At 45.7% G+C, this 288,358-nt stretch overlaps 3 protein-coding genes across 12 annotated transcripts in view; 1 reads left to right on the top strand and 2 right to left on the bottom strand.

Moving 5' to 3' along the window:
• LOC137353431 (transcription intermediary factor 1-beta-like) overlaps positions 1-101,466 on the bottom strand; it is a 108,059-nt gene extending 6,593 nt beyond the window's left edge. For 2 of the 4 annotated variants that reach the window (XM_068019717.1, XM_068019718.1), the window contains exons 1-16: positions 101,057-101,466; positions 53,660-53,775; positions 41,876-42,023; positions 36,878-37,010; positions 28,801-28,917; positions 27,790-27,904; positions 26,833-26,979; positions 25,933-26,050; positions 24,375-25,237; positions 23,352-23,702; positions 18,005-18,172; positions 16,291-16,482; positions 15,083-15,155; positions 11,750-11,798; positions 10,256-10,442; positions 482-813 (exon numbers count right to left, since the gene is read on the bottom strand). In XM_068019717.1, the coding sequence (XP_067875818.1) occupies positions 482-813; positions 10,256-10,442; positions 11,750-11,798; positions 15,083-15,155; positions 16,291-16,482; positions 18,005-18,172; positions 23,352-23,702; positions 24,375-25,237; positions 25,933-26,050; positions 26,833-26,979; positions 27,790-27,904; positions 28,801-28,917; positions 36,878-37,010; positions 41,876-42,023; positions 53,660-53,775; positions 101,057-101,333 (3,386 nt within the window). In that variant the 5' untranslated portion in view covers positions 101,334-101,466. The remainder of the gene's footprint in view (positions 1-481; positions 814-10,255; positions 10,443-11,749; positions 11,799-15,082; positions 15,156-16,290; positions 16,483-18,004; positions 18,173-23,351; positions 23,703-24,374; positions 25,238-25,932; positions 26,051-26,832; positions 26,980-27,789; positions 27,905-28,800; positions 28,918-36,877; positions 37,011-41,875; positions 42,024-53,659; positions 53,776-101,056) is intronic. The other 2 variants (XM_068019719.1, XM_068019720.1) reach the window with 2 other exon arrangements.
• Positions 101,467-147,876: 46,410 nt separating this feature from the next.
• LOC137353673 (G1/S-specific cyclin-D1-like) lies at positions 147,877-158,027 on the top strand. Its single transcript, XM_068020033.1, has 5 exons — positions 147,877-148,137; positions 152,795-153,010; positions 154,820-154,979; positions 155,209-155,357; positions 156,582-158,027. The coding sequence occupies exons 1-5, from the start codon at positions 147,934-147,936 to the stop codon at positions 156,729-156,731; spliced, it is 879 nt and encodes a 292-aa protein (XP_067876134.1). The 5' UTR covers positions 147,877-147,933; the 3' UTR covers positions 156,732-158,027.
• A 4,149-nt stretch (positions 158,028-162,176) lies between these two features.
• Positions 162,177-267,424, bottom strand: ppfia3 (PTPRF interacting protein alpha 3). 7 transcript variants are annotated; one of them, XM_068019709.1, is made up of 29 exons: positions 267,142-267,424; positions 253,674-254,038; positions 214,503-214,604; positions 212,413-212,577; positions 211,535-211,609; positions 209,887-210,099; positions 207,590-207,736; positions 205,061-205,267; positions 204,400-204,483; positions 203,236-203,367; positions 201,896-201,958; positions 198,627-198,712; positions 196,643-196,790; positions 193,490-193,716; positions 192,556-192,796; positions 190,467-190,615; positions 188,530-188,696; positions 187,272-187,365; positions 183,735-183,816; positions 182,477-182,677; positions 181,461-181,523; positions 178,740-178,766; positions 177,189-177,364; positions 176,647-176,744; positions 173,990-174,165; positions 169,341-169,409; positions 167,012-167,180; positions 166,142-166,213; positions 162,177-164,594 (listed from the first exon to the last, which is right to left on the bottom strand). In XM_068019709.1, exons 2-28 carry the CDS (start codon positions 253,905-253,907, stop codon positions 166,155-166,157), a joined length of 3,654 nt encoding a protein of 1,217 aa, XP_067875810.1. In that variant the 5' UTR covers positions 253,908-254,038; positions 267,142-267,424; the 3' UTR covers positions 162,177-164,594; positions 166,142-166,154. The 7 variants fall into 7 exon arrangements, with proteins under 7 accessions (XP_067875810.1, XP_067875813.1, XP_067875812.1 ...); XM_068019712.1 differs by having other exon boundaries at positions 205,133-205,267; XM_068019711.1 differs by lacking the exon at positions 166,142-166,213.
• Positions 267,425-288,358: the final 20,934 nt, after the last annotated feature.

Below are 288,358 nucleotides of genomic sequence, written 5' to 3'. Positions count from 1 at the left end.
ATTCAGGTTGCAGTTCAGTAACACCCAGCATTGTAAGATTGCTTTGCCACTGTAATAAGGTATGACACCTGAAATACATTCTAGATAGATTTCCAAATACTCGCTCCTCTACCAACAACTGCTGCTGCTGGGTACTGTGCCATGGATGCTGGCAATTCTCCTCTACTACACCTGACAGGTCATTCATCATTGGTAAAGCTAGGAATTAAGTCCTAGTCCGTGCTGAGTTGGCTGGAGATAAATAAAGCTGGAGCATTGCAGGGAGGGAGAAAGCCAGCCATGAATTTAGCTTCTAATTGTTTTCCTATGATGTTTGCTGGAAAGTGCTCAAGAGGATGGGCTAAAGAGCAAACCTAGCACTGAGTGGAGATTGAAACTTACATATTCAGCTTGAGCTATATGGCTCAACACTGCCTTAATCAGCTAGATCAAAGGAGCTGTTCAGCACTTATTATTTCAACCTCTTTCGTGTTGGACTCACCTGGGCATAGTTGGCAAAGCAGGAACGTGACAGTCAATGTGAAACATCTTCAAGCAACGTCGACAACATGGCAACTCGCCTCCTTTTCCACAAACGACACAGATGACCTCATCGGACTCCTCACCTTTCTCACCGACGCTGCACAGCGGAGACGCCTTGAGGTCCGGTATGCTTCCAGGCGACTTTTCACTGGGGGAAGGCGTTGGGCTCAGGGGGTGGTGGGAACGCTTGTTTGCTATCTCAGTCCTCTCACTGAACACAAATTCAATTTCAGTTTCTGATGCGGGAGAGGCCGAGTTTGGTGGTGTCAGAGTGCTCTCCAGAGTCGGTGCCTGCAGGTTAGAAACAGAGTTACTATTTCCTCTGGTGGGGGCGTAATTCAGAACGGGGGGGGGGGGGGGGGGGGGTGAGGGTGTGGAGTGGATAACCTTAAAATTAAAGCTGGGCCATCCAGGTGATGTCAGGAAGAAATTCTTCACACAAAGCGTACTGGAAATCTGGAACTCTTCCCCAAAAAGCTGCTGAGGCTGGAAGGAGGACTGAAAATTTCAAAACTGAGATTAATAAGATTTTTGTTAGGCAAGGGTATTATGGGTTATGAAGGGCAGGCAGATAAATAAGAGTTGAGATCAGTCATGATCTGATTGAATTGTGGATTCAAGGGGTTGAATAGCCTATTCCTGTTCCTATTTTCCTAATTATTTGTTATACATTGCCTTGTGAACCACCAGTTTCTTTTTCTGGTTCCCTTCAACTACTCTTCCCCTCAGGCATGGTACGGTGTAGCAGAGCACAGTGTACAGATACCTCTGCTGGTATCACACAGCAGGATAACTTAACAGACAGCTACTTCATGCAGCACCATGAGACTACACAGGGGAAGTCAATCCCTGCCTCACCGAGCATGCAAGTGTGCATCTTCATAGCTGAAGCAGCACTGATTTGACTCCGCACTTACTATCTGCACCACTCCAGGCTTCACCCCGGATCCTCAGTGAGCCTGTGCTTACTGGAGTTTTGCAGTAGTACTTGTGGAGTATGATGCGTGCCTCAGCTTCACAAAGAAGCCATCAGCTGGAACATTTCATTGGAAAAGTCAAGCCTTTGAAGTGTAGAAAAGATTTCACAAATGATGAAAAAAATCCAGCTCACATTCCCACAATATTCACAAGTAGAAGTTTATGAGGATACTAGCCCTCCGTCTGTACTGCTTCAATTAACTCAATGGTTCTCAAGCTGGGGTCCATGGACCCTGGGGGTCTGGAGAAACATTCCAGGGGAACAGCGAAATAATGCAAAAATGTGAGCCAGGAGGCAGGAGCAGGGTACAGTCACCGAAAGTACAGCGCAGAGTGGGCTGGCTGTATCATCTAGGGGAGCACATATGGAGGAGCACTGACAGCAGCACAACCGTAAATACCTGTTTTCTTAAAAACCATTATTAAAACACTCTTCACATGCAGAACTTTCACTTAAGTACTATATGTATCATAATTTAGATGGGGGTCTGTGATTTCTAATCCATTTGAAAATGGGCCCTTCAACCAAGAAAGTTTGAGAACCACTAAATGTACTGTCCATCCAGCTATAGAATATTTGCTACAAATACCAATCTGTCGATTCAGATGAGTTAATCATACAATTTTTGGAGAAAGGGGAAATAACTTTCCAAGAAGTCTGTCACTCAACATAACACCCAGGAGTCCTGGGTACTGATGTGTAAAAGGAATGCTTCCCATACAGAGACACAGTTTATATGGTATCTCCCTTCTGACAACTTTCTTCCCTCCATCCCTCTTCCTGCCCCCAAGCTCATCCACTCAGATATCAAAGTTGGTTAGGGTATGAGTCCATGAGAACCAGGCACATTACCACACCTGTGAACTAGCCTAGATAGTGAGTGTTAAGGTATTTGAACAGCAGGCATTACGGCTGAGCATCATTCTGCCTTCCACTGTTATTCACACGTGCACTTTGCAACAGGTGTCAGTAGGGAACCATCAGGAGTGAGAACCCGGTTTCATTTTTCCCCTCCTTGGCCCTAATGAGGGAGGTCAGTCGTAGCACTACTGCAGCAGCCTAAGTAAGTCGGTAACTGAACTTGGCATTGTAGCATTTGTAATGCACACTGCATTTATCAACTTGGCTCTCTTCCTTTCACAATAAAATCAGAAAATGCTGGAAACGCTCTACAGGTAAGGCACCCTCTGCAGAGAGAGGTGGGCAGGGTTAACATTTCAGGGTGCCAACTGCTTGTCAGAACCGGAACACGTCACAGATTCCGCCTAACCTGCCAAGCATTGCTGGGATTTTCTGCCTGTATTTCAGATTTCCAGCATCTTCAGTATTTGGTTTTTGAGCTTTGTCTTTTAATGCCTTCAACAATATGTTACTGCAAGCTTTCACTCAAGTTATACCCTAAACATTTACTCCCTCCATCATTGGCACACCATGGCTGCAGCGTGTACTATCTACAAGATGCATTGCAGCAAGTCGTCATGGCTTCTTCAAACAGTACCTTCCAAACCTGCGGCCTCTACCACCTACACGATCAAAGGTGCATGGGAACAGCACCACCTTCAAGTTCCCCTTCAAGTCACACTTCATCTCTACCTGGAAATATAGTCACCGTTCCTTCATTGCCACTGGGACAAAATCCTGAAATTCCCTACCTAACAGCACTATGGAAACACCTTTACCACACAGATAGCAGTTGGTCAAAAATTAGGCTCATCTCCACCTTCTGAAGGAACGAGGGTTGGGTAATTAGAATTAGAATATTACAGCGCAGTAATATGTAGTATGCAGTAATAAATGGCCATCATGCCAGCAACACCCACATCCCAACAACAAATTTTTAAAAATACACCTCAGTCTCCACCTTCCGAGCCTTGTACAAAGTATGATGCACATTTTATCTAATAGAAAATCTTGTTTGCAATCTGGTTTACATGCTTTAATTAGCATAAATAATAGGACCTTCCAAAAGGCATAATCATACTCCCCAGGTTTCTTAAAAGGCAGGAAACACAATTTAAGAATACCCTACTTTTTAACGGGCTGAATTTACATTGGGTCTTATCACAACACTTTAATAAGTTACTTCCAATAGAACAATTAGGGGGAAATATTCCAATGTGCAGCTCCTCACCACAATGGGTATGCATTTCGCAAAATTGTGTTCTCCCAGCTTGTCATTTTCCATTCACTGAAGCTAACAGAACATCCATTTGCAGCAAATGCCAAGGAACAGCGAAACTGAATTGTTTTTTGATTGTTAAGTTTTATGAAGATTCACCTTATTCTTTTTAGTTACAGGATATGCATTTTCTACGTCAACTGAATCAGCATCTGTAAGTCCAGTTTTATCAGCACATGAACAGTTGGTCTCCAATCAAGATAATGATTACGCTCCAAGGTCACCTAATGTGTGGATTTATAATAGGAAGGAAGATGTTTGCAATGGTCAACAAATTTTCACTAATTTGAACAGAGCAACCTATTCAGAGCGGCACAGTGGTTAGCACCGCAGTCTCACAGCTCCAGCAACCCGGGTTCAGTTCTGGGTACTGCCTGTGCAGAGTTTGCAAGTTCTCCCTGTGACCGCGTGGCTTTTCGCTGGGTGCTCTGGTTTCCTCCCACAGCCAAAGACTTGCAGGTTGACAGGTAAATTGGCCATTATAAATTGCCCCTAGTATAGGTAGGTGGTGAGGGAAGGTGGGGATGTGAGAGGGTAATGGGATTAATGTAGGATTAGTATAAATGGGTGGTTGATGGTCGGCACAGACTCGTTGGGCCGAAGGGCCTGTTTCAGTGCTGTATCTCTAAATAAATAAAAAATAAATAAATTTGCTTTGGAAAAAGAGACGAATTTGGAAGTGACCTAAACCGGAGCAGTAACTAAACTGGAGGGAGGAGATTACTGTATTTAGCATTTAATATTTATTGAAGAAATCTAGCGCGAGGGACCATATAGTTAATTGTAACTTAATTTAGTACGGATTTAATAAGTATTTAGAACATTAGAACATTACAGCGCAGTACAGGCCCTTCGGCCCTCGATGTTGCGCCGACCATCTGACCTACACTATTCCATTTTCATCCATATGTCTATCCAATGACCACTTAAATGCTCTTAAAGTTGGCGAGTCTACTACTGTTGCAGGCAGGGCGTTCCACGCCCCTACTACTCTCTGCGTAAAGAAACTACCTCTGACATCTGTCCTATATCTTTCACTCCTCAACTTAAAGCTATGTCCCCTCGTGTTTGCCACCATCATCCGAGGAAAAAGACTCTCACTATCCACCCTATCTAACCCTCTGATTATCTTGTATGTCTCTATTAAGTCACCTCTCCTCCTCCTTCTCTCTCACGAAAACAACCCCAATTATTTTAATTTAATTTATTAATTAGTGCTAGAAATGTCAGTTAGAGGGGTAAAATGCTTCACCTGAGAGATGTGGGAGGTCCGTGACGCTTCTAGCGTTCCAGACAACTACACCTGCAGGAAGTGTACCCAATTGCAGCTCCTCACAGACCGCATGGATCAGCTGGAGCAGCAATTGGATGCATTTTAGGAGCATGCAGGTGGCGGAAAGCATCATAGACAGGAGTTTTAGAGACGTGGTTACACCCAAGATGCAGGCAGATAGATGGGTGCTCGCTAGAAGGGGCAAGCAGTCAGTGTAGGAATCCCCAGTGGCTATCCCCCTCTCTAACAAGTATACCGTTTTGGATACTGTTGGGGGGATGGCCTATCAGGGGAAAAGAACAGCAGCAGCCAGAGCAGTTGCACCACGGATGGCTCGGTTCTTCAGCAGGGAGGGACAAAGTGCAGAAGAGCAATAGTTATAGGGGACTCGATAGTCAGGGGCACAGACAGGTGCTCCTGTGGACATGAAGGAGACTCCAGGATGGTATGCTGCCTCCCTAGTGCCAGGGTCAAGGATGTCTCTGAACAGGCAGGAGGCATTCTGAAGGGGGAGGGTGAACAGCCAGAGGTTGTGGTACACATTGGTACTAACGACACAGGCAGGAAGAGTGACGAGGTCCTGCAGGGGGAATTCAGGGAGTTAGGTAGTAAATTAAAAAACAGGACCTCCAGGGTTGCAGCTCAGGATTACTCCCTGTGCCACGGGCCAGTGAGGCTAGAAATAGGAAGACAGTGCAGCTAAACACGTGGCTAAACAGCTGGTGTAGGAGGGAGGGTTTCAGATATCTGGATCTCTTCAGGGACAGGTACAAGAAGGACGGGTTACATCTAAACTGGAGGGGCACAAATATCCTGGCTGCGAGGTTTGCTAGCGTCACTCGGGAGGGTTTAAACTAGTGTGGCAGGGGGTGGGAACCAGAGCAGTAAGTCAGCAGGTGAAATAACTGAGGGGGAACGAGTGAATAAGGCCAGTAAGACTGAGAGGAAGAGCAGGCAGGGAGATGTTGCTGAGCACAGCGGGACCGGTGGTCTGAAGTGCATTTGTTTCAATGCGAGAAGTATAACAGGTAAGGCAGATGAACTCAGAGCTTAGATTAGTACTTGGAACTATGATGTTATTGCTATTACAGAAAATTGGTTGAGGGAAGGACAGGATTGGCAGCTAAATGTTCCAGGATTTCGATGCTTCAGGCGGGATAGAGGGGATGTAAAAGGGTGGGGGAGTTGCATTACTGGTTAAGGAGAATATTACAGCTGTACTGTGGGAGGACACCTCGGAGGGATCATGCAGCGAGGCAATATGGGTAGAGCTCAGGAATATTGCAGTCACAATATTGGGGGTTTACTACAGGCCTCCCAACAGCCAGCGGGAGATAGATGAGCAGATATGTAGACAGATTTTGGAAAGATGTAAAAGCAACAGTGTTGTTGTGGTGGGTGATTTTAACTTCCCCTATATTGACTGGGACTCACTTATTGCTAGGGGCTTGGATGGGGCAGAATTTGTAAGGAGCATCCAGGAGGGCTTCTTGAAACAATATGTAGATAGTCCAACTAGGGAAGGGGCCGTACTGGACCTGGTATTGGGGAATGAGCCCGGCCAGGTGGTCGAAGTTTCAGTAGGGGAGCATTTCGGGAACAGTGACCATAATTCCGTAAGGTTTAAGGTACTTGTGGATAAGGATAAGACTACTGCTCAGGTGAAGGTGCTAAATTGGGGGAAGGTTAATTATAACAATATTAGGCAGGAACTGAAGAATTTAGATTGGGGGCAGCTGTTTGAGAGTAAATCAACATCTGACATGTGGGAGTCTTTCAAACGTCAGTTGATTAGAATCCAGGACTGGCATGTTCCTGTGAGGATGAAGGATAAGTTTGGCAAGTTTCGGGAATCTTGGATAACGAGGGATATTGTGAGCCTAGTCAAAAAGAAAAAAGGAAGCATTCGTAAGGGCTAGAAGGCTGGGAACAGACGAAGCCCTTGAGGAATATAAAGAAAGTAGGAAGGAACTTAAGCAAGGAGTCAGGAGGGCTAAAGGGGTCATGAAAAGACATTGGCAAACAGGTTTAAGCAGAATCCTAAGGCTTTTTATACGTATATAAAGAGCAAGAGGGTAGACAGGGACACGGTTGGCCCACTCAAGGACAGAGGAGGGAATCTATGAGTGCAGCCAGAGGAAATGGGCGAGGTACTAAATGAGTACTTTGCATCAGTATTCACTCAAGAGAGGGACTTGGTGGATGATGAGTCTAGGGAAGGGAGTGTAGATACTCTGGGTCATGTCGATATCAAAAAGGAGGTGGTGTTGGGCGTCTTGAAAAACATTAAGGTAGATAAGTCCCCAGGGCCTGATGGGATCTACCCCAGAATACTGAGGGAGGCAAGGGAGGAAATTGATAGGGCCTTGACAGAAATCTTTGTATCCTCATTGGCTACAGGTGAGGTCCCTGAGAACTGGAGAATAGCCAATGTTGTTCCTTTGTTTAAGGGTAGCAAGGATAATCCAGGAAATTATAGGCTGGTGAGCCTTACGTCAGTGGTAGGGAAATTATTGGAGGGGGTTCTTCGGGACAGGATTTACTCCCATTTGGAAACAAATGGACTTACTAACGAGCAGCAGCATGGTTTTGTGAAGGAGAGGTCGTGTCTCACTAATTTGATCGTGTTTTTTGAGGAAGTGACAAAGATGATTGATGAAGGAAGGGCAGTGGATGTCGTCTACATGGACTTCAGTAAACCCTTTGACAAGGTCCCTCATGGCAGACTGGTACAAAAGGTGAAGTCACACGGGATCAGAGGTGAGCTGGCAAGATGGATACAGAACTGGCTCGGTAATAGAAGACAGAGGGTAGCAGTGGAAGAGTGCTTTTCTGAATGGAGGGATGTGAATAGTGGTGTTTCGCAGGGATCAGTGCTGGGACCTTTGCTGTTTGTAGTATATATAAATGATTTGGAGGAAAACGTAGCTGGTCTGATTAGTAAGTTTGCGGATGACACAAAGGTTGGTGGAGCTGCGGATAGTGATGAGGACTGTCAGAGGATATAGCAGGATATAGATTGGTTAGAGACTTGGGCGGTGAAATGGCAGATGGAGTTTAATCCGGACAAATGTGAGGTAATGCATTTTGGAAGGTCAAATACAGGTGGGAAGTATACAGTAAATGGCAGAAACCTTAGCAGTATTGACAGGCAGAGAGATCTGGGCATACAGGTCCACAGATCACTGAAAGTGGCAACGCAGGTGGATAACGTAGTTAAGAAGGCATACGGCATGCTTGCCTTCATCGGTTGAGGCATAGAGTATAAAAATTGGCAAGTCATGACAATGCAGCTGTACAGAACCTTAGGCCACACTTGCGTGCAATTCTGGTCGCCGCACTACCAGAAGGACGTGGAGGCTTTGAAGAGGGTACAGAAGAGGTTTACCAGGAGGTTGCCTGGTCTGGAGGGTATTAGCTATGAGGAGAGGTTGGATAAACTCAGATTGTTTTCACTGGAATGACAGAGGTGGAGGGGCCACATGACAGAGGTTTACAAAGTTATGAGTGGCATGGACAGAGTAGATAGTCAGAAGCTTTTTCCCAGGGTGGAAGAGTCAATTACTGGGGGACATAGGTTTAAGGTGCGAGGGGCAAAGTTTAGAGGGGATGTGCGAGGCAAGTTTTTTTTTTTACACACAGGGTGGTGAGTGCCTGGAACTTGCTGCTGGGGGAGGAGGTGGAAGTAGGTACGAAAGCGACGTTTAAGAGGCATCTTGACAAATACATGAATAGGATGGGAATAGAGGGATACGGACCCCAGAACTGCAGCAGGTTTTAGTTTAGGCAGGCATCAAGATCTGTGCAGGCTTGGAGGGCCGAATGGCCTGTTCCTGTGCTGTACTGTTCTTTGTTCTTAAACTGAAGAGCGTGAAGGAAATGGACATTTATGCAAGTAAACTCTTCACTCTGGAGAAAGCTTCCCATAAATGCAGCAACATACATAATTAAAAATGAACAGGCACAGGGCACACAATCATAGAAATTATAGACAGAAAGACACCGCTCAGCCCATCTCATCCGTACTGGTTCTAGCTCCTCATCTGAAGTTACCAATTCTGATCCCATTTTCCTTCTCTTTATGCTTTTAAAATCTTGTTTAAATACTGTCTACCTCTGATAACTTAGAGCTGTTCTGTGTGCTTAACATCAATTAGCCACTCATTTGAATTGAACAAACAGGAATAGCAGAATAAAGAAAGAATTTAGTGGAGAAATAAATTTGCTTTAAATTATTCTCTTGAGAACAGAGGAGGTTATGGGGAGACTTAACAGAGGTGTTCAAAATTATGAATGATTTTAACAGAGTATATAGGAAGAAACTGTTTCCACTGGTGGCAATAACCAGTGGACACAGATTTAAGATAACCGGCAAAAGAGTCAGAGGGGAGATGAGGAGAATTTTTTCTTACATAATGAGTTGTTCTGATCTGGAATGTGCTGCCTCAAAGAAAGCAGATGCAATAGCAGCTTTCAAATGGGAACTGGATAAACACTTGGAAAGCAAAAATGCACAGGACTGTGGGGAATGAACAAGAAGTGAGACTAATTCGAAAGCTCTTTCAAAGAGTCGGCACAGACATGATGGGCCAAATGGCCGCCTTCTGTGCTGTATGATTCTATGATCTATGAAGAGGTGACTGTTGCTATCTAAATTCCACGTTAAATGATGAGTAATGAGGAAAGTCAGGCAGAACCTCGTCACCCAATAACATCAGTTATGGAATAAGTGGCCATTAAATGTCAATGAGGGAGACAGAACAAGAAGGTAAAAGAATCAAGTAGTTGTGTTTCTGGAGAGTGTTGGAATCAGGAACAAAGGTGTGCGCAGGGTCAGAAATGTTACTGAGGGTCCAACTAGCCTGTGCAGATGTTTAAAAGCAATGCATCATTCTCTCTCGTACATTTCAGTCAATTTGCTAAAACTATTGATGCCTCTAATGTTTCTCAGGGCAGGGAAGTTAAAATGGTTTCATTTAAAGAGGCACCTGGCAAGGTGGCTCGATCCACCAGAAAGAGACAAGTTTGTTGCGATCTACTGGCGTTTTTATAATTCAGAAAAATTCACATGTGTAAACCTGTTCTGAGGTATTGAACAGCACTGCTATTGTTGCTTGACAGTGGATTTATTTAATAGCCCTCATCATAAAAAACTTTAAAAATTAAGGCATTTAATTTAGCAGACCTCTCTTTTTGCCACAGCTCAAAATGAATCTAAAACAGATAAACATATGTGGAATGTAATGAGATTGTTAGGCTGCAAACTCTGTCATTCTAAGTAAGGAAGAGTTAAAACAAGTACCCTGAAGGATGGATTCATAGGCAAGCCATCTCCTTCAATGACGATCAGGCTGAACTCATCCTGGCCAGTGCCTGGTAACAGTTTGAAGGTTGGAAGCTCGGTGTCAGTGGACAGATCGATTTGTAAGCGTTCTAAGCGCACGTATGGGATCTTTGTCCTCAATTTGGTTTCAACGCGGGAGTTTGAACTAAAATTGAAAGAAAAGCACACATCTTTATGCAATATCACCAAAACTAGAAAACACCACTATTAGAAATGTGAGAAATTGAAGATGGTGCAGCAGCGAGTTGAAGCAATATCCTTTCGCCTCTGAGGCTGGGTGATGCAGTGAGCAAATATTCTGTCTTTTCACCTCTGTATCTGGGTGACCATTAATATGCTGGCATTCTACATTGGGTCTGCCTTCACCTATGGGACTGGGTGCAGGGACCAGAAATGATTCCCGTACTGATCTCTCAGTCTTTGTCAAGAACTCCCAGGTCAGATTTGCATGCGAGATGCAGACTGAAGTTCCCTCTGTCCTGTCTCAACCTCAGAAGAGCAACCCCCTACTGAATCAATGATTTTGGAAATATGAAAATGTCAGTCAACATGTGGCTTGTCAGACTGAGTGTGTGAGCTTAATGTCAGGTTTGTGTGGTGGACTATGCTCTCTAGGAACTGGCGCGAGATTTTAAACTTCTTCGGCCTTTGACACCGAACAGTATTCATGCAAACAGTGTAGTGCATTGTGAACCCAGACTGAAATATTACTATGCACATTGGTGCCATCGATCTTCTATGCAAAATGTATCACCTTCTGTGGGCAGGCACCAAGCAGAAGCTTGGGAATGGAAAGAGAGGTGGGGCACCTCTTAACAGATAGTTTCCTAGTGCCCAGGGAAGGTGCTTGCTGCTGAGGAACAGTGAATAATGTGGAAAGAATAAGAGATGGGAAATATCTTCCCTGCCCATGGCTCATTTGGTAAAGCCAATGTGAAACTAAAACAATACAGATCAGAATATGCAAGGTCCGATGCCAGGGCTGAGGCTATGATGAATTAGCTGAACTAAGCCAGTGAGGAGCAGGGACAGTACAGTACACCTAGTCGTTGGGTTTTGATATCTGACTGCTGCCTGGTCCAAAAAATTGCATTTGTATAAAAACCAAACAAGGCCAAGATGGGACTCAGCTGAGACAAAAGCCCAGATAACAGTGAACATGTAGGTTCATGCATGAAAAATAGCCACTTGCCCAAGTTATCAGAAGATGAGCAACAACCATAGAAATCAAATCCCAGCATGAGTGCGAAGAAAAGTGAAAATAACTGGAGGGGAATTGAGGTGACAAAGGAAATGGAGAAAGCAACCCATTTAAAAAGTGAGTCTGAGCCTCAAACTGGAATATTTTAAATGCCTTACAAAGTATAGTTTGTTGTTCTATTCTCCAACAGATCTTCCTGCCTTTATAAACTGATTTATTGGGAAAGCAGATTGCAAAATACCGATCCTTACCTGCCACCATTGTGCTTCAAGGTACATGGCAAAGGGATGCGTCCAGACTCTAAACAGGTAAAGACAAATGCGACTGGTCAAAGAAGCTGTTTAAATAATAAATACAGAATTATATTTTACTTTACTACAGAATACACCAGCAGAACGGAAGTGGTTAATACTCCATGTGCACAGCTTAAAACTTAACTGTATTACTAAACTATACATACACTCTTTTTGAAAACAATTACAGAGCATTTAAGAAAGCAAAGCCCCTAATGTTCTGCTGTGGGGATGAATAGCCTGCTCCTGTCCTTGTACACAGATTGTTAAAATGTCATGGGTAAGTACAGAAAATAATGAAAAAGACTATTGGAATGCTAGCCTTTTTATCTAGAGGGCTACATTACAAGCAGGTAGAATTCATGCTTCAGTAATACAACGCCCTGGTTAGACCACACCTGGAGTAATGTGAGCAGTTCTGGGTTCCATACCTTAGGAAGGATATATTAGATTTGGAGGGAGTGCAGGGTAGATTTACCAGAATGATACCTAGACCCCAAGGGTTAAATTACAAGGAAAGATTATACAAATTAGGGTTATATTCCCTAAAATTTAGATGGTTAAGATTTGATCGAAGCTTTCAAGATATATGGGGAACAGATGGGGTAGATATAGAGAAACTATTTCCATTGGTTGGGGATCTACAACTAGAGGACACAACCTAAAAGTTAGAGCCAGACCTTTCAGGAGTGAAATTAGGAAACACTTCAACACACAAAGACTCGTAGAAGTTTGGAACTCACTTCCGCAAATGGCAATTGATGCGAAATCAATTGTTAATTTTAACTCTGAAATGGATAGATGTTTGTTAATCAAAGGTATTAAGAGACATGGGGCAAAGGCATATAGAGTTAGGTTACAGATCATCTATGATATTGAATGGCAGAACAAGCTCAAAGCCTCCTCCTGTTCTTATAACACATTCCAGAAGTGAAGGATCACCATCGGAGATGCTCCTGGTTTTCTGCATTCCTCTCCTGAAGCCACTGACTTTGCTGCTGTAATTAAGAATATTTTAACTGTCATGCAGGCCTCTACCTGCCAAGAATGACGCACATTGTTCATATGACAAAACCATTGATTTTGAACTGTTGCTGGAGCGAGGAAATTACTTGAACAGATCAGCCATGGCTGGAAAAAACATTTGCATACTAACAGACGATGTTTGTGTAGACAAAGGACCATTCCCTGACACATTCAACCCACACTGGATATTGATCACCGGACAGTGAGGGAGGTGGGGAAGTGCATTCCAGTGCTTGTGGGGGTGATGCAATCCACAGAGGCCAGGACTGGTTGGACCAGCTGGTCACATGACTAACTGGCTGTTCCAGGGTATTTTTTTTTTTTAAACAAGCCACAGAGTTTGAACTCAGAAAGACAGTTTTCTCCTGGACTGAGAAGATCTCTCCTGTCTGCTCCCATCTCTTTCTCACAAGCCTCCAAATCCACTGAAGACAAATGAAGCCCAAGCGAGAAAAGTCTCCTACAAGGTTTAAGAAGAATACTGTGCCCTAAAAAAAAAGCAAGATCTACCTACAATCAAGGACTCTACAGTGATCTCAAAGAACTGTAATAAAACTTCTTCAGATATTGCCTCAAATTTTTCTTCTGCTCTTTTCTTTCTCTATTTGCATGTGTGTATCACGTATGCATGCTAGCGTGGGCGCCTTGTGTATCTGTAGGTGTCAACTGAATTAGAGTTTAATAAATGTCAACTTTTCTTCTTTAAACCTAAGAAAACCTGTTTGTGCTGGTTTCTTTGCCTTATAAAGGAAAGCAGTGAACAATGATTCACCAAGGGGGAGCTAAAAACACGGTGTGTTAAAAATTAAACCCTGTTACGGTAAGACCAGGTGAAGGCTGAGAGGGACTCCTAGACAATTTTCTCACCTGGTCATAACATAATGCTTACATGGAACCCCTTCCAAAATTCTTGGAAAGTCTCATTTTCAATCATCAGATCACTGGCATAATTGTCTTATCTCATCAGCCTAGGATGCGATGCCTTCATCTCAGGATATTCTTTTAAAGTGTGTTACGAGAAGCCCAAGGCATGGTGCACAAGACACCAAGGTTGAAAAGAGTAGACAGAATCAACTGCCATTCAGCCCGTTGCGTCTGCGCCGCCTGAAAACACTAGCCGCCCAATCTAATCCCACCTTACTGATCTACCTGGTCAGTAGCCTTGCACGTTACAGCTCTTCAAGTGCAGGTCCAGGTTCCTTTAGAAGGTGACGTGAATGAAGTGGCAGTAATTAGATGATGCCAAGCTTGAGTATTGAATGTCTGTATTTGTAGAAAGGGTGGGGAAGAATGAGGCGTGTAAAGAGTTCCACTGTTTTGGGGTGCAAGAAAGAACTGGATGGAGTAGGAGACAGTGCCTTGAAACAGACAGAATTGATTGAGAATAAAAGGACAGGAGGGAAAAAGGAGGAAAAACGAATGAAGCATTCAAAAGGGTTGGAAGGAGGGATGAAATGGAAAAAGGACAAAGAGCCAATCACATTCTTGAACTTTTAGAAGTATGAGCAGAAAGGGATAGATGGGGAAAATGGCAAGAAATTTTTAAAAGGTTATGACAAAAATACATGGAAACGTCCTTATTGATTGATTCCTAGGCTGGCTGATGAGTAGAATGGGTCAATGTTCTCTGGAGGTTAGAAGAATGAGGAGTGATCTCATTGAAACATAAAAAATTCTTAGAAGCCTTGACAGGGCAGATGCTGAGGGACTGTTTTCCCTAGCTGGACAGTCTAGAACGAGGGGATCATTGTCTCAAGAGAAGGGGTTGCTCATTTAGATGAGGAAAAATGTCTTCATTCAGAGGGCTATGAATCTTTGGAATTCCCTACTCCAGAGGGTTGTGGATGTTCAGTCGTTGAGTATATTCAAGACTGAGATTGATAAACTTCTGGGCACTAAGGGAATCAAGGGATATGGAGATAGGCCAGGAAGGTAGAAGCTGAAGATCAGTCATGATCATATTGAATGGCGGAGCAGGCTCAAGGGTGCAAATGGCTTACTCCTGCTCCTATTTCTTATACTACCCATGAGAGACAGCAGTGGTACTTAAATTACAACAGTGACTACAATTCATTGGCTGTGAAGCACTTTGGGACGCCCTGGGGTTGTGGGAAGCACTATATAAATTATTCCGGTCTTACTCAACAAGAACGAACTAGATTTGCATAACACATCTTTAATCAGCTGACTGGCCTCATGATATTGGATATTTTTATTTATGTTGTGTTCAAGCCACAACAAGAACTGTACGTTGGTGCCAGTTACCTGAATTTCCCTGCAGTTCTTCGATGCGATTTCTCTGCTCCTCTTGCTCTGTGCTGCTACTGGCCTCCGGCAGCTGTTAACAAGGCAAAAAACATAATGAAGGCATTTTACCCTGGACGTTTCAGTCTAATCTGTGAAGTATCATGTTGTGGCTGTTTATTATTAGGTAGGATTCCATTGCCTTGATTTAGAAGGGAGGTTCGTGAGTGGGGAGGGGTGGTGTCTCATGCTGTCTGCAAGGGAACAAAGAATAATGAATGCGTACATCTGAGGAAAGGTACAAAATATGGCTGACTTCTTTACATCTGACAGAATGCCACTCAATGATACATCACTACAAAAAGACTGAATTTTAAGAGTGCAGTGACGAAGCAAGCTTCAACAGTTCCCCTCTCCTCCAGTCAACACTGGTCAGGTATGCCAGTCATGCTCTCCCAGCTAGCGTGAACCGCTCACCATGAACGTGCTCCCCTCATCCAGTGATCGGGAAACTCTCTTGCACTCTCCTAGGGAGTGGAAACTCTTCTCACACCCACCCTCAAATGACCAGGAAACCCACTTTTACCCCACCTCCCAAGTTGGAAACCCCCTCGTGCCCCCTCACAATGAGTAGGAAACCCCCTCACTTGGGAAACTCCATGCGCAACCCTTACCCCTCCTCACGAGTTGTAAACCTCCCCACCACCTCCTACCCACCCCCCGACAATGAGCTGTAAACCCCCTCACAACGCCCCGCAAGTGGGAAACCACCTCACAAAACGACTTCACAACCTCCCACAGGATGAGCTGGAAACCCCCTCACCCGCGCACCCACACCCCCAAAAGTGGCAAACCCTATTGTACCTCCTCCCCAATGAGCTGGAAACTCCCTTGTGGCCTTGCTCACCCTAGTGGGAAACCCCCTCAGCCCCCTCAATGAATGGCAAATCCTTCCAGCTCCCCCCACCCACCTCACAGCAAGTGGGAGACATGAAGAATAGAGATGTTGGCTTTAAGCCACTGCATTGTTTAAATCATTAAGACAAAGAAATGACTGTGGTATGATGCAGCATTAGAGTTAAATGTATCTAGATGACACTACATTGAACCTTCCATTCACAAAAATAAAACCGTGGAGAGAAATGGTTAAATTGAAGATGGAATGAGGGTTCACTTGGCCCCACAACGGGAACAAGACATGAAGGTGGCACAATTTGTTTTCTGCTAACCTTGAAGGGCATACCCCTCCTTGGTTCTGAAAAAGCACGAGGAACGCGATATGTAGGCTGCCCTTCAACAAATCCTTCCACTCCCGACTCAGACCAGGACATTGCTCCATCGGAAGTCAGAATCAGAGAGTACAGTAAGCTATCATCTCTACCAACCTGCTGTGGCACCAGAGAGGGGCTCGGATAGGAATACTGCAACACAAGACAGCATCTGGTAATGAGATAAGCAAAAGGAAAAACTCTGCAGAAAAGGGATTAATTGAATTACACAATGGATACAGGAATAACCAAGTTAAAACCAGGACCAGGCTCAATTCCATTGCAATTTCCGAGATGTAGCAACAGGGATCTTAGCCCTGATGTCACTCAAACTCCTTCCACCATGGTCTCAATCTCTCTGAATGCCATCTATTCTCTAATCATCATCGTTGCAAATTCTCTTTGCTCAAATGCTACCTGGCCTTCCCTAATGGTGGCCACAGGGCTCCTTCCTTTCCCACCACCGTCCCGCCCTCTGCCATTCCAGTTACCTGGTAGTTCCTCCACCCAAGACCCATGCTGGAAAGAGACTGACATATTTTCAAGATAGTTCATGCCCATGCAGGCACATCGCAAGTGAAAGATGACCGGGAGCTCTCCAAGTGCACCTGCCAGGCTTCCTGTATGTAAGAGACAGACGTCAGGACAGCTGGGAACAGAAGCCTTCCAAACCATGTCCTCCAAAACTAACTCATTCACCAAAGTAAAATTAGTGCAAAGTATCCAATTCATTAAAACAAGGCCAAAGAAATGGATATAATCACCTTGCACAGTTGACAACCGGGAATGAGAAGGCACAAACAAACACTTTTTGACAACGCACTAGCACTTTAAAAATATGCCAAGTAATCAAGATACCACAACAAGAACCCAACCAAGTTTACTAAACCCCCTTCTTATGAATTTTGTAGTCAAGGTCAGGAATAAGAAGTAATTTAATCTAGCCCCTTTTCTGGTAATTTCTCTTATGTTTTTAACTTATTTCCTTCTTTGACCTAATACTATTGAAGCGAGTTCTACTTTCCATTCAGTACCATATGCTGTCGATCCCTCTTCCTCCTAAGGAGCTTGACACTGAAGAGCAGCGGCAAAGGAATCAAACTGGTCACACACACTGACTGCTGGCCCTACCAGAGCTATCTGGCATGTCAGAGGAAATGTGCCTTTGTCACCCTACACTTTGGCCAGGGAGCTGCTGCTGAAGGTTGAGAATGGGCTCTTGATGCTGAAATTTGAAGGAGCATAGCATAGTGACAAGACGTGCATAACCTGCATGCTAACTTAAATGTCAATAATTGACTGTGCATCAGCTAGCTAGTTTATTGCACAATAATCTGAGGCATTACCTCCTTGGAAGATGCAAGTATAAAAAAAAAACTTTCCTTGTGTGCTGCATCCTGAAGTTGTGCTCATCGAGAGTGTGGGTTGGATGAAGATGCTGTTATAAGCTAAGTGAAGCATAACTTAGAAAGACTCAAAGTCATTCTTTTTACGTAGCTTCAGCTCACAGATTCTCCTCGTACAGAAATACAGTTCACTAACAGCCAACAGGTTTCTGTCATAATAAAATTCTAGTGAGAACAGCGATGGGAACTCCGGTGAAGCAAGTCAGTCCCACCACGCTTGCAACTATTTTTTATTTCTCACTTTTGGTTTTGAATCGGTCGGTAATTACCTGCTTCTGCATAAGATCGTGGGCATTGGCCGGACCATCTCTGTGGGGCAGTATGACACGGGGATAAGAGGTTGCCTGCTGCACCAACATCTTGAGTTGGTCAACTGGGCTGTTGCCAAGGCGACGGTTTGATGTTGGAGACTGACGGCAATTCACACCGACCTGAGTCTAGAGAATAGAAAATCGAAGATAAGTGTATTAATGAAGGTGGGACTGAATCTGTGAAGCATTAACTAGCGGGCAGAGGAGGAGCAGGATGGAGAATGATGAGTACCTGCGGTGTTATGTCGCTTCCTTCACAACTGGCCTCAAGTGTAATATCGGATGCATCCCAACCCTTGTGACATGATCAAAATGGACCTGTGGCCAATTATTATTTTTTTTTAAATCTCTTGTACTTTCCATGTGTTCCCACATTTTGAAGGAAGGTCATACAATTCCCACTGAGTTGGGGAATAAAATCTTATCAGGAGTCTTTTAAAAAGAAACAAAGCTGGATATGAAATCTGGCCTTATACTAATTCACAATGCTGTCCCCTGTGCATTGGCCTGGAGGAGACGCACCATAGGCAGTTGCATATGAGCAGACAGGCTAGGAATTGGACGATCCAGTTTATGACCTGCCCAGATGATTCAGTTGCTAAGGCATAACTTGCAATGGGCTGAGAAAGAGTGGAATTCAGGCAGCACTAGGGGGCCCAAATCTACTTCATCTCAGAACGACTGTGCCATTTTTGGAGTCTTGGCTGCTGCTGCAGCTTTTGTCAGTGGTGCTGCTTGTGTTTGGGAACAGCTGAAAGGTACAGGATCCAACACCAATCCAAGCCAGTGACTAAAGCCGTGAGGGGAGGGTGGGGTGGGGTGGGGTGGGGGGGGCGGGGTTGGGGGGGAACTTGCTAGCTAAGGTGGTGAGCAGCTGTGCTCACCTAGGCTAAGGTGGCCCCAGGTTCCCTCCCTGTTGGGGCCGAGTTAAAATATTTCAGCATGTGGCTAAAGTTAGGAAATGTACAACCAGGCTCGAGGGAGGCAAAATCAGCTAGTGCTCCTGATCTTGCATCGTTATTTGGCAATGCCTGCTGAAAGTTCATGTGCTCACAGGGTGAAGGTAGGTCTGTACCACACTCGTGATTGAAAAGCAATGGGGCAATTTTATGAATCTATGCTCTCAGTGGAGAGTAGTGTGGCGGTCGGGGAGATACTGCCTATATTACTGGTGTGCATTCCAGAGGGGAAGAGTTTCATGTTCATAAATGAATCCCTTAACTGTCCAGCCTCACACATAGAATAATAGAATGGTTAGAGCATAGGAGGAAGCCATTTGGCCTATCGTGTCTGTGCCAGCTCTCTGGAAAAGCAGCTTACCCAGTCCCATTCCCACCTTTTCCCCCTGTACACCTGTGAAATATTTTGCTTCAGATAATTATCTAATTCTCGTTTGAAGGCCTCGATTGAATCTGCCTCTGCCACATTCTCAGGCAGAGCATTCCAGATCCTAACCACTCGCTTCTTTTGCCAATCACCTTGAATCTGGTTTTCAACCCTTCTGCCAACAGTTAACAGTTTCTCCCGATTTACTCTGTCCAGACCCCTCATGATTTTTAACATCTCTATCAAATCTCCTCTTATGTCCTCTTCTCCACGGAGAAGAGACCCAGCTTTTCCAATCTATCCACGTAACTGAAGTTCCTCATCGCTGGAACCATTCTCATGAATCTTTTCTGCACCCTCTCAAACGCCTTCACATCCTTGCACCCTCACTAATTCCTTCATATGAACATGAAGAACAGAACAACAAGATGCCAACAAAGGCAACTAGTGGGCCAGAGAATCTCAAGCTGTGGCTGTCTGTAAGGGAAACGCTAGCAGAAATACATTACTGAAACTTAACCTCTTATTCCTCCATCGCTCCCACTTTCCAAATACAAAGTCATCCATTTCATCAGACACTGCATCAATTGCTCATACTGGCGTCAACGCAGATTTCCTTGGCTTGGATGTCCTGACGGAGTGGTGTGTTGGCGTACCAATGCTGTACACTAAACTGTTATGATTAAATGACATGCCCAAGACTTGCGATTTTGTTTTGAGTGGAAACAGACAGAGGGCGAGTCATTCGTCTGCTCTCATACATCTCCTTGTGGCTGGCTACACTCCAACACACAGGAGGCCACGGAGAAGGCCGTCTGCCCAACTTCATGGCATGCATGAAGACAAAAGGAGGAGGAAAATAACCAGTAACTCAGGAGATTTGTGGCTACAAACTGGCCTGATACACATGTACAAACATGACACAATGAAAATTAAACAAATTCACAGCAACAGGAACATAAAGCTGCAGATACATCACTCAATCAATATTCAGATACTGGCGTGAAAGCTGCTTAAAATTTGTCACATTTATAGTTTTAAAAAAATGTCTCCTTTGTCTCCTGGAGGGGTGCAGGAGCAGAAGGACCTGGGTGTATATGTGCGTAAATCATTGAAGGTGGCAGGACAAGGTGAGAGCGCGGTTAATAAAGCATACAGCATCCTAGGCTTTATTAATAAGGGCATGGAGTACAAAAGCAAGGAAGTTATGTAAAATAAGGGCAAAATACTGCAGATGCTGGAACTCTGAAATGAGAACACAAAGTGCCGGAAATACTCAGCAGGTCTGGTAGCATCTGTGGGGAGATTAAAAAAAAGTTTCAGGTCTGCGACCCTTCATCAGCACTGGCAAAAGTTAGAAATGTAACAGTCTTTGAGCAAGTGAAAGGGGGGAGGGCGGGAAGAAGAACAAAAGGGAAGGACTGTGATAGGATGGAGGGGAAAGAGGTTAATGACAGAGATGTCATGTGACAGAAAGCAAATGGAGTGCTAAACAATTGTAGTGAAAGAACAAGCACGAGTCCAGAGAGTACTAATGGCAGAATAATGAACAGCTCTGTACAAAAGCAAAAACATGAAAAATAAGTTAAAGACTAGCACATGGTTAAAAAAATAAATAAAATTGGAAAATATATAAAATATAAAAATAAACAAAAAATAATGGGGCTCATGGTCTGAAATTATTGGAACTCAATATTAGTCCAGAAGGCTGTACAGTGCCTGATCGGAAAATGAGGTGCTGTTCCTCCAGCAAAGTCATGTTAAATTTGTATGAAACACTGGTTTGGCCTCAACTGGAGTACTGCATCCAGTTCTGGGCACCACACTTTAGGAAAGATGTGAAGGTGTTAGAGAGGGTGCAGAAAAGATTCACGAGAATGGTTCCAGGGATGAGGAACTTCAGTTGCGCAGATAGACTGGAGAAGTGGGGATGGTTTTCCTTGGAGAATAGAAGGCTGAGAGGAGATTTGATAGAGGTATTCAAAATCATGAGGGGTCTGGGCATTGGTGGTAGGATCGAGAGGGCACAGATTTCAGTTAATTGGCAAAAGAATTGGCAATGGGAACATGAGGAAAAAGGTTTTCATGCAGCGAGTGGTTAGGATCTGAAACGCATTGCTTGAGATTGTGTCGGAGGCAGATTCAATCATGGCATTCAAGAGGACAGTGGATTATTATCTAAAAAGGATAAACGTGCAGGGCTTTGGGGAGAAGGCAGGGGAGTGGCACTAGGTGAACTGTTCTGTCAGAGAGACAGCACAGACATGATGGACTGAATGGCCTCCTTCTTGCTGTAACCATTCTGCATTTCTATGGAGACAACGACTGCTGCCACGTTTCAGTTCCAGGAATATTAACTGCCCTCCAATAACCCATGCAAGTGGGAAATCTAGATAGCGAATGCCGAGAGCAGTCAACCAAACAGAACATGGACTCTGATATTATAACATCCACATCTATATAAGACAATACTGTCCAGAGGATATTCAACTGTAGAGGCCATCACAGCTAACTCCAATCCTGCTTTCACCCAACATCCACACAGCACAAAACGTGGTAGCAAATGCATCCCTACCAAGGTCAGCAAATGCTTATTGACAAGGAATTAAACCTGGATCTGCAGGACTTGGTTCTATGCTGGGATACACCTTCATCCACTGGGCAATTATCAGAGGTTTTATAGAACATCTTTACTCCAATACGGATTCCAGATCAACTTGCAACAATGGGATGTCAGTCACAGTTTCAGACCAGTCTGAAAATGGTTAACTTGCAGCAGCAACAACAACGCTGAAGTAATGTAGTGGAATTACTTGGGTCACTGCATGAGTATTTAGAGGAAGTATCGTTCCTCTGTACTCTATTTTATAACCAGAATATCACAAAATAAAGAAATCAATTAGATGTCAGGTAGCATCTTATCTGAGCTCTCATCTGAGAGAATTGATAAGAGTTACTTTCGAGATACAGCAACTACATTATGTCGGCAAATAGCAGTCAATGCGCACACAGCAAGATCCTATGAACAGCTGGATGAATGACCAGTTAATACATCTGGTTTGGGGGAGGAATGTTGACTGGGACACCAGGATAACTCATTGTCTTCTTCAAATTGTGCCCCTAGATCTTTAACATGCACCTGAGCAGGTAGATGGGAGCTCATTTTAGCAGCTCAGCTTCCTCAGTATTGCCCCAGAGTGTCAGCTTAAATTATGTATTCAAGTCCTAGAGTTTGCCTTGAACCCTACACTTTTTAAATTGCAAGCTATATAGGACACAATAAAGAATGTGGCATAATAAATGTTGAATAGCGGGCTTGAGGAGGAAAAAGATATATCCTACTAAAATCACACAGGACTGTTCAGTACTGAATTCTGCCTCTGGAGTTTTCATGTCAGCTGTGATCAATGTCAGAACTCCTCCTAGTGACTAGATCAGATACAGCAGCATTAGTTTCTTCATCATCATTCCCCAAACTTCAATTCATGCCTCATCAGAATTTGAAACCAAAGCTTCGCTTGCTGAAGAGTGACTAAAATGAGCTATACACAAGGATACTAATTGACAAGAAAGTCAAACCAAAATGAGAATAATAGTGTTGTCTCCGATATTCCAATAAGGAATAGGAGAGGTGAGCGTGTGGCATTTATGCACTAAAAACACTTTTAATTCTGCCATATAATATGATTTTGTCTTGCCAAACTTGCCTTGTGTCCTGAAAGAGCATTCGGAAGAATGGAACCCAAGTGTGAATTATTGGTGGCTGGAGCTCCGTTGCTAATCAATGGTTGTGATTGAGGGAAGATTGAGGGAAATTTGAGACGTTGAATCAAAACAAGAAGCCCAGAGGCACAACATTACAGCATATTGCTTAAGTGTAATGTTTCTGATAGGAACTGGCACCAATATGTTAAATAAACCTAATGTTAATGAATTGAACAAGTAGCGTGCAAACCACACACTTATTTGATACACTTACACTTTGACTGGCAGCAGGAGTGCTGGACTGAACTTGCTGGGGAGCAGCGTTTGTAAGCAACCGTCGGCTGGAAGCAGTATTCGATCTGAGTGCTTGCTGCACTGGAGGAGAAGGTCGGCTGACAGGAGCATTTGGCTGCCTGATGGACGTAGATACTTGCTGCACCGGTGGGGACTGTCTGCTACCAGGTGTGCTGGGTCCAAAGGGCGGTTGCTGCCGCTGCGTAGGGGAAGGCAGTTTGTTAATGGCAGTAGATTGCTGGACGGGCATTTGCTGGTATACAGTAGCAGGCTGTTGCCCGCTGCTCAGTGTCTTGGCAGCTCCCTGAGTATGTCCCTGAGGCGGGTGGACCTACATCGAAAAGATTCAAATCGTAAAGATAACAAGAAAAAAAACTGTATGTGCTAGAAATCAGAAATAACAGATATTGCTGGAAATAGGCTCTCCAGCATGCAAAATGAATAACTTAACTAGTGAGTCAAACAACCCAAATTTTATTTCTGGAATGGTACCAGGAATGTGGGATTTCACTTATGTGGAAAGACAGGAGAACCTGGGGTTGTTCTCCTGAAAGAAGACAAGTTTAAGAGATTTAAATAGAGGTGCTCAAAATCATGAATGGTTTTCAGAGAATAAAGAAAGAGAACCTGTTTCTAGTGGCAGAAAGGTCATTATCCAGAGGGCACAGATTTAGGGTCATTGGCAAAGTAACCAAAGGAAACATGACGGGCTGAATTGGCTCCTTCTGGTCCTCAAAATTCTATTTTCAAAATACTGCTCCCTCGTTGATGAGAATGAAAGAAGAACGCAAACTGCAGAAGCTCATTGTGAGGATACACAGGGTCAGGGGTAACCACAGATACTCATTGTGAGGATACACAGGGTCAGGGGTAACCACAGATACTCATTGTGAGGATACACAGGGTCAGGGGTAACCACAGATACTCATTGGTGAGGATACACAGGGTCAGGGGTGTGAGGGAGGAGAAAAACACAAAAATAATTTCTAAATAGTTTGCTTACTTGTACTCCGTTCATCTGTGGCAGTAATAGCATCTGACTCAAGAGCTGCTGCTGCTGTTGCATCTGCACATTGTTCCTTTGTTGCACCACTTGCACCTGCATCTGTTGCAGGTACCGCCCATTAGCACTTTGCATTGCAGCTGTTGGTCTCACTAGTTGCACTGCTTGCTGCATCCGTGTCTGTCCGCTCACTGGCGGCCAGGGCGGGGCTGGGTGAGGCTGGCGCATGAGAACCTGTTGCGTGTTCTGTTGTGGAGGGGGTTGGCGGGGGGGTGGAAGCTGTTGGTAACTGGGTGGTGGAGGTCGATGAGAGGGCTGCAAAGGTACATGGCTTCGCCAAGAGTTTCCCTGGGTCACAATGATTCCATTCTGCTGGATGACGGGCTGGTGCTGGGACACGGGCTGGTGCTGGGAGACGGGCTGGTGCTGGGAGACGGGCTGGTGCTGGGAGACGGCCTGGTGCTGGGAGACGGCCTGGTGCTGGGAGACGGCCTGGTGCTGGGAGACGGCCTGGTGCTGGGAGAGCGCCTGGTGCTGGGAGAGCGCCTGGTGCTGGGAGAGCGCCTGGTGCTGGGAGAGCGCCTGGTGCTGAGAGAGCGCCTGGTGCTGAGAGAGCGCCTGGTGCTGAGAGAGCGCCTGGTGCTGGGAGAGCGCCTGGTGCTGGGAGAGCGCCTGGTGCTGGGAGAGCGGCTGGTGCTGGGAGAGCGGCTGGTGCTGGGAGAGCGGCTGGTGCTGGGAGAGCGGCTGGTGCTGGGAGAGCGGCTGGTGCTGGGAGAGCGGCTGAGGACAATAGCCAGATGTTGAAGGATGCTGAACTGGAACATGAGCTGACAGCGTTGGGGGAACTTCAATCACAACATTGCCTGTTGGGAAACAAACTACATGTGAAAATGTTTCCATTTATCAAGAGACTATTTTTGCAATATTACAATTACAAAAATCTACACACTACAACAACAACAACTTGCATTTATATAGTGCATTTAATATAGCGAAACATTACAAGGCACTTCGCAGGAGTGAGCCACACAAGGAGATATTAGGACAGATGACCGGGTGTTAAGGAGCATCTTAAAAGGAGAGAGGTAGGAGAGATTTAGGGAGGGAATTCCAGAGCTTAGGGCGCAAGCAGCTGAAGGCATAACTGCTAATGATGAAAATGTTAAATCAGAGATGTCCAAGAGGCAAGAATTGGCGGCTTGCAAGATCTGGGAGGGTTAGAGAGCTGGAGGAGGTTGCAGATATTGAGTGGGGGGGGGGGGGTGGTGGAGGAGCAGTGAGGGCATGAAGAGGTTTGAAAACAAGGATGAGAATTTTAAATTCGATGTGTTGTCAGACAGGGAGATAATGTAGATCAAGAAGCAGAGGGGCAATGGGTGAATAGGACTTGGTGCGAGCTAGGATACAGGCAGCAGAGTTTTGGATAAGCTCAAGTTTATGGAGGGTGGAAGGAGGAAAGCCGGCCAGGAGAACACTGGAATAGGCAAGTCAGAGGCAAAAAATTAGCATACTGGCTTGGGAAATCTGATCAAGTATTCCATTTTGAATAGCTGCTTACCAAAATTGGCCGCGTTCTTAGTCCAGAAAGCAGAGTCCCAGAGAAACGTAATAATGTCGTTCTTCAATTCCTCTGTGTTAACCTTGGATTGTAACCCTCTTTGCAACTGAAAGAAGATCTGCAAAGGCAAAACAAAATCCCCTGATCAAATAAGTTTCCTAAATAGTGATCGTTAGGGCTCAAAAGTTAACCTATAGCACCTGACTGACGTACGAGAAGGTTTAACAGGTGATAACCTCACCCCATTCACTGGGTTATGATGTTTCCTTAACTTTTAGTTGCTCTAACATACACAGGTATGCAATGTATAAGTAATAATACAAACAAAAATCAACAGTGGTCTCATGGGTGAAAGCACAGCCCAGCAATGACGTGACAGTTACCGCTCACAACCCCTTGGCAGCAGCATGTTATAATGTTGGAGTAGTTCAATGAGACGTCCTCTCAAGCCACAGTCTTGTTGCACTTCCCATAAGTTAATATCACGTCTTGAGAATCAGAAGCAGCACTGGAGCTGGGCCCGCATTCTGAATTAACTAATCAGCTTTACTTAGTTACAGAAATTAAGCAAGCAGGACACATACAGAACAGCACACGCTTATGTAAAATGACAGCAGTAAATTTGGCCCAACTTTTAAAACCACATTCTGCTCCTGACAATGAACAGAGTCTCCTTAGCAACAGGGTCCCTTAAGTGACATAATCTAAATGGTGCACGATTTCAATCCGAGATGACCTCACGTACGCATTGATATTGTCTATTCTGTGACAGCTGCGCCCATAATGTCTACAAACATACTTTCCACTCCAACACCTTTCCAACCACTGAGGTGGCAATTAGTGCAGATATGAAAGTGGTTAAGCTCTGTAAGCAGAAATGCAGGTTATTTTTTTACATACCAATTTCTTGCAGAGCAGCAGGGCTGTGCTGTTATCAGTGCTGATGGCCCAGGAAGCAAATTTTAAGACGTGGTCCATTTGCCGGTACAGTTTGGACATAGACAGGTGTTGCTGCTCCAGCTTTAGCTGCCGCTCCTCTGCCAACTTCTATCAGAGTGCAAAGCACAAATTAGAAGCTCTCAATATATCTATCACTTGTCCACTCGCTCGCTAAGAGGGCAGCCAGGAGATCTGACCCCCAACCTCTGCTCCTACTCAAAAAAATCTCTCCCTCCCATTGGGGAAGCACCTTAGATAATGTGCATGTATCATGACTGCATCAAGCAACGAATTAATGGCATAAACTCGTGTCCTGTAGCTTGGAGAGAGTGCAGAGCTACAGAAGGCAATTCAGCACACTATAAGCATTAGGTTGTCAGAAAATTCTCTCAGACCAGGTGGTTTAAGATAAGAGGGAGAATAAGACAAAAATTAAACTTTAACTAGAGTTTAAACAAGAGTGACAGTTTAACATGAAGGGTTTTTTGCCCCCTTCTGTGGAAGGTGTCAAATCCTACTGTTATGCAGTCTGATCGCACATCAGCGCTCAGGCCCTATGACAGCAAGGGTTGACGGGTTGTTCCACTGCGGGGGGCATCGCAACCTAGCCCAACTCTGTCCTCAATCAACATCGACTTGGGCACTTTTCAGTGAGAGCTACTGGCAACGGGAAGCCTGCTGGAGTTTGCCAATCCTGAGAAGGGAAGCCGAGGTCAAATGTAGTGCTCCAATAACTGTGTGGCTATGACCAGCTATCTCAACACGGGCAGCAGTTGAAATTTGGTACTTTCTGCAGGCTCAGTAAGTACTACGGTAGGCAGACTTAAGCCACTGGGAATGCAACGTTTAGAAATGGCAGCATTAACCACGAGAGCTAGGTTTGTCTGGAACAATATCAGTTGTAAGCACTATTGTTACCTCTACTCTCTGGATGAGTGTCTTGCCCCTTTTATTTAACTCTTTCATTATCTGCAGGATGGCCATCTTGATCTCAACCTGGACCTTCTTTTGCATGTCCTGGACATCTCTTAACCTGCCGGATGAAATAGAACCACTTTGATTCAACCACAATCAGGACAAAACACCCAATCAATATACTGTCACCCCAAGGTTCCTTTGGGGTTTATAGAATAACTAAACTCACACAGCAAGATCAACACTCTACTCTAACAGGTTATTTTTGGTGCTATTTGAGAGAGGTGAGTTTGTAGACATCACAAGGAAATGTTCTCTTCTTGTCTTGAACACTTTGCAAACTGAACACAAGAAAATGCTTTGAATAAAGTGAAGATTATATTCCCAAAAAAAATCCTTTGTGAATTCTTTATTAAAAAAACTATTGGCATTTAATACTCAAGTTAAAATCTCTTCGCTCCCTGCCCTCCAAGAACTAGATTACTTGTTTAGCTAAACTCCTGGACTATTTTTAAATCCAACATTATGAAAGAGAAATCGGACAAAATGTTTAGTCACAACACCCTCTACCATAGCTTTCAACCTGTAAATGGTCAGAATTCTATTCTGATTTGAGCGCAGAGAGAGGGTGTTAGAAAGCCATATCTGCATATGCTCTCTTCATCAGGGACGCACTGGAAAGCAATCAGGACTGGGAACCCAGCTTTATTTTTTCTCTGTATCACAGGGATTGAATCAATTGGTTACATCAGCTAAGGCAGTAGAGGTCTTGGGGCTGTCTAACATGCGTATTTAATATTACGAAGGTCTATGCTTTTACTAAGCTATCAGGGCATAACTTTTGAAATGGCAGCTATAATGAATTTTTGCAGTTTGTGAATCATGTTGAATGCTGCTCCTGTTCTCAGTGGTGGTGTTTAATGTTGAGGCTTACCAATTAAAGCAGGATAGTGAGGTGTGCACTCCACATCAGGCACCATGGCAAACGCATTGCTCAACCTACAAGAGATATACCTGGTGCGGACTTGCTTGGTGGTCACTTGCAACTGGGTTTTCTTCTCAGTCAGCCGCTTCACTAGGTTTTCCAGTGTCAGCTTCTGGTTCTTAATGGCTTCTTCTAAAAACTGGTACCTGTAACACAAGTGAAGGTTTTGATGTTGTTTATTGTTAATGTAATTTTGTGCACTGCTCACTGAATATAACCAAAAGCCACCCTCCATTTATATACAACCGCTTACTGAAGGTTAAATCCCATTGAAATGAAGTTTCCTTTTCTGGTCCAAACCTGCACAAAATCTTCCTCTTAGGCCCAGTCAATTGAGTGTTGTATCACTGCTGTGCAGACCATTGCCCTAGTGTGCAATTATTGTCACTGAATGCTACTGTCACAGATGTCTAGTCTATTACACACTGGCAGTCACCATCAGCACTAAGGATAAAAATAGGTGTTATTAGGTGTTAAAGTTAAAGTATGAAATTTTAAAATGGTGAAGTTTAGATGAATGAGAAAGAAAATGAATGACTTGCATTGATATAGCCTCTTTCACAACCTCAGGTTGTCCCCAAGAGCTTTACAGCCAATGAAGTAATTTTGAAGTGTTATAATGAAATTGTTATAATGAAGGGAAACACAGCAGGCAATTTGCACACAGCAAGCTCCCACAAACTGCAATGTGATAATGACCGGATAACCTGTTTTCAGTGAAGTTAATTGGGGATAGATATTGGCCATGACACCAGGGAGAACTCCTCTGCTTCTCCTGGAAATAGTGCTATGGGATCTTTTATGTCCACCGAAAAGAGCAGACGGAACCTTATCTGAAAGACGGCATACCCGAAATGCAGCACTACCTCAGTCCTGCAGTGATGCATCAGCCTAGATTTTTGTTCCCAAGTCTCTGGAGTGGAACTTTGAACCCACAATCTTCTGAAGAAAGGCAGGAGTAACAGCAACGGAGCCACAGCTGTTGACCCCCTAGCCTGAATGATTCTATGTCACATCGTATTTCTTTTTAATTCTTTCATGGGATGTGGGTGTCACTGACAAGGCCAGCATTTGTTGCCCATCCCTAAATACCCTTGACAACTGAGTGGCTTGCTAGGACATTTTAGAGGGCAATTAAGAGTCAACCACATTGCTGTGGGTCTGGAGTCACATGTAGGCCAGACCAGGTAAGGATGGTAGATTTCCTTCCCTAGTGAACCAGTTGGGTCTTTACAACAATCGATTATAGTTTCATGGCACCATTACTGAGACTAGCTTTCAATTCCAGATTTTTTTAAATTAAATGATATTAATTAATTGAATTTAAATTCCACCAGCCATGGTGATTTGAACCCACGTCCCCAGGGCATTAACATGGGCCTCTGGATTACTAGTCCAGTGACATTACCACTACTGTCCACATAGTCCACGATTTGTTACTTGCGTAGATTTTCAAAGTTCGTCAATTGAGACAACTGAGTAAAACTAGCAGAGACCCACAAAACATTTGCAGTCAAATTAGAAGTTAACCAACTCCATCAACTCATCCACCCTTCCCATACCATCCATCCATCCATCCATCCCTCCCATCATCACCTCAGTTTCCTCTATATTATATTATGCTTTAACTCAGTTTCTCTCTATCTTATATTGGTAATATTTTACATAAGTCTCTCTCTATTTCATATTACATTGATTACAATGTAGTCAATCTCTCTCAATTTTATATTATACTCATTATATTTTATCACAGTCTCTATTTTTTCTTGAAATTCTGCGATGTTAATTCTGTTTTATCCCTATCTGCTGCCAAATCTTTCCAGTACCAATTACCATAGGCTTCTCCCCATGTGCCTCTGCATGCACCAGGCATAGCCCAAAGATTTCTTCCCCATTCACCAGGTGTGTTGTACCAAATCAATCAAAAAACTCACTCCACACACACTGTACTTTTGTGTTACAACAAAATGTTAGAATATCTGATCAACCAACTGTCAGCCCACAGGAGCGAAACTTTACTGGACCTTGCAAAACACTCCACAAATCAAGATCTACAAACCCAACAGAAGTAGCCCTATTTTTAAAAGGGTCTCCCTCTGCCATCCTTATATTACACTGAATAGACTACCTCAGTCTCTCTCTATTTGATATTACATTGATTAAATTTTACCTCCGTATTTCTCAATTTTATATGATAGTCTTCAGTGCGTACTAAACTCATCTCCCACTGTACATGTGAAAACCTTGAACATATCTACTTTAAACCTGATCTCGTTGGAGCCAACCTCTTATCACCTCAGTGTCTCTCTATTTTATATTTTACCTCAGTCTCTCTCCCTCTCTTTTATATTACTTTGATTACAGTTTACCTCACAAAATTGAGACTATTATACTTTACCTCAGTCTCTCAATTTTTTCTTTAAACTGCCTCCCGATTTTATATTATAGTCTCACAAGTATGTACTAAACTCACCTCTCACTGTACGTGTGAAAACCTTGAACATATCCACTTTAGCTATGATCTCTCATTTGCAGCCAAATCTAAACGCCAAAAAAAGTTTTCATTTGTACAACTCAACTCCCTCGGATAAACTTTCTGCCATGTGCTGGCTCCGCCCACAATTCAACCCACCTACCAATCAGAAAAGTGCAAACAGGCAGAAACTGTATTACTACAATAGATTATAGCTCAAATTGTTTAAATGGATTGAAAACTGGCTGAGCAACAAAACAGAGATGGGGTAAAATTCTCTACTTGGGAAAGTAGTTACAGGTGTATCACCTGGAACTATTCAGAGACCCTGCTGTACACAATATTTGTGAATGACACAGAACAGGCCATCTGCAGTACAGAGTTACTCAATTTTCTGATGACACAAAGCTTCGTAAATAGGTGAAGAGTTGGAATATTATCTTCAAAAGCTTGGATCAACTACAAAGGATGGATCTGAATGTGGATGAACGCAGGTGAATACTAACAGGATTAGGTAACAGTGAGCATGCAGTTTTTCTTGAGATCCCTGCTGGCAGAGAGGGGTGAGACTTGTGAATGATTAATCCCATCGTGAAAGCATCTGACCAGCGTGAAACAATTAATAAAACAGATTGGGAAGTGCATGTGCCTGGAAGGCACTAGATTGCAGGTCAGATCAAGTTACTCAATACAGGTCTTCAAAACAATGAAAGGTTAAAGAATAAGGTTAAAGTAAGCACATCATTTAATTTGGACCATAAAACAAGACTAGAGAATGAGGAAAAAACCTTCTCCCCCCTCACAAGACATTAGACATGTAGAAGGGAAACCCAGAGAACATAATTGATTCAGCATCCATCAAGAGCTTTTAAAACAGATCTGCATCATTATCCTTTGAGAAGGAAAACTTTATTACACAGAATTTACAGCACAGAAACAGGCCACTCCTCCCAACTGGTCATGCCAGTGTTTAAGTTCCACTGGGGCTTACTCCCACCCCTCTTCATCTAACCCTATAACTCTATTATTTTCTCCCTCATGTGTTTATCTAGCTTACCTATGCTGCTCACCTTAACTACTCCAACCACTGTAGTACAGCAAGACTCTGGTGCAAATTTTACATTCTAATTTAGAAACTGTAGTGTGCAAGGCTTTGCTTCTGTAGTACGGGGTGGGGGGAGTGGCGATGGAAGGAATCTTTTAACCGTGCAGTGCAGAGACTCTGAACCAAAGTGGCAGTCTGAATTATTAACCTGGAGAAAGTAGATAATCCAACTGGAGGAAGATGGGTAAGCCTCCAGTCACAACCTATTATGTCCAAATCACAAGTACTAAGAGCAATGGTCACAGAATTTGTAAATACAGCTTTCTACAGCAGGAGGTAAATGTATGGAGCAAGATGAGGAAGAATGGTTGTGAACTGGAATAAGTCCCCATACCTGGATAGTGCTGAGGCCGTGAGTTGAGTGTGGGGGATTTCGCTGGCTAGGGGGGTGGCAGAGGGGTTGTGCTCTCTTTTGGTCTCTCTCTTTTCTGCCTTTTCAGCCTCAATGGTACAGTGGATAAAGCTGATTGCAAATAGCTGGTAAGTTATTACACTAGCTAAATTTTATTGTAAAGTTAAGTAATGGCAGGGCAGCTCAGCCAAGTGGAATGTGCCTCCTGTCGTATGTAGGAAGTCGTGGGTGTACCCTGTGACCTTGCCGAACATATCTGCAGGAGGTGTCTTCAGCTGCAGAAGCCTGAGCTTCAGATTTCGGAGCTCGATTGGCGGCTGGAGTCACTGTGACGCATCCGCGAGGTGGAGGACTACGTGGATAGCATGTTTCAGGAGGTAGTCAACCCAGTGCCTAAGCGAGTACAGTCAAAGAGGGACTGGACAGCTAGCAGACGGACAAGGTGGTCAGAGCAGCTAGTGCAGGAGTCCCTGGAGGGCATCCCACTTTCTGAGTACCAATGGGAAGGAGGGTTCCTCTGTAGAGTGTCGTGAGAGTCACGACTGGAACATCATGGGTGACTCAGATGTGCTGGGAGGGAGGAAAAAGGACAAGACAGCAATAGTGATAGGGGATTCTATGGTTAAAGGAACAGACAGGTGTTTTTATGGTCACAGACGTGATTCCAGAATGGTATGTTGCCTCCCTGGTGCAAGGGTCATGGATATCACTGAGCGGCTACAGAGCATTCTGGAGGGCGAAGTGCACAGCTGGAGGTCGTGGTCCATATTGGTACCAATGATATAGCAAGAAAGAGAAATAGGGTCCTGCAGGCTGAGTTTAGGGAGTTGGGAAAGAGATTAGCAAGAAGGACAAGAAGGGGAATCATTTCCGGATTACTCCCAAGGCCATGTGCTGGTGAGTTTAGTATTAGGAAAATACACCAGATGAATGCGTGGCTGGAGAGAAGGTGCAGGAGGGAGGGCTTCAGATTTCTGGGGCAGTGGGACCAGTTCTGGGGTAGGTGGGAGATGTATAAGCCGGATGGTCTGCACTTGAACAGGACCGGGACAAATATCCTTGCAGGAAGGTTTGCTAGTGCTGTTGGGGATTGTTTAAACTAGATTGGCAGGGGGATGGGAACCTGAGCATAGTCTTAGATAGGACAATTTCAGGGCAGGGAACAGGACGCAGAAAATTCGCAAAATTGGTGAATGACTCTAAAAGACAGAAGAAGAAAAGGTTTAAACGTGTGCAACACAGGAATTTGGCAGTGTTAAAGGGTATTTATTTGAGTGCAAGGAGTGTAGTAAATAAAGCAGATGAGTTAAGATGGCAGATAGACACATGGCAACACGATATTATTACTATAACAGAAATTAGCTTAAGGAGGGGCAAGAATGGCAGCTCAACATCACCGAAATTTAGAGCATTCAGGCGCAATAGAGGGTGGTAAAAAAAAAAGGTGGGGGGCTGTAGCATTATTAGTCAAGGAATCAATAACAGCTTTGAGGAGGGATGGTATGCTAAATGAATCATCAAATGAGGCCATATGGGTGGAGCTCAGAAATAAAAAGGGGGCGGCCACATTACTGGGGGTGTACTATAGAGCCACAAATAGTGAGAGGTAGTTAGAGGAACAAATATGTGGGCAAATTTCTGAGTGCAATAACTTTAGGGCGGTGATGGTTGGGGATTTCAACTACCCCAATATCAACTGGGATACAAACATTGTGAAGGGCACAGAGGGGACAAAATTCTTGAACTGAATTCAAGAAAACTTTTTTAGCCAGCACGTAACAAGCCCAATGAGAGGGGTCGTAATTCTAGATTTAGTTTTCCATAATGAAGCTGGGCAAGTGGATGAAGTAACAGTGGGTGACCATTTTGGAGATAGTGACCATAATACAGTTAATTTAGCATAATCATGGAAAAGGACAAAGATAAAACAGAGCAAAGGTTCTAAATTGGGGGAAGGCACATTTTACGAAACGGAGAGGTGACCTGGCGAAGGTCAATTGGATACAGCTTCTTGAAGAAAATCAGTGGCAAACCAGTGGGAGGCATTCAAGAGCAAAATAAGTCAGGCACAGTGTAGGACTGTCCCCACAAAGATAAAGGGTGGTACTGCCAAATCTAGAGCTTCCTGGTTATCTAGAAACTTACAGGGTAAGTTAAAGCAAAAAAAGAAAGCTTATGATGATCACAAATATCTTAATACTTTAGAAAGCCTAGAGGAGTATTGAAAGTGATGGGGTGAAGTAAAAAAGGAAATTATAAAAGCAAAGAGAAGACAATGAAAATTATTGGCAGGTAAAATCAAGGAAAACCCAAAGATGTTTTATCAGTACATTAAGAGTAAGAGGGTAACTAAGGAAAGGGTAGAGCCTCAGAGATGTACAGGGGAACTTATGCATGGATGCAGAAGATGTAGGCAGGGTTCTTAATAAGTTTTTTGCCTCTGTCTTCACAAAGGAGAGGATTGATGCAGGCATTGCAGTTAAAAAGGAGGAGTCTGAAATATTAGATAAGATAAGCATAATGCGAAAGGAAGTGCTTGAGGGTCTGACATCCCTGAAAGTGGATAAATCGCCAGGACCGGATGTTTTGCATCCCAGGCTGTTAAAGGATGCTAGGGAGGAAATAGCGGATGCGCTGAGGATCATCGTCAAATCCTCACTAGATGCAGGCGAGGTACCAGATGATTGGAGGTCTGCGAACGTTGTACCATTGTTTAAAAAAGGTGCGCGGGATAAGCCAGGTAGTTATAGGCCAGGCAGTCTGACCTCTGTGGGGAGTAAATTGTTAAGAATTTATTCTGAGGGACAGGATAAATTGTCACTTGGAAAGGCACGGATTAATCAGGGATAGTCAGCATGGATTTGTTAAGGGAAGGTCATGTCTTACTGACTTAATCGAGTTTTTTTGAGCAAGTAACAAGGAGGATTGATGAGGGTTGTGCAGTGGATGTGGTTTACATGGATTTTAGTAAGGCATTTGACAAGGTCCCGCATGGCAGACTGGTCAGTAAAATGAAAGCCCGAGGAATACAGGGGAATGTGGCAGGTTGGATCCAGAATTGGCTCAGTGACAGGAAACAAAGGGTAGTGGTCGGCGGATGTTTTTGTGAATGGAAAGCGGTTTCCAGTGGTGTTCCACAGGGCTCAGTGTTGGGTCCCTTGCTGTTTGTGGTGTATATTAATGATTTGGAATTAAATGTGGGAGGCATGATTGGGAAATTTGCTGATGACACAAAAATTGGCCATGTAGTTAATAGTGAGGAAGAGAGCAGTGGACTCCAGAATGATATCAATGGTTTGGTTGAGTGGGCAGAAAAGTGGCAAATGGAATTCAATCCTGAGAAGTGTGAGGTGATGCATTTGTGGAGGGCAAATAAAGCGAGGGAATATAGAATAAATGGGAGGATAATGAGAGAGGTAGAAGTGAGAAACCTTGGAGTGCATGTCCACAGGTCCCTGAAGGTGGCAGGACAGGTAGATAGAGTGAAGAAGGCATATGGATTGCTTTCCTTTACAGGCCGAGGTATAGAGTACAGAAGCAGGAATGTCACGCTGGAGCAGTATAGAGCGCTGGTTAGGCTGCAGCTGGAGTATTGCGTGCAGTTCTGGTCACCACATTACAGAAAGGACATAATTGCTCTGGAGAGAGTGCAGAGGAGATTTACAAGAATGTTGCCAGGGCTTGAGGGTTACAGCTATGAGGAAAGATTGGATAGGTTGGTGTTGTTTTCCCTGGAATTGAGGAGGCTGAGGGGTGACTTGATTGAGGTGTACAAAATTATGAGGCGCCTAAATACAGAATACAGAAAAGACCTGTTTCCCCTGGCGGGGAGGTCAGTTGCCACAGAATACAGAAAGGACCTGTTTCCCCTGGCGGGGAGGTCAGTTGCCAGGGGACACAGATTCAAGGTGATTGGCAGAAGGATTAGAGGGGACATGAGGAGAACGTTTTTCACCCAGAGGGTGGTGGGTGTCTGGAATTCACTGTGAGGATTGGTGGTGTAGGCAGAGACCCTCAATTCTTTAAAAGGACATGCACCCGAGGTGCTATAACCTGCGGGGCTATGGACCAGGTGCTGGAAGGAGGGATTAGTTTGGGTGGATAGTTTATTCGGCCGGCATGGACACAATGGGCTGAATGGCCTACTTCTGTGCTGTATTTTGTTCTATGTTCTACCTGTGATCTTTATGCGTAAGCAGCTGACAGTCCCGGCATGTTAGGGTGTCGCACGTCTCGCAGAACAGCTTCAGGGTCTCCTGCCTGTGAATGGAGCAGAAGATCGGTCGTTCGCAGTTTGTTCTTCCATCAACTAGGTGGATGAGAGCAAGAGACAATCAGAACAGAAGTGAAATAAATGCAAAATATTGCAGATGCTGGAAATCGGAAATAAAAACAGTAAGTGATGGAAAAGGTCTGATTAAAAGTCACAGACCTGAAACATTAACTCTTGTTTCTCACTCTACAGATGTTGCCTGACCTGCTGAGTATTTCCAGCACTTAGTTTTTATTTCCGAATGGAAGTGAACACTATCAATTGCAGAGCTCTATAAATAATTGCAAGTCCTTTCCTTGACTGACCAATTGAACGTTTTAAAATCATAACTCCTTCAATTGTACCACCATGTTTAGACAAGGTGTTTCATGCAGAAACTAATTCTTTAACCAACTGACTGGTTAGTTAAACCTAAATCAGTCACCAAACCAAAATGCCATTATTTGAGATACTGATAACATGCGCTTGCAGTTTGACAGCTCAAAAGTGCTAGAAACTACTAATAGCCGTTGGATTTTTAAAAATGTGCTTCCACGCTGCAGCAATGTCACATTAACTTATCTTGTACATGATGGGACCATGCTTGGATTCAGCAGAATATTAACATATTGCTGTGTGACACAACAAGGGGCCATGCTTAACTTGGAAGTTGATTCGATCTGAATTGGCTGTGCCCCAGTATGCATTTCCTTTCCCCAATTCTTTGGCGACCGTGTGAATACCAGTGACAAAAGTGATGCCTCATGTTTTAGTATTCTGCTAGCATTCACTGTCTCAGCTCACGTACAAGATACAGAAGGCTTCCAGTGGAACCATATCCCAACTCTAAGAATATTGATATAGGAGCAAAAGGACCATCTTTTGCTTGGCAATATTATCATCATGCAATGCAAATCACCTCAAGTGTACCATTCTGAACTCTAAAACTGCTGACACAAGTCAAAAACTGATCAAGTCATGGGATCATTGTTCTTATTAGGATTGACTAATATTGGAGATTAGTCAGGGAAATAGGGAAGCAGGAACAAGTAGACAAGCCTGCAACTGCCAGATTGGTTAGGTGGTGTTAGATGCGAGGTGTTAAAATCAGATTGGCCAAAATAATGCAGACACAAAACTAAAATACTGAAAGCTACAGAATCACATCAACCAATTGAGACAGTTTCAATGTGACCGCATGTCCTTTGAAGTGCCAAGAACAAAACTACAGTTTAAGTTGGCAAACAGGATGGCCATTATTTGTTGAACAGAGGTGCTAATTAGTTTTGATGGTTCAGGAGATGGGACAGGTGTGTTGAATCGACTCTCCAGGGGACGAGAAGGCAGTCTGCATCTTTCTTGTTCTTTGTGTTTAAAAGCAGAGGCACGTCTGCAGTTCAGGTGGTAGGGTCAAAATCAGGAGTCACGCTCGAGGCAAAGGAGGAAGGCACAGCTTGATGGGCAACTGGTGAAGGGACACTGAGTTCTACCCAGAATAAGTGGGTTAATATCAATTCTTGCCTTATTCTTTAAAGTACTGCTTAAATACTTTCACATAGTGATCTTCTACTTGTTGACAATAAAGTAGCCACTGTAAACGCCGTCGGTGTCAGTCTTGACATTCAATCTTTACACCACAAATTAAGGTACAAACTGAAAGGACTTGATGGTTTCAAAAGGGAAGGAGGAAAGAAACTCGACAAAAAAAAACCTTGCTTACTTGCCCAGCTTAATGCTACATCTCAAAGAATTCATTCAGCAACCTCAGAAGACTGGCTGGTACCATCCCAGCTCCTTTGGGCGGGGGGGGGGTGGACACAGCAAAAAATGTAAATACTCACGTACTTCTCTGCAGTCCTCCCTGTAACAAGGTTTACTCCCTGGTTGAGCGCATGAGTACCTGACCCGAAGCACTGATCTCTGTGCTTTTATTCCATTCAGCTAGATTGGCTGAAGCTAGCAATTTACAGCAAGAGGAACCAAGGGGTGTCAGAAAGGAACCCACAGCTCCACGGCACCATGCACATCTCATCAAAAGAAATGAATGACGGCAGGAGGCCAGTGGTTCTTTTAAACTTTCAGCATCAGGGACCTCCTGTAAATATTAACACTGCTCCCCAGTGCAAAAACTGATATTCTGGAGAATCTTCCCTCTCACTGGCCACCCATCCTAACTTCTAAAATCTCAGGATCCCAGTTTGGAAACCTAAGAGCAAGACTTTGAAAACAGCTTCTAGTGGGAGATATTTCATACCATACATTATCCAGGATCCAGGTAGTGAAAGAACATCCCAAAGCGCTTTACAACCAACTAAGTCCTTGTGCAGTGTAGTCACTGTTATAATGTAGGAAACGCAGCAGCCAGTTTTTTGCACAGCAAGCTCCCACACACAGCAATGTAATAATGAGCAGATAATCAATTTTAGGTATTGCTTGAGGGATAAACATTGGCCAGGACACCAGGGCGAATTTCCCTGCTCTTCTTCCAAATAGCACCATGGGACCTTTTACATCCACCTGGGCGAGCAGTCGAGGCCCGAGTTCAACGTCTCATCCAAAAGATGGCACACCTCTGACGCAGCAGCACTCCCTCAATGTTGCACTGGAGTGCCACCCTAGGTTATATGTTAGTCTCTGGAGTGGTAAAGCTATGCTGGGATCATTATGATGCTTCTCTTGGACACGAGGGGTGAAGTACACCACCAAATAAAGAACAAACTGATCATTCTGCCGAGGAATGTTGAGCATCACCTAATTCCGAGAGGTGACTGCAGTTAAGCAGAAGGCTTATGGACTTGCTGGAACAGCAGGATTTATGACTGAGTGATGACTATACCTCAATTCCAGGCTGGAGCAAGCCCTCAAAAAAAAGCCATAGTCACCTAACTGTCTCGCATGATACTTCACTGAGTTGCACGGACACAGAATAATGCAATGTTTTGGAAACAATCCATCTGGAAGCAACTTTAGCTGTCTGAAAGGAGGTGCGAGAATGAGAGATACTTCACCCTTACCTGCACAAACTGACTGAAAAATACCAATGACATGTTCAGTCCATCCCTATTTTAATATCAAGGTTGAGCACAATGAACATTTCTATAATAAACTTGGCCAAGACTTTTGCTGGCAAGTGAAGAATGGTCAAAAAGAGCTTTCAGCATTAACCAAATCCAGCAGCAACAATTTCACCTGTATGTACCGAGCCATCACCTTGCATTAACTTTTGAGAGAACAATATTTTTTAAAAACTCATCACCAATTACAGAATTGTTTTTTCCTCCTGACCTTTCCAAAACACAAAGCTCAGGGAAATCCTCCACTCTTGGCTTGGGAATTGCCTTGAATGTTCATTGTCAGCAGCAAAGTCTATTAAAACATTACCATAAATTTCACCACAAGTAACCTTCACCTCTTTACTGTAGAGCATCTAACTTTTGGCTACACTGCTCAGCCCATCACATAGGACAAGACACAAATACATCTGCTCTCATAGCAGATCATCCATTAGCTGACAGGGAAATCTAATTGGTTATTCTTGGAAACACGCTGGCAACATTCCCTGCATTTAGAATGTTTTGTGCTTCATTGGATGCTGTCTAACTCTGGATGGTACATATATACACTGATCTGACTCCTCCCCATCTCCCTTCAAAGCAGCCATCACGAGGTGTCACTCACTCACTGTTCTTCGTGTTTAGTTTCACATATGTCAGGAGTTTGATGGCGCTTTGTTCAATAAAACCCTCAGTATTACACTGTGTCGACCAAGATTCTGTACTCAAGTATCTGGAGTGAGACTTAAATCCAACATTATATAAAATGTACAAATAGTGAAATGCAGGATGCACTCAGGGAAGAGCAACTCTTCCCTTTGGTTGATACCTCCCATTAAAGTTGCAAACCTTGCTGGTAAATACACCAGTGAATATTTTTTATTCTTCATGGAATGTTGGCAGAATGTAGGCCAGCATTTGTTCCCATCCCTAACTGCCCTTGAACTTGCTAGACCATTTCAAAGGGCAGTTATGAGTCATCCACATTGCCGTGGGTCTGGAGTCACATGTAGGTAAGGACGGCAGGTTTCCTTCCCTAAAAGGACAGTAGTGAACCAGATGGGTTTTTACAACAATCGGTGGTGGTGGTGTTCCCATTCACCTGCTGCCTTTGTACTTATAGGCGATGGAGGTTGAGGGTTTGGGAGGTGCTGTTGAGAAGTCTTGGCAAGTTGCTGCATGTCTAAGAGAAGGGGAAAAAACTGGGAATTTTACCCTAAAATTCGAGGCTATGAACAGGTTTTTTTATTCAGATTTATAAACTTTTGATTGCTAGGATTTAAAAATAAAAGTCCAATGTTAAAATATTGGAAATTAGTAACTCGGATGACAGAATTTAACTCTTAAAGTAGACTAACTTCTAAAACGCTTTACTGTAGTAAGGAAAAGGGCGAATTCATGGCCTGGTGGTTTGTGGGTAAATGCACGACATGCTGCAGTAACACATCATTCAAACCAGAGAATTCCAGGTTCAATTCTTTATCTAGAAATCAGTTGAGACATTACAATTACCCTCAGTGGCTCTGCGCTGAAAGAGAAGAAAAGTCACCCAAGGTTTCTGCTCCTGATCACTGGATCCTTACTAGAAAACAGATGGATAAGATTGGACTTGCTGTGAAGACCTGCATAGTTGAATAGGCTGCCAAGGTTCTCAGTCCATGCTAACAGCTGAAAAAAATGGGAACCTGGGTGAGGGCCATGTGGGCTACCTGAGGAACTGTAAAACCCAGCAAGAGTCAAAACCTCCAGAAGAGCGGAACAACTTTGGATGTATAACTGCAAAGGCTGGCTTACTTATGTCACGTGCATACATAAACATACACGCACGCAAACACATATGTGCACATATAAAGTTTCAGAAATCTGTACCCGTGAGCCCTGGGTTTTTCGTGCTCATAGTGTGGTCCTTTGTGAATTTCACTCTCTGGTGAGCCTCTACGCAGGCATCGCACAGCCACTCAGCGCACTCGACACAGAAGCTAGATGACACAGCATTGTCTTCACAGCTGGTACACACCTGGGGGGGGGGAACAATGGAAGAAAAAAAATCAGCAAACCGGTCAAAGTGCAATGACTTACTCTACTGGCAAACTTCCTTAATCCCACTCAAAGAATATGCTTCCTGCAGGCTGGTCTTTCAATTTTCAGAGTTGTTCCAGACTACAAGTGTACAAGGAAGGCCGCAAGAGTGATAGTGATAGGAGATTCGATAGTCAGGGAACAGACAGGCATTTTGTGGCCACAGACATGAATGCAGGATGGTGTGTTTCCTCCTTGGTACCAGGTCAAGGATGTCACTGAATGGTTGCAGAGCACCCTGAGTGGGGAGGATGAACAGCCAATAGTCATGGTCCATATTGGTACCAACGACATAGGTAGGAAGAGGGATGTGGTCCTGCAGAAAGAGTTTAGTGAGCTAGGTAAGAAATTAGCAAGCAGAACCTCAAAAGTAGTAATCGCTGGATTACTCCCAGTTTCACATGCAAGCGAGTATAGAATAGGGCAGATGAATGTGTGGCTGGAAAGATGGTACAGGAGGGAGGGCACTGGGACCAGTACAGGCCAGATGGGTTGCACCTGAACAGAGCTGGGGCAAATTTCCTTGCGGGGCAATTTGCTCACGCTAGAGGAGAGTTTAAACCAACTAGGCAGGGGTGTGGAACCAGGAGCTAATACAAGCGAGGAACACCAAGGTGCACAGAGAATTGGAAGAGACAGATAAAACTAGAGTAGGAAATAGCAAAGTACTAGGTGGAGTCAGAGCAAGAGCGTTGGACAGTACTACAGAAGGGTGCAGTTCCGTATTAGATTGGAGTGGACTGAGAAGAACTACAAAGAATGCAAAGACAGGATTACAATGCATGTGCGTAAACGCACAAAGTGTGGTGAATAAGTAAGTGGGAAGAAGTGTGGTGAGCTACAAGCACAAATAGCAGTATGAAAATATGATGTAGTGGCAATAATGGAAACGTGGCTTAAAAATGGCGAGGACTGAGCGCTTAATATACAAGGATAGAAAGTGTTCAGAAAAGATAGAGAAGAAAAAAAGGGAGGTGGGATGGCAGTACTGATTAGGGAGACATTGCAGTGCTGAAAAGGAAGTATCAATTGGGATAATTTTAAAGTAAAAGGGTAAGGAGGCGGAGGAATTCCTAAAACGTGTTCAGGAGAACTTCCTTGTCAGTTTGTTCTCAGCCCAACTAGAAAAGAGGCATTGCTGGATCTGGTGCTGGGAAATGAGGTGGGCCAAGTGGACCAAGTGGAAAAGTGATCATTGTATCACTTGAGTAAAAGTGATCATCATATCATAAGGTTTAGACTAGTAATGCAGATAAGCAAGGAACAAAATAAGGTAGAATATCTAGATTGGTAGAGGGCTAATTTCAATGCAATGAGAAGGGATCTAGCCAGGGTAGACTGGAACCAAAGACTGGCAGGAAGAGTTGTATTGGAACAATGGATTATCTTTAAGGAAGTGATCCTTCAGGTACAGGCTAGGAACATTCCAAAAAGGGTGAAAGGTAGGGGAACAAAGAATAGGACTCCTTGGTTGACAAGGGAGAAATTAATGGTGATGAAACAAAAAAGAGGGTCTATCAAGTGAGAACCAGGCCATATATAAGTCAACAGGGGAGGTGAAGAGGAGAATAAGACTGGCAAAAGAAGAATATGAAAACAGAATAACTAAAAACTAAATAACTAAAAGGGAATCCAAAGATCTTCTATTGGAATGTAAATAGTAAATGAGTAAGAGGAGGATTTGGGCCTATTAGAGACAGAGAGGGTAATATATGCTTAGAGGCGCAGGGCAAGTACTTAATGAATACTTTGTATCAGTGTTCACTAAGGAAATGTAGGCTGACAAAATATCAGTCGAAGCAGAGAGAGTAGAAGCAATGGATAGGATAAAAATTGAGAGGGGGGAGGTACTAAAAAGGTTGGCTATGCTTGGTCCGGATGGCTTGGCAACCTAGTTTGTTAAGGGAATTGGCGATGGAGATAGCAGAAGGAATTGCCACAATCTTTCAATCTTTCCTGGATACGGGGGAGGTGCCAGAGGATTGGAGAGTGGAATATGTGACACTCTTATTCATCAAAGGGTGTACGGACAGTCTTAGCAACTAGAGGCCAGTTAATTTAACATCAGTGGTGGGTAAGGTTTTAGAAACAATAATCAGGGAACCTGTAAGTGGACACTTAGAGAGGCTCGAGTTAATTAAGGATACCCAGCATGGACTTTTAAAAGGTAGATCATGCTTGACTAAACTAATTGAATTTTTTGATGACGTAACAGAGAAGGTTGATGAAAGGAATGCAGTGGATGTTGTTAATAAGGATTTTAAGAAAGCATTTCATAAGGTAACACATAAAAGGGTTAACAAAATTGAGGACCATGAAATAGGAGGGTCAGTGTCAGCTTGGATTTTAAAAAATTGACTTAAGGACAGAAAACAGTGAGTTGTAGTAAACGGTTGTTTTTCAGACTGGAGGATGGTAGACAGTGGTGTTGCCCAGGACACAGTGCTATAATATAACTGAATTGGATCTTGGAATACAGAGTAGAATCTCAAAATTTGATGACAATACCAAACTTGGAGGTGAGGCAAACAGTAAGATGATAGTGGTAGTTGGTGAGGGGATTGATAAAGTTCTTTGCAGCAAAGAACGAGAGTCTATAAGGCTGTGTTGCCTGCCCGGTTGGTGCCAGCGGTCGGGATAGCTGCTCAGGGCTAGAGAGGAACTTACAGTGGGAGGGGAGGATCCAGTCGTCGTGGTTCATGTAGGTACCAACGACATAGGCAGGACAAGGAAAGAGGTTCTGCATAGTCAGTATGAGGATCTAGGCACCAAATTAAGCAGAACCTCAAAGGTAATAATCTCTGGACTATTACCTGAGCCACATGCAAATTGGCAGAGAACAAATAGCAAAATGAATGCGCGGCTCAAAGACTGGTGTGGTAGAAGTGGGTTCTGGTTTGTGGGGCACTGGCACCAGTTCTGGGAAAAGTGGGGGCTGTACCGTTGGAAGGGTCTTCACCTGAACCATACTGGGACCGGTGTTCCAGCGAGCCACATAACTAGGGAAGTAGAGAGGGTTTTAAGTTAAATAGTGGGGGCAAGGGATCAAATTTGGGAAAATGTGGTATATCGAAGAGTAGAGACAAGGCAAGAGAGAAAGGTATAAACATATGAAATGATGAACAGACCGTGACAGAAAGGGACAGAGAGTACAAATCTAAGAGTAAACCAGCAGATAAGGCAAGAGGTTACAAAAATTAAAAAAAGGATAAAACTAAAGGCTCTGTATCTGAATGCACCTAGTATTTGAAACAAAACAGAAGAACTGATAGTGCAAATAGAAATAAATAAGTACGATCTGATAGTCATTACAGAGACATGGCTGAAGGATGACATAGATTGGGAACTGAATATTGAAAGGTATATGATATATAGGAAGTACAGGAAGGTAGAAAAAGGTGGAGGGGTGGCTCTGTTAATTAATGATGGTATTAGAGCAACAGAGAGGGATGACCTAAGTTCAGGCAACCAGGATGTAGAAGCAGTTTCGGTAGAGATGAGAAATCATAAAGGCAAGAAGTCACTTGTGTGAGTGGTGTACAGGCCCCCGAACAGTAACCACATGGCAGGACGGGGTACAAAGAAATAATGGGAGCTTGTCAGAAAGGTACAGCAATAATCATGGGGGATTTTAATCTACATATAGACTGGGAAAATCAGATAGGCAAAGGTAGCCTAGATGAGGAGTTCATAGAATGTTTTCAGGAAAGTTTCTGAGAACAGCACGTTCTGGAGCCAACCAGAGAGCAGGCTACACTAGACCTAGAATTGTACAACGAGATAGGATTAATTAATGACCTCATAGTGAAGGCACCCCTAGGCAGCAGCAATCATATGATTGAATTTTACATTCAGTTTGAGAGAAAGAAGAGTGGATCTAAGACTAGTATTTTAAGCTTAAATTAGGGCATTGATGAGTGCATGAAAGCACAGCTAACAAAAGTGAACTGGCAAAGTAGGTTAAGGGATAGGTCAATAGAGATGCAGTGGCCTACATGTGACTCCAGACCGACTGTAATGTGGTTGACTCTTAAATGCCTGCAGTGGGCAATTAGTTTTAGTTTTAGAGATACAGCACTGAAACAGGCCCTTCGGCCCACCGAGTCTGTGCCGACCATTAACCACCCATTTATACTAATCCTACACTAATCCCATATTCCTACCACATCCCCACCTGTCCCTATATTTCCCTACCACCTACCTATACTAGGGGCAATTTATAATGGCCAATTTACCTATCACCTGCAAGTCTTTTGGCTTGTGGGAGGAAACCGGAGCACCCGGAGAAAACCCACGCAGACACAGGGAGAACTTGCAAACTCCACACAGGCAGTACCCAGAATTGAACCCGGGTCGCTGGAGCTGTGAGGCTGCGTGCTAATTAGGGTTGGGCAATAAATGCTGGCCTAGCCAGCGACGCCCACATCCCATGAACTATTAAAAAAAAAATGCACCCCAGGTTCCTCTGTTCCTGCGTACTCTTTAGAACTGTGCCATTAAAGTATATATTGCCTCTCCCTATCCCTTCCTTTTCTAAAGGACATTAGTGAACCAGATAAGTTTTTACAACAATCAATAATGGTTTCATGGACCATTAGACTAGCTTTTAATTACAGATTTATAAATTGAATTCAAATTTCACCATCTGTGAAATGGGAAACATGAACTGTGGTAAAATTAGGCACTTCAGAGAAGTTATTTGTTACTTAAACTGAAATAGGTTCTTCAGGCGGCACAGTGGTTAGCACTGCAGCCTCACAGCTCCAGGGACCCGGGTTCGATTCTGGGCACTGCCTGTGTGGAGTTTGCAAGTTCTCCCTGTGTCTGCGTGGGTTTTCTCCGGGTGCTCCGGTTTCCTCCCACAAGCCAAAAGACTTGCAGGTTGGTAAGTAAATTGGCCATTATAAATTGTCACTAGTATAGGTAGGTGGTAGGGAAATATAGGGACAGATGGGGATGTTTGGTAGGAATATGGGATTAGTGTAGGATTAGTATAAATGGGTGGTTGCTGGTCGGCACAGACTCGGTGGGCCGAAGGGCCTGTTTCAGTGCTGTATCTCTAATCTAATCTAATCTTACTGTTGAAATTAAGTTTACAAACATGTCCCCCTGTTTTGCTTATGCAAGTTATCGTCTGGAACAGTTTCAGGATATGAAAAAACACACAAATATCTCCCCAAGCAGCACACCCAATCAGAACAAGTATAGTCAGCTTCCCATCAAACATGGAGCCACATGAACAACCTGTAACAGAAACCACATGCGTGCTTCCTGCTAAAACAGAGGAACTACACATACCCTGCCAAAGTCAAGTGTGGGGGGGGAAGGTTACTGCATCAAAATTCTTCACAGGTTACAATGGAGTTTCCAACAAGATTGGGGGGAAAAATGTTCCAGATAAGGAAGATCCAATGAACAAGTGTAAGAAAAAAAAGAAATCCCCATCAGTACGGCAAGTCTTTGCACTACCTACAGGTTACTGTGACACAGGGAGCTCTACAAGTTTCTCCATAAGACTGATTTCACTGAAGCTTCATGTGTCATAGGTTCTAACTGACCTGGAGAGCAAGCAGGAGACAAATAGAAATTACTGGAGCTGGCTCTATGCTGAAGCAAGTCTTCCATAATCATTCCTATATTTTCAGTGGCTTTGAGTACTCCCGTCCTCAGAACTTTCCTAATCACTGTTGTTCTGGTATTTACTAAAAGAAAGAAAATTTGCATTTCTATAGCACCTTTCATGATCGCAGGCAATCCCAAAGAGCTTTAAAGTCAATCAAGTATTTTTGAGGTGCAGTCACTGTCGCATTGTAGGAGCCAACCTCTGCAAAGCACGGTCCCACGAGCAGTAATGAGATAATGATCAGTTAATTTGTTTTAGTGTTATTGGTTGAAGGATAACTATCAGCCAGGACCCAAGAGGGTGGACGGGGCTTCAGTTTAACATCTCATCTGAAAGATGGCACAAGACAGCACTTTTTTTTTCTAAATCTACAGCATCGATGGTATGGCCAGCATTTATTGCCCATCCCCAAGAAAGGATGAAACTGGCCCCGGGGCAGCAGGATCTCTAACCATGAACTCTCTATTAAATTTGGAGGGTTGTAGGGAGGGTAGATGATCAGTTGTCTGCCACCATGCTTTGCACTGGTTCCTAGCTTGCGTTATGCTTGTGGAACTGGGTTCAAATAAACTTGAAGAAAAAGTTTCTTTTACGAGATCGCTGGATCTGTTCTTCATTCTTGTTCATATCAGTGTTGCAGCAGCTATGTTTGCACTCGATTCTCTCTCAACCAACGAAAGGAAACATTACCTTCAAGTCAAGGCTCCCTCTATTGGATAAGCAAGAGAACTCATAACCCTAACTTGCTCCACTCTCACCCAGGCTATGGCACTCAATACAGCCTATCTAGCTTGGCTGCAACTTCAGTTACCTGGAAGCAGCTATGCCTGATATTACAGACCATATAGCTCTTCCTTTGCCCCACCCAACACCAGGCAATTATGGCATCTTTGCTCACTCCACAACAGGCCAGCAGCTGGAGCTCCCACATGGGGAACAACCCTAACATGTACTCAAGATGTATTCTGGGAATACGCATGTCACAGAATCATACAGCACAGAAGGAGGCCATTCAACCCATCACACCTGTACTCTGCAAACTCTGAAATTATGTTCTGTATAACCAGAGTTCGGATCGTTTATGTATCAAAAAAGCAAGACCAAGTTCATTAGAGTATTAAACATAATCTTTGACTCCTGAGTTGACTATCAGTTATAAGCAGAGCAGAATAGCTACACCCAAATATATTAGAAAGTCAAATACTACTATATTAAAGCACATGAAAATATTTATTGTTTCATTAAGAAAACAGAGCCATTAACACAAATTATCTCAAAACAGGGTCACATTCCTGAGGTATCTATCAAAGATTTTGCTGCTTTAGCAAGATGGATAATAAGCTAAATACTGGTTTCTAGATTGTTTAAAGTAACCAATTTGTATTAAATAACATGAAAGAAATACCAATTAAAAATCTTAGTCACTGCTCTCATACAGAACAACTTGCATTTCTATAGCACCTTTAACATAGGAAAACATTGCAAGGAGTTTCACAGGAGCAATGTGCAGCCACCTTAACATAAGCAATCAACCTGTACATACAGGAAAGAGTTCAAGCTCGGTGTTCTGCAGTCTGACTGTAGAGGATGCCACTATGGCTCATTTTGAGAATGCCTCTTAATCCAGTATCACTCTCGCGTGTCTTGGATACTCCAGGGCTGATATCCCATTATTCTCTTCAGGTCCTGATCTCAAGTCATAGATTGGGTGAATTTCCCATAGCATGGCTCATGGCAAGTCAGTAACTGATCTTCCCTTTAACTCAACTCTGTGTCGCTATTTTTGCTGCCTCTTCTTCTACTGTCTTTCCTTCTCTTCTTTTCCCTGTCCCTTTCTCTTCTCCTTTGGTTGTCTTTTCTCCCTCCCTTTGTACAGTCCCCTCTGATGTCTTTGGATTCTTTCGCATGGGGGGAGGTGGTGGGTGCACTGGCAGGGAAGACAGCCTTTTCCTGTGGAATGAGTAGGGTTTTATACAGCACCATCATAACCTCCCTGGCTCTTATATTCTATGTCTCGGCTAATAAAGGCAAGTATCCCATTTGCCTTCCTAACCACCATATCTACCTTTGCTGCTGCCTTCAGTGATCTACGGACAAGTACACCAAGGTCCCTCTGGCCCTCTGTACTTCCTAGGGTCCTACCATCCATTGTATATTCCCTTGCCTTGTTAGTCCTCCCAAAGTGCATCACCTCACACTTCTCAGAATTAAATTCCATTTGCCATTGCTCCATCCATCTTACCAGCTCACCTATATCGTCCTGTAATCTCAAGCTTTCCTCCTCACTATTTACAACACCAATTTTCGTGTCATCTGCGAACTTACTGATCATACCTCCTATATTCACGTCTAAATCATTAATGTACACTACAAACAGCAAGGGTCCCAGCACTGATCCCTGTGGTACACCACTGGTCACAGGCTTCCACTCACAAAAACCCTCAACCATCACCCTCTGCCTCCTACCACCAAGCCAATTTTGGATCCAAATTGCCCTGGATCCCATGGACTCTTACCTTCTTAACCATTCTTCCATGCAGGACCTTATCAAAAGCCTTACTGAAGTCCATGTAGACTACATCAACTGCTTTACCTTCACCTACACATCCAGTCACCGCCCAAAAAATTCAATCAAGTTAGTTAGACATGATCTCCCCTGACAAAGCCATGCTGACTATCCCTGATTAATCCCTGCCTCTCCAAGTGGAGATTAATTCTGTCCTTCAGAACTGTTTCCAATAGTTTCCCAACCACTGATGTTAGACTCACTGGCCTGTAAATACCTGGTTTATCCCTGCTACCCTTCTTGAATAATGGTACCATATTTGCTGTCCTCCAATCCTCTGGTACCTCTCCTGTGGCCAGAGAGGATTTGAAAATTTGTGTCAGAGCCCCTGCTATCTCCTCCCTTGCCTCACATAACAACCTGGGATACATCTCAGCTAATACTTCCTCCCTTTCAATGCTAATTTGTTCAAGTATATCACAATCCTTCCCCCTGATCTCTACACCTACATCGTCCTTCTCCATAGTGAACACAAATGAAAAGCAATCATTTAAAACCTCATCTATGTCCTCTGGCTCCACACACAGATTGCCACTTTGGTCCCTAATGGGCCCTACTCTTTCCCTGGTTATCCTCTTGCCCTTATTATACTTACAAAATGCCTTAGGATTTTCCTTCATCTTGCCCGCTAGTGTTTTTTCATGTCCCCTCTTCGCTCTCCTAATTACTTTTTTTTTTAAGTACCCCCCAACACTTTCTACACTCCTCTGGTGCCTCCGCTGTTTTCAGCGCTCTGAATCTGCCATAAGCCTCTTTTTTTTTCCTGATCCAATTCTCTATATCGCTTGACATCTAGGGTTCCCTGGACTTGTTGGTCCTACTCTTCACCTTAACGGGTACATGTTGGCTCCGAACTCTCACTATTTCCTCTTTGAATGCCTCCCACTGATCTGATGTAGACGTTCCTACAAGTAGCCACTCCCAGTCCACTTTGGCAAGATCCTATTTTATCGTATTGAAATTGGCCTTCCCCCAGTTCAATACCTTTATTTCCAGTCCATCTTTGTCCTTTTCCATAACTACCTTAAATCTTACCGAGTTATGGTCACTCTCCCCAATATGCTCCCCCACTGACACTTCTACCACTTGTCCGGCTTCATTCCCTAGAATTAGGTCCAGTACTGCCCCTTCTCTTGTAGGACTTTGTACGTAATGGCTCAAAAAGCTCTCCTGTATGCATTTTAAGAATTCCGCCCCCTTTAAGCCTTTTGCACTAAGACTATCCCAGTTGATATTGGGGAAGTTGAAATCCCCTACTATTATTACCCTATTATTTTTACACCTGAGATTTGCCTACATATCTGTTCCTCTGTCTCTCCCTGACTGTTTGGAGGCCTGCAGTACACTCCCAGCCAAGTGATTGCCCCTTTTTGTTTTTACCCATATGGCCTCATTTGAGGAACTTCTAAGATATCATCCCTCCTTACTGCAGTAATTGACTCCTAGATCAACAGTGCAATGTCACCTCCTTTTTTACCCCCTCCCCTGTCTTGCCTGAAGATTCTATACCCTGGAATATTGAGCTGCCAGTCCTGCCCCTGTCTCAACCATGTCTCTGTGATAGCAATATCATAATCCCATGTGCTAATCAACGCCCTCAATTCATCTGCCTTACTAGTAAGACTCCTTGCATTAAAACAGATGCAATCCAGCCTTGCATTTTTCACTTGTGTCTTAACAGGTCTATATCTGCTCTGCCTTCCAGACTGACTCAGTTTCTCTTCTATATTTAACTGTGCATCACCCCCTACTGTACTTCCACTCTGTACCCCCTGCCAAATTAGTTTAAACTCCCCCTGCACATTTGAATGCTTTACATGCAGGGAGTCTGAGGTCTTGGTGATAACAAAGAAAGCTCTGAGGCGGCGTATAAGACCATCCAAGACAGAATTAAATTCAGGAAATTTGGTATATTATAAAAGCGAGGGTCACAGGGTACGGAAAGGACGGGGTAAGGTAATAGGTCGAGAAGGTAAGACAGTACTTATCAAACATGGCAATCGAACTGTTGAGGTTCATTCCTCACGATTAATCGAGATTAATTACAAAATCTTAGACTCTGAGCAGCTGATAGAAGTAAACGAGGCACCCTGTACCGCAAATGCTCAAGTGTTTTGTGATGAAGGTCCTGAGGAATAAAATACGGTAGATCAAGGGCTGGATAGCGGTGGCTTCATAATATTTATGGGTGAAAATGGAAAATGTTGTCCTTTAGCTTGGGAAGGTAAGAAAGTAAAAAAGGTTGTTAAAAGTACTTGAGCTGATGAAACATTGGTTCTTGTTGAGGTAGTGGATATGGGATTCTATTTGTCAAATATTTTACGTGAGATTCTATACAAGCGACATACTGAAGATAATATATCTGTTGAATGTTAGTTAGATAATCGTTCATTGTGGGATAATGTTCACTCTACGAAAAGCATGAGTGAGAAAAGATTAACGATTGACCTTACTGGCTTGAAACAAATGCTGGAGAGAAAGGAAATCTCTAAAATTAAATGGGTGGATACAAGTCATGAACTGACTGACTGTTTTACAAAAAGAAATGCTTGTACAATGAAATTGTTAGGGGTCCTAGTGGAGGGCTGTCTCGCAATCTAACTCCTTATACAGAATATGGAAGCTTTATTAATTTGTTTAAAAATTTTAGTTGTGCATATTAACTAATTTTTATTTAAAAAGAAGGGAATCTGTTAATTGTATATCAATTATGTTTAATTCTGTGCAGGTGGTGGGCATTAATTAGGGTTTCACGAGCACATATACAGACACTTATTGAAATTGTGTGGTTGAGTTTGGACGTGAATGCTTGTAATGTTTCACTCTGTAAATAAATGTAAGGTTGAGTAAAGATTGGCTCCAATACTATCATTCACGAACTGGCTTTCCGGAATCGAACAACTGATGACAGGCTAACTGATCTATAGTTCCCTGCCTTCTGTCTCCTTTTCTTGACTAGCAGTGTTACATTTGATAACTTCCTATCGGCTGGGATCATTCTAGAATCTAGGAAATTTTGGAAAATCATAACTAGCGCATTCGCCATCTCCCACAACTGCCAGGGCAGATATGATACTGACCAGATGAGAAGTAAAGCTGTTTTCTACACTGCCCATGGACCATTTCCAGGTCTGGAATATCTAGGGATACAGATGTAGGATTTTTTTTTGAAGTCCTTATAATCAACTACTTGCTTTGTCATCTGCAGGATGCACGTTTGTCTTAATTTCAGTCTGTACCGCAAACAACAACTACCATCCTAATCCAATGTTACGAGCACAGAGCTGCAGAGGGAAGTATTTTGCATTATTGCAACAGGCGGCGGCGGCACAAGTTGTGTGCTTGGAAGCTGGCGATAGAGGGAAACAATTAAAGTACACGCTACCTGGCTAACTTTCCTGTTCGAGTTGCTGTCCAATTCGCCAGTATCCCTCAGAAAGTAGTTCTCTATGATGTCCTTTGTATAACATTGCTGCCTGCAAACTGGGCAGCAAATGAGCCCTAGGGGGGAGAGACACACAGACAGAATTCAGCACAATACTTTTAAAATAGGATAGTTCAAACAGCAAACTCCGATTAATTTCTGGTCAGCATCACAAGGTCACATTTTCAAAGTTACAGACATTTAAAAAAAAAAAGACAGTTCAAACAAGGCACTGAAGCTGGATTTGCAGCAAAACCTTAGAAGCATCAAAACTTGTCATGTGCTTCAAAACAATTGAGTTTGGTTTAAATAAAAACAAAATACAGCAGATTCCGGAAATATGAAATAAAAACAAGAAATGCTGGAAATACTCAGCAGGTCTGGCAGCATCTGTGGAGAGAGAGGCAGAGTTAACTAGAGCTTTGTTTAAAGCTTCTCATTGGTTTCAAACAGAAGAGCTTCTCAAAGCTCTAAAAGTTCACATTCTCAAGCAGGGCTCATGAGAGGTCAAGTGGAAAGCCTGCAGGGCCCCTAAAAATGGTGGCATTTTTGGATCAGACTGATGCATCTTATTAAATAATGGCAGCATTTGCTGACAACACAACCATTAGATGGCACAGTACTCGCACACGCGCAAATGCAGGCTCTTCAACTAGAACGCCAGTGTCTGCGACGTTCAGGCAGCTGCCAGAATTAAAGATGGCGCTGCTCAATTTATCACAGGAAATGTTTATGGCTGGATCATTCTAGCAAACTAACCTTACTTAAGTTGGATGGAAGCCCAGTAATACGCTACTATGTAGTTATAGGATACTAACTGTAATCCTCAGATCCATTTAATATTCCAGTAATCCTATTAAATACAAAAGGAATTTTATGATTGAATTTCCATTGGAAGATAGTGAATTGGCACCCCGTTCGATGGAAAAGAAAATCAGGCAGAGTATGAAATGTGCTGCTAATTCGTTATTGTGATTTGTTTATATGACTGACCAGGACTGATTTCACCCAAACGCAGCTTCTAGCTCCCGCCCCCTTGGCAACTCGCTTCCTCCCCCTCCTCCCTACTGACCGCTACCCCTCCCCCACCCACCCCCCCCCCCCACCCCATGATTCGCCCAAAGAAGCAAGGTGTGTCACAAGGGGTAACGGGGCGACATAGGAACGAGTGGCCGAGTGGAGGGAAGCGGTGCGTCCTACAGCTAACGGCTGGAGAAGGGCAGGGAAGTGGGGAGCAAGCGGCCGGAGAATAGGGTGGTATGAAGAAAGGAACAATTGGCTAGGGGAGTGGAAGGGAGCATCAAGCGGCTGAGGGGAGGAAGCGTCAAGGCCTGGAGCAAGTTGCCAAGGGGTGAGAGCTCCAGCCTCAAAATCTCCCATTCAGCCACTTCCTCCAGCTGAGTGGGGGGCTGGATACCCGATGACGCTTTATCGCACATGTGCGAAGATGGACCAGGCGCGGATGCGCGATGACGTTGACGCTACGCAATGACATCTCGCGCATGCGCCACTTAGTCCTGGCAAGATGTAACTGCTATGTGCGCACTCTGTTGACATCAGTGGGCCGCTGAGTTGTCAGAAATCACTTTGTTAAATGATTACCATACATATCCCAAGTTTATATCCAGACATACAAGACAAAGTCTCCAAGAATAACACTCACTTCAACAAAGTTGAAAATAGCCCTTTAATCACTGTAACCAAAGGAGCCTTTCATCTAATTTTACACTTTTACTCCTCTTGTAATCAGTGTCTTAAATCAGTAATTGCACGAATTCCATTTTACGTTCTGTGGTAGGAAATGCTTCTGTTTTATTTGTATGATTCTGCATGCCCTGCTCACCCATCCCCCAAATTAAACTTTTTCCCTACCCGCTCCCGCTCCGGCACATGGAGCCAGCTGACAAACTGTACCAAGATTTCCACTGCTCTAAACAGCCACTGCGAGTTGACCTCAGGTACTCCTTTCATTAGGGAGTCCTTATGCTTCATCAAGATCAGGAATACCTTTGAGGATTATATGTAGAAATCTGCATCCAATTAGTCCTTAGCACTGGATATAGATATAGCAATGACGTACCCAGATTAGTTTCTATTCTGACTATTGGATAGATACTAAGCTTACGACTGGAGGGCGTTACCACATTTTCTGGTGAATAATATTTGAAAAGAAATTCAGAAATTTCAGGGGAAAACACTCTGTATTCAGTTAATATAACTAAATTCCATTTAGAAAGGGTAAAGTTGAGCCTCACTGGAGCACTAGCTGATATGATCCTGTTCTCACTTTGCAATAAGAGCTACACAAAACACAGTTTTTGAGACATTACAGTGGAGGCTAATTAAATACACCAAAAACCCTCAACTTTCAGGCTGCTGTTCTAGCCCCCCACGCAACACCAATGTGCCTCTTTGCATCCTTTAATTCGCTGAGGCCCATCTGAGCTGAATCTGATGGCATAAATTGCAGCCTGCACCAAATGTTCTTTCCTACAGGAAAAATACCTCTTCAGATGAGTTTCACCTCATGCAGGGATACTGCTTCATTTGCATTGTAGTAGAGCATCATCTATAAATATATTTAAAATCTTACACCTGTTTGCCCTACAGTACTTTATTCTTACTGACCACCTCCAGGCACTTACCCATTGTCTCTCGAGATAAGGAGGCCAAAGACAACTTTATTCTTGTTCTCGCACAGAAGTCAACTTTTATATCAATTCCTATGTCCATATTTATAGTCGAAGCCATTTTATGTAGAACTGTCACCATAGTTATATCCTCCAGCCAATGGCGGTGCTGGAGAGCCTCAGCATTACATCATCCAGTACCGCAGATAAATTCCGATGATCCAACTGATTCCAATTCTGTTTCTCAAAGTCCTGTAAGTTTTGCTATTTAACTACAATCAATACAAAATTAAATAAGGTCTGAATTAGGTCTGCATGCTCTGATTCAATCATCCCCTGCCCTCTAACCCTACTTCACTTGAAGATTACATTTGCTCTTTACACCCTTTGTGCAATGCCAAAAGTATTAGTATTAACTAGTTAATATTAACTAGAATCAACACAGCGTCAAACCTTTGAAAACACTGAAGCGCCCGGGGCATTTTAAACACATTGAAGGCCCTATATAAATTCAAGCAAAATCATCAAACCTTCCTACCATCACTGGGTCTTTCAAATCAGTCAATGGTTTGCTCTGTAACTGAAACAGAAACCCTTTCAGGGGAAATTTCAAACAGGAGTGGCCAGGAATGGATGTAAAAAGCACAGCACTATTATGTTGATCTCCCAGACCGAAAAAAACCCAGACGCTAAATTCACTGCAATACTCCCTAATTACAAATTAGGTTTCATGCAAAACATGCAAATTAATAAGTATATGTTACTTTTTTTTTTAATTCATTCATGGGATGTGGGCGACGCTGGCCAGGCCAGCATTTATTGCCCATCCCTAATTGTCCTTGAGAAGGTGGTGGTGAGCTGCCTTCTTGAACCGCTGCAGTCCATTTGGGGTAGGTATACCCACAGTGCTGTTAGGAAGGGAGTTCCAGGATTTTGACCCAGCGACACTGAAGGAACGGCGATATAGTTCCAAGTCAGGATGGTGAGTGACTTGGAGGGGAACTTGCAGGTGGTGGTGTTCCCATGTATTTGCTGCTCTTGTCCTTCTAGTTGGTAGAGGTCGCGGGTTTGGAAGGTGCTGTCTAAGGAGCTTTGGTGCATTGCTGCAGTGCATCTTGTAGATGGTACACAATGCTGCCACTGTGCGTCAGTGGTGGAGGGAGTGAACGTTTGTAGATGGGGTGCCAATCAAGCGGGCTGCTTTGTCCTGGATGGTGTCGAGCTTCTTGAGTGTTGTTGGAGCTGCACTCATCCAGGCAAGTGGAGAGTATTCCATCACACTTCTGACTTGTGCCTTGTAGATGGTGGACAGGTTTTGGGGAGTCAGGAGGTGAGTTACTCGCCTCAGGATTCCTAGCCTCTGACCTGCTCTTGTCGCCACGGTATTTATATGGCTACTCCAGTTCAGTTTCTGGTCAAGGGTAGACCTTAGGATCTTGATAGTGGGGGATTCAGCGATGGTAATGCCATTGAATGTCAAGGGGAGATGATCATTGCCTGGCATTTGTGTGCCGCAAATGTTACTTGCCACTTATCAGCCTAAGCCTGAATATTGTCCAGGTCTTGCTGCATTTCTACACGGACTGCTTCAGTATCTGAGGAATCACGAATGGTGCTGAACATTGTGCAATCATCAGCAAACATCCCCACTTCTGACCTTATGATTGAAGGAAGGTCAAAGATGAAGCAGCTGAAGATGGTTGGGCCTAGGACACTACCCTGAGGAACTCCTGCAGTGATGTCCTGGAGCTCAGATGATTGACCTCCAACAACCACAGCCATCTCCCTTTGCGCTAGATATGATTCCAGCCAGCAGAGGGTTTTCCCCCTGATTCCTATTGACCTCAATTTTGCTAGGACTCTTTGATGCCATACCCGGTCAAATGCTGCCTTGATGTCAAGGGCAGTCACTCTCACCTCACCTCTCACTTTCTTTTATGCAGTCTGTCTTTCTTCTCCCTCCCGTGTCTTAAATGTGGCCATGGACTGCCTGAATTGGATAACTCAGATTAAACACTGCAGCATGCAGACAGCATTCAAATCAGAGGAACAGGATAAATGGAGAGGAGGAAACCATTCAAACTGAACCAGGACATCTCTCAGCTAATACCCAATAAATAACCAGTGCAATGCAATCTTACAGGTAAAACCCAATACGATTCTGTGGGACATAGTATCTCCCAACATGTAGTGTTCAGTATCCAACACCGTGCAAGAGCACTTAAGATTCAATTTAAATATTTATACAGAATCCAAAATGGATGGACAGTTAGTATAATTAGGGGGCAAATTCTGTTATCAATTTTTTCTGGTAAATGTTACAAATGCAGTTAGTCCAAAAAGAATGCAGGGCTTACAATGCATATACCTAATGGTCAATCACTTGGCCCTGGCAACTAAGATATGAAACATACAAAAAATGGGACAAGAAAAGACCTACTGGTCAATCCAACAACATACTGGAGAGTATAGGTACAGTATGCATCTTAACCAGAGGCAACCCCTACCCTGAAGTATGGAAATCCCAAACGCTGCGTTCCTAGTCCTGATCTGGATTTAAGATACTGAAGCGCCTATTGCACCATTATCATCATAGAATGCAACTTTTGGGATTTCTCTAGTGTACGGCAGTCAGGACAGTGGAGATGATGGCAATCAGGGAATGTGGAAAAGGTAAATTTGGAGCAGCAGAAAAGAGTGGGAGAAGCTAGTGGGGGAATGTTAGAGGACAGATCCTACATTTACAGGTCTCTGTGGACAACCGTGCTACCTACCTTGGAGATGAACCTGGGAGGACTAAATAGGAGGCAAGTATAATCAATATGCAAGTTTAAGTAGATTAGAAGTACATTGGACAAGACAGAAATAACACTGCTGGGTGTTCCCACCGGGGGGTGGGGAGCAAAGTCCCACAAGCAGCAATGTGATCATGACTAGATCATCTGTTTTAGTGATATTAGTTGAGGGATAAATGTTGGCCAGGACATCGAGAATTCCCCTGCTCTTATTCAAAACACTGCCCTGGGACCTTTCAATTCCACCCAAACAGGTGGATGGAGCCTTAGTTTAACATCTCAACAGACAGTGCAGCAGTCCTTCGATGGGAGTATCAGCCTAGATTACGTGTTCAGGTTTCTAGCAGGTTATATCTATAATACTCATATTCCCTTATAAACACTGTGGGACCCAAGCCTAGAAAAAATATTCAATGAAGATATGCAAGCATCATGTCTCTACTTGACAGATTATGTAAAAGATATAGCTTAAATATTCACATATTTTTGCATATATAGCATATATATCTGCACAGAGGACCCTATAAACACTAACATATTCCAGTATCCACTCCTTTTTGTCGGAGAGGCAAATCCAGCTAACCAGTGCTACAAATGTAGAATATTTAGTGGTATGTAGGAACAGGATTAGGAGGTAAATAGCGAAGAAAAAAACTGCAGAGTTCTCAAGACACTGCTGGCAATGAGTGTCATCCCCAGGTATAAATTTGTTGACCTCAACAAACTCCTCGGGATACCCTTGTGGACTTGCATTTGAAAACCTAAGCTGTGCACAATCTCATAAAACCGAATCGTGTCACATGCAGATGTGTTTTCCAATAGGATTCAGAGCTGAGCTGAGTGATTTCTGGATTGCTTTGCATATCCAAATTGGGTTAGATCGGTTTGCATAATTTGTACCCTACACGTTTTTCAAGGATAGAACTTGAGTTAACAAGGAAGGGTTTCCTAATTAACTTGATATGCTGACTGACATCAAACAGAATAATTAATTGATGCCCTACAAACATCCAAATAGTTTATAAATACAGAACTTGCCAAATATCAGTTTATAAAGACTATTTGGGCTCCCATGATATTGCTGACAGACAAAAAACATCCTGCTCTTATTGCTACTGTGTCTGTTTCATCTCCTACTCTCTAATTCTGTGGGAGGCACAGTGGTTAGCACTGCAGCCTCACAGCTGCAGGGACCCAGGTTCAATTCTGGGGACTGCCTGTGCGGAGTTTGCAAGTTCTCCCTGTGACCGCGTGGGTTTTCGCTGGGTACTCCGGCTTCCTCCCACAGCCAAAGACTTGCAGGTGATAGGTAAATTGGCCATTGTAAATTGCCCCTAGTGCATGTAGGTGGTAGGGAATATGGGATTACTGTAGTGTTAGTATAAATGGGTGGTTGTTGGTCGGCACAGACTTGGTGGGCCGAAGGGCCTGTTTCAGTGCTGTATCTCTAAATAAAAGTAAAATAAAAAAAAGAATTCATTGTTATTTATAATTCACTCTTCCTCTCCCTGCCTTTCCCTTTCAGTTATTGCCATCAGTGATTCTTTCTCACTCTCTTTTGTGAAAGTCCTTCTCTGTCGTCGTCTCTTCTACGTGCCTCCTACCTTTTTCTCACACACACTTCGTTGTATTTCCTGTAATTATGTCTTGCTGTACATTTGACACTCTATACACCACTCACACTTAAGATTCGCAAGACTCAGCTGGCCAAAATCTCCCTATATCGGATCAATACTGATTAGCGATAATGAAATGCTCATTATCAAAAGTGGTTCGGCAGCACAAGTACTGGCCAAGCTAGTCGCATTCTGAAGGATATTGTGATCAGGCTAAAAAGATTTGCATTTATATAGATTCTTTCAAGACCACTGAACTTATTAAATTGCTTTATAGTCAATGAAAAAGGTTTGAAGTTTAGCCACTGTTCTAATGTAGAATATTTAGCTTGCGACAGGTGGTGATAAAACCAAGACCAGGGAAAAACCTACTTAACCTCATCCACAATCTACCCAACGCAGATGCATTTGATCACGACAGTATTAGTACGAGTGACGTCCACACAGTCTTTGTGGACATGAAGTTCAACCTTTACACTGAGGATACCCTCCATCGTGTTGTGTGGAACTACCACCGTGCTAAATGGGATTGATTCAGAACAGATCTAGCAGCTTAAAACTGGGCATCCATGACACACTGTGGGCCATCAGCAGCAGCAGAATTGTATTCCACCACAATCTGTAACCTCATGGCCTGGTATACCCCTCACTCCTCCATTACCATCAAGTGTGCAGATACAGCACGTAATTAGGAAAGATAACAGAATGTTACTGTTTATCACAAGGGGAATTGAATACAAAAGTTGGGAGGTTATGCTTCAGCTAGATAGGGCATTGGTGAGACCACATCTGGAGTACTGTGTACAGTACTGGTCTCCTTATTTAAGGAAGGATGTAAATGCATTGCAGGCAGTACAGAGAAGGTATACTAGACTAATACTTGGAATGGGTGGGCTGTCTTACGAGGAAAGATTGGACAGGCTAGGCTTGTATCCGCTGGAATTTAGAAGAATAAGAGGCGACTTGATTGAAACATATAAGATCCTGAGGGGTCTTGACAGGGTGGATGTGGAAAGGATGTTTCCCCTTGTGGGAGAATCTAGAACTAGGGGTCACTGTTTAAAAATAAGGGGTCGTCCATTTAAGACAGAGATGAGCAGAAATTTTTTCTCAGAGGATCGTGAGTCTTTGGAATTCTCTTCCTCAAAAGGCGGTAGAAGCAGAGTCTTTGAATATTTTTAAGGCAGAGATAGATAGATTTTTGATAAGCAAGGGGGTGGAAGGTTATCAGGAGTAGGTAGAAATGTGGAGTAATCAGTTCAGCCTGAACTTATTCAATGGCAGAGCAGGCTTGAAGGACCGAGTGGCCTACTCCCGCTCCTAATTCGTATGTTCGGGGTATGAGTCAAACCTGCACTGGTTTCTCCAGGTGTTCAATAGCTATGTTTCTGATATCCAATAGCTGCAAACTCTTTTCTTATGTGAACACAGCAAAGGATTTAAAGCTCTTCACTGTTAAACAGCATACTATAAAGTCATAATCTTCATGACTAAATCGAATCATCAAGGAAGAGGGAAATAGGGGTCAGTGAAATAATGCAACAGGAAAAACCCTAAACAGAAATTCAAAAAACAGAGAAATAGGTTCCCCCACCCCACTTCTCAATGTAGCTTGGACAGATAAACAGGTTTGTAAGCAAACTTAATATTTAGTTTATATAAAAAGGCTCGCAGCTGATTCAGCTTGGGTCAGAGGAAAAAGTACTCCAGTGTTTATCTGCTGCCTCGGGAAGGGAGAAAGTTGGTCAAGGTTTTTGCTCCTGAACGCTATCCAACATCATCCATTGGGAACACATGGAAATAATGGGCAACGGCAGGTTTCAGATCAGTGTTGATGGTGGAACAGCCCACCAATTACTATCACATTTGAAGAACACTGACTTGGGCTCGACACAACCTGTGGCATCATACCCAAGCACAGAACACCTGCTTAAGGAGAGGAAGGGACGGAACACTGATGGGGGGGGTGGGGGGAAGTCATGACTATCAGAACAAATAAGGGTTCCTTCATCTGTATGAAAGATGGGTAATAGTAACATCCTTAAAGCTGTGTATAAATGGGAAAGTCTAAAGTTGGAATGCAAACTAGCTAGCTATGCACAGCTTTTAATTGCTACAAACAGGCACACTGGAGGTGGTAATTAACCCAGCATCAGATTATTACACCTGCCTAACTGCACACTTCATTACACTTACACATCTGCTGCCTGTCGGAAAACTCAACTGCGGTGCAGGGGAAGGCAGGGTAAAGAAATTTCTGGGTGACTGAACATTAATTTTTAGTACAAAGAGAAATACATTACTTTAATACTTAGAACAACTTGAATTTACATAGCCTTCAACATAGAAAAATGCCTCAGAGTGCTCGACAGAGGTGGTAATCAAAAACAGACATGGAGCTGAAGAAAGCTATTCAGAAATGTGACCAACTGCTTGCTGAAACAGGCAGGTTTTAGGGAAGGGTTTATAGGAGAGGGAGCTGCATAGGCAGCAGTGTTTAAGGAGGGAGTTGAAGATCATGGAACTTACATATCTGAAGGCAGGCCCACTGATGATGAGGCTGAGGGTGGGAAGCTGGGATGTTCAAAAGGCCTGAGTCAGGAACGTAGGGAGGGATTGTAAGGGCTGGAGGATGTTAGAGATAGGGACAGATTTAAATAGCAGCACAGGATATAAATTGCAGAGGTCGGAGGACCAATACAGGTCAGAAGGACAGAGGGGTGTGCAGAGCAGTCTGCAGGATAGCATATGGCCAGACTTTGGAAGAGCTGAAGTTAATGTGCTACAAATGTTTCCACTTTTTTGTTAAATTTTGAAGATTTGTGTTTTAAAACTGAAAAGGAGGCCAGGGGTTATTTTTTATATAAAGGTCACAGAGGTTTGGATTATAAAGTTACTGGACAGCACCTGTCTTCAAATAATTACCCAGCAAGGGTTGTTTTTGACTTAGGGTAAGATGTTTACAAAGAAGTGACAGGTCAAGACTCATAGAGGTTAGGAGGCTTGATTCTTGTGACATTGGTTTAGGTTTTGCTTTTGACAGCAAGTTGGGATATGGACAATGGTTTGAAAAAACAGTTGGAGAAAACTTGCCAAGTGAGCAACACCCAGCTCAGTCTGTTCCAGCTCTTTGAAAAAGCCTGCCAGTTTTCCATCTCTTGAGAAGCAAATGTAAGAAACTACCTGAAACCCCTGGAAAGCTTGCCCAAACTGAACTTCAACGTCGCCTGTCAAGAACTGTCGAGGAAGATCCCAGTGACAGCTGTCTATATGTATTTGGGATGCCAAACCAGAAAATGACTTCTGACATCTTTTCATACCTTCTCTTTTTTTCTTCAAGCATTTGCAAGTATTTTTGGCCAATTTATAATGGGCAATTTACCTACCAACCTGCAAGTCTTTTAGCTGTGGGAGGAAACCGGAGCACCCGGAGGAAACCCACGCAGACACAGGGAGAACTTGCAAACTCCACACAGGCAGTACCCAGAATTGAACCCGGGTCGCTGGAGCTGTGAGGCTGCGGTGCTAACCACTGCGCCGCCCATAGAGCTCTAAAGAGTAAATCTCTTTTTTTGGTTTGTTTGTGTGTGTGTGCATATGAGGGGCTACAGTAAAAAGGGAACTTTTATATTTAAATCTGTGTGTTTATGCTTTGCTTCATTACTGGTTAAAATTTGTTTTATATTAAATTGAATTTCATTGTTTATTAAAGAAACCTGGTTCGTGTGTTTTGTTCTGGGATAAAAATAGAGTCGATGACTGACCATATCAGTAAGTGGGGAAAAAAATATATGTTGTGACATGTGGAGAAATAGAACTAGAACAAACAGTGCACTCCTCCTGCCTCCGTTGTAATAAATGGAACATGCAAAACTGACTTAAAGGGTATTAGAATAGTAGTCTGGAAATGACAACAGCTTGGATGACATAAAATAACATAACCAACTAGTTTATCAGCAATATTGGGCTAACTGTCTAGTCTATCACAGGACACCCACCAGTAGGACCTCTGTAAATCAAAAACTCTTGCGTAATGTTGTCAAGGCTCTGAATTATAATTGCGTTAACATTCCATTGCCAAATATGCTGGATCTCTGGATGGGATTGTCTTCTTCTACCCCTTCCCCATACCATCTTTTTGCTCATTAGAGTGAAGAAATCAATTTCCGGATTTATGCCAGAGTGGCTCAACTAGCCGAGGGCGTCTGCATAATTTGACTGGGAACCTGTGGTCTAAGTTTTTCAATCCTTATTGTACTTTTTTTGATAAACGCAAGCACCAATGTTCTACATCAGATCCTAAATGTTAAAATGATTAGGTTATAATCAATGAAACTCAAGCAGCCTATCAGAACATCAAATGCGGTAGATCCCTGCACTAAGGGCACATCAGTTCCCACTAAGGCAACCAGTAGAAATGCTTTTGTGTCTGGGGCTAAGCGCATTGCAGCATCGGCAACAGCCAAAACACTCAACAAACTGAAACTCTCAGCTAAAAGATCGGTATATTACTGTGCAAGATACTTAGTACACACTAACTAGGTTAAGGTGTTATTTCTGTGATGGTTTGTGGCTTTTAAGCATTGTAACGAATATCCATTCCAACAAACAGTGGCCACAATCCTCTAGCATTGAAGGCAAATACTGATACCCTTCCAACAGACTCATACGAGAGTGTGGATTCATACAGTGACAAATGGCAGGCTACAAGAACATAGAACTATATAATTGCAATGTTAGCAATGAAATATATTATTACAACCAGATGAGGAAGGGGTCTCAGGCTTCCCTCTCGCCACTTACCTGGTTTGACTGTAACAGGCTTTAACCTTTTAAAAACAGTGTCGTTAGCTTCACCTCAGTGAGTCTTTGCTCACTGTTTTCTAATTGTAATGGTAAAGGAACCAATCAGACAGGCTTCTTAGGTTTAAACAAGAAAGATGTAAGTTTATTAGCCTTACCACTAACTCAATTAAAGTTACTAAAAGTACGCGCAATAACTACGTTAACATGCATAAGCAATAAACACACACACACATACAGAGGAGGAGAAAGAATAAAGAGGGGGGGGGAGTTTGAAGTAGTAAATGGAATTCAGTTCCAGTCTTTGGTTTGGATGTACAGTCCTTGATTGGAGCTAAGTCTCACAGTTCTCGTTGGGGTCAAATGCACACTTTCAAACTTGTTTTGCTGGTAGCAGAAGGCTGAAGAAGTCCTCCTAAGCTGCTTCTGTGGGTCCCTGGAACTTTGCTGGAGAGAGAGAAAGGGGTGCTCTCTTCTTGAAGTTCAATTGCAGTCTGCCCCAAACCTTTCTATGAGGCACAATTCAATCAATTCCCAGATTGGCCAGCAGATTATTCATGTGACCAGCTCTTTGTTTGAAACAGCATCGCCTGCGAGGGTTGTTGATTCTTCAAAGCTCACTAGACACACTCGGTGGGGGGGTGGGTGTGGAGTGCTGGATCTGACACAATGGCTCTCAATGTCTTTTGATCATCACTATTGACAAAACCCATCTTGCTAATCGAATCAGGGAGCACTCCCATTGTCTCTCTATGCAACTGTCTCTCAGAATGCAAATGTGAAGCCATGTTTTCAGCCGTTCAGCTCCGTGGTCTTTTTACACAAGTTATGTTTAATGCCCAGTAAAAGTTCAAATAGTTTTCCATATGACAAAATTAATGTTTCCATTTGGCAGGTGTGTTTTGGTCACAATATTTTATTACAGTATCTCATAAAATTGTGTTGTCATGCACTCTTGGATCAGGCTAACTCTTTGGACATAAAGACACCATAAGTGACATCTATACAGGTGACCATAGAGTCATAGAGAGATACAGCACTGAAACAGGCCCTTCGGCCCATCGAGTCTATGCCGACCATCAACTACCCATTTATACTAATCCTACATTAATCCCATGTCCCCTATCACATCCCCACCTTCCAGAAGTAAGAAAATTGACATTTGTAAAGTCTGAGATAGACTGTCTGCTTTTTCCTGAAATGAAAATTATTTACAGTAGAAAGAAACTTAAAATGTCCAAAGCTAATTCAGGCCCAACAATTCAATCCATTCAAGTTGTAAATTTCTCAACACTTCAGCATTTCTGTCATCTCCAGACTCTAGTTCTACAATATCCTCCTTGATAGCCTTCTATCTTCTACCTGTCTAAAACTTATCCTGGCCCAGGGTCCTGATCTTGCTGACCTACATTGGTCCCCATTCCCAAATGAATTAAAAATCCTTATCCTGACCTTCAAATCTCTCCTGTCTTGACCTGATCTACTTCTGCCATTTCTTCCATCCTGCAGTCCCTTGTCTTCAGTTCTCCATCTCACTTTTTGTTCATTCCCCCACCCCCATTTACCTATCAGTGGCACAGCCTCCAACTGAATCAGCAGAAAGGGAATTCCCTCTCTAAACTCATTTCCACCTATAGATCCTTCTCAAACCTATCTTAATTAATTCTCCGAACCAGAACTCGCCATCCATTCCTTTATTGTTTGTTTTCCGCCGCCTCTTCGCTCATGTGCCTTAGGATGGTTTCTCTGTTAAAGGCACTACATAAAAGCAAATTAGAGATTACGTTCCACTCCCACCTAGGACTTCCTTTCAGCATTTACAAAAAACAATCCTAACACAGCATAATGGTCCCAAGTAAATAAAATTCAAAGAACCTTTGACTGAACGGCTCTGCTCTAAATCCATTATTCCAAGGGCAGCGTAATAAAACTGTGCCACAATGTTTACAATGAAGTAGGTTTACTGCAACCTTCCTCCGCAGGATGAGGGGCATCAAATGTAATAATGTGTGAAGGGGGGTGTGGGAGAGAAGTTGAATAGAGATCCAGTTGGCATTTTTGAAGACTTCACAGAAGCTTGGAATCAGTAGCGAAGCCACAGGAGCACTTCACCTACTCTGGTAGAATTAGTATGTGGTTTGGCAGACAGGGCAGGGCAAGACATACTACAAAAGCAAGTATTTCTGCAAATATAATATGACTTCTAAATTGTGCTTTAATCTGTAAATATCTGTAACATGTTCCAGGTGCTCTTTCTTCTCTCATAACCCTCAGGCCATGTAATAAAACCTATCATATTCTCATTACAGAATTCTTCATCCTTCATTACCCAGATCATTCGCCCTGGTTCCTATGTTGTTTGTGTTGTTATTAGGCCCCATGGGTAACTTGTGCAGCTTTAACCCTGCACAGATTGTCACATCACATTTGCGAAAACAGTATTTTTCAAACTTGGGAGCAACTCATTTGTGATGACTGAATAAGTCAAATTCTAAATTACCACCTGCAATTCCAGGAAGTTTGTTCATTTTTTGAGAGAAAGAGGAAAATCACATTCTGCGATTCTCCAGATTTTGTTTTAAAATTGCAAATCAGTGGCTTTGACTACAGTTCTGAATATAATTATACAATGAAGCAACTGTAACTAAAATTACAATTAAGCAGAGCATATGGAGCTACAGCATATTCATTCTTAGTATTCTGGAAATAAAATTAAATAATCTGAATTTTTTGTTTCAATCAAGTCCAACATCCCTAGGTCTCCTTCAGTCCCTCCTCTAGTGAGCACGCCATCATTCATCAAGGTGTCTCCCGTTTTCTTGCAATGTAACATATATACGTTGACATAGTTCTTCCCGCATACAAAAGCTAGATACTCTTACATAGTTCCTTTGCTGCATCAAATTTCACTGCCTCCCTCACCCACAGTTGAAGTATTCTTCTGCGCATGTTCATCTAAACTGTATTTTTTTTCAGAACCTAGGTCATTTATACTACAAGAGCACGTCAGAGGCTACGAATCCTGCGGCGAGTAACTCACCTCCTGACTCCCCAAAGCCTATCCACCATCTACAAGGCACAAGTCAGCAGTGTGATGGAATACTCTCCACTTGTCTGGATGGGTGCAGCTCCAACAACACTCAAGAAGCTCGACACTATCCAGGCAAAGCAACCTGCTTGATTGGCACCCCATCTACAAACATTCACTCCCTCCATCATTGACGCACAGTGGCAGCAGTGTGTACCATCTACAAGATGCATTGCAGCAATGCACCAAGGCTCCTTAGCCAGCACCTTCCAAACCTGCAACCTCTACCAACTCGAAGGACAAGGGCAGCAAATGCATGGGAACACCACTACCTAAATGTTCCCTTCCAAGTCACACACCATCCTGACTTGGAACTATATCACCGTTCCTTCACTGTCGTGGGTCAAAATCCTGGAACTCCCTTCCTAACAGCACTGTGGGTGTACCTACCTCACATGGACTGCAACAGTTCAAGAAGACAGCTCACCACCACCTTCTCAAGGACAATTAGGGAAGGGCAATAAATGCTGGCCTAGCCATGATGCCCACATCCCATGAATAAATTAAAATAAAATGCAAGTTAAAACAGCAGTTCCAAGATGAATTCCAGAAGCACTCAACTCAATACATCACCCCCCAAACGATCAGTGCACTTACTTGTATCTACAGCTTTTGATCTTACAGGCAATTCCTTACCTTCGTCCATGCATCACCATGGACACCCATTGTCTTAAGCATAGGTAGCAGCCTTTACTGCAGAACTTTATTAAAAATCTTTCTGTAAGTCTAGGGGAGCCACAAGCTATCGTGTACCATTGCCAACTGAGAAGTCACTTTTTCAAGAAGTTGCTCGCACAGGATCTCCCCCTTCTGAAGACATTTATTAGGATTGTTTCATACATTCTCCAGTTTCTTCCTGATGATTGACTCCATTACTTGTCACCTACTTTGCTAAGATTAATGGGCCTGCAGCTGGCTAAGTTTGTCTAGTGACTTTTTCTTTGGCTTGTTTCATTGAGGACCATTCTTTTCCTCAACTCCATGTACATACCATCTGTACCGGAGGATGTTTTTGTTCAGTTCGTCTTGGATCCATACCAAAAATGTCAAAATCATTAAACATACTTGTAGTACCTCCCATGACAAATTAGTGTGTTATTAATGTATTCTTTGGTGAATAATTCTAGGAACTAATCATTTTGTGCATTAACTATCTTCAGTTCAGTCTCATTCTCAACTCTGATTGCATCCTTATGGGATTGGATTTTTCCTCTACCAATAATCTTATTATATTACTGAATATCTATCTTTTTCTTTGCACATTTAACTAGATATTTAAGTAAGTTTACATGTGAAATATGTTTACCCTGGACTGTGTTTAAGGCATCTTCTAATACAATTGGTGCATAAGCTAAAACCGTGTCGCCGTACCACATCTGTGGCTAGTCAGCGATTTAACATAAGAAACAGGAGTAGGCCATACAGCCCCCTCAAGCCTGTTCTAGCATTCAATAAGATTATGGCGAACCTTCTACATCAACTCACGTTTATCACCCAGTCCCCAAATCTTTGATTCTTTGAAGAGTCCAAAAATCTATCTGTCTTGAATGAGCTCAATGACTGAACATTCACAGCCCTCTAGGGTAGAGAGTTCCAAAGATTCACAATACTCAATGAAGAAATTTCTCATCTCAGTCCTAAATGGTCAACTCCTAATTTTGAAACTATGACCCCCTACTTCTAGACTTTCCAGCCAGGGGAAACATCTACCCCGTCAAGCCCTCTAAGAATTTTATACATTTTAATGAGATCACCTCTCATTCTTCTAAAGTCCAAAGATAAAGGCCCATTCTACTCAATCTCTCTGCATAGGGACAACTCTTTCATCCCTGGAATTAAACTAGTGAAACTTCGCTGCACCCCGTCCAAGACAAGTATACCCTTCCTTAGGTAAGCAGACCCAAACTGTAAACAGCACTACAGGTGTGGCTTCATCAAAGCCCTGTCTAATTGCAGCAAGACTCTTACTCCAACCCCCTTAGAGTCCTCGAGTCATTTATGGCACAGAAATAAAGGCTCAGAATGTCTACTGGACAACACTTTTCGAGATGTAGCTCTGCAAGTGGTCTCGCCTCTGAATGCTGCTCTTCTACCAAGTAGATTGCTTTACCTCCTCTAGCAAAAGTGAAGCTTTAAAACCTTCACGTGCTCTTGCTGTACTCGAGGAAGCCTGATATTACTGAAAGTGTTACGCATTAAACACAGGGAATCCAAGAGTACAACTTTTTACAATAGCTGCAAGAATATCAATTTAATTTTAGCATGATGTTCTACTGTGTTGCCTTCCTCTACCACAAACTCAACTGACTATATGTTTTTGATCAAGTAATTCAACAGCTAGTTACTCATTTTACTTTTTGGTTTGTGAATGTCAAACTTATAATCCAGGATGAACTGGCATCTCTCCCAACTGAATAGGAAAAAATTTCCTCAAACAGGTCATCCAAGTCAAGATCATAAATGAAAGCCAGGACCAACTTATCTTCTCTTTCTGTAGCGTTGACCGTAATTCACATTTCCTCAGTAGCTTGAATTAAGAAATACCTTTCATCAAACTGCTCTGTTGCTGTTCACGGTATTGGATTTGCCTCAAGCTTGACTGCAGATATCACGATGATGAGTAATAAATCCAATAGGAAGTTCAGGAACAGTGAGAATGTGGAACTCACTACAAGGAGTAAATGAGGCAAATACCAGAGATGCATTTAAGGGGAAGCTGGATAAATACATGAGGGAGAAAGGAATAAAAGGATATGCTGATAGGGTTAGATGAAGATGGTTTGGAGGAGGTGCGTGTGGAGTATAAATGTTGTCATTGACCAGTTGAGCCGAGTGGCATTTTTTCAGTTCTTCAGGCTCTAGCCAGACTCCAAATGTGGCCAATGGCTTTTTGGCCACTCCTGATCTAATTAGTTCTGCTGAAAAGTGCATCAAGTAAGGACAGGTCCAGGCTCAGTTATGAATAACCTCACAACAGTTAATGTCTAGCTTCCGAACTGAAGAACGAACATTTTGTCAAGGCACTAAGAAGACTGCTGTTCATCAAATTGCACAAGTACGAACCAGGGGTTAACCTTGGATATGGTGGTGGTGCCAGAGGACTGGGGTTTGCAAAGGTTACACCCCTGTTTAAAAAGGGATAAATACGGCAGCTACAGGTCAGTCAACCTAGTGCCAGTTATGGAGAAACTTAGAGAGACAATAATCCAGGATAAAATTAATTGTCATTTGGAAAAGTATGGGCTAATAAATTAAAGTCAGCACGGATTTGTTTGACTAACTTGATCAATTTCTTTAATGAGGTAACGGAGAGAGTTGATGAGGGTAGTACGGTTAATGTATTGTATCAGGACTTTCAAAAGGCATCTGACAAAGTATAATAGACTTGCGAGCAAAATTAAAGCCCATGGGATTTGAGGGACAGTATGCAGCATGGATACAAAATTGACTAAGAAAAGAAAGCAGATAATAGTGGTGAACAGTTGTTTTTCAAATTGAAGAGTACTTTCCAGTTGTTTGTCCCAGGATATTTTGCTCTTTTTGATGTACATTAATGTCGTGGATTTGGCTATGTAGGGCACAATTTTAAAGTTTGCAAATGATACTAAACTCAGAAATGCAGTAAACAAGGAGGAGGATAGTAACACACTTCAGGAGGATTTAGACTGGCAAAACGGGCAGAAACATAGCAGATAAAACTTAACACAGAAAAATGTGAAGTGATACATTTTGGTAGGAAGAATGAGGAAAAATAATATGATCTAAACAGTACAACTTTAGGAACAAGACGACCTAGGAGTGTATGCGCACAAATCTTTGAAGGTCACACTGAGAAGGCTGTTAAAAAAAAGTGTTTGGAATCCTTGGCTTTATTAATAGAGGAATAGAATACAAAAGCAAGGAAGTTATGCTAATCTTGTAAAACAATAGCAAGGTCTCAGATGGAGTATTATGTTCCATTCTGGGCACCTCGCTTTAGGAAGGATGTCAAAGCCTTAGAGAGGATGAAGAGATATACAACAGTACTCAGGATGAAGGACAAAAACAAAATACTGCAGATATTAGAAATCTGAAATAACAACAGAAAATGCTGGAAAAACTCAGGAGGTCAGGCACCATCTGTAGAGAGAAACAGAGGTAACGTTTCGGGTCAATGACTTTTCATCAGAACTGGGAAAAGTCATCCATCTATTTCTCTACTCCCCTCACTCACTCTAACCTGTCTCCCTCTGTTCTCTCAAGTCCAACCCTAAGATTGTCATCAAACCTGTGCCAAGGGTGGTGCTGTTATTGTCTGGTGAACCAACCTGTACCTTGAAGAGGCCGAACGCCAACTCTCCAACACTTCCTCCTACCTCCTTCGAGACCACAATCACACCAAGCCATCATCTCCAGGACTGTCACTAACCTCATCTCCTCTGCAGAGCTTCCCTCCATGGCCTCCAACCTCATAGCCCCAAACAGACTGCTTCTCCTCTGGACTGCAATGGTAGACCCATCGTTTCAACCTGTTCCTACCCCACTGAACTGATTTCTTCCTATCTCAGCTCTATTTTTCTCCCCTTGACCAGTCTCTTCCTACCTAGATCTGTGACTCATCCAATGCCCTCCATCACTTTAACAGGTTCCAATTTCTTGACCCTAACCGTCTCCTCTTCACCAACTCGCTGCACCTCCAATACACCCCCCCCCCCCCCCCCCGCCAAAACCAGGGCTATCTTAGGGCTCTCCGCTTCTTCCTTTAATGGAGGCCCAATCAGTCCCCATCCACCAACACCCCCGTCTGACTGGCTGAACGTGTTCTCACATTGAACAACTTCTCCTTTAACTATCCTTGCTTCCTCCAAATAAAAGGTATGCTATGGGTACCCACATGGTTCTTAATTATGCCTGCTTTTTTGTAGAATATGTGGAACATTCTTTGTTCCAGACCTATCCGGGCCCCTTCCTCATTTCTTTTTCCTGTACATGGATGACTATATCGGTGCTGTTTCCCGCTCCGCCCTGAATTGGAAAATTTCTTCAACTTTGCTACCAGTTTCCACCGTTCTCTCACCTTTACATGGTCCGTCTCTGACTCTTCCCTACTCTTCCTTGTCTCCCTTTCTGGGATTAGGCTATCAACAAATATTCACTATAAGCCCAATGATTCCCAGAGCTACCTTGACCACACTTCCTCACACCCTGCTTCCGGTAAGAACTCCATTCCATTCTCCTGTTTCTCTGTCACATCTGTTCTGATGGTGCAACTTTCCATATCAGTACTTCTGACATGTTTTCCTTTTTCCTGAACCAAGGATTCCTCTCCATCGTGGTGGACAGGCCCTCGACCGTGTCCATTCTATTTCCCACACTTCTGCTCTCACCCCTTTCCCTCCCTCCCAGAACCATGATAGGGTTCCCCTTGTCCTCACCTTCCACCCCACCAGCCTCTGCATTCAACGGATCATCCTCTGCCATCTCCATCCAACAAATCTTGCCCTCCCCTCCCAGCAATCCAAAGGGATCGTTCCCTCTGCGACATCCTGGTACACTTCTCAATCATCCCCAACACCCCTTCCCCTTCCCACAGCAACTTTCCACGCAGACCAAATGCAGATTGGGTGACTGCTTTGCGGAATGCCTCCATTCGGTCCGCAAGCATGACCCCAAGCTTCTAGTTGACTGTCATTTTAATTTTTCACCTTGCTCTCACGCGGACCTCTGCCCTCGATTTCCAGCAGTGTTCTAACGAAGATCAACGTAAGCTTGAGGAACGAACGGCACCTCATCTTTCAATTAGGCACTTTACAGCCTTCCAGATTCAACAGAATTCAAAAATTTCAGATCATAATCTCTATCTCATTTTGTTTCCTTTTTCTTTGTATATTTCAGTTTTCTCTTGGTTTTGCTTTCGGGCAGCAGCTGTTCATCATTCTTCCATTCACACTTCCAGTGGACACAGCTTTTGTCTCATTGCCACTCCCTTTGGCCCTGCACCACCAGCTCTTTTGTCATGTAATCTCTTGTGTCTTCCACCCTATCACAGAACTTTTTTGTTCTTTTTTTCCCCACCCTCCCACCTTTCACTTAAAACCTATTACATTTTAACTTTTGCCAGTTCTGATTAAAGGTCATCGACCTGAAACTTTCACTCTGTTTCTCTCTGCCTGATCTGCAGAGTATTTCCAGCATATTCTGTAACTAGGCATGAAGAACATCAGTTATGTGGAGAAACTGGAGAAGTTTAGGTTGTTCTCCTTAGAGGAGGTTAAGAGGTGAGAAGATTTGATGGAGATGCTCAAAATCATGAATGGTTTTGATAAGAATAAATAAGGAGAAACTGTTTCCAGTGCTGGAATGCTCAGCAACCAGAGGATGTAGATTTAATGTGACTGGCAAAAGAACCACAGGTGAAACGAGAAAACTTCTTTTAAAAAAACACAGCAAGCTATTGTGATCTGGAAGCAGATTCAATGGTAACATTCAGAATTGGATAAATACTTGAAGGGAGAAAATTTACAGGGCTATGGGGAAAGAGCAGGGAAGTGGAATTAATTGGATAGTGATACCAAAGAACCGGCTCAGGCACGATGGGCTGAATGGTCCTCTTCTGTGCTGCATTATTCTATAAATGAGGCTTTGAACTAGCTACAAACTTCTGCCGCCGAAAAAGAAATACCCATGATCATATACCACAGGTCACAACGTAACATTTTGATTTTCTGGTCCATTCCATGAAATCCTAGTTATTCAGTAGCCCTCAGAACTAACCAACAGCCCTGCAAACATATTTGTTCTAAAGCCCTTGCCTTGACCTTTGCATCCTGCATAAAATGTTGTGATGTGCTCATATCTCATAGTCAATTTATAAGTAAATAATTCCAAGATGTCTCAGAACAATCTTGCATCTGTTTTTTTTTAAAAAGACAATTCCTCTTGCTTTCCCACTGAATAAAGTGCCCTTTATAGCAGGATACTCAAACAATTGTCCATGGGTCACCTGTTCCCTAAGTACCGACGATCCAGCCCCATGCAACTCACTCCTACAGGTATTTATTATTTCTTGTTGGTTTGTCCTGTTTAAATTGTGTGGGCCTGTAGGTTTGGGAAGCACTGCTGCATCAGTGGTAGATAAATCCTAAATCTCTGACCAACAAGATTCAGTACTTGACATACATGTCAATTTATGGGTACATGAACTTAAACATCTGTGTGGGCTCCAAGGTTCTAAACTCAAACCCATGTGGCCGATGACCAGGAAAAATTTGGATACCCTTGCTCTATAACACGATAGGATAGCAAACTAACTTTCCATCTCATTGTTACAGTAACTAACATGCACTACAGCAAACAATAGTCATGAACAACAGCCTACATACTACTACAAAACGCTAAGCAATCTTGTTTGTGTGCTTTGCTTTCTTCACTGAATATCATCCTTCCTTCCTGAAGACACTAACTCCTTGCCGGGGCATAGTTTACTTGCACCCTCAGTACTTGATTCAAGTGTCCATTATTCCAACTGTGCGCTGGCAAGCTAGCTGATCACAAGTAGCCCAATCCTGTACTCACCAGACATCCACTGAGGGGCACTGCGTACAGATCAGTCACAGGAAATCTGACCAACTTTCCCTAACTTGAGCGTCAAAATAAACTGTTGTATTCCTGGTTGAGGTCAGGTAACTCAGCACAGACCAGGCATTAAACCTGGCCTTCCTGGTCTTTATAGCTTAGCCACTCAACAGTTAAATGAACTGAGCCCTTGGGGAAAATCTCAACACTATGCTATCAAGACAGAAAAAATACACAAAATCTGCTGAGAACTTCCATAGTTTATAACTTTTTAGTGAAAATGTACCCCAACTACAGCTACTATGCAAGAATCCTACTTGCCTCTTAATTTCTTTCAGTCTAAAAACTAATTGCCTTAATTATGGATCACATTCTGGCTGAGTTCCCCCACTGGCACAGCAGTGAACACAACTTGTAACCAAGATATAAAGAACTGAAACTCCCAGGCCTGATTCTCAAACTGTGCAGAATTAGTTACTTTCAGCCAAGGTGGCAGTAGGGGGTAATACAATTTAACCTCAGTGCCCTGGATGGCAGCGGTGAGAAAAATCATCAGCCAGAGTTCCTGATTCTGGCTCTTGTCAGAAATTCCATGTGGGTCAACACCAGGTGAGAACAGAATTGCACTGGGCTGTAATGCTCCCCCACAAATGAACAGCCTGCCAACATTCACTGTCTAGGAACATAAATAAAACATTAGCTCCTAGGATGAGGTGAATGGATGACTGCCAAGTGTCGAACCCTGCACAGCTCAGGTGAGGAGAAAAAAAGCTGTTAAAAACGAGAACGTACAATATTGTTAAACTCATGGACTGGGCAGGAATTAAAAGCAGAATCCCATACACTACTGTTCCCCAGCATACTTTGTCACAGTCAACATAATAGTTGTAAACACCAGTTCTTCAAGACTGTGGTCTTATTTTAATTTGTTCTGGTGTGCAGTGCAAATTGGTTTCCTTGGTTACAGGACACATTATGACAGATTAACGTGCCATTTCTCTGCAGCTTCATGCATCATTGATGTAAGACGACACTCAGTGGGCTCAGAGAAGCCTGGAACTTTTATTTCCCAGCAGATGGTTTCGCCATTCCCACATCTTAGATAAAATTAGTCAGTTTCTTTTTTTTCTTTCATGGGATGTGGGCGCTGCTGGCAAGGCCAGCATTTGTTGCCCACCCCTAATTGCCTTTGACAACTGAGTGGCTTGCTAGGCCATTTCAGAGAGCAGTTAAGAGTCAACCACATTGCTGTGTGTCTGGAATTACATGCAGGCCAGACCAGGTAAGGACAGCAGATTTCCTTCCATAAAGGACATTAGTGAACCAGATCAGTTTTTATGACAATCGATGCTAGTTTCATGGCACCATTACTGAGACTAGGTTTCAATTCCAGATATTTAATAGAATTTTAATTAATTGAATTTAAATTTCACCAGCTGCTGTGGTGGAACCTGAAACCCTGTCTCTGGACCATTAGCCTGGGCGTCTGGATTACTAGTTCAGTGACATTACCACTACCCTATCTTTTCAATAAAGACATTTATTTAATCTGTGTTGACTGTCTCCTAGCTCTGGCTTTCATTTGCTCACAGGACACAGATGACTCTGGCAGGGCTGCGTCTATTGTCCATCCCTAGCAGCACTGATGATGTGGTGGCAGACCTTCTCCTTGAACTGCTGTGCTGACAGTATCCGCACGATGGTGATAGGTAGGGAATTCCAGGATATTGACATAACGATGCTGAAGCAGGGTGGTATATGGCCAAGTCAGAATGGTACAGGATTTGGGAGGGCAATTTGAAGGTTATGCTGTTCACATAACATTCCTGTTCTTATCCTTCTTGGTGTGGTATAGGTTGAGGGGCTGGGAGGTTCTACCAAGGGAAGCTTGGCAAACTGCTGTAGTGTATGCTCTAGAGTCTAGACAGCACATACTGCAGCCTCAGAACTCCTGTGGAGGAGGCAGGTATACACTGAGTTCCCTCTGATCAAGTGGACTGCTTTGCATTGCATGGTGTCAAGCCTCCTGAGTTTGTTGCAACTGCACTGATCCAGGCAAATTCTGACTCAAGCCTTGTACATGGTGACAAGGCATGAATCGGTCACTTATTACACAATGCCTCCATGCTGCTCTTGTCGTCAGTGCTAAAATAGTTGGCCCTGTTAAACATTTGGTCAGTAGCACCCTCGATGTTGACAGTTGGGGTCTTCTAATGGTGGTGCCACTCATTGAATGTCAGGACAAGATAGTTTGGGCTTGTTCATTTTGAAGATGCTCAGAGCCTGACAGTTATGAGTTACGTGACGCTTTTTAGTCGAAGCCTGAATGTTGCCCAGGTGGTGCTGTATGCTGGCACGGACTGCTCTATTAAGAAATAGGAAATCTGGCTCAGAAAAAAAATGTAGTGTCATTGGCTACTAATGGCCTGGGAAAGGCAACTTCCATTTCTTGTAAATTCTTCTCAAAATGACCGTTAAAAAAAAATGCAACACAGAAAATTCCTAGCTTTAATCCTTCAAGTCGTCTAAAATGGGTGGCAGCAGGGTGTTTCAGGTGACTTCAGCATCAGAGGCTCAGTGATGCAGAAAGGAGCCAGATTTCCTATTTCTGATTACTGTTCAGCACTTGCTGCAGCAGTGTGTACGTATGAACAGGGGAGAGAATTGGGCTTAGCTATACTGGGCCAGGATAGAACCATTTGCTGATGCACACTGCCCAAACTCCTCATGAAGAAATGCCACTTGTGTGAAGTGTCATTGAACCTTCAATGCTCAACAAACAGCAGCATTACAAGCATTGTATTCAGGAAATGTGAATTAAGGGAAGGATTCCAAGATCAAGGTAAAGGCAGTAGGAAGAAAACTGTTAGTTATCGGATTTCAATACCTACACTCACAATACACTATAAGAACATATTTGGAAGAGTACATTATAAAGCCTTCGAGACTGTTTCACCATTTAATGAGATCATAACTGATCTTTGACCTCAATTCCACTTTCCTGCCTAATCCCCATATCCCTTGATTTCCTTAGAGTCCAAAAATCTATTGATCTCAACCTTGAATATACTCAACAACTGAGCATTCATAGCCCTCTGGGTTACAGAATTCCAAAGATTCACAATCCCTCAGTGAAGGAATTTCTTTTCAGCTCAGTCCTAAATGACTGCCCTCTGGCCTTGAGACTACAACCCCTAGTTCGAGATTCTCCAGCCAGGGGAAACAGCCTCTTAGCATCTACCCTGTCAAGCCCCCTCAGAATCAGAGATCACCTCTCATTTATCTAAATTCCAGGGAATATAGGCCCATTCTACTCAATCTCCCGTCATAGGACAACCCTCTCATCCCAGGAATCAATCTAGTGAAACTTTGTTGAACCCCCTCTACGTATTTCATTCCTTAGATACGGAGACCAAAAATATGTGCAGCAATCCAGGTGTGGTCTCACCAAAGGTCTGTACAGTTGCAGCAAGGCACGATAGAAGACAAATATTTATCAGTTGTAAATGTAGGGGGTTTTTTTAAAAAAAAAATTTTAACCACTGGTCCAAAATCAAACATGCTCAACATCAATATGATCATGAAGCTTAATGGATTGACAAAAATAAAACAGAGAAAAAAAAATCTCACTTAGGCCCAGACACTCTAATGCCATACCAATATATACCTTGTGTGAATTCAAATTACTCCACCACAACCACCAGCGACAGACCTATAATTCTGCTATTCACTGCTACTTCAACCTCGTGTTGTGTAATGCAAAGCACTCTTTTCAGAAATAATACAAGTTTCCAATGCCAGAATTCTGCAACTGCAGCAAGGGGTTAGCGAGTTCATTTATGTATAATTTACTCCCAAGCTCCAACTTCTAGATCAAAACAAGTTGTTACTCAATATTTCAAAGTTATTGCACAAGATTGCCATTTTCACAAACCAATTATCAGCTAATTACAGGAAAACAGTGGTATAACGTCCAAGAGCCAGAGCACCACATTCATAGTTGGAGAGTTGAAAGTTCTCTAGCAAAATACATACTTGGAAGACAAACTCGGTCCAGAGTACACTCAAGCATCTAAACCTCTTGGTTAGGTTATAGCCTTGTAATCCCATTTAACCACTCACTACATTTTGTAGAGCAATGGAAATTCACCTATGAAGAGTGTGTTTTAGACCAAAAATCTGCAACAGCAAAACCAAATAGCAGCATGAAATGGAGAGATGCTATCTTTTATGTTCACTTTAGATTACATCCAGGTCAGACTGCAGCAGGATGGGATAGATTGAACTCTACTCCCACAATTGAAGCTTTTAGGAAGCGTGCATTATGCTAATTAGACTGACGCATTTTTAAATTAGGTTAATTAGAAGACATACATTCTTGAAGGCCTCAAGTTTTATCCTCGAGAAACTTGGGAATATATATTAATTATACTATTAGGACTGAACTTCAAGATGGCTCCTGGGCTGGAAGCTCCCTAGGAAGCTCCCTTGCTGTTCAACTCTATCCATGGCCATCTGCTCCCATCCCTAACGTTTTCTCCCCCAATCTGCCCTCTTAAACTGTTTAAATTCCCCTGGCTCTTTAAATCAGTTCATTTTAGCCCTATCTAAAAGTTAACAGTTAGTTTAGTGTATGTTACCTGGGCCCACTGCCCTCCCCCAGCCACACCTGCTCTTTGTTTTCTCAATGAAATTGATCCGGATGAAACTGACGAGAACAGCTGCCGATACTTTAATCTCCGACCCTGCTGTCTTCACAGTCCAGAGTGTCTGCAGCCACGGCATGCGGTAAGTCCATTGAGGTGAAGAAGGAGCTGCGGGACCCGAGAGAAGTCCTGTGAAAAGGTGCCCCGAACACCCAAAACATCCACGAACGGCCCCCCCGGCCGCAACTTCAAAGCGCCCGCGGGAGATGGCTCGGAGAGCATCTGCAGCGCACTGTCGGCAATGCTGCATGCCTTTATTTAAACCACTGCAAAAAAAAACCCTTAGCAAATGTAACCACCTCTAAGTCTGCCAAATGATGCTTCACCTCCCGAAGGACGTAGATGAGCTTTCCGGACGTCGATGGTGGGCACTGAGGAAATGGCTTATTACCTGCACCAGATTCCACCCCCCCTCCCCCCCCTTTACCCCCCTTCCACCCCCCCCCACCCCGTCCCCTTCCCTGCTCCACCCTCTCAGCTCACCCCCTCACAACCCCGTCCCAGCCCGCCCCCCCCCGCACCATCTTCACCCCGCACCCCCTTCCCCTGCACCCCCCCCCCACCCCCTCCCTCTACCCCTCCCCCTTGCATCCCCTCCTCCCACCGGCACCATCCTACACCTGTGTAGGGGCCCCAACAACCCCACTGCCTTGTGGGCGTCTCGGGAGAGACCAAGGCTAAGGGAGTAAACCCTAACAGAAAATCCGGAGCGGAACCCCGTAGGCGGTCATGTGTCACCTTTGGCATGTTTCCGGCAGTTCCTGCAGCCATACTGGTGCCAAACGTCGTGTCCTGCACTCCTTTGGACCCCACCAGAAAGGCCGAGAGGGGGGTTTTGACGACTGGGCAACTCTCAACCTCCATAAATTTGCCCAGGCATGCGCCATGGAGAGGTCACTCCATAGTTGCCTCACAGCGACTGAAACAACACGGAAGGCAGCAGTTACGGGTTATAAGTCCAGATAAATTGGCGTAGAAACTGGGTGCCACGGGTTGCCTTTGTCGGTGGGAGAGGTCATTGCACCTCACTGGACAGCTACCGCCCGCCTCAAACCGGGCAGCCCCCGGTCAATAAGGTTCTGTCCCGCCACAGTCTGCCTGCTTCAATGGGTGCTTGGAGCTCAGGGTCATTGCCCGAAAGGTGGACTGATACACCGCACCAAACAACATGAAAAAAGGAAAGAAGGTACCAGCCCTTCGCTTTGCAAGCTGGAACGTCAGAACTATGTGTCCTGGCCTGTCGGAAGACCTTACACAAATCAACGATTCTCGGAAGACCGCCATCATTAACAACGAGCTCAGTAGACTCAATGTGGACATTGCAGCACTTCAGGAGACTCGCCTCCCCGCGAGTGGCTCTCTAGCAGAGCAAGACTACACCTTCTTCTGGCAGGGCAGGGATCCTGAAGAACCAAGACAGCATGGAGTGGGCTTCGCCATCAGAAACTCCTTGCTCAGCATGATAGAGCCTCCCTCAAATGGCTCGGAACGCATACTGTCCATCCGACTGCTCACCACCTCTGGTCCAGTACACCTACTCAGCATCTATGCTCCAACACTCTGTTCCGCACCTGAAGCTAAAGACCAGTTCTATGAACAACTCCATAACATCATTAGCAGCATCCCCAACACCGAACACCTATTCCTGCTGGGGGACTTTAATGCCAGGGTTGGGGCCGACCATGACTCATGGCCCTCCTGCCTTGGGCGCTATGGCGTTGGAAGGATGAATGAGAACGGGCAGAGACTGCTTGAGTTGTGTACCTATCATAACCTCTGCATCACCAACTCGTTCTTTCACACTAAACCCTGTCACCAGGTTTCATGGAGGCACCCAAGATCACGTCGTTGGCACCAGCTAGACCTCATTGTCACAAGGCGAGCCGCCTTAAACAGTGTTCAAATCACACGCAGCTTCCACAGTGCGGACTGCGACACCGACCACTCCCTGGTGTGCAGCAAGGTTAGACTCAGACCAAAGAAGTTGCATCATTCCAAGCAGAAGGGCCACCCGCGCATCAACACGAGCAGAATTTCTCACCCACAGCTGTTACAAAAATTTCTAAATTCACTTGTAACAGCCCTTCAAAACACTCCCACAGGGGATGCTGAGACCAAGTGGGCCCACATCAGAGACGCCATCTATGAGTCAGCTTTGACCACCTACGGCAAAAGTGCGAAGAGAAATGCAGACTGGTTTCAATCTCATAATGAAGAGCTGGAACCTGTCATAGCCGCTAAGCGCATTGCACTTTTGAACTACAAGAAAGCCCCCAGCGATTTAACATCCGCAGCACTTAAAGCAGCCAGAAGTACTGCACAAAGAACAGCTAGGCGTTGCGCAAACGACTACTGGCAACACCTATGCAGTCATATTCAGCTGGCCTCAGACACTGGAAACATCAGAGGAATGTATGATGGCATGAAGAGAGCTCTTGGGCCAACCATCAAGAAGATCACCCCCCTCAAATCTAAATCGGGGGACATAATCACTGACCAACGCAAACAGATGGACCGCTGGGTTGAGCACTACCTAGAACTGTACTCCAGGGAGAATGCTGTCACTGAGACTGCCCTCAATGCAGCCCAGCCTCTACCAGTCATGGATGAGCTGGACATACAGCCAACCAAATCGGAACTCAGTGATGCCATTGATTCCCTAGCCAGCGGAAAAGCCCCTGGGAAGGACAGCATTACCCCTGAAATAATCAAGAGTGCCAAGCCTGCTATACTCTCAGCACTACATGAACTGCTATGCCTGTGCTGGGACGAGGGAGCAGTACCCCAGGACATGCGCGATGCCAACATCATCACCCTCTATAAAAACAAAGGTGACCGCGGTGACTGCAACAACTACCGTGGAATCTCCCTGCTCAGCATAGTGGGGAAAGTCTTTGCTCGAGTCGCTCTGAACAGGCTCCAGAAGCTGGCCGAGCGCGTCTACCCTGAGGCACAGTGTGGCTTTCGTGCAGAGAGATCGACTATTGACATGCTGTTCTCCCTTCGTCAGATACAGGAGAAATGCCGTGAACAACAGATGCCCCTCTACATTGCTTTCATTGATCTCACCAAAGCCTTTGACCTCGTCAGCAGACGTGGTCTCTTCAGACTACTAGAAAAGATCGGATGTCCACCAAAGCTACTAAGTATCATCACCTCATTCCATGACAATATGAAAGGCACAATTCAACATGGTGGCTCCTCATCAGAGCCCTTTCCTATCCTGAGTGGTGTGAAACAGGGCTGTGTTCTCGCACCCACACTTTTTGGGATTTTCTTCTCCCTGCTGCTTTCACATGCGTTCAAATCCTCTGAAGAAGGAATTTTCCTCCACACAAGATCAGGGGGCAGGTTGTTCAACCTTGCCCGTCTAAGAGCGAAGTCCAAAGTACGGAAAGTCCTCATCAGAGAACTCCTCTTTGCTGACGATGCTGCTTTAACATCTCACACTGAAGAATGCCTGCAGAGTCTCATCGACAGGTTTGCGTCTGCCTGCAATGAATTTGGCCTAACCATCAGCCTCAAGAAAACGAACATCATGGGGCAGGATGTCAGAAATGCTCCATCCATCAATATTGGCGACCACGCTCTGGAAGTGGTTCAAGAGTTCACCTACCTAGGCTCAACTATCACCAGTAACCTGTCTCTAGATGCAGAAATCAACAAGCGCATGGGTAAGGCTTCCACTGCTATGTTCAGACTGGCCAAGAGAGTGTGGGAAAATGGCGCACTGACACGGAACACAAAAGTCCGAGTGTATCAGGCCTGTGTCCTCAGTACCTTGCTCTACGGCAGCGAGGCCTGGACAACGTATGCCAGCCAAGAGCGACGTCTCAATTCATTCCATCTTCGCTGCCTTCGGAGAATACTTGGCATCAGGTGGCAGGACTATATCTCCAACACAGAAGTCCTTGAAGCGGCCAACATCCCCAGCTTATACACACTACTGAGTCAGCGGCGCTTGAGATGGCTTGGCCATGTGAGCCGCATGGAAGATGGCAGGATCCCCAAAGACACATTGTACAGCGAGCTCGCCACTGGTATCAGACCCACCGGCCGTCCATGTCTCCGTTATAAAGACGTCTGCAAACGCGACATGAAATCGTGTGACATTGATCACAAGTCGTGGGAGTCAGTTGCCAGCATTCGCCAGAGCTGGCGGGCAGCCATAAAGACAGGGCTAAATTGTGGCGAGTCGAAGAGACTTAGTAGTTGGCAGGAAAAAAGACAGAGGCGCAAGGGGAGAGCCAACTGTGCAACAGCCCCAACAAACAAATTTCTCTGCAGCACCTGTGGAAGAGCCTGTCACTCCAGAATTGGCCTTTATAGCCACTCCAGGCGCTGCTTCACAAACCACTGACCACCTCCAGGCGCGTATCCATTGTCTCTCGAGATAAGGAGGCCCAAAAGAAAGAAAGAAAGGACTGAACTATGAATATCATATGCTAATTTTACATAATTGCATAAGCAAATGAGGTTACAATTATACTTTCCGCTATGCTCTACAAAACTTGAAAGCATAATGTTCTACCGGGGAGCAACAGTAATTATGATAATTAGATTTATTTACATATGCTCCATACTTATAGTTTGTTATTCAGGGTGTTTTTCTAATTAACCTCAGTTATATTCCTGCTTATAAAAGTACCTTGCAGTATCATAGAATATGAGCACTCTCAGTCATTTCAATGTAATATCCCTGTAATGTGGGTTATTCACTTATAGTTGGAAAAAAATCTCAACATGGTACCGAAATTCAACTTATTTCAAGAAATAGACAAGTGGGGAGCTCAAATCACAGAATCTAAAGAACATAAAAATTAGCAGACTATACTGCCCGTTGAGCCTGCTCCGCCATTCAATATGATCATGGGCTTAAACTCCACTTTGCAACGCGCTCCCCATATCCCTCAGTTCACTGAAATCAAAAATCTGTCCATTACAGCCTTAAATGCATCAACAATGGAGCATCCACTACGCTCAGAGGTAAAGAAATACACAGATTCAGAACACTTTGAGTGAAGAAACTTCTCATCCCAGTTCTAAATGATCACCCACTCATCTTGAGGCTGTGCCCCCATGTTTTATATTCCTCAGCCAGAGGAAAAAATGTTTCAGTGTCTACCCTATCAAGCCCCTTCAGAATCTTCTAAGTTTCAATGTTTCAACCTCTCATTCTTCTAAACTCCAGAGAATATAGGCCCAATTTACTCCTCTCTTCATAGGAGAACCCTCTCATCCCAGGGATCAATCAAGTGAACCTTTACTGAAATAAAAACAAGAAATGCTGGAACCACTCAGCAGGTCTGGCAGCATCTGTGAAAAGAGAAGCAGAGTTAACGTTTCAGGTCAGTGACCCATCATCGGAACATCATCTGAACCTTTACTGTACTGCCTCCACTGCAAGTATATCCTTCCTTAAATGTAGAGACCAAAACTGCACACAGTATTCCAGGCGTGGTCTCACCAAAGCCCTGTACAATTTGTAGTAAGACTTCTTTATTCTTGTACTGAATCCACTTGCAATAAAGGGGAACATGCCATATGCTTTCCTAATTGCTTGATGTACCTGCAAGCAAACTTGCTGTGTTCTCTGTACAAATACACCCAAGTCTCTCTGAGCATCAACATTTACAAGTTTCACGCTTTTTAAAGAATATTCTGCTCTTCTATTCTCATGAGCAAAGTGAATAACTTCGCACTTGCCCACATTACACTCCATCTGTCACCTTGCTGCCCGCTTCCTTAACTTGTCTATATCTCTTTGCAGCCGCTGTGTCCTCCTCACAGCTTACATTTCTTTGCATCATCAGCAAACTTAGATACATTACTCTCCGTCTCTTCAAGTAAGTCATTAATATAGATTGTAAACAGCTAAGGCCACAGCAATGATCCTTGTGGCACTCCACTGGTCACAGTCTGCCAACTTGAAAATGCCCCATTTATGCCTACTTTTTGCTTCCCGTCTGTTAATCAATCCTCTATCCATGCTAACATATTACCCTCAACTCCATGAGCCCTTATATAATAAAAGCAAAATGCTGGAGATGCTGGAAATCTGAAATACCCAGCAGGTCAGACAGCATCTGTGGAGAGAGAAGCAGAGTTAACATTTCAGATCTTGTGACCTTTCATCAGAACTCCATGAGCCCTTATCTTTTGTATGACACCTTATCAAATGCCTTTCGGAAATCCAGGCAACTCAATTTATATAAGTAAAGTTAGTCCAATTAGCATAGCATATTCCTCTAATTATCAGGAAAGCTATGAACTAGTTTATAAATTATATGGGAAAGTATTTTCTTATTATCCCAATTTACTTATGCAAATTAGTTTCATAATCATAAGTCATCAGTAAATCCTAACAGCATCGCAGTTTAAGTTTCAGAAATACACGATTGTGATGAGATTTTTAAAAAGATTTTCTAATCATAAACCGGTATACAAGATACCCAACTGAGCACCAACAGCCCTCTAGAATCTCAACATTGGAGCCACTCATTATGGTCAAACAAAACAGGAAATAACAATAGGTGATTCGAACATTTCAGTGAGCCCAATCTTATGTGTGCATAGGACATTCCAGCCAAGATCACTGCACAGAAATCAGGATCCGGAACCCTAGCTGTTCTTCCCCCTCTACAACTTAGGGGACCACAAGACAATTGCAGCATGCAAAGAAAATCAGCTAGCTCAATCACTGACCAAGACTAGAACCTGGGAACTCTGGTCTCCACTGATTGTTTATACCTTTCAGCTTTCCTTCCATTATCTTTCTTGCTTCATTGGTATTTTTCAAAGTTTAGGCAAGGTGTAAAGCTATCAACCACTGCAAATACTGGAGGAGCACCACCATAAACATTCACTCCCTCCACCACCGGTGCAGCATGGTTGCAGTGTGCACTATCTACAGATTGCACTGCAGCAACTCGTCAAGGCTTCTCCGACAGCTTCTCCCAAATCCACGACCTCTACTACTTAGGAGGTGGTGCATGGGAACATTCACACCATCATGATTTGAACATATATCGACATTCCTTCATAGCATGTCAAAATCCTGCAACACCCTATCGGACATTACTGCAGGAGCACCTTCACCACAGCAACCCAACACCACTTTCTCAGTGGCAACTGGGGATGGGCCCTGAATGCTAAATGCCAGTGACACCAATACCCCAAAAATGAAAAAGGGTGTTAAGTCTACAATTTTCTAGACAGTGGAAAGCTGTAGAGTGATCAGCTCTTGTAAGACAGCTTCATAAATTTTTTTTTAAAAACTAATACCAACTAATCAGTACTGATCAATAAAATAATACCAAGAAACTCTAATCAATACTGATCAGTCTCTTTGATTCCTTCCACCTATCTTTAAGCCATTCTAAGATCACCAAATCAACTGGCATTTCTACTCTCCTTTAAAGTTGAACTAAAGAGATATAAATCCCGCCAGAAGACTTGCTGGAAAAGAAGGGTAAAGGTAAATAACGCAACACGGAAGACGACTAGAGGCAAAAAAACCTGTGTTCAGCTACCTTCTGAAGACTGAAGTTGACATACATACCAGAAAAGTTAACAGAACAGACAGCATATGGTATGGTAGCATAGGATTTGTTACTGGACTAATAACCTAGAGGTCTAGACTGATGATCCAGAGCCACGAGTTCAAATCCCATTACAGCAACTGGGGAATTTAAATCTAATGCATTAAATAAATCTGTACTTAAAAAAACTAGTATCAGTAATGGTGACCACAAAACCACTATTGCCATAAGACTCCAACTGATCACTGATATCCTTTAGGGAGCAAGATCTTAGATACTTGCATTGTCTGGTCCTTATGCAGACCACAGCAATGGAGCTGACCTTTAACTGCCCATTGAAATGTGTTACAACCGAGGCAGGAGGGGTGCACTGTTTATTCTAGTTCCACTTCTCCATGGGTCAGAACATATATTAAAATTTTTTCCCACTTACCGATACGGTCGATCAGACTCTATTTTTATCCAGCACAAAATCACCAGCCAGGTTTCTTTAATAAACAACATTATCAGTTTATTATAAAACAAGTCTTAACCAGTAATGAAGTAAAGCATAAACACACAGATTGAAATATTAAAGTTCCCCTTCTACTTTAGCCCCTCACACTAACAGGTTAACTGGAAGAATAAAGGGATTTTTTTTGTTGTTTTTAGAGCTCTATTACAGACCCCAAAAAAACGGGCTGAATACTTGCTCATTCTTGGAAGAAACAGCAGATATGTTGTATTCTAAAACTGGCATACAATCTGGCCTCCGAGTACACGTAGACAGGTCACTGGGATCTTTTAGTTCTTTTCAAGCGGCGTTGAGAATTAATTTAGCAGGCTTTTCTTCGAAGACAGGAGACGAGATAAGTTGACACAGTGGACTTCTCAGGGTCTTTGAGAGAGGTGCTGGAAAACTAAACTGGGTTGTGGTCTTCTCTTCTTGGAAGTTCTCTCCCTTTTTATACAGTTCAACCCCAACTCAAACAATTCAAAAGTGAAACCAATAACAGGTCAACCTATTGAGTTCCATCAATCTTGACCAGTCACTTCTTTGTAAACAACTTCTCCAGGTGTCCAAAGTCCTCTGCTGTTTATTGAGCTGGAAGTCAGGTGGTTTCCTGGAAAGGCTTGATCTTATTGCTGGAAGTCAGACTTGTTTTCCTCATAAGACTTCTCAGTGCCCCTTTTAAAAAAACATTTCTCAGGACTGTTTTTGAAAGTCAAGTGGCCTTTACATGCCCCCTTTGAAAACCCCAAAGTTTAACATTTCTTCAATCTTTCAAAAGTAAATCCTCAAAAAATATATTTAACAAAACACAGAGGCACTTTCGTAACAAATAACTTAGTCACTCAAGAAAATGGCCTACCACCACCTTCTCAAGGGCAATAAATGCTTGCCTTGTTAGCTATGCCCACATCCGGTGAATGAATGAAAAAAAAAAATTGCAATGGCTCAGTTGGCAAAAGCAGGGTGAAAACTTTCCCAGAATGTCAGCTTCAATCCCTAATACTGAGATTGCTGATTTCAGTGCATAGTGCAAGAAACTCAGTGCCCCACTGCAAGAGAGAACTAATCCAACAGGTTCACACACTTAATCACTATCCAATGGCCCTTACTGCAAAGTACGTGTTCATGGATGCCAGATGAGGACAGAATCAGACTATGATGACTCTGTGGTCAAACACTCACCCATTAGACTCACGTTTGAAGCAGGGCAACCCGGGTGAGGTATTGGAGCACACATGGCAGGGAACAATGATAATACTGCAGGGAAGAATAAGGTTGAGGGACTGCAAGCTGCACACACATGAATTGCCTAAAAGTTTGCATACAATATATGGGCGTGCCCATTAACATCTCAGCTGTTATTTTTTAATTATATGCAAAATTTTCCATTTGAAATGTAAATTTATCGCAACTTGAGTTTATTCATTGTAATTTGCTCATATACAAACGTCTAAAAAGACAAACAGGCAAATCACTCAAAACTTGAAACAAGATTTTAACAATGTTAAAAAGACGTATGTTTCCACAGTAAAATTATTCTACTTACATATAAATTATTTAATTATTTATTTTTATTTAGAGATACAGCACTGAAACAGGCCCTTCGGCCCACTGAGTCTGTGCCGACCATCAACCACCCATTTATACTAATCCTACACTAATCCCATATTCCTACCACATCCCCACCTTCCCTATATTCCCTACCACCTACCTATACCAGGGGCAATTTATAATGGCCAATTTACCTATCAACCTGCAAGTCTTTGGCTGTGGGAGGAAACCGGAGCACCCGGTGGAAACCCACGCGGTCACAGGGAGAACTTGCAAACTCCACACAGGCAGTACCCAGAATTGAACCCGGGTCGCTGGAGCTGAGGCTGCGGTGCTAACCACTGCGCCGCCCTATGTGCTTTTAAGTACCTTTATCAAGATTTGTACCTGAAGGCACCAATGCATGCTCAAAAGCCTGGGCTTGAAGTTTCTATTTTTCTCATAGCCATTACTCTGCTACAGTAAAGGAAAATGCCCGAATGGATGTGCATGCATCTACAATTTCCCACCATCGTTCCTCTCAGTGGCACAGAACTTCTGACTGCATTTGTCTATTCAAATAATTTCCAAAGACTCTGCAAGAATTTAAATTGTTCTAGTAAATCTAAATTATTTTACCAATTACAGACTGCTTAATGCTACTGTCAATAGATAACAGATCAGTAGCTGCAAGCATTTTTTATTGCTTGTGGTTACAAAATTTTAAAATAAATCCGAAACAGAAATAATTTATTTCCCTCTGTGGAAAAGTTGAAGACTTTTCTACAATGGAAGATGACCTTGGATTCAGTTTTTTTGTAAAAAGGCTCAATTCCTCCTGATCAGCTGACTATGTCAAGCATGGAAAGCCCATCTCTTTGCACTTTAGCTCCAAGTGGAACTTTCTCTTCTGCATGCCCGGCACTGATAATAAGTCCCACTACCTTGGTGTCAAGTGGAAAAAACAGAAAACGGGTGCAATTAATTGTTTTAGACCAAGTATGACCATAAATTTTGGAATTAACAAAGACGAGTGAAAATGTTGCTAGTTGAAAGTAAATGTTAATTTACTGAAGCAAATCTGGGTTTACTTACTGTTGCAGGGAGTGGAACATTTATATTTATTCGGACAGATGATCAACTTACCTGAAGCAAAACAGTACATAATTTCCAGGAACCAATCATAATACACTTAACTCAGTGCCACTTACAAATCAATGCATTGTCAGATTCTGGAACTTAACTCAATGTCCTTCCCAGGTCCTGGTTGTACCAAATCCAAGGTTCCTCCTCCATAAGGATTTCATACCACAAGACCCCACCCCTTATCAAAATGCATCCTGCTCATTTGTCATCAATCCCAACATCCCATTCCATTTGTTTCACAACCTCAAGACCTGACCAAGTTCTGGCACACCTCGCAACCATCTGTCCTTAGTGCTTCGAAAAACCAGGATCAATCATCTTGCTCTACATCCTAAAAAAAATTAGATTAAAAATTCAGTCCACGAACAATTTCTCTCAGTGTTGTGCATAGTGAGTCTACAATTTTATAGCAGGGTGTTATGCCAAGTAGTATTGCCAAAGGACATGGAAGCATCAAGCACTGCGGGCAGACCTGGAATCGTGGAGCTCCAGGAATGGGTCCTTGAGTCCAGCAGGACTGAGATGAATCTGCGGCTCTCAGTACTTTGAAATGATCCCAAGATCTGGGAGCACTGGGGTGTTGAGCTTATAGCAAAATAGGAGACCGATATTCTGACATACAGCCTGGAGGAAGAAATTATGCAATCCAGGAGCATGAGTGGTGATATTGAGATCTGGGAGCACAATGAATGCAATGTAGTGGCTTGTAAGTGCTCAGAGAATAAGTAGCTCATTTAGCCCCTCGAGCCTGCTCCACCATTCAATCACATCATGGCTGATCCACACCTCAACTCCATTAACTCACTTTTGTTCCCTTGATTCTCTTAGTCAACAAAAATCTACTTCAGTCTTGAAAGCTCCGATTGTCCTAGCATCCCCAGCTTTTTAGGGGCGTGAGTACCAGATTGTTAGTACCCATGGCGGGATCTAATATTTCTCCTGAATCACCTAACTCTAATTTTGAAGATGACGTCCTCTTGTTCTTAATTCTCCCAGCAGAGAAAAGTTCTTCTGTATGCATCTTATGAAGTCCTTAAAACATTTCAAACGCCTAGATTAGATCACTCTACAATCTTCTGTACTCTCTGGAACATGAGCCAAGTTCACGCAACCTGATCTCATAATTCATCCCTCTATGCCCTATATCATTCTGGCAAATCAGCACTGCGCCCCCTTCAAGGCCAACGTAAGAAAGAACTAGCAGTTCTATCGTGCTTTTCGCAACCTCAGGATGTGCCAAATCGTTTTACAGACATGAAGTACTTTTGAAGTGTAGTCACTATTGTAATGTAAAACTAAACACAGTACTCCAGATGGGGTCTAACAGTGCACAACTGAAGCATAACTTCCCTTTGTATTCCACTACTCGCCTCACCAACCCCCCCCTGCCCGCCACCGTCCACCCCAAGATAAAGGCCAACATTCCATTAGCCTTTCTGATTGATTTTTGCACCTGTCTAAACTACAAATATAAGTTTGTTGATTTCAGCAGCCTTGCTCCAACTCCGTTCACACCTGACTATACCCACTGGAGTTCCAGGCCAGGCCCCAGCCGTACTTCATAAATTTCAGAGCACCAGCCTCAAAGCTTAAACAAAACAAAATAAAGATAGAAGGAAAATCAGACCAGTCCAAACTGAGATGAAACAGCCGCAGTTGCAGCCCCAGGGTGGGAAATGGTTCCTTTAAAAAATTCACTCGTATTGCACCAGCAGCAGTGTGGAGATATCTTCTCATTTTATTTATTTCTACCTGTGAGATCGTGTATTAGAAAAAACCTTACAGCAGATACATGTCTGTAAAATACAAGGGTCTCATTATTTCTGGTCACACCCATTTAGCATCATGGTAGATATTAATCTTCTTCTTTGGCCTCCTTGTCTCGGGGGACAATGGGTAAGCGCTTGGAGGTGGTCAGTGGTTTGTGGAGCAGCGCCTTGGGTGGCTATAAAGGCCAATACTAAAGTGACAGACTCTTCCACAGGTGCTACAGAAAAAATTGGTTGTCGGGGCTGTTACACAGTTGGCTCTCCCCTTTGCGCTTCTGTCTTTTTTCCTGCCAACTGCTAAGTCTCTTCGACTCGCCACACTTTAGCCCCGCCTTTATGGCTGCCCGCCAGCTCTGGCGATCGCTGGCAACTGACTCCCACAACTTGTGATCAATGTTACAGGACTTCATGTTGCATTTGCAGACGTCTTTAAAGCGGAGACGTGGACGGCCGGTAGGTCTGACACCAGTGGCGAGCTCGCTGTACAATGTGTCCTTGGGGATCCTGCCATCTTCCATGCGGCTCAAATCTGAAGTTAATCAAGTACAGGAACTTCCACACATATTTATTACAATCTTCCTACTTTTAATATACCCTTGCTCATCGCCACAAACTTTGGGCAATTTACTTTTCTCTCATTCACTAAACAATATGTTCAGCATTACATGGTGCTATTTGTTATTGTTATCAGGCAGTATACCCTCTGAATTGTCATAAGCAATGGTGCAGGAAATCTATTGTTACGTAAATGAACTGTGTCTAGTGTGCATCACACCACTCGCCTGTGTTAACCACATAAACATAATATCTCCCAGTGACTGCTAATATTACACAAGGCTTGAAACCTGTAACAATTATTTGGATTTTTAATGCTTTGTTAATTGCTTTCACAATTTGTTTATAAATTAAGCTTCAACACTTTAGAATCGTGGACTCCTGAGCTGGTGTTATTGAAAATGTATTATATCCATATTTCTCTCTCCATCCCTTCACTTTAAGCAGCCACACTATATTTCTAGTAATTTGGCTGGGCTATTGGGACAATGGCTACTGTTCTGGTAACCTTCTATTGGGCACTGCTGCCTAGCAGCACTTCACAGTATTAACACAGTTCCCATCATCCAGCAACCACATTAGGATCAGCTGCTCCCAGACCAATTCTACTTCAGGCTTCCTCCCCATTCTTTCCCCATAACACAGCAAATATTTTCCCTTCAATTATATCTAATTCCCTTTCGAAAACTACTACTGAATGTTTCCACTCTTGCTGGCAGCACATTCCAGATCACAATAACTCACTGCATAAAAAACATTTCCTCATGTCACCTCTGGTTCTTCTGCCAATCACCTTAAACCTGTGTCATCTGGTTACTGACCTTTCGGCACTGGAAATATTTTCTCCTTATTCACTATCAAAACATTTAACGATTTTGACCACCTCTATCAAATCTCCCCCTAACCTGCTCTGCTATAAGGAGAACAATCCCAGCTTCTCCAGTCTCTCCACATAACTGAAGTCCCTCAATCCTGGTGTCATTCTAGTAAATCTTCTCTGGGTCCTCTCTAAGGCCTTGATATCCTTCCTAAAGTGTGGTGCAAGAATTGAACACAATACTCCAGTTGAGGCCTAACCAGTGTGTTATAAAGGTTTAGCATAATTTCCTTGCCTTTGTACAGATGAAAATATTTGTTTCACTAAGTGAAGCCTTTAACAAAAAAATTATTTTAAACTGAGCTATTACTAAACAGGATCACATACCCGAGGTATCTATCAAAGGGTTTGCTGCTTTAGCAAGATGGATAATAAGCTAAATATCAGTTTCAGGATGGTTTAAAATAACCAATTTGTATTGAATAACATTAAAGAAATATCTTAATTAAAAACCTTAGTCACTGCTGATACAGAACAACCTGCATTTACAGCACCTTTAACACAGGAAAACATTGCAAGGCATTTCACAGGAGCAATGTGGTACCTCCTTAGCATAAGCGAACAATCTGTACGTCACAGTACATATCTAGTTCAAGCTCGGTGTTCTCGAGTCCAACTACAGTGGATGCCGCTGTGGCTCATTCTGAGAATGCACTTACTACCTCCTGATCTAGTATTACTCTTGTGTGTCCTGGATACTCCAGCTGATCTCCCATTCCTCGTTGCAGGTCCTGAGCTCACATCATTGCTTGTGCGGATCAGCAATACTTGGTAGAGAGTAAGTGAACAACTGCACCAGGTATCAGGTACCACACAGGTATCAGGTTTCAATGTTTAGAACTATTGTTATTTCCAAACAGAGATTGGCTATGCCTCGAGTTTCATTACATTGCATATTACGCTTGGATCAACGAGAGTAGTTAATCAGTCCATCACTGGTGCTGTGCTTTCAGCTGCCTATGTCCCAAACTCAAATTCCCTATGACACTCCTTAAAACCTACCTCTTTGTCCAAATTTTTGTTCAGCTGTCCTAATATTTCCTTATGTGACTCAGTGTCAAATTTTGTTTGATAACACTTCAGTGAAGTGCCTTGGGCATTTCACTATGTTAAAGGTGCTATATAAATGTATGCTGTTGTAGAATATGAGATTATATTTAATGGCTTATTAAATGTTATGCTACCAATATACTGTACGAGAAATTCTACTTAACTTCCCGTGATACTGAAATTGCTCTCACCATTCCTAACGTCAGTAATTTGACCTGCCACAAAATCATCTTTTTGTAACTCATAATTTTGCTCCTGGATCAGCATCCATTCCTTCATTTCCGCTTCACTGTGAACCCTTTGGAGCTTTTTATTACTTTATAGGTGCCAAGTAGCTGTTGTGCTGTACAACTCTAACTGCTCTCTCTAAGCACAGTTCAATTTAAGGAAAGAATTCATAACCATATTGATCATTCTCACAGTTCCAATGGATCTAAAATGACAACTGTGTACTTCACTGACAATGATGTATGGTGTCTGAGTTGAACATCCACTCACTGGTCTCACAGAAGCAGCTAGAGTTAATCACCCATGATGCACTAGTTACTGAAAGCTCAGGACAATCAATCAATCTCACTCTGTGCAGGCAGGGCACAATGGGGCATGAAGTTGCCACATTAGATCCATTTGAACAACAATAAAAAGATAAGCCTAATTATAGAAATGTTCTCCTAAACTTGGATCATGCTTGGAGAACTGTGCTAATACAACAACCTATATTTATGTAGTACAATGCCCCACAAGCCTACGCTGTTCCCAGTTGCATGTTTTCCCCTCCCTCCCTCCACACCTATCAATGCAATTGAGGCAGAAGCAGGTATTTTATGTAATAGTGACATCAGCCAATTGTGCAGGCTCCACAGTCCTGTCTGCTTTCCTCAACGGCACTGTTTAATATTGGGATATCGCAATTAAAACTGGACAGTCAAGCAGTCCACACACTCAGCCTAGTGATACATAATTCTCTAACCACTTTAACGGGAAATGTAGTCAGTCCTTGCCCTCACCCCCTGATAATACAGTTGTGAATGAAACTAGAACACTGCCTTTCACCCAATATATAAATTCCACAGCAGTGTGCAAAATATTTTTCCTATTTCATGTGAAATTAAATCACAATCAGCAAAAAGAAAAAAAAAGTGCTCACAACTAATCAGTAATCTGAACAATGCAGTTTACTATCTATCTGTGAAAACTGAAGTTCAATGACAATTACCCAGTAACAGGAAGACTAGATTTACATCCCACATGCTGCTATTATTCCTATAGCAGGTTACTCCTTCGGAATATAATGTGCTTCCAGTCTGCTACTCAGTCACTGTGATTCACTCACTAATCTCACTCCCAAGAACAATCATAGCACCCACACTACCCCTCATCAAACCCAACCCGACAACATCTCTGTATTAACTGCCTCTTTCAAATGTCATCTTCCACTCTAAAACCGTGCCCCTTTATTCCCAATCTTAGGTTTCCCTACTTTGCTTACAGATTCCTCCAAGTCTCAGATTTCCCCCTCATTGCACAATCCCTGATCCCCTCACTCCCTGCCTCTGTCATTCAGCCCAACCTCGTGGAAGCACTGATCTCATTGCTGGACCTCTGTCCAATATCTCCATCATTCCTACCACCCACCACACCACCAGCGCCAGCCCCCCCCTCCCCCCTCCAACAATGTCATCCAATCGCCAAATCCTTTCCACCTTCCATTCTGGATTTCTTGGATCTTACTCCCAGTTCCCCCAGAATTCCCTCACGCTGGTCTCTCCAGACTCTATTTCTCCACAATTCCCCAGAATCCGCTCATTACCAGACTCTTGGAACTCACTTACGCCTCTAGACCCTTTCATTTCCCAAATTCCCCTTACTCTCAGTCATACACAGCTCCCTCTGCAACCCAAGAATCCACTCACTCAAGTTCCCAGAGCCCCCACTCCCCACAGATCCCCTCTCAATCCTCCACAGCTCTCCCCATCATTTCCTCCATAATCTCTTTACTTGCAATTTCCCTCATTCTGCCCTCAGTCCCCCAAAATACCTCAATCCCCTATAGAATTCCCCCCACTCACTGCCCCCAGATCTCCCCCCCCAGCTCACTGCCCCCAGATTCCCTCCTCCACTCACTGCCCCCAACTCACACCCCCCCAGATCCCCCCCACACACACCCCCCAGATCTCCCCACACTCACAACCCCCCAGATCCCCTCCCCATCTCATTCTGCCCCCAGATCCCCTCCCCATCTCATTCTGCCCCCAGATCCCCACCCCATCTCATTCTGCCCCCAGATCCCCTCCCCATCTCACTCACTGTCCCCAAATCCCCTCCCCATCTCACTCTGCCCCCAGATCCACCCCACACTCACACACCCCAGATCCCCTCCCCATCTCACTCCCAGATTCCCACCACTCCCCCGCCCGGTCCCCCCTCACTGCCCCCATCCCGCCCCCCGAACCCCCTCACTGTTCCCATCCCCCCCCCGAACCCCCTCACTGTTCCCATCCCCCCCCCGAACCCCCTCACTGTTCCCATCTCCCCCGATCCCCCTCACTGCCCCCATCCCCCCCGAACCCCCTCACTGTTCCCATCCCCCCCGAACCCCCTCACTGTTCCCATCTCCCCCGATCCCCCTCACTGCCCCCATCCACCCCCCCGAAACCCCTCACTGCCCCCATCCACCCCCCCGAAACCCCTCACTGTTCCCATCTCCCCCGATCCCCCTCACTGTTCCCATCCCCCCCCCGAACCCCCTCACTGTTCCCATCCCCCCCCCCGAACCCCCTCACTGTTCCCATTCCCCCCCCGAACCCCCTCACTGTTCCCATCCCCCACCGAACCCCCTCACTGTTCCCATCTCCCCCGATCCCCCTCACTGCCCCCATCCACCCTCCCGAACCCCCTCACTGTTCCCATCTCCCCCAATCCCCCTCACTGCCCCCATTCCCCCCCCCGAATCCCCTCACTGTTCCCATCTCCCCCGATCCCCCCTCACTGTTCCCATCTCCCCCGATCCCCCTCACTGCCCCCATTCCCCCCCCCGAACCCCCTCACTGTTCCCATCTCCCCCGATCCCCCTCACTGTTCCCATCTCCCCCGATCCCCCCTCACTGTTCCCATCTCCCCCGATCCCCCCTCACTGCCCCCATTCCCCCCCCCGAACCCCCTCACTGTTCCCATCTCCCCCGAACCCCCTCACTGTTCCCATCTCCCCCGATCCCCCCTCACTGTTCCCATCTCCCCCGATCCCCCCTCACTGTTCCCATCTCCCCCGATCCCCCCTCACTGCCCCCATTCCCCCCCCCGAACCCCCTCACTGTTCCCATCTCCCCCGATCCCCCCTCACTGTTCCCATCTCCCCCGATCCCCCTCACTGCCCCCATTCCCCCCCCCGAACCCCCTCACTGTTCCCATCTCCCCCGATCCCCCTCACTGTTCCCATCTCCCCCGATCCCCCCTCACTGTTCCCATCTCCCCCGATCCCCCCTCACTGTTCCCATCTCCCCCGATCCCCCCTCACTGTTCCCATCTCCCCCGATCCCCCCTCACTGCCCCCATTCCCCCCCCAAACCCCCTCACTGTTCCCATCTCCCCCGATCCCCCCTCACTGTTCCCATCTCCCCCGATCCCCCCTCACTGCCCCCATTCCCCCCCCAAACCCCCTCACTGTTCCCATCTCCCCCGATCCCCCCTCACTGTTCCCATTTCCCCCGAACCCCCTCACTGTTCCCATCTCCCCCGATCCCCCCTCACTGTTCCCATCTCCCCCGATCCCCCCTCACTGTTCCCATCTCCCCCGAACCCCCTCACTGTTCCCATCTCCCCCGATCCCCCCTCACTGTTCCCATCTCCCCCGAACCCCCTCACTGTTCCCATCTCCCCCGATTCCCCCCTCACTGTTCCCATCTCCCCCGATCCCCCCTTACTGTTCCCATCTCCCCCGATCCCCCCTCACTGTTCCCATCTCCCCCGATCCCCCCTCACTGTTCCCATCTCCCCCGAACCCCCTCACTGTTCCCATCTCCCCCGATCCCCCCTCACTGTTCCCATCTCCCCCGATCCCCCCTCACTGTTCCCATCTCCCCCGAACCCCCTCACTGTTCCCATCTCCCCCGATCCCCCCTCACTGTTCCCATCTCCCCCGAACCCCCTCACTGTTCCCATCTCCCCCGATCCCCCCTCACTGTTCCCATCTCCCCCGAACCCCCTCACTGTTCCCATCTCCCCCGATCCCCCCTCACTGTTCCCATCTCCCCCGATCCCCCCTCACTGTTCCCATCTCCCCCGATCCCCCTCACTGCCCCCATTCCCCCCCCGAACCCCCTCACTGTTCCCATCTCCCCCGATCCCCCCTCACTGTTCCCATCTCCCCCGAACCCCCTCACTGTTCCCATCTCCCCCGATCCCCCCTCACTGTTCCCATCTCCCCCCCCGAACCCCCTCACTGTTCCCATCTCCCCCGATTCCCCTCACTGCCCCCATTCCCCCCCCGAACCCCCTCACTGTTCCCATCTCCCCCGAACCCCCTCACTGTTCCCATCTCCCCCGATCCCCCCTCACTGTTCCCATCTCCCCCCCCGAACCCCCTCACTGTTCCCATCTCCCCCGATCCCCCCTCACTGTTCCCATCTCCCCCCCCGAACCCCCTCACTGTTCCCATCTCCCCCGATCCCCCCTCACTGTTCCCATCTCCCCCGAACCCCCTCACTGTTCCCATCTCCCCCGATCCCCCCTCACTGTTCCCATCTCCCCCCCCGAACCCCCTCACTGTTCCCATCTCCCCCGATTCCCCTCACTGCCCCCATCTCCCCCGATTCCCCTCACTGCCCCCATTCCCCCCCCGAACCCCCTCACTGTTCCCATCTCCCCCGAACCCCCTCACTGTTCCCATCTCCCCCGATCCCCCCTCACTGTTCCCATCTCCCCCGATCCCCCCTCACTGTTCCCATCTCCCCCCCCGAACCCCCTCACTGTTCCCATCTCCCCCGAACCCCCTCACTGTTCCTATCTTCCCCGAACCCCCTCACTGTTCCCATCTCCCCCGATCCCCCCTCACTGTTCCCATCTCCCCCCCCGAACCCCCTCACTGTTCCCATCTCCCCCGAACCCCCTCACTGTTCCTATCTTCCCCGAACCCCCTCACTGTTCCCATCTCCCCCGATCCCCCCTCACTGCACCCTGATCCCACCTCAGTCCCCAGTCCAGTCCTACCTTCAGTCGGCGGGGTGGAGTTGGCACTGAGGCCGCCGTGTAGGCAGCCCTTGCACAGCGAGTGCAGGCAGGGCAAGAGCCGGGGCTGGCGCTCCCTCAGGGGCTCCCGGCAAACTCCGCACCGCTCCAGCTGGCTCAGCTCAGCCACTGCGTCAGGCGGCTGCGGCGGCTCGGCCTCGACTCCAGGCCCGGGACCCAACCTCAGCCCATCGGCCGGCCGATCTGCACCCGAATCCCCGTCCCCGTTAAGCTGTACAGTTACTCCTGGGGACTCCATTTTACCGCCTCTCTCTTGTAGTCACCGCCTCCGGTCAGCGGCGACTGCTCAGCCGCGTCGCTGCGGCCCATTGTACTCGGCGGCCATTCCACCCGCCGTGAGCGCGGTTCCTGATCTTGCGAGAGCTCGGGGGACGGGGGGGGGGGGTGGGGAGCGAGAGGAGGAGGAAGGGGCGGGGCCGCCATCCGCCGCCGTACGCGCTAACGTCACAAAACACGTCGACGTCACAGCCCATTGACCTCAGACTTGTTCTCACGCCCCCCCCCATGGAGGCCATTCAGCCCCTCCAACCTGTTCCACCACTCAATGAGATCAGGGCTGTGTCCCCCACTCCAATTCCAGGGCCCCTTCATAGATTCGGTTCACAAAAATCTATGGCTGACTGATTTAAACAAAAACTTATATAGTGCCTTTAACGTAATAAAACATTCCAAGGCACTTTACAAATTATGACACCAAACTACAAAAGGAGGTATTAGGTCAGTTGACCAGAAGCTTGGTAATAGGGGTAGGTTTTAAGGAGTGTCTTAAAGGAGCAAGGCGAGGCAGAGAGGTGTAGGGACATAGGCAACCAAAGGTGCAGCCACCAATGATGCAGTGATTAAAATCAGGGATGCACCAGATGGACTGCAGCGGTTCAAGAAGGCAGCTCACTACCACCTTCTCAAGGGCAATTAGGGATAGGCAACAAATGATGGCCTTGCCAGCGATGCCCACATCCCATGAAACAAATTTTAAAAAGACACAATTAGAGGAGGACAGGGTTGTGGAGCTGGAGGTGATTACTGAGATAGGGATAGGGAGGGGGAGGCCATGGAGGGATTTTTAAAAAGAATGAGAATTTTAAAATCAAGACATTGCTTGACTGGGAGCCAATGTAGCCACGGAGCACAGGGTGATAGGGGAATGGGACTTGGTGTGAGTTAAGACATGGGTAGAAGAATTTTGGATGACCTCAAGTTTAAGGAGAGTAGAATGTAGGAGACCAGCCAGGAGTGTGTTGGAATAGTTAAGCCTAGAGGTAACAAAGGCATGAATTGATTCAAAAAAAACAGGATGACCTGCATTTCTGTAGCACCTTTCATGGCCTCAGGAAATCCCAATGTGCTTTACAGCCAATGAAGCACTTTTTTTAGAATGTGGTTGCTGTTATAATGTAGGAAATGCAGCAGTCAATTTGCACACAGACTGGCCAGCAGCAGAAAAAAAAAATCAAAAGTCTCACAAACTCAGAAATGGGCCATTTGGACCAACAGCTCTATGTTAGACACGAGCCTCCTCTCTAACATCATCAACATATCCCTCTAATCCTAGATTAATGATTTATCCAGTTCCCTTTTGAAGGCATACAACAAATCTATATTCATTGTACAGCCTGGCAACTTATACTAGAAATTAACAATTTTGAAGAAAGAAGTATCTCTTGAGTAGAATTTGAACCTACAACCATTTAACTCCCAAGCAGCAGTACCACTAACTCAGCTAAAACTGACACTAGGGAAGTATTAGGACAGAACTATTTGGGGGAGTAGAAAGAAAATTTTAAGAACCTAGAAAAATGGCAGAAAATGGAAGTGAGTCATCACTTGGGGAGGTATCAAACGGACTACAGATACTCCCCCAGAGGGAGTGAACAAAGGGAAGGTTATCCCTTGAATGCTCCCAGCTCTGTCCTATCAGCAGCATCAGAGAAGGGTTGGTAACCACATGCAAGTCAGACAACTAGCTGCTCAGAAAGTGCCTGTTACAACGAGATTCAGGAAGGAATAGGTGGTGGGGGGAGGGGGAATGCGGTGGAAGAGAGCCTCCGATTGATCCCATCTTTCTGATAAGATGTTAAACCATCTGCTCTATCAGATCCCATGGCCACTATTACGAAGAGTTCAGTTGTTCAGTTGGCATCCTTCCATTTACAAGAGATGATGGACATGCAGCAAACAATCCATTTCGGTGGGGTGTCTTCTCTTGTTGCACCTTTGTTGATGGCTGTGAAGGCCAACCCTTGAGAAACAGGTTCTGCCACAAGTGCTGCGCGTGAAACTGTCGAGTGTCGCTGTGGGTTGTTGTTTTTGATGTTGGCACCTGTTGCCAAACTGCTGTAGCAACTGGTCGTCATGGTAATGCACACCAGTCCACAGGATGTGGCCTCATTTCCCTCTTTTGCCAGCTAGTGACTCCCAGGTGCGAAGGTCGACATTTAGGGCCTTCATGTCATGCTTGTAAGCATCCTTGAAGCCGACCTTTGGGCGCCAGTGGTCGTCTGGCCCCGGCTACCTCACCAGACAGAAGGTCCTTGGGTCTGTGACTGTCTTCTATCCTGCGGACATGTCCAATCCACAGAAGCCGCCACTATTTGATTAGTGGCAACACATTTGGGAGCTTTGCCTTTGGGAGGACTGCCACATTTGTGATTTTGTCCTGCTAGGATATACCCATAATGCACCGCAGACAGCGAAGATGGAAATTATTGAGCTTCTTTTCCTGGTAGCTGTAAGTTTCCCATGTTTCACAGCCATACAGCAAGGTGCTGAGAACACAGGCCTTATAAACCGTCAGCTTGGTCCTAAGGGTCAGCTTGGTGTTCTCCATGCGCATTTTGCGAGTCGGCCAAAGGTGGTTGCTGCTTTCCCTATACGTGTATTTATCTGTCACCGTGGACCCCAGGTAGCAGAATTTTCTAACCAATTCCAGTGGGGTGTTATTTAGTGTGATCAGATGCAACACCTTGTCCCATGACCATGGGTTTCATGATGCTTATAGTCAAGGAGAACAAGTTACAGGCATGGAAGAGACAGTCCGTGAGTCTTTGTAGCTGAGTTTCCATGTGAATGACTAGTGCAGCATCATAAGCGTTGAGGAGTTCTCTGATCAAGACGTGATGTGTTTTTGTCTTCGCTTTCAGCCTTCATAGATTATAGAGCTTGCCGTCTGACCTAGTGTGCAAGTAGACTCCTTCCATATCTGCAGGGAAGGTGAAGGTCAGGAGCGTGGAGAAGCGGATACCAAATAGAGTTGGGGCTAGGACACAACCCTGTTTCACTCTGAAACTGTTGGAAGTGGAGCCATCAAACTGTACAGTGCAGAAGAGCAGGGGATTTATCCTCTGTATCCTGGTCAATATTTATCCTTCAAGCAACATCTTTAAAAACAGCAAAATAAAAGCAAAATACTCCAGATGCTGGAAATCCAAATTAAAAATAGGAAGTGCTGGAAATACTCAGCAGGTCTGGAAGCATCTGTACAGAGAGAAACAGAGTTAACGTTTCAGGTCAGTGACCTTTCATCAGAACTGGCAAATGTTAGAAATGTAATAGGTTTTAAGCAAGTAAAGCGAGTGTGAGGCAAGAGATAACAAAATCAAGGTGTTGATAGGACAGAGGGTCACAGAGAATAACTGACCAGAAGGTCATGGAACAAAGGCAAATGGTATGTTAATGGTATGCTGAAAGACAGAGCGTTAGTGCAGACAGGGTGTTAATTGACAGAAAAATGAACAGCCCTGGCCCAAATAACAGTGGGTAGGCACATGGTAAAAAAATGAATGATGAAACAAACCAAACTAAAATAAACAAATAAAAAATAATAAATAATAAAAAAAAAATAACTAAATATAAAAAGGGGGGGCTGTCATGCTCTGAAATTACTGAACTTGGTTAACAACCTCTCTGCACTAATGTTTTGTCTTTCACCACACCATTAACATACTGTGTTGCCGGGCAGCACAGTGGCACAGTGGTTAGCACCGCAGCCTCACAGCTCCAGCGACCCGGGTTCAATTCCGGGTACTGCCTGTGTGGAGTTTGCAAGTTCTCCCTGTGTCTGCGTGGGTTTCCTCCGGGTGCTCCGGTTTCCTCCCACACGCCAAAGACTTGCAGGTTGATAGGTAAATTGGCCATTAGCAATTGCCCCTAGTATAGGTAGGTGGTAGGGAAATATAGGGACAGGTGGGGATGTGGTAGGAATATGGAATTAGTGTGGGATTAGTATAAATGGGTGGTTGATGGTCGGCACAGACTCGGTGGGCCGAAGGGCCTGTTTCAGTGCTGTATCTCTAAACTAAACCGTTTGCCTTTGCTCCATTCTGGTCAGTTATTCCCTGTGACCACCTGTCCTAACAACACCTTGCCTTTTGTTAATCTCTTGCCCTACCCCAGCTTTATTTGCTTAAAACCTATTACATTTCTAACATTTCCAGTTCTGATGAAAGGTCACTGACCTGAAATGTTAACTCTGCTACTCTCCACACAGATGCTGCCAGACCTGCTGAGGATTTCGAGCATTTCTTGTTTTTATTTCAGATTTCCAGCATCTGCAGTATTTTTCTTTTATGATAGTTGCCTGGCAGCTGACTCAATGGGCCCACAAGGGCGTGGGTTGTGTAAGAATGTTAGAGGTATTGGCCACTAATACAGCCTGCACAGCGAGTATTGGCAGACAATGCAGCTCAGATAGAAGTCAAAGCCAAAGCTAATCCTGGCCTCACCTGATGGAGATGTCCCAACATTAGTCACTGGAGAGCAATTTGCAATGGAAACCAGGCTAAACCTGTCTTTCCGAACCCAGGACACAGGATAACTAACTCAGCACAGTTCAAGGTTGAAACCTGGGCCACTTTAACTCACTCAAAGCCCTTTCCCTTGCACAGAGTTAAAATCGGGCCATTAGACTCTGTCTGGCTCAGTGAGCCAATCATCAGGGAATTAGTGCTGTCAACCCTCCAAGAATTAAAGATTGGTTGTTGCAAGCAATCCAGGAGAAAAATTATAGGGCATTAAAACAAGTCCATTTTTAAAATTTTAATTGTACACTTATGAAAATACGAACGTACAAACTAGGAGCAGGAGTAGGCCACTTGGCCCTTCGAGCCTGCTCTGCCATTCAATAAGATCTGATTGTAACCTCAACTCCATATTGCCACCTACCCCCTATTTACCTCCCGCCCCCTTGCTTATCAAGAATCTATCTACCTCTGCCTTAAGAATATTCGAAGACTCTGCTTCCACTGCCTTTTGAGGAAGAGAATTCCAAAGACTCACGACCCTCTGAGAAAGAATTTCTCCTCATCTCTGTCTTAAATGGGCGACCCCTTATTTTTAAACAGTGACCCCTAGTTCTAGATTCTCCCACAAGGGGAAACATCCTTTCCACATCCAGCCTGTCAAGACCCCTCAGAATCTTATATGTTTCAATCAAGTCACCTCTTACTCTTCCAAAACTCCAGCAGATACAGGCCTAGCCTGTCCAATCTTTCCTCATAAAACAACCCGCCCATTCCAGTTTTATTCTAGTAAATCTTCTCTGATTTCTTAGATAATAAGTACTGGAGATTGGGGTAAAGGCTGCTCAACTGACAGTCAAAAATCACGCCGTTCAGTAACTAAGGGCTGAATCGTGCCAAGTGAGAAAACAATCGGAAGGCCGGACCATTATCCGGGTCCTGAGCCTGGTCACTGCTGCAGCGCCGCCGTCCAATTAGGGATGGCAGGCGGCCCAGGGTTACGGGAGGGCCAATCAGAGTGCCCGAAGTGAAGGGAGGCCGGCAGACCCACTGCGAGGCCGTGCGCTGATGAGCTGAGTCCAGCAGGAGAGGGCAGCACAAGCTGGAGGCGCGGCGGGACCGGCAGCCAATCCCTCACGGCCAGCACTGTACGGAAACTTCGTCTGCAGATGAAGTGTTTGGATTTGCAAACCTGTGCGGGCGGATGGCCTGAGGCTTGTCAGTCTGGTCCTTCAAAGTGAGCAGTGCACACGCATCTTCATGGTGCTCCGTCCTCCCACTCTCCTGTGAGTAAGAGAGCTGCAGACAAAGCCGGGGTCCCATGCGCCACCGACAAAATTCAATTGCCTTCCGACAATTCCTGCTCGTTGGCTCCATAATTACTTTCAGTGGCTTCCTGCCACCGTGGGGAGGGTGGCCGTCATCTCCCTGAAGCCACCTCCAGAAAATCCACAAGAGGCACAAGAACACGTCAGGGAGCTGCTTCGATGCTTTTTTCCTCTCAATTTCCTGGCACAAACACACCCCCTCCCCCACTCACCTCCAAAGATGCCTCCATGAGGCCGGAAAAACTCTGTGCAAAGAGTCTGTTTAATTTCCAAATGTCTGTCGGAAGGCAGTGCACCACGAGTATGGACATGTCGGGAAACGAATGGCAGGAAAGTTCCTGGAATATGTCCATCCAAAGTTGGCCGCCTCATGGCGTGCTATGTAACATTCTGTTAATATGATAGTCCAACATCTGGTACATTTGTTTAAAAAAAAATCAAATAACCCATAGTCAGCAGTGAGTGGCATTTAACATCCAACACCCTATCCTCAAGAGTATATTTTATTATATGTATCTAGCCTGTCGCTAAAGGGAAACAATTAATGTGTGGCATAATTCATTAATAAAGAAAAAGATTGTGACTGTAGGGAACAAAACCTGTTCAATGCAAAAACAGGCCATTCGACCTGGATGGGACATGAGTCTCATCCCATCCCTCTTCATCTCACCCCGTCAACATATCTTTGTATTCCTTTCTCCCTCGATATTTATCTAGATTCCCATTAAATGCATCAATGTGATTCACCGCAACCACTCCCTGTGATACTGAGTTCCATATTCTCACCACTCTATAGGTAAAGAAATTTCCCTGTTAGATTTACTGGTAATTATCTTATATTATATTTATGATAATCTTGAAGACTCCTGCCAGGTCAACCCTCAGTCTTTACTAAAGAGGCCCAGCTGTTTAATCCTTCCTGATAGGTATAATATATATAGTATTATAGTTTAGTACACACTACTGAGTCAGCGGCGCTTGAGATGGCTTGGCCATGTGAGCCGCATGGAAGATGGCAGGATCCCCAAAGACACATTGTACAGCGAGCTCGCCACTGGTATCAGACCCACCGGCCGTCCATGTCTCCGTTATAAAGACGTCTGCAAACGCGACATGAAATCGTGTGACATTGATCACAAGTCGTGGGAGTCAGTTGCCAGCATTCGCCAGAGCTGGCGGGCAGCCATAAAGACAGGGCTAAATTGTGGCGAGTCGAAGAGACTTAGTAGTTGGCAGGAAAAAAGACAGAGGCGCAAGGGGAGAGCCAACTGTGCAACAGCCCCGACAAACAAATTTCTCTGCAGCACCTGTGGAAGAGCCTGTCACTCCAGAATTGGCCTTTATAGCCACTCCAGGCGCTGCTTCACAAACCACTGACCACCTCCAGGCGCGTATCCATTGTCTCTCGAGATAAGGAGGCCCAAAAGAATAGTTTAGTATCATTCTTGGAATGTCTTTTTGCAAATTCATCAGTATATTCACTTCTACATCCTTTTTTATATTCTGGGGACTAGAACTGTTCACAGTCTCTCCAAGTGTGATCTTAACCAAGCTTCTAAATCTGCCTCTAGGAATGAACCCAGAGCTCCATTGAAAATAACACATTCCGGGTGACTATAAGGAGTTGAGATGTGAGCAAGATCTACCAGCAAACATCCTTTGGATCAAGGAATGGGAAACACGGGAAGTCACTAACAAGTTCCTTGTGGCAAACTCCACCTGTCGAATGGCAGGCTTTGAACTACTGAGAGTGGTCCTTGCTAAACAGGTTCAGGACAAACCAGGGCCCTTGCGCAGCCAACCTTCACCGCAGGGGCCTCAGTACAAACCCCTTCGGCACTTGTGGAGAGACACAAACAGTACTGCACATTACCGAGGAGCGTCCCCTCTACAGACTAAGTGACAGACTAATCACCCTAACTTCAGCAAATGAGCAGGCTATCGCTTGGCTCCAGGGATTTGCATTTGTTAAATAAATAAAAACTATATCAGGGTGATTTAATAGCAAAAAAACTATCCTCTAAAGACTGAAAGCAACATACTGCAAATATTAACGTGCTTTGAAAGGGATTGAACTGCCAAAGCAGAACCAGTGATTGAGGCAATTCCCATTTTACATTTAGAAGAGATAATCTGAGTGTGGAGGTGTGTCTAATTGAAAGAGCAAATGCAACAGTGGTGGAATGTGCAAAACCGTCGGGGAGCATGCATAACAAGTTGGGTATATGGAGTTCCCATTGGGCATATACGGGCCACTCTCTTTAGGGTGGCACAGTGGCACAGTGGTTAGCACCGCAGTCTCACAGCTCCATGGACTCGGGTTCAATTCTGGGTACTGCCTGTGCGGAGTTTGCAAGTTCTCCCTGTGACCGTGTGGGTTTTCGCCGGGTGCTCTGGTTTCCTCCCACAGCCAAAGACTTGCAGGTTGATAGATAAATTGGCCATTGTAAATTGCCCCTAGTGTAGGTAGGTGGTAGGGAATATGGGATTACTGTAGGGTTAGTATAAATGTGTGGTTGTTGGTCGGCACAGACTTGGTGGGCCGAAGGGCCTGTTTCAGTGCTGTATCTCTAAATAAAAATAAATAAAATAAATATTCCAGAGAGCTTAGGGCCTCTCCCTCTCTGAGGTAGGGAAAAGCACTATATAAATGCAAGTTATTACTTTCCTCCTTTCTAAATGTGCTTCTCAACCTGCGGGGCTGGAGTTTGTTGTCCTGTCGCCAGGAGTGGGCACGGAGCATGGCAACCGTCACTGACGGGACCCGCCCCACCACGCTGCTGTGATTACATGGTGGCAGGTCACGTTACATAGTGATAGCGGATGCCCTCCCTAATCATGTGGCCAGGGCTGCCTCGGTATCGCCATTCACAGAATTACCTGGAGCAGGTGCTGGCACCATTTTAAAAAGGCTGCCAGCCCTCTAAACAACACATCATAATGCAGAGTTCACCCCATCCCCCCGCATACCCAACAGAGTGCAGAGTTCACCCCATCCCCCCGCATACCCAACAGAGTGCAGAGTTCACCCCATCCCCCCTTCATACCCAACAGAGTGCAGAGTTCACCCCTTCCCCCCCCCCCGGCCCCCGCATACCCAACAGAGTGCAAAGTTCACCCCATCCCCCCCATACCCAACAGAGTGCAGAGTTCACCCCTTCCCCCCCCCCGCCCCCCGCATACCCAACAGAGTGCAGAGTTCACCCCTTCCCCCCCCCCGCCCCCCGCATACCCAACAGAGTGCAGAGTTCACCCCTTCCCCCCCCCGCACCCCCGCATACCCAACAGAGTGCAGAGTTCACCCCTTCCCCCCCCGCCCCCTGCATACCCAACAGAGTGCAGAGTTCACTCCATCCCCCCCCCATACCCAACAGAGTGCAGAGTTCACCCCTTCCCCCCCCCCCCCGCCCCCCGCCCCCCGCATACCCAACAGAGTGCAGAGTTCACCCCAACACCCCCCATACCCAACAGAGTGCAGAGTTCACCCCATCCCCCCGCATACCCAACAGAGTGCAGAGTTCACCCCTTCCCCCCCCCCGCCCCCCGCATACCCAACAGAGTGCAGAGTTCACCCCAACCCCCCCCATACCCAACAGAGTGCAGAGTTCACCCCATCCCCCCGCATACCCAACAGAGTGCAGAGTTCACCCCATCCCCCCGCATACCCAACAGAGTGCAGAGTTCACTCCTTCACCCCCCCCCCCGCATACCCAACAGAGTGCAGAGTTCACCCCTTCCCCCCACCATACCCAACAGAGTGCAGAGTTCACCCCTTCCCCCCCCCCCGCCCCCCGCATACCCAACAGAGTGCAGAGTTCACCCCATCCCCCCGCATACCCAACAGAGTGCAGAGTTCACCCCTTCCCCCCCCCCGCCCCCCGCATACCCAACAGAGTGCAGAGTTCACCCCATCCCCCCGCATACCCAACAGAGTGCAGAGTTCACCCCATCCCCCCGCATACCCAACAGAGTGCAGAGTTCACTCCTTCACCCCCCCCCCGCATACCCAACAGAGTGCAGAGTTCACCCCTTCCCCCCACCATACCCAACAGAGTGCAGAGTTCACCCCATCCCCCCGCATACCCAACAGAGTGCAGAGTTCACCCCTTCCCCCCACCATACCCAACAGAGTGCAGAGTTCACCCCTTCCCCCCCCCCGCCCCCCGCATACCCAACAGAGTGCAGAGTTCACCCCAACCCCCCCCCCCATACCCAACAGAGTGCAGAGTTCACCCCATCCCCCCGCATACCCAACAGAGTGCAGATTTCACCCCATCACCCCCCCCATACCCAACAGAGTGCAGAGTTCACCCCTTCCCCCCCACCCGCCCCCCGCATACCCAACAGAGTGCAGATTTCACCCCATCACCCCCCCCCATACCCAACAGAGTGCAGAGTTCACCCCTTCACCCCCCCCGCCCCCCGCATACCCAACAGAGTGCAGAGTTCACCCCTTCCCCCCCCCCCCGCCCCCCGCATACCCAACAGAGTGCAGAGTTCACCCCTTCCCCCCCGCCCCCCGCATACCCAACAGAGTGCAGAGTTCACTCCATCCCCCCCCCCATACCCAACAGAGTGCAGAGTTCACCCCTTCACCCCCCCCCGCCCCCCGCATACCCAACAGAGTGCAGAGTTCACCCCATCCCCCCGCATACCCAACAGAGTGCAGAGTTCACCCCTTCCCCCCCCCCGCCCCCCGCATACCCAACAGAGTGCAGAGTTCACCCCAACCCCCCCCATACCCAACAGAGTGCAGAGTTCACCCCATCCCCCCCCCCGCCCCCCGCATACCCAACAGAGTGCTGCACGTCACACTGATCACTGCGGTTTACAATTCAATTCCTGCAAAGATGTAATTTAAATATGCTAACCCGGGTCCCCTCACAGAGCGGCGGAGGGGCCGCCACAGAGCATCTCCACCACCGCGAAGATCGGGCCCAGCAATCCTAGCATCGGGTTTCGTGGCAGTCACAGCCTATACGATTTTCCAGCTTCTCCACCCCCACCATCAAAATCCAGCTTAAGGATTCCACTCCACTGTAATTAAAGCAAAATACTACCGATGCTGGAAATCTGAAATGAAAACAGAAAGTGCTGGAAATACTCAGCAGGTCTGGCAGCATCTGTGGAGACAGTAGCAGAATAAACATTTCAGGTCAGTGACCTTTCATTTGAACTGTTCTGACCAAAATCCGACCAAATTGTAACAAACGTCATCGAAATATCAAGTCTTTAAAAACCCAATGATTAAATTGATGTCCTCTCACCTTGCACCCTTCACAAACTTGAGCATATCCAAAATTCTGCTGCCTGTATCTTGACCAAGTCCCATTCACTCAACACCCCTGTGCTCGCTGACCTACAGTAGCTCCTGGGCAGGCTACGCCTTCATTTTAGCGTTTTCACCCTTCTTTTCAAATCCCTCCACGGCCTCTCCCCTCTCGAGGGGTGGGAGGGGAGGGGGAGGGCAAGGGGTGAGAAGGAGAGAAGGTGAGCTGGGGAAGCTGGATGGAGGCGATTACAAGCATTCCAAGATAATGCATTCTTTTATTGACTGCTTCAGTATGTGTTAAGGTTTGAACGGCGGAGGTTGGTTCTGCCCTACAACTTGTACACATTGCTTCGTCAATCCCTGTAAGAGAAACAGATGCAGTGGTTAAAATCACTTGGCCCACATCAGCTTACTCTGCCTATGGGGAGGGGAGGTGAGCGGTGGGGGGGGATAAAAAAAGAGAGAAATTACATTTGCCTTTCCTTTTTTTTAAATTCCTTTGTCCGGATGTGGGCATGAAAGATCCCAGGGCACGATTTGAAGAAGAGCAGGGGAGCTCCCGGTGGAGATGGTCATGCTCTAACTGAATGGCAGAACAGGCTCAAGGGGCTGAATGGCCTCCTCCTGTTCCTATGAAGTGGGGACCACCCCACCCCACCGCCTCCCCGCCCCACCATGTCTTCCCTCAATTCTCCTTATACTGTTTGGAGAGCAGGAAAAATACGTTAATACAATAAATGGGTTACACTTTGTATTATTTCTCTGCGTAAGGCTTTATGGAGTGAGTGTTCACAGAGAACCAGTGGGTACTTGCCTGTATCTTGGCCATTTGCTTGGCTAGTTTGTCCCTCAGCTCCTGGAGAATAACTGCTTTGCGGACTCTGATTAAGCGCTCGGCACCTTCCTCGATTCCTGTGTAGCTGTGTATGACATGAGGAGATTCGATGCTGTACAGCTGTCACCCAAAATGAGACAAACGGAAGACAAAGCCATCAGATCACAAAAGGGAGAAATTTGCAGTTCTATACAACTTGCATTTATATAGCGCCTTTAAATTAGCAAATCCTTCCCGAGGCGCTTCACAAGATTTGACACTGAGCCAAGCTTGGTCAAAGAGATAGGTTTTAAGGAGCCTCTTAAAGGAAGAGAGAGAGGTAGAGTGGTTGAGAAGCTTAGGGAGGGAATTCCAGAGTTTAGGGCCCAGGTGGCTGAAGGCACGGTCACCAATGTTGGAGCGATTCAAATCGGGGATGCTCAAGAGGCCAGAATTAGAGGAGCGTAGATAACTCGGAGAGTTGTGGGGCTGGAGGAGATTACAGAGAAAGAGAGGGGTCAGGCCCATGGTAGGATTTGAAAACAAAGATGAGAATTTATAAATTGAGGTGTTGCCAGTTCAGGTGGTAGCGCGCACAGGCGCGATGGGCGAACCGGACCTGCTACGAGTCAGGATACAGGCAGCAGTTTTGGATGAGCTCAAGTTTATGGAAGGTGGGAAGATTGGAGGCTGACCTGGAGAGCGTTGGAACAGTCAAATCGAGAGGTAACAAAGACATGGTTGAGGGCCTTCCGTGACCTCAGGGTGTCATAAAGTGCTTGAAAGCCAATGAAATACTTTTTAAGTGTAGTCACTGGTGTAATGTAAGAAATAAAGCAGCCAATTTGCACACAGCAAGCTCCTACAATAACGATCAGCGCAGGCATTTATATATCACACAAGCTTACTCTAACACTTCTTCATTTAACCCTATCAGCATATCCTTCTATGCGTTTCTCCCTCAAGTATTTACCTAGCTCCCCATTAAATCCTTCTCTGCTATTTGCCTCAACTGCTCCCCGTAGTAGCGAGTTCCACATGTGAACCATTCTATGTGTAAAGAGGTTTCTTCTAATCGACTCGCCCAAAAACCCCTCATAATTTTGTACTCTTCTACTTAATGGTCCTTAACCTTCTCGGCTCTAAGGAGAACACTCCCAGCTTCTCCAGTCTCTCCACAAACTGGAGTCCCTCATTCCTGGCACCATTCTCACCATTCTCCATTCATCACTACTTGAAGAAATAGCTATCCCTCTGATATCTTTATAACCCCACACCCCAGTCTCTTCTCAACAAATACTAATCTTTAAAATAATTTTTCACTGGGTCACCATCCTAAAACTCGCTCCCTAACTGTGGTGGGTGACCACATGAACTTTAGTGGTTAAAAAAGAAGGTTCACCACCACCTTCTCAAGGGGCATCTAGGGATGGGCATTAAATGCCCACAAAGCCCATATCCCAAGAATAAATAATGATGAACATATTGACCCGCAATGCAGCTCCCTTCCTGGGGAGCCTTGGGGTGTGCCAGTGCCTCGATGTTGCCCGGGTTTGGGCACAGGAGCTGGCAATCGCGCTCAGCTGCCCCGCTGCTACGTACCATCATTTCCGTCTCTGTCATCTGTTTAATGTTGAGGCAGTCGTCTTCAAGCTGCTGCTTCCACTCAAAGTCTTCGACCAACTGAAAACAAAGCAAGGAAGAAATGAAAGAATCAGCACAGTCCTTCAACCCCAATCACAACATTGAAGACAATCTGCCCACACCAATGTTCCCTTGACGTCTTAGTGGTTAAAAGCATCGAACAGAGTAACATTAACCGCGCAGATAGTACCAACATGTTGAGAGGCTGTTTGCCCCTGGTTGGAGAGTCTAGAACTGGGGGTCATAGTTTCAGGATAAGGGGTCAGCCATTTAGGACAGAGATGAAGAGAAATGTCTTCACTCAGAGGGTTTTGAATCTTTAGAATTCTCTACCCCCAATGCACTGTCATTGAATATATTCAAGATTGAGATTGGTAGATTTTTGGGCAGTGACGGAATCAAGGTGTATGGGGAGAGTGCAGGAAATGGAGTTAAGGTCAAAGATCAGCCATGATCTCATTGAATGACGGAGCAGGCTCGAGGGGCCGAGTGCAATTCTTTCCTGTTTTTAAATATTGGTGTCGTGTGATTGCCTTTCAATGCAATTGGTCCTCAATCTTATCCCATAAACATCGTCGAAGTTCAACTAAAGATCATGATCATCTTCATTACCCAGCGCTGCTCTGATCATCCACCCACCAGCAGCCACCTAGAAAATAGGAAATTTATAGCACAGAAGGAGACCGTTCAGCCCATCGTGTCTGTGCTGGCTGAAAAAGAGCTTTCGCCCCATATCCTTTGATCCCTTTAGACCCAAGAGCTATATCTAACTCCTCCTTGAAAACATACAATGTTTTGACCTCAACTACTTTCTGTGGTAACGAATTCCACAGGCTCACCACTCTCTGGGTGAAGAAATTTCTCATCATCTCAGTCCTGAAACTCAATCCTCAGTTGCTGGTAAAGATTCTGCTGCTGCCATTTCCATCTCTTCTTGACCTATCTTTTGTTTCTTTACTCATCCCATTACCACTCATTTTTGCCTTGTACCATCATCCCTTTTGACATTGAATCTCTCTCCCTATCACAGACTATCCTTTTGGTTCTTTTGTCCCCTAGCTCCCCCCATTCTCCCTGGCCATTATAAACTAGTTTATAAACTGTAAATCATTCTAATGAATGATCATCAAGCTGAAACATCAATGCTGTTTGTTTCTACACAGATGCTGCCTGAACCTCGCGAGGTGTTTCCAGCATTTTCTGTTCTCATTTATGGCTAGGAACTTGTCTAGTTCCCTTTTGAACATATGTCATGAGTCACTACCCACAGATTTTGCACCTTGTGACAGAGGTCAATAACCCTTTGCAAGGAGACAAAAAACTCCTGGTTCTATGCTGATATAACACATATCCTCAGGTACTCCCTAACCGACTTAACTCAAATCTACAATTAATGAACTTGGCAGAAACAAAAAGCTCCAATCAATTTTTCCGTAGATACAAGGGAATTTTTTTTCACCAGCAATTAAAAATGCTAACAAAGCCGGGGATTTATTTCTAGAGGTACAGAATTCAAAAGTAGTGAAGTCGTGTTAAACTTGTATAGGAGCTTGGTCAGGTTGTACTTGGAGTGCTGAGCACAGTTCTGCTGTCTGAAAAAGGACACAGAAGCACTGGAGAAAGTGCAGAGAAATGTTTACTAGAACAATATCAGGGCGGAGAGACTAAAGCTATTGGGAAAGTTTGAACAATTTGTGTTTTTTTCTTTAGAAAAGAGATTGAGAGCTGATCTGACAGAGGGCTTTAAAACTATGCATGGGTTGGACAGGAAATTGGAAAAAAAGGAACTTGGATGGGCACTTAAGGGAAATAAACTTGCACGGCTGTGGGGATAGAACTGGGGTATGGGACTGACTGGATTGCTCTACAGAGAGCCGGCATGGACTTGATGGGCTGAATGGCTTCCTTTTGTGCTGTGATAAATCTATGACTCTATGGACAGGATAGATAGAAACATAGAAACATAGAAAATAGGAGCAGGAGTAGGCCATTCAGCCCTTCAAGCCTGCTCCGCCATTCATTATGATCATGGCTGATCATCCAACTCAGGAACCTGTTCCCTCTTTCTCCCCATATCCTTTGATCCCTTTCACCCCAAGAGCTATATCTAATTTCTTCTTGAAAACATACAATGTTTTGGCCTCAACTGCTTACTGTGGTCGCGAATTCCACAGGCTCACCACTCTTTGGGTAAAGACATTTCTTCTCATCTCAGTCCTGAATGGTTTACCCCGTATCCTTAGACTTTGACCCCTGGTTCTGGACTCCCCCACCATCGGGAACATCCTTCCTGCATCTACCCTGTCAAGTCCTGTTAGAATTTTATAGGTTTCTATGAGATCCCCCCTCGCTCTTCTGAACTCCAGCAAATATAATCCTAACCGACTCAATCTCTCCTCATACGTCAGTCCCGCCATCCCAGGAATCAGTCTGGTAAACCTTCGCTGCACTCCCTCTATAGCAAGAACATCCTTCCTCAGATAAGGAGACCAAAACTGCACACAATATTCCAGATGTGGCCTCACCAAGGCCCTGTATAATTGTAGCAAGACATCCCTGCTCCTGTACTTGAATCCTCTCACTATGAAGGCCAACATACCATTTGCCTTTTTTACCGCCTGTTGCACCTGCATGCTTACCTTCAGCGACTGGTGAATGACAGAACCCAGGTACCCTCTCTCAGTTTATAGCCAGTCAGATAATAATCTGCCTTCCTGTTTTTGCTACCAAAGTGGATAACCTCACATTTATCCACATTATACTGCATCTGCCATGCATTTGCCCACTCACTTAACTTGTCCAAATCACCCTGAAGCCTCTCTGCATCCTTCTCACAACTCACCCTCCCACCCAGTTTTGTGTCATCTACAAATTTGGAGATATTACATTTAGTTCCCTCATCTAAATCATTAATATATATTGTGACTAGCTGGGGTCCTAGCACCGATCCCTGCGGTACCCCACTAGTCACTGCCTGCCATTCGTCAAAAGACCCGTTTATTCCTACTCTTTGTTTCCTGTCCGCCAACCAATTTTCTATCCATCGCAATCCCATGTGCTTTAATTTTACATGCTAATCTCTTATGTGGGACTTTGTCAAAAGCCTTCTGAAAGTCCAAATAAACCACATCCACTGGCTCCCCCTCACCAACTCTACTAGTTACATCCTCAAAGAAGCCTAGTAGATTTGTCAAGCATTTGTCAAGAATTCGTAATTTCATGCTGACTCTGTCCGATTCTACCACTGTTCTCCAAGTGCTCTACTATAAATTCTTTTATAATGGACTCTAGAATTTTCCCCACTACCGACGTCAGGCTGACTGGTCTATAATTCCCTGTTTTCTCTCTACCTTCCTTTTTAAATAGTGGGGTTACATTAGCTACCCTCCAATCTGTAGGAACTGTTCCAGAGTCTATAGAATCTTGGAAGATGACCACCAATGCATCCACTATTTCTAAGGCCACTTCCTTAAGTACTCTGGGATGTAGATTATCAGGCCCTGGGGATTTATCAACCTTCATTCCCATCAATTTCCCCAACACCATTTCTCTACCAATACTGATTTCCTTCAGTTCCTCTCTCTCACTAAACCCTGTGTTCCCCAACATTTCTGGGTATGATATTTGTGTCCTCCTTTGTGAAGACAGAACCAAAGTATGCATTTAGTTGGTCAGCCATTTCTTTGTTCCCCATAATAAATTCCCCGTTTCTGACTGTAAGGGACCATTTGTCTTCACCAATCTTTTTCTCCACACATACCTATAGAAACTTTTACTGTCAGTTTTTATGTTCCCTGCAAGCTTGCTCTCGTACTCTATTTTCCCCTTCTTAATCAATCCCTTGGTCCTCCTTTGCTGAATTCTAAACTGCTCCCAATCCTCAGGTCTGTTGTTTTTTCTGGCGAATTTGTATGCCTCTTCCTTGGATGTAATGCTATCTCTAATTTCCCTTGTAAGTCATGGCTTGGCTACCTTTCCTGTTTTACTTTTGTGCCAGACAGGAATTAACAATTGTTGCAGTTCATCCATGCGCTCTTTGAATGTTTGCCATTGCCTATCCACCGTCATCCCTTTAAGTAACGTTTCCCAATCCATCATAGCCAACTTGCACCTCATACCTTCGTAGTTTCCTTTATTAAGATGCAGGACCCTAGTCTCAGAATCAATTGCATCACTCTCCATCTTGATGAAGAATTCTATCATATTATGGTTGCTCATCCCCAAGAGGTCTCGCAGAACTAGATTGTCAATTATTCCTCTCTCATTACACAATACCCAGTCGAGGATGGCCTGTTCTCGAGTTGGTTCCTCAACGTATTGGTCCAGAAAACCATCCTGTATACACTCTATGGTATTGTGACTAATTTGATTTGCCCAATCTATATGCAGATTAAATTCACCCATAATTACAGATGTTCCTTTATCGCATGCATCTCTAATTTCCTGTTTCATGGCATTCCCAACATCACCACTACAGTTCGGGGGGCTATATACAGCTCCCACTAACGTTTTTGCCCCTTAGTGTTTCTCAGCTCTACCCATACAGATTCCACATCGTCGGAGCTAATATCCTTCCTCACTATTGCGTTAATTTCCTCATTAACCAGCAATGCAACTCCACCGCCTTTTGCTTTATTTTTGTTCTTCCTAAATACTGAATACCCATGGATGTTCATTTCCCATCCCTGGTCACCCTGCAGCCATGTCTCCGTAATCCCGACTATATCATACCCGTTTACATCTATTTACACGATTAATTCATCCACTTTATGGCAAATGCTGCGCGCGTTAAGGCACAAGGTCTTAAGGCTTGTCTTCTTAACATTACTTGTTCCCTTCCCATTATTTTTCACTGTGGCCCTGTTTGATTCTGGCCCTTGATTTCTCTGCATATCACTTTCCTTATTCCCCTTACGGTCTTTTGTTCTTGTCTTTGATCCCCCCTCTTCTGACTCCTTGCAAAGGTTCCCATCCCACTGCCATTTTAGTTTAAACCCTCCATAACCACTCTAGCAAATACTCCTCTTAGGACATCAGACCCAGTCCTGCCCAGGAGTAACCCTTCCAGTTTGTACTGGTCCCACCTCATCCTGAACCGGTCCCAATGTCCCAGGAATCTAAAACCCTCCCCCTCACATCATCTCTTCAGCCACATATTCATCCGATATATCCTGCTATTTCTACTCTGACTACTACGTGGCACTGGTAGTAATCCTGAGATCACTACCTTTGAGGTCCTACTTTTCAACTGATTTCCTAACTCCCTATATTCTGCTTTTAGAACCTCATCCTTTTTTTTACCTACATTGTTTGTACCAATGTGTACCACGACCATTGGCTGTTCACCCTCCTCCTTCAGGATGTCCTGTAACCGCTCTGAGACATCCTTGACACTCACACCAGGGAGGCAACATACCATCCTGGATTCTCGTTTGCGGCCACAGAAACACCTATCTATTCCCCTTACAATTGAATCCCCTATAACTATTGCATTCCCACACTTTTTACTCCTCCCCTGTGCAGCAGAGCCAACCGTGGTGCAATGAATTGGGCTGTTGCTGCTGCTGCTTTCCCCTGAGAGGCCATTCCCCCCCAACAGTATCTAAAGCAGTATATCTGTTTTGCAGGGGAATAGCCACAGGAGATTCCTGCACTGCCTGCCTAGTCCTCTTGCTCTGCCTGGTGGTCACCCATTCCTTTCCTGCCTGTGGAGTATGAGCCTGCGGTGTGACCACCTCTCTATACGTGCCATCCACGATCCTCTCCGCCTCGCAGAGATGTGGAGAGAATGTTTCCACTTGTGGTAAAATCCAAAACTAGGGGCCATAAATACAAGGATATTACTGACAAATCCAACAGGGAAGTCAGGAGAAAATTCTTTACTCAAAGAATGGTTAGATGGTGGGATTCACTACCACAGGAAGGTGGGTTGAGGAAAAAAACTTGGATGCTTTCAAAAGGAAACTAGACGAGTACGTGAGAGAAAAGGGAATAGAAAGGTATGCTGAAAGGCTGTGTCAAGGTAGATGGAATGGAACAAGACCCATGTGGAGTATAAACACCGGCACACTAGTTGGGCTGAATAGCCTGTTTGTGCACTGTGTATTATAGCCTAGTTAGAGTGGGCCAATTATCCACCAGATATTATCTTCACTTCTCTAATAACAGATGCTATGCTTTGTGTTTCTAACATCTTAAGCTACATGATCAAGATTTAATTTCTGATCATGCAATCTGATTATGTTTTTGTTTCTGGGCCCTGGTCTATGTTGAGATAGTTCAACTCAGCCAGGGACATGGTTAAGAGAAAAAAAAGACTTGCATTTATATAGCGCCTTTCATGTCCCTAGGACTTCCCAAAGCATTTTACTGCCATTGAAGTACCTTTGAAGTGTAGTCATTGTTGTAAAGTAGGATACACAGAGGCCAACGTGTGCACAGCAAGCTCCCACAAACAGCAATGTGATAATAACCAGATGGTGGTTGAGGGATAACTATTGGCCAGGACACCAGGGAGAATTCCCCTGCTCTTCTTTGAAAGGATGGGGCCCTCGGTTTAATGTCTCCCCTGAAAAATAGCACCTCCAACTGTGCAGCACTCCCTCAGCACAGCACTGGAGTGTCAGCCTTTATTTTTTATACTCCAGCCCTGGAGTGGGGCATGAGCCCACACCTTTCTGACTCAGAGGCAAGGTGCTACCCACTGAGGCACAGTTGACACAGGCAGGGATGGGGTCAGTGGCAGGATGGATGGCGGGCAATAGAATTGACTTCAGTGCTTCTGAGGGGTGGCTAAGCAGGGACAAAAGGAATCAGCCTGGAATTACTCCTCCGCCTGATCATTGTCTGGGAATCCCTGCTGGGATGTGCGGGTATTGGGAAAGAGCAATATGTCCTGGACCATTGTAGCCTCTGCCTGTTATCTCTCGAACTCCCTTCCACCTCTCTGACATACCTTCTGTAATTGGCTTAAATAAGAAAAGAAGTGGATAGTGAAGAAGTTTTTACCCACCAGGTATTTATTCTCTGTCTGTTGGAAAGTTTCCACATCGCGTAGGCCCCTGTGATGGAAATTCTTGTAGCAGCGCCACCAGCTGAAGAGCACCACGAGCTGATCCAGGGAGCAGTGAAGTACCCAGGGGATGTACAAACCCTTGGGCAGCACTGGGGCGACCAGCAGGAGCCCCCAGTAGATGAGGATGCACAGGAAGTAAGGGATTTGGGTGGGGGATTCGATAAGTTTTTTAAAAGTCCTTTGGGATTTTCTCTTTACATCTGTTGGAAAATATGTAAAAAAATACAACATATCATTTGGTATATAATAAACATTGAACACATTGGGTCTTCATTATCGTAGAATCATACAGCACAGAAGGAGGCCTTTCAGCCCATCATGCCTGTGCTGGCGCTTTGAAAGAGCTGGCCAAGTAGTCCCACTCCCCTGTTCCTTCCCCATAGCCTTGCAAATTTTTTGCCCTTCAAGTATCAATCCAATTCTCTTTTGAATGTTACTATTGATCCCGCTTCCATGCAGTGCTTTGATCTTGCAATGCAGGCAGATTTGGGAGGGGTGGGAGGAGGCTCATGTGGAGCATAACACCTGCATAGGCCTGATGGGCCGAATGGCCTGTTTCTGTGCTGTAGGCTCTATGTAACTCTATGGTGTAGAGTCAAAATAAAGGTGTCAGCTGTGGCTCACTTGTTAACACTTTTGCCTCTTAGAAGGTTGTGGGTTTAAGATACATTCCAGGGACTTCAGCGCATTGTCCAGGCTGACATTCCCAGTGCCACTGTGAAGAAAATTAATCCCAGGGAAAGAACAATGTTGAGGAAAACCCCTCTCTGGGCAAAGGGAGACGATCAGTATTTCACCTTTGAACCTGCAGACTGTCGATCCGAAGCGGGTCTGCCGCTGGAGGATTTCGGCCTTCTTGGTTGTCATGGTGTAGACTTGCCTGATCCCACAGGAGAGGATCCATATCACTGAGCTGATGCTGTAGATGAGCTCCTCATCGAAGATGACCGTTGGCAGATAGAAGAAGACAATGAGGCCCAGGTATGGCTGCAGTAAATCCATTGCTGCCTCTGCGCGGATACGGAATCAGTTGTTACTGAGGAGATTTGGCCAGTGGGATAACTGTGACTTAGAATCACATAGCACAGAAGGAGGCCATTCAGCCCACTGTGACCATGCTAGCTCTTTGAAAGAGTGATCCAATTTTTGCAAACTCTCAGCCCCACTGTAACCCTGCAAATTTTTCTTTTTGAAGTAATTATCCAACTCCCTTTTGAAAATTACTATTGTATCTGCTTCCACTGCCCATTCAGGCAGCACATTCCAGATCACAACAACTCACTGCGTAAAATAATTTCTCCTCATCTCTCCCCTCTTGTTCTTTTGCCAATTATCCTCCTTTTGGGCCCTCTGGTTACTCACTATCTATTCTATCAAAACTCCTTCATAATCTTGAGGACAGCTTGTAATTTAACCTGATCCTAAACACCCCCCCCCCCCACAAGCTCCACCACAGTGGGTTGGAAGTTGAACTAGAAGAATTATTTTCCAAATGCATGGACAAAGAGTGAGTCTAGTGGTTACACTATTGGGCGAGCAAGCTCACAATACAGGAACAAAGTTGTGAAAGTTGGTGTCTCTTACGGGCCAGCTGAAGCAAAATAACCATGATTGGCTCTCATTAAAATAACCTCTTGTGGACATTGAGTGAGGAGAGGATTGCACTTGGAGCTGATTTAAGTAGCTCGCTGACAGTGCTGGTGAGGATTGCAGCCAAAAATGGCCACTCAGATGAGATACCAGCGGAATCCCGGTGTCTGTGGAATGGTTCCCCAACAAGGAGTCAGTATCCGCAGGTTGGAAAGTTGGTTGGAACATTTACAGGGAAGTGATGGTGGCCTTCACAGCTGAGCTTAATTCTGTCCAGACCTGGTAACACGCTCACTCTCTCACATATACTCACATACACACACTCATACAGGACAGTGATCGGGATTGTGCACACTTGACAATCCTCATCTCCTCCCCAGTTCAAGGGAATCAAAGCCAATTTTAACACTTGCACTGTCGCCAGGGACTGAGGTCTTGAAGACGGGTTCACACCTGAAGCATCAACTTGTCTGCTATCTGTCCAATGATGGACCTGCAGCGTGTTTGCAGTACTAGCTTCTTGGCTCAGCCCTGGGACTGAACCTGGGATCTTTCTTGCTCTTTGTGACTCTGTAGCTAAACTGCTCAGTGCCTTCCCCTTCACCAAACACCACTTTCCTCTCCCACCACTTTCAGTGTGTCAATCACCAGTCACATGCTCCCTTGTGGAATAAAATTTGCCTCCGCCTTCCGTCTGGGAACACAAAGGCTGGGTTTTCCACACACAATGACTGTAAATGGATGAGAGCTTTGTTGAACCGTGCCCTTTGTTGGGTTTGAGTTACTGAGGTCAATGGGCAAAGTTCAAACACAACCGGCATGAACCCACACATGCTTGGGATATCTCACCTCAAACTCTTCAGTGTGAGGCAAATCTCACGCCTGTGAAAACCCAGCTGCTTCCCCAGTGAAATACTTTTCCCAGTATAAAATGAGCCGTGATGTCATAACTATAGATTCTGATTCGCTGCAGCCAGGTCCTGTATCCATGGTAATCTGGATTTTGAATGAATCCCTGGCTGTTGAGGTCACAGCACACTAGTTGTGTGACAGTCACAAACACTCCATCTGGAATGTTAATAACCAACCAGGTTCCTGAATATAACCCATTGAGTCTCTGCATCAAGCCTGCCTATATCTCACAGGACAGTGTAAACTACATTGAGCTTGTCTATATCTCATAGGACAGTGTACACTACACTGAGCTTGTCTATATCCCACAGGACAGTCTACACTACATGGAGCCTGTCTACATCCCACAGGACAGTTTACACTAGACTGAGCTTGTCTATATCTCACAGGACAATGTAAACTACATTGAGCTTGTCTATATCTCATAGGACAGTGTACACTACACTGAGCTTGTCTATATCCCACAGGACAGTCTACACTACATGGAGCCTGTCTACATCCCACAGGACAGTTTACACTAGACTGAGCTTGTCTATATCTCACAGGACAATGTACACTACATTGAGCTTGTCTATATCCCACAGGACAGTCTACACTACATGGAGCCTGTCTACATCCCACAGGACAGTTTACACTACATTGAGCTTGTCTATATCCCACAGGACAGTGTACACTAGACTGAGCTTGTCTATATCTCACAGGACAGTGTAAACTACATTGAGCTTGTCTATATCTCATAGGACAGTGTACACTAGACTGAGCTTGTCTATATCTCACAGGACAATGTACACTACATTGAGCTTGTCTATATCTCACAGGACAATGTACACTACATTGAGCTTGTCTATATCTCACAGGACAGTGTACACTAGACTGAGCTTGTCTATAATCCCACAGGACAGTCTACACTAGACTGAGCTGGTCTATATCCCACAGGACAGTCTACACTACATGGAGCCTGTCTACATCCCACAGGACAGTTTACACTACATTGAACTTGTCTATATCCCACAGGACAGTGTACACTGCACTGAATCTGTCTATATCCCACAGGACAGTGTACATTAGACTGAGCTTGCCTATATCCCACAGGACAATGTACACTACACTGAGCCTGCCTATATCTCACAGGACAGTGTACACTAGACTGAGCCTGCCTATATCTCACAGGACAGTGTACACTAGACTGAGCTTGTCTATAATCCCACAGGACAGTGTACACTGCACTGAATCTGTTTATATCCCACAGGACAGTGTACACTAGACTGAGCTTGCCTATATCCCACAGGACAATGTACACTGCACTGAGCCTGCCTATATCTGACAGGACAGTGTACACTGCACTGAGCTTGCCTATATCCCACAGGACAGTGTACACTAAATTGAGCTTGTCTATATCCCACAGGACAGTGTACACTAGACTGAGCTTGTCTATATCCCACAGGACAGTGTACACTAGACTGAGCTTGTCTATATCCCACAGGACAGTGTACACTAGACTGAGCTTGTCTATAATCCAACAGGACAGTGTATTCTAGACTGAGCTACCCTATTTCCCACAGGACCGTGTACACTAGACTGTGCCTGGCTATATCCCAGCATGGGAAACCAACTCTATGAGATTAGGCCAGGGAGAAAGGAGCTTTTGGATGGGACAATTGGTCTCCTTCTGTGCGGTGAAACTGGATGATGCTGACGTGCTAAATCTGCCTCCTGCCCCCTGCAGTAGATTCACAGGGCCCGCTTTCTCTGGGATGAGAGTTCCAGAATTCCAGTGCTGGGTTTTGCCAAATGAACTCACAATGCCAGGAATCCAAATCAAGATCAAAGCAAAATACTGCAGATGCTGGAAATCTGAAATAAAAACAGAAAGTGCTGGAAATACTCAGCAGGTCCTGGCAGCATCTGTAGAGAGAGTTAACGTTTCAGGGCCCTGACCTTTCATCAGACCTGCTGAGTATTTCCAGCACTTTCTGTTTTTTATCCAAATTAAGACCAAGCCAATATAAAAACTGTCATGCGTTTCTTCTGAGCTAAAGAATTGTACAGTGTGCAGTGGGTAGCTGATTGACAAAGATTATTGAGTAATTACTCTCAGCTCTCAGCCATTGTCTCAGTAAAAGAGCAGGATGTTATTGATTTTTCTCTACCTTGAGAACCTATCATTGTCTCCTTCACACAGGAATGCAGGAAGACAAAGAAAACAGTTTTAATCCATTGAACAAACCCTGTCCTTCACATTATTGTTCACCTAGTGATCTGTGTGTGATTTTCACATGTTAAATTCACCTAGATTAACAGTCAGCGTATTTTTTTTCATTCCTCCGAAACTGGTAAACAGCTAGTGATCGGAGCTAAACTGCAGAGGAAAATGACAACAAAATCTCTTCCGATGGTTGCGGGCAGTCAGACTGGAACTCGAGTCAAGTTGCAACATTCAAATCTCAAAAGCTGTAATTACTAAAACAGAGAGATGGTGGGGGGGGGGGGGGGGGGTGAGGGTGAGGGGGGTGCGCAGGAAGTGAATGGATGGGCTACAGTCCCTGTAGTGGATGGGGTACAGTCCCTGTACTGGATGGGGTACAATCCCTGTAGGGGATGAGGTACAATCCCTGTAGGGGATGGGGTACGGTCCCTGTAGGGGATGAGGTACAGTCCCTGTAGGGGATGGGGACAGTCCCTGTAGTGGATGGGGTATGGTCCCTGTAGTGGATGGGGTATGGTCCCTGTACAGGATGGGGTATGGTCCCTGTAGGGGATGGGGTACAGTCCCTGTACTGGATGGGGTACGGTCCCTGTAGGGGATGGGGTACAGTCCCTGTACTGGATGGGGTACGGTCCCTGTAGGGGATGGGGTACAGTCCCTGCATGAATGGGGTATAGTCCCTGTAGGGGGATGGAGTACAGTCCCTCAATGGGATGTGGTACAGTTCCTGTATGAATGGGATACAGTCTCTGTATGATTGGGGTACAGTCCCTGTCCAGGATGGGGACAGTCCCTGTATGATTGGGGTACAGTCCATGTATGATTGGGGTACAGTCCCTGTCCAGGATGGGATACAGTCCCTGTATGAATGAGGTACAGTCCCTGTCAGGATGGGGACAGTCCCTGTCCGGGATGGGATACAGTCCCTGTATAAATGAGGTACAGTCCCTGTATGAATGGGGTACAGTCCCTGTCCGGGATGAGATACAGTCCCTGTATGATTGGGGTACAATCCCTGTATGAATGGGATACAGTCCCTGTCCGGGATGGGATAAAGTCCTTGTATGATTGGGGTGCAGTCTCTGTATGATTGGGGTACAGTCCCTGTATGATTGGGGTACAGTCCCTGTATGAATGGAGTACAGTCTCTGTATGATTGGGGTACAGTCCCTGTATGATTGGGGTACAGTCCCTGTATGAATGGGGTACAGTCTCTGTATGATTGGGGTACAGTCCCTGTATGATTGGGGTACAGTCTCTGTATGAATGGGGTACAGTCCCTGTATGAATGGGGTACAGTCTCTGTATGATTGGCGTACAGTCTCTGTATGATTGGGGTACAGTCTCTGTATGAATGGGGTTCAATCCCTGTATGAATGGGGTACAGTCTCTGTATGATTGGGGTACAGTCTCTGTATGAATGGGGTACAGTCTCTGTATGATTGGGGTACAGTCCTTGTATGAATGGGGTACAGTCTCTGTATGATTGGGGTACAGTCCTTGTATGAATGGGGTACAGTCCCTGTATGATTGGGGTACAGTCCTTGTATGAATGGGGTACAGTCTCTGTATGATTGGGGTACAGTCCTTGTATGATTGGGGTGCAGTCTCTGTATGATTGGGGTACAGTCCCTGTATGATTGGGGTACAGTCCCTGTATGATTGGGGTACAGTCCCTGTATGAATGGGGTACAGTCTCTGTATGATTGGGGTACAGTCCCTGTATGATTGGGGTACAGTCTCTGTATGAATGGGGTTCAATCCCTGTATGAATGGGGTACAGTCCCTGTATGAATGGGGTACAGTCTCTGTATGATTGGCGTACAGTCTCTGTATGATTGGGGTACAGTCTCTGTATGAATGGGGTTCAATCCCTGTATGAATGGGGTACAGTCTCTGTATGATTGGGGTACAGTCTCTGTATGAATGGGGTACAGTCTCTGTATGATTGGGGTACAGTCCTTGTATGAATGGGGTACAGTCTCTGTATGATTGGGGTACAGTCCTTGTATGAATGGGGTACAGTCCCTGTACTGGATGGGGTACAATCCCTGTAGGGGATGAGGTACAATCCCTGTAGGGGATGGGGTACGGTCCCTGTAGGGGATGAGGTACAGTCCCTGTAGGGGATGGGGACAGTCCCTGTAGTGGATGGGGTATGGTCCCTGTAGTGGATGGGGTATGGTCCCTGTACAGGATGGGGTATGGTCCCTGTAGGGGATGGGGTACAGTCCCTGTACTGGATGGGGTACGGTCCCTGTAGGGGATGGGGTACAGTCCCTGTACTGGATGGGGTACGGTCCCTGTAGGGGATGGGGTACAGTCCCTGCATGAATGGGGTATAGTCCCTGTAGGGGGATGGAGTACAGTCCCTCAATGGGATGTGGTACAGTTCCTGTATGAATGGGATACAGTCTCTGTATGAATGGGGTACAGTCCCTGTATGATTGGGGTACAGTCCCTGTCCAGGATGGGGACAGTCCCTGTATGATTGGGGTACAGTCCATGTATGATTGGGGTACAGTCCCTGTCCAGGATGGGATACAGTCCCTGTATGAATGAGGTACAGTCCCTGTATGATTGGGGTACAGTCCCTGTCAGGATGGGGACAGTCCCTGTCCGGGATGGGATACAGTCCCTGTATAAATGAGGTACAGTCCCTGTATGAATGGGGTACAGTCCCTGTCCGGGATGAGATACAGTCCCTGTATGATTGGGGTACAATCCCTGTATGAATGGGATACAGTCCCTGTCCGGGATGGGATAAAGTCCTTGTATGATTGGGGTGCAGTCTCTGTATGATTGGGGTACAGTCCCTGTATGATTGGGGTACAGTCCCTGTATGAATGGAGTACAGTCTCTGTATGATTGGGGTACAGTCCCTGTATGATTGGGGTACAGTCCCTGTATGAATGGGGTACAGTCTCTGTATGATTGGGGTACAGTCCCTGTATGATTGGGGTACAGTCTCTGTATGAATGGGGTACAGTCCCTGTATGAATGGGGTACAGTCTCTGTATGATTGGCGTACAGTCTCTGTATGATTGGGGTACAGTCTCTGTATGAATGGGGTTCAATCCCTGTATGAATGGGGTACAGTCTCTGTATGATTGGGGTACAGTCTCTGTATGAATGGGGTACAGTCTCTGTATGATTGGGGTACAGTCCTTGTATGAATGGGGTACAGTCTCTGTATGATTGGGGTACAGTCCTTGTATGAATGGGGTACAGTCCCTGTATGATTGGGGTACAGTCCTTGTATGAATGGGGTACAGTCCTTGTATGAATGAGGTACAGTCTCTGTATGATTGGGGTACAGTCCTTGTATGAATGGGGTACAGTCTCTGTATGATTGGGGTACAGTCCTTGTATGATTGGGGTACAGTCTCTGTATGAATGGGGTACAGTCTCTGTATGATTGGGGTACAGTCCTTGTATGATTGGGGTACAGTCTCTGTATGATTGGGGTACAGTCTCTGTATGAATGGGGTACAGTCCCTGTATGAATGGGGTACAGTCTCTGTATGATTGGGGTACAGTCCCTGTATGAATGGGGTACAGTCTCTGTATGAATCGGGTACAGTCTCTGTATGATTGGGGTACAGTCCCTGTATGAATGGGGTACAGTCCTTGTATGAATGGGGTACAGTCTCTGTATGATTGGGGTACAGTATTTGTATGAATGGGGTACAGTCTCTGTATGATTGGGGTACAGTCCCTGTATGAATGGGGTACAGTCCTTGTATGATTGGGGTACAGTCTCTGTATGAATGGGGTACAGTCTCTGTATGATTGGGGTACAGTCCTTGTATAAATGGGGTTCAATCCCTGTATGAATGGGGTACAGTCCCTGTATGAATGGGGTACAGTCTCTGTATAATTGGGGTACAGTCTCTGTATGAATGGGGTACAGTCCTTGTATGAATGGGGTTCAATCCCTGTATGAATGGGGTACAGTCTCTGTATGATTGGGGTACAGTCCTTGTATGAATGGGGTACAGTCACTGTATGAATGGGGTACAGTCCCTGTATGATGGGGTGCAGTCTCTGTATGATTGGGGTACAGTCTCTGTATGAATGGGGTACAGTCCTTGTATGAATGGGGTTCAATCCCTGTATGATTGGGGTACAGTCCCTGTATGAATGGGGTACAGTCTCTGTATGATTGGGGTACAGTCCCTATATGAATGGGGTACAGTCCCTGTATGATTGGGGTACAGTCTCTGTATGAATGAGGTACAGTCCTTGTATGAATGGGGTACAGTCCCTGTATGATTGGGGTACAGTCGTATGAATGGGGTACAGTCTCTGTATGATTGGGGTACAGTCCTTGTATGAATGGGGTACAGTCCCTCTATGATTGGGGTACAGTCCCTGTATGAATGGGGTACAGTCCCTGTATGATTGTGGTACTGTCCCTGTATGATTGGGGTACAGTTCTTGTATGATTGGGGTACAGTCTCTGTATGATTGGGGTACAGTCCCTGTATGATTGGGGTACAGTCCTCGTATGAATGGGGTACAGTCTCTGTATGATTGGGGTACAGTCCTTGTATGAATGGGGTACAATCCCTGTATGATTGGGGTACAGTTCTTGTATAATTGGGGTACAGTCTCTGTATGAATGGGGTACAGTCCCTGTATGGTTGGGGTACAGTTCTTGTATGATTGGGGTACAGTCTCTGTATGATTGGGGTACAGTCCTCGTATGAATGGGGTACAGTCTCTGTATGAATGGGGTACAGTCTCTGTATGATTGGGGTACAGTCCTTGTATGAATGGGGTACAGTCTCTGTATGATTGGGGTACAGTCCTTGTATGAATGGGGTACAGTCCCTGTATGATTGGGGTACAGTCCTTGTATGAATGGGGTACAGTCCTTGTATGAATGAGGTACAGTCTCTGTATGATTGGGGTACAGTCCTTGTATGAATGGGGTACAGTCTCTGTATGATTGGGGTACAGTCCTTGTATGATTGGGGTACAGTCTCTGTATGAATGGGGTACAGTCTCTGTATGATTGGGGTACAGTCCCTGTATGAATGGGGTACAGTCTCTGTATGAATCGGGTACAGTCTCTGTATGATTGGGGTACAGTCCCTGTATGAATGGGGTACAGTCCTTGTATGAATGGGGTACAGTCTCTGTATGATTGGGGTACAGTATTTGTATGAATGGGGTACAGTCTCTGTATGATTGGGGTACAGTCCCTGTATGAATGGGGTTCAATCCCTGTATGAATGGGGTACAGTCCCTGTATGAATAGGGTACAGTCTCTGTATGATTGGGGTACCGTCCCTGTATGAATGGGGTACAGTCTCTGTATAATTGGGGTACAGTCTCTGTATGAATGGGGTACAGTCCTTGTATGAATGGGGTTCAATCCCTGTATGAATGGGGTACAGTCTCTGTATGATTGGGGTACAGTCCTTGTATGAATGGGGTACAGTCACTGTATGAATGGGGTACAGTCCCTGTATGATGGGGTGCAGTCTCTGTATGATTGGGGTACAGTCTCTGTATGAATGGGGTACAGTCCTTGTATGAATGGGGTTCAATCCCTGTATGATTGGGGTACAGTCCCTGTATGAATGGGGTACAGTCTCTGTATGATTGGGGTACAGTCCCTATATGAATGGGGTACAGTCCCTGTATGATTGGGGTACAGTCTCTGTATGAATGAGGTACAGTCCTTGTATGAATGGGGTACAGTCCCTGTATGATTGGGGTACAGTCGTATGAATGGGGTACAGTCTCTGTATGATTGGGGTACAGTCCTTGTATGAATGGGGTACAGTCCCTCTATGATTGGGGTACAGTCCCTGTATGAATGGGGTACAGTCCCTGTATGATTGTGGTACTGTCCCTGTATGATTGGGGTACAGTTCTTGTATGATTGGGGTACAGTCTCTGTATGATTGGGGTACAGTCCCTGTATGATTGGGGTACAGTCCTCGTATGAATGGGGTACAGTCTCTGTATGATTGGGGTACAGTCCTTGTATGAATGGGGTACAATCCCTGTATGATTGGGGTACAGTTCTTGTATAATTGGGGTACAGTCTCTGTATGAATGGGGTACAGTCCCTGTATGGTTGGGGTACAGTTCTTGTATGATTGGGGTACAGTCTCTGTATGATTGGGGTACAGTCCTCGTATGAATGGGGTACAGTCTCTGTATGATTGGGGTACAGTCCTTGTATGATTGGGGTACTGTCCCTGTATGAATGGGGTACAGTCCCTGTATGATTGGGGTACCGTCCCTGTATGAATGGGGTACAGTCAATGTATGATTGTGGTGCAATCCCTCTATAAACTAGAGATTCACTCTAACAATTGTTATACTCTAAAAGCGTGTCAGGTGGTGTGAAGAATTTCAATATAGAGAGTGTCAGTTAAATTATTAATTGTGGTTTGTGACAGGGTTTCTCTTTTACTCTGACTGAATAACTCAAACATTTCTTATTAAATGGCATTTCAGAAACTTTTATCAGAGTATTTTTGGGATTTTATGCCACAAATCCATCTATTATATACTTAGGCCAACTGATACGAGTGACAGAGGAAAGCCTAATTCCATTTTATTGTGTGGGTTGATGTGTCTTTTCTGTCGTTTTGTTTTGGGAATGTACTCTGTGATTTATTGGCGTTTGGTCATAATTCCAAACCATTTGTGCAAATGCAGTTCTCCAACCGGCCATTAAATGACAGTAGAGCACCAGTTAGTGATCAACATCGAGGTGGATTTGCCCTGATTCTCCCCCTCCTTCCCACAGGGACTGACTCTCGCTGGGGAAAAACGGAACCACAAACGCATAAATTCTTTGGTAGCTCCATCCTCTCCTTCATCCCTACCCTTCCGCAGTCCCCATGCACTACGTGTGATCCCAGACAATGAACAGTGACAGGTTATTCAAACACGGCCACACGAACAGGCAGATAAGAGTGAACACCAATTTTAGGAGCAGTGTTAAAAAAAAGCTGTGCGTTTATATTGTGCTTTTCAAAAACTCAGGACATCCCAAAGCATGTAGTCACTTGCAATGTAGGAAACTTGCACACAGCAAGATCCCACAAACAGCAATGCGATAGTGACCAGGTCATTGGTTGAGGGATAAATATTGGCCAGGACACCTGGGAGAACTCTCCTGCTCTTCTTCAAAATAGAGGCCGTGGGATCTTTTACATCCACCTGAGAGGGCAGAAGTGTACTCAGTTTTGCCCAACGACGACACCTCCAACAGTGCAGCACTCCCTCTGCAATGCAGTGTGAATTAAACACGGGAGCAAACCACAAACTCAATTTCACTACCTTTTTCACCCTCTGGAATTGTTAAATTCTACAAGATTTTAAAACCAACGGCAAGTTTTTTTCATTTTCACAAGACTATTTAAGTCAGACAATGAGGTAAAGGTGAAACAGGAGAAAGAAGGAATGGGTGAAAGAAAAGAAAGGAGAGATAAACACCAAGGGCTAATTCAGGGCAAATGAGCAGCAATTGACCCCAGGCCCCGAGAAGGGGGTCAGAGGTCAAAGGGTACTGATAGGCCCACATCAGTGTGTGTGCGTGATTCCTTTTTAGCCGTTAGCTGCCTGGTTAACGTGCGAGTGAAGCTGGTCATCCCTCGTGTGCCAATTCTTTCCATATCTGCAGTCACAGATGCATCTTAAAAGAGGCATTGCTGAATATTAATTAGGGCAGACCCCCATACGCCTCTCCCTCCACCCCCACCCCCCACCTTCTCTCCGGTCCTCCCCCCTCCCCTCCACTCCCATTCACTCATTACTTCAGGCCAGTGAACTTGATGCAGACGCACTGAAGGCAGGGTCTCCCCCCTGGGGAGACGGCTCCTCCAACTCTCACACAGACGGACAATCTGTCCCCTGGGAGAGCGAGCCTGGTGGAAAAAGGGGTGAGCACGAGCTGGCAAATGACTGCAAGCAGATTTGTTTTATTTCTCCATTGTATTTTCCTGACAGGGAGCGGATGGCTGCTTCTTTTCGGGGGTGCAGGTGGGAAGGTCAGTTGCAGGGGGTGGGGTTACTTTCATGTGACAACAGGTGGCCATATTGTTCCTGTACAATCAGCTCACTGGTATCTGCTTTTCTGGGCTTCGGCCTTGTGACATGGGAGATCCCTGTGTGGGGCAACAGAGTATGTTTCGTTAATTAATTAATCATTGGTGTTAATGAGATTCAGGACCCCCTCAGAGCCTTTGTGCGATGGCCAGTTTACTGACTGACTGGATAATCCCAACGTCCCTCCTCTCCTGGTTTGTTTGCTGACAGTTTTCTCTGTTCCCGTTAACTCTTGTCAGGGGTCGAGTCCCAGCGATTCCAGTGGCCTGCGGGTGACTTGCCAATTCTGAGCCTTGGCACTGAGCCTTGGCAGGCAGCTGGACCTCTGGGAGTGGAGGGTGGGGGGGAACAGTTAAATCAAGCACACTCTAACCCACATACTCATACGTACAGTCGCTCACTCTCACCCACACACACTCGCTTACACTCACTCACTCACATACTCACTCTCAACCCCACGCCCACTCACTTACTCTCACCCACACGCTCACACACACACACACACACCCACACAAACTCAAACACAGACTCACTCCAGTGCAGTTACTGAGGGAGTGCTGCACTGTCAGAGGTGCTGATTTTGGCATGAGATGTTAAACCGAGACCCCTGTCTGTTCTCTGGTGACGCAACAGATCCCATGACACTATTTTGAAGAAGGGCAGGGGAGTTCGCCCCGCTGTCCTGGGGCCAATATTCATCCCTCAACCAACATCACCTAATATAGATTATCTGATCTTTATCACATTGCAGTTTGTGGGATCTTGCTGTGTGCAAATTGGCTGCTGTGTTTCCTACATTACAACAGTGGCTACACTTCAAAAGCACTTCATTGGTTGTTGGAGAAAGGCGCTATATAAATGCAAGTTATTTTTCTCTGAGTAACAATCAGCAACTGCACGCTGTTCATGTAACACCATTAACATACAAAACATCCCTTCAGACAGGAAAAGCAACACAAATAAAGAGGACAATTTGCTGCCCTTCACGGAGCCACCAAAACTGATTCATTCCTGTTGGGAAGGTCAGAGTTCATCTCCTTGGGCACCAAGACCCAGTTGACCATTGGCAGAGACGATTGCAATCCTGTTCGCACCAAATGTTCGGTGTCTTTGAGCTGAAGTTCCCGACACACTCCTGTGGCGTCAGAACGCCCAAGTGGCGCAACCCTACGGGAGGTGGCCTCTTAATTGGCTGCCTCTGCATTCACCATCCTATGAAAGAGGGCGGGCGGGTTCCCAAGACTGGAGGCCCGGTCATGGGGGCCCCGCAGTGATGTCAGGCCTGCGGCCTCTCCGGGAGAGGTGGTTGCAGCCGAGGCAACACGGAGGTGCCCTCACTTGCCTGCATTGAAGTCATTAAATAAAGAGGCCTGAAGCTGGTAGGGCCAGCAGGTTGGGGGGGAAACCCCTCCGCTGGAGTAGTGACGGATGCGATTGCAGCCTTTCATCCTCGCAGTCCCTTCCAGCTGCAATAGCCACCCGGCCTGGCGGCCTTCGCACACGGCGGGGGGAAGGGGAGCGGCTGCTTCGACAGCAGCGTCGTCGGAAAATGGCCCCTAAGTGGGGTCTTCACTTGCCCTAATGTGCTGCCTGCCTCCGTGGAGTGGGCACCTGACCCGGTTCCCAGCCTGTCCCTGGGAAAGACTCACGGAGGCAGGAATCCGTCAGGGATACACCCGACATGGCCCCACACTATTTTCCTACCATTTCCACCGCCCCTCCCCCGCCCGGACCCAAGTCTCCTATCCCGTCTCCTTGGGGCAGGAAAATTCAGCCCTTTGAGCCACTGGTTAGTCACCGTGAGCAATGTCGGGGCCTTTGCTGCAAGAGCTGCTCTCTGTCTGTCTGTGGCAGTGGGGGAGGGGATGGGATGGGGGTGGGTTGCACGGCCGCCAATATTGGCACCCCCCCCTCACCAGGCCAGGAATGGGAAAACCAGCCAGGCGGCTGTGGTGACATTGGAGGACTGGAAGAACAGGACAGGTCAGATTGCGAAACCCACCGTAGTCAAATAGCCTGCTGACACTTCGGCCTCATGTGAGAGGAATGGCCAGAGTGACCCATGACCCCAGAATGAGTCAGCACTTTCAGAGGGGGAGGGGAGAATATCAAAGACATAAACTTTTAGTAAGCGCTGCTGTTTTTCAAGAATTAGATGTGAAGTTTAGGTCTTGTTTGCGTGTTTTGTATGTGGTCAGTTTGCTTGGATGGTTGTGTAGCTCACTCTGGGGAATCGCACTCCTTGTGCACAACTGCTCTGCTGCCTAGTCTGGACCCACCCAGCTTCACTTACCTCCTCCTTGCTGCTCCTCTCTCTCCATCTCCCCGTCCCTCTCAGTCCCCCTCACCACTCATCCATCCCCCTCTCAACCCTCTCTCCATCTCCCCCTCCCTCTCAGACCCCTCACCCCTCTCTCCATCTCCCCCTCCCTCTCAGTCCCCCTCAACCCTCTCTCCATCTCAGTCCCCCTCACCCCTCATCCATCTCCCCCTCCCTCAAAATCCCCCTCACCCCTCTCTCCATCTCCCACTCAATCACAGTCCCCCTCACCCGTCTCTCCATCTCCCCCTCCCTCAGTCCCCCTCACCCCTCATCCATCCCCCTCTCCCTCTCAACCCTCTCTCCATCTCCCCCTCCCTCTCAGACCCCTCACCCCTCTCTAGATCTCCCCCTCCCTCTCAGTCCCCCTCAACCCTCTCTCCATCTCCCCCTCCCTCTCAGTCCCCCTCACCCCTCATCCATCTCCCCCTCCCTCAAAGTCCCCCTCACCCCTCTCTCCATCTCCCACTCAATCACAGTCCCCCTCACCCATCTCTCCATCTCCCTCTCCCTCTCAGTCCCCCTCACCCCTCTCTCCATCTCCCCTCTCCCTCAGTCTCCCTCTCTCCATCTCCCCCTCCCCTCTCAGTCCCCCTCAACCCTCTCTCCATCTCCCACTCAATCACAGTCCCCCTCACCCATCTCTCCATCTCCCCCTCCCTCTCAGTCCCCCTCATCCCTCTCTCCATCTCCCCTCTCCCTCAGTCTCCCTCTCCCCATCTCCCCTTTCCCTCTCAGTCTTCCACTCCCCTCTCTTCAGCTCTCCGTCTTCCCCAATCCAGCTCTCCCTCTCCTCTCTCTATGTCTCCCTCTTCCTCGCCTCTGTCTCCCTTTCTCCTCTATGTTTATATATTACATAGTATTTACAGCACAGAAACAGACCATTCAGTCCATACCTGTGCTTATGCCCCACGTGAGCTTCCTCTCACCCTTCTTCAACTAATTTTATCAGCAGATCTTTTCATTCCATTCTCCTTCATGTGTTTATCCAGCTTCTCTTAAACGTTATTTACCTCAACCACTCCCTGTGGTAGTGGGTTCCACATTCTCACCACTGTCTGGGTAGAGAACTTTCTCCTGAATTCCCTATTGGATTTATTAGTGACGGTCTTATATTTATGACCCCTTAGTTTTGGACAAGTGCAAAGATTTTCTCTAAGTTTACCCTATCAAATATCTTCATAATTTTAAAGAACTCTATCAGGTCACTTCTCGTTTCAGGAAGAGGGATGGTGCAGGGTGGGGATGGGGTACATACGATGAGTATGAATTTGGAATGGATTAATCACCCACCCATACATTTAACAACCAAAAACCCAGCAGCCGAGAGCGAGTCAGCAAGGCTCAGGGCCGACTCCTGCTTTCACCTCGCAGTGAGCTCTGAGCCCACCTCCTACTATTGGGATGGTCACAGCGTGAGACCAGCAGCTCGCCGTCCCTGCAACACAATGGGGAAACTAAACAGAACTGGTTGCACTTTACCGACACGGTGCACTCCCACCGGACCGGGGTGGGGTGGGGGGGTGGGGGGGGCGGCGGGGAAGTGGGGGCTGGGAACAGATTGCTCGTCCGTCTGTGAGGGTGTTCTGAGGAGCCTCATCTCTCCCCAGGGGGGAGATCCTGCCTTCAGTGTGCCTGCTTCAAGTTCACTGGCCTGAAGTAATGTGTGAATGGACAGGGTGTAGGGGGATGGGGGAAGGAGGAGGAGGGGATGGGGTGTATACTGCCCTAATCCATATTCAGCATGGCTCTTTTATCCTGTGGGCTGCGACAGCGGACCCCAGCACAATGGGGAGTGGACACAGGGCCATGAGGTAGCTTCATCTCACACGATTACCGAGCCTGAACGGTTTAAGTCAAACACCGCAGAGCAAAGCCCCTGTGCAAGCACTTCAGGTTTCACTCTCTCTCCCTTTTATATAAATGCAAGTTCTTTCTTTCTCTCTGTCCTGGCACAAGTACATTTGCCCGCGCTCCCCCATGGCCATTCTTCAAGCATGAGCTTCGAGGGTTGTTCAACCTTGGGGGGCTTCACAGTTGAGTCCTATCCTGTCATCGGCGTACACTCACTTTCCACTGACTGAAGAGCAGGAGCTCGAGCTGTGCTTCCATTTCCCTACATTACGCCACTGACTACATTTCAGAATTGCTTCATTGACTGTAAAGCACTATGTGATGTCCCAAGATCATGAGAGGTTCTCCCTCAGCACTGCAGTGGAGTGGCATTGGGTGAGAGTGTTACTCACTGAGCCAGGGCTGACACTGTGTGTGTCCGTGTGTCTGCGCGCGCACGTGTGTGTGTATATATATCTGTAAGTTCATGTGTGTGTGCCTGTATGTGTGTGTGCATGACTGTGTCTGTGCTTGTGTATGCCTGTGTGTACATCTCTGTGCCTGTCTGCACATGTCTGTGCTCATCATATTTCTATATGTCTGTGTCTACGTTCACCATATTTCTATATGTCTGTGTGTTTATGCTCACCATTTTTCTATATGTCTGTGCTCACCATATTTCTATATGCCTGTGTGCCTATGTTCACCATATTTCTATATGTCTATGTGTGTATGTCTATGCTCAACATATTTCTATATGTCTCTGTGTGTGTGTGTGTGTGTGTGTCTGTGCTCATCATATTTCTATATGTCCGTGTCTGTGCTCATCATATTTCTATATGTCTGTATGTGTGTGCTCACCATATTTCTATATGTCTGTGCTCACCATATTTCTATATGTCCGTGTGTGTGTCTGTGCTCACCATATTTCTATATGTCCATGTGTGTGCTCATCATATTTCTATATGTCCGTGTGTGCGTCTGTGCTCATCATATTTCTATATGTCCGTGTCTGTGCTCATCATATTTCTATCTGTCCGTGTGTGTGTCTGTGCTCATCATATTTCTATATGTCTGTGTGTCTGTGCTCACCGTTTTTCTATATGTCTGTGTGTGTGTGCTCACCATATTTCTATATGTCTGTGCTCACCATATTTCTATATGTCCGTGTGTGTGTCTGTGCTCACCATATTTCTATATGTCCATGTGTGTGCTCATCATATTTCTATATGTCCGTGTGTGCGTCTGTGCTCATCATATTTCTATATGTCCGTGTCTGTGCTCATCATATTTCTATATGTCTGTGTGTGTGTCTGTGCTCATCATATTTCTATATGTCTGTGTGTGTGTCTGTGCTCATCATATTTCTATATGTCTGTGTGTGTGTGTCTGTGCTCATCATATTTCTATATGTCCGTGTCTGTGCTCATCATATTTCTATATGTCTGTATGTGTGTGCTCACCATATTTCCATATGCCCGTTTCTGTGCTCACCATATTTCTATATGTCTGTGTGTGTGCTCACCATATTTCTATCTGTCCGTGTGTGTGTCTGTGCTCACCATATTTCTATATGTCCGTGTGTGTGTGTGCTCACCATATTTCTATATGTCCATATGTGTGTCTGTGCTCACCATATTTCTATATGTTTGTGTGTGTGCTCATCATATTTCTATATGTCCGTGTGTGTGTCTGTGCTCATCATATTTCTATATGTCCGTGTGTATGTGTGCTCACCATATTTCTATATGTCTGTGTGTGTGTGTGTGCTCACCATATTTCTATATGTCCATATGTGTGTCTGTGCTCACCATATTTCTATGTTTGTGTGTGTGCTCATCATATTTCTATATGTCCGTGTGTGTGTCTGTGCTCACCATATTTCTATATGTCTGTGTGTGTGTGTGTGCTCACCATATTTCTATATGTCTGTGTGTGTCTGTGCTCACCATATTTCTATGTTTGTGTGTGTGCTCATCATATTTCTATATGTCCGTGTGTGTGTCTGTGCTCACCATATTTCTATATGTCTGTGTGTGTGTGTGTGCTCACCATATTTCTATATGTCTGTGTGTGTGTGTGCTCACCGTATTTCTATATGTCCATGTGTGTCTGTGCTCACCATATTTCTATATGTCCGTGTGTGTGTCTGTGCTCACCATATTTCTATATGTCTGTGTGTGTGTGTGTGCTCACCATATTTCTATCTGTCCGTGTGTGTGTCTGTGCTCACCATATTTCTATATGTCTGTGTGTGTGCTCATCATATTTCTAGATGTCCGTGTGTGTGTCTGTGCTCACCATATTTCTATATGTCTGTGTGCCTGTGCTCACCATATTTCTATATGTCCGTGTGTGCGTCTGTGCTCACCATATTTCTATATGTCTGTGTGCCTGTGCTCACCATATTTCTATATGTCTGTGTGTGTGTGTGTGCTCACCATATTTCTATCTGTCCGTGTGTGTGTCTGTGCTCACCATATTTCTATATGTCTGTGTGTGTGTGTGTGTGCTCACCATATTTCTATATGTCTGTGTGTGTGTGTGTGTGCTCACCATATTTCTATATGTCTGTGTGTGTGTGTGCTCACCATATTTCTATCTGTCTGTGTGTGTGTGCTCACCATATTTCTATCTGTCTGTGTGTGTGTGCTCACCATATTTCTATCTGTCCATGTGTGTGTCTGTGCTCACCATATTTCTATATGTCTGTGTGTGTGTGTGTGTGTGTCTGTGCTCACCATATTTCTATCTGTCCGTGTGTGTGTCTGTGCTCATCATATTTCTAGATGTCCGTGTGTGTGTCTGTGCTCATCATATTTCTATATGTCCGTGTGTGTGTCTGTGCTCATCATATTTCTATATGTCCGTGTGTGTGCTCATCATATTTCTATCTGTCTGTGTGTGTGTCTGTGCTCATCATATTTCTATATGTCCGTGTGTGTGTCTGTGCTCATCATATTTCTATATGTCCGTGTGTGTGCTCATCATATTTCTATATGTCTGTGTGTGTGTGTGTCTGTGCTCATCATATTTCTCTATGTCCGTGTGTGTGTGTCTGTGCTCATCATATTTCTATGTCTGTGTGTGTGCTCATCATATTTCTATATGTCTGTGTGTGTGTCTGTGCTCATCATATTTCTCTATGTCCGTGTGTGTGTGTCTGTGCTCATCATATTTCTATGTCTGTGTGTGTGCTCATCATATTTCTATATGTCTGTGTGTGTGTGTGTCTGTGCTCATCATATTTCTATGTCTGTGTGTGTGCTCATCATATTTCTATATGTCCGTGTGTGTGTGTGTCTGTGCTCATCATATTTCTCTATGTCCGTGTGTGTGTGTCTGTGCTCATCATATTTCTATGTCTGTGTGTGTGCTCATCATATTTCTATATGTCCGTGTGTGTGTGTCTGTGCTCATCATATTTCTATGTCTGTGTGTGTGCTCATCATATTTCTATATGTCCGTGTGTGTGTGTGTCTGTGCTCATCATATTTCTCTATGTCCGTGTGTGTGTGTCTGTGCTCATCATATTTCTATGTCTGTGTGTGTGCTCATCATATTTCTATATGTCCGTGTGTGTGTGTCTGTGCTCATCATATTTCTATGTCTGTGTGTGTGCTCATCATATTTCTATATGTCCGTGTCTGTGCTCACCATATTTCTATATGTCCGTGTGTGTGTGTGTCTGTGCTCACCATATTTCTATATGTCCGTGTGTGTGTCTGTGCTCACCATATTTCTATATGTCCGTGTGTGTGTGTGTCTGTGCTCACCATATTTCTATATGTCCGTGTGTGTGTGTGTCTGTGCTCATCATATTTCTCTATGTCCGTGTGTGTGTCTGTGCTCACCATATTTCTATATGTCCGTGTGTGTGTGTGTCTGTGCTCATCATATTTCTCTATGTCCGTGTGTGTGTCTGTGCTCACGATATTTCTATATGTCTGTATGCATGTCTGTGCTCTATTTCTATCGTTTGAGATGCAGCTGTCTCAAAGCCAGAACTGCCCTGCCCCTCCCCCACTCCGAGAAACAAGCTGTCAGTGAGCCAGTACTGAACTGCTTTGAATGTATAAAAATGCCTCTTTACAAAACCACTCCACAAAGAGAGAATCTGTTGAGATGTTAACGAGAAAGCCCCTACAGCACCATGAATATGATGAAAAGGGGTAGGAGGTGAGGGGAGGCTGGGCTGGGCGTGCAAATAGATTTCAAATATCCAGCTAATTGTTTTCATAATGGGTCCACATAGGAGTAACAGAAGTTACATCGAAGGGTGTCAGAACAAAACAGCTGCTTCACCGCAGACCACAAGAGAGAGCGAGAATCGTGCCAACTTGAGATTCATTGCTACCCATTTAACAAGTGCAAAACCCATCCCGAGACCGTGTCCTGTTCAGGAGTAATTACAATGATGAGCAGCTGGTTGTAAGGCACATGAAGCATAGCAGAGTCCCCTCCCCCTCTGCCATCTGCGGTAGCAGGTTTTATCATACAACAACTTGCATTTATATAGCACCCTCAGCATACTTAAACGTTCTAAGGCGCTGCACAGGTAAAAATTTGACACTGAGCCGCATAAGGAAACATTTGGACAGGTGACCTAAAGTTTAGTCAAAGAGGTCAGTTTTGAGAAGCGTCTTACAGGAGGAGACAGAGAGGCGGAGAGGTTTAGGGAGGGAATTCCAGGCAGCTGAAAGCACGGACGCCAGTGGTGGAACGATGGAAATCGGGGGGGGATGCTGAAGAGGTCAGAATTTGGAGGAATGCAGATATCTCGGAGGGCTGTGGGGCTGGAGGAGATTACAGAGATAGGGAGGGGTGAGGCCCATGGAGGGGATTGAAAACAAGGATGAGAGTTTTAATTTTGAGACATTGCCAAATGAGGCACTGGTACGTAGAATTGCATGGAGTTTATAGCACAGAAATAAGCCATTCGGCCCAAGTGGTCTATGCTGGTCTTCTTTGTTTCACACAAGCCCCCCCCACCCCACCGCAACCCTCTTCATCCAACCCCATCAGCTGTACTGGATGCAAGTTGCTTTTCTCTATACGTGGTCTGTGCACTTGCCTTTGACACCATTCCCCTTTCCTTGGTTGCTCAGTCAGGCTGAACAGGCCTTCACAGAATCTCCAGTCTCCGTCTATTTCAACAAAGGTTGTCGACTTATTTAATTAAAAGTAGTGAGGGGAACAGAGGCAGCCAGTTTTCTCCACTGCAGTGTTTGATTGGTGCGTAGTCCCCCATGGCCATTTTAACACCCATCCCCCACCCCACCACACTGAGACCCGCTGAGCAGGCTGGGTTAATGTTGCACTTTCAGATTTCCTTTGCCTTTTGATCTGTTATTCTCAATCTTTTCCCTTCGTCAGGTCATGTGTTTGCACTCAATGGCCTTGCACTGAGGAGGGGAGGAGGGGTTGTTATGGTGACCTGACGCTCTTCATTCTCCCACCAAGCCCTTGTCTCCCAGTTCATACTTATCACAAACAGCAAATTCAGCGTGAGTCACAATGAGTTAGCATGGCTGGACTGGAATTGGGCAAAGTACATACAATAGGTCAAAGACTGCCCCGCACGGTCTCTGTCTCTTGTATTAGAACTAATTTGACTTAATTGAATTTGTTCTGAATTTACAAACTACAATATTGTTGGACATCTATCAAGAGACCTCAAAAATTAGTTTAAAACATTCACTCCCTTCACCACCGACGCACAGTGGCAGCAGTGTGTACCATCTACAAGATGCACTTCAGCAACTCACCAACACTCCTTTGACAGCACCTTCCAAACCCACGACCTCTACCACTTAGAAGGACAAGGGCAGCAGACGCTTGGGAACACCTCCACCTGCAAGTTCCCCTCCAAGTCACACACCATCCTGACTTGGAACTGTATCGACGTTCCTTCACTGTCGCTGGGTCAAAATGCTGGAACTCCCTTCCTAGCAACACAGTGGGTGTACCTACCTCACATGGACTGCAGCGGTTCGAGAAGGCAGCTCACCACCACCTTCTCGAGGGTAATTAGGGGTGGGCAATAAATGCTGGCCAAGCCAGCGAGGCCCAGATCCTAAGGATGAATTTTTAAAAAGTTAGTCCCTGTGCAATGTCTCTGGGGTACGCAGGCTTCGGGTCCAGCTGAAGGCCTAAAAGTATTGGAGAAACACATTGGCAATATGCCATCTCTACCTGGTCAGTTTAGCATCAGTGACACCTGGTACTTTCCAGGTCCGGCTGTACACAAAGCCCACATGCCCAGGTCTGGACCCCACTAAACTCAGCAACAATAACTTGCATTTGTATAGCACCTTTAACAGAGTGCAACATCCCGAGGCGCTTCACAGGAGCGTCATCAAACAAAATTTCACACCAAGCCACAAAGGGAGATAATAGGGCAGGAGACCAAAAGCTTGGTTAGAGACTTAGGTTTTGAGGAGTGTCTTAAGGGAGGAAAGCGAGGTAGAGAGGTGGAGAGCTTTAGGGAGGGAATTCCAGAGCTCAGGGCCAGGCAGCTGAAGGCACGGCTGCCAATAGTGGAGTGATAAAAAATCGGGGAGCTCAAGAGGCCAGAATTAGAGGAGCGCAGAGGATTTTAGGGCTGGGGGGAGGTTGCAGAGATAGAGAAGGGTGAGTTCATAGAGGAATTTGAACACAAGGAGAAGGATTTTAAAATCGAGGCCTTGCTGGACAGGGAGTACAGGGGGGCGGGGGGGGTGTTGATGGGCAAAGGGAACTTGGTGTGAGTTAGGATATGGGCAGCAGGGTTTTAGATGAGCTCAAGTTTGCAGGGAGTGGTGCGCGGGAGCGGTGGGGGGAGGGGTGCGGATAGGAGGTGGCTCACAGTAAAAGCAACAAGTGCTGGGACACAGGTGAGGAATGGCCACCTGGGGTGAAGGGTCAGAGGGCAGCTGGTGCCTGGAGGAATGAGTCAACGCCCTGAGGAGATAAGAAAACATTTGCAGTCTGCGTGAACTGTTGAGGCGTTTATCTGGGTGCCATTTACATTTCCAATCAGCACACAGTCAGACTGCTCCTTAATCTGCTCATTGTTGGTGAGAGACAGGAGGTCAGTGATGGCTTCAGGCTTGTGTGGGCCGAAGTCTGATCCAAAGGAAGGTGTGAAGTATCTGAGAGGGAAATCTTTGCCCATCGGAGACGGGGAGACTGTCCAGTGTCTGCAACTCAGTGAAATGGACTTGCTTCATTCGCAATGGAGTTTAAAACTAGACTAACAAGGTTAGTGTTGGTGATAACAAGGTTTTGGTCCTCACAGGCAAAAGTAATCTTCCTTGCTAGGGTTGGCAACTCTAAATTGGACGTATCGCTGGAGGTTTCATCACATGACCCCATTTCCTCACCACCCTCCCCTCCCCTCCCCCTCCCCCGTTTGGACCAGTCTGCTTTTCCAGGTCCAATTTTTTTTTAATGATGAGTATGAATAAAGAAAAGACATTTAAATGTCTTCAATCCCACACAAACATATCTTGGATCTTAGCGGGCCTCCGAAATGCCCTCTAAACGAGCCACTCGGTTGTATCAAACAGCTGTAAAGAATATCACAGCCGTGCAAGGTAGTCTTCCATCGCCAGCGACTCAGGGGATGAGCAATAAATACCAGCCTTGCCAGTGATGCCCACACCCCAACATTCTCAATGATGCAGGCGGGAGACACTGACTCAGTTCAAATGTCAGACCAGGAGTGTGTCATGTGTTCAAATCCAGATCTTCGCCCCACTCCTTCATCCAATCAGCATTAAAATGACAAAGCTGCAGGTTCTGAGTTCACTCAACTCAGGACAGGGGCTAACAATTAGCCTCAGTACCCCTGGGCTAGAGAGAGAGTAGATTTACCAGAATGATACCTGGACTCCAAGAGTTAAATTACGAGGAAAGGTGGTATTCGCCGGAATTTAGAGGGTTAAGGGTGATTTGGTTGAAGTTTTCAATATATTTAGGGGAACGGAGAGGTAGATAGAGTGAAATGATTTCCACTGGGTGAGGAGTTCAGAACTGGGGGCAGAGTGTAAAATTAGAGCCAGACCTTTCAGGAGTGAAATTAAGAAATAGATCTGCACACGAAGGGTGGTAGAAGTTTGGAACTCTCTTCCACACAGAGCAATCGATGCTGGATCAATTGTTAATTTTAAATCTGAGATTGATAGATTTTTGTTAACCAAAGGTATTAATGGTTATGGGGCAAAGGCGCGGATATGGAGTTAGGTCACAGGTCAGCTGTGATGTCAATGAATGGTGGAACAGGCACAAGGGGCCAAATGGCCTCCTCCTGTTCCAATCTTCCGATCATCACTCAGAGTTCCTGCTGCTGATCACATTCCTGCCTGTTTGAAGGTAAGAGTGTATGTGTGAGAGAGTCTGTCTGTGTGTGTTTGTGTGCTTGTGAGTCTGTGTGTGTGTGTGAGGGAGGGAGAGTCTGTGTGTGTCAGTCTGTGAGTGTATGTCGCTGTATGTGTGAGTCTGTGTGTGTATGTGTGTGTGTCTGGAGCCTCCCCCTCCCCCACCCAATCTCTGGGCTCACATTAAATGAGCCATTGGGTGGTGGGGGTGAGTGAAAGACGTCAGTCCTCCCTGTTGAGGAGGGTCCGTGGGGTTGGAGCGTTTCAGCGAGATGTCCCCACCGTCAGGGGAGGAAAGCGGCGACAGAGATTTTAAAAAAACACTCCCGAAATGAGAGCTCTTTAAATAAATATCTGTCAGATGAACAGCTGAGAAAAAATGACTGAGTAACAGAGTGTGTGGAGGTGGGGGGAGGGGAGAGGGCATCGACACGAGGCAGCGAACCAAATCCTCGGGATTTCAGTGACTGATGTTCGGGCCCATTCATCACAAGGTGCAGTGTGTAGTTATTTCATGTAATTGGACAGTGTGAGTGACCCACACAACCCGCCCTCCCCAGAGTGTCCAGGGCCAGAGGGCGGGGCTTCATGCGTGTGTGTGGCTCTGTGTATATAAATGAGGGGCTGAGTCAAGGGCTCGGAAGATTACTCGCTAACGTTTGAACGGACATGGAAGCCGAGGGCATGGTGCTGTGCACTGGGTCACAGAGGGTGTGCAGTGCACAGCCAGACCCTTGCCTGCTACAAGAACGTGTTCTAACCAAGTTACTGGAGACGGAAGAGAGATATCTGCCAAACAGGAGGCCCCTTTCATCAATACAGCTAGAGATTGAGCCCCACATGAGGAGCAGACTGGCCGGTTGGATGTTGGAGGTCAGTATTGACTGAGTGAGGGGAGTCGAATATCGGGGCTAAATAGGATTAAATTACGAGGACAGGTTACCAGAAGATCAGTTCATGATTGAATTAAGGTGCTTAAAATGATAAAGGGTTTGATGGGGAAGAGGAGAGAAAGTTTCCTCTGACAGTGGGGTGGGGGGGGGGGGGGGGGGGGTGGAGTCCAGAACAAGGGGGCATAACCTTAAAATTCGAGCCAGGCCGTTCGGGGTGATGTCAGGAAGCACTTCACACACAAAGGGGAGTGGAAATTTGGAACTCTCTTCCCCCAAAAAGCTGTTGAGGCTCCGGGGTGGGGGGGTGGGGGGGGGGGGGGTGAATTGGAAATTTCAAAACTGAAATTAACAGACTTTTGTGAGTTAAGGATATTAAAGGTTACAAACCAAGGCAGGTAGATGGAGTTAAGACATAGATCAGCCATGATTACATTGAATTGCAGAACAGGCTGTAGGGGCTGAATGGGGAAAGGGCAGTTTGCTCAGTCACTGTATAATTGGGAGGGTGACATTTCCCAGTCTCTCCCACCTCCTCTCCCTGAAGGTGTGGATTCCCGGGTGGGGAGGGAGGGAGGGGTTGGGACTCGTCGGCTACTTTGCTGCAGCATCTGTTCACGTGCAAATCTAGACGGTGAGTGCTCCCTGGCTATTTGACCACAGGAGGCATCACAGTCCAGCTAACTACTGTTCTACCCTCCCCCTTTCCTCTTGGTTCTCCACACCAAGTGAAATTCCGACAGGACTTTTCGCAGGACTTTAGACGTACTTTATAATGAATAAATTTCAAATTCAAACAGTACAATATCCCGGCATTAATCACTTCAGATGGATGAGAAAACGTGGTTTAAAAAAAACAGGAATGAATGATCTGATGAATCATTCACACTGCAAGCAAACGAAGTTACTAATTTGCCCAACAATGTGAACATCATCAAGTGCCATGTGCAGGTTTGTGATTTTTCAGATAGCTATCAAATAGAATTAACTGTGACTCACTGGGCAGCAGTCTCACCCTCTGTCAGAAGGTGGTGGGTTCGAATCCCAGTCCAGAGACCAAAATGCAGACTGACCTCCAGTGCAGCGCTGAAGGAGAGCTGCACAGTTGGAGGTGACATCTTTCAGATGTGACAATAAACAAAGGCTCTCGCTTGCTCTCATGGGTGGATACATAAGATCCCACGGCTGCTATTTTGAAGAAGAGCAGGGGAGTCCTCCCCAGTGTTTTGCCCAATATTTATCCCTCAACCAACATCAGTTAACGATGGGCTGAAGGGCCTGTTTCTGTGCTGTACAACGCTAAAACAAATCTGGTCATTATTGCGGCTCGTGGGATCTTGCTGTGCACAGATCGGCTGCAGCGTTTCCTACATTGCAACAGTTGACTGTAAAGCGCATTGAGATGTCCAGAGGTTGTAAAAGGCACTATATAAATGCAAATCTTTTACAGCATGGAAGGAGGCCATTCTGTCCATTTTGCTCCTGCTAGCTCTTTGAAAAAGTTTTCCAATTAGTTCCTCTTTCCCCGTAGCCCTGAAAAGTTTCTTTTCAAGTATTTATCCAGTTCCCCCCATTAGTTAGAAAAATATTGGAGAAGATTAAGCAGATAAAGTCTGTTGAACGTGGCGGCAGGGTTAGAGGCGGGAGATCTTGTGAAGAAATCTCCAAGAATCTGTCCAACTTGAATTGGCAATCGCTACGTCTTGCTCTCGTTGTAAAATGTCCCATTCAGCTAAATCTGGGCATGCGAACTGGGAGATTCAGTGCCACACCGTGTTCAAGCAGAGCTGGCCAATGGCACCCTCTGTTGGTCACTCTGAAATTCAAATTGAAACAGCAAAGCCTCAGGCTTTGGGGAAACTTCCCTTTCGGGCAAAGGTTCTCAAACTGGGGCCCGCAGACTCCTGGGGGTCCGTGACGCAGGGCTGGCCTTATAGGTGGGCGACTGCCCAGGGCGCTCTGCTCAAGAGTAAGTGCTGGCCATAGGGGCAATCTGTTCCCCACCCTGTGCTCCATCGCTACCCCTGGTCTGCCCAGTGCTTTCTCTGTGCTCTGCCCCCCCTCAGGTTCCTGCTACCCCCTCCCACAACCCTAGGCTCATGTTCCCCCCCCCCCCCCCACCCCAGACTCCTGCTCCCCCCGCACAGGCTCCTGCTCCCCGCCCCCACCCGGGCTCCTGCTCCTCCCCCCGTGATCCTACCCCCAGGATTAATCTCCACTTGGAGAGGCAGGGATTAATCAGGGATAGTCAGCAAGGCTTTGTCAGGGGGAGATCGTGTCTAACTAACTTGATTGAATTTTTCGAGGAGGTGACTAGATGTGTAGATGAGGGTAAAGCAGTTGGTGTAGTCTACATGGACTTCAGTAAGTCTTTTGATAAGGTTCCGCATGGGAGATTGGTCAAGAAGGTAAGAGCCCATGGGATCCAGGGCAATTTGGGAAATTGGATCCAAAATTGGCTTAGTGGCAGGAGACAGAAGGTGATGGTCGAGGGTTGTTTTTGCGAGTGGAAGCCTGTGACCAGTGGTGTACCACAGGGATTGGTGCTGGGACCCTTGCTGTTTGTAGCGTACATTAATGATTTAGACATGAATATAGGAGATATGATCAGTAAGCTCGCAGATGATACGAAAATGCGTGATGTTGTAAATAGTGAGGAGGAAAGCCTTAGATTACAGGACGATATGGATGGGCTGGTAAGATGGGCGGAGCACTGGCAAATGGAATTTAATCCTGAGAAGTGTGAGGTGAACTAACAATGCAAGGGAATATACAATGCAGGGTAGGACCCTAGGAAGTACAGAGGGTCAGAGGGACCTTGGTGTACTTGTCCATAGATTACTGAAGGCAGCAGCACAGGTAGATAAGGTGGTTAGGAAGGTATATGGGATACTTGCCTTTATTAGCCGAGGCTGCGAATCTAAGAGCAGGGAGGTTATGATGGAGCTGTATAAAATGCTAGTTAGGCCACAGCTGGAGTATTGTGTACAGTTCTGGGCACCACACTATAGGAAGGATGTGATTGCACTGGAGAGGGTGCAGAGGAGATTCACCAGGATGTTGCCTGGGCTGGAGCATTTCAGCTATGAAGAGAGACTGGATAGGGTAGGGTTATTTTCCTTGGAGCAGAGAAGGCTGAGGAGGGACATGATTGAGGTGTACAAGATTATGAGGGGCATTGATAGATTAGATAGGAGGAAACTTTTTCCCTTAGCGGACGGATCAATAACCAGGGGCATAGATTTAAGGTAAGGGGCAGGAGGTTTAGAGGGTGGTTGGAATCTGGAACGCACTGCCTGAAGAGGTGGTAGAGGCAGGAACCATCACAACATTTAAGAAGTTTTTAGATGAGCACTTGAAACGCCATAGCATACAAAGCTACGAGCCATGTGCTGGAAAATGGGATTAGAATAGATAGGTGCTTGATGGCCGGCACAGACATGATGGGCCGAAGGGCCTGTTTCTGTGCTGTATAACTCTATGACTCCCCCTCTCCCCTGGGCGCCTGCCAAGTACGGACAGACTGCCCAGTGGGAAGCAGTCACATGGATATCTGGAAGTAAATACCTGTTTTCCTGAAAGCATTATTAAAACATTCTTTACATGCAGCACTTTCATATTATGAGTATTACACAGTATAGTTTAGATGGGGTGGGGGGGAAGTCTGTGATGGCTAATCCATTTCAAAAGGGTCCTTCAACCAAAAAACGTTGCGAGCCCCTGCTTTAGGGAGAGAGTTCCCGATTTCCACCACCCGTGGTGTAAAAGGTCTTCCCTCATCTCACTGCTGAACAGCCAAACTTGAGTTTGAAAGTTATGCCCCCTCGTTCTGAAAGCAGCCCCCATTCCCAACCCCTCACCCCTCACTCAGCAGAGGAAATAGTTTCTCTCTCTCTACCCTATTGAATCCTATTTTAAGCATCACAATTAGATCACCCCTCAATTTACTTATACTCAGGGGAATAGTGAGCCTAGGTGATGCAGCCTGTCCTCATAGTTTAATCCTTTTAAACCCCTGGTAGTGTTTTGAATGACTAGTGTATTTGAGGTGAGTGGGGAGAGAAGACGCAATCCTCACCCCATCCCTATCTCTGTAACCTCCTCATCCCTCCCGTCCTCCGAGATCTCTGAGCTCCTCCAATTCTGACCTTGAGCCCCGATTTTAATCGCTGCCCCATTGGCTGCCTGGGCCCCTGAGCTCTGGAATTCCTTCCCTAAACCACTCCGCCTCTCTTTCCTCTCCTTTAAGTCGTTCCTTAAAACTGACCTCCGGCCAACGTCTGTCCTAATATCACGAAAGCAAAATACTGCGGATGCTGGAGATCTGAAATAAAACCAGGAAGTGCTGGAAATACTCAGCAGGTCTGGCAGCATCTGTGGAGAGAGAAGCAGAGTTAACGTTTCAGGTCAGTGACCTTTCATCAGAACCGGCAAAGGTTAGGCCTTGAGCAAGTGAAAAGGGGAGAGGGCGGAAGAAGAACAAAAAGGAAGTGTGTGTCCTAATATCTCATGTGGCTCACTGTCAAATTTTGTTTAACGCTCCTGTGAAGCACCTTGGGAAGCTTTGCTACAATAAAGGCACTATATAAATATAATTGTTGGTGATTAACTCTACGTGACTTGTGTCTCTCGAACCACAGGTTTGTGAAGAGGAAAGCTGTGAGAAGGAGGTGTTCCCTCTGGCGATGAATTACCTGGACCGCTTTCTATCAGTGATGCCATTGGAGAAATCGAGGTTGCAGTTGCTGGGCTCCGCTTGTCTGTTCCTGGCCTCAAAACTCAGGGAAACTCTCCCGCTTTCGGTGGAGACCCTGTGCGCCTACACTGCCCACTCGTCCAGGCCGGAGGAGCTGAGGGTAATTCACTTGGGGTATTTCTTTAGTGGCAGCTGGTTCAATTCCCAAGTCTGCGACGGACTGCGCTGGGCCCAAAGCCCCCTCCTGACCTGTGAGAACCGTGGGGGCACCTTCACTGCCCCGACTGCTTTGTGAAGTCTGCCAGCCTCACCAGCGAGGCCCACATCCCGGGAATTCATAAATAAAACTGCCGATCGCAGACAGGGGAGTAGTGGGGAGAGGGAGGGAGGGGGCTTCTACAATCAGCATTATAACCCCTGAGCTATTGTGTGTCTGTGGGGGTAAATGGGGGAGGGTGTGAAAGAGGAATAATTAGAGAATGATACAGAAGGAGGCCATTCGGCCCATCGTGCCTGTGCTGGCTCTTTGAAAGAGCAATCCAATTGGTCCCCCTCCCCCATTCTCTCCCCATCGCTCTGCAAATAATAATTATTCAAATATTTATTATCCAATTCCCTTTTGAAAGTTACTATTGAACCTGCTTCCACTGTCCTTTCAGGCAGCGCGTTCCAAATCACAACAACTTACTACGTTAAAAAAAAGACTCGTCTCCCCTCTGATTCCTTGGCCAATTCTCGTGTCCTCTGGTCACGGACTCTCCTGCCAATGGAAACTGTTTGCAGAGAATTACAAAGTAGTGCCAGCACAGAAACTGGTCATTCAGCCCAGCTGGTACATGTTGGCGTTTACGCACACAACAAGCCTACTCCCACTTGCTTCATCTCCCCGTATCCTCTCCCCCTCATGTACCGATCTGGCTTCCCGTAAATGCATCTACGTTTTTCACCTCAACCACCCCATGTCGTAGCAAGTTCCACATTCTAACCACTATCGGTAAAGAGGTTTCTCCTTATTTACTCTATCAAAACCCCTCATAATTTTGAACGCCTCTATTAAATAACCCTTAATCTTCCCAGCTCTAAGGAGAGCGATTCCAGTTTCTCCAGATAACTGATGTCCCTCATGCCTTGCATCATTTTGGAATATCTCTGCACTCTCTCTAAGGCCTTGACATCCTTCCTAAAGTGCAATGTGCAGAACACTCCAGCCGAGACACACACCCATTCACAAATACAGATACACAGACAGACACACACCCGTTCACAAATACAGACACACAGACAGACACACACCCATTCACAAATACAGACACACACCCATTCACAAATACAGACACACAGACAGACACACACCCGTTCACAAATACAGACACACAGACAGACACACACCCATTCACAAATACAGACACACAGACAGACACACACCCGTTCACAAATACAGACACACAGACAGACACACACCCATTCACAAATACAGACACACACCCATTCACAAATACAGACACACAGACAGACACACACCCGTTCACAAATACAGACACACAGACAGACACACACCCATTCACAAATACACACACAGACAGACACACACCCATTCACAAATACAGACACGCAGACACACACCCATTCACAAATACAGACACACAGACATATACACACCCATTCACAAATACAGACACGTGTACATTTCTACCAGGAGTCACTGGACTGTGATCAGGCCTATCTGCCCCTCCCTAACCTGCAGATTGGAGGCACCTAATCCAACTCCAGCCCCCCACTGCCTGAGATCTGCTGACTCTACACAGAACAGGGGGAGAGTCAAACCTGGGAATCGATGAAGGGGGACTGAGGGGGTCGAAGGGATTGAACCTCAGGTCTGGGAAGACCCCCAGCTGTGACATTGCTGGACTCTGCCAGTTGTGCGTTGCAAGGTTTCATTCTCCGTCTCTCTCTCTCTGTCTCTCTGCAGACAATGGAGCTGCTGCTGTTGAACAAACTGAAGTGGGACATTGCAGCCCCGACAGCCCTGGAGTTTGTGGAGCATTTAATAAGAGCCACGGGCCTGCCAAGGGTCAAAGAGCAAGTTGTCCGAAAGCACACGGAGACATTCATCGCACTCTGTACAATAGGTACCCGAGTAAATCCCTGTTGAGGCCAAGGACCCGGCCCATCACCTTTGCATAGCCCGGGCTGGTTGGAGGGTTCAGACAGAATCAAAAACCAAACAACCTCAGAATCTTCACCTGTAAATAACTCTGGATTTGACCTGTAATCGTGAGTGATTCTCGGGTGATGGGCAGGAAGAGGCGGGGCTTTGAAAAAGGGTGCAAAGCGACTAATTCTGGGGTTCTTTTTCAGATTATGAATTTGTTTCGTACCCACCGTCCATGATCGGCGCCGCCAGTCTTGCCGCCGCGGTGACTGGCCTCCATCTTGGGCACCACGGGCTGTCCCTCGCTAACCGGGAGCTCACCGACCGCCTCGCGAACTCCATCCGCTGCGATCCCGTAAGTACAGCCACCAAACGCAATGCCTGTATCACAGGGCTAATCGCCATCGACCTCTGACCTCTGCAGTTGGCGATCCGTTGTGCTAGATTCCCCCGCTCTTTATGCTGTTCCTTTCCGGCTTGTCCTTCCTTATCTATTACCATTCCCTGGCCTCGGTGTCTTCATTCGTAAATCAATTCTATTCCCTCTTTCGTGCCGTACATCTCCTTCCCTTCCCCTCCACCCTCTGCAACTCTTTAACACGATATAAAAACAGGGACGTAAGAAATAGAAGCAATAAGTCATGGCTCATCTACCTAACCTCCACTTTCCCACCCTATTCCCATATCCCTTAATTCCCCTAGCGTCCAAAATACTCAATGACGGAGCCTCCGCAGCTCTCTGAGGTAGAGAATTCCAAAGATTCACAACCCTCTGAGTGAAGAAATTTCTCCTCATCTCGGTCCTAAATGACCGAACACCTTATCCTGAGATTTTCACCCTGTGTGTTCCACACTCTCCAGGCACAGGTAACAGCCTCTCAGTATCGGCCCTGTCAAAGTCCCCTTAACGACTTCATATGTTTCAATGAGATCACCTTACTTCCCAAGGTTTGAAACGCTGCTCCCAGATCCGGAGGTTTTTCCAGTATCTCTCACACTCCTGGAAAGACAGAGTTAAATGAGGTTCTCTTTACCACCCACCCCCCCCCCCCAACTCCCCAATCTCCCAATCTCTGCCCTCCCACTCCAGGGACCTGAACCCATCTGAGCTGTCTGTCCCTAGTGCCAGTGCTGAGGGAGTGCTGCACTGCCGTTGGTGCCATCTTTCAGATGCGACGTTAAACCCAGGGCCCCATCTACCCTCAGGCGGGTGTAAAACACCCCGTGGCCACTAGTCGAAGAGCAGCTTGGGAGTTCTCCCAGCATCCTGGGCCAATATTTACCCTTCAACCAACATCACAAAAACAGATGATCTGCTCATTAGGGCATTGCTGTTTGTGGGATCTTGCTGTGCACAGATTGCCTGCCACATTACAACAGCGACTACACTTCAAAATTGGCTGTGAAGCGTTTGCGACGTCTTAAGGTTGCGAAAGGCGCTATAGAAATGCAAGTTCTTTCACTGATCAACGTATAAAATAATAACTAAGTCAAGACTTGTAGAGAATTAGCTTTGAGGCAATGAGAGTGAGGAAGTCGAAGACCAACTCCAATCTGTGCTCCTCTCTGTTGTTGCCAGGAATGCTTACGAGCCTGTCAGGAGCAGGTGGAGATCGCTCTACAGGCCCGGCTACGGCAAGCACAGCGGGACACTCTACCGCAGCACGTGAAGTCTGAAGAGCTGGAACGTTCTAGAACACCGACGGACATCCAGGATGTAAGCTTGTGACAGCAATCAGAGGCTAAGGGAGCTCCAGAGGTGGAACTGCCTTGAAGAGAGAGCTGGCTTTCCACGCTATTCTTTCCGACTGGGTGGGGAGCGGCTCTGAGGGAACCAATGGGTCTGGGGTTAGTGTGACAGATGGGGCAAGACTGCGGGGGTCCGGAGATGAGGGTGGCTGGAGAGGAATTAACTGAGGGACAAGGACTGAGGCCACCTGATGGGGATGGGCTGGGACAGAACTGTAAATGGGGACAGAGAGACTGGGCTGTGCAGAACAGGAGGAGGCCATTCAGCCCCTCAAGCCTTCTCCGCCATTCAGTTAGACCAGGGCTGATCTGTACCTCAGCTCCCTATACCTTGATACCCTCACCTCGCAAAAATTTATCAATTGGCCCCGGCGGTGTGCACAGCCTTTTTTGGAGACAGGAGCTTCTGTACTCTGCTCCCCTTCACTCTTGAACAACCTCGCTCTTAATTTTGAGATTAACCCCCATTGTTCTTAATTCCCGCACCAGAAGAAATAGGGTAGATATTGAGAAACTATCAAATCCTTTTACCTCAATCAGATCACCCCTCAATTTCCTAAACTCAAGCAAATTCAAACCAAACTAATGCAACCAGTCTTCATAATTAAACATTCCGAGCCCCAGTATCATTCCGGTGAATCTGAGCTGCAGCCCCTCCAAAGCCAATATATCCTTCCTGAGGTGTGGTGCCTTTAAGACTGAACACTGGTGTCTGATCAAAGCTGTGCACATGGGGAGTTGATGATGGAGAACATGACCATAGGATTAGGGCTGAGCTGGAATAGACACGACTGCCTCAAAGACCATCTCCAGGTTTCTTCCCTGTGGAACATGGCTCTTTGACCCACCGCTTGTCCAAGGAACGGCCTCATTATAATCTCTCTGCCTCATAGGGGCGTCTCTTCGTTCCCAAACCACCTGCCCTACTGCCTTGCCTTCAGCTAAGCCAGACATTCGCTCAAATCCGGCATCCACGGGTAGGGAGTCCGATCAAATCTGGACCGTGAGGGCATGCACTTGCCATTGGCCAAATCGTCAGCCAATCCCAGTGGCCATCACACCCACCTGCCCATGAACTAGTGGCAGTGGGCGGGGCCTAAAGCAGGAAGTCAGGATGCTTCACATCTGTGGGACAGGTAGCAGCTGTCAATCATCCTTTAGGTCGCCGTGGAAACTATTAAGTGGCTCCTTCAACTATTTCATTATTTAACTATTTATTTTCGATTGTTTTAATTTTACAAAGTCTGTATTTAATTTAATGATAATTATGTCCATTGTTGCAATAAAGTTAATTGATTCCATTTGTCGAATGTCTACCAAACTCTCCGAGCTTCTCCATTCTTACCCGAAGTCGGTCAGTTCCCTCTCCACCCCTTGCTGAAGGTGCTGGCTTCCCCGCTAGCTGACCTCTTGCTCCCTCTCATCCTATACAAGCTTTAGCTTTGGTGGTGTCAGACTATTCAACTTTGGGGGGCATCGCAGAAGAGTCCCGTTCCTGTCTGCACCTCACATGCAATGTTCCAGCAAAAGGATCACCAGCTGGGAGATGATTCCATTAGCTTGGATAGACACCCAGGGCCCTAGTAGAGCTGAAGCCTGGATAATCTTAAATTATCTTCATAATCAAACCTGGTCTGCGTGGGTCAATCCCAAGTCCTAGCAATCCCCAAAGAGCCAGAAATATTAACTCCAAATGATAAGGAATAGCATGCACAACCACAACCTATTGTTTGATGCACTCAAAACAAATTCCAGGCTGACACTCCCAGTCTGCTACCAAGGGAGTGCTGCACTGTCAGAGGTGCCGTCTTTCTGATGGGATGTTAAACCTCTGAGGTGGATGTGAAAGATCCCATGATCCAAAAGCAGGAGTGTTCTCCCCGCTGTTCTGGCTAATATTTTAGCCCTTAGTTAACATCACTAAAAAAAACCTTATCTGCTCATTAACACACTGCTGATGTGGGATCTTGCTGTGCACAAATTGCCTGCCACATCTCGTCCATTCCAACAGTGACTACAGTTGAAAAAGTACTTCATTGGCTGTAATGCACTTCCTAATTGACTGCTGTACCTGCCTGTTAACCTTCCGTTAAAAAAAAAAGCCCCCAAATCCCTCTGAGTACCATCATTTACTTGTGTCTCGCCTTTTAAAAAGTCTGCTTTTCCATTTGTGCTACTAAGAGTGGATAATTTCACATTTCCCCACCGTGTTCTTGTCTAATCACTTAACCTGTTTATATCCCCACAACCTGCATTTCTCACCTCACTTTGTATCGTCAGCAAACAGATACATTACTCTCGGTCTCTTCGTCTCAGTTACTGATATAGATTGTAACGAGCTGAGACCCAATACTGATCTTTGTGACCCCACCACCCACCACAAACCCCACCCCACCCCCGCCATCCTGCCATGTGCTACAGACTGCTATCCCGAAAATGACCTGTTTAAACCTATATTAAACTCCATCCCCTGCCATACCTCAAGCAACATCCATTTGTACTTCCTGGACTCTCTATATAATCTATTCATTCCCTATAGAACTTTAACCGAGGTTCCAAATATTTTAAATATCAAACAGATATTGATCTGTTACAATTATGAAAGGGTTTGAGAGGATCGATGGTCACTAATAAATCCAATCGGGAACTCAGGAGAAACTTCTTTATCCAGAGTGGTGAGAATGGTGGAACTCCCTACCACAGGAGGCAGTCGAGGTGAATAGTATCGAAACATTTGAGGAGGAGAAGGTAGATAAAAGATTTCAGAGAATCATGCCATTCGGCCCATCATGTCTGTGTCAGCTCTCTGGAAGAGTAAACCACCCAATCCCACGCCCCATCTTTTTGCAAGTCACAACTGAACCTGCCACACTCTCAGGCAGTGCATTCCAGAACCTAACCATTCGCTGCGTAAAGTAGTTTTTCCTCATGTCGCTGTTGCTTCTTTTGCCAATCACCTTAAATCAGTGTCCGCTGGTTCTGGATCCTTCCGCCAATGGGAAGTTTCCCGCTATCTACTCTGCCCAGACCCCTCATGGTTTTGAACACCTCTATCAAATCTCCTCTCAGCCTTCTCTTCTCCAATCCATCCCCGTAACTGAAGTCACTCATCCCTGGAACAATTCTCGTGAACCTTTGCTGCGCCCTCTCTCATACCTTCGGATCCTTTGAAAAATGTGGTGCCTAGAACTGGATGCAGTCCTCCAGTTGAGGCCGAACCAGTGTTTGATACAGGTTCATCATAACTTATTTGAATTTCTATAGCACCTTTCACAACATCTAGATGTTCCAAATTGCTTTACAGCCAATCAAGTACTTTTAAAGCAAAAGCAAAAGCAAAATACTGCAGATGCTGGAAATCTGAAACAAAAACAAGAAATGCTGGAATCACTCAGCAGGTCTGGCAGCATCTGTGGAAAGAGAAGCAGAGTTAACGTTTCGGGTCAGTGACCCTTCTTCGGAACTGACAAATATTAGAAAAGTCACAGATTATAAGCAAGTGAGGTGGGGGTGGGGCAAGAGATAACAAAGGAGAAGGTGCAGATTGGACCAGGTCACATAGCTGACCAAAAGGTCACGGAGCAAAGGCAAACAATATGTGGAACTGACAAATATTAGAAAAGTCACAGATTATAAGCAAGTGAGGTGGGGGTGGGGCAAGAGATAACTTTTAAAGTGCAGTTACTTTGTAATGGGAGAAAAGTTTGAGAGAGGAACAGGTTATATTGATAGAAAAAGGTGAATGAGTGGAGCATACACACTGGCATGGACCAGTCGGGCTGAATGGTTTGTTTCTGTGCTGTAAATTCAATGCAGATAGGAGGTTCTGATGTCTGTATTGAGACAGCACACTCACAGGGTGCTTGCTGATTGATGTTCCAGGTCCCATTCACCCAGGTAGCAGTACCTCGTATGTCCACCTGATGGCAATCTTACCTAACAAATTGTGTGTTTGCCATAAACTCTGCTGAGATTTATGAAACTTGACACCATCCAGCACAAAGCAGCCCGCTTGATTGGCACCCTATCCACCACCTTAAACATTCACTCCCTCCACCACCGACGCACAGTGGCAGCAGTGTGTACCATCTACAAGATGCACTGCAGCAACTCACCAAGGCTCCTTCGACAGCACCTTCCAAACCCGCGACCTCTACCAACTAGAAGGACAAGGGCAGCAGATGCATGGGAACACCACCACCTGCAAGTTCCCCTCCAAGCCACACACCATCCTGACTTGGAACTGTATCGACGTTCCTTCACTGTCGCTGGGTCAAAATCCTGGAACTCCCTTCCTAACAGCACTGTGGGTGTACCTACCCCACATGGACTGCAGCGGTTCAAGAAGGCAGCTCACCACCATCTTCTCAAGGACAATTAGGGATGGGCAATAAATGATGCCCACATCCCACGAACGGATATTTAAAAAACATTCTCATCCCACAGCAGGCCTTGCTTTAGGTGAGGAAACGCCTGCAGATATTGTTGGATTACTCACCAACTGTCCTCTCATTCAAGTGGTCTGTTATGAGGAAAGATGGGCGACTCTTGGGCTCTTCGACCTGGAGAGGCAGCACCCAGGAGGTGGATCTTAGAGGGAGGGTGGGTGAAGGGAATGGAAAAAGCAACTCTGGAATTTTACTTTAAATTAAAGTGCAAGAAGTGCCGTCTGGGGCTGTGAACTTTAGGTTGTTTTTGTTTTGGGCAACAAGAAGATATTGAATGATTCTGTATGTTCCAATTCTGTAGAGTTGAGAGCTCGAGGGTAGTGTTTCCATTTCTGTGAGTGATTGCAGGGCACAATGTAAGTGTGCAACTGCACCTGACGCTACGAGTGTGTCAGTGAAGCCTGATGAAGTTGGTTACTGGCAGGAGCTGTTTCCGTTTTATATGTACACAAAACCAGCGATCGTGTGAAGCAATACCAAATGGGTCTGTTCACTAATGGGATACAGAAATAAATTCACTTGTGACTTTGTTGCTTGCAATTAGAAGGTAAATCCCCCCCGCCATGGCAGACTCAGATATTCCCTCCCTCCAGTCACCAATTGGTTAATAAGTAAATGAACCAATTGATTTCAGGTTTTAGGTGATCGTCACTGGACCAGAATCAGAGAGAATCAGGGACAGTGGAGAGGATGAGAAACCGGACACTGACCATCAAGAGGCCAGGACAGGGAGCGAGGAATAGCCGAGACCCTGGACCGAGACTGCAGAGATGCTGAGGCACTTGGCAATGACCGCTGGGAGGTTGGCACACTGAACGCTGACCAATGGGGTTGGGACAGAGGCTAAATGTGGAACAGCTTTCCTGTTTGGGCAGCTCTGGAATATGCCCAGGTTAAACACAGAGCCACTGGGCTGTAGGCACATATCTAACAATAAAGAGATCAGCAGCATTTCCGAGTTTGGACACAGACCTTTATGTAAATACGTTAAATACAATGGCATCCAACTGGAAATGCGCATGGCACGAATAAATTAATAAAAACAGACGGGACAATGGAGCAGTTTTGGGACAATATAAAAAAGGGGGAGATTCTGTTCCTTGTCGGGTGTAATAAGTAAAAATTAGCAAGAAAATCTCAAAGAATGTTCCAGAACAATGACAGAACATTGCACGAGTTAAATAAATACAGTAAACATCCACTTACAAAAGAAACACCTCAGGGTTTTACAGCTTTCAATGCAATGACAGCAAAGCTTAATTTACATTTTCAACAAAGATCGAACAGACCATATTTCAGCAAAGGACTCCCTCAGTGTCAGGGCTGAGCCAGTGTTTAAACAAGATACTGCCTGTGGGATGGGGGTGAGGTGGAAGAAAGTGGGGGTGGGGACGGATGAGGGATCCTAGTTCGGCATCTTTCTGGGATGAACTGGCACCGTCATGGGAAAGTTAGGGAGATCGGATGGGCTAAGTCCCGCTGGGATTGTCATCCCAAGCAACTGAGCCCAGCGGTCCACTGCAGTGCACAGGACAATCCCAGAGCAAGGCAGCCTCAGAGAGTCCTGGTCACTGACTCCCTGTGGCCGGGAGGAGGCGCAAGTTGGCGTGGATTGAACGATCGGATTGCAGCCTCTGCTCCGCTCCGCTCCCCTCCCCCACTGTCCCGTCTCCTTCCCACGGGTCTGTCCCTTGACAGCTCCCGGCCTCCTGCGTAACGACCCCAGGCCCAACGTGGTCTGTTGACGCGCTCGGGAAGTCCGACATTATTAAAACAAAGCTCTTTTAAATATCGAGAGTGCTTGGGTTAGACACATGCTCAATATGGATAGAAAGGAAACCGACACTCCATTCCGCATTGAAAAAATTAACACAACGAGCAAAAACAGCACCTTGAAAACATCCTGTCGCCAATTTAATCCAAATCTGGGAGCTCAGCCTGAGCTGGAGAGGGTCAACGATCCGTCTGTGATATGCGGGGGCGGGGGGGGGGGGGGTGGAAAACAGCAGCTAAGTTACATCGTCTAAAAGATCTTATGGAAGCTGCACTTTTAGCAGAACAGCATCTACAGGTCAGTCCGCTCCTGGACATATTATAACATGTGGGTCTGGACCCAGAGCTGTAGCAACCTCAGATTCTTTTTTGTCTCTCTGGGAGCTTTAATCAACATCACAACCCAATCTCACTCCCAGCAACTCAGAGACCCCTTGAGGCTGCAACAGGGTAACAGCAGTGAAAGGTTTCAAATTGCTTCAGGAGACAGGGGAGGGAGAGAGAGGCAGGTACAGCACGGGGTTAGATACAGAGTAAAGCTCCCTCTACACTGTCCCCTATCAAACACTCCCAGGACAGGTACAGCACGGGGGTTAGATACAGAGTAAAGCTCCCTCTACACTGTCCCCTATCAAACACTCCCAGGACAGGTACAGCACGGGGGTTAGATACAGAGTAAAGCTCTCTCTACACTGTCCCCATCAAACACTCCCAGGACAGGTACAGCACGGGGGTTAGATACAGAGTAAAGCTCTCTCTACACTGTCCCCATCAAACACTCCCAGGACAGGTACAGCACGGGGGTTAGATACAGAGTAAAGCTCCCTCTACACTGTCCCCATCAAACACTCCCAGGACAGGTACAGCACGGGGGTTAGATACAGAGTAAAGCTCTCTCTACACTGGCCCCATCAAACACTCCCAGGACAGGTACAGCAGCTTAATATAAAAAGTTCACTCTCCAACTAGTTACTGTCCACTGGTGCCTGGGCCTGCTGCTCACACACTGGTATCAGAGTCCCACATGTGCCCAGTCGATCAAAGGCAAAAAGAATTAAATTCCAGCGAGAGGAGACACTAAACTCTGTGCTTTATACGGAGGATCTGGAAGGAAGTGGGCAAGGAAGGCAAAGTGCAAGCTCAGGATGAGCAATGGAATTTTTAAGAAGAAAAACGTCAAGGCCAAGGTTCTCCAGCACAAAACATTTTTGGAATTCACACACGCACACACAAAAAAAATCCAACGATTCAGGAGGGGAGGCTGATCATCGTATTTACATTCAGAACCAGAAACTGGATGATGCTTTAAAGTAGAGTTGCAGCTTCTCCTCAAATGTGCATCTAGCTCACCCACAGAGCTGGCTCTGCAGGGTTAACAGTCAGGGGGTTCCAACCTCTGACCTGGAACCCCCAGAGTAACAGGAAAATAAAACAAGGCAGCGTTGTAATAGGAATTAAGAGAGTCTCTCTGGCCACTTGCCCGCTCTTCTCAGCTGCCAAGCGGGGCCTCTTCGCTCTGAACAGTCGAGTCAGTTCTGCTTTGTCATTTTTGAAAACGGGCTCTTTGATTCTTCCTGTCACAATAAACTGCACAACAGCTGCTTATCCCAACACCCTCGGATCTGCCAAAGAAAAACAACATTTATGTTAACATAGCCAAATATCCAAATACAGGAGCTTTAACAAACCGGAATTTGCAGTTGAGGCACATAAGGAGCTATTACTACAGGCAATCAAAGTGGTAGGTTTTGAGGAGCATCTTAAAAAGGGGGAAATCGAGGCGGACAGGTTTAGGGAGGGAATTCCAGAGCTTGGCACCCAGGCAGCTGAAGGCACGGCCGACAATGGTGGAGCGATGAAAATCGGGGATGCACAAGGAGCTCGGAAGGGCAGGGTTCTTGCAGGGTTGTATCGCAGGAGGAGGTTACGGAGACAGGGAGGGAGTGAGCCCATGAACAATTTGAAAATCGGAATTAGAATATCAAAATGGAAGTGCTGCCAGACTGGGGGGGGGGGGGAGCCAATGTCGGTCAGCGGCACCCAGGGCGATAAGTGAAAGGGACTTGGTGCGAGTGTGGATATGAGTTTTGGATGAGCTGTGATGATGGGAGTGCGAGGGGGGGGATCAGTGTGGTCACCATGAGCGTTTACCACACAAGGGTGAGAGGTCGCTCAACCTGCTGCATTCCTGCTGGCGCTTTGCTTGAAACAGCGAGCCTGAGTTTCATTTAACACATTGAATTGGGGTAAATTGTAGGGGTTTTCCCTCCTAGGGCGGGATTAGACCTCAGGATTCTCAGCATAAAGAACAGTGCGTCCAATTTCCACCCATAGATCTTCCAATCAATTGGGTGCAGACACTCAGGGCAGGATTTTCCCCCTGGGGGCAGGAAACAGAGGTTGGGACAGTTTCCAGGTCCCAAACCTGCACCCGGGGGTAACAGTCACTCACTGAGATTTTCCCTGGGGTGACCAATTAATGGCCAGAGGGTGGGCTCACCCCCAATTAAGGACGGTGGGCAGGTTCTCGAAGCTGAAGGGCCAGAGGCCTTCCAGCTAGAAATGAGCAGCAGGCTGCAAGAGAGGGTAAGTAAAGGAGAGGGTGCTTCAACATGGAGGTGCCCTCTCTCCAATTCTTTTTAAACTTAAATTAAAAAACGAACCTTGCAATAACTGACCGATTTAGGGGGGTGGGGGGGGGGGGGCGGGTGAATCCCCTCGACAGGTGAGCCTCTGGGCCTCTGGTCACTCCTGTACCCAGGCAGGGAGAACTTCCTGGCCTGCCTGGAGTGCTGGCCCCCAGTTTGCCAGTGGGAGGCCGGTTCCAGGCAGCTAAACTGGCCCCCACTGCTTGCAGGAAGCTGGAGGCGGACAGGAAAATCCCAGTCAACCTCTTTCAATTGGCTTCAATAGGCTCTTAATGAGCCACCTCAGCCGTGTGCGGGTGGGTAGCTCTGACCCAAGTCCCCCATCCCCCACAAAAATGCCTGGAGCGGGGGAACCAGCACGCTGGCTGGCGAGGCTATTTTCAGCGCCCGGCCCCGATCCCGGCCCCAGCCCTAGCCCTGGCAGGAGGCTGAAAATCCAGCCCCCCGGTGTCTGAACTCCCAGTGCATACGGCTCGGTCAGCGCCAACACTGACCCTGCTGGATTCACAACTCCCACTTACTTGCTGAGCGATGCTAGCATGAATATGTCCGGATCGAGGGGGTATCGGCCCGCGGGGTCCCTGAGGGGTTACCTAATTTTTAAAAAAAATTAAGATTTGTGTAAAAAAGACTGGCTACTTGAATTCTTGAGAAATTCACAGCATTCATTTAATAGCAGATGTTACAACATCCCTTGTTCTCTGATCCTTCTCACCTCTCTCTCTATCTCTCCCTATTTGATCAGTTCTGTTCTGGTCGTTCCCCCTTCTAAACATTCCTCTCTGTTCCCGCCTGAGCTGCCAATACCTCCTGGTTCAGTGACTCTTGCCTTTGAGTTAGTGAGTTCAAGTCCCACTGCAGAGACTTGGGTACAAACTCCAGGCTGACAAACCCTAGAACAGTACTGAGGGAGTGCTGCACTGCCAGAGGTGCAGTCTTTCGGATAAGATGTGAAACCCAGGCCCCGTCTGCCCTCTCAGGGCATTAAAAATCCCATGGCACTATTTGGAAGAAGAGCAGGGGAGTTCTCCCTGGTGTTCCGGTCAATAATTGTCCTTCAACCAACATCAATAAAACAGATTAGCGGGTCATTATCACACTTATGTTTGCGGGATCTTGCTGTGTGGAAATTGGCTACATTACAACACTGACTACAATTTGAAAATTATTTCATTAGTTATCAAGTGGAAAGTGCTATATAAGTACAAGTTTCTGTGCCTTGGCACTCAAGTCTCTTGCGATGACCCACTGACCCTACGTGTACCCTATCCTCACAAGTCATCAGTAAATCTGACCTTCACTACGACACCCCTCCCCCACCCGCCCGCTATCCAATCTCTCGGTTCATGCCGGAGGCAGGAATTTCAAGCCAAACTGTGACCAGCACTTACTATCCGGCTGCACCTTCCGTAGCTGCACACTCTGTGAGGTAATGGCGGACGCAGTCACCCGGAAGTTGGCTGGGAGGGTCTCAGACGTATCCGAGGTCATGTCGCGCATCTCCTTCGCCCGGAACCGCTTGCGCCATGAGGGGGCTCGGCTGAAGTTCTTGGTGTCGTCCTGAAAAGAATCGGGAGGGAAACAAAAATCCATTATTTGGGAGCAAAGGAAGAGGAGGCCATTCGGCCCATCAAGCCTGTCCTGCCATTCAATGAGATCATGCCTTATCTTCATCTTAACTCCGTCTATTCACCTTGGCTCCATATCCCTTAATACTCTTGGTTAGTCTTAGCAACTACATAGAACCTTGGCGAGAGCACACCTGGAGTACTGCGTACAGTTTTGGCGACAGCACACCTGGAGTACTGCGTACAGTTTTGGCGAGAGCACACCTGGAGTACCGTGTACAGTTTTGGCGAGAGCACACCTGGAGTACCGTGTACAGTTTTGGCGAGAGCACACCTGGAGTACCGTGTACAGTTTTGGCGACAGCACACCTGGAGTACTGCGTACAGTTTTGGCGAGAGCACACCTGGAGTACCGTGTACAGTTTTGGCGAGAGCACACCTGGAGTACTGTGTACAGTTTTGGCGACAGCACACCTGGAGTACTGCGTACAGTTTTGGCGAGAGCACACCTGGAGTACCGTGTACAGTTTTGGCGAGAGCACACCTGGAGTACCGTGTACAGTTTTGGCGAGAGCACACCTGGAGTACCGTGTACAGTTTTGGCGACAGCACACCTGGAGTACTGCGTACAGTTTTGGCGAGAGCACACCTGGAGTACCGTGTACAGTTTTGGCGAGAGCACACCTGGAGTACCGTGTACAGTTTTGGCGAGAGCACACCTGGAGTACCGTGTACAGTTTTGGCGAGAGCACACCTGGAGTACCGTGTACAGTTTTGGCGAGAGCACACCTGGAGTACCGTGTACAGTTTTGGCGAGAGCACACCTGGAGTACCGTGTACAGTTTTGGCGAGAGCACACCTGGAGTACTGTGTACAGTTTTGGCGAGAGCACACCTGGAGTACTGTGTACAGTTTTGGTCTCCTTTCCTGAGGAAGGATACACATGCCTTAGAATGTGTGCAAAGAAGGTTCACTAGAATGAAGAGATGAGGAGACACTGAATAGACTAGGCCTATAGTCGCTAGAACGTAGAAGAATGAGAGGTGATTTCATTAAAACATATGAAATTCTTAGAGGGCTTGATAGGGTAGACGCTGTGAGGATGTTTCCCCCTGGCTGGGGTGTCTTAGAATAAAGGGTTGGCCATTTAGGATTGAGATGAGGAGAAACTCAGAGGGTTGGGAATCTTTGAAATTCTCTACCCCATGGATGCTCTGTTGTTGAATATATTCAAGACAGAGATGAATAGGTTTTTGGACATTAAGAGAATTAAGGGATATGGGGATAATGTAGGAAAAGTGGGGATGAGACAGAAGATCATCCGTGATCTTACTGAATGGCGGAGCAGGCTCAAAAAGTTGAATGGCCCACTCCTGCTCCTATTCCATATGTTCTTGTGTTATGTTAGCCAAATCTATCGCTCTCAGGTTTAAAATGATTAATTGAGCTAGCATCTACTGCTTTTTATGGGAGCGAGTTCTACACCGTGTGTGTGAAAACCTCTCTCCTGAATGGCCTGGCTCGGATTTTAAAGGTCAGGTCTCCCTTGCCCCAGACTCTCCCACCATTGCAAAATGTTTCTCTCTACTCAATCAATTCCTTTCAAAATCCTAAAACCTCAATCAAGTCACGCATGAACCTTCGATATTCCAGGGAATACGAGCCGACTTTATGTAATCTTGCCTCACAATTTAATCCTTTCTCAACTCAAGCTCATTGTTGTCAGAGAAAGGAGAGTGTCTTGATCAGAACCCTGACCTCACTAAACCACAGCATATGCACTTAACAGGAGGGCCTATAGTCAAGGTAACAATTTCCCCCCAATTCTCTCCCCCCCCCCCCACCTCATCCCCAAGGGATGGGCTCATGCTGTGGTCTCAGAATCGCTATTTCTCTTAGGCGGCTATTTATGTGTCGGCCAAAACACCGAGTGCTGGAGAGCTAGTTGACTTTGGAGGGCTTCACAGTCAAACACTAGATCTCCCTCAGTGCTGAGCCCGGCCCAGCTTCTCATTTGAAATAAATCCCAACCTTGGCTTCAGAAGCCTATTTAAGGGCCTCCACTTTCTCCTCTCCTGACCCTCTCGCTTCCCACCGCTAACTATTATTAACTGGTACAGACGCGTGACAGTCCAGCCGTGTTCACACTAACCTCTTCGTAGCGTCGATCGGTTCCTTGAAGCAGCAGGTTTTTGAACTCATTTTCCAATATCTGACGGGCCTAGTGCAGAGAAAACAATCTCGTTGGCATCCAAAGAGTGTGCAGACATGATACTACATATAGCGGAGCCACCAGAGAAAACCTCCATAGGCATCAATCTATCCAGCACCTGTCTCCTGTCCCAACAGTCGTTTAACAAAGGCAATTTTCTTCAAGATAAATACAACCCTCCAAGATCTCCGCACTCCTCCAATTCTGCCCTCTTGCGCAGCCCTGACACCATCAGCGGCCCTGCCTTCAGCTGCCTGGATCCTAAGCTCAGGAATTCCCTCCCTAAACCTCTCCGCCTCTCTCTCCTCCTTTAAGATGCTCCTTAAAACCTACTTCTCTGATCAAGGTTTTGGTCGCCTGTCCTAATATCTCCTTATGTGGCTCAGTGTCAAATTTTGATCGATAATCGCTCCTGGTGAAGCACCTTGGGGTATTAATACGTTAAAGGCGCTACATAAATGCAAGTTGTCCAATTTTACCGTGAAAAGATCTAAGCATTTTTGTTAAAACAGGGTTTGTTCTTGTGGGGTGTGCATTGCTGACAAGGCCGCATTCATTGCTCATCCCTAGTTACTGTGAGAGAGTGGTGGTGGACCTTCCTGAATCACTACAGTCCTCGCGATGAAGCTTCTCCCACAATCTCCCTCAGTTTAACAACTAACTCCCCACTCGGAGAAGTAACATGGTCTTACCCAAGACTAAATCAAGCTCTTCTTAGCTTCCACGTCCCTTTGTTCCAGCGTCTTCAAATAGCCCTTACTGATCTTCCACCACCCAGCCTACATTGTCCTTGACCATGACTTCCCTTCAGTCTTCTCTCCAGAAGAGTCTTTGTTCTTTGAGCCCATCCTTATTTAGTTTACCCTCTAGTCAGTGCCTTTCCCAGCTATCTACATCCTTTCTGTAGCACCCAATGCTCCAGATAGAGTCGGACTAATCCTCCATTCCATATTGTCATGAACACGAGGATTTTTAATCCATCAGTTGGAAACCAGAATTAAACATGAAGAAAGCAGGAGGCAAAGAACTTGAATTGAACTTTAAAGAGAGAGCAGCAAAAATGGCCACCGCAATTTGCATCTAAACACCTCACATACCAAGGTATGGAGGTGGAGACGAATGTCTGGTTAATCTCCCACCAGAACAATGGCTTGTGAATTTTGAATGAGCTACCTGCCTCACCTCCATTAACAAGACATTCAAAGCCATCTTGGAACATTAACATGGGTGGAAACGAATCTCAAAGAGTAAACACTGAAACAATGGGGCCCTGAGAGATTGAAATTTAGGCATAATTTAATCAAATTGCAAAAGAGAATATATTGGACAATCATGTGACAGTCTCTCCATATGCAAAGGCTGGCAGTTTCTTTTCGCTACAGCAGACAAGTATGGTGTCTGTCTGTCTCCAGGCAACCCTGTAATTTTCAAACCCTGCCTGTGGGCTGCAAAACCAGGTCTATCATTGCTGCAGAGACCCTGGGGAGATAACCATCTACATCACTGTCTTCAAGAAAATCCTGAACCAGGTGGCCACTTCTATCAGCCAAAAACCTCAGGACCAAGAGTTCAGCCGGAAGAGAAGTGAATGACCAGACTCCACAGACTGTATATTCTTTTATTTGTTCTGGACTCTATTCTTCTTCACTCTGTAACCTACTTGCGTGTGAGATTTTGTGTCTCTTTGCGTGTATGTGAAAGTTGGAGCGTAGTTTATAATTTTACTTAGATCGGATTTTGGTTTTAAGTACAATAAACTAACCTCTTTCTTGTTAAAGCTCCAAAAAACCTGTCCAATTGATTCTTTTATAGCACATAAAAGGGTTAAACACTCACTGAATTAGTAAGCATATGCACTGTTTAAAATAAATAAACCCTGTTGAAGTCAAACAAGGAGAGTGACAAGAGGGGAGCCTTTGGATCCATCCCCACCTTATCCTAACAATATTCTATTCGACCCAAAGATTCTATCAGCTTTTTAATACAGCGGATTTGAGGGATCCATCTAATGCAACTCCCAGATCCCTCATCTGATCCCATTTATCGTGTAATCCCCATTTCTTGTTCCAGTCACGATTGTACATTCATCCACAGTTAAACTGTATTTGCCAACTGCCTACCCACCTCTCCAAAATGATCTAGATCCTGCAGAATTCCAACGTCATTCAACTTGACTGTCTGCCAGAACATGTTATTACAGGCTGAAGCCTCATGCGAGACGAAGCTTACTGGCATTTTCCGGTGAATAAAATCACAGATTTCCTGTTGCTGTTTTGAACAGAACTTGCCCTCCATTAAACTTTTTCCACCCAGAGAGTGGTGAGAATGTGAAGCTCACTACTGCAAGGACTAGTTGTGGCCAATCGCATTGATGCATTTAAGGGGAAGCTAGAGAAGTACACGAGGGAGAAAGGAACAGAAGGATCCATTAATAGGGTGAGATGAAGGAGGGTGGGAGAAGTTTCGAGGGTAGCATAGGCCTGCTGGGCCGAATGGCCTGTTTCTGTGCTGCAAGTTCTATGCAATTCCCTTGCCTCAGGTATTTCTGCACCACATCTATAAAACGAGAATCCAGGGACTCTGCATTGTCCGACAGCATCCCATAAGCAGAAGAGTGCTCCCAGCAGCTGCCTCCTCACCGTTAGATCAGGTGTTGGAGACTCCACTGTGTGTATACTTAATCCAAACCAGCATTTGGGATCAGTTGAGTGCAGAATTTTGAGAAAGGTTGTGTTACTGAGTTCCTTATTCAGCTACCCACCCCTCCCTCACTACCAACCGACCCAGAAAAACAATCCCCAAGACGCTGGGATTGAGAAGCTTGGAATAGACCGCAGTTCCTTCCTTCTCTGCACCAATGTTTCAAGTGAACAGAAGGTGTGATCATTACTAATCCTTGCACCCAGTGACTCATTATCATTCCCTTCCCTGTCCAATTCTCTCCCCCTCCTCTCCTGAAGACACCGACACTGGGATCCAGCTTCACAGTACCTCAAATGAGCAATGGCAGCTATTCAACCATGGAATCCATCGGACAGATCCAGTTCGCGCATCCCAGTGGGAATCACTGGACAGAGACGAGCGCGGGAAATGAAAGCTGATTTTGTGTTTTATTCCATCGCATGCCCAGTCAGGTGCGGAGTGTACATACAGCAGCCAATTACATGCCCCAGCCCAGGTCAGCTGATTTGGCAGAGACCGAGAATCCAAGTCGAGACCTTCTGCCTGGCTCAGAGGTGTCAGCCGTGACTCAGTGGGCAGCACTCTCACCTCTGAGGCAGAAGATCGTGGGCTCAGGTCTCACAAGCCGAGGTCTGAGCATAAAATCTAGGCCGACACCCCCAGTGCAGTACAGAGGGAGTGCTACACTGTCGGAGATACCTTCTTTCAGATCAGATATTAAGCCGATGCCTTGTCTGTCCTCTCAGCTTTGACTATTAAGGCAGAGGTAGATAGATTCTTGATAAGCAAGGGGCTGGAAGGCTATTGGGGGTAGGTGGAAATGTGGAGTAATCAGTTCAGTCATGAACTTATTGAATGGCGGAGCAGGCTCGAAGGGCCGAGTGGCCTACTCCTGCTCCTAATTCATATGCTCGTATATAAAAGGATCTCACAGCTACAATTCCAAACAGGAGCAGGGGAGTTCGCCCCAGTGTCCTGGGGCCAATATGTATCCCTCAACCAGCATTCTAAAACAGATTATCCGGTCATTATCACACTGCTGTTTGTGGGAGCTTGCTGTGTACAAACTGCCTGCTGCATTTCCTGCATCACAACAGTAACCACACTTCAAAAAGGACTTCATTGGCTGTAAAGCGTCCTGACCTCCAGCAACATTGTCCAACTTGCTCGCCCTCCTCAGAGTCACCATAGTGCCCCAATCTCCAATTCCTTCTTTCCCAGGACCTCAATAGCGCGCAACTCTTTCCCACCATCAAGATTCCCTTTCCTCCTGGGGTTGCCAACTCTGGTTGGATGCATTCATGGAGGTCCCATCATACATCCCTTCTGCCTCCAACTGCTTCACCCAGGCTAACAGCCTTTCTTGCTCATCACCAACAACTCTTCAACCAAAGTGTTCCAAGAAAACAGAACTCCTCCCCCCACCCCGACAAAATGCCCCCGTGATCTTTCTCCTGGGTGCCATGGAGATTAATCTTCAATTCTTGGAATCTCCAGCGCAATTCTGGAGGGTTGGCAAGCCCCGTCTACAATCCATTGGCCTTTAGAAACCCCAGGTTTGGTGTCACTTCCTCATCTTCTCTCCTGCTCTTTCCAGCTTTGTTGGTGTCCTGCACTAGATGCCCAGGGTCTCTCACTCATTGGCAGCTTTGCCTTCAGCTTCTGAGGCCCTACAGTCTGGAATTCCCTCCCTAAACCTCTCCTGTCTCTCTCTCTCTCTCTCTACTCCATTAAAATACTCCTTAAAACCTGCCTCTTTAACTAAGCATTTGGTCACCTTCTCGAATATGTGTGTGGGGCTCGGTGTCAAATTTCTGCCTGGTAACTCCATCATGAAGCTGCCTTGGGATGTTTTACTACATTGAATTGCAACTTGTAACTAAGACATCTCTCAGCTCCCTGCCTACCTGCGTGTTTTGCATTGGGATCTGCAGGAGGAGAGCAACGTCATTATGATCGAAGGTGTCGTCCAGTGCAATGAGGGCTCCATGGACCCCACTCTCCTGCAGGTTATTGCTGTACTCCTTCAGCCCGATGTCCTGTACCCAGCCCATCATTCGGTCGTTTGTCCAAACCATCACATCTACAAAGGACAGAAGGAGAAAGATTTGAAACAATCCTCGTAAATCTAAATCCTAAACACCAGGAGTTAAGACCGAGTGCAGACTTCAGGTGAAGTGGGGTTAAAGGGCCGGAGGTGGGGGTGGGGCAAAGAAAGGACTTGCATTTGTATAGCGCCTTGAACATTCCAAGGCTTTTCACAGGAGCGATTATCAAACAAAATTTGAAACCGAGCCACAGAAAGGAGATATTAGGAACATAGGAAATAGGAGCAGGAGTAGGCCATTCGGCCCCTCAAGCCTGCTCCGCCATTCAACTAGATCATGGCTGATCTTCTACCTCAACGCCATTTTCCTGCACTATCCTCATATCCATTGGTATCTTTATCTAGAAATCTATCGATCCCTGTCTTGAATGTACTCAATGACTGAGCCTCCACTGCCCTCTCGGGTAGAGAATTCCAAAGATTCACCACCCTCAGAGTGAAGAAATTCCAACTCATCTCAGTCCTAAATGGCCTACCCCTTATTCTGAACCAGTGTCCCTGGTTCTAGATCCCCCAGCCAGGGAAAATATCCTTCCTACATCAACCCTGTCAAGCCCTGTAAGAATTTTGTCTGCTTCAATGAGATCACGTCTCATTCTTCGAAACTCTAGAGAATACAGGCCTAGTTTCCCCAATCTCTCCCCATAGGACAATCTCATCATCCCAGTCTGATGAAGCTTCGTGCATAAGAACATAATAGGAGCAGGAGTAGGCCATTCAGCACCTCAAGCCTGCCCTGCCATTCAATAAGATCATGGCTGATCTGTCCCAGGCCTCAACTCCTCTTTCGGGCCTGCTCCGCATAACCCTCGACTCCCCGACTCCCCGAGATTTCAAAAATCTATCTACCTCCTCCTTAAATACATTTGGTGACTGAGCCTCCACAACTCTTGGAGGCAGAGAATTCCAGAGATTCACCATCCCCTGACAGAAGAATGTAAGAGACCTTCTTGCACTCCCTCTATAGCAAGTATATCCTTCTTTAGGTAAAAACAAAACTGGACAGCACAGTGGCGCAGTGGTTAGCACCGCAGCCTCACAGCTCCAGCGACCCAGGTTCAATTCTGGGTACTGCCTGTGTGGAGTTTGCAAGTTCTCCCTGTGTCTGCGTGGGTTTCCTCCGGGTGCTCCGGTTTCCTCCCACAAGCCAAAGACTTGCAGGTTGATAGGTAAATTGGTCATTATAAATTGCCCCTAGTATAGGTAGGTGGTAGGGAAATATAGGAACATGTGAGGATGTGGTAGGAATATGGGATTAGTGTAGGATTAGTATAAACGGGTGGTTAATGGTCGGCACAGACTCGGTGGGCCGAAGGGCCTGTTTCAGTGCTGTATCTCTAAATCTAAATCTAAAAGCTTGGTCAATGAGGTAGATTTTAAGGAGCATCTTAAAGGAGGAGATAGAAAAGTAGAACCCAAGGCCTAGGCAGCTGAAGGCATGGCTGCCAATGGCGGGCTTTCGAAAATCGCGCAGGCACAAGAAACCAAAAATTGGAGTGTTTTAGGGCTGGAGGAGGTGACAGAGACATAGCGTCTTTCACCTTCTCAGGATGTCCAAAAGCACTTTAGAGCCAATGACGTTATTTCGAAATGAAGTCACTGTTGTAATGTAGGAAATGTGGCAGCCAATTAGCGCACAGCAAGCTCCCACGAACACCAAGAATGAGCAGTTTGAATGATGTTGGTTGAGGCATGTGGCTATGTGAGGGTGTCACACAGATTCTATCCTCCTTCTCATGGCGGTGTCACAGCACCTCCACTGGAGAGAGTGTGTAATGACACTGTGACACGTTTACATAGTTTATCCATTAAAAACTTGGAAGCAGGAATTCTCTCTTTAGAAAAGAGAAAACTAAGGAAGAGTGACTCAATAAAAGTTATTAAGATTATGAGAAGGGGTTTGACAGGGTAGATAGAGATGTTTCCACTTGTGGGTGAAATCGGACCTAGGGGCCATGAATGTAAGATATTTACTGATAAATCCAATCGACAATTCTTTTCCCGGAGAGTGGTGAGAACGAGAAACTCGCTACCACAGGGAGTGGTTGAGATGAATTGCATAGATACATTTAAGGGGAAGCTGGATAAACATGAGGGAGAAAGGAATAGAAGGATATGCCGAGATGAAGAGGGTGGGAGATAGGTTCATGTGAAGCATAGACACTGGCATGAGCCAGGCGGGCCGAATGGCCTGGTTCTGTGCTGCACATCTTATGTAATAACGGAAAAAAATTGACAAGAATTGCGTAGAGACTGAGGATTTTTAATATATCGTACACATACAAATTCTTTAATAACACCTTTTTTCCCCCCTCATCATCCGTGAGGTGATGCTTTTTGCAGGAGGGGTTGCCTGGGCAAGAGATCTTGTTCTCCAAGGAAGTCCACCCGGTCGCCAGCCAGCGAACTGACCGCCCGAGATACCGAGCTCTGTACGGCAACTCTCAACACACTCACCCTTCAGCTGAATGAGGCTCCCCTCCCGTTTGCTCTCCAGCTCCTTCTTGTTGTAATTCAGCCGCTTCAAGCACATGATGCCATAATGCAGACTAATTCTGCAACACAGAGAGGCATTCAGATCAGGAGAGAAGGTCAACATTTTTTGGCAGGAAGCATCTGCTGCCCACACAAAATGGGCACAAACTGCACTATATACGTTGAAAAAAAAAACTTGCATTTACATAGCGCCTTTCAGGTTTCCCCAAAGCACTTTACAACCAATGAGGTACTCTTGAAGTGCGTCACTGTTATAAATGTAGGAAACGAGGCAGCCAATTTGTGCAGAGCAAGATCCCACAGACAGCAATGAGACAACCAGCTTGAATGATGCTGGTTATTGAGGGCAGTGCCCAACGAAAGACTGCACGATGAATTATTACCGCAGGCTGCTATGAGTTAGTATTGGGGGGGGGGGGGGGGGTGGCGAGAAGAGTGAAGGAGACTAGACCGTTTATGTGGCATTGGGGCAGTGCCAATTGAAAGGCCACGGCACACTATACCTGTGGAAACTGTCCACCATCTTCAGCTGGCCTCGAAGTTCCTTTTTGGTCAAATGGTCCAACATGCGGGCATCGACCAGCGACTCCATGAAGTAACTGCGATACTGCGGAAGCCCAAGACTGGGCAGCCAATCATTCCCCACCCACTCATGGTTCATATCGCCATACGCCAAGATCTAAAAGATCAATAGTCCAGAATTAAACCAGGCCTAAAAATAAAGGAACTGTACATTTGAAGGAGGGTCAGTGACCCTTCCATCAAACTCAATGAGCGTAGTTCCAGCTTCACTGACAATGCAAGAGGTCAAAGTGTTCGTTCAGGGTCAAAGGTAACAGAACGTCAAAGGCATTCTGAATGAAGCCTCGACTGATGCCCAATAGGTTACTTGAATGTCCTGTTGCAAATCAACCGCCACGACAACTTGAGTGCGTTTAACAATAAAATGTCCCAAAGTGCTTTACAGGAGTGTTACCAAATTTTACCCATTGGCACATGAGGAGATATTAGGACAGGGCATAAGGAGCATCTTCAAGGAAGAGAGAGAGAGAGAGGTGGAGAAGGTTAGGGAGGGTATGCCACAGCTTAAGGCCCCAGGCAGCTGAAAGGACGGTCATCAATGGCAGAGCGATGAAAATCAGGAATAAGCAAGAGGCCGGAATTGGAGGAACGCAGAGATTGCGGAGGATTGAAAGGCTGGAAGAGGTTACAGCTTCAACAAGACTGTTCTATGCAAACTAGCCACTTCACCCTTTTTCTCATGGTGACCCCTGCTAATGACCTAGGTTGCCATGGCAACATCCCTAGGCATTCGGTTGGTGTTGCAGTAAGTGACCACTTATGGTACATTAAAACCAACAGACAATTTAACTTAGATGCAACTGCACTTATTGGATAAAAAAAAAGAAAATGGGAGAGCAAAAATACTCGTCAGCAAAGCACTAACTATAAATGTGAGGATTATAATTTCTCAAAGCTTCCCCCTCTCCCCAGTTCAGTGACAACACATTTCACCAGTTCTGGCTTTACAATCTTTGGTTGATTCCGGGGCACTGCCAGTGGCTGTGTGTGCCACTTACTGACTCCAAGACGCTCGCTGCCACCTTAGGTTGCCAACTCTGGTCGGGCCTATTCCTGGAGCTTTCATCACATGACCTCTTGCCTCCCCCGACCCTGCCCTTCACTCTTGCCATTGGTCATCCGACATGTCCATCCGTGTGGTGCCCTGCCATTCCTCAGCCAATCGCAAAGCCAGCAGACTCTTCATTATCCAACTGGATGATTCTTGACCTTGCATTATTGGAGATTAGTCTTCAATTCCTAAAGGGTTGGCACCTTATTGCCACCAGGGTGCAGGCTAGGCAGCACTCAACAATGTAGGGACCAGGCCCCAGTGGCAGGAGGTGACATTAACCTACATCCCATTCCCCCATAGCAACATGGGCCTGCACCCCCACCCATCTCCCCAGGGTGACATCAGGTAGCACTTCCCCAGGTCCAAGCTACAACATCTTAAACAAGATTTAAATGGAAGACAAAAATGGAGAACCCACCTGGTCCCAGCTGATTTCTTTAGCCTCCTACGGTCGGAGAGGTTAAAAGTTAGTGAGGCAGGAGATGAAAGGATGCAAGAAAACAGTTAGTACAGTGTTAGTGCAAAGTTAGTGCTACATTCTACAGGTAAGTAGGGACACTGAGCCAGTTAATGGATATGGGGACTGGACGGGAAAGAGGAATTGAGGTAGAAGGTCAACCATGATCTTGTCGAATGGTGGATCAGGCTTGAGGGGCCATTTGGCTTAATCCTGCCCCTATTTCTTATGTTTTGACATAACAGGGCAGGGAATGGAACACATGAATCAATCTGAATTTGGGGTCTGCATCAAGAGAAACCTATTGGATACAAAACAGGGCTAGGACAACACATAGAAAACGCCATAAGAGACTGTCATCTATGCTTCACCTCTACTCCCCTGCGTTACCATCATATGACCATCGATGAGAGACCCCCTGCCAGGATTTCCTGCCACATAGGGCCAAGAAGGTTTATTATTTATTTGCTCTTGGGATGGAGTGACTGTGGCAAGGCATTTTGTCTAGCCAAGAAGCAGTGGTCTTTTACAAATGAGCACCTAGTTGGACCACTTCAGAAGGCAGGAGCGTGTGTCAGAGCAGTTATGGATTCCCTTCCCTTCCCCCTTTACTGAACAAGTTGAGTTCCCTTGCCATCTAGCCCTAGTTTGACACTACCAAGTCGCCCTCTGAATTGATCAACTAGTCTGGCAAGCAACATGAGCAAGCTACAAGACGGCTACCATTTCCTCAGGGCAGCTACTGAAGACAAAAAAAATAACAACTTTAGGAACAAATTTTATGTCTGTCAACGTTCCCATGTTATACATTCCTGTGTTGACATGAAACTGGCCACGTAAACTGGTCATGGTGTAATGATGCTCTCCCACCAGTAGGAGGCACTGAAGCGCCTCCCCCCCCCCTGCACCCCACCCCCCGACACCCCCTGGCCATAGGCTGTAATTACACTGTGACAAGTTTACATATGTAGTTGCCATTGTAAATGTGGACACAATGATTTAAAATGGAAATATATAAAATTAAGGACAGCTTCTTTGACTTTAACAGTCTTGAACCTGAGACTATGATCATGGTTTACTGGGCAGCAGTGATCCCTGCTCTCCTATATGCTTCAGAGACTTGGACAACCGACAGCAGGCATCTCCAAGCACTGAAGTACCACCAGAGGTGCCTCCACAAGATCCTCCAAATCTGGTGGCAAAAAAGGTGGTCCAACAGTAGTGGCTTCTCCCAAGCCAACCTACCCAAGCATTGGGGCGCTGATCACCCAAAACCAGGTCCACTGGGCGGGACACATCATCGCATGCCTGACACCAGACTCCAGAAGCAGCTGCTCTATTCAGAACTCGGTCGTGGCAGGAGACTCCCAGGAGGACAGCAGAATCGCTTTAGAGATGTCCTCAAAGTATCCTTGGAGAGATCAAACATCCCCGTCAACTCATGGCGAGCCCCTGGCTTGTGACCATCCGAGCTGGAGAATGTCCATTTGGGGAGGCATCGTACACCTCGAGGGACTTCGTCGGCAGCATGTAGAGGTGACGTCGAGGTGTCGGAGGGAACGCACAAGCCTCCAAACTACTCACCTACCTGACCCTTCAAACACCACCTGCCCCTCATGTGCCAGGGTCTGCACATCACACATTGGGCTGATCAGCCATCTCAGAACCCATCGAACCGGAGTAGAAGCAAGTTATGCTCGATCCCGAGGGACTGCTTAGGAGTCTGTGCGCCCTGCTCTAATTATCTTCAGCCTTTAACCCTAATTCACATGAAGACTACGCTTGATTTTCACTTTAGAGGGACTAATACTCGACATTGGGATTTAAGATTCTCACGAGTTTGCAGAAATTGGATCCAGGATTTCTTTTTCCCCTATGTTGGGCACAATCCTCGAGGACGAAGGGACACAGTTTAAAGTTAAGGGTTTCATGGGGAGAAGAGGCTATTAGGCAACATTTTTTCAGTAGGAGTGTTAGAAATGTGCAGCAGGTTACTAGTGAGGGAGGGAGAACAGAGAACCATGGCAGGGTTTGAAAAGAAAGGAACTGGGTGAATTCCTGTTAGTAAAGGGGAGTCAGGACTGTTAGCTCCCGAATCACAGTGAGGGAAATGAAGAAAGTTCTGGATGGATCAGCTCATGGCCAAAGAGCTTCCGTCCAAAATATTACTCCGTTACTATGCGAAAGTCATCACTCAGAGTACAACTGTACTCCAAGGGAGAAAGACAAACTTTCAGCATCAGAACCAATATCGCTGATGTTTTGCTCCCCAGGAGCCCATTGTCATAGTGACCTACCACGACACAGATATTGCTACTATCCCTTCAGGGTAAAATTGAAATGCAATTTTAATTCAGATTATTGATTAATTCAATTTTTTTTAAACACACTGAAACGAAACAATTTTTAACCCTGAAGGAAATCGGCTGCAGCATGCATCTTGTATCAGATAAAACTGGCTTCTTCCTCGTTGCAAAGTGCATTTAAAGCGATTTGGAGCACGGCAAAGTTGTAACATCCGAGATAAATAATCAAGTTTAACTCAGTGCACCAGCGAGAGCGGAGGCTCGGCCTAAACAGACAGCCTGGCTCCAGGTGCTCACAGAACGAATGGTTTGTCATTAGCACCGGTGAGGCTGTGTCACTGAAGATAAATGAAGATTACGAGATGTCAGCACTCACCGTCTTTGTCGATGCAGTCAGGCTTTCCATCTCCTCGTGTGTTACCCAGACGTTGCCCGTGTTCTGGTCACATGGCCCAGTCATGTCAAAGGTCAGAGAGAGGAGAGGCCGAGAAAAAGAGGGAGACACAGATTCAGAAACTTGACAACACCAAGAAATTGACGTGTATAAACATCCCTCTAAAGAGATACCCTGTTCACTGACTTTTAAAACATACTTAGTGAGTGAAAGAGCAGGACAGAGAGAGAGCATGCGCGCGAGGGGGACAGGGAGAGAGAGAGAGAGAGAGAAGCCACAGAGAGAGAGATTGACAAACAGCGACAGAAAGACAAGCCAGAGAGAGAGAGAGAGCAAGAAAAGTCAGAGAGAGAGAGAATGTCAGACAGAGAGAGAGAGAGAGAATGTCAGAGAGAGAGAGAGAATGTCAGAGAGAGAGAGAGAGAAATGTCAGAGAGAGAGAGAGAGAAATGTCAGAGAGAGAGAGAGAGAGAAATGTCAGAGAGAGAGAGAGAGAGAGAAATGTCAGAGAGAGAGAGAGAGAGAGAAATGTCAGAGAGAGAGAGAGAGAGAGAGAAATGTCAGAGAGAGAGAGAGAGGCCAGAGAGAGAAAAGAGAGAGATAATGAGACAGAGAAAGACAAAGAGAGGGAGACAGAGTTAAAGAGTTAGGGAATGCTTGACTTATTTTCAGGGGCAGCAGAAGTTTTTTTAGTCTTTATTGAAGTAGAGGATCAATGGATGGCAAGGGGAGGGGGTTGGTGTTGGGGGAGGGGGTGATGGGGGCCGAGGGAGGCCATGATTGATTCAGCCACGCACTCTGTCTGGAGTGAGAATGGATGGACTGAATTGTCTTTTCTCAGTCTGCTTTTAGCTCTCTATGTAAGGGTTGATCCAGCAGTCCCAGAGAGAGCATCTTAGAAAGTCGCAAAGCCCGCGCTCTCAGTAAGTGGCGGATTCTCTCTTACACGTCCTTCATTTCTGGTACTTGGTGCTCCGCGCTTCAATAAGATCCCCTACCATTCGTGACACAGTTGGTGCAGAGGGACTGGTCAGGGACACCATTTCCTGGATGGCCAACCGAAGCTTCAGTCTGTGCAAGGGATTGCTGATTCCGATCTCACGCTGGATCTCGGTGTCTGACAAGGCCGACATGATGGCTCCACTCTTGACATTGGCTCGACAGGCTGCCACATACCAAGCGGGCATCCCTACCCACAGCTAGAGAGAGAGGGAAAAAAAAACACCTTCCTTAAACACTAATACACTGCGAGCAGCTTACAGAGAAGTCTCCCGACTGCAGACCTCTCCTTTATACTGTTTTCTCCAACCAGAAGCGAAGAATTTTACAGTATAGAGAGGCCAATCGGCCCATGCTAACTCACTGAAAGAGCCATCCGCTTAAGTCTCTCCATCCTCTCCCTCACCCCATTCCCTTTTAAACTCTTTCAAATATTTATTAACTTGTGTTTTAAATGCGATTGCAGATTCTGCACTCAACACTGTTTCTGATAAGACAATCTATGTTCCAACAATCATAAAATTATTTCTCCCACCTCTCCCTTTTAGCAAGGATCTTAAATTTATCCCCTCTAGTTACTGACTGCCTGAGCAGTGGAAATAGTTTATTTACATCATCAGTTCAAACATCAAAGGAAGCTGGGCCGTTCAGGGTGATATGAGGAAGCACTTCTTCACACAAAGGGTAGTGGAAATCTGGAACTCTCTCCCCCTGGAGGAGTGGGGGGTGGGGGGGTGGGGGACGTCAATTGAAAATTTCACAACGGAGATCGGTAGGTTTTTATTAAGCAAGGGTATTAAGGATTACAGAACCAAGGCGGGTAGATGGACGTTAAAATACAGATCAGCCATGATCTAACTGACTGGCAGCACAGGTTCAAGGGGCTGAATGGACTCCTCCTGCTCCTATGTTCTTATAAGTCACACACCATCCCGACCTGGGCGTTTATCACCCTTCATTGCTGCTGGATCAAAATCCTGGAACTCCCTAATGGCACGATGGGAGTATCTTCACCAGACGGGTCTGCAGCGGTTCAAGGCGGCAGCTCACCACCACCTTCTCAATTAGGAATGAGCAATAAAGGCCGACCTCGCCAGTGACGACAACAGCCCGAGAATGGATAACAACTTTATTAAAATGGGGCCCCACTTCTTGGGGCTCCGTTCGAATGCTAAGTGCTCAGTTCCTCCAGTGCCTGCCCTCCCCTCCCCATCTCTCCTATATTAGATACGTCTGTGGGAAATGAGATCTTTTTACCTCCAGCCAAGCCACGACGGTGGGTCCATCCCACGAGGCGAACGGAAGACCCTGGTGACATGCCTCTTCTAGAAGCTCGTGCCTGGAAAGCAAGGTTTCATTCCTTCACTGAGATTGAAATCTAAAAAGGAGCTGGCATAGAATTTTACAGCACAGAAACAGGCCATTCTGCCCATCTGGTCTGTGCCAGTGTTTATGCTCCACACAAGACCTCCTCCCATTGAATGACTATTAGCCTCCCTACCACTGTAGCTTGTTAATATAACCAATTGATGTCTTCATTTTTGAAGTATTTTTTTTTTCTGACAAAGTTGGGCATGCTGTGGAAAGGGACATTTAGTTATTTATTTTCACTTAATGCCTGATGCTCTGCGGCAGAAATTTGTTTTTTTTAAACGCAAAGATTCATCACCTTGAGTGCATAAGGAAATAAATAAGGAAATCAGTGCCCAAAAAAAAAAAGGCGTAGACTGCATTTATTCACCGCCTTTCACCAGCTCAGGCAGCCCCAAAGCACTGCACAGCCAGAGGTACTTTTCCGAAATCTAGTCACTGTTGTAATGTGGGAAACACGGCAGCCAATTTGTGCACAGCAAGATCCCACAAACAGCAATGAGATAAATGAGCAAATATTGCCTTTTTCAAGTGATGTCAGTTGATAAACATTGGCCAGGACACTGGGGAGAAATCTCCTGTTCTTCTTCAAAATAGTAGCCGTGGGATCTTTTATGTCCACCTGAGAGGGAAGAGGAGACCTCGGTTTAAAGCCTCCACGAACGACGGCACCTCCAACAGTGCAGCACTCCATCAGTACTGCACTGAGAGTGTCAGCCTAAATATATATGCTCAAGTGTCTGGGGGTGGGACTTGAACACATGATCTTCTGACTCAGTGGTAAGAGAGCGACCCGCTGATGTCAAGGCTTTAAGTTACATTAACTAAATTAATGATATTAAATCTCACTCAGGGGTGAGGATGTGTTTCTGAATTCTGTATCGAACGTAGGAACGAAAAAGGAAGGTGAGGTTTGATTCTGTGGATGTATTTACAAGCAATCCAGCGTGACACTTGGTGATGACGAGATGTGATATCACAAGCAGGTTTACATCATAATGAATGACTCAAACATTTGGAAGGAGGAGGGGAGAGATAAGGGAGGGCTCTGTTGTTAATGTACTGTAACAAACATTACACAGCAGGGCTGTGTTTTATTAGACCAGAACGCTAACAGTTAGTTTTCAAAGGATATTATTTTGTAAATTGGAGTAGAATTCCTGACCAGCACAAGGGCGGCACAGTGGCGCAGTGGTTAGCACCGCAGCCTCACAGCTCCATGGACTCGGGTTCGATTCTCCGCCTGTGCGGAGTTTGCAAGTTCTCCCTGTGACCGCGTGGGTTTTCGCCGGGTGCTCCGGTTTCCTCCCACAGCCAAAGACTTGCAGGTTGATAGGTAAATTGGCCATTGTAAATTGCCCCTAGTGTAGGTAGGTGGGAGGGAATATGGGATTATTGTAGGGTTAGTATAAATGGGTGGTTGTTGGTCGGCACAGTCTCGGTGGGCCGAAGGGCCTGTTTCGTGCTGTATCTCTAAATTAAATCAAAAAATTAAAAAAGAATTGCATGTTAGACTATCTGAGGATTTCATATCACAAATTTACACACTGCTGTCAGTAGCTGGGAGAAGCCAGCAACTGGAGCACAACACTCGGAGTTACACTGCCCCGAGACAGTGCTTCCTGTACTCCTGGACTAACACTGACGAGAGACAGTGCTTCCAGTACTCCTGGAGTTACACTGACCAGAGACAGTGCTTAAGTTAATAGAATGTTATTGTTTATCGCGAGGGGAATTGAAGACAAAAGTAGGGAGGTTATGCTTCAGCTATGCAGGGCATTGGTGAGACCACATCTGGAGCACTGTGTACAGTACTGGTCTCCTTATTTAAGGAAGGATGTAAATGCATTGGAGGCAGTACAGAGAAGGTTTACTAGACTAATACCTGGAATGGGCGGGCTATCTTATGAGGAAAGATTGGACAGGCAAGGCTTGTATCCTCTGGAATTTAGAAGAGTAAGAGGCGACTTGATTGAAACATATAAGATCCTGAGGGGTCTTGACAGGGTGGATGTGGAAAGGATGTTTCCTCTTGTGGGAGAATCTAGAACTAGGGGTCACTGTTTAAAAATAAGGGGTCGCCCATTTAAGACAGAGATGAGGAGAAATTCTTTCTCTCAGAGTGTTGAGAGTCTTTGGAATTCTCTTCCTCAAAAGGCGGTGGAAGCAGAGTCTTTGAATATTTTAAGGCAGAGGTAGATAGATTCTTGATAAGCAAGGGGGTGGAAGGTTATCGGGGATAGGTGGAAATGTGGAGTAATCTGTTCAGCCATGAACCTATTGAATGGCGGAGCAGGTTTGAAGGGCGGAGTGGCCTACTCCTGCTCCTAATTTGTACGTCCGTATCTTCTTGCACTCCTGGAGTCACTCAGCCCAGAGATAGTTCCTCCTGTCCTTCTGGATTTACACTGCATCGAGACGCGGGACTGAGTTTTTAGGCCCCGTTAGGGGCGGGTGCAGAATTTCATGCCGCTGGCCGGTGTGCTATATCCCCAGCTCCATCCCACCCCCGGGCCATTTTCCTGGAGGTGGGATGGGAGGTGTGACAGGGTTACCTGCCTGCAAGCAGCAGGTAGCCAATTCAGATAGTTGATGGCCACTTAAGGCCTATTGTTGGAGGCTGACTTGGATTTTGCCTGGAGATCCCTGCAGGCAGCTAGGAAGAGGGAGCTGCCCGAAGTTGGCCTCCCAGCGGCAGGGGTGGGAGGGGCCAGTGCTCCGAGCCCGTTTAGAGTGTTAATTGTGTATCAATTGTTTGATTATAAGCAGATGGAGAGTGTTAATTAGGGTCTTATAAGCAGACACTCACGGAGACTGGTGGTGGTTTTGATTGAGGAGCTACATGTTTGAAATCCTTTTTACTCTGCACAATAAATGTGAAATTGAGTAAATATAGGCTCCAGCATTATCCTTCCACAACACACATTCTGGAATTTAACAGAGGCCCTCCCTGCTTGCCTGCCCGGCTTCAGTTGCAGCCGCAGGTCGGCCTGTGGAAGAATTCCCCCACCACAACGGTGGCCCCGCTGCTACGGCCTTTTTTAATTCAAGATTTAAAAAAAGTTGGAGAGGGCACCTCCATTTTTGAGGTACACTCTCCCTCACTTACCTGCCATGGCAACCTGCTGCTGCTTCCAAGCTGGAGGGCCTCCTATTGGCCCTCCAGCTTCGAGAGGCCGCCTGCCATTCTTATTTGGACAGTGAGCCCTCCCTCTGGCCATTAATTGGCCAATTCAGGGAAAATCACAGGCGAGTGACTGTTGCCCTCTCAGGACGAGCTCCTGACCCCCATTTTACTGCTGAGCCCTTGAAGCCCGCAGTGAAGATCCCACCCCAGGTCTCTGTGTACCAGACTGTACAACTGAACACAAATGCTCGACAGGAATCTGGTTTTCCAACGGTAAAAGCAACGTAAAAACTTACTTTTTCTTATTCCTTCGGTCCTTGTCCACTGGGCCCCCCAATTTCGAGAGTCCCAGTGGGTCTTGAGGGGACATCTCGGTGTCTGGCGTCCCAGCTGAAGAAAGAACAAACACTGCGTTAACCTCCTGCGTCTGAGGTAAAGACAGACAAAGAAAGACACCAGCCAAGAGCGACTATATTGCACGCACGGTTCGAGTGTGTGTGTTCAGTTGCACTCTCCATCTGGCAACGGGATGGAGGGAACATGTTCTGCCACAAACACATATGCAGCTCCAGTTGCTGCAGAGTGAGCGAATCACAGGAGTTTACAGCGCAGCAGGCCATTGGTTCCATCATGTCTGGGCCGATCCATTGCCCTTCACATATCCCTGGATCCCCTCTGTTTAGTTTTTGAATTGTGTCCAGATGACTTGAGTTCTAATCCCTCCAGGGTCTCGTGCCCCCTCCCCATCTCTGTAACCTCCTCCAGCCTTAAAACTGCCCCCGAGATCTCCGCGTTCTGGTCTGTCATCCACCTCCCACTCCCTTTAAGACATTCCTTAGAAGTTAGCTCATTGTCCTAGCTTTTGGTCATCTGACTGAATATCTCCTTATGTAGCTCGGTGTCAAATTTTGCTGATAACAACTTGTATTTATGTAGTTCCTTTAACAAAGAACAAAGAACAGTACAGCACAGGAACAGGCCATTCGGCCCTCCAAGCCTGCGCCGATCTTGATGCCTGTCTAAACTAAAACCTTCTGCACTTCCGGGGTCCGTATCCCTCTATTCCCATCCTATTCATGTATTTGTCAAGATGCCTCTTAAACGTCGCTATCGTACCTGCTTCCACCACCTCTCCCGGCAGCAAGTTACAGGCACTCACCACCCTCTGTGTAAAGAACCTGCCTCGACACATCCCCTCTAAACTTTGCCCCTCGCACCTTAAACCTATGTCCCCTAGTAACTGACTCTTCCACCCCTGGGAAAAAGCTTCTGACTATCCACTCTGTCCATGCCACTCATAACATACTAAAACATTCCAAAGACGCTCCACAGGAGTGTTATAAAGCAAGCTTGCGTGTGACTCCAGACCCATGGCAATCCGGGTGACTCTTAATTGCCCACTGAAATGGCCGAGCAGGCCATTCAGATGTATTCAAGATGGCGGCCAACTTCTCAAGGGCAATTAGGGATGGGCAACAAATCCTTGCCAGCGATGCCCAGGTCCCACGAATGAATACATTTTTAAAGATGGAATTATGGGTGTACAAAACCCACCTTGTGACGAAGGCTCCCTGACACCGTGTCCCAGACGGCCCTTTTCCTTTTTTCCAAACAGGCGGCCGATGGATGACTTAATGCTCTTCTTCTTTGGGACCTTGTGCAGGGAGTCTTGGCTGCTGTTGCTGCTGCTGCTGCCCAGACCGTCCTGGAAAGCTGACAAACTGGCAGCGCCACACAAATATTACAAGTTCATTCGTTTAGACAGAACCCCTTCCCCCACATCACCTCCTACCGAGGCCTCCCTCAGCCTCAACTCACCAGCCGCAGAATCAAAAGAATTCAGAGGACTTCTGTTTATAAAATGAAATTATATAATACATAATTTATAAAAATTAAACTAGAATGTCAGCCATATCTCAGTGGGTAACAATCTCCCCCGAGAGTCACAAGGTTCAAATGCCATTCTAGGGCTTGAGCACAAAAGTCAAGGCTGACCCTCCCAGTGCAGTACTAAGGGAGTGCTGCACTGTCCGCGGTGCCGTCTCTCAGATGAGACTTTAAACTGAGGCCCCGTCTGGTTGCTCGGGTGGATGCAAAAGATCCTCTGCGCTATTTTGAAGAAGAGCAGTTGGGGGGGGGAGGGGGGAGGTGGGAGTTCTGCCCGATGCCCTGGCCAATAGTTATCCCTCGACCAACATCACAAAAGAAAACAGATTATCTGGTCATCATCACATTGCTGTTTGTGGGATCTTGCTGTGCACAAATTGGCTGCTGCGCTTCCTACATAACAATGGTGACTACACTTCAGAAAGTACTTCATTGGCTGTAAAGCGCTTTGAGATGTCGTACAAGGCGCTATATAAATGTGAGTTTTTCTTTCTAATGTGTTCCGTTTTTGTTGCTATTTTTCTCTTTCGCCTCTCCTGAAGGCTGTTGAGTCTTCACAAGGCATTGTGGGTGGCATTTAGTACTTGGCCAACACACCAGGGGAGCTCTACACCACACCAGCGGGCCTGGGCGACAGACTTTCAGCACCGCGGCATGGGGTCATGTGTCAGGATGGGTAGCGACGCCCGGATTTCCCGACGTGATGAGCTCTGGACCCTGGTTGCACAGGAACCCTGGCATCTGCCAACAGACAGGGAGTCACCCAGTGGGCTGCCCTGGGCCCTCCAGCACTGGGCAGAGGGGTAAAGGATCCCCTACACCTGGCTCACCCCCATTACTGGGGAAATGGCATTTGGCAGAGAGGCAACAAGGAAAGGAAATTCTGACAAATTGACACTGGGGCAGTTTTGAATCCCTCCTGACATTATAAAAAAACATCATCTCACGGATGCTACAGGAACAAACTCCATGTATTGTCTCCAAAGCTTCACATTTGTCTTGTACAAATCTTGTTATTAATAACAAAGGTACCGACACAATAAAACTCAATGAAGGTATCTCATTGTGCACTGTGCATAGCTAGAGGCAGTCACTGAAGCCATAAGAGCTCCTGGTGCCTGAGACAGAGATGACGGGCACTTGTGATTCAGAGCATGATCAAGATTCCTAACATTCTTATAGTGCACAGTACTACATTGAAATTTACAGCACAGAGGGAGGCCATTTGGCCCAACTGGTGCACACGAGCCTTCTCCCACCCCTCTTCATGTAACCTCATTAACATATCCTTCCATTCCTTTCGCCCTCATCCTGCTGCCTCTTAAATTCATCGATACTATTCACCTCAACCACTCCCTGTGGTAGGGAGTTCCACATTCTCACCACTCTCTGGGTGAAGAACTTTCCCCTGAATCTGTTACTGGACTTATTAGTGACTGTCTTATATTTGTGGCCCCTTAGTTTTGTTTGCCCTCACAAATGGAAACATTTTCTCCATGTTTACCCTATCAAACCCCTTCATAATTTTCACGGCCTCTATTAGCTCACCCCTCAGCCTCCTCTTTTCCAGAGTAACAGCCCCAGCCCATTCAGTCTTTCCTTACCTGCGGACCTCCCGATTGTCATCCAGAGCACTGGCCTGCAGTGCCTGGGTGACCCTTTCCAGTCGAACAGCCCGGGGGGTCGGAGGCGGGGATGTTTCGCACTGGATGGTGGGCTTGTCCTCGCGGGAGTCCTCCCGGGTCAGGGAATTCTGGAAGAGGAGAAACATCCGACAAATAAAAATCTAAAATCGATAACAGGCAAAGATTCGGAATGTTGAACAACTTCCTTAGTTGCGCACGTGAAGCATCATATAATCATGGAATAGTACAGCACAGAAGGAGGCCATTCAGCCCATCGAGTCTGCGTCAGCTCTTTCAAAGAGCAATCCAGTTTGTTCCACTGCTCTGCTCTTTTCCCATACCCTTGCAGTGTTTTTTCTTCAAGCATTGCACCAATTCCGAGCATTCCCAGGCCCAGAGATGAGGAACAACACTCCTACATAACTTGTTCCCACCTAGTTACAGCAACACACACTTCCAGGCCAGGCACAGAATGACTCCGGTAGAGTGGACCTTTCTCATGGTTGTCTCATTTTGGTCTCAGAAGCAGTGCTCCACACAATTGTATATTTCCAGTTCATCATTTACCAGTACAACAGAGTTTATGACGTCCAAAACAAATTGAAATCACACCTACAGCAAATCCATCGAGAATGGCCAAACTCAAGCCCGTTAGAGGTTAATTTTGCCCTTTCCACAGGGGTCACAGTCTCAGAATAAGGGGTCGGACATTTAGGACTGAGATGAGGAGAAATTTCTTCACTCAAAGAATTGTGAAATTTTGGAATTCTCAACCCCAGAGGTCTCTCTGGATGTTCAGTCACTGAGTAGATTCAAGACCAAGGTCAATAGATTTTTGGGTACGAAGGAAATTAAGATGAATGGGACCACCACCTGCAAGTTCCCCAAGTTACACACCATCCCGACTTGCAACTATATTGCCGTTCCTTCACTATCAGCACATAATTAGGAAAGCTAATAGAATGTTATTGTTTATCACGAGGGGAATTGAATACAAAAGTAGGGAGGTTATGCTTCAGCTATACAGGGCATTGCTGAGACCACATCTGGAGTATTGTGTACAGTACTGGTCTCCTTATTTAAGGAAGTATGTAAATGCATTGGAGGCAGTACAGAGAAGGTTTACTAGACTGATACCTGGAATGGGCGGGTTGTCTTATGAGGAAAGATTGGACAGGCTAGGCTTGTATCCACTGGAGTTTAGAAGAGTAAGAGGTGATTGATTGAAACACAAGATCCTGAGGGGTCTTGACAGGGTGGATGTGGAAAGGATGTTTCCCCTTGTGGGAGAATCTAGAACTAGGGGTCACTGTTTAAAAATAAGGGGTCGTCCATTTAAGACAGAGATGAGGAGAAATATTTTCTCTCAGAGGGTCGTGAGTCTTTGGAATTCTCTTCCTCTAAAGGCGGTGGAAGCAGAGTCTTTGAATATTTTTAAGGCAGAGGTAGATAGATTCTTGATAAGCAAGGGGGTGGAAGGTTATAGGGGGTAGGTGGAAATGTGGAGTAATCAGTTCAGCCTGAACTTATTGAATGGTGAAGCAGGCTCAAGGGGCCAAGTGGCCAACTCCTGCTCCTAATTTGTATGTTCATTTGTTCATTGGTCACAATCCTGGAACTCACTCCCTAACAGCACCGTGGGTGTATCTACCCCAAATGGGCTGCAGTGGAGAAAAAGGCAGCAGTTCACGAATTAGGGATGGGCCATAAATGTCAGCCTTGCCAGTGATGCTCACATCCCACGAATGAATTTATTTTTAAAAATGGGAATAATGCAGAAAGCTGGACTTGAGGTAGAAGATCAGATATAATCGTATTGAATGTCGCAGCAGGTTCGAGGTGCCGAAAGGCCTACTCTGGTTCCTATTTCTCATGTGCCAATGTTCTTTCTCAGTCAGGCTCCCCTCTGTAAACGTCAGCAGATCCAAAACTCTGCTGCCCAAATCCTAATTCACACCACCCCCTTCACCCTCGTGCTCACTGACCTACACTGGCTCTGGCTCGGCTTTGAACTTAAAAATTCTCATCCTCTTGCACGGGTCCCTGCGGCAGAAGGTGAAAAGCTTACCGCATTTCCGACGCTGAGCCGATCGCACTCTCGGGCAGGGCTGTGCGGTGTCAGCCTGGGCGTAGAGTGCCCGCTGTTCGGAGGCGAGGGGCTGGCAAGCGTCGAAGCAGTGACCGAGTGCGGGATTGTAGGGGCCGAGCGATACCGGCCCGACTGAGGCCCCTCCAGGGTCCCGCTGCCCACCCGACTTTCGATCTCTTCTGCTCTCAGTTCTGTCGTTTCCTTCTCCTCTTGAATCATCCTGAAAGCAACCAAACACATGAGGAATTCACCAAACAGTGTGGCCTTCTCTGTCGGACTTTGCCTCCATTGTGCTGCATTTGAAGCCATGAATCATACAACATAGGAGGACATTCAGCTCATCATGTCTCTTTGAAAGAGCTAGCCAATTAACCCTGCTCCCTCTTTCTCCATAGACCTGAAAAATGTTCCCCTTCACGCATTTATCCAATTCCCTTTTGAAAAGTTATTTCCGAATCTACTTTCACCCTGCTTTCAGGCAGTGCATTCACAACAACGCGCTGTGTAAAAACTCTGATCTCTTCCATTCTTTCGTCCATTAGCTTAAATCTGTGCCCTCTGGTTTCCTGGGAGTTTTTCCTCATTTTCTCTATCAAAATTGAGAGAGAGAGAAAAAGAGATGGGGGAGGGGTGGGGGCGAGAGGGAGTGAGAGTGTGCATGTTGGAAGAGAGATGCTGACTTTGTATTGCACTGAATATACACCATTACGTGAAAGACTTAATGTTATGCCTGGGTCCCCAAAAGGGAACATTTCTATTCACTTGTGAGCTCATCAGCAGGTTAACATGTATACACACACACATACTACCTCCCGCTCTGAGACACAGCCACCTTCGCTAATTAGTGGAAACACTTCTCGCTGGTTGTCTACAACAGTTCCAAAGACCACGCTTCTTCCAATGAACCTCTCACCTTATTTCCTTGTTGATGGCTTCTAGCTGTTCCTGAAGCATCAGGGCGAGCGTCTGGACGTCAGTCTGCCCACTTGGGGACAGGACGTCAGTCGAGCTGAATATCGTCTCCCGGTCATCATCCTCGATGTCCGAGCCATCCACGTCACTCTCAAACGCTTGGGCTACATTGGCCAGGACATTTGCCTGTTGGGCACGCTCCCATTCCTGTTCATTCAAGGTCTGCACCTGCTCGCAAAGGGCAACTCATCAGAAGCAGAATTTATTCCCAATTAGTGGCGCTTGTATCAATTTACAGCTGCAGCTAACTCCCGGGCACGTGCAAAGACAAAAATATCACCAGGTGACACTTTAGTGAATGAGTGAGGCTCAGGGAACAGAGGTTGTTCCAGACCAGAGGCTGCTGACACACTGTCTAGCCTTACATTGGATAAGCAGCTAAAGGAGAGAGGAAGTAGGGTCCACGGAACCGAGAGGCCAGGCCAGACAAGACCCTTCAAGCTTTCTATCAAAGTTCCTTTCTAAAAGGAACAGATTGTGACTATCCCAGGTCATCAGAAGCACCTTCTCTTTAAACAAACTCTATTCTTAACAAAACCACGAACAAGAAAGGAAATCTTTATTTTTGTTAAACAACTGCCAAATCCCGAGATGAAGTCATCCTGCGCCCATTGGTCAGGATCAGCCCGTGCTTCACGGGTTTCTAGTACCTTGTCAGTGTTGAACACCATGTGCCCCCAGCCTTCCTGCAAATGACCTCACTCTGCTTGGCTGTACAGGGTCGGAGGTCACCAGCACTGACTGAGAGCAGCCTGTTCCACACTAGCAAGCGTGCAATACATTACAGAGAAATGCACTGATCTGTTCACTTACATGCTGCAGAGTCCGTAAGGAAGCAGGAAGATAGGGTTGAGAAAGCAAGAGTGAGTGAGAGAGAGACATACACACATACATATCCTGTTAACATTTAGTAAGAGAGCAAATTAGCAAGAGGAGTAGGCCAATCAGCCCCTCTGGGCTGCTCCACTGTTCAATCAGATCATGACTAATCTACATCTTAACCCAATTTCGCCACCTTGCTCCATATCCCTCAATAACCACACGCTACAAAAATCCATGAATTGGGGTCTCGAAAGCACTAATTGACCCCCAAGCATCACAGCCTTTTGGGGTGGGTGGAGGGATAGGGGTTGGGAGTGTGAGTGAGTGGGTGGGGGGGGGGGGAAATGGTTCCAAATTTCCATTACCCTTGGCGTGAAATAGCACTTCCTGATCTCGCTCCCAAATGGCCTGCTTTAATTTTAAGATTGTGTCCCCTTGTTCTAGATTCACCGACTAAAGGAAGTAGTTTTTCCCGTAACTACCCTACCGAATTCTTTGAATATTTCGAACATCTGGATCAGGTCATTCCTCAGTCTTCTAAACTCAAGGGTATGTTGCACATCACTGGTTTTCAATCTCCTCTCCCAAGGCTCTCCATAGCTACTACACTCCGAAGCCCAGACAGCCTTTGGATTTTACAGTCAGCAACATAATTCTTTTCATCACAGGGAAGCTTTCTTTCTTGGGCTCTCCATTTCTGCAGTCGAATTAAACAAACTAGCCTAATACGTCCCAAAGTCTTGCCTGCTCCCATCAGGCTATATTTCAGCTACCCGAGTCATGCGTAAAACGGACCTCTGTCCCAGTAAGGAGAAAGGCTGGACTATTAGCAGTCCCTCCAACTTTCACCATACATGTCAACACCATATAAGCCAATGCCCCAAAGGGGATGGGTAATCCTGGCTGGATATAACGGGAAGCACTTGCAGGGATATGGGGAAAGAGTAGGGATATAAGACTAACCGAACAGCTCTTTCAAGGAGCCAGCACAGGCATGATGGGCCAAATGGCCTCATTCTTACGATTCTAAGCTTTGGCTCTTGCCAACCAGCGCCCGGGCTTTAAGGGCTTGAATGCGTGGAATGCGTCTCTACTGGCAACACGTGCACTCTGTAATCGGGTAAACAGAGAATCAACCCGCATGAACTACTCAGTCTGCTCTGAAGATTCTTAAAACATGGCCAAGTGGCTCCGTACATTTAAAAAATAATCAGTAAAAAAATCCAGGGGTGTGGAAGGGGGGGGGGGGGGGGGGAGCAGAGGAATGGGAGCCGAAGGAAATATTTTAACATATAAGAGAGTTATTGCGATCCCGGAACGTTTTGCCTGAAAGGGCAGTGGAAGGAGATTCAATAGTAGCTTTCAAACGAGAATTGGAAAATACCTGAAAAGGAGGAATTTGCAGGCATATGGGAAAAGAACAGGGGAATGGGACTGATTGGATCTGTGAAAGAATTATCCAGCACAGGCATGATGGCACGAATGGCCTTGCTTCTGTGCTGCATCTATTCTATTCTATGTGACAGATATGCAGCTGACCAAAAGCAATGCTCTAACCTACAGGAATCAGTTTACTGCCTTGTCACACACTTGCTAACATTACAACTAATCTGTGTCAACGCAGGGCTACACGTGGACATATACACAATGTTCAGTCAAGTAATTGCACTTGTAAAGTTGCTGATCGAGCACGTTGCATTCAGTTCAGAAAATAGCTGACATTCACAATCATTTGAGCCAATTTCACAGAGTGCTTTGATATGCAATACTTTTAACCGTGACTAGCTTTTCACAGAATCTTAGACAGTTCTGCCCATCATGCCTCTTTGAAAGAGCTATCCAGTTCGATCTTTCTCTGTAGTTCCGCAATTTTTTTCTCCTTTTCAAGTATTTATCCAATTCCCTTTTAAAAGCTACTATATGAATCTGCTTCCACCGCCCTTTCAAGCAGCGCATTCCAGATCACAACTCGTTGTGTAAAAAAAAAATGCTTCCCTCTGGTACTTTTGCCAATTATCGCAAATCTGTTTCCTGGTTACCGACCGTTCTGCCAGTGGAAGTGGTTTCTCCCTGTTTATTCTATCAAAACGTCTTAGAATTTTGGACACCTCTATTAAATCTCGCCTTAACCTTCTCTGCTCTAAGGTCATTGAGGACATGTTTCCCTAAACTGCCCACTGTAAAAGAAGACAATGCTCGCCAGTGACATCTAAGTTTATAACTGGGATTCTGGTGCCGAGTGGCATTACACCCGCTTAATCCATCAGCTTACCTTTGAGGGGTCATCCTTAAGTGCTGCCCAGCGCCCTTTGTGGGGCCTTCGAAGGACCCCTGTGGTGCTATAGATGTCCATGTGACTGCCCATGGGAATGCCGGAGCTTTGAGAGTATCTCAGCTCGGACGCACTGCCCGGGAGTGACCTGTTATTGCAAAAAGAAAGCAACAAATAGCCGTACAATGGATAGAGAGACCCGAGTCATAAGAAAACCTTTGCATATTTCAATATTTATTTACGGAATGTGTGTACACTTCTTTCAGTGGCCTCCCTGGCTGCAGTAATTGCCGGCGATGGGGCAGGCATTGTTCAATAACTGTTCAAATACCAAACGCACTAGAATATATTCTGCAACACCCAATGGCAGTCCGACCTGAGGGAGTCTTTGACCTCACCTGCCAATCGTGTGTTGGCTGTTGTGTCGGCATTCTACACCTATTCCACACTGGGTCCCAACAAACACATCCACTGTCATATTACCAAGCATCCCCAGGAAATCCCTGGTGCGTGGGGTGGGAAAAGGGCAAAAATTCTGTTTTCCCCCTCCAACAAACCACCTGCATTTATATAGCACCTTAAACATAGTAAAGGAATTTCACAGGAGTGTAATCGGATGAAAATTGACACTAAACAAGGAGACATTAGGACAGGTGACCAAAAGCTTGGTCAAGGAGGTAGATTTTAAGGAGTGTTTTAAAGGAGGACAGAGGTAGGAGGGAATTCCAGTGCTTAGGGCCTAGGCAGCTGAAGGCACGGATGATGATCACAGCTGAAGGAAGTCACCTCCGGGGAAACAATAATTCCCCAGTTTCACTGAAGAGGAGACTCGGAGTGCAAACCATGTAATACAGAATGTGGACCCTGTCCCGAAAACAAGCAGGTTAGGGCAAAGGCATCGGGACGATGTGCAGAAGAGTTTGTGTCTGGCATCTGACTGAGGTCCAGGTACCATCACTTCTATTGTATAACCTCCCTGGTTGAACTTCAAAGGGTATAAGCGGTATATAAAGCTTTTAACCCCGCAGGCTGAATTAGCTCGGTCTCACCATCTCCTATTTTTTTTGGTGTGTTTGAGGAGGGCAAAATTCTGTAATCCAAGTGACTGCTCTGCTGACCTTGTGTAATGACTGTGTTTAATAAATCAGACTCGCAGTTTATAGGCTAAGTAGCACAGTGAGTTAGAGTGTTTTGTCTCCTATTATGTAAGGACTAGGGGAACACTTCAGCAGCGATGATTGATTCAGTTTGCTATTTACAGTAGTGAGGGCTTCTATTCAATCCCATTACTGGATATGCAGCTTATAAAGCCTGGGCTTTAGGGACCATACGAACAGGAGGAGGCCGTTCAGCCCATCAACTGCTTTGGAGAAACTGGGGATGAAGGTGGTGAAGACTTGTGAACTATCAAGTGGGATTGGTTATGTACAGAATTGGCCTGGAGTCACCAGGAATTGAAAATTAATCTCCAGGGCGTCGCTGTGAACAACTCTCGGGAGAGAAAAAAAATAAAGCATTGGTTGGGGGGGGGGGTCTAAAAAAATTTTTTTTTTTTTGCAATTTCTTTACTGTTATTTATAAAATATTGGAGATAGGAGAAAAAAGTACAGTTTCACCAACAGTCATGATTAATCCAATTGGGTAATAGAGAGCCCGCTCACTTTCCGATTGACTGTGGGAAGGGAATGAGCTCGGAGGATGGGCCAATGGCAGCAGTGTTTGGGGGGGGGGCGGGGTGGGGCAGTTCAAGGTGGGAGGTCATGTGATGAAACCTCCAGGAATACGCCTAGAATTGGAAACGGAGTTACAAATCTGTTTTCGGGGGGGGGGGCAACGCAGGGGTAGGGGGAGGCGAATGACCACAGGTGGAGCTCTCAAAAATGTTTGACTCGTTGTTAATGGGAAAGGGCTAACACTTGCACATCTCTAACCTCCAATGTCAAATAAATCTGGTTTCAGCTCGATCGCAGTCTATTCTATTCACCTCGAATAAGCGTCACGAATCCCAGTCTTTGCTCTCAGCTGCTCGAGCTCAGTCTGCATCCTCTCCACCTCCGCCATCAGCTGCTCCTGTGAGGAGAAAGTGATTAATCACTGCACGTCGAAATACCCGAGAACATAAAACCTGTCAAACCAAGTGGCTCCGAAGACACGGCTGTCAACATCGATAGAACCTCCCAGCAAAACCCACAGAGAATCGGCAAGCAAACATGCAGGAAAGTGCTACGTGTCAGCTGTGGCTCAGTGATTAGTGTTCTGGCTTGAGTCAGAAGGTTGAGTGATCAGGTCCCGTTCCAATAGCACGCAATCTCAGCAGTGCAGTACTGAGAGAGGGCTGCACTGTCAAAGGTGCCATAGTTGGTCATAAATGAAGGTTCAGATGGCTGTAAAAGATAACTGAAGAACTGTGGGTGGGTTAAGGGATCCTCCATGCATCTGAGCCACTGTTCATGCCTCGAACAGTAACAGTAGCCAAACGGATTAACTGGTTATTTATCTAAGTTGTACAGTGCAAACTGCACTCCCTTTTGTGCCTACGATGGGCCGGTCCGTATAATATTCCACACATGAAAAAGCAAGTGTAGCTTTGTAAACATATGTGCAAATATTTAGTCAGTTGAATAAAATACGTCAAAAGGCACCAAACACACATTGGAGCTCAGTGTGCACTCCAAGCATTTCAGTGAAATTCAGTCCAATCATCTTGTAGAGCAGCAAGTTACAGCCAGCAATAGGAGCAGGCCATTCAGCCCTTCGAGCATGGTCCGCCATTCAATTAGATTATGGCTGATCTGCACCTCAGCTCTATCTACCTGCCTCTGCTCCATATCTCTTAATACTCTTACCTGACAAAGACCCATCTCAGCTCTGAAAGCTCCAATTGACCCCCAGAATCTACAGGCTTCTGGGGGTGGGAAGAGTTCCAGATTTCCACTACCCTTTGTGCAGAAAAAGGCACTTCCTGATTTTGCTTCTGAACAGCCCAGCTCTAATTTTATTGACCATGTCCCCTCTTTCTTGATTGTCCGACCGGAGGGAATAGTTTCTACACAAAAGGCTCACACATAATGGAGGTGGGAATGAGTGAAATGTTCAGAAAAGCCCTAAAACTGGAACAAACAGCTTGTTGCTTTCTTCACTGTGTCACCGTTTATTGGATCACAGGAACAGGAGGCCATTCAGCCCCTCGACCCTGTTCCGCCATTCAGCGAGGTCATGACTGATCCATGACCTAACTCCATTTAACCTGCCTTTGTCCCATATCCCTTAATTCCTTTGATTAACAAAAATCTATCAATACATTCCAGATTTAAAATTAACAACTGATCCAGCATCAAAAGAGCTCCAAGCTTCTGCGTGAAGTAGTGTTTCCTAATTTCACGCCTGAAAGGTCTGGCTTAAATTTTGTGACTCTTCCCCCTAGTCCCCAGCGAGCAGAAATAGTTTATAAAAGGCATTTCTGTGCACATGTGCTTTGCCCACTCGACAGGACGGCCAGTATAAAATGCTAACGTTAATAAAATTAAGAATCTTTGCACAATTGTGGCTTCCCCACCAGGGGATATCGTTTCTCCACATCTATCCTATCAGATCCTCTAAACATTTGAAATGCTAATGTGAAAGATGGTGAAGCAGTGGTCATGTCACAACCAGTCATCCAGAGGCCTAGACTAACGACTCGAGGACATGGGTTCAAATCCCACCACAACAGCTGGTGAAATTTAAATTCAGTTAATTAATAAAAAATTCAATCAATGAATAAAAAAAAAAATAAATCTGGAATTGAAAGCGAGTCTCAGTAATAGTTTCACGGCACCATCATCAATTGTTCTAAAAACCCATCTGGGCACGATGTCCTTTAGGGAAGGAAATCTGCCGTCCTTACCCGGTCTGGCCTACATGTGACTCCAGACCCACAGCAATGTGGTTGACTCTTAACTGCCCTCTGAAATGGCCTAGCAAGCCACTCAGTTGTCAAGGGCAATTAGGGATGGGCAACAAATGCTGGCTTTGCCAGTGACACCCACATCCCATGAAAGAATTTTTTTTTTAAATGCAGCAGGGCTGCATTTACCCATGGAAAAAGAGCAAGCAGCGTTGCAAGAGATGCAGATCCCACTGCGGACAATGGTTTTCACCTTCTGGATTCTCCTTACGATTACTTTCACTGTGAGGAGGAGAGGAACTGCACCTGCCTCTGTGTCTCATTCAGTAAAAACGGGACAAATGGTTTCCCTTCAATAATAATCCAGGTCATTGCACAGAAACTCACTCATAAGAATCTTCACACGATCCTTTGCACACCAGTGGCATGAGGTACATAACATTCCTCATAGGCTGAGCCCAACGTCAATCAGTCCCAAAATAGACAAGATGTTAAGGGGAAGAGATAGGACAGATAGACAGAAATTATTCCTGCTGGTTGGGGAGTCTAGGACTAGGGAGCATAATCTAAAGATTAGAGCCAAACCTTTCAGGAGTGAAATTCGGAGTTTGGAACTCTCCTTCATAAACGGCAATTGAAGCTGGCTCAGTTGTAAATTTTAATTCTGAGATTGATAGATTTTGGTCAACCACAGCTGTTAAGGGATGTGGGGCAGTGGCAGGTATCTGGAGTTTGGTCGATCAGCCATGATCTCATTGAATGGCAGAACAGGCTCAAGGGGCTGAATGGCCTCCTCCTGTGGGTAATTGAGTCCCTTAGTGACGGGTAGGGCTGGAGTTTCCAGTCATTACAGGCAAATTTCACAGCAATAATTGAAATTTATTTTCTTTGAGCACCATTGTTTACTAGTTACAAAGATATTGAATATTGGGGAAGAAAAAAATGCTATTTGATTGGATGATTCTTCACCGTCAGTCAGATCTATTTGCTTTCCGATTGGCCGTGGGAAGGTGGACGACATGTTGAGCGACCAATGGCGGGAGTGCAGGGGGTAGGGCAGTTAGGAAGCAGGTGGTCATTGATGAAACATCCAGGTATGCGTCCAGAATTGGCGAGCCTAATGACGGGATTGGTCAATCCCAATGGGTAACAGGATAATCATAACCGCAGTTCGTTAATGTGACATTCAATCCCATCACAGCAATGGTAAATCGCGAAGTCAGTCCTGCCGCTCAATTGCCCAACAATTCCCCATGCAACCAACAGACTTTCATTGGACTCTTATTGGATTCCGAGGCTCGTGGCCCACCACAGAAAGACTTTGTGTTACTGCTGGTCGTACGTGGCCCAAATGGAGAAGGAAATACCTTGTTGAGCAGCACTTCCTCCTGGACTTTTTTGATGTTAGAGAGCTCCTGACTTAGTGTATTCTACGAGGCAAGGAGTTAAAAAAAGGGGGAGGAAAGAGACAGAAAGAGAAAGACAGACATTAGATTTCCTTAGCAGTCAGACAATGGAGCAGAGAGATTCATAAGTGCATAGCAGACAAAAACATTGCAGAAACTGCTTGCTGTTGCTCTTTCAGTGTGTGTATAAAAAGACGTACACGGATGCGAGTTCCCAACCATTCTAGCTTCATTGTATTAGATACTTCCCAGCAAGTGTACTCACAGAGCGTCCTTAGCACATGTCCCAAATCAGAAACTTTTAAAAAGTTACGACTAATTTGCAGGATTAAAATGGAAAAAAGCTCAATGTGGGACTAACTTGGACAGCTCCGTCAAAGAGCCGGGACAAGTGCGATGGGCCAAATGGCCTCCTTCTGTGCAGTAAGATTTTCTGTTAATCGTATTTCCCAACCAGCTGTAACTCAGTGGGTCACACTCTCACCTCAAGGTCAGAAGGTTGTGGGTTCAAGTTCCACTCCAGAGACCTGAGCACAAAATCCAGTCCTGAGAGAGCACGCCACTGTCAGAGGTGCCATCTTTCAGATGAGATATTAAAACAAGCCCGTTTGCCCTCTCAGGTGGATGTAAAAGATCCCATGGCACTATTTTGAAGAGGAGCAGGGGAGTTCTCCCTGGTGTCCTGGGCAAATACTTATCCCAAAACCAACATCACTGAAACAGATTATCTGGTCATTTATCACATTGCTGTTTGTGGGAGCTTGCTGTGCACAAATTGGCTGCTGCGTTTCCTGCATTACAATAGTGAGTCAACTTCTAAAAGAGTATTTCATTGGCTGTGAACCAGTTTGGGATATGCGGAGGTCGTGAAGGGCGCTATATAAATGCAATCTTTGTTTTACTCAGGAATGCATTTGACCAGACTACTTGCTTGGATTTGTGTTGCATTGTTGGAGTTACATAAACGATCCTGAACACACAACTGGAACAATCAGCAATATTCCTGTTCAATGAGTTTTGCTCTTGTGCACATCCTGGAAGTGTGGGGTAGGAATTAATGTACAAATTGCAACTCTGTGCTAAGCAGACATGTAGCACAGCAGAGTGCTCTATACCTTGGCAATGAGACTGCAGCATGGCAGAGTGAAAGGAACAATCGGAAATGTTGTGTAGTGACGTACAACACAGAGACCTCAAATGTAATAAAGCAGCGAGAGGTACCAGACCCCACTCGCTCTCTACCCACACTCCCCCCGCAACCCCAGCCACACTGGCAGGTTTCCAGCGAGCATGATCCTCACCTTCTCTTCCAGTGCAGCCATCCTCTCCTTAAGGTGGAGCTGTAGCCGCTCATTGGATTCGGAAAGGAGTTTGTCGACAGTTTCTGACAGACGTTTGTTATGTTCGTCATTCATCTTCTCCCTCTGCCGAGCCTGGGTGCAATAAAGACACTTTTGAAACTGAAAGGCTAGACGGGTCCTGAAGCACTGTGGCAGACTTCAATGTATGGGGGAGGGGGACGGAGCGCAACGAATCACTATCAGCATCTCCAGGCCAGTGGAGAATAAAATCCGCCAGGGTTCCGTCTGGAACGTCCGAATGTGTACATGTGTCGGAAGACGGCAGGATTAGACCCCCCTTGTGATGTCCCCATTCTTTTATGCTCCCCGCAGCTTGTTGCTGCTCGGGCCTAGACATTTCATTCCTCAGGCCCATTTAACACCAATGGGCGACTGTTGGGAGATTGGATTGTCCCGGTCACAATGTTTAGGGTTTAGGTTCACCCCTTGGGGGAATGGGAGGGGACGTTTGGGGGGGCGGTGATATTCGAAGATCGCAAACCTCCTGTGGAGCATCACTAGCAGCAAGTGCGAGTTCGCAACAGAAACTCACCATGAATCAATCCCCCCACAGAACTCATAATAACCAGATGTACAGACTGCGTATAGCAGAGGTTCTTGCCTGCAATTATATTAAAACAGTGTATATAATTTGCAATTTTTTGAGAAGGAATATTTGAGCCTGTAAGTAAATTTTTGACAGATTTTTTTTTTAAATAAAAAGGGAAAAAAACTATGATTTTAACACCAGAATATATCTCTCAGTGAGAGTGGATTTCTAGCAAATGTCAAACTCCAGTGGTCGTACAGAGTTACCATCTCTGATTATAAGAGGAGTAAAATTCAGCCATGTGTACTTCTACTTATATTTAAAGGAATTTTATTTGGAAATTTAAGTGCGGGCAGAATTAAATCATCAATTTAATCTAAAACAAAAAGCAAAAAGTACTCTTCAACGTGATCCCAAACGCTTAGAATCTGCAGTTTAGAACTTGTATTTGTTTTAACCGAGGTGTTAGTGAGTCCACGATATTCACAAGTGTTTGAGTTTCTTTTACTCTCTCGCGTGACATCTCAGTTTATCAGGGGTAAAGGATTCCCATTTGGGATATTCGGATACTTTACCCGCTGCAGCTCCTGATTCTTCTCCTCCAGCTCGGTTTCCAGCTGGCACAGCCTTTCTTCGATGTTCCCGTGCCTTTCCTCAGCCTGTGATGGAGGGGGTTCTGGGTTAGTCTGGTCCAATCACACACAGTCAGGTCGAGGCACAGAGGGCACAGGCTCGGTTACCAGCACTGCCCACCCCCCCCCAGTGCAAGCAACTGGCGCACCCCACCCCACCCTCGGTTGCGGCTCAGCGAGTAGCACTCTCGCCTCCGAGTTGGAACGTCGCGAGTTTGAGTCCCACGTCAGAGACCTGAGCACATAATCCAAGCTGACACTCCCAGTGCAGCACTGAGGGAGTGCTGTGCTGTCAGAGGAACCGTCATGCAGGCGAGATATTAATCCTGCCTGACGGCTCGGGTGGATGTAAAAGATCCTGCGGCACTAGTTCAAAGAACAGGAGAAATCGCTCCGGTGTACTGGACCAATATTTGGTCCTCAACCAATATCAATAAAACTGATCACTTTCTCATTGCTATTTGTGAGATTTTGCGGTGCACAGATTGGCTACCACATTTCCTATACTACAACAGTGACCACACTTCAAAAGTACTTCAACGGCCGGAAAGCGCTTTGGGACATCCTAAGGTGGTGAAAGGCACGATAGAAATGAAAGACTTACTGCACCGAGCGTAGAGCTTGCAGTGACCCAAGAAGGAGCCAAACCTTTCGGCCCCCAGCGCACGCACACTACCTTGTTCAGAGCAGCCACTCGCTGGGCCAGCTCGGCCTCCACCTCCGGGAGAGTCTCTGCCTTCCTCATCGTCTGTTGCAGCTTCTGTTTGGAGGAATCCAACCATTCCTGGAGCTGCCGGTTCTTCTCCTCGCTCTGAAAGGGCAACACATTTCCGGTGACTCGGCGGCATTGCACGGCGAGGCTCACTCTTACCGCGGCAGCCTGAGAGCACTGCTGCTCTCTTTCATACAGGTGGGATCCTGGGCTTTATACATAGAGTACAAGAGCAAGGAAGTTGTGCTAAACATTTATAAATACTGGTTGGGCCTCAGCTGGAGTATTGTGGCCAATTTCTTTTTCAAACACAGTGAGTTGTTGTGATCTGGAACGCGCTGCCTGAAAGGGCGGTGGAAGCAGATTCAATAGTAAATTTCAAAATGGAGTTGGATAAACTCTTGAAGGGGAGAAATCTGCAAGGCTGTGGGAAAAAGAGCAACATGAGTGCGACTAATTGGATAGGTCTTTCAAGGAGCCGGCACAGGCATGATGGGTCAAATGGCCTCCTTCTGTGCTGTACGATGCTACAAGCTCGCGAGGGGCACAAGCCTTCAACATGAAAAAGACTGCCTCGCCCACAGAGCGAGAAGCAGATCAACGTTTGCTTTCTGCTGCGATCTGATTTCCCGGCTGAACTCTAGATGATCCGTAACCTAAACCTACACATGCACTGGCTGCTTCACGCTCTGAATAACTCAACAGGACCGCGCACAGGTCACACGTAACACCACACGCAGTCGGCCACTTGTTTTCTGTCCAAACTGGTACCATGAACTTTCTGATCTTACCATTCGGCAGCAGATCAAGAAACTACAAGTTCATTACATATTCTACTTATCTACTGACCATTTTAATTGCTCTAAGCCCATTACCTTTTGGGAATGGATCCAACAGCTGGGTAATTTACTGATAACCAATATGGAACACGGCCAGTAACTCCATTAACTAATAGTTGGGGAGTCACCACACAGAAGCTAAACTAAAAGACCAAAATGACTGAATGCTAGAATCTGGCCACGTGGTTTAACATCAAGGCCTTGGAGAGGGTGCAGAGATTTACCAGAATGGGTACCAGAGAATGTAGGATTTCAGTTACATGGACTGACTAGAGATGATGGGGTTCTCCTCCTTAGAGCACAGAAAGTTTAGGGGAAGGTTTATAGAGGTGTTCAAAAGGATGAGGGGTTTTAATCGAGTAAATAAGGAGAAACTGTTTCCACTGGCAAGAGGATCGGTAACCAGAGGACACAGATTTAAGATAACTGGTGATGGAACCAGAGGGGAGAGGACGATTTTTTTTTTTTAACGTAGCGAGTTCTGATTTGACCTTCACCACTTAAAAAAAAACAGGGATGCACCCCACTGTAGTCCCCTAAATGCCCCATGGACAGCAGGCCCGCAGCACTGACTCCCTCGCACACGATGTGGAATCTTACTCAGGATCGCTTTGTCCTAACTCTCGGTGTCTCCTGTTTGCTCATCAGCTACTGCCAAGATCGTCCTGTTAGGTGACATCATCTCTTTTTAAATAAAAATACGTTTTTTCTCCCCCCCCATTATTTCTGGTCCATCGGCATCAAATATGTTACCGTCAAGTTCACTTTTCAAGGTGGCAGTGTTGTATGATTGCCTTTAAGAGTGATGTCCCTTTAAGATCTTAGTATGCTAATGAGCCAAGTACCAGGATATCACCACCGCTGGAGAGGCCATGGAGGAACTGATAGAGGGGGTGGGGGAGGCTCTCAGCAGGCACCCCCCCACCCCCCCTTCCCAATGCCGGGTCACGTGTTCAGGCACTAAGTGCCTCTTAACGAGGCCCCTCTACACCTCCCCATCCCTGCCACCGAGGCAGTAAGTGTTCTGATGAAGGGTCACTGACCTGAAACGTTAACTCTGCTTCTCTCTCCACAGATGCTGCCGGACCTGCCGAGCTTTTCCAGCATTTCTTGTTTTTATTGCAGGATTTCCAGCATCTGCAGTATTTTGCTTTTATATTATTGAGGTAATAAAGCAACCCGCACGGTTTTACCTGCGGCAATGGGACCGCCCGCTGCTTGACTCACTGTGGTGGCGGGTTGAGGCCCTTAATATAAATGGGTGGTTGATGGTCGGCACAGACTCGGTGGGCCGAAGGGCCTGTTTCAGTGCTGTATCTCTAAACTAAAACTAAACTTAATTGGGCATTAATTGCCCAATTTCGGGTCTCCATTGGCGGCGGGTCGGGAAGGTCGTCCACGGGGCTTCCCGCCCAGGACTTAATTTTGGCGGAGGAGGGAAAGTAGCAGGGATCCCACCCCCGCCCTCGGCCACCATCCCACCCAATTATATGCTCTCCCCACCTCCAAACCCACCTTGGGGGAAGAGCATAAAATTCCACCCCCCCCCACCTTGATGTTAAGAGAAAACAAGAACACTTACCTGCTTGAGGAGGGATTCTTTGCTGGCCAACTCGTTCTCCAGTTTATCATTAGCATCGTGAAGTGACGTAGCTTCACGCTGTGCACTGAGGTAGCGTTTCTCCAGTGTCGTTATTCTCTCTTCCATATCTTCTCTTTGTGCTAAGGCCTATATAGGGAAAATGATGAATGACCGTACATAAAGAGGTGTGGAATGGTCCCCATCTCCAATATACATGGGTACAACATCTTAAACAGCAACAACAACAAACTGCACTTATATAGTGCCTTTAAAAGGTAGTAAAAATATCCCTGTGCTTCACAGGAGCATTATTATTTAAAAAATTGACACTGAGCCACATAAGGAGATAGTTAGGACTGGTGACCGAAGGCTTTGGTCAAAGAGGTAGATTTTAAGCAGTGTTTTTAAAGGAGCAGTTTAGGGAGGGAATTCCAGAGTTTAGGGCCCAGTCAGCTGAAGGCATGCCACCAGGGGTGGGGTGGAGATCGGGAATGCACAATGCAGGGCATGGGAACACCACTACCTGCAGGTTCTCCTCCAAGTCACTGACTCGGAAATATAGCACTGTTCTTTCACAGTCACTGGGTCAAAATCCTGGAACGCTCCACCGAACAGCACAGTGGGTGTAACTACACCACAGACTGCAGAGGGTCAAGAAGTCGGCTCACCACCACCTTCGAAGGAAATTAGGAGATGGGCAAAAAAAATGCTGGCCTTCCCAGCGACACCGATATCCCAGGAACAAATAAAAAAGCCAGAATTGGAGGAGTGCAGAGATCTTGCAGGATTGTAGGGTTGGTGGAGGTTACAGAGATAGGGAGGGGCCCAGGCCAATGAGAGGCTTGAAAATAAGGATGAGAAGTTACCGGACAGAAGTTTTAGCAAGGGCACACAAAAGTCCCCAACTTTACAGTGTAAGCTTTGGCTCAGTGGGTAGCACTCTTGCCTCGGAGTCAGAAGTCTATGGGTTCAAGTCCCACTCTAGCGACTTGAACACATAATCTAGGCCGATACTCCGAGGGAGTGCTGCACTGTCGGATGAAAGGTTAAACCAGGGCCCCGTCTGTCCTCTCAGGTAGGCATCAAAGATCCCACGGCCACTATTTCGTAGAAGACCGGCGGACGTCTCCTCAACTAACATCACTAAAACAGGATTATCTGTTCATTATCTCACTGCTGCTTGTGGAATCTTGCTGTGCGCTAATTGGTTGCCACATTTCCTATAACACAACAGCGATCACACTTCAAAAAGTACTTCATTGGCTGCAAAGCACTTTGAAACATCCGGAGGTGGAGCAGAAATGCAAATTTACAAAGTGGAGCTTCGAGTGAAAGAACCGTGCTCATCCAAGAGGGAGCAGAACCAGTGAGGGCCTGAGCAGCCAACAGCCTCGTTCCCCCCAACCAAGGAAAGACCACCATCTTCAAAGCACAAGTAACAACTGATTTTCCTATTCTCCTGCCTCAGAGAAATTCCAGCAGGGAGCGGTCATGAGTCAAACATGGAGCGGACGAACAGGAACGTCAATCCATTATTTTTCATCCACCTCCAAAAATCAAAACACGTTTCTCTCCAGTTCTGTCCGCACTCAAATGGGTAAACAGAGTTGCCACTGCATTAGCAGGGAAACCATAGTAAAATCAATAGCCTACAAACTACTGCTGATGTTGGCAGGCCAATGCATAATGAGTTCATATGACATTCCTTTACACAACGTTTTGAGGGAGCCGTTAAAATATGCTGTTTCCATTAAAATAGCAAACAAAGGAACTGCCATATGAAGCCATTATCATTAACACTCCTTTCTAGGCTATTACCTCAACTATGGTCTCTTGCTAACTGATGTGTCAAAATGACCAACACACAAAAGGGCAGCCATTTATTTAACCAATGTGTTAGGACGCCAACATTCAGCCTCAAAAAGTGGCCACCTCTCACTGGACCATTAATATTCGGAGCACAATTCGTCATTAAGCACAGGAACGTGCAATATTCCCATGGCTAGTTACATTCAGTTCTGGGTACTGCCTGTGCAGAGTTTGCAAGTCCTCCCTGTGACTGCGTGGGTTTCCACCGGGTGCTCCGGTTTCCTCCCACAGCCAAAGACTTGCAGGTTGATAGGTAAATTGGCCATTGTAAATTGCCCCTAGTATAGGTAGGTGGTAGGAGAATGGTGGGGATGTGGTAGTTGTTGGTCAGCACAGACTAGGTGGGCCGAAGGGCCTGTTTCAGTGCTGTATCTCTAAAAACTAAAAAAAAAAAATTTCACCAGATTTCAGGTTCTGCCCAGTCTCACCTCTTTCAAATCCCGCTGGAGCTTGGCGTTCACCTCCTCCGACTTGATCAGATCTTTCCGCGCCGTGCTCAGCTCTTCCTCGACCTCGGCCACCTTCCGGCAAAGTGTGGCCAGGCGCTCCTTCATCTGTAGTAGCTCTGTGCTCTGCCTCTCAATCAGGTCGTGACACTCGGAATCACCGTCTCCAGTTAGCGCTGTTCCATTCATCAGTCTCTGCGATCAAGGGAAGGACAAAGGGGACTCTATTAACTGTCCATTTACACCTATCCCCACATCACACCCCCATGAAAACTCAGCACAGCCTTTACACAGGTGCATGCGTCAGATAGTCATTGCTGGCTTGACATTCTAAATCAAAGCCAATGTTCACCATTATTTTATTTTATTCATTCATGGGATGTGGGCGTCACTGGTCAGGCCAGCATTTATTGCCCATCCCTAATTGCCCTTGAGAAGGTGGTGGTGAGCTGCCTTCTTCAACCGCTGCAGTCCATGTGGGGTAGGTACACCCACAGTGCTGTTAGGAAGGGAGTTCCAGGATTTTGACCCAACGACAGTGAAGGAACGGCGATATAGTTCCAAGTCAGGATGGTGTGTGGCTTGGAGGGGAACTTGCAGGTGGTGGTGTTCCCATGTATTCGCTGCCCTTGTCCTTCTGGGTTTGGAAGGTGCTATCGAATGAGTCTTGGTGCTTGCTGCAGTGCATCTTGTAGATGGTACACACTGCTGCCACTGTGCATCGGTGGTGGAGGGAGTGAATGTTTGTCGATGGGGTGCCAATCAAGAGGGCTGCTTTGTCCCTGATGGTGTTGAGCTTCTTGAGTGTTGTTGGAGCTGCACCTATCCAGGCAAGTGGAGAGTATTCCATCACACTCCTGACTTGTGCCTTGCAGATGGTGGACAGGCTTGGGGGAGTCAGGAGGGGAGTTACTCGCCACAGAATTCCCAGCCACTGACTTGTGTTTGTGGCCACAGAATTTATGCGGCTGTTTAGTTTCTGGTCAATGGTAACCCCCAGGATGTTGACAGCGGGGGATTCAGCGATGGTAATGCCATTGAATGTCAAGGGGAGGTGGTCAGATTCTCTCTTATTGGAGATGGTCATTGCCTGGCACTTATGTGGCACGAATGTTACTTGCCACTTATCAACCCAAGCCTGAATGTTGTCCAGGTCTTACTGCATATGTGACTGGTTACCTGCTCTGGATGAGAAGGCTGGCTGGCAGACAGCATTGGTCAGGAAACTGCAGCCACTGATTCATCATCCATTTAAACTGATAGGTGAGAAAATCAGGACAATTAATCCCTCAGCTTCACAACTGCTTTCTGTCATTCAGCCAATTTATAATTTGGATCGCTGGCTTATGGCGACGGAGTCAAATTCAGATTTTAACAAGTGGAATATTTTTCCATGACTTTTATGGGAATTTTGAGGGAAGGGTTTGCCATTCTGCCTTCTTGTCCTGTCTTTTGCCGTGAAAACCCGCAGTATGGAGAGTACCCATTCAAGCCTCGCCAGAACTGGTGATCTGGACTCCCACTATGAGGGCGGGGATAATTTCAAGTGTGCATTTTAGCTCAGATCCGGATGGATGGGATAGAATTTCTTCCCGCACAGCGCTCTGCTTTTGAAGGATGGACCACTTACGTCCTGGGCTGTTGTTTCCAGCTCTTCTTCCAGAATCGAGACTCTTTCCAGTGCCACCCGCAGCCTCTCCCGTACCTGCCACACAAATAGAAAAGAATGAACTTGGTGCCTTCATTAACCCAACGAGCGAGAGCGCAAAAGTGCAGAGAGACCTGGTCGAATAATTCAGACAATGTGGTTTTACAAATAGAAGAACAAGAGTAAATAAAAGCAAGGAAGTTATTCTAAACCTTTATAAACCACTGATGAGGCCTCAGTTGGAGTAATTGTGTCTAACTCCAAGCAGTGCACTTTAGGAAGGATGTCAAGAGCTTGGAGAAGGTGCAGAGGAGATTTACCAGAATGATACCAGCGATGAGGGCCTTCAGCTACGAGAGGAACAAGAGAATTGGGGATTGTTCTCGTTAAGGCAGAGAAGGCTAAGGAGAGACTTAATAAAGCTGTTCAAAATTATGAAAGGTTTTTATAGAGTAGACAGAGACAAACTCTTTCCATTGGCAGGAGGGTCAGTAACTAAAGGACACAGATTTAAGATAATTGGCAAAACAGAAGGGAGATAAGGAGAATTTATTTTAAGCAGCCAGTAATGATGATCTGAAATGCAATACATGAAAGTGGGTGGAAGCAACTGCAGTGGTAACTTTTAAAAGGGATCAATACTTGAAAAAGAAAAATTTGCAGGGTCATGGAGAAAGTGAGGGGGAATGGGATTAATTGGAATAAGCTCTTCAAAAGAGCCAGCACAGGCATGATGGGCTGAATGGCCTCCTTCTGTATCGTTCTATGACACCCGCCCCTCAGTGTGTTCACAAAGACAGCCCACCATTTATTACACCGCCAGGGCCAGAAACAAAAGACTGGAACCGCGGAGCTGACACCTTTTCATCCAAAGCTTTATGGTGTTCGAAGAGTGACTTCAAGGCTTTGAGCACTTCCACCTCGCTGGAGACACCAGCGGGAGATTGCGCTTGACGTTTCACCACCGTCATCCTCAGGGAACGCTCGTGACGCGACACCAAACACTCCAAGTGTTCCAACAGCAGCTGCAGAGAACAACAGCAACAACTTGCATTTATATCGGCACGGCCAGCCTTAGCATTGAGTACAGCTTTAGATCACAACCACTGCTGCCATTTTCTTAGGTAGCGGCTGATGGTAATGATTCTGCTATTGCCACTGACGACCACTCTGGACCAATCTATTCTTGCTTCACTAGTCCCATTACCATCTCTGTTTTTCCTTGCACCATCATCCCTTTCGTCCATTAATCTCTCCTGCCTTCCCTTTTGTTCTTCCCTCCTCCACCCTTTCCCTGTACTTGGTTAAAAACTGTTACATCTCTAACATCCTTCAGTTCTGATGAAAGGTCAGCGACCTGAAATGTTGACTGTTTCTCTCTCCACTGATGCTGTCAGACCTTCTGCGTTCTTATTGCATTTATAAAGTGCCTCTAACATAGTAAAACATCCCAAAGCACTTCGCAGGAGCAATAGCGAACAAAGGTTTCTCACCGAGACACATTAGGACGTGACTAAAATCTTGGATAAACAGGTAGGAGTAGCAGCGAGATTTAGGCAGGGAATTTCGGAGTTTAGAGCCTCGGCAGCTGAAGGCACGGCTGCCAATAGTGCAACGATGAAAAGCAGGGATGTGCAGGAGGCTGAAATTGGAGGAGGGCAGAGATCTTGGAAGGTTGTAGGGCTGGAGGAGATTACAATGATAGGGAGAAAGGCGATTTGAAAACAAGGTTGAGAATTTGAAAATCATGGTGCTGCCAGACCGATGGCACAGGGATGACAAGCAAATTAAAATCAGAAAAAAAACGGAACGGTCACTTGTTTTCTCACTGAATGGGGAGGGGTGTGTTGGACGGTGTAGTATTCAGAAACCCTAACCTTTCACCTTTAGAATCTGACTTTAACCAGAGGAGAGGGACTGGAGGTTTTTTTTCAATTGGAAGACAGGATGGAAACTTGGTTTTCATTCGGGTTCTGCTCCTAGAGAACTATAAAAATGCACATGGTTCACATACCCCCTCTACAAACAACTACATGCATTTATATAGCGCCTTTAACAGATCAAGGCACTTCATAGCAGCATTGTTAAAAAAAATTAGTATGACACTGAACCATATAAGGAGATATTAGGTCAGATGACCAAAAGCTTGGTCAAAGAGGTAGGTTTTAAGGAGTGTCTTAAAAGGAGGAAAGTGAGGTAGAGAGGCAGGGAGCTTTAGGAAGGGTATTCCGGAGCTTGAGGCCTAGGTAACTGAAGGCGTGGCCACCAATGGTGCAGCAATTAAAATCAGGGATGCTCAAGAGGCCAGAATTAGAGGAGTGCAGATATCTCGGAGGGTTGTGGGGCTGGAGGAGATTACAGAGATAGGGAGGGGCGAGGCCATGGAGGGATTTGAAAACAAGGATGACAATTTTAAAATCAAAACGCTGCTTGACCGAAAGCCAAAGTAGCACAGGGGTGATAGGCGAATGGGAACTGGTGCGAGTTAAGACAGGGGCAGTAGAGTTCTGGATGACCTCAAGCTTGCGGAGGGCAGAATGAATGTGGGAGACCAGCCAGGAGTGCGTTGGAATAGTTACGTCTAGAGGGAACGAGGGCATGAATGAGGGTTTCAGCAACAGATAAGTCGAGATGGGGTGAAGTCGGGCGATGTTATGGAGGCAGATATGGACGGTCTTAGCAACGGCACGAATATGAGGTTGGAAGCAACCAGCAAACCAGACAAATACTCAAGACTACTGAAGCTCACCGCAATTTCTTTTTGCAAACAATTCCAGTTTTTGTTCTCTCACCGCTATCTGGAGCCAGCATGGCAGGGGAAGGAAGGAGGGCTAGCACGAGGATTCCTGCAGGCAGGATGGGCAGGGACAAGGGGAACGTAAAGAGGACACTGCAGCTTCAGAACCTTCTGATATCAGCCCATTGCAGCCTCATTGCTGGTTGTACTGACCCGCGTATTGTTCCTCTCTGCCTTCAGCTCTGCAATCTCCTCCTCCCTCTCCAACAGTTGTTCCCGGCACATATTCAGCTCCTTCGTCAGTACTGCAAATTCCTGCACAGGAATAAGAAGACATGTTTTAAAATAATGTGCAATACAGAGAGGTAAAGGATGACAATTCTTGGCCGGCAATAGCAAGACAGAAAGTTGGAGAAAACAAGTGCCACCACTATTGTGCGAGCTTGAGATATGGTTGAAACAGAGAAGGGGGGAGAGAGAAAGAGAGAAGGGGGGAGAGAGAAAGAGAGAAGGGGGGAGAGAGAAAGAGAGAAGGGGGGAGAGAGAAAGAGAGAAGGGGGGAGAGAGAAAGAGAGAAGGGGGGAGAGAGAAAGAGAGAAGGGGGGAGAGAGAAAGAGAGAAGGGGGGAGAGAGAAAGAGAGAAGGGGGGAGAGAGAAAGAGAGAAGGGGGGAGAGAGAAAGAGAGAAGGGGGGAGAGAAAGAGAGAAGGGGGGAGAGAAAGAGAGAAGGGGGGAGAGAAAGAGAGAAGGGGGGAGAGAAAGAGAGAAGGGGGGAGAGAAAGAGAGAAGGGGGGAGAGAAAGAGAGAAGGGGGGAGAGAAAGAGAGAAGGGGGGAGAGAAAGAGAGAAGGGGGGAGAGAAAGAGAGAAGGGGGAGAGAAAGAGAGAAGGGGGAGAGAAAGAGAGAAGGGGGGAGAGAAAGAGAGAAGGGGGGAGAGAAAGAGAGAAGGGGGAGAGAAAGAGAGAAGGGGGGAGAGAAAGAGAGAAGGGGGGAGAGAAAGAGAGAAGGGGGGAGAGAAAGAGAGAAGGGGGGAAAGAAAGAGAGAAGGGGGGAAAGAAAGAGAGAAGGGGGGAAAGAAAGAGAGAAGGGGGGAAAGAAAGAGAGAAGGGGGGGGATAGTGAAGGGGAGGAGAGACAGAGAAGGGGGGGGAGAGACAGAGAAGGGGGGGGAGAGACAGAGAAGGGGGGGGAGAGACAGAGAAGGGGGGGGGAGAGACAGAGAAGGGGGGGGAGAGACAGAGAAGGGGGGGGAGAGACAGAGAAGGGGGGGGAGAGACAGAGAAGGGGGGGGAGAGACAGAGAAGGGGGGGGAGAGACAGAGAAGGGGGGGGAGAGACAGAGAAGGGGGGGGAGAGACAGAGAAGGGGGGGGAGAGACAGAGAAGGGGGGGGAGAGACAGAGAAGGGGGGGGTAAGACAGAGAAGGGGGGGGAGAGACAGAGAAGGGGGGGGAGAGACAGAGAAGGGGGGGGAGAGACAGAGAAGGGGGGGGAGAGACAGAGAAGGGGGGGGAGAGACAGAGAAGGGGGGGGAGAGACAGAGAAGGGGGGGGAGAGACAGAGAAGGGGGGGGAGAGACAGAGAAGGGGGGGGAGAGACAGAGAAGGGGGGGGAGAGACAGAGAAGGGGGGGGAGAGACAGAGAAGGGGGGGGAGAGACAGAGAAGGGGGGGGAGAGACAGAGAAGGGGGGGGAGAGACAGAGAAGGGGGGGAGAGAAACAGTGAAGGGGGAGAGAGAAACAGTGAAGGGGGAGAGAGAAACAGTGAAGGGGGAGAGAGAAACAGAGAAGGGGGGGGAGAGACAGAGAAGGGGGGGGAGAGACAGAGAAGGGGGGGGAGAGACAGAGAAGGGGGGGAGAGACAGAGAAGGGGGGGAGAGACAGAGAAGGGGGGGGAGAGACAGAGAAGGGGGGGGAGAGACAGAGAAGGGGGGGGAGAGACAGAGAAGGGGGGGGGAGAGACAGAGAAGGGGGGGGGAGAGACAGAGAAGGGGGGGGGGAGAGACAGAGAAGGGGGGGAGAGAGACAGAGAAGGGGGGGGAGAGACAGAGAAGGGGGGGGAGAGACAGAGAAGGGGGGGGAGAGACAGAGAAGGGGGGGGGGAGAGACAGAGAAGGGGGGGGAGAGACAGAGAAGGGGGGGGAGAGACAGAGAAGGGGGGGGAGAGACAGAGAAGGGGGGGGAGAGACAGAGAAGGGGGGGGGAGAGACAGAGAAGGGGGGGGAGAGACAGAGAAGGGGGGGGAGAGACAGAGAAGGGGGGGGAGAGACAGAGAAGGGGGGGGAGAGACAGAGAAGGGGGGGGAGAGACAGAGAAGGGGGGGGAGAGACAGAGAAGGGGGGGGAGAGACAGAGAAGGGGGGGAGAGACAGAGAAGGGGGGGGAGAGACAGAGAAGGGGGGGGAGAGACAGAGAAGGGGGGGGAGAGACAGAGAAGGGGGGGGAGAGACAGAGAAGGGGGGGGGAGAGACAGAGAAGGGGGGGAGAGACAGAGAAGGGGGGGGAGAGACAGAGAAGGGGGGGGAGAGACAGAGAAGGGGGGGGAGAGACAGAGAAGGGGGGGGAGAGAAACAGTGAAGGGGGAGAGAGAAACAGTGAAGGGGGAGAGAGAAACAGTGAAGGGGGAGAGAGAAACAGTGAAGGGGGAGAGAGAAACAGTGAAGGGGGGAGAGAAACAGTGAAGGGGGGAGAGTGAGAGCTGGAGAGAACTTGCGAGTTAGGGAGCACAGAATGAGACAGCACTGGAGGATATTTGGTCCATCATACCTGTACCATTCCTTGATAGAGCTAACCAGTTAGTTCCACTCCTTCGTTTTTTCCCCATAGCCCTGCAAATATTTCCCCTTCAAGTATTTAACCAATTCTCTTTTGAGAGTTACTATTGAATGAAAACCCACTGCCCTTACAGGAAGCGCATTCCAGATCACTACTTACTGCGTACAAAAATAATTCTCATCTCCCCTCTGGTTCGTTTGCCAATTACCTTAAATCTGTGTCCTCTGGTTAGCAATACTTCTGCTACTGGAAACAGTCTCTCCTTATTTACTCGATCAAAACCCCTTCTAATGTTGAACACCTCTATGAAATCTCCCCTTAACTTTCTCTGCTCTAAGAACAACTCCAGTTTCCACAGCCTGTCCGAGTAACTAAACCCCCCATCCTGGTAAATCTCCTCTGCATTCACTCCAAGGCCAAGCCATCCTTCTGAAAGTGCGGAGCCACAATATTCCAGTTGAGGCCTAATTCTCAATGTTCTGCCACCGTGAAAATTGAATGTTAGAATAACATATTTGATAATGATGGACCAGAAAGAATGAACAAATAAACATTTATTTTTATTTAAAAAGGGAAAGTGTCACCTAACGGGATGACCTTGGCAGTAGGTAATGAGCAAATAGGAGACACTGAGAGACCAAGTGTTAAAGACAAGGCGATCCAGAGTAAGATTCCAGAGAATGTTTGAGGAAGTCAGTGCTCCAGGTCTGTTGTTGACGGGGCATATAGGGGACTACAGTGGGGTGAATAAGAGTTTCTTTTTTTAAAGTTGGCGAAGGTGAAATCAACAAATGTGCTCCGTTTTCATACAAATTCCAATTCTGAGCAGAGACCAAAATCTTTTATAGTCCTGGGTCCTATACGGTTTCTCAGGCAGCAGAAATATTTAGTTGGGCACTCATGGGGCCATCACTCTGCTCCCAGTCTCAGACCGTGGAAAATGGTTCGTATCCAGTCAGCCACTGCAAACAAAATGTCCACAAGGGACCTCAGTCACCAGCTCAGGCAGTGAACACGCAAGCCAATTACCCATACATATGGCCACACATACACCCATGCACACAAGAAACATGAGCAGAAGGAGGCCATTCATCCCCTTGCGCCTGCTCCGCCATTTAATAAGATCACGACTGATCTTCCATCTCAACTCCACTTTCCCTCACCTGATCCCTCACATCCCTTGATGCCTCTACAGTCGATCTCAGCCTTGAATATACTCAATGGCGGAGCATCCATAGTTCTCCGGGGTAGAGAATTCCAAAGATTCACAACCCTCCGAGTGAAGAAATTTCTCATCTCAGTCCTAAACAGCCAACCATAGTTCCAGATTTCTAGCCAGGAAACAGTGTCTCAGCACCTACCCTGTCAAGCCCTCTCAAAATCTTAATATGTTTCAAGAAGATCACCTCTATCACTTCTAAACTCCATATATTATAAACCCATTCTACTCAACCTCACATAGACAATCCCAGGAATCAACCCAGTGAACCTTCTTTGCAACCCCTCCAAAGCTAAGTAAATCCTTCCTTAACCAAAACCATACCCGGTACTCCAGGTGTGACCTCACCAAAGCCCTAAACAACTGCAGCAAGACTTCCTCACTCTTCCAATTGAACCTCCTTGCAATAAAGACCAACATATTACTTACCTTACTAATTGCATGTTAACTTTCAGCGCTTCACATACAAGGACACCCAAATCCCTCTGAATACCAACATTGAATTGTTTCCCACCATTTAAAAGCACATCAGTGCGAAAGATAAGGCAGAAGCATTTGCAACAATATTCAGCCAGAAGTGCCAAGTTGATGATCCATCTCGGCCTCCTCCTGAAGTCCCCAGCATTACAGATGCCAGACTTCAGCCAATTCGATTCACTCTGCGTGATATCAAGAAATGACTGAAGGCAATGGATATTGCAAAAGCTATGGGTCCTGACAATATTCTGGCAATAGCACCGAAGACCTGTGCTCCAGAACTTGCAGCACTCCTAGACAAGCTGTTCCAGTACAGCTACAACACTGGCATCTACCCGGCAATGTGGAAAATTGTCCAGGTATGTCCTGTACACAAAAAACAGGACAAGTTCAACCCAGCCAATTATCGCCCCATCAGTCTACCCTCAATCATCAGTAAAGTGATGGAAGGTGTCATCAATAGCGCCATCAAGCGGCACTTACTTAGCAATAACCTGCTCAGTAACACTCAGTTTGGGTTCCACCAGGGCCACTCAGCTCCTGACTTCATTACAGCCTTGGTTCAAACATGGACAAAAGAGCTGAACTGAAGAGATGAGGTGAGGTGAGAGTGACTGCCCTTGACATCAAGGCAGCATTTGACCGAGTATGGCATCAAGGAGCCCTAGCAAAATTGGAGTCAATGGGAATCAGGGGGAAAACTCTCTGCTGGCTGAAGTCATACCTAGCGCAAAGGAAGATGGCTGTGGTTGTTGGAGGTCAATCATCTGAGCTCCAGGACATCACTGCAGGAGTTCCTCAGGGTAGTGTCCTAGGCCCAACCATCTTCAGCTGCTTCATCAATGACCTTCCTTCAATCACCTTCCTTTTGGTTGCAGCAGCTTTGACAGAAGCGGAGGTGCGGAGCGAACTTGCAGCTGGGAGGTCAGTTTCAGTGTAAGTTAAAGTTAATTCCCTTTTGTTTTCGGAGGACCAGGGGACTGCTGGGTAAGTAAAAACTATATATTTGGGCGGTGGCTGTACCCGAGACACTACACATGTAGTGTCTCCCACCCACCCTCCTCCTCTAACCAAAAAAAAGGACTCTGGTGTGTTGATAAGGTAAGCTTTTTATTTAAAAAGTTCTGTCCGTCGGATTGCTAAGCTAACAAGTTTTGACTTTTTTTTTTTGGTTTTTCAGTAGATTTGTTGGGAATTTAGAATAGTGGGAATGGAGGTTAAGGCAGTTGTATGTTCCTCCTGCAGAATGTGGGAGGTAAGGGTCGCCAAGAGTGTCCCTGCTGACTGCATCTGCGGGAAGTGCATCCAACTCCAGCTCCTCGAGAACCGCGTTAGGGAACTGGAGCTGGAGCTGGATGAACTTCGGATCATTCGGGAGGCAGAGGGGGTTATTGAGGGGAGTTATGGGGAGGTAGTCACACCTCAGGTAAAAGAAGTAGGTAGATGGGTTACCGTCAGGGGAAGGAGAGGGAACCAGCAGGCAGTGCAGGGATCCCCTGTGGCCGTTTCCCTCAACAACAGGTATACCGTTTTGGATACTGTTGCGGGGAACGACTTACCAGGGGTAAGCAATGGGGTACAGGTATCTGGCACAGAGTCTGTCCCTGTTGCTCAGAAGGGAAGGGGGAAGAGGAGCAGAGCATTAGTCATTGGGGACTCCATAGTTAGGGGAACAGATAGGAGGTTCTGTGGGAACGAGAGAGACTCTCGGTTGGTGTGTTGCCTCCCAGGTGCCAGGGTTCGTGATGTCTCGGATCGTGTTTTTTGGGATCCTTAGGGGGGAGGGGGAGCAGCCCCAAGTCGTGGTCCACATAGGCACCAACGACATAGGTAGGAAGAGAGATGGGGATTTAAGGCAGAAATTCAGGGAGCTAGGGTGGAAGCTGAGAGCGAGAACAAACAGAGTTGTTATCTCTGGGTTGTTGCTCGTGCCACGTGCTAGCGAAGCAAGGAATAGGGAGAGAGAGGAGTTGAACACGTGGCTGCAGGGATGGTGTAGGAGGGAGGGTTTTGGTTTCCTGGATAATTGGGGCTCTTTCTGGGGTAGGTGGGACCTCTACAAACAGGATGGTCTTCACCTGAACCAGAGGGGTACCAATATCCTGGGGGGGAGATTTGCTAGTGCTCTTCGGGGGGGTTTAAACTAAATCAGCAGGGGAATGGGAACCTAAATTGTAGTTCCAGTGTACAGGCTGTTGAGAGTAGGGAGGTAGGGGATAAGGTTACAGGGACGCAAGAGGGCACTGGCAAGCAAGAACTTGGTTTAAAGTGTGTCTACTTCAACGCCAGGAGCATCCGGAATAAGGTGGGTGAGCTTGCAGCATGGGTTGGTACCTGGGATCCTGATGTTGTGGCCATTTCAGAGACATGGGTAGAGCAGGGGCAGGAATGGATGTTGCAGGTTCCGGGATTGAGATGTTTCAGTAAGAACAGAGAAGAGGGTAAAAGAGGGGGGGGTTTGGCATTGTTAATCAAGGAAAGTATTACAGCGGCAGAAAGGACGTTTGAGGACTCGTCTACTGAGGTAGTATGAGCCGAGGTTAGAAACAGGAGAGGAGAGGTCACCCTGTTGGGAGTCTTCGCTGGACCTCCGAATAGTTCCAGAGATGTAGAGGAAAGGATAGCGAAGATGATTCTCGACAGGAGCGAGAGTAACAGGGTAGTTGTTATGGGGGACTTTAACTTTCCAAATATTGACTGGAAATACTATAGTTCGAGTACTTTAGATGGGTCAGTTTTTGTCCAGTGTGTGCAGGAGGGTTTTCTGACACAGTATGTAGACAGGCCAACCAGGGGCGATGCCACATTGGATTTGGTACTGGGTAATGAACCCGGCCAGGTGTTAGATTTAGATGTAGGTGAGCACTTTGGTGATAGTGATCACAATTCGGTTAGGTTTACCTTAGCGATGGGCAGGGACAGGTATATACCGCAGGGCAAGAATTATAGCTGGGGGAAAGGAAATTATGATGCGATTAGGCAAGATTTAGGATGCGTAGGATGGGGAAGGAAACTGCAGGGGATGGGAACAATCGAAATGTGGAGCTTATTCAAGGAGCAGCTACTGCGCGTCCTTGATAAGTATGTACCTGTCAGGCAGGGAGGAAGTTGTCAAGCGAGGGAGCCGTGGTTTACTAAAGAAGTTGAAGCGCTTGTCAAGAGGAAGAAGGCGGCTTATGTTAGGATGAGACGTGAAGGCTCAGTTAGGGCGCTTGAGAGTTACAAGCTAGCCAGGAAGGATCTAAAGGGAGAGCTAAGAAGAGCAAGGAGAGGACACGAGAAGTCATTGGCGGATAGGATCAAGGAAAACCCTAAGGCTTTCTATAGGTATATCAGGAATAAAAGAATGACTAGAGTTAGATTAGGGCCAATCAAGGATAGTAGTGGGAAGTTGTGTGTGGAATCAGAGGAGATAGGGGAAGCGTTAAATGAATATTTTTCGTCAGTATTTACAGTAGAGAAAGAAAATGTTGTCGAGGAGAATACTGAGATTCAGACTACTAGGCTAGATGGGATTGAGGTTCACAAGGAGGAGGTGTTAGCAATTTTGGAAAGTGTGAAAATAGAGAAGTCCCCTTGGCCAGATGGGATTTATCCTAGGATTCTCTGGGAAGCCAGGGAGGAGATTGCAGAGCCTTTGTCCTTGATCTTTATGTCGTCATTGTCGACAGGAATAGTGCCGGAAGACTGGAGGATAGCAAATGTTGACCCCTTGTTCAAGAAGGGGAGTAGAGACAGCCCTGGTAATTGTAGACCTGTGAGCCTTACTTCGGTTGTGGGTAAAATGTTGGAAAAGGTTATAAGAGACAGGATTTATAATCATCTTGAAAAGAATAAGTTCATTAGCGATAGTCAGCACGGTTTTGTGAAGGGTAGGTCGTGCCTCACAAACATTATTGAGTTTTTCGATAAGGTGGCCAAACAGGTGGATGAGGGTAAAGCAGTGGATGTGGTGTATATGGATTTCAGTAAGGCGTTTGATAAGGTTCCCCACGGTAGGATATTGCAGAAAATACGGAAGTATGGGGTTGAAGGTGATTTAGAGCTTTGGATCAGAAATTGGCTAGCTGAAAGAAGACAGAGGGTGGTGGTTGATGGCAAATGTTCATCCTGGAGTTTAGTTACTAGTGGTGTACCACAAGGATCTGTTTTGGGGCCACTGCTGTTTGTCATTTTTATAAATGACCTGGAAGAGGGTGTAGAAGGGTGGGTTAGTAAATTTACGGATGACACGAAGGTCGGTGGAGTTGTGGATAGTGCCGAAGGATGTTGTAAGGTACAGAGGGACATAGATAGGCTGCAGAGCTGGGCTGAGAGATGGCAAATGGAGTTTAATGCGGAAAAGTGTGAGGTGATTCACTTTGGAAGGAGTAACAGGAATGCAGAGTACTGGGCTAATGGGAAGATTCTTGGTAGTGTAGACGAGCAGAGAGATCTTGGTGTCCAGGTACATAAATCCCTGAAAGTTGCTACCCAGGTTAACAGGGCTGTTAAGAAGGCATATGGTGTGTTAGCTTTTATTAGTAGGGGGATTGAGTTTCGGAGCCACGAGGTCATGCTGCAGCTGTACAAAACTCCGGTGAGGCCGCACCTGGAGTATTGCGTGCAGTTCTGGTCACCGCATTATTGGAAGGATGTGGAAGCTTTGGAAAAGGTGCAGAGGAGATTTACTAGGATGTTGCCTGGTATGGAGGGAAGGTCTTACGAGGAAAGGCTGAGGGACCTGAGGTTGTTTTCGTTGGAGAGAAGGAGGAGGAGAGGTGACTTAATAGAGACATATAAGATAATCAGAGGGTTAGATAGGGTGGATAGTGAGAGTCTTTTTCCTTGGATAGTGATGGCAAACACGAGGGGACATAGCTTTAAGTTGAGGGGTGATAGATATAGGACAGATGTTAGAGGTAGTTTCTTTACTCAGAGAGTAGTAGGGGCGTGGAACACCCTGCCTGCAACAGTAGTAGACTCGCCAACTTTAAGGGCATTTTAGTGGTCATTGGATAGACATATGGATGAAAATGGAATAGTTTAGGTCAGATGGTTTCACAGGTCGGCGCAACATCGAGGGCCGAAGGGCCTGTACTGCGCTGTAATGTTCTAATTCTAATAAGGTCAGAAGTGGGGATGTTCACTGATGATTGCACAATGTTCAGCACCATTCGCGACTCCTCAAATACTGAAGCTGTCAGTGTAGAAATGCAGCAAGACCTGGACAATATCCAGGTTTGGGCTAATAAGTAGCAAGTAACATTCGCACCACACAAATGCCAGGCAATGACCATCTCCAACAAGAGAGAATCTAACCATCTCCCCTTGACATTCAATGGCATTACCATTGCTGAATCCCCCACTATCAGCATCCTAGGGGCTACCATTGACCAGAAACTGAACTGGAGTAGCCATAATAATACCGTGGCTACAAGAGCAGGTCAGAGGCTAGGAATCCTGCGGTGAGTAGCTCATCTCCTGACTCCCCAAAGCCTGTCCACCATCTGCAAGGCACAAGTCAGGAGTGTGATGGAATACTCTCCACTTTCCTGGATGGGCGCAGCTCCAAAAACACTCAAGAAGCTCGACACCATCCAGAACAAAGCAGCCCGCTTGATTGGCACACCATCCTTAAACATTCATTCCCTCCACCACTAACGCCCAGTGGCAGCAGCGTGTACTATCTACAAGATGCACTGCAGCAACACACCAAGGCTCCTTCGACAGCACCTTCCAAACCCGCGACCTCTACCACCTCGAAGGACAAGAGCAGCAGATGCATAGGAACACCACCACCTGCAAGTTCCCATCCAAGTCACTCACCATCCTGACTTGGAACTATATTGCCGTTCCTTCACTGTCCTTGGGTCAAAATCCTGGAACTCCCTTCCTAACAGCACTGTGGGTGTACCTACCTCACATGGACTGCAGCGGTTCAAGAAGGCAGCTCACCACCACCTTCTCAAGGGCAATTAAGGATGGGCAATAAATGCTGGCCTGACCAGCGTCGCCCACATCCCATGAATGAATTTTTTTTTAATTCTGTTTTTCTACTCTTCCTACCAAACTGAATAACCTCACATTTCCTTGCATTGTATTCCATTTGCCACCATCTTGCCCAATCACTTAACCAATCTATTTCCTTTTGCAAATTCGGTGTCTTCCTGACAACTTACTTTCCCCACTTAATTTTGTATCATCAGCAAACCTGGATACATTACGCCCAGTCCCTTCATCGAGGTCATTAATATAGATTGTAAATAGCTGAGGTCCCAGCACTGATCCGTGCAACAGTCTGCCAATCTGTTTGTTTTCTGCAATTTAACCAAGTCTCAATTCATGCTTATTATCCCCAATCCCATGAGTCCTTATCTTGTGTATCAACCTTTCATGTGGCACCTTATCAAATGCATGTGCACACAAGCAATAAAAAGCATATAGGAACATACAGATGCATACGCACACACACACAAGACATTAACCAGTCTTTTCTCTTGCAACGAAGCACAGAAAAATTTCAACACAGAAACAGGCCATTCAGCCCAACCAGTTCACACTGGTCCAGAAACATAAAATGCTGGAAATACTCAAGTCAGGCAGCATCTGTGGAGAGAAAAACAGAGCTAACGTTTCAGGTCGTGACCTTTCATAAGAAATGAAACAATAACGGTTTCTCTCTCTACAGATACTGCCTGACCTGCTGAGTATTTCCAGCATTTTCTGTTTTTGTTTCAGATTTCCAGCAACCACAGCATTTTGCTTGTGTATTAGCAGTTCATGTTGATGTCCATCTTCCACACCAGCTATAATCCTCTCAGATTCTCTCAACCTCTTCCCATTTGGCCTTCTTTTCCTTCAAACACCTAACTGATCTCTTCATAAATACTGACTTATCCTCTGCTTCAAATACCAACTGTGACACGCTGTGTGTTTCAGATCTTTGTGTTTTTTTCTTTATATCTCAGTACCTTGCACAACCTCTGAACCAGGAATACACGAACACAGGTGCAAACAACTGCTCAAACATACACTCATACGCCATGCATTAAAGTCTTTATTGAAAAGAAAAACACACAGTCATTGAAACTGCTTCATCCAAACCTCTTTCCGAGAATTATAGAATCTTACAGCTCAGTCAGAGGTTATTCAGCCCATTGGGACCCATGCTTGCTCTTTGAAAGGAGCTGACCAATTAGCCCAGCAAATCTTTCCCTTTCAAGAATATATCCAGTACTTTTCTGAAAGTATCCTTTGGTCTATTTTCAGATTGTCAAACAGTCTGCATCTTTTCAAAACTGCACTGACTTTCAGCTTTGTCAGTTGTGTCCTTGCTTACGAGGCAGAAGTTCAAATGGTTCTTGTCCCATTCTAGGACTTGAGCATGTAACGGAGGTTGACACTCCCAACGAGGTACTGAGGGAGTGCTGCACTATTGAAGGTGCCATCTTTCTATAATAAGCAGGAGCCCCTTCTGCCCTGTTAGGTGGATGTGAAGGATTCAATGGCACTACACAGAAAAGAGCAGGGAGTTTTCCTGGTGTCTTTGCCAGCATTTGTCCCTCAACCAACATCACTAAAACAGATTAACCAGTCATTCATCTTAACGCTGTGCGTGGGATCTTGCTGAGCGCAAATTGGCTGCCGCATTTCCCCACACAACAACAGTGACGACACTTCACAAGTGCCTCATTGGCTGTGAAGTCTTTTGGATTAGTCCATGCATGTGATGAAGTGTGATTATAAATGCAAATTCTTCCGTTGACATTTGAAGACACAGCTGAGACCCAGAACATTACTCCAGCTTGGTGAAATAAGCCTGCAGATTTTAACCCGACGAGCAGCTGAGTAAAAACAGGAGCCTCGTGTAGCTGAGCAAAATGAGGGACCCAGAACCTGGGGTAGAGTTATTCAGGGCTGAGTGACTCTTCCAGCACAGTACTGAGGGAGTGCTGCACTGCGGGAGGTGCCGTCTTTCGGAGGAGACATTAAATTGAGTTGCCCTCTCAGGTGGTATGTAAAAGATCACACGGCTGCCATTTCAAATAGCGGGGGAGTTCTCCCCGATGTCACAGCCAATATTTATCCCTCAACACTAAAATAAAAACACTATCTGGTCATTATCACATTGCTGTTTGTGGGATCTTGCTGTGTGCAAATTGGCTGCTATGTTTCCTATATCACGGCAGCAACTACACTTTCAAAAGGTACTTCACTGGGTGTGAAGTACTTTGACATGTCAGGAGGTAATGAAAGGCGCAAAATAAAAAATATTTCCTCCTCACCCTGCCAATTGTGATTATTCGCTCAATTCCTATTTCGCAGTTAGTGGCAATTATTCAAACAGCCCCAGTTCCTATCTGGCCGTTACCTTGACAGAGTCCCCACCACAGATAAACTCTACCTATGGTCAGGAATGGGTCACAGTTCCCGGTGGTGCAGAGTCAGCCACTGGCACCTGAAGCAGGCCTTCGTGTGGGTATCTGTGGGTATCTGTATCTGTGGTCCTCAAAAGATCGTCACACCCGATAAAATCATGATGCAAATGCACCTCACTCACGCCTACGCGGCACTCCGACTGTCTTAAAAACGAGGTTCATTTAGGAAAATGATTTCCCAGTCGTGAGCATCTCCAATACCCCATTCCCCTGATTCCCACACCCACCGCCCCCTTTGCCACACAGGTGGGTGGTGTTCTCTCTCAGTTCACATCTCTGCATGTCACACAGCAGCTGCTGCTTGTGTGGGAGGCCTTCCCATGTTGTGCCACGAGTTACTATTTAGGATCTATATTGATGAAGACCTGAGAAACGCATGTGAAGACTTCAAATTAAAGTGCTGACAAGCTCTCCCTCCCCCACTACCCAACAGAATGGTTTGTGGGGGTGACACGACAAAAAACAAACAATCAGCTTATCAACTGAACAGATCGTTTTTTGACAATCTGTCGCCCGTTGGTTCTTGCCAGTTGCTCCTGGAGTGAAGTGTCGACCAGCAACTAAAAACCAGATAGGTAGAGGGAGGGTGGAGGAGCTGTGCGCTGTGCAACTGAAGTTTTGCAAACCAAAAAAAAAACTCCATAGAGTACAAGATAATTAAAGGGAATTAGCACCAATTTCCGAGACCCCTCCCTTCACAGAAAGGAAGGAATTTTGGTGAAACTGTAGAGATTACAGGTCAACGGGAGTTCCCAAGATGGGGACATCTCTCAAATGGGCCTTTCACTTCATTGGTTCTGGAGACACAGGCAACACAGGCAAGGCTACATTTATTGCCTGTTGTCGGGTGCCCTGAGGTGGTGCTAGGCTTTCCTTGTTGCGACTGTTCCTACATCTCAACCCATCCCTAGTTGCTATGCTCTAAATGTCTTACTAGACTGTTTCAGGAGGAGCAGTTAACACGCAACTGCACTGGCCTGGGATTGGAGTCACATATAGGACATGACTGGTAAGGATGACAGGTTTCCTTTCCTGAAAGGTGACTGGCAAAAGAACCAAAGGCGACATGAGGAAAACTTTCTTTACGCAGTGAGTGGTTGCAATCTGAAAGACACTACCTGAAAGGCAGAGTCAATCGTGGCTTTCAAAAGGAATTGGACAGGCACCTAAAGGGGGAGGAAATTTGCAGGGCTATGAGGAAAGGGGGGAGGGAGGGGGTTGGGACTAGCTGGATTGCTCTTGCAGGGAGCCAGTACGGGCTCAATGGGATGAATGGCTTTACCAATGATGCTAAAAGGACATTAGTAAGCCAGTTGGGTGTTAAACAACATTATGACAGCTTCATGGTCATTCTCACTTTTAATTTTCAGATTTTTTTTTTTTAGAAAACTGAATTCAAATATTCAAACCGTTTTGGCAGGTTTTGAACCCCTGTTCTTTTATTTATTTAGAGATACAGCACTGAAACAGGCCCTTCGGCCCACCGAGTCTGTGCCGACTAACAACCACCCATTTATACTAACCCTACAGTGATCCCATATTCCCTATCACCTCCCTACACTAGGGGCAATTTACAATGGCCAATTCACCTATCACCTGCAAGTCTTTTGGATGTGGGAGGAAACCGGAGCATCCGACGAAAACCCACGCAGACACAGGGAGAACCTGCAAGCTCCGCACAGGCAGTACCCAGAATCGAACCCGGGTCCCTGGAGCTGTGAGGCTGCGGTGCTAACCACTGCGCCACCCATCTTATCTTCTCTGGCTTATTAGGCCAGGCCTCTGGATTACTAGTCCACTAACATAACCAACACACTAGCACAGCTCCAATACAAGACCAACTAACTCAGCATAGACAGGAGATCGATCTGGAACCATTCTCTTCAATGTGTATATCATCTAAGACAAAAGGGCCAGATTTTAACTCAATTGTGATCAATTTTAGTGATCAGGGTCACAACAGTCCCTATTGAGAAGTAATCACCCTCCTCAAACACACAGAATATTGGCGTCAGGTACAAGCAAGAGTGAGTTTAAAGAAAGAGGGATATTTATGTTCCTGCCTTAAACACTTTCACTTGGATTGCTCTGGAGTCTCAAGGAATTGAAGCTTAATCTGCAAGACCCTGTTGTGAGCGTCTTGGGTGAAAAATCACAGGGGCATTAAAAATAAAGATTATTTATTAAAATATTGTCCTGGGGGAGAAAAAGTCCACTTGACTTGACAGTCAAAAGAATCATCCAATCACATAATGAAGAGTCTATTCACTTTCAGATTGGTCATGCACAGGTGGTGCGATGATTGACATGTCGGGCGACCAATAGCAGGAGCATGGCGGCAGGGTCGTGGGACACAGATCATGTGATGAAACCTCCAGGAATAGGCCCAACCAGAGTTGGCAACCGGACTTTGCACACCAATGGCTTGAGACCTACCAGTTATTAATGCTGTAATTGCGGTGCGAAGAGGCAGAGATTAGGATAAGACACACACAACACAGCACAATATCCAACAGAAGCTGGACGGGCAGCAAGATACAACCAGGATCAGCGCTTTTCCCATTGCTCGCTCCGTCAAGTGTTTATGATGGAAATAAACGCTCTTTTCTGCAGCAAAAGCACTGATGGAGAAACAGGAATTGAAACAAAAATTGCAGCAATTTGAAAAACAAGCATCGACCCTGCAAGGTGGCCAGAATCCAAGAGTTTTGCCAATCTGATATACCCAAAAATAAAACCATTTGGCTTTTTAATTAGCGTAATGAATGCACATAAAACAAGACTGGGGCCCCAGAATATTGCAGTCATTTGGATTCTGAAGCTAAGGAATAAAGTGCTGCAGGCAAATCATTACTTCACTGGCACAAGGCCAGTACACACCATCCTGGACCCACAGGAGTGTACTAGCACAGTTTCTAAACGTACAAGGCACTTGCATAGGAGGCCATTCAGCCCATTGTGTCTGTGCTGGGAGCTATCCAATTAGTCCCACGCCCCCTGCTCTTTTCCCATAGCCTTGCATTTTATTTTCCTCCAAGTATTTATCCAATTCCCTATTGAAAGTTACTACTGAATCTGCTTCAGCCAAATCTGCTTCAGATGTCAGCTGCAATGCAGTTGGCAGCACTCTCGCCTCTGAGACACAAGGTGCTGGGTTCAAGTCCCATTCCACAGACTTGAGCACAAAAATCTAGGCTGACACTCCAGTGCAGTACTGAGGGAGTGCTGCCTTTCAGGATTAACTGCTAAATCAAGACCCTGTTTGCCCTCTCAGGTGGGCATAAAAGATCCCATGGCTCTATTTCGAAGAGCAGAGGAATTCTCCCTTGGTGTCCTGGCCTATACTTATCCCTCAATCAACGTCACAAAAATACATTATGATGTTTGTTGCTGTTTGTGGGAGCTTGCTATGTGCAAACTGGCTGCAACGTTTTCTGCATTACAAGAGCAACTATATTTCAAAAGTGCTTCGAGACATCCAGTGATCATGAAAGGCACTATATAAATGCAAGTCTTTTTTTCCTTCTACAGCCCTTTGAGGAAATGCATTCCAGATCATCATAACTCACTGTGTAAAAGAAAATTATCCTCATATCCCCCTGAATTTTTTCCATATTATCTAAAATAGTGTCCTCAGACAAGTCTCCTGCCAGGGGAAACAGTTTCTCCTTACTTACCCTACCAAAACCCTTCATAAATGTTGTGCACATCCATTAAATGTCCTCTTCAGCTTCTCTGCTCAAAAAGAGAATAACCCCAACTTCTACAGTCTCCCCACAGAACTAAAGTCCCTCATCCCTGCTATCATTCTGATAAACCTCCTCTGTGTCAGCTCAAAGGTTTTGACATCCTTCCTAAAGCATGGTGCCCAGAATTGGGCAGAATTCAGTTACATTTTGTTGTACGTAGTTGTGTTCAACTGGAATTTTAAGGCATGGTTGTTCAACCTCCTTTCGTTTATTGCAGAATTACTTCAGTTTTGGACACGATACTCTAGTTAAGGTCTAACCAGTGATTTATAAAGGTTTACCATCATTGCCTTGCTTTTGTACTCTATGATTCTGTTTACAATGCCAAGGATTCCATGTGCTTAACTTCCACCCCTGGGTATAATCTTGATAGAAGCCTTCACAAGGACTAATGCCTTAATTTAAGAAATATTTCCAAATTTATGGCCAACACCAGTGAAGAAACAAAGTCCTACTCTATATATAGAAAAATATCAACAGTTGTGCATGTAGCTCCATCGCAGTCAGCAGCTGATGGAAGCATGCCTACAAGTGTCAGCGTTGGTTCAGTGGGCAGCACTTTTGACTTGGGAGTGAGAAGGTTGTGGGTTCGAGTCCCACTTCAGAGACTTGAGTACAACGTCTTGGTCTACATTCCCAGTGCAGTACTGAGGGAACACTGCACTGTCAGAGGCGCTGACTTTCAAATGAGACGTTAAGCTGAGGCCCTGTTTAGATGTAAAAGGCTCCATGGTCACTTCTGAAGATCAGGTGAGATCACCCCAGTGTCCTAGCCAATATTTATCCTTCAACGAATGGCACTAGAAAGATTATCTGGCCACTCATCACATTGCTGTTTGAGAGAGCTTGCTGTGCATAAATTGGCTCCTGCGTTTCCTACATTATAACAGTGACTACACTTCAAAATTAAAAAGTACCTCACTGGCTGAAAAGCACTTTGGGATGTTATGAAAGGTGCTATATTAATGTAAGCTCTATCTTTCTTTGAAAGATGTCTGGATTGGGTCCAGTTCGGGTTACTTTGGGCTGGACTAGGCCTGGTTGGCCTGCATAGATTTGAACTAGATTAGGCCTGGGTTGGAACAGGCCGACCTGGGCTGCGTCGCACGAGCGTCTGTTTAGAACCCAAGCTGCCGTGACTTTCAGCTCTAGCATGATGCAGCCAGCTGGAGAGCTGCAGGTGGCCTTTTGCTCTTTTGAAAGTTCAGCAAACGACAGATCAAATCACCATCAAAAATCGGCACAATCTGCTACCAGCGTCACCGCTCGCTCGATGCTGCCAACACTGGAACTGTCCTCGAATTCTCAAAGACACAAGCAAAACACATACAATGGACCACAAGTCTTGGGGGAAAAAAAGCCTAGACATAAACACATACCTCCAAACATGCCTCCGGAACACATTCCCCACAGGCACTGATGCAAGTCTTTCTGTGTACTTCCAATATTACATACATCACCTAGTGTTTTGGGGTATGCATCGTCATCAGCTAACAAGAAGCAATGAGTCGTTTTGCTACAAAAGAAAGCCGTATATAAAGAACCCTTCTCTTAGGCCAAGATTAGAGATTATTGTTGCTTCTTGATCTGGCTGAAGTTGGGTTCATTTGAAAAGATTTTTTTTGTTCATTCTCCACTGTAAACGCTAAAGACTCCTTTTCACTGGAGGCTCTAGGAAAGGATCGGATGGCTTGTTGCACACCCCAGCTATGTGCAAGATGAAAGCCATGCTGGGCTTGTTATCTGGTCCAGCACCAGATTTAGCTGCAGGAATCTGTCATGTTCGGCTCTCTGCCAAGATGTGCCAGAATAAAAGGTAGAGTTATAATATTGACAGGTTTGGTAGGGACTGATCAACATGACTTTGTGAATAATTCTCATGTTACTGCAGTGCTCTCTAACAACACAAGTTTAGAATCCCTTTCTAAAGCTCTCCCATCTTCCACCCTCTTTCAATTGGAGCTCATCCTAAACCCTGCTGCCTGTATCCTAACCCACACCAAGTCCCGTTCACCCATCACCCCCTGTGCCTGTTGCTCTACATTGGCTCCCGGTCTGGCATCACCTCCATTTTAAAATGGTCATCCTGGTTTTCAAACCGCTCCATGGTCTTACCCTCTCCCTATCTCTGTAACCTCCTCCAGCCCTACAACCCTCAGATTTCTATGCCCCTCCAATTCTGGCCTTTTGCACATCCGCGATTTCGATCACTCCCCACCACTGGTGGCCATGCCTTCAGCTGTCTGGGACCTAAGCTCCAGAATTCCCTCCTTAAACCTCTCTGCATCTCTCTCCTCCTTTAAGACTATGTTAAATACGCTACATCAACGCAAGTTGTTGCTACCCGAGCTGATTCGTTCAGGCTCGGAGGCCGACAGTTTGTCTTTCCGAAAAGTGGAGGCAGAGAAGCTAGAGGTCTGCTCTTCTTTGGTCCAGAGAGAGAGTACGTAGAGTGAAATTCTGTGTCATCTCCTCAATGGATAGTGGATGAGAATAGTACAGCAGAGAGGCCGAGGAACAGGATAGGACGAAGGATACTGGGAGCCAAGTAGGAAGGCAGTTTGCAATGAATGTTTCAGAAAGATAGAGAACATGCTTTCCGTTCGTTGGACCTACTTCCATTTCCATTTGGACAATGAGGAATGTTGACAAGATGGTGACACATCCCTCCGGCAGATGCCTGAGCATTTGACATAAAACTATGTACAATGATAACCAGAGGGCACAAATTTAAAGGTGATCGGCAAAAGAACCAGGAGTAACATGAGGAAAGGCTTTTATTTAAAAAAATGCAACAAGTGGTTAGGATTTGGAATGTACTGCCTGATAGGACGTTGGATACAGATTCCACAGTGATCTTCAAACTGGAACTAGATAAATACTTGGAGAAAATATTGCAGGAATATGGGGAAAGAGTGGGGGAATGGGACTGACTGGATTGCTCTTTGGAACAAGTAAAGACATGATGGGCTGAATGGCTCCTTCTGGGTTGTACTATTCTATGACGCAGCCACATTACCTGAAGACAAGAGTGACGGCGGCTGGCGGACCTGCTCCCTCTCGGCGCGCGCTGAGACTCGAAAAAAAAAACGTAGTGACATCACGGGAAATCTGCAAGGTGATTGGTTGGGTGAGTAGCAGCTGTTAGTGCATTTAAATAGCTTAAAAAAAGGAAAGTTTTTTTGTTGAAAAAACCTCTGGTGATAAGGTGAGTACTACTAAAGTGTTTTTTTAAAATTCAGTGCAACTTATTAAGGACTTTAGATTGGAGTGGGTAGATCAAGACCACTAGCGTAATCAGTATTTTTTAATTCAGGGAGTAACTAATTAATCTAAGGGTAAGTCAAGGCAGGAGAGCTCAGCCCTGTGATATGCTCCTCCTGCGCTCGCTATGTGGGAAATCAGGGACGCTTCCAGTGTCCCTGACGACCATGTGTGCAGGAAGTGGATCCATCTGCAGCTATTGGCTACCCGCATTATGGAGCTGGGGCAGTGGGTGGATTCACTGTGGAGCATCCGCGATGCTGAGGATGTCATGGATAGCACGTTTAGTGAGGTGGTCACACCGCAGGTCATGGCTGCACAGGCAGAAAAGGGATAGGTGACCACCAGGCGGAGTAGTAGGCGCTGGCAGGTAGTGCAGGAGTCCCCTGTGGCCATCCCCCTCTCAGACAGATATACCGCTTTGGATACTGTTGAGGGGGAATGACCTCCCAGGGGAAAGCAGCAACAATGAAGTTTGTGGCACCATGGAGGGCTCTGCTGCACAGCAGGGGAGGAAAAGGGGTGGGAGAGCTATAGTGATAGGGGATTCTATCGTAAGGGGTGCAGACAAGTGTTTCTGTGGCCGCAAACGAGACTCCAGGATGGTATGTTGCCTCCCTGGTGCTAGGGTCAAGGATGTCACGGAGCGGCTGCAGGACATTCTGAAGGGGGAGGGTGAGTAGTCAGAGGTTGTGATACACATTGGTACCAACGACATAGGCAGAAAGAGGGATGAGGTCCTGCAACAAGAATTTAGGGAGCTAGGTAGCAGATTAAAAAGCAGGACCTCAAAAGGTTGTAATCTCTGGATTACTCCCTGTGCCACGTGCTAGTGAGTATAGGAATAGGAGGATAGAGCAGATGAATGCGTGGCTGAGGAGATGGTGCAGGAGGGAGGGCTTTAGGTTCCTGGAGCACTGGGTCTGTTTCTGGAAAAGATGGGACCTGTACAAGTTGGACGGCAGATTCGAAGCGCTGAAAACAGCGGAGGCATTAGAGGAGTATAGAAAGTGTAGGAGGGGTACTTAAAAAAGTAATTGTCAGAGCGAAAAGAGGACATGAAAAAACATTGGCGGTCAATATAAAGGAAAATCCTAAGGCTTTTTCTAAGTATATTAAGGGCAAGAGGATAACCAAGGAAAGAGTAGGGCCCATTAGGGACCAAAGTGGCAATGTGTGTGTGGAGCCGGAGGACATAGGTGAGGTTTTAAATGAGTACTTTTCATCTGTTTTGACTTTGGAGAATGACGATGTAGGTATAGAGATCAGGGAGGGGGATTGCGATTTACTTGAACATATTAACATTGAAAAGGGAGGAAGTATTAGATGCTTCAGCGGGCTTAAAAGTGGATAAATCCCCAGGCCCAGATGAGATGTATCCCAGGCTGTTATGTGAGGCAAGGGAGGAGATAGCAGGGGCTCTGACACAAATTTTCAGATCCTCTCTGGCCACGGGAGAGGTGCCAGAGGACTGGAGAACAGCGAATGTGGTACCATTATTCAAGGAGGGTAGCAGGGATACTAGGTAATTATAGGCCAGTGAGTCTAACATCAGTGGTTGGGAAATTATTGGAAAAAATTCTGAGGGACAGGATTAATCTCCACTTGGAGAGGCAGGGAATAATCAGGGATAGTCAGCATGGCTTTGTCAGGGGGAGATTGTGTCTAACTAACTTGATTAAATTTTTCGAGGAGTTGACTAGATGTGCAGATGAGGGTAAAGCAGTTGATGTAGTCTACATGGACTTCAGTAAGGCTTTTGATAAGGTCCCACATGGGAGATTGGTTAAGAAGGTAAGAGCCCATTGGATCCAGGGAAATTTGGCAAATTGGATCCAAAATTGGCTTGGTGGCAGGAAACAGTGGGTAATGGTCGAGGGTTGTTTTTGTGAATGGAAGCCTGTGACCAGTGGTATACAGCAGGGATCGGTGCTGGGACCCTTGCCGTTTGTAGTGTACATTTATGATTTAGACGTGAATGTAGGAGGTATGATCAGTAAGTTCGCAGATGACACGAAAATTGGTGTTGTAAATAATGAGGAGGAAAGCCTTAGATTATAGGACGATATAGATGTGCTGGTAAGATGGGTGGAGCAGTGGCAAATGGAATTTAATCCTGAGAAGTGTGAGGTGATGCATTTTGGGAGGACTAACAAGGCAAGGGAATATACAATGGATGGTAGGACCCTAGGAAGTACAGACGGTCAGAGGGACCTTGGTGTACTTGTCCATAGATCACTGAAGGCAGCAGCACAGGTAGATAAGGTGGTTAGGAAGGCATATGGGATACTTATCTTTATTAGCCGAGGCATAGAATATAACAGCAGGGAGGTAAAGATGGAGCAGTATAAAATGCTAGTTAGGCCACAGCTGGTGTACAACTCTAGTTGCCACACTATAGGAAGGATGTGATTGCACTGGAGAGAGTGCAGAGGAGATTCACTAGAATGTTGCCTGGGCTGGAGCATTTCAGCTATGAAGAGAGACTGAAAAGGCGAGGGTTGTTTTTCGTAGAACAGAGAAGGCTGAGGGGTGACCTGATCGAGGTATACAAAATTATGAGGGGCATTGATAGGTTAGAAAGAAAGAGACTTTTTCCCTTAGCGGAGGGGTCAATAACCAGGGGGCATAGATTTAAGGTAAGGGGCAGGAGGTTTAGAAGGGATTTTAGGAAATATTTTTTCACCCAGAGGGTGGTTGGAATCTGGAACACATTGCCTGAAGGGGTGGTAGAGGCAGGAACCCTCACAACATTTAAGAAGTATTTAGATGAGCACTTGAAACGCCATAGCATACAAGGCTGCAGGCCAAGTGCTGGAAAATGGGATTAGAATAGTTAGGTGCTTGATGGCCAGCACGGACACGATGGGCTGAAGGGCCTGTTTCTGTGCTGTATAACTCTATGACTCTAGTGCGTCGAAAAGGACTTGATCTCTGAAGTGATATGCAGCGCATTCATGGTGTAACAGCAGTGCAGCGGTCATCACCCTGGAAGAGCAAGCCACCGTCGTAAGTTCAAATCCCACCACAGTAAACTGTGAAAGTGAATTCAATAAGTCTGGTACTTAGTGGACAAGTTCAAGGGAAGGGAAAGAATTCACTGTGAAAGCTGCCGGCTGTCCTAAAAACCCAAGAGGTTCACTCACATCCTTCGATGAAAGAAACCCATCACCGGATCCTGTCACCAGTCGATTGGCTGGTCGACTCTTAATATTCCCTGAAGAAGCCTAGTGAGCCACTTAGCTACAGTGGCAAGTAGCACTGGCCGTAAATGTGGCCCACCTGACGAAATTTCTACACCACAGGCAGACATAGCACAAGGCGGCAAATTGGTGCGGCATTAAACTCAGAAATGCTCACTCGCCTTGAGATTCCAGCCGCAAAGAGGTCACTTGACTAGTTAGGTGCAGAGGATAATTGGAGAGAGAGTCAGGAATACTGCATGTCACAGGATCCTAAAAGTATGTGAAGTATAAATTACATCAATTTTGTTACTTTTTTTCTTTTAAATACTGGACACTCTGCATTGTTCCTTTTGCATCATCATTCGATGAGGTGTTAAGCTGAATCGAACGATACACCAGAAAATACCACCCTGTCCACTATCCCTTCGTTCCTCTGAGATCTCTGCGTTTCCCAATTCTGGTGCTGCTTTCATTGCTTCACTGCTGACAGTCATGCCTTCGACTGCGTAGGCCCCAAGCTCTTGAATTCCCTCCCTAAACCTTTCTGCCTCTCATTTAAGAGGCTTCTTAAAATGTACCTCATTGACCAAGCTTTTGGTCACTTGTCCTTACACCTCAGGGAAGGTTTACTGTGCTGTAGGCACTGTACAAATGCTGATTGTTGCTACAGTGCCCATCCTAATCCTCCCACCATGGTAGCTGTTCAGACCCACTTCCCCGCTGCAGTGAAATCACCCACCAGCCATGCATTATTCATCATTTCTAATCATTCACGCTCAGAAATATCAGTGGAAATAAAAAGACATGTTTCCATAGTGATGAGACGATTGCACTGAAAGCAACAGGGATAACACACGAGCTCACTTTAAGCTCCAGGATTTTGCTTCCAAAAAATTCAAAGGAGGAACAGTCTGGGCTGGTCACATGATGCGATGAACCTCTGCTCGAGTGAGGCCTACCGTAGTCCACTCTCCATCATCGTGCAGCACGTCAAATTTGGGGAGAGGTTTTTTTTTCACCCGCATTAAAAATTGCCCAGCAGTCAACTGGCTTCAAATCGCAGGCAGAATCAGGGGTGGTCACCTGATCAGAGGCCACGTTATGTGCTGAATGACACAGGGTCTGAAATCTCAATTTAATTATAAGGGGGCATAACCTTTAAATTAGAGCCAGGTCGTTCAGGGGTGATGTCAGGAAGCACTTCTTCACACAAAGGGGAGTGGAAATCTGGAACTCTCTCCCCCTAAAAATACCATTGAGGCTGGGGGGCCAATTAAAAATTCCAATGCTAAGACTGATTGTTCCCTCTCCCTTGCGTAACAAAAACCTATGGCGGGTAGACGGAGTTCAGATACAGATCGGCCATGCTCTTAACTGAATGGCAGAACAGGCTTAAAAAGGGACTGAATGGCCTCCTCTGGTTCCTACGTTCTTAAAAGGAATATAAAGAGCTGTGCAGCTGGTAGAATTGGAATGAAATTAGCAAGAAAAAAAAAGTTACACAGCGCTGCCTCGATTTCCCTGCTGATGGTGACTTCATTCTGGAATCAACTGGCCAACGCTCACTGCCTTTAAGCAGGGAGGACATTCAATCAGCTGGCCCCAGCATGGACCCTGTCCTGTGAACACCCTTCGTGCCTCGTAGAGTTTCCGTGGCTCTGTCGAGCCTGTTCACTTGGTGCAAGTCGTTAGGTTCAAACCAAATTGGTTCCTGCATTCTGGAGATTTACCAAATGGCAGAAGCTGAAAGGGAAAAATAAAAAAAGCAGTAATGCTGCACTCCAGCTGCAACGTCCTGCTCGATTCCTTTACGTTCATGACGGAACAGAAATCAGGCTGAAAGGCGAGGTGCAAGAGAAGAAAAAAAAAAGTCAAGAAATATTTGCTCTGAAGGAAAGAGATCCCACAATCTTGCAGAGAGTGCTCAGCATCCAGCCTGTGATTTTCCATCCGTTATTAATTTTAATGTACATAAAACCATGTGAGCTCATTTTAATTGCAATGTAATTCTACAATTTAATAAAGCAATTTTAAAGAATAAAAGGTCATGGCTGCAACCTTCCCCCAGTTTCCCAGAATGTACTTACTCCGAGCATCACTCCCTATGGGATCACTGCCTGAATCCTCACGGTAATTCGAATCCCAGAATGTGTCTACTTTCTGCTGAATTCCCCAGTGCCAGTACTGAGGGAGCACTGCAGCTTTGGAGGTGCTGTCTTTCGGATGAGACGACAAACCGAGGCCCTGTCTGGCCTCTCCAGTGGACCTAAACAATCCCGCGTCCCCGTTTGGAAGAAGAGCAGGGGAATTCTCCCCAGGGTTCTGGTCAATATTTGCCCCACAACCAACATCACCAAAACTAATGATCTGGTCGTGGCCACGTTGCTGTCTGTGGGAGCTTGCTGTGCGCAAATTGGCTGCTGCGTTTCATATATTACAGCAGTCACTACAAAAATACTTCATTGGCTGTGAGGCACTCTGGAATGTCCTGAGGTCATGAAAGGTGCTATATAAAGGCAAGTATATGTATATATTTTCATTGCAGCTCAGAATCCAGGTTAACAATCTGTAGCCTCTGCTTCTCGGGGCTTCATTTATTGTATTATTTGAAAACTTTTTAAAGGATATTAATTTTTTTAAATATTTGGAGCCACAGAATAAAACGCATCCCGCTTTCGGCACCTTGGGTAGATCTGGACTTTGTGTGATGGCGACTCAGCCTGTTTTACTTCTCCTGAATTTCATAGCTGTTGTCGTATGCCATGATCAAAAATGGATTTTACGCCCACCGCACACAGGTTCAGCTTAGATTCCTCAAGCCTCCATGAGCCATTTCCTAGCAATTGATGCTATTACATTGATCCTGCTGTGGGGGATGAAGGAGCCACTGATCCACACGTCACTGGGTCAGGATTAGGACTCAGCGATGGGAATATCAGGGCGGTGCACGACATCAGACACCCAGTGTAAACAAGCACCAGACCTAAAGTGGACATTCGCTCCCAGATCAGGAACAGCACAGATTCACAGCAGAGCGAAGCTCTCCTTGCACTCTTCCAACTTCTCAGTAGTTTTCCAGTTCCCCAAGTTTCTGCTAATTTCCCGACAAACTTAGAGAGTGTTTTGTGCTCTGGACCCATGGCGACTTTCCGAAGCCCACGCTTTCAGTTTGCCCTAAAAGCATTTCACAAGATACTTGCAGACAGAACAGATTTGAACTTAGTTCCCAGAGGTGAAATGCCAGAGGACCACGAGGTTCTGTTATTAATTCATAGACGTGAACAATACTTAGTCCAATATATAGACTGTCACTAGTGTTTTGGTTCACTCAATTCACTTTTAGTTGTCTTCTTTGTTACATTCCATTTCCACAATTCTTGGCCAACCTGAGACTTTTGCACAGACAGTTCTATGCCCTGACTGATTACACCATTGTATTTGTGGTTTTATCAACGTTCTGTTGGCTGACCCAGGAATTTCTGAAATGGGAACAATGTACTTCTTACATGGCAATACCAACATGGGCTTACACTGAAATTTACAGAGAGATTTCCAGGAAACAGAAGAGCTCGGGTCTGCCCAAGAAATAAAAGACTTGCATTCATATAGCACCTTTGACGAGCTAAGGAGATCCCAAAGCGCTTTTCAACCAATGAAGTACTTTGCAACAGTGGCTACACTTCATAATGTAGGAAACACAGCAACCAATGTGGACACAGCAAGATCCCACTAACAGCAATATTATAATCGCCAGATCATCTGTTTCTTGCACTGATGTTGGTTAAAGGATAAATATCGGCCAGGACATCAGGGAAAAATTCCCCTCCTTGGTTCAAATAAGTGGATGTAAAATGACCCCCCCTCCCCACCCCCCGTCACTAAGAGGACAGACAGCACATCAGTTTAACGTCTCATCTGAAAAATGCACTCTACATTGTACTGCACTGGGAGCGCCGGCCTGGGTTTTGTATTTAAGACTTTTTTGCGCCCAAGTTGCTTTTGTGCTCACCGTCCTCTATTATCCACAACATTCCCTTTGCCCCTTCCTGCTTCTTCTGATAACACGGCTCTTCCCTCAATCCAGTAACTGGAAGAGCTTTAGTGTCAATACCCTCGCATGCAGGAGAACTGTATGTTGCAACATGTCCCACAGTACAATTGCCATGATCGCTGCAGACTGTCATCCCACCATCAGCATGCATCATGCAGAGCCGACACCATCACTGCGTGGGCAGATTAAGCCACTTTGAGCTGCTGCTATAAATCATAGCTCCCGGGCTGGGTGACAATCTGCTCCCAACAGCAATTTGCATCCATATCAACCCGCCCTCTCTGCCACTTGCTGGGTAGCAATCGGTACCAAGGCAAAATTCCCAGGGTACCGGCCAGTCTCCATGCGCATGTACTCAGCATGCGTCAGCAGGGTTATTCCACTTTGGAAGGCATCTCAGCCCACCCTGAGATCAACTATACTGCCTCAACAGCTGCCTCATCATAAAATTATTGAAACTAAGTACAAGTAGGGACTCGATTACAAGGTTTGGGGAAAATCCCAGAACTTAATGCTGCAGCAGGTAACATCCATCCTAGATCATTGCTGTTGACACCATAGTTATTCACATTACTAAGAAATCACCATTTTGTGCATTAAGCAACAGTAAATTATTGCCAATTATCACTTCAACTATTATTAATCTTCTTGGGAGAACGTGACTCAAAACGAAAGCAACTGGGCACTAGCATCCTGTTACTTAACACAAAGAAATCCAGGGTGTTATGTGTTGGCACCCGACTGCCAACTATAATTCGAAAGACACGACAAATTCAAAATAGGCCAGTGGAAGGATGTACGGCCTGGTTCATTGCCAGAAATGGAAAAGGAAGATGATTTAGTTGTGCTTATGGAGACCTCATGAACCGTTTCCAGTCAACGCAAAGTTGTCATCGACAACACCAATCAAACACTGGGAGGGTGTTTGACTAACAAGTCGAAGCAAGTCATTCTAATCTTGCATAGATCAATACTGAGGTTACACTTGGAAGACTGCGTGCAAACATTCTACCTTTAAAAAAGGCCATTGATGCATTGAGCAGCGTTAAAGCAAAAGATAATTCCAGGAATTAAGAGTTCCAAATCCAAAGGGAAGTGTTGCAAATTTAAGTGTGTTTTTATTGGATAGATGACTGAGGTCTTTATAGTGAGTGTTGAGAAGCCTCAATAATGGTCATGTGATAGGGCTGGCGAACAACAGCAGGGGAAAAGTTAAAGTTTAATAGCCCTCAAGACAAAAAGGCAGACTTGCATTTATATAGCACCTTTCACCACCCCAGGACATCCCAAAGAGCTTAATAGCCAATGAAGTACTTTTGAAGTGTAGTCACTGTCGTAAAGTAGGCAACATAGCATGCAATTTGCACACAGTGAGCTCCCACAAACAATAAATGATCAGATCATTTGTTTGTGATGTTGGTGGAGGGTAAATATTTGCCAGGACACTGGGGAAAACTCACCTGTTCTTTAATCGAAATAGTGCCATGGGATCTTTTACGTCCAGCTGAGGGGGTAGACGGGGCCTCAATTTAATACCTCATCCACAGACTAGAGATCAGGAAAAAAAAACTTCTGTAGATAGAGGGAACAGATCCAGCAAAAGCAACTTTTGATGTGATTAACCCCATTCGAAAGCGAGAGAAGGATAAATATTCCTGGTAAAAAAAGAGAAGCCCATTTGCCTTTGAAGATGTGAGCATTTATCCCAAATTTTCTCCTCAATTGACTAACTGCTCCTTGTTGTCTATCCAACAATGATAACCTACATTAAATCAACCCTGAAAGTATTTCACAGATGTTATCTCTGCAGCTCGAGTAGCACAGGACTCCTGTTCCATACTGCCCGACTCCACATCTACAGCTTTTAGACTTCATGCCGCGCATACTAGTCTTAACTTCAAAATGCAATGGCAACTATCTAAAGGAAAAGTGTATTTATTGTCAAAAATAACCTCAAATTCCTTTCCTTACTAGATATTATGTCCCTCCTCAAGAATGGAGATTTTCACATTAACAGCTCTTGCTGGGAGTCTCTCGAACATCTATGGCACTATAGAGGGAAAAGGAATTTTCTTTTTAACCTTACTTAATTTTGAACTCATTTTCTCTAGTTCTGCCATCCCTAAATAGCCTCTGGACATCCACATCATCTGTGACTCTCTGCCTTTGAAACACTGGGTGGCTGCACCATTGCGATCCTGCGGGAGTGCCGCACTGTCAGAGGCACCATTTTTCAAATGCGATGCGAAAACTAAGACTCTGTCTGTCCTCTCAGGTGAACGCAAAAGATCCCATTGCACTGTTTGAAGAAGAGCAGGGGAGTTCTCCTGGCCAGTCACCAATGAAACTGATTAAACTTGTCTCAAATCTCATTTGCAGTTTGCGGGGCCTTACCGTGTACAAATTGACTGTTTAGTTTGCCTACACGGAAATAGGGTTTGCAGCTTGAGAACAATGCATTAGCTACGGAGGACTCTGGCAATCCCCGAGGCCATGAAATTTAGGACCCAATCATAATTGCCACATTATTCTGAAATTTCGGCAATACAACAATATCTTTTTGAAAGATAGGTACGTAAAATTTCAAATTCTTTTTCATTTACTCCTGGGACGTGGGTGTTGCTGGTAAGGCAGCATTTAAGACTAATTTATCCTTAATTGCCCGCAAGATGATTGTGGTGAGCCACTTTTATGAATACAACTGAGTTCCTTTCTGGGCCATTTCAGAGGGTAGTTAAAAGTCAACCACATTGTTGTGGGTCTGGAGTCACATAGAGGCCAGACCAGCAGCTTTCCTTCACTTAAAAGGGGCATTAATGAACCAGCTGAGTTTTTAAGGCAATCTGGTCACCAGATTTATTTAATTAACTGAATTTAAATTCCCAGCTGCTGTGGTAGGATTTGAACTCATGTCTGCAGATCATTAGTCTCGGTCACTGAATTATGGTCCAACAACTTAACCACTATGCAACCATACCCCATTTATCTTTACAGGTAGAGCACTTCCAGCTAAAATGTTCCTTTGGTACTGGATTAAACGTTTTTCAGCTTTATTTCCAACATGTGGCAACATAGATATAAAGTTGGCTGAGTGACAGGAAACAGTAGTGGTGAACAATTGTTTTTCAGACTGGGGGAAGGTATACAGTGGGGCTCCCCAAGGACCACTGCTTTTCTTCATCTATATTAAATGACCTAGATTTGGGCGCACAGGGCACAATTTCAAAATTTGAAGTTGACAAAAAATTTTGAAGTATTGTGAACTGTGAGGAGGATAGTGATAGACATCAAGAGGACATGGACAGACAAGCTGCTGGAGTGCGCAGACACATGGTGGATCAAATTTCATCTGGAGAACTGTGAAGTGGTACATTTTGAGAGCAAGAACGTGGAGAGGCAATATAAATTGAAGGGCACAATTCTAAAGGGGTGCAGGAACACAGAGAGACTGGGGGTATATGTGCATAAATAATTGGCAGTGGCAGGGCACGCTGAGAAAGCGGTTAATAAGGCATTCAGCACCCGAGTTTTATAAATGGAGATATAGAGTATGAAAGCAAGAAAGTTATGATGAACCTTTATAAAACACTAGTTCGGCCTCAACTGGAATACTGTGCTCAATTGTGGACACTGCACTTTAGGAACCATGTGAAGGCTTTAGAGAGGGTTATGAGAATGGTTCCAGAGATGTGGATAGATTGGAAAAGACAGGGCTGATCTCCTTAGAGAAGAGGAGGTTGAGAGGAGATTTGATAGAAGTGTTCAAAAATCACGAGGGGTCTGGACAGAGCAGATAGGGAGAATCTGTTCCCATCGGAGAACCAGAGGTCACCAATTTAAGACGGTTGCCAAAAGAACCAAAGGCAACATGTGGAAAAACTTTTTTTTTTAAAATGCAGTGAGTACTTAGCATCTGGAATGTCCTGGCTAACAGAGTGGGGGAGGTAGATTCAATGGCGGCTTTCAAAAGAGAATTGGATAAGCATCTGGAGAAGTAGGGCTACAGGGAAAGGGGGAAGCAGTGCGATTAACTGAGTTGCTCTGGCAGACAGCTGGCACAGACAAGACAGGCTGAACGGCCACTTTTTGTGCTGTAACCATTTATAACATGCCTGGCTAACAACTGGTGTTTTTGCACAATGTGCCAATTATTGTACATTTTCACTCAAAGTGGTCATCAACAATAATGGTGTAAAAAGTTCTGACTCTGCTCTTTTTAAAAACCTCATTCGCCCTCATTCTTATACATCGTATTATTTACAGACTGTTTCCACTCAGATGCGACCTCCACGATCCAAATACTGCCAACAGAAGAAACCTATTCAGAGTCAAGGAGTTCATATATAAAACACAGGATTCAATAACTAGTTTTGGATTTTAATTAAAATACCCTTGAGATGTATGAAAGGCAACCCATACTTGACAGGGTTGTTGATAACTGCTTCACATTGACTATCTTCAGCAAACATCCAATGACCATACAATAACTTTCCACCTTCAAGGTAAAAAAAAACTTGCATTTATATCACCCTTTAAAAACCTCAAGTTGTCCCAAAGCGTGTCTGAATTACTTTTGAACTGTAATCACTGTCGACATTTGGTAAACGTGACACCTAATCAAGATCGCATAAACAGATGAACAGCCAGTTAATCCATAAATTTGAACTCATTCAAAACTCTGCTGCCTGCACTCGAACTTGCACCAAAGGCCGTTCCCCTATCACCCCGTGCTCGCTGACCTACATCGGCTCCCGGTTAAGCAATGTCTTGTTTTTAAAATTCTCATCCTAGGTTTCAAACCCCTCCATGGCCTCAACCCTCCCTGTCATTCTGACCTCCTCCAGCCCCACAACCCTCCGAGATCTCTGCACTCCTCCATTTCTGTTCTGTTGTGCATCCCGGGTTTTAACTGCTTCATCACGGACGGCTATGCCTTCAGCTGCTTAGGCCCCAAGCTCCGGAATTCCCTAAACCTCTCCGCCTCTCTCTTCTCCTTTAAGATGCTCCTTAAAACCTACCTCGTTAGCTCCCTGTCATAGTATCTCCTTCTCTGGTTCCGTGCCAAATTATGATCGATAATGTAACACGTTGGGACATTTTACTACGTTAATGCAAGATGTTGTTTTAGTGTTGTTGGCTCAGGGATAAATATTGGTCAGGACATCTGGAGAAATCCCCTGCTCTTCTTCGACATAGTGCCATGGGATCTTTCATGACTTGGTTTAACATCTCATCCCTCAGTACTGAACTCAAGTGACAGGCTATATTATGTGCTCAAGGCTTAAAGTGTCACTTGAGATTCCATCACAGAGCTAAGCTTACACCTTACTAGTGGACACCAATCCATGTTACAATAATAATAGTTTACAATAATCAACTGAGGAAGATCTGCTCAGTTTGTGCTGTTCCAGAAAGCGTGTATGGGATGAACTTGGGCTGAAAATCAAGGCCAGGCTTAAGGCAATGGTCTTGTCATCTCCATGGCTAAGAGATTTGGACAGTTTACCAGTGCCACAAAGAGTGAAATCCTCTGCCTCCGCACGTCTCCATTACCATGAACAGCGTGGTGTTAAAAGGAACATCAAGAACTGAGCGATCAGAGAGAAATCCAGGGCACAACTTGCTACAGACATTCAATTGGCAGAAAGCCATTCAGCAAGACTGATGAGAGACAGCTTGTTGAAGCTGTACAGGAGGAAAAAAAAAGAGAAAATAAGAGGTAGATTATCCGGGAATCAAATGCAGATGTGCTTGCCTCTTCCTTACTCAACCTCTGAGCCTTTACAGGATCGTGCTGCAAGACAAGAAGGCCCCTGATCAAGATATCACAGCCAACCAAACACATGGATCTCATTTCCTGTTTCAATATGCATAGTCTTACAGCTACCTAAATAAAAAACCATCTGCCATTCCTTAGCCCATCTGCTAAAGTGATCCAATACCAGTCTCTGCTACCTCACCCTCCCCATCTCTAAATCCTCCTTCGGCCCCACAACCCTCCAAAATCTCTATGCTCCTCCAATTCTGGCCTCTTGTGCCTCTCCAATTTTCATTGCTCATTCACCATCAGCATTCAACATAATCATGGCTGAACTTCAACTCCACTTTCCTGCCCCACCCCCAAATCCCTCGATTTCCTCAGTGTCCAGAAATCTATCAGCCTCAGCCTCGCTATGTACAGCCCTCTGGGTGAGAATCTAAAATAGTCTCAACCCTTTGAGTGAAGAAATTTCTCTTCGTCTCGGTCCTAAATGGCAGACCCCTTATTCTGAGACTGTGCCATTCTCTCAGCATCTACCTCGTCAAGCCCCTCATGAATTTTCTATGTTTCAATGAGATCACTTCTCGTTCTTATGAACTCTAGGAAATATAGGCCAGCCTACTTAATCTTTGGGGTGGCACAGTGGCTCAGTGGTTAGCACTGCAGCCTCACAGCTCCAGGAACCGGGTTCGATTCTGGGTACTGCCTGTGTGGAGTTTGCAAGTTCTCCCTGTGACCGCGTGGGTTTTCGCCGGGTACTCCGGTTTCCTCCCACAGCCAAAGACTTGCAGGTTGATAGGTAAATTGGCCATTATAAATTGCCCCTAGTGTAGGTAGATGGTAGGGAATATGGGATTACTGTAGGGTTAGTATAAATGGGTGGTTGTTGGTCGGCACAGACTCGGTGGGCCGAAGGGCCTGTTTCAGTGCTGTATCTCTAAAAAAAAATAAATAAATAAATAATCTCTCATAAGACAATCCCATCATTCTAGTAATCAGTCTTGTGAACCTTTGTTTCACTTCCTATAAAGCAAGTATATCCTTCCTTAGGTAAGGAGACCAAAATTCTACACAGTACTCCAGGTCTGGTCTCACCAAAGCCTTATATAAAAGGGCAGTAAGACTTTGTTACTCATACTCCAATCACTTTGTAATAAAGGCTAACATACCAGTTGCTTTACCAACTGCTTGCTGTACCTGCATCTTAACTTTGTGATTCATATAAAAGAAAACCCAGGTGCCTCTGAATATCAACATTTCCCAGGCTCTCATCTTTTGAAAAATGCTCTGCTTTACTATTTTTCCTTCCAAAGTGGAAAACTCCATATTATATTCTGTCACATTCTTGCCCACTCACTTCAGCTGTCTATATCCCTTTGCATCCTCCTCACAGCTTACCATCCCACCTAACTTTGTATCATCAGCAAACTTGGATAGATTACACTTGGTCAGCTCAGCTAAATCACTGATATGGATTGCAAATAGTGGAGATTAGAACATAAGGGAACAGGAGCAGGAGTCGGCCATTCGGTCCCTCGAGCCTGTATCGTCATTTGATCAAACCATGGACGATCTGATTGTGGCCTTAACTCCTCTTTCCTGCCTGTCCCCCATAACCCTCAACTCCCAAATAGATCAAAAATCTGTTTAACTCAGCCTTGAATATATTCAATGACTCAGCCTTCAGTGCTCTCTGGGAAGAGAATTCCAAACACCAACGACCCTCTGGGAAAAGAAATTCCTTTGCAGCTCGCCTTAAATGGGAGAGACCCCTCATTCTGAAACTGTGCCCCTTAGTTCTAAATTCCCCTACAAGGGTAAACATCCTCTCAGCAACTAACTGGTCAAGCCCCCTCAGAATCTTACACATTTCAATAAGGTTGCCACTCAATGCTCTAAACTCCAATGAGTATAGGCCCAACCTGCTAAACCTTTCCTCATAAGACAAACCCCTCATCCTGGGAACCTGCGTAGTGAACCTTCTCTGAACCACGTCCAATGAAAGGTTGTCCCTCTTTAAATAAGGTGACCAAAACTGTACAGAGTACTCCATGTGTGGTCTCACCAACGACCTGTACAGTTGTAGTAAGACTTTCCTACTTTTATACTCCATCTCCCCTTGCAATAAAGGCTAACATTCCATTTGCCTTCCTAATTACTTGTTGTACCTACATTCTGACCTTTGGTGGTTCATATACAAGGACACCCTGGTCCCTCTGTCTCACAGCATTTTGCAGTCTCTCTCCATTTAAATAATATTCTGCTTTTCTATCCTGCCAAAGTGGAAAACCTCACATTTTCTCACATTATACACCATCTGCCACATTTTTGCCCATTCACCTTAACCTATCTATATCCCTTTGCAGACACTTTGTATCCTCCTCACAATTTGCTTTCCTACCTATCGTCGTACCGTCAGCAAATCTGGCTATAATACTGCATCCAAGTCCCTTCACCGAAGTCATTAATACAGATTGTAAATAGTTGAGGCACCAGCACAGCTCCCTCGTTCTAGTGCTAATCCTTGCTGGACCCCATTAGTTACAGCCTGCATCCTGAAAATGGTCTGCTTATTCCTACTCTCAGTTTTCCACCCATTAACCAAGCCTCAATCCATACTAAAATATTGCTCCAATTCTGCAAACCCTAATTTTGGCAACAACCTATTGTGTGGCAACTTACCGAAAGCTTTTTGAAAACCCAAAATTCACCACAACTACTGGTTCTTCCTTTTCTAGCCTACTAGTTAGAACTTTATCAAACACTACTTCCCTTTCATAAATGACTGTTGATTCTTCCCAATCATATTATTTCCTAAGTTACCATGTTCCTAATAATAGATTCTAGCATTTTCTCCACTACTGATGCCAGGCTAACTTGCCTACAATCTCCCACTCTCTTTTCCTGAATAATGGGGCTATATTTTCTGCCTTCCAATCCACAGGGACCATTCTAAGAGCTAGGGAATTCTGGAAGATCAAAACCAATGCATACACAATCTCTAAAAACCCCAGGAAGAAGGCCAACAGCTTCAGAAGATGTCAGCTTTCAGTCCCAGAAATTTATCCAATTATATTTCTTCACCAATGCTAGTTCTCACTAGACCCTTGGCTCCCCACTATTTACAGAACATTTATGTGTCTTCTACCGTGAGACAGATACAAAAACATAATTTTTTTTTTTTTAAAAAGGTCTCTGTCATTTCCTTATTCCCCATTATAATTTCTCCTGTCTCTGCCTGTAAGAGTCCCACATTTACTTTAGTTAATCTCTGTTTTCATCCCTATAGAAGTTTTTATAACCTGTTTTCATGTTTAGTTTACTCTCGTACTCTATTTTCTCTCCCGATCAATTTCTTGATCATCTTTGCTGAATTCTAGAATCCTCCCAATCTTCAGGCATACTACACTTTCACACATTATAAGCCTCTGACAAAAGCAAAATACTGCAGATGCTGGAAATCTGAAATAAAAAACAGAAAGTGCTGGAAATACCCAGCAGGTCTGGCAGCATCTGTGGAGAGAGAAATAGAGTTAACGTTTCAGGTCTGTGACCTTTCATCAGAACTGGAAAAAGTTAGGGAAATGCTGGGGGTTGGGTGGGGGGGGGGGGGGGGAAATGGAGAACAAAAGGGGAGGTCTGTGATAGGGTGGAAGGCAAGATAGATTAAATGACAAAAGGGATGATGGTGCAAGGCAAAAGGAGCGGTGGGGGTGGGGGGGGGGGGGGTGGTGGTGCTGGTAATAGGACAAGTAGAGAAAAAGAGGGGTTTAGAGGAGCGGTAAATGGCAACAGCAGAATCATTACCAGTAGCTGCTGTCCAAAAAATGGGTGTCAGAGGTGATGATCTGAAATTGTTGAACTCACTGTTGAGTCTGTAAGGCTGTCAAGTGCCTCATTGATAGATGAAATGCAGTTCCATGACCTTACGTTGAGCTTCACTGTAGTGTGGGACACCAAGGGCAGAGTGGGAGTTGGCTGGACAATTAAAGTAACAGGCAACCCGAAGCCCAGAGTCATCCTTGCAGATTGAACGAAGGTGTTCCGCAAAGCAGTCACCCATTCTGCATTTGGTCTCCCCAGTGTAGAGCAGACCACATAGTGAGCAGCAAATGCAATATACTAAATTGAATCACATGCAAATCGCTGTAGTGCCTGGAAGGAGTGTTGGAGATCTGGACGACAGGAAGGGAGGAGGTAAAATGGCATGGAAAGGTGCCGTGGAAGGGGAGGGAGTGTTGGGGGTGATTGAGGAGTGGACCAGGTTGTCACAGAGGGAACAGTGAATGCTGAAAGGGGAGGGAAAGATGTGTTTGGCAGTGTCATCACACTAGAGGTGGCAGGAAATGATTTGTTGAAAGTGGAGGCTGGTGGGGTTGAAGGTGAGGACAAGGGGAACCTTATTATGGTACTGAGGGTTGGAGGGGGGGGCGCGGGGACCAAGAACAGAAGTGCAGGAAATGGGATGGACACACTGTGGAGGAGAATCCTCATCCTCAGTTGAGCAAAAGACATATTGGAAGCACTGGTATAGAAGGCAGCATTGTCAAGGACAGATGCAATGAAGACAGAGAAACTGGAAGGATGGAAGCAGGGTGTGAGGAAATGTAGTCAAGGTAGTTATGGGAGAAAGTGGGCTTATAGTGGATATTAGTTGATAGCCTAACCACAAATTGGAAACAGAGAAGTCAAGGAAAGGAAAGGAAGAGTTGGAGATGGACCATATGAAGGAGATCGAAGGGTGGAAATTGGGAGCAAAGTTGATTTAGGTTTCCAGTTCAGGGCCAGAGCAGGAAACAAAGCAAAAAGAGGTGAGGGAAGGAACCCGAGTAGGTCTGGAACAAAAGGAATGTTCCACGTATCCCACAAAAAGGCAGGTTTAGCTCAGACCCATATGGGTTCTCATAGCAACATCTTTTACTTGGAGGAAGCGAGTGGAGTCAAAAGAGAAGTTGTTCAATGTGAAAATGAGCTCAGGCGGATGGAGACTGGTTGGGCCTCCGTTCAAGAGGCAGCAGCCCTCAGACCTTCATGGTATTGGGGGTGGGGCTAGTGGTGGAGGTGTAGAGGGATTGCATGTCAATGGTGAAAAGACGACGGTTAAGGTGAGGAAACTGGAAGTTGTTAAAGTGGCGGAGGACATTGGAAGAGTCGCGTATGTAGATGGGAAGGGACTGGACAAGGGGAGAAAAATACAGAGTCGAGATAGGAAGCAATCAGTTCTGTGGGGCAAGAGCAGGCTGAAACGATGGGTCTGCCAGGGCAGACCTGTTGGGAATCTTGGGAAGGAGGTAGAAGCGAGCTGCTTGGCGTTGGGAGATGATGAGGTGGGAGGTAATGGAGGGAAGATCTTCCAGAGGAGAGGTCAGTGACAGTCCTGAAAACAATGGCCTGGTTAGGTGATGTGGTCAGAGGGAAGTAGGGGAGGCGCAAGAGAGTTGGTGCTCAGCCCCACCAAGGTAGAGTTTGGTTCACCAAGCAACAGCTGCGCCACCTTGTTGGCAGGTTCCATGACAATGTTAGGGTTCAATCTGAGAGGTAGAGTTCAGAGAATGGTAGAGTACAGTGAGGGGGGCAGAGAAATGGAGATGGCTGATGCCACATCAGCAGTTCTCAAGGAAATAATCTAGAGAGACTAAGAGGCCATAGAGAGGGGTCCAGGTGGAACAAGAACAAAAAAACCAATAAGATAGGAGAAAAGGTCCACTGTGCGGGGCGTAGACTCCTGGCCAAAGAAGTGGGCGCAGAGGCAAAGGAAGAAGAGCACAGCGCGCGCCAAACTCAAAATTCACTGCGGTGGAGGCACATGGGGATGAAGCTGAGGCCTTTGGTGAGGACTGATCAAACGGCTTCAGAGAGGGGATAGTGAAAACACAGCAAAGGGTGAGATTGGAAGAAGGGATGGGATCGGAGGAAAATGAAAGGGAAGAAGGATCTGGAGGGGCATTGGTATCCAAGTGCTGTTGAAGCTCATGAGTTTATCTAACTTTCCTTAAATGTATCTTTGCTAACTGCTTCAACCATTCCCTGTGGTAGAGTGTTTCACATTCTAACCACTGTTTGCCTAAAGAAATCCCTCCTAATTCTTTACTAGATTTATTAGTGACCATCTTATATCTGTGTCCTCTAGGTTTGACTCCTCGATGTCTATCCTATCAAACCCCTTCATAATTTTAAAGACCTCTATTAGGTCGTCCGTCAGCCTTTTTGTTATTGGAATAAAGAAACCCAGCCTATTCAATCTTTCCTGATAGTTATAACATCTCAGTTCTGGTACCATCCTATTTTGCACCTTCTCCAGTGCTTCTGGATCCTTTCTCTAATGTGGAGATTAGAACTGTGCACAGTTCTCCAAGTGTGGTCTAGCCAAGATTCTGTAGAAGTTCAGCATAAGTTCTTAATAGCTTCACATTAAAAAAAAACCCACCATCATGCAGTTTAGTCAGGTGGTCTGTCCAGCGACCTCAAGACGTGAACGAGGATCTCATACCTGTGGCAGTGCGATACTGAGCTGTCTCTGCAGGGACTCCTTCTCGTGTCCAAGTTCTCGCAGGCGCAGCTGAGCGCCAGCCAAGCTCTCCTGGGTCTCCCGCAGGCTTTCCAGCAACCGCTCACGCTCATTCAGCATGTTCACCATGAGCTGCTCAAAGTTGGCGTCATCCGACCCATACTGAGAGCCCCGTCGGTTGTCCTCGTTAATGGTCGGCATCACTTCGCACATCATCTTGTCCGAGTTAGACCATTGGAAACCTCGAGAGATGTGACGGCAGCCAGTGGCAGCAGAGGACTACCAGATGGTTTCTCGATGACGTGTGTGCGTGTGTGTGAGGAACAGCGGGTCCAGGCGGATTAATGCTAAAAACACAGAAATAATCAAGCAAAATATTAATGAAAAGAGATCCGGGACTATTAGCCTTACATTTGGATGTTGATGCTCAAGATCAGAAACTCACTAAGGTTCCAGAAAGCAAAAGAAATCTTTTACAGTTTCATACGTTACTAGAACTCAGAAATATGTAACTGGAGAATGTTACAGAAACCGTTCTCATTGGCTCTAAACAAGGCTCCTCTGTCTCTCTTGCATTGCAACTGGCTGATGGGACTGCCTCTTGTTCCAGCAGATTCCTGTTGGCACTGACTGTTCGTTGCTGAAGTCGCAATACTCACGAGAATGTGTGAGAGAATATGCGAGGTGATCAGTCCATGTCCAGCCTTAAAATGAGGCTGGGGTTGATTTTAAAAGCCAAAGTTTCTTCAAAACCCATCTGAAATCCACAATGGAAATTTTTCCCTCTACCTCTCCAATTCCTTTGCTTCTTTTAAGACAAAAACTTGCATTTATATCCAATCTTTAACACAGTAAAACAGCCCAAGGTGCTTCACAGGAGAGTTATCAAGCAAAGTTTGACACCAAGTCACAGAAGTTTTAGTTTTTAGTTTTAGAGATACAGCACTGAAACAGGCCCTTCGGCCCACCGTGTCTGTGCCGACCATCAACCACCCATTTATACTAATCCTACACTAATCCCACATTCCTACCACATCCCCACCTGTCCCTATATTTCCCTACCACATACCTATACTAGGGGCAATTTATAATGGCCAATTTACCTACCAACCTGCAAGTCTTTTGGCGTGTGGGAGGAAACCGGAGCACCCGGAGGAAACCCACGCAGACACAGGGAGAACTTGCAAACTCCACACAGGCAGTACCCAGAATCGAACCCGGGTCCCTGGAGCTGTGAGGCTGCGGTGCTAACCACTGCGCCACTGTGCCGCCCTTAAGTTGTCAGGAAAGATGACGCACAGTTTGGTCAAAGACGTAGGTTTTTAAGGAGTGACGGAGAGGTTTATGGAGGGAATTCCAGAGCTTGAGGCCCAGGCAGCTGAAGGTATGGCCGCCGATGGAAATCCGGGATGTACAAAAGGTCAGAATTGGCCTCTTAAACGGTCTCCATCAAACCATCAAGTAGACCTAATTGTACTTTTGTAGGGGTTCAGAGTTGGCAATCCTAGGACTGATGTCACTAAAACAGTGGTGTTTACTTAGGTAATACCGGATTGATTCACATGAAGCAGTTTTGAGTCCATTCCTGCCCCCTTTTCACAAGTTCTAGAATAAAACCATTGTTACGACTAGGCAGGAGGAGTGCACTCTCTCTTCTAGCTCCACTTCTCCACAGGTCACAACATGTATATAAATGTTTACCCAGTTAATCATGTACTCTACTCTTTATTGCGGAATAAAATACACCAACCAGGTTTCTTTAATAAACAACAAAATTATCAGATTACAAAACAAGTCTTATCCAGTAATGAAGAAAAGCATTAACACACAGATTGAAATATGAAAGTTCCCTTTTAAAATCACCCACATAACAAAATACAGAAATTCTCTCTGCAGAGGTCTGTTACAAGAAAAAGACAAAGAAAGAATACTTGGGACAAACACTTGCTAATTTTTGAAGAAAACAAAGATGATATGGAAGGATGGCAGTTGTCCCTTTTGGTCTGGGGCCTGGGTAGGCGGTGACGGGTCACTGGGATCTTTTCTGGAGCAGTTCCTATCTGGCAGCATCGAGAATTAATCAGGCAGGTTTTTCCAGGAGAAATGTGGCATCAGAGGTTTCAGCCAGCACACACTTGAATCGCAGGGTTTTTTTTCAAAAGACAGGAGGAAAGAGGAACTGACACACTGGACTTCTTAAGGTCTCTTAGAGAGTTGCAGGGAAGATGAGCTGGGGTGTCTTTTTCCTTGGCAGGCAAAACACCAACTGTCTTCAAAACAGTTCACACCCCAACTGAACTGAAAACAATCTAAACCCCAAACAGCAAGTCAACCTCTTGACCTTCACAAACCTTGACATGTGGCTTCTCTGTAAACATCTTCCCTTAGTCCAAGGTTCCTGTTGTTTATTTATCTTAAGGCAGGTGATCTCCAGTAGAGGTTGTTTTTAACACTCCTTGATTCATTCAGTAAGTGTTTTCAGTCAACTGTCCTTTCAAAGATCCCAGTGAAAAAAACAAAGTCCAGCGTTTCTTCAGGCTTCCAATGAATCAATTTCCACAATTCAAATGAGTCCTTCAAAACATTTTTTTTTTTAAAAAGCCTCTCATCATCAAGCAGCATGAGGCAGATATTCCTGCTAGTCACACAAACCCGCACGTTATTTTATCATTCCAATAGCTGTTCCCACCCCCCACCCAGAACATTGCAGATGAAACAAGCAACGAGGAGAATGAAGGAATACAATTACAGGATACTGATGGAGTGCTGCATTGTCGGAGGCGCCATCTTTCAGATGAGATGTTAAACCAAGTAAAGCTTGGTTACCCGACCCGAACCCGACAAGACCCGACTACATACGTTGGGTTGGGTTCGGGTCGGGTCTGGTCTATATTCCGATTCCAGCATTCGGGCTCGGCTCGGGTCGGGTCGGGCTGGACAGGACACTGCTTCTGGGAGGTCACAGGATCAGGCTTACTCATGATTCCCTACAACTCCATCTGCAGGAATAGCCTGCTGCTAGAATGGATGAACAATATTCATGGGTCATGTCGAGCGCGAAAAAAAATTTAAAGGATTCAGGCCTGGGTCGGGTCGGGTTGGGTTTTAATTTTATACCCAAGCCAGGCTTTAAAACCAAGGCCCTGTCTGTCCTCTCGGGTGGATGTAAAAGGTCCCATGGCCACTATTTCGAACAGGAGCAGGAAACTGCTCCCCAGTATCCTCAATCAATATTGATCCCTCAGCCAATGCCGAAAAAACGACATCTGGTCATTATCACATCGTTACTTCTGGGATCTGCCAGTATGTAAAATGGCTGCCACCTTTTCTACATTGCAACAGTGACTACACTTCAAAAAAAAAATACTTCATTGGGAGGTGCCGAAAGGCACTACACAAATGCAAGCTTGTTCTTGTTTTTAAATCAACAATTGCTGTGCTACAATTGACATCAGCAGCCCTGGGCCAGTGAAGAGGAGGAAAGGGAGGAGGGGGGATAATTAGCCAGGGTTCCCGCTCCTTCCAGTCACCCATTCTGGAAAGTGTGGATAACAAGCGAGACCAGGACAAGGCTCAGCTGCGATGCCCTCAGCAGTCAAATAGGCCACTGGCACTCAACCAAACTCAGGAGAAATAAGTAAGAACTTGCATCTATAATGTACCTTCATATCCACAGGATGCCACAAAATGCTTTACTTCCGAATTTGGAAGCACGGCAGCCAATTTGCGCACAGCAAGATCCCACAAACAGCAATGAGATGAACAACCAGTTTATCTGTTTTTTTTTTGGAGCGATATTGGCTGGGGGATAAATATTGGTCAGGACACTGCGGGGGAAATGCCCTGTTCTTCTTTGCAAAAGTCCCATGGGATCTTTTAAATCCATCTGAACAGGCAGATGGAGCCTTAGTTTAATATCTCAATGGAATGGCTACACCTCTGACCGTGCAGCACCCGCTCAGTACTGCACTGACATGTCGGCCTAGATTACGTGCTCAAATCCCTGGAGTGGGACTTGAACCCACAATTTTCACACTCAGGCGAGAGCCACTAAGGCAAGCTGACACTGGAAGAGGAGAGTGATAAATGAGGTGTGGGGGGGAGGAAGGAGAGAGATGATTTTAAAAACCCTCAGCTCGAGTTCCTCTGGGACAGGTTTCACAATGTACCAGCTTCCGATTCTAGACACAGTTATCTTATTATCACACTTTACATAACAGGAAGCATTATAACTGCTCAGCTGGAATAATCGTTGCATCTGCAATTTTAGTAAGCATTTCCTCTTACCTTTGATAGCCAACGGCAACCTTAACTGGTCTGGCCTACACGTGACTCCAGTATTATGGTCCTGTCATTTTGTCGGTCCTGTCGGAGCAAAACTGGAGAAGGAAACATTGCCCTATTGTTATCCTGACCAGTTACTCGCAGGAGTGTCTGGGAGGTTCAGTTTTTACTCCGAGGAGATTCCAGAAGTTTGGGGCAACCAGTTGGAGATGAGCCAAAGCAGTCCAGGGCTAGAAGCGAGACTGGGACACTCCTGGACTGCATGGCTGAACCACTCAAATCCCCCAAACTAGCTGTGCCACTGACTTTTCCATTCAGCAGGATGGGACACAACTAAAGACAGAAATTACAGCACAGAAACTGCCCATTTGGTGCAAGTGCCAGTGTCTATGTTCCACACGAGCCTCCTCCCACCCCATCTGCATATCCTTCTATTCCTTTATCAAACATGCGCTTAGCTAGCTGCCCCTTAAATGCATCTGCACTCCACCTCAACCACATCTTGTGATAGTGATTCCCACATTCTCACCACTCACCGGATAAAGAAGCTTCTCCTACGAAGTGCCTTGGGATGTTTTATTAGGTTAAAGGTGCTATATAAATATAAGTTGTTGTTGTTGATGAATTCCCTACTGGATTTGTTAACAACTAGCTTATATTTATGACTCCTGACAAGTGGAACATTTTCTTTACGCCTACCTTATAAAAATCTTGATGATTTTAAAGAGCTGTATCAACTCACCCCTCAGCCCTCTCTTTTCTGGAGAAAAGAGCCTCAGGTCATTCAGTCTCTCAATATAGATATAACCTATCATCCTTGTACATCTTTCTGCACCTCCTCATGTGCCTCATAAGAACACGAGGAGTAGGCCATTCGGCCCCTCGAGCCTGTTCTGCCATTCAATAAGATCATGGCTGATCTGATTGTGGCCTTAACTCCACTTTCCTGCCAGCCCCCCATAACACTTGGTTTCCTTGTAGATCAAAAATCTGTCTAACTCAGCCTTATATATATTCAATGACGCAGCCTCCACTGCTCACTGTGGGGGGGGGGGGCAGGGGGGAAAGAGAATTCCAAAGATTAACAGCCCTCTGACAAAAGAAATTCCTCCTCATCTCCATCTTAAAAGGGAGACCCCTAATTTTGAAACTGTGCCCCCGAGTTCTAGATTCCCCCATAAGGGGAAACATCCTCTTAGTATCTACCCTGTATCCCCCCCTCAGAATCTTATATGTTTCAATAAGATTGCTGGTCATTCTTCTAAACTCCACTAAGTATAGGCCCAACCTGCTCAACCTCTTCATCCCAGGGATCAGTCGAGTGAACCTTCTCCGATCTGCTTCCCAGAAGCCCCAAGCTAAGCATGGAGGTGCCGAGACAAGGGCACAGTAAGGTAACAGTCTCAGCAGAGGAAGAAGTGTCATTGACCAACTGAAACAATAGCAAATATATCCCTTAAGGAGACCAAAACTGTAGGCATTCCTGTAGGTTTGGTCCCACCAATGCCCCGTACAGTTGTAGCAAGCCTTCACTACTTTTGTACTCTTTCTCCCCATCTGTTCCCCTAGATCCTTTTACTCCTCTACGCCCTTTAGATTCATTTTCCCACCAAATATGCAGTCTCCTTATTCTTCCCACTAAAATACACTGCCAGAAGGAAATAAAGATAAAAGGGACAACACACAGGGCTTATTCAGAGTCACAAGTATTGACCACAAGTGACACTGCTCCAATTCTCTGTAGTTTTTGACTTTACTACGCAGTTTATTTTATTTATTTATTTAGCGATACAGCACTGAAACAGGCCCTTCGGCCCACCGACCATCAACCACCCATTTTTACTAATCCTACATTAATCCCAATACCCTCTCACATCCCCACCTTCCCTCAATTCTCCTACCACCTACCTATACTAGGGACAATTTATAATGGCCAATTTACCTATCAACCTGCAAGTCTTTGGCATGTGGGAGGAAACCGGAGCACCCGGAGGAAACCCACGCAGACACAGGGAGAACTTGCAAATTCCGCACAGGCAGTACCCAGAATCGAACCCAGGTCGCTGGAGCTGTGAGGCTGCGGTGCTAACCACTGCGCCACTGTGCTGCCCAAGATACTCCAGCCCAGACTGCAAGAGGACAGTGCAGTGAGGGAGAAGTAGATTGCTGTGCAGCCTCTGAAGCTTTTCACAGGAAACTCCCACCTCACAAGCCCTGCAGGTGCACAAGTAACTCTGTGATAATTAATATTTTCAAAGGCCTCTGGTTAAGCTTTTTCACTCAGATGGATTATATAATGACATATGACATTAGTGAGCCACGCACGACACACAAACCACACACACCACGCAGCACACTCAACACACAGACCACAAGTCTCATACAAACACACACACACAACATGCCACAACCCACACACACAACCCCACACACTGATGCGAGATATACCAGCATTCAACCTTGAAGAACTGCCACTTCATAAGACACCATCTGTTTTTCCTGCACTCAAATGCTTCATTCTGCAACACCAGGTTACGTGCTGCGTGCCTGTTTGTTTGCAGCCTATGCCATTCCAAACTCCTTTTGAAAATTCGCTTTATGGGATGAGAAAAGGGGAAATAAGGATGGGGCAAAAATATAAAACCGGAATACACAAGAAAACACCTAAAAAGCAACTTCAAAAAAAAAGATTCTAACTGAAGTGTCAGCCAAGTAGCCCCAAGCTAAGCATGGAGATGCAGAGACAAGGGCACAACAAGGTAACAGTCTCCACAGAGGGAGAAGCGTCACTGACCAATTGAGACAACAGCAAACAAACTGTGGCACTGGGAACAAAGGTACCAACCCAAACAGGAGAGGAAAACTGATCAATGAGGCAGGGCAAGGATGCTAGCAGTCCCTATAAAGAAAAAAAAGAGGGGGGAAAATGTATAAAAACTAACTTGGGGAGGGAGGTGGGAGCGGATGTTTTGTCCGTTCTCAGCCTCCGACAATCTTTGTTCACAAGATTTTTAAAAAGTGCCAATGGGTGTGGAATGATTGTGACAAAATGGTGTTTCTCTCAGTTAATCTCTATGTATCTGGAAGCAAGTTAGTCATTCTGTGTGATCTAGTCGGAAAAAAAAAATCAGCTACATTTACCCTTTGCTGGGAGTTTGAGGCGATGTGATAATAAAAATGAACACATTCTTAAACACTGGATTAGCTCCGTAACTGAACTCCATTCATTCCCATTGAAGTGTCTCTCCCATTCTCCAGCCACTTACATATTTGGCTTGAGGGCGCTCGGTGTCACCGTGTGGAACCATTATACATTGAGAACATAAGAAACAGGAGCCAGAGTAGACCATACAGTCCCTCGATCATGGCTGATCTGTCTCAACTCCACTTTACCACCCAACCCCACATCCCTTGACTAGTAACCCAGAGACCAGGTTAGTGATCTGGGGACATGGGTTCGAATCCCACCAAGGCAAATGGTGAAATTTGAATTCAATTAACCTGGGAATTAAAGAGCTAGTCTAATGGTGACCATGAAACCATTGTCGATTGTTGTAAAAACCCATCTGGTTCACTAATGTCTCTTAAGGAAGGAAATCTGCCTCCAAAGATTGGTCTGGCCTACATGTGACTCCAGACCCACAGCAATGTTGACTCTTAAAATGCCTCTGAAATGGCCTAGTAAGCCACTCAGTTTAAGGGCAATTAGGGATGGGCAATAAATGCTGGCCTAGCCAATGATGCCCACATCCCACAAACGAATAAAATAAAATGGTTGATCCCTTATCCTGATAGTGTGGCCCCGAGTACTATTGTCTCTCTTCTCTCACCAATACTTTATATTTCTAGCTTCTTAGGTGGGGAGTGGGGGGCTAGGTGGTGGATGTGGGAGAAAGCATGGAATTGGCCAGTACTCACCTAGACATTCACTGAAACTACAAACTGCAAATTCATTGCTGTTCCAATCTAACTACTGACTCTACTTCCACTCACTCAGAGCGAACGACTGCTTTTTCTATTGTCATTTTACAGACACTTGCACACATGCTGTGTCTTACTGCATTCAATTGGAGTAAAGAAAGATCCTCTAAAATAGGTGATAATTGATAATTATGGATGGTGGAAAGTGATGCACTTGTGTCACCTGTGTCTCAGTTGGTAGCACTCTCACTTCTGTGTCACAAGGTTGTGAGTTCAAGTCCCACTCCAGGCTGACACTTCAGCGCAATACTGAGGGAGTGCTGCACTGTCAGAAGCGCCATCTTTCAGTTGAATCATTACACCATGGCCCCTTCTGCCCTCTCAGTTGGATGGAAACGGTCCCATGGCATTATTTCGAAGAGCAGGGGAGTTCTCCTTAGTGTCCTGGTCAATACTTATCCCTCAATCTACATCACAATAAAAAAAATTTAATCGGGTCATTACCACGTTGTTATTTATGGGAGCTTGCTGTGCACAAATTGGCTGCCATGCTTCCTACATTACAACAGTGACTGCATCTCAGAAGTACTGCATCAGCTGTAAAGTGCTTCAAGATGTCTGGTGGTTGTGAAAGGTGCTATATAAATGCAAGGTTTATTTTGTTCAAAATCTAAATAGGTGAACAAGATACAGCAGGCAGTAATGGAGTGTAGTGCAGAAATTATGTCCGGGCAGCTGCAGACATTGTGCTCCATCAACATGACTATCAGATTTCCATAAACCACTACCTTCCCAATCTTTACTGGACCTACTGGCACTCCTGATATTAGAATAATTACCTAATATTGATGATGCTGCGCAGAGGGAGCTTTACTCTGTATCTAACGCCATGTTGTACCTGTCCTGGGAGTGTTTGATGGGGACAGTGTAGAGGGAGCTTTACTCTGTATCTAACGCCATGTTGTACCTGTCCTGGGAGTGTTTGATGGGGACAGTGTAGAGGGAGCTTTACTCTGTATCTAACCCCGTGCTGTACCTGTCCTGGGAGTGTTTGATGGGGACAGTGTAGAGGGAGCTTTACTCTGTATCTAACCCCGTGCTGTACCTGTCCTGGGAGTGTTTGATGGGGACAGTGTAGAGGGAGCTTTACTCTGTATCTAACCCCGTGCTGTACCTGTCCTGGGAGTGTTTGATGGGGACAGTGTAGAGGGAGCTTTACACTGTATCTAACCCCGTGCTGTACCTGTCCTGGGAGTGTTTGATGGGGACAGTGTAGAGGGAGCTTTACTCTGTATCTAACCCAGTGTTGTAACTGTCCTATTAAACCTAGATACTAACAAAAGTGCTAAAAAAAAAGTTTTCCATCCACAAAATTTGCCATTTTTCACCCTGGTGACTATTAAAAAAAAACACCAATAAATATACATAAAACAATAAACAAACTTAAGAATAAAACAACAACCACCAAGGATGGAAAGGGAAAATAAAATCAGTTGGAAGGGAATCTTTCCTGTGGTACCATTAGTGACGAGTGACATGAAGAGGACCTCTTGGCTCAGAGAATGGTGCGTGTTGGGGGTGGGGGAAGGTTTTAAAGAAACAAGTGCTGTGTAAGGATATACTTCCTCATTCATTTGTACACAGAGGCTGTTTGGCGTGATTGTGCAGGAAGCAACCACAAGGAGAGACAGAGGGTAAGGTGGCTCATACTGTCTATCAGAGTAATGAACACGCCAAATACTGAGCTGACACTTCCACTCATGTCTGATCATGCGCCAAAGAAATACTTCAAACCATCTTATATGGACCCATTATGCAAACAGTAATATTGTTAGAAGCCTATCTGCTCCTTTCTATTTGCCCGTCAATGGCAGCAAATTAAATCACCATTTAGCAGGAGCTGGATTGGGTTGTGTCCCTCTCAAACCCTCTCTGCTCCACTCTTTCTCCTGGTGGTTTCCAGCTCCCCACAAACAAGGCCTCCTCCTCCTCTGAAGGGCATTTGCGTGCTGTACCCTTCCCTTCACCAATATTAAATGCGAAGAGGTGCGAGAGTGCACATGGGTGCCCTCTCGCTCTCAGGCTGAGTAACCATGACCGAGAACACACAGTACAGATCATCAAAAGCACAAATTCCAAGCTGTATCTCTAAATAAATAAAACCTATAACTGTCACTCGGTGTTCTCTCACAGTTCAACTAAGATAATTATATGAAAATGTGACATTCTATCCTCCACTACCTCGGCCATGTCACTCTGGCCCTCTTCCCATCAACTTCAAATTTCTCTACAGCCTCCACTACAACCCTACATCCTAAACTCTTCCAGATTCTGGTGCTTTGTTCAATTCCCCTTCACTCCTCCGCTTTATGACGATGGCAAACCCTTCAGCCATCCTGCCCCAACACTCTCCCCGACAGCCTCAGTCTCGATACATCTCTACCCATCTTCGAAAGCTGGTTTAAAATCCACACCTCCTGGATGACATCTTCGGCCCACCTGCCTTAGTCCAAGAGAGAACAAACTAGCATTTATACAGAACACTTCATTACCTCAGGCCATCCCAAAGCACTTTAAAGCCAATAAAGTACTTTTGAAGTGTAGTCCCTGTGTTAATATAGCAAACTGCTCCAGAATCCTGTGATGTTTCACTATGTTAAAGGCACTGTACAAATGCAAGTGATTGTTGGTCTTCATTAAAGACCCAGTGGGGAATAAAATAATTATACCTTGACTTTTGCGCTTTCCCAAAATCCCAATGACAGTTCTGACAATTCTACTGGCACCATCTGGCATCCTCCTTTTACCACATCAGGATCATTTCCATCAAAACTTGTTTTGTTGAATATTAAGAGTTGATGTAGATTGCCCCGAGGGTGATCCGGCAGTAATGAATTGCTGACAAAATTATTTTATCCTAAACACAATTTGTTTCACAGAATTCAGGGACACCTTAGCTTCCTGCAGACAAACACAATTAGAGCACTGCACAATAGCAGGTTAACAGTGCACCGAACAAACTGCCATTGTTCATCTAGATTGCGTGTTAACAAAACTAAAGCTCACTCAGTGTGTACTTGGTTTTTGGACAGTTCTCAGACACAATCTCATTCACCCAGTAGAAGCTACTCTCGTACCTGTAGCCTCTGACACGTCAACCCAATCCTCTTGCCATCTACTTCACTGTGAGCTATGTTCACTGCAACACAACCTGAAAAACACTAACTACACATTTATTAATTCTTTCATTCAAAATTAATGAATTAATCATTAAATGAGCTGAAAGGGGGAGCCATTAGCTCATAACTTGGAGATTAGAGTTCAAATCCTAGACATTTCCCTGCAAAGGAAGCTGCATTGTCCCATTGGAAGGGGGAAAAGGGGGAAGTTCCGAGAGGTAAGCAAGAGGTCAGGGAGCAGTCTCTTCATTCACCAGTCAAGCCCATCTCTAGGCAGACCGACTGGTGACAGCATCCAAGAGTATGTCTGCGAGCTACACCATCCTATTCATCCAGCGAGGAACGCCAGGAAGTACCACATAGAATAACGCACAGCACAAGAAACAGGTCATTCAGCCCAAATAGTCTATGCCAGCATTTATGCTTGAAAAGAGCCTCCTCCCACTCCTCTTCATCTAACCCCCATCAGCATCTTGGGAAACGATTTTCCTCTTTTTAAAAAAAAAACCCTCAATTGCTAAAATAATTAACTAACCATTGGTATGACGAATCACTTCATAAACCTCAAAATTCAATTATCTCTATTTGTCAATTTTTTTTTAAAAAACACACTGATGAAGCAGCATCCAATCATTGTGTATTTAATGCCAATCCCACGTCCTGAGTATCACTGTGCCCAGTACACTGTGTGCACATACACATGGATCAATTATGTATTGGTTCGCCTACAGACACAGACTATATGAGAGGAGACTGAATACTGACACCAGTCACCTTATAAAATGCATCTACAGGACTCCTAACTGTTTCTCAAATGCATCCATCATATGGTCTACAGCCCAACACATCTTCCGAGTTAATCACTGCAGAGAGGCCATTCAAAATACCAGTGGAACACAATATACTTATGACAAACCTAGCGCGTTAAAGGGAATTATGTGTGCTATGTAGTTGCTGATAATAAATTGCTCACCTACAAATCGCGACTAGCAGCAATAATCCTCGAGACAAGCTCGCTGGAGATAGCCACATGAATTCAAATCCGTGCATTCTGAAGTGGCAAAGAATTTGCTGATTTAAAAAAATATATAAACACTGCATTTTGAAAAGGGAATGGTCGGGACTTGGTCACCAACCAGTAATGGAAGCAAGTCAATGATATATAGATATAAATCACTGTGGCAGGAGGTGTTCGCAACTAAGGCGGCGCAGCAAAATGCAGGTATTGAAAAAGCATCACGTTTTTACAAGGCTGTACAATTAAATGCAGAAGGCAGGAAAAAGAATATATAAAATCGTCCCTTTCTTTAACTAATCACTGAAACGGAGCATCTCTTTTTAGACTAGATTTTTTGGATGCACAGGAACCTGAAACCCAGTCCATTCTTGACATGACAGGGATCCAGTTGAAAAACACAGGGTGTGTTTTTTTTAAAAATCATTGCAACATAGTCTGATCGCCCGCACCCCACAGATTCTTGTTATTTCTAACATGAAACTATTTGCATTTGCAAAAGGATACCTGTACAGATGGATAGATTGTATCTGGCTCCAGATGGGTTTGATCGAATGTAAAGTGGATGTAATATACAGAAATGCTCTCTCTCACCCTCCCCTTCCAAAAAATAAAAGGCAGGCAGACCGTCTCCACTGCTACAAATCACTGTACTCTCCCTTCATTCTAAATCAGGGGTCGGCAACATCTCCCTTAGCAGAATGTTAGGGAGTAGGGAATGGGATTGGGGGGGGGGGGGGGGCGGGGAGGGAGATTACAACATAAAACAGAACACATACATATATACATACGAAACAGATTCCAACCTTTCAGCAAGTGGTCATACTTTCCTGCACGTTTAAAAAAAAAAGAGAGGAAAAAAATGAAATGGTGATTATGATGGGCACAATGCAGAAATCACAGCCTGGAAGCATCACTCACACCCTCCCCAAGCCAACCCAAACACAGCAGATGATGCTTTGCAATGATTTAGCATTGAACCATGTTTTTTTTTTAAAAACACCCTTTCATCAAACCACATTTTCAATTGCATGCATTTAGATATACTCACAGCTGCGAGAGGATTCCAGCTTCTCGCCCTCTCCTGTTCCCAGTTTTCCCCCTTTTTTTCCACTTTATCCCTGCATTCCTCCCCCCCCAACTCCTTTAACCTTAAAGGGGAGGGAGGATTTCAGGCAACTGAAATTAAATCTCCCCCCCCTCCCAAAAAAATAGCCCTCTCACTCATCCACTACTTCCCATTGAAAAAAAAGGGAGACAAGATTCCCAGAATCCGTCCCTGCAATTCCCGCCCACCTTTACTCCAAAGGGAACGAAGTTGAAGCCATTTCTGATCAGCTGCAGATCCCGCTGGACGTCAATCACGGTGATTGACAGCCGGGGCGACCAATCGGCGGCGCAGCTATCCCCCCCCCCCTCCTCCACGTTCACCAGTGAACACTGCAGAGTGCGGGGGGCCGGGGGGGCGGTGACCGCTCTGACTGACATCTGCACCGACCTATGGAATGGGTGGGAACGGGCAGCAGCCAGCCAATGAAGGTTGAGCGGGGGCGGGGCTCCAAATAGGGATGATGTCATGCTTAAAGTGTGTGATGTCATTCCAGGGCTGGGCCAGGTGCGGTAACCTGGGGAAAGAAAAAACTCAGATTCCTGAAGCCATCTATTGTGTGATATTCTGCAAAATAGATCTCCTCCAAACAATGCATTCAGGGCTTAGAAAGTATTGTGAGGAGGGGCAAAACACAGCTATATTAAAAAAGCATTGGTATTCTTTTGCATGCAGCCAGCCTGAATTCCCCATTCAGAAATAAATGACTTTTAACTCAGACTACTGTGCAGGGGCCATTCAATTAAAAGGTCCCTCCCCGCCCCATATGAAATGCACTGATTCTATTTGCAACACATCTTGGGATTAATACTTGAGCATTCAACACAAACTCCTCTGCCATCTGAATATACATTGAGTTAACGCTTTGGCCATAATTAACTGAAGGGGCACTACCCAAAATTTAAACCTGCCTCGTCTCTTTTTCTGGTGTTGCCAGACCTGCCCATGCCTTTGCAGCATTTTCTGTTTTATTTCAGGTTTCAGGCACGAGCAGCTTTCTTTTAAAAAAAATTGTACTTCACTTGAAGATTGTTCTGCTGCACTGATTGCTCGTAACATCAATTTAATTTAGGAGGTCCAGCCTGGTGTACACACTGCAACACAATCACTTCTGTCATGTTGTCTTCACTCCCTCCTCCTTCCTCTTTCCAATCTTCGGATTGGTCAGGGCTCTGTCACCCTACAGTGAAAGCACCTGGCAGTTTGCAATGTATTATTCCCACTAATCGACCATATTTAATCTTGTTTATAGATGCCCTGTTTTTGTTTATTCTGGTTAGTTTATTGTGTTGCAATCATCATCCCCTCTGTTCCGAAAACCGTTTTCTAAAAATGTTTTCTCTAATGCCTTAGTCATTACCATGATTATCATGTACAGCAGGGCACTGAAAGCAAAGAATTAAAATAGTGTTTACCTGTATACATTATTACAATTCATCGCATTGCACAGATCTCAGAACATAGAAGCATAGAATGGTTACAGCACAGAAGGAGGCCATTCGGCCTGTCGTGTCCATGCTGGCTCTCTGTAAGGGCAACTTAGCTAGTCACATTCCCCAGCTCTTTCCCCGTAGTGCTGCAAGTATTTTCTCTTCAGGTGCTTATCCAGTTCTCTTTTAAAAGCCAGGATTGAATCTGCCTCCACCACACTACACCACACCGGCTGTGCATTCCCGGTCCTAACCACTTGCTGCGTAAAAATGTTTTTCCTCATTTTGCCATTGGTTCTGTTGTCAATCGCCTTAAGTCGGTGCCCTCTGGTTCTTGACCCTTTTGCCAATGGGACCAGTTTCTCCCTAGCTACTCCGTCCAGACCCCTCATGATTTCGAACACCTCTATCAAATCTCCTCTCTACATCTCCTTCCCACAGGAGAGCAACCCCAGCCTCTTCAATCTGTCCATGTAACTAAAGCTCCTCATTCTTGGAACCATTCTTCGTAAATCTTTTCTGCACCCTCTCTAAAGTCATCATATCCTTCCTAAAGTGTAGTGCCCATTTGGTTGGCACTACACCAGGGGGCGTCCCGATTGGTACAACATATTTCCTTACACGCTGGGCCTATTTATGAAACTACATTCCCAGTGGCATCTAGAAGCACATGCATGCACTGAGTGCTACCTCTTGACTTTTCCCATGACTTCTTAGCTGCAGTTCAGTATAGTACAGGTGGGGGTCTTGACAAGGCACTCAACACAGAGTAAAGCGCTTCCATACGTTAACATACAAGTGCAATGCATGGTGCCAGTCTTTTCAAATATTAAAATAAGAACAGCCACCTCACATCAAAAATTGGTGTTTTATTCTTTCATGGGATGTGGGCATTGCTGGCAAAGCCAGCATTAGTTACCCATCCCTAATTGCCCTCAACAGCTGAGTGGCTTGCTCGGCCATTTCAGAGGGCTTGTAAGAGTTAACCACATTGCTGTGGATCTGGAGTCACATGTAGGCCAGACCAGGTAAGGACAGCAGATTTCCTTCCCTACAGGACATTAGTGACAATCGATAATAGTTTCATGGCACCATGACTGAAACTAGTTTTCAATTCCAGATTTTTATTAATTAATTCAAGTTAAATTCCACCAGCTGCCATGGTGGGATTTGAACCTGTGTCTCCACAGCATTAGCTGCCTGGATTACTGGTTCAGTGACATTACCACTACACCACTGTCTTCAATAACCCAATATGCTTACTGTATTGGAGTTAGCCATGGCTCAGTGGGCAGCCTTTGAGTCAGGAGTCCAGAGACTTGAGCACAAAATCTAGACTGACACTTCAGTGCAGAACTGGGGGAGTGCTGCACTGTCGGAGATGCCGTCTTTTGGGTGAAATGTTAAACCAAGGCCCTGCCTGCCCTCTCAGGCATTAAAGTTCCATGCCACTATTTCGAAGAAGGGCAGGGGAATCCTGCCCAGTATCTGGACCATAATTTACCCCTCAACCAACATTGCTAACCAAAAAAATCTGGTCATTACCCCTTGCTGTTTGTGGGAGCTTGCTATGCGCAAAAATGACTGCTACATTTCCTACATTGCAACAGTGACAATGTTTCAAAAGTACTTGGGGTGGCACAGTGGCACAGTGGTTAGCACCGCAGCCTCACAGCTCCAGCGACCCGGGTTCAATTCTGGGTACTGCCTGTGTGGAGTTTGCAAGTTCTCCCTGTGTCTGCGTGGGTTTCCTCCGGGTGCTCCGGTTTCCTCCCACATGCCAAAGACTTGCAGGTTGATAGGTAAATTGGCCATTATAAATTGTCCCTAGTATAGGTAGGTGGTAGGGAAATATAGGGACAGGTGGGGATGAGGTAGGAATATAAGATTAGTGTAGGATTAGTATAAATGGGTGGTTGATGGTCGGCACAGACTCGTTGGGCCGAAGGGCCTGTTTCAGTGCTGTATCTCTAAACTAAACTAAAACTAAATTGGCTGTAAAGCGCTTGAGATGTCATGAAGTCATGAAAGGCGCTATAGAAATGCAAGTCTCGCTATCTCATGCAGGGAGGGGGCTACTCACTGCCGAACAAGCAGTTAATGAAGGAACTGCTCCCCTCTGCCACTTCTCATCATTCAGTAAGTGATGTCCAACTTCTTTATCATTTCTAAAGGCGAAGAAGGTGATAGCAGTGGGATGAGATGATGATGCTAGTTTTTACATTTTCTCCCCTCCTTATCCGAAGACCCTGACTCTTGCTGGGATGTAATTCCACAAATGCCAGCAGCCTCAATACTTAGTGCAAATGCCTCATCTAGCCAGCGAATGTTGGCTGACCATTCAGGGCATCACAGCCAAGCATAATGCTGTTTGCGTTTAATATCAACTGCGGCTCGGTGAGTAGCTCACTCGTCTTGGAGACAGAAGGTGGCAAATGGAATTCAGCCTGGAGAAGTGTGAGGTGATGCATTTGGGAAGGTCAAGCAAGGCAAAGGAATACACGATAAATGGGAAAATGTTGCAAAGTGCAGAGGAAGTGAGAGACCTTGGAGTAAATGTCCACAGATCCCTGAAGGTAGCAGGACAGGTCAATAATGTGGTTAAAAAGGCATATGGAATCCTTTCCTTTATTAGCCAAGGTATAGAATATAAGAGCAGGGAGGTTATGCTGGAACTGTATAACTCATTGGTTAGGCCACAACTTGAGTACTGTGTGCAGTTCTGGTCACCTCATTACAGAAAGGATGTATTTGCACAGAAAGGGTACAGAGGAGATTTACGAGGATGTTGCCAAGACTGGAAAAATGCAGCTATGAGTAAAGATTGGATAGGCTGGGGTTGTTCTCCTTGGAACAGAGAAGGCTGAGGGGAGATCTGATTGAAATGTACAAAATTTTGAGGGGCCTGGATAGAGTGGAGGTGAAGGGTCTATTCACCTTAGCAGAGAGGTCAGTGACTAGGGGGCACAGATTTAAAGTGATTGGTAGAAAAATTAGAGGGGAGATGAGGAAAAACTTTGTCACCCAGAGGGTGGTGATGGTCTGGAACTCACTGCCTGAAAGGGTAGTTGAGGCAGAGACCCTCAACTCATTCAAAAGGAGTCTGGATATGCACCTCAAGTGCCGTAATCTGCAGGGCTACAGACCAAATGCTGGAAGGTGGGATTAGAATAGGTGGAGTGTTTTTCGGCCGGCACAGACACGATGGGCCAAGTGACCTCTTTCTGTGCCTTAAACTTTCTCTGAATCTTTAATGCTAGTACTGAGAGAGTGCTGCACTGTCAGAAATGCTGTCTCTCAGATGAGAACTAAACCAAAGCCCCATCTGCTCGCTCAGGTAAAAGACCCCATTGCAATATTTCAAAGAAGAGCAGGGGCGTTTCTCTCTGGTATCCTGGCTAATTTTATCCCTCAACCAACATCATTAAGAACAGTTCATTCTGATCATTATCAGATTGCTGTTTGTGGGAGCTTGCTGTGCGCAAATCCGCTTGCGAGTTCCCCACATTACAACAGTGACTGCACTTCAAAAGTACTTCATTGGCTATAAAGTGATTTGTGAAAGGTGCTCTATAAAGTCTTTCTTTTTCCCTTTCATCCAACATTCACTTTCCAGTAGAGAGTAATGAGTAACAATCAGGAGTGGGAACTCCAGTTCAGGGAAATTAGAGCCAATTTTAGCTCTGCAATTGCTGCTGTGCCTAAGATGAGATAATCAGTTATGACAACAAACTCAAATACTTGTTTACATCTCAGGGTAGATACTCTCACTGGCAAACTTTGTGTACACATACTATTAGAATGTTGCATTAAGTTTTGGTTCTGTCGTATGTTGATATAGAAGTTATTGGAAAGGTTCAGAAGAGAGCTACAAGAACCATCCAGCTTAAAGAAATGGATCTATTCACTTTATCCATCCCCACCCCATCAATGTATTCTCCACTGGCTGCCATTCCTTCATCTTTCTTGACCCTAAACTCTCTACCTCTCTCCTCCTTTAAGACACTGTGTAAAAGCAAGCTTTTGATCAACTGTCCTCATATGTGGCTCGGTGTCCTTGTTTGTTTGGTTGTGAAGCACCTTGGGGTGTTATATCAATGCAAGTTGATCTTGTTGATCGCAGGTGGATAAGGTAGTCAAGAAGGCATACGGCATGCTTGCCTTCATCGGTCGGGGCATAGAGTATAAAAATAGGCAAGTCATGTTGCAGCTGTACAGAACTTTAGTTAGGCCACACTTAGAATATTGCGTGCAATTCTGGTCGCCACACTACCAGAAGGACGTGGAGGTTTTGGAGAGGGTACAGAAGAGGTTTACCAGGATGTTGCCTAGTCTGGAGGGCATTAGCTACGAGGAGAGGTTGGATAAACTCGGATTGTTTTCACTGGAACGACGGAGGTGGAGGGGCGACATGATAGAGGTTTACAAAGTTATGAGCGGCATGGACAGAGTGGAAAGTCAGAAGCTTTTTCCCAGGGTGGAAGAGTCAGTTACTAGGGGACATAGGTTTAAGGTGAGAGGGGCAAAGTTTAGAGGGGATGTGTGAGGCAAGTTCTTTACACAGAGGGTGGTGAGTGCCTGGAACTTGCTGCCGGGGGAGGTGGTGGAAACAGGTACCATAGAGACGTTTAAGAGGCATCTTGACAAATACATGAATAGGATGGGAATAGAGGGATACGGTCCCCAGAAGTGCAGAAGGTTTTAGTTTAGGCAGGCATCAAGATCGGCGCAGGCTTGGAGGGCCGAATGGCCTGTTCCTGTGCTGTACTGTTCTTTGTTCTTTGTTGTTTAGAGATGAGTAGAGTTTAGGACGATTTAATTGTCGGATATAAAATAATTAAAGAAACAGATTACATTCCTAGTCATAGATTATTTTAATTAGATTGGAAAAGTCCAAGGTATAAGTTACACAAGGATAGAGATAGGTTAGATGTCAGGCACTCCTCCTTTCCCTGAGGACAGTAGGCTTTTGGAACAACTTGCCAGCTAGTGCAGTGACTCTCAGACCCTCTCTGCAAACGTACAAAAGAGAGCTAGCTGGGGAGGAGATGACGTCATATAAAAGGTAGACAAAATTCCAGGGTAATATAAGCAGGCTCAATGTGGTCCCCTGGACTAGTTTTTGACTGCCTGTGGGGGTGTTGAGGGGCGGGGGGGGGGGGGAGTGGCGGTGTTGGGGAGGGATTTTCCAGATACTTCTACTGCATAGTGGCCTCAGGCTTTTATTTGGAGATTACAAGGCTGCTGGCGGGTGTGGAATGTCTAAACGTGATGCTTCAGACTGTGCGAGGCAGGCTTAATGGTCTTTTCATACCTATCATTTTTTGTATGTTGGTGCTACATTCTCATGTACATTACAGTTATGTAGGTGTTAACTCGTTTAAAATAATGAAAACCAACACCGCTCGTTAAGCTTGCGGATTGCAGTTTCTACCCTGAGATGTTTAGAACTGGTCAGATCCTTGATCTGATCTGAGTTCACTGATCTTAGCAGGACCAGCAATGAAAATAAACAGTTTAACACCTGTGTCAAGGGTGAAGTATGATCATTTACTGTTGGTATTGTGAAGCTGCCAATGGAACTTCATAGAATCATAGAATGTAACAGCAGAAGAAACAGGCCCTTCAAGACCGCACCAGTGTTTTACTTCACGGGGCCAACTAGTCTACACCTACTCGCCATCTGGTTGGTCCCAACTTTCACATGACTAAACCAGCCATGTTTCAATAGCAGCTTAAACACAACCGAGTAATAACAGTTCTCATAGGTTAACAATTGTTATCATTAATAATAATGGGCTGGTATGGGCTCATGTGTAATAGGATAGGTTACAATGGGTCATTTTAGGTTATCATAGATTAAACAGGGCTAAAATGGATTAGTAGTCACAGGTTAGGAAGCTATACTATAATTGGTTTATAATGGGCTATTATAGATTACTGTGGGCTTAGATTAGAACGGGAAGAGTTTTATATGATCTATTGGGAAAGACTATTTTCTCTATTTAGGGAGTAAATGTTGAGCAGTCTTCAATTTAAGATTCATTCAAAGAGTGAGGAGAGAGATTAGCAAAAATTTCTTTGTAGGTCGATAGTTGCTAAAGTACGGAGAAGCTTTGCCACAGAGAGTAACTGAAACAAGGATCACTGCAGTTTATAAGGGAAAAGCGGATTAACATTTGAAACAAGATGATGGGGAGAAAGCAGGAATATGTTACCATTTTGGATTGCTGTAATAAAGAGCCAGCATTGACCTAATGGGCTGAATGGTCTCCTTCTGTGCTAGAAACCTGTGGCTGTACATGAGACTGCATTAGGAAATATTCTTCCAAGAAGTTCTTTTTTCTTTTTTTCTTTTGGGCCTCCTTATCTCGAGAGACAATGGATACGCGCCTGGAGGTGGTCAGTGGTTTGTGAAGCAGCGCCTGGAGTGGCTATAAAGGCCAATATAGCCACTCCAGGCGCTGCTTCAATTTAAGATTCATTCAAAGAGTGAGGAGAGAGATTAGCAAAAATTTCTTTGTAGGTCGATAGTTGCTAAAGTACGGAGAAGCTTTGCCACAGAGAGTAACTGAAACAAGGATCACTGCAGTTTATAAGGGAAAAGCGGATTAACATTTGAAACAAGATGATGGGGAGAAAGCAGGAATATGTTACCATTTTGGATTGCTGTAATAAAGAGCCAGCATTGACCTAATGGGCTGAATGGTCTCCTTCTGTGCTAGAAACCTGTGGCTGTACATGAGACTGCATTAGGAAATATTCTTCCAAGAAGTTACTTGACTTAAAAGCAAACCTTCAGGTAGGACTTCCCTGTTTAGTTCTATAACCAAGTCTTTTCTAAAGATTGGAGTTGTTCCTCAGTGAACAAGTCATTTTTTCATTTGGCGGAATGCCTCATCACCAGAACTTTCAAACAAGCATCAAGATGTAGCTTGGCTGGTGGTGAGAAGGGCCCTCCCCGTCAGATCCTTCCTGCACGCCCGAAGTCTCACCCCCTCCGCACAATGCCCCAGCGGTGGCTGTGGTGGGGAAGAGACGGTTGCCCACCTCCTTCTGGAGTGTGTCTTTGCAAAGCAGGTGTGGAAAGAGATGCAGTGGTTTTTGTCGAGGTTCATCCCAAGCAGCTCTGTAACACAGGAGTCTGTGCTCTACGGGCGGTTCCCAGGGACGCACACCAAGACAAACATCAACTGCTGCTGGAGGACTATCAATTCGGTGAAAGACGCCCTTTGGTCTGCCCGAAACTTGCTGGTCTTCCAGTGCAAAGAGTTGTCCACCACCGAATGTTGCAGACTGGCACATTCCAAGGTCCAGGACTACGTGCTGAGGGACGCACTAAAGCTTGGAGCAGCCGCAGCAAAGGCTCAATGGGGAAAGACCACTGTGTAAGGTCCCCTCACCAAGCTGAACTGAGGGGCTGGATCCATGGGAAACCCCTTGAACTGTATCGGGAAAATTTTCGTTTGCTGTAAAATGTAAAAATATATCTGGCACGACAAATGTGAAATGGAAGGGTTGTGAGGCAACTCATGATTGTAATGAAGCAAACGGACCTCCTTTGCACTGTTTGTAATTTTTGACTTGGTGCTGTTTGAAACTCTTTGGTCATGTACTTTTTACAGATTTTTATGAATAAAGTATATTCTGGAAATAAAAAAAAAAGTCATTTTTTTTTTGATAGCTACTGTGCTCTTGAGGATACAAAATTACCTTCCATCCTTGTCCCTTGAGTGTTAACTGTAAGAAAGACCCTCACCCCACACTGGCTTTCCCTTGGTACTAGCATCCCTCCAGCTAATTTACAAAGCAGCCATTCTCCCTCTATAAGCCTAAGTAGTCGGTGTCAGTGGGCTATTTGACTGTGTAGTCATCACAACCAAGCCTGATGCTGCTCTCATCTGATTGCCACACGTGCTCTTCCAACTTGGGCTTTTGCACAGGAAGTAGGAGTAGGCTGGTTTATCCCTTCCTAGTCTAGGAAGTCAAAAGTTACGTCTAGCATCATAAAGGAAGAAACACTTGCATTTATACAGCAGAAATTCTAGGCTGACACTCCAAGTGCAGAACTGATGGAGCGCTGTACTGTCGGAAGGACAGTGCCAAGGGAGCACTGTACTGTTGGAGGGTCAGTACTGAGGGAGTGCTGCACTGTCAGAGGGGCAATACTGAGGGAATGGTGCACAGTCAGAAGGGCAGAACTGAGGGAGTGCTGCATGTTGGAGGGGCAGCACCAAGGGAGTGCTACACTGTTGGAAGGGCAGTACTGAGGGAGTGCTGCACTGTCAGAGGGGCAATACTGAGAATACACTGCACTGTCAGAGGGGCAATACTGAGGGAGCACTGCACTGTCAGAGGTGCCCTATCTTCTCCCTCAGGTGGACGTAAAAGATTGTGAGGCACTATTTCAAGGAAGAACAGGGGAGTTATCCTGGATTCCAGGGCCAATATTTATTCCCTCAACATCACTACAAAACAGATTCAATGGTCATTATTACATTGCTGTTTGTGGGAACTTGCTGTGCACAAATTGGCTGCTGCGTTTCCTACATTATAACAGTGACTATATCTCAAAAATACTTGATTGGCTGTAAAGTGCTTTGTGACATCCCAAGGTCGTGACAGGTGCTATACAAATGTTAGTCTCTCTTTCTTTATTGGGAAAGAAGTTTACCACACGTGCAATGTTTCTAGATAACAGAGAATTAGCGAAACAATACTGGATAGAAGACAACTGGGACAGAATGAGCAAGTGGCTGCTGTCCGATATTGCACATTAGGAAAAGACCATAAAATCCACATCTCCTTTGGAATCTGAGTCATCTTTCTGTGGGGCCCAAAGGTGGCTGTGGATAACAACAACAACTTGCATTTATACAGAGCCTTTAAAGCAATAAAATGTCCCAACACACTTCACAGGAGCATTATCAAACAAAATTTGCCACTGAATCACGCAAGAAGATATTAAGACTGGTGAAGCTTGCTCAAAGAGGTAGGTTTTAAAGATGCATCTTAAAAGGGGGGGTGGGGTGGGGGGCAGAGAGGTTTAGAGAGGGAACGTCGGAGCTTCAGGCCCAGACAGCTAAAGGCCAGGCCGCCAATAGTGGAGCGATGAAAATCGGGGATGCTCAAGCAGCCAGAATTGCAGGAGTGCAGAGAAAACAAGGGGCAGGCTTCAAGGGGTCAGCAACAGGACACTGACGAATTAAACCAGCTTTAGTGCTGCCATCATTTCTGACAATGTAAAAATCTTTAAAGTCCTGCCTTGTGGCGTACAGAGTTACTTAATGGTGTAGATGTTATTTTTATAATGGGATTGCAGCATAGAATAGTCCCTGCACTTACGAACTGTATAATAGTTTGTTTATTCTTTCCTTATATGAATCAGAAGGCAGTATCATTCTGCTGTGGTGACACCACGATAACTTCCCACAGTGTTCCCCTATCATTACAAGCCCTTGTTCCCTATCATTACCATGCTTTTGATTAATTAGACCATAATATTTTTATAAACTTAAATACATAGATGGGAGTGAGTAACAAGGCAGTCATGTAAATGTTGCATTCCAATTGTGTCTATAATCCACTTGCTGCAGTCGAGTGGTTTGTGCCTTGACAATTACCCACTCCCAACCATCCATAACTCAATATATCTTAACTGTCATGATCCAACTTTATTCACCGTGAAATGCTGGGTTAATTATCTCCTGCTAAGACATTCCTTAAAATCCACCTGTTGACCAAACTTTTGGCCACTCCTCCTAATCTCTCCTTTGGCTCAGTGTCAGTTTATTCATTACTACCCCTGTGAAGTGCCTTGCTACGTTTTTATTTCTACCTAAGAATCATACAGCACAGGAGGGAGACCATTTGGTCCAACACGCATGTGCCAGCTCTTTGAAAGAAAGATCCAATTAGCCCCACTCCCCTGCTCTTTTCCCCATAGCCCTGCAAATGTTTCCCCTTCAAGTGTATTTTCCACTCCCCTTTTGTAATTTACTATTGAATCTGCCTACAGCACACTTTCGGGGGGTGCATTGCAGATCATAACAACTCGCTGTGTACAAAGGCATTATATGAATACAAGTTGTTGTGTTGCAGTAAACATACCGGGTAAAGATGCACATTGCTCCCTGAGTCACCAACAAATAATCTTGTCAGCTGCTTTATGTGCCAAGTATGTGCCTGAAACTCATTGTCTGACAGTCTCACCAAGGAACTGGGAGAGATTGATAGATGGCTAGTTGGATGAGACTTGCATTTATATAGTGCCTTTCATGACCTCAGGACATCCCAAAGCGCTTTACAGCCAATGAAGTACTTTTTGAAATGTAGTTACTGTTGTAGCGCAGCAGGCAAATTTGCATACAGCAAGCTCCCACAAACATCAATGAGAAAATTACTAGGTAATCTGATTTTAGTGATGTTAGTCAAGGGATAAATATTAGCCAGAACACTGGGGAGTCCTTCCCTGCCCTTCCATGAATACTCTTCTTCATAAAGGTTGAAAGAGGTTTGCCTAGGGCAATGATTGGGGGATTTTGTGAAAACGATGGATAAATTAGTATAAGAAGTGGGAGAGGAACCAGTGATGGTTATATGTATGGGGATTAAAGACTTAAGTAAGTTTGCATGAAAACCGAACATTTTATGTTTTCTGAGATACAACTCATGTTTCAAAATGTAATGAGATCATTCGTAGAATTTTGAGGTAAGTGGTTTGCCAGATAGTGCTTGTGGAAGGTGTTTGACTTACAGAAAAACGGGGACTCTTGATTTTGGACAAAAAATAACATTGAGCGTTCCTATAGCATTTTTAATGAAGGGATGCCCAGAGTGTCTCACAGAGCTAAATAAAGAAATGGACACAGAGTCTCAGTAGGGGGCTTAAATGGGTGGCCAAAAAAAGGTGGGATTTTAGAAGGATCTTAAACTGTGGAGGGAAGTGGAGAGGCAAACAAGCTTAAGGAGGGAATTCTGGTGCGAGGACATAGAGGCATAGCCCACCACTGGTGAGGTGAAAGGGGTTGGGTGGGGGAGTAGGGGGGGCACCAATACAGAAGTGGAGTAATTCCTCAGTGCCGCACTGCAGTGTCTGCCTAGGATAATGTGCTCAAGCCCTGGAATGGGGATTGAACTCACAACCTTCGAACTCAGGGGCTTTTAAAAATCTATCAGAGGCTAATGTAAAAAGTGGCAATCGTCAGGAACGAGCAATAAAGTTGCAGATAAATTCTTTCTAACATTTATGAGTGTAAATGTGAGAACTTCCACATTGTAGAAATAAAAACATATACCTTCATACCTAATCCTTTTGTTGTTTTAAAGGGACAAAATGAAAATAGACCTCAGTTTTGACCAATTCCCAATGAATGTTTACTTAAGGTAGTCAAGAAGGCATACGACATGCTTGCCTTCATCGGTCGGGGCATAGAGTATAAAAATTGGCAAGTCATGCTGCAGCTGTACAGAACTTTAGTTAGGCCACACTTAGAATATTGCATGCAATTCTGGTCGCCACACTACCAGAAGGACGTGGAGGCTTTGGAGAGGGTACAGAAGAGGTTTACCAGGATGTTGCCTGGTCTGGAGGGTAATAGCTATGAGGAGAGGTTGGATAAACTTGGATTGTTTTCACTGGAATGACGGAGGTGGAGGGGCGACATGATAGAGGTTTACAAAGTTATGAGCGGCATGGACAGAGTGGATAGTCAGAAGCTTTTTCCCAGGGTGGAAGAGTCAGTTACTAGGGGACATAGGTTTAAGGTGAGAGGGGCAAAGTTTAGAGGGGATGTGCGAGGCAAGTTCTTTACACAGAGGGTGGTGAGTGCCTGGAACTTGCTGCCGGGGGAGGTGGTGGAAGCAGGTACGATAGCGACGTTTAAGAGGCATCTTGAAATACATGAATAGGATGGGAATAGAGGGATACAGACCCTGGAAGTGCAGAAGGTTTTAGTTTAGGCAGGCATCAAGATCAGCACAGGCTTGGAGGGCCGAATGGCCTCTTCCTGTGCTGTACTGTTCTTTGTTCTTTGTACTTAAAAGAAATTTGTCTGGTCCAAAATCTGCTTCTTGCAATGTTTTATTCCTGAAAAAAAATATTGTTTCTAAAGTTCTAGATCTTCCTCTTTTGTGATCCCTTTCTTTCACCTATTTAAAACATTGAGGCCTTTCCCTTCAGAACAACACAGATTACATGGTGATACAAGTGTTTAAAATTATGCAAGTGTGAGGCAGGCTAGATAGAAGCAAACTCTTTCCAGTAGTTGAGAAGTCTAGAATGGGGGCACCAGAGGTACAAGATTAAACATAAAAGATTTAGAAAAGAAAGCTTCTATGAATTGCTGTGACTCCTCGTAGAAGAACTTTATCTTAGAGCCATTTATCCTTTCGAAGTAGGTGTGAATTGTATTCTCTATGTTAGATTATTGCTAGATTTTAAAATTCTCACCCTTGTTTTCAAATCGCTTCATGGCCTCGCCCCTCCCTATCTCTGTAACCTCCGTCAGGCTCTATATCCCTCTAAGGTTTTTGTGCTCCTCCAATTAGAGCCTTTTGGGCATTTCCCGATTTACATTGCTTGGCTATTGGCGCTGTGCTTTCAGCTGCCTTGACCCTAAGCTCTGGAATTTTCTCCCGAAACCTCCCCATCTTTCTTCCTCTCTGTTCCCCTTTAAGATGTTCCTTAAAACTATCCTCTTTGACCATGCTTTTGGTCACCTGTCCTGATATCTCTATATGTGGCTCAGAGTCAAATTTTGTTTGATAATGCTCATTCGACTTAAAACATGAAAGGTGCTATATAAATGCAAGTTGTTGTTGTTGTACATGGGTAAGACATTTAATGAGAAAGCCTTAATGAAGTGTTAAACCAGCTACGATTCTAGACAATATGCATTTACCTCACTAAAATCTCCAGGCGCTCCTTCACAATCCTGCTATCCTCAAGAAGACTAATAGCATCAGTACTATTGTCATTTGTCAAAATAATATTGTCACTTTGATCTTCAAAGAACTTAAGGATATAAAAGAAGTTGATCTTGCTGCATTCTTGCATAACTAGTGATCATTGAAGGATGTCCAGATTGCTTTACATATTTCACAAGAAAGCCTCTATCTAAATGATAGAGCCAGAGATTGTGCTATCCCAAGAGGCTGAAGTTAAACAAACACAGAACCTAAAGTACAAGACAGAGCAAGATAACTACTTTAAGATAAGCCTAGGAACACAGATATATTGGCTTGTTTCCCAATTCAGTTTATGGAATCTTGCTGCTCACAGACTAATTTGAACTGAGATAATAAAGATGAACTGATTTATTACAAACTCATTAAGTCAGGATGGTCCCCATTCATTTTGAGAGCAGTAAATGATTTATTATGGAGAGGAAGCTGGATTTATTGGCAGGCCTACTGGTGAATCACTGAATGGGGAAGAAGTTTTGGGAGGGGGCAGGAGACCTGCGAATATAGAGAGAGAAAGGACAAAGGAGCACATGTTAGTCAGTTGGGTCTAGGGGAGTGACACTGACACAATAGTGGTCATATTAAACTCAGAGACGCTCAGAATCAGAAGGCTGACCATGAAAAAATAGACAAATCAAGCCACTAACATAGGGTAATTTGGCAATGGTTTATGATGGATCCAATGGACATAGAGCCAAGCGAGGTTGAGCAAAGTGAGATTCAATAACAACTGTATGTTCACTTGCTAGTCTTAGAGAAGAACACGTGTGAAAAACACAATCAGGTCATTAAACGGCATCCCCTGGGTTGCATGATCAGATGTCTAGATACTGGGTAGTACAAGCAGGACTCCTGAACATTAGACAGGGCAACAACTCGCTGGAGTGACCTGTTAGAGTATCTAAGGCAGACCCAAAATTTGTAACACAAGGATTTGAATCAATGCCAAAGCATTGTTGCTGGGATGGGACGTGTACTTAGCCTGACGAAATCTGGAATTTGTGAACAAGGCATGAAATGCCCATCCAAGATAGTAAGGTTCTGCTTGGGGCCATCCCAACTAGTCCCGTCACACAAGCAAAAATTGGGTTTGGTGTTTCTTTCAAGATATCAACAAACGCCTACTTGAATGTATGCAGTGGTCAGACATACAGAACTGTGCTTTGCTGAGTCCTTTCAGGTGGTCAGGGGGCTTTGATTGATGCTAAATATAATTAGTCATTCCTTCAAGTTGGAAAAGAAACTGCGTCATGGCATCAAGGGAAAGGGCAGCACAGCCTGGCTACAAAGGTCCCCTTCATAACTGAAACTACTGATCAAGAAAATGGTTTGCTCTGGGATATATTACTGAATTCTGAGTTGTCATCTGATATAGAAGATGGAAATATCATTAGATGTTAGATGGAAGAACCCTCATGTTCCTGAGGAGTTGATCAGTCCAAAGACCCTTCAAGGTATTAGATTGCACATTTGATCTCTGCGCTCCTCCAATTCTGGTCTCTTGCGCATCCCCAATTTTCATTGTTCCATCATTGATAGCCATGCCTTCAGCTGTCTAGGCTCTAAGCTCTGAAATTCCCTCACTCTCCTCCTTTAAAATTCTGCTTAAAACGTACCTCTTGGTCGAAGCCTTTGATTATCCATCCTAATTATCCTTATGTGGCTCAGTGTCAAATTTTGTTTGATCACGCTCCTGTGAAGCACCTGGAGATGTTTTACTATGTTAAAGGTGCTATATAAATGCAAGTTGTTGTTGCTGCTGATACCAACCCACGAGGAGACTCACCCACTATCTATACTATAGTCACACTGAATGGAGGCAATTTTCTTTCATTATTACAGTGACGTACAAGGTCAACCATTTCCTGGAATACAACATTGTTTACTATGAGTTTGAAGGTTATTTCCAAGTATGGGCAGCACAGTGGCGCAGTGGTTAGCACCCCCGCCTCACAGCTCCAGTGACCCGGGTTCAATTCTGGGTACTGCCTGTGCGGAGTTTGCAAGTTCTTCCTGTGACTGCGTGGGTTTCCGCCGGGTGCTCCGGTTTCCTCCCACAGCCAAAGACTTGCAGGTTGATAGGTAAATTGGCCATTATAAATTGCCCCGAGTATAGGTAGGTGGTAGGGGAATTGAGGGAAGGTGGGGATGTGGTAGGAATATGGGATTAACGTAGGATTAGTATAAATGGGTGGTTGATGGTCGGCACAGACTCGGTGGGCCGAAGGGCCTGTTTCAGTGCTGTATCACTAAATAAATAAATATATAGCGTGGTTGCACACTTTGTGCCTGACATGTTAACACAAGTTGCTGGGAGGAGCACATTTGCGGTGTTGCACTTGCCTGGGGCTATATCAAAATTCAGAGATTATTTGAATGAAAACATTGAGCACACACAGGAACAAGGACATGTCCAAACATATTGAAGCAATGCTCTAGCTCTAGAGTCACTAAGTTCCATCTTTATCAAATATAATGGAACCCACATTTCAGAAAAGCCCATATTTAAGTTTATGAGGGCTGGTGTATTTCTGGAGAAGTAATTACTGAGCAGGAGAAAAGCTTCCTCCCACCCCAAAGATAACGACAGGAAGAAAACAAAAAGGAAGAGAGACAGTGCGAGAGGATGAGAAAAGAGTGCAAGCATGACAGGAAGTAGATGGCGATTATACAAAACAAGAAAGCAAGAGTTTGAATGTCCGAATGGTAGAAAAACAGACCAGAAGTGCAAAAAAAATGACCAGGAATGTAGAATAGAAAGCAACAATGTGCATTTATACAGTGCCATTAGTGCAGTAAAACATTCTAAGGCACTTCACAGGTGTGATCAAACAAAATCTGACACTGAGCCACATAAGGAGACATTAGGGCAGGTGATCAAAGGCTTGGTCAATGAGACGAGTTCAAAGGACCATCTTAAAGAACATACGAGCACACGAATTAGCAGAAGTAGGCCACTCGACCCCTCGAGCCTGCTCCACCATTCAATAAGATCATGGCCGATCTGTTTGTGTCTCGATTTTCACACTCCCATCTGCCCCTGATAACCCTTGATTCTCTTGCCTAACGAGAATCTATCTACCTCCGCCTTAAAAAAAATTCAATGACCCCGCCTCCACCACCTTCTGAGGCAGAGAGTTCCAAAGTCACGCAACCCTCTGAGAGAAAAAAATTCTCATCTCTGTCCTAAAAGGGCGACCCCTAATTTTAAAACACTGCCCCCTAGTTCTGGCCTCACCCACAAGAGGAAATATCCTTTTTCCACATCCACCTCGTCAAGACCATTCAGGATCTTATATACTTCAATCAAGTCTCCCTTCACTCTTCTAAACTCCAGCGTAAACAAGCCCAGTCTGTCCAACCTTTCCTCATATGACAACCTGCTCATTCCAGGTATCAATCTAGTAAACCTCTGAACCGCTTCCAACACATTTACATCCTTCCTTAAATAAGGAGACCAAAACTGCACACAGTATTCGGGATGTGGTCTCACCAATGCCCTGTATAGGGAGGAAGGAGGAAGAGTGCCAGCTGGAAAGGTTTAGGGAGGGCATCCCAGAGCTTTAAGACCCGAATAGCTGAAGGCACCAACAGTGGAGTGAAGGATAATCGGGGAAGCACAAGAGGCCAGAAGCAGAGGAGTGCAGAGGTCTCGGAGGATGGTAAGGCTGGAGGAGGTTACAGAGATAGGGAGCGGTGAAGCTATGGAAGAATTTGAAAAAAAGGATGAGCATTTTAAAAATTGAGGCATTGACAGACTGGACAGAAAGAAAAAGCAATGAAATAAAGAATTGAAGACAGGAAGAAAAACAGCAATACTCCCCTCCCACAAATATAACAATGATGAAATGGGCAGAGGAGGTTGCTTGGAGTGTAATCAAAAAGTTCAGGGACGTGAGTGCATTTTCACTACCTGTGGTATTTTTATGATGTGGTAAAGGTGATTGAAGCTGAGGATGAAGTAAAGTTTATTAAGATAGTAAATAATGACCTCGGCATGTAGCTTGCCACCCATCATAGGGTGTGCTACCACTATATGTAATTTTTTCACATATGCCCTTAGCCTCAAATCAGGTACAGCAGCTGCAGAAGCAAGGAGAGCAAAAGGGGCAGTGAAGTCTACTACAACCTCATTCACCCAACCTAGATTTTAACCCCCCCATCACACCTGCTAGGAGGCTCTAGGCTGCCATTTACTGCATATAAGTTATGGTGGGGAAAGTGAGGCCTACAATTGTCACACGAAAGGCTGCACACGGTTAAGATAGTGCATATTTTAGGCAAAGACGGGAAGTGGTTAAGGAATTGGTCGAGAGAAAGCAGTGGATACTAATTAGGTGAGTGAAGATGTGAAAGTGCACTAAATGGAGTGACCTAATGATCAGTACGGGACTTGCTGCTGTTATTAAACTATCATTTCCGAATGGATTCAGGAAAGCAACGCAAGTTGACCAAACTGGCAAAGAAATACAAAGCAACTAAACAAAACTCAAAGGTGATGTTCAGTATGCTAACTAGAAGCTTATTATTGATTGCAAGAGAGGCAAAATGCAGGTCATATTCAATGAATGGAGTTGACCCAGCTAAGAAAGAGGCTGATAAAAAGCTGGAAGTGTTGGTAGATTAAGTATTTAGCATGTCCCTTCCTTATGGAGATGCAATCAGGAAAGCAAACAGAATGCTCAGTTTTATTGTCAAACCAGTGGAGAATTGGCCTGAAGTCATCACAATGAAGCCACAAGCCAAGGAATAAAGGAAGCATCCGATCCCTGGAAACAGCGCAGAAAAGGGCTACAGAGGTTACAGACTTCCATAACAATTATCCTTTGAAGTGATACTTTGGTTACACCTTTTTAAGGGCGACATGGGAATTTGCAAAGTTGACAGAGGTTTTTTGTTTTAAATAAAGGATTCTTTTGCCACAGCTTCAGATTAGATTTTAATTGTTATCTGTTGAGGAAATTATGGCCATTGGGCAGAGCCACAAAGACCCAGTGTTAATTTACTGGCTTTCTTGCCAATTTTTCGAAAAAAAAGTTTATTTTCTGTCTGAAATACGGTGCAATATTGGAATGTCAAACATGCGGGTACTGTACGTACCTTCTTTATTACAACACTAGACGATCTGTGACTGCATTGGAAACAGGGAATCAGACTTATAGAATCTATAATATAGATTCTATAACTCGACGTAGTCTTCAGGTAAACTGGGGTCAGAAATAGCTTTATTATTTAACAAGGTGAACTGATTTCCAACAAAGGCCACAGCGCATAGTTTAAGACAGGTGACTAAAAGTTTGGTTAAGGAAGTTTAAGGAGAGTCTTAAAACGAGGAGAGGTGAAGAGCTTGAGGAAGGGAATTCCAGAGCTTAGGGCCGAGGCAGCTGATGGCACAGGCGCCGATGGTGCGGCAATTAAAATCAGGGATGTGCAAGAGGCCAGATTTGGTGCAGCGCAGAGAACCTGGAGGGTTGGAGGGCTGAAGGAGGTTATAGAGATAGGAAGGGACCAAGCCCATGCAGGAATTTAAAAACAAAGCTGCAAATTTTAAAATATAACACCGTGATCTTTCTGACACGCATGATGAGAGACTAAATGAATGTAAATGCTTTCTTCATTAAGTAAACACAGACTCTGGTCACTTGATGTTTGATTGTTCGGCCATGGTGCTTGTGGATTTGACCAGGCTCGTCAAATCTCAGGATGTAGCTCAAAAGCAGCCAGCATTTAAGATTGCTTTGCATGTGTAACATCGGTGTATGCTGAGCAAACTGTTTCCAATTTATTGTAATGTATAATTGATGAATTGCAGCTAAACGCCTGTCACAATCCCGATATTTTTGCTCGAAGTGAATAGGATAACGTATAATGAGGAAATTTAGCCTACTCTGTCCTGCAGAACCTGCTCAGACCAGTTTACGCTCTGCCAGACTGTAAATACTCTTTCTGTTGAATCAGAAATTGATTCTAAAATGGATACTGCTCCTGCCTATATAGTTACCATTGCACTTCAAAGTAATTCGCTGTACTTGAAGTGCTTGGGAGACATTTTAAGATGTGATAAAATGCAACTTCTCTCCTGCTTGATCCAATTTCCTTCCGAATGCTTCAACAGCACCAGAATCCACTACATTAGGTGAGCAGTTTGTTTTCTAAATCAATGGCTAACAGTTGATGAGTTAGTCTACTTAGTCTGTAGATTGCCAGCAGTTTCAGAAAGTGGTCCTCATACCAATCGAGGGTAGAGGCTTTCCCTAATGTGCTGCAGGTTGTTTAGTGTCAGATTTCTTAAAATTTAGTTACGTCCTCGGTCCCCTCAATTATCTTCCCCCTCCTCTTTCCTTGGAAATCTATACATTTCTTCATCTTGTCACCTCTATCCCACCTTTAAAAGCTTAATTTCTCTGGACCAGCCCTCTGCCTAACCCTTCTGCTGCTGTTCGATGTCTGTTTCTCTCCTTAAGTACCTCAAGATGTTTTCTACTTTAAAAATGTTTGCTCTTTTCACCATATCTTGCATTGTTTTGGTGAAAATTATTCTTTACATCTACACAGTTTTCTTTACATTTTTAAAATTCTGATGGTAGCACCTTTAGCTTGATATCTCCCTTTACTCATTCAATAATCTAAGGCCTGGGATAACCTTTATTCCCTTCCTCTGAATCCTTCCAATGGCTCCATTTCTCTGTCCTAAGAATAGTGATAGCATTCGAGCAGTTTTCAAGTGGGGTCTCACTGCTGCTTTACACAGTGCCCTGTATTCA

Source organism: Heterodontus francisci, chromosome 41 (genome assembly GCF_036365525.1).
Source record: "Heterodontus francisci isolate sHetFra1 chromosome 41, sHetFra1.hap1, whole genome shotgun sequence".
Classification (NCBI taxonomy): Eukaryota; Metazoa; Chordata; class Chondrichthyes; order Heterodontiformes; family Heterodontidae; genus Heterodontus; species Heterodontus francisci.
The sequence above is the reverse complement of the archived record's forward strand: the minus strand, read 5'-3'. Positions and strand labels throughout refer to the sequence as shown.

Bases quoted from the DNA above. Each gene is read 5' to 3' on its own strand.
- LOC137353673 (XM_068020033.1), top strand. From the start codon at position 147,934: ATGGAAGCCGAGGGCATGGTGCTGTGCACTGGGTCACAGAGGGTGTGC. The intron at 148,138-152,794 runs GTCAGTATTGAC...CTCGAACCACAG, and splicing joins TGGCCGGTTGGATGTTGGAG to GTTTGTGAAGAGGAAAGCTG. The intron at 153,011-154,819 runs GTAATTCACTTG...GTCTCTCTGCAG, and splicing joins CCAGGCCGGAGGAGCTGAGG to ACAATGGAGCTGCTGCTGTT.
- ppfia3 (XM_068019709.1), bottom strand. From the start codon at position 253,907: ATGATGTGCGAAGTGATGCCGACCATTAACGAGGACAACCGACGGGGC. The intron at 198,713-201,895 runs GTATTTCCTTCT...TTCTCCTCACAG, and splicing joins AGGAAGTGCTGCTCAACAAG to GAGCAGCTGATGGCGGAGGT. The intron at 176,745-177,188 runs GTATAGTGTGCC...TCTGTGTTGCAG, and splicing joins ATGGTGGACAGTTTCCACAG to AATTAGTCTGCATTATGGCA.